Source organism: Nycticebus coucang, chromosome 13 (assembly GCF_027406575.1).
Source record: "Nycticebus coucang isolate mNycCou1 chromosome 13, mNycCou1.pri, whole genome shotgun sequence".
Taxonomy (NCBI): domain Eukaryota; kingdom Metazoa; phylum Chordata; class Mammalia; order Primates; family Lorisidae; genus Nycticebus; species Nycticebus coucang.
The window spans coordinates 3,670,167-3,935,000 of NC_069792.1; the positions used below are offsets into that span (position 1 = coordinate 3,670,167).

The 264,834-nt window shown below is 41.7% G+C and overlaps 1 protein-coding gene, 1 non-coding gene and 1 pseudogene across 2 annotated transcripts; all 3 read right to left on the minus strand.

The window, feature by feature from the left end:
* Positions 1-11,347: 11,347 nt before the first annotated feature.
* Positions 11,348-11,637, minus strand: LOC128564055 (cytochrome c oxidase subunit 7B, mitochondrial-like; annotated as a pseudogene).
* Positions 11,638-125,730: 114,093 nt separating this feature from the next.
* ST18 (ST18 C2H2C-type zinc finger transcription factor) lies at positions 125,731-235,709 on the minus strand. The gene is made up of 22 exons (XM_053559461.1): positions 235,686-235,709; positions 234,877-234,980; positions 227,641-227,695; positions 225,529-225,559; positions 194,732-194,922; positions 186,044-186,835; positions 181,342-181,476; positions 179,805-179,895; positions 178,445-178,549; positions 175,484-175,677; positions 172,490-172,701; positions 161,795-162,040; positions 153,534-153,649; positions 149,369-149,431; positions 148,606-148,674; positions 145,471-145,533; positions 145,287-145,367; positions 143,975-144,196; positions 139,066-139,154; positions 133,666-133,769; positions 131,417-131,560; positions 125,731-128,238 (listed from the first exon to the last, which is right to left on the minus strand). The coding sequence occupies exons 3-22, from the start codon at positions 227,693-227,695 to the stop codon at positions 128,098-128,100; spliced, it is 3,144 nt and encodes a 1,047-aa protein (XP_053415436.1). The 5' UTR covers positions 234,877-234,980; positions 235,686-235,709; the 3' UTR covers positions 125,731-128,097.
* On the minus strand, positions 230,233-230,339 carry LOC128564096 (U6 spliceosomal RNA). Its single transcript, XR_008373983.1, has one exon. It is a non-coding gene; the product is annotated as a U6 spliceosomal RNA (small nuclear RNA).
* Positions 235,710-264,834: the final 29,125 nt, after the last annotated feature.

Here is a 264,834-nt window from a genome sequence, read left to right on the forward strand (position 1 = left end):
TGATTCTCCTGCCTCCGCCTCCCAAGTAGCTGGGACCACAGGAGCCCGCCACAACGCCCGGCTATTTTTTGGTTGCAGCCGTCATTGTTGTTTGGCTGGCTGGATTGGAACCCGCCAGCTCAGCTGTGTCACTTGAGCCACAGGCTCAGAGCCGTTTTGTCAATTTTCATTTATACGCTATAAAATTCATCCACTGTAAGTACAATTCAATGATTTTTAGTAAATATATAGAGTCGTGTAATTATTACCACAATTCAATTTTACAACATTACTATCACCCCCAAAAGTTAATTCTCATTTTCGCTTCCAGCCTTCAGCGGTCATTGGTAGACTTTCCGGTGCTAAAAATTTGCCTTTTCTGGACATTTCATATCAATATGTGAGCTTTTTACCAGTTTCCTTCACGTAGCACGTAGTTCTGAGGCTCAGCACTATTTAGCATACATGTGGTGTTAGTACTTCGTTGGTTTTTATTGCTGAATAGAATTCTGTAAGAGGAAAACAGCCTCAGCTCCTCATTCCTCAGCTGTAAAAGTTACTGAGTGATATAAGCAGTGATCAGTCACAGCAGCCTGTACTCCCCTGGTTCACAAACCGTGAGGGCCATCTAGACTCTGGGCTTAAAAAAGCGCGTGGCGCGCAGCTTGGGAAGCCGGGAACATGCAGCCCTGCGCGGGAGAGCAGAGGCCGCGGGGCGCGCAGCCGAGGACGGGAACACCGAGTCCTGCGGGGAGAGCAGAGGCCGCGGGGCGCGCAGCCGAGGACGGGAACACGGAGTCCTGCAGGGGGAGAGCAGAGGCCGCGGGGCGCGCAGCCGAGGACGGGAACACGGAGTCCTGCGGGGAGAGCGGAGGCCGCGGGGCGCGCAGCCGAGGACGGGAACACCGAGTCCTGCGGGGAGAGCGGAGGCCGCGGGGCGCGCAGCCGAGGACGGGAACACCGAGTCCTGCGGGGAGAGCGGAGGCCGCGGGGCGCGCAGCCGAGGACGGGAACACGGAGTCCTGCAGGGGGAGAGCGGAGGCCGCGGGGCGCGCAGCCGAGGACGGGAACACGGAGTCCTGCAGGGGGAGAGCGGAGGCCGCGGGGCGCGCAGCCGAGGACGGGAACACGGAGTCCTGCAGGGGGAGAGCGGAGGCCGCGGGGCGCGCAGCCGAGGACGGGAACACGGAGTCCTGCAGGGGGAGAGCAGAGGCCGCGGGGGGCGCAGCCGAGGACGGGAACACGGAGTCCTGCGGGGAGAGCGGAGGCCGCGGGGTGCGCAGCCGAGGACGGGAACAGGGAGTCCTGCAGGGGGAGAGCGGAGGCCGCGGGGCGCGCAGCCGAGGACGGGAACAGGGAGTCCTGCAGGGGGAGAGCGGAGGCCGCGGGGCGCTCAGCCGAGGACCGGAACACGGAGTCCTGCAGGGGGAGAGCAGAGGCCGCGGGGCGCGCAGCCGAGGACGGGAACAGGGAGTCCTGCGGGGAGAGCAGAGGCCGCGGGGTGCGCAGCCGAGGACGGGAACACGGAGTCCTGCAGGGGGAGAGCAGAGGCCGCGGGGGGCGCAGCCGAGGACGGGAACACGGAGTCCTGCAGGGGGAGAGCAGAGGCCGCGGGGGGCGCAGCCGAGGACGGGAACACGGAGTCCTGCAGGGGGAGAGCAGAGGCCGCGGGGGGCGCAGCCGAGGACGGGAACACGGAGTCCTGCGGGGAGAGCGGAGGCCGCGGGGTGCGCAGCCGAGGACGGGAACAGGGAGTCCTGCAGGGGGAGAGCAGAGGCCGCGGGGCGCGCAGCCGAGGACGGGAACACGGAGTCCTGCAGGGGGAGAGCAGAGGCCGCGGGGGGCGCAGCCGAGGACGGGAACACGGAGTCCTGCGGGGAGAGCGGAGGCCGCGGGGTGCGCAGCCGAGGACGGGAACAGGGAGTCCTGCAGGGGGAGAGCAGAGGCCGCGGGGTGCGCAGCCGAGGACGGGAACACGGAGTCCTGCAGGGGGAGAGCAGAGGCCGCGGGGCGCGCAGCCGAGGACGGGAACACGGAGTCCTGCAGGGGGAGAGCGGAGGCCGCGGGGTGCGCAGCCGAGGACGGGAACAGGGAGTCCTGCAGGGGGAGAGCAGAGGCCGCGGGGCGCTCAGCCGAGGACCGGAACACGGAGTCCTGCAGGGGGAGAGCAGAGGCCGCGGGGTGCGCAGCTGAGGATGGGAACTTGGGGGAGGGTGAAGAACTGAAAACTCCTTCAAAGTAAGCAGGCTTTGAGAATGATCTTCCTGGGATTCTCAATCTTGGTAAAAATAGAGGACAACATAACCCACAAGGTGTTTGGCTCATGCCCTTGGTTCCGACACCCTCATTATACTTCTATGGAATGAATATACAACATTTTTTTTTTTGGATTTATTTATTATTTTTTTATTAAATCATAACTGTATACATTGATATGATCATGGGGCATCATACACTTGCTTCATAAACCATTTGACACATTTTTATCGCAGTGGTTAACATAGCCTTTCCGGCGTTATCTCAGTTACTGTGCCAAAACCTTTACATTCTACATTTACCAAGTTTCGCAAATACCCCTGTAAGATGCACCACAGGTGTGATCCCACCGATCCCCCTCCCTCTACCCACCCCCCTTCCCACTTCTCCCTATTGTTAAGTTGTAACTGGGTTATAGCTTTCATGTGAGAGTCCCAAATTAGTTTCATAGTAGGGCTGTGTACATTGGGTACTTTTTCTTCCATTCTTGGGATACTTTACTAAGAAGAATATGTTCCAGCTCCATCCATGTAAACATGAAAGAGGTAAAGTCTCCATCTTTCTTTAAGGCTGCATAGTATTCCATGGTATACATATACCACAATTTATTAATCCATTCGTGGATCGATGGGCACTTGGGCTTTTTCCATGACTTAGCTATTATGAATTGGGCTGCAATAAACGTTCTGGTACAAATATCTTTGTTATGTTGTGATTTTTGGTCTTCTGGGTATATACCCAGCAGAGGAATTACAGGATTGAATGGCAGATCTATTTTTAGATCTCTGAGTGTTCTCCATATATCTTTCCAAAAGAAGACAGGCGCAAGGCCTTCAGACATATGAAAAAATGCTCATCATCTTTAATCATCAGAGAAATGCAAATCAAAACTACTTTGAGATATCATCTAACTCCAATGAGACTAGCCTATATCACAAAATCTCAAGACCAGAGATGTTGGCGTGGATGTGGAGAAAAGGGAACACTTCTGCACTGCTGGTGGGAATGCAAATTATACAACATTTTTAATGTGCTCACCACTTATTAGACATTTGGATTGTTATTGGTCTATTACGAATAAGGATGCAGACACACATTTTCAAAAATGCATCTTCATATGGACATGCAGTTTGTTTTTCTTGCATGGATTTCTAGGTGTGGAATTGGTGGGTGTTGCTGTCCACTGGCCTAGTCAGAGACAGGAGGCAGACACCACAGACGAAATGAATAATTTATTAAGGGATGGCTGGTGCTCGCTCAGGCACAGCAGCAATTGGTGGCCTGAGGGCGCCGGTCCCATATGCCGGAGGTGGTGGGTTCAAACCCAGCCCCGGCCAAAAAAAAAAAACAAAAAAAACTCACTTTCTTATATACCCAAAGTCATCACATAAAAATAAGAACAAGGGAGACAAAAGGTAAAGATGCCTTATTAGCGTTGACACAGCCGAGTACGTACACACCTTTCTAAACCAAGAATATCTTGTTTAGAGATAAACAACACTGGAGATGAACCACAAGGGGCTGGGTTGTCTGTTCTGTTTGCCCACTTCCCTAAATGACTAACTGAAAGTTATAGTGTAAATAGAGATAGGGGATTAAGTGCAACGGTCCATTGCCCCAGGCAGATGCTCTGCCTCCAGCTGTGACTTGGCGAGGGTCTCCCGCACATTCTTTCCTTTAAGGCGTGACTGCAGCCCAAGTACTGGAAATGTTCCTTCTCAGAGCCTCGTGGCCTCAAGGAGCACAAATGAGACTGATTCACCTTACAAGGGTGCAGGGGACTGTGCCCCTTCAGTTGGGCTGTATGATAAGTTCACGTTCACCATTTTAAGAAATTGCCGAGCTCTTTCCCAAAGCTGCACCGTTTTGCTTTCTCACAAGCAGAGTGTGAGGATTCTGTATTTTGTACATCCTTGCCACCACTTGGTAGTGTCTGTCTTTTTCGATTTGGACTTGTCTTCTGGGTTTTTGGTATGTGACGCTGTGTTTTGGGTCTCAGGGCCAGTCACACTCCTTCACTCAGCTGGGAGGGAGGAGGAGGAGGCATCTGTTACCACGAAATTTTGCCACTGAGAGACCACCAGACACACATGTAAAAACAAAGGAGTGACTTTATTCAAACATATACTGTGGCCGAGCCTCCGGCAGTACCCTGTGCAGAGGAAGACCCCGAGGTGGAAATGAAAGTAGGTTTTACTCTTTGGGGTGATGCATTTTGGGTTGAAATAAAATGTGGGGGTAACTTTCCCGAGGTAAACTAGGGGTGTTGGGGGGTTGGTTTTCACAGCGACTGAGGTAACTTAGGAGGTTTATGATTGGCTGGCTCTACCCAGAACTGCCTGCATGAGAGCTAGACCCCAGTCTCTAAAAGTTTGTCAGTGTCCCGGGGGGTACAGTTGAAGTACGGCTTCAACATCAAAAATGTGTTGTCTCACAGCTCTGAAGGCTGGAGGACCAAGACGGAAGTTGCAGCAGGGCTGGTTTTTCTGGGGGCCGTGAGGGAAGGATCTGCTGGCCTTATGTCTCAGCTTGCCCTAGCCGTCTGCTCCCTGTGTCTTCACATCATCTTTCTTCCATGTATGTCTGTGCCCAAATTTCCTCTTCTTATAAAGACCCCAGCCATAGGGGAGTAGGCCCCCCTACCTTTACCTTTACCTCTTTAAAGATCCTGTCTCCAAATACAGTCACATTCTGGGTGTCAGGAAGGGAAAACTTTTCTCCGTCTATAACAGAATGGGGGAAAAGGTGGGGCAGGCAGCGAGAGGTGAGTAGGTTGGTGGCAAATGGTAGAAAATGGCTAATACCACGGCTTTTAGAGTCTCGTGAAACAAGTATAGATAGATATTAGAAAACAGAAAAAAATTTGAAACAGTTGTCTGGAGAAGTAGGAATGTTGTCTTACTAGAGAAATACAGTAGGGTTCCTGGGCAGCAGTGAGGGACCATGTCAGTTTTATGGTTATGAATTTAAAGTGAAAATATTCAAATTGGTTTGTAATTTCCTGTTCCGGAAGGCAGAAGGAAGCAGATGGGATCATACCAGGCAAGTGTTGCTCACCAGTAGAAATTAAAATAACATACAATTTTGAGAGAGGTTTAAAATAACACAAACATTTAGATGGAATCTATCACTCTTCACCAAATCGCTGCCAATTACGCGTCTATCTTTTTCTGTTTCCCTGAGCTTGAATGAATCAATTTGCATTAAATCTTTTCTTAGAGCCTGAAACCTTCTGCGGTCCTTGTCACATCTCTGGGTTTCAGAGTAGCTGAACCTGACAAGAGGTCCTTCTGGAGGAGAGCAGGGGGTTCGTGAGCAAGACCTCAGGAAGGACAGAAGTTCACCTGAGGGTCACATCCCTGCTTGGTGAAGACTCGATGTTCTTCTCTTTCATGTTTCCTTTAAGTAGGGAGCTGGGAAAGATTACAACTTTTTGTGTTCAGACTGTGAAATGAACTTTTACTTATTCACTTAGCCAGTATGTGCAAGTATGTGCACCTGCCATTCTTGGTGCAGTGAACATCTCTGCATACAGAGTTTGATTGGGGAGGTGGAAATGAACACACAAATAAGTAAAATTTTAAAATTATTTTAGATGGGGATAACACTATGAAGAAGAATTAAGCATAGTAAAGGATTAGGGAGGGGAAAGGGTTAGATAGGGTGATTTCATGAACTCGTGCATTTGGGCCAGGTATGACGGCAGCCAGAGGAAAATGTCCTACAGATCCAGAGTGCTTCTCTTTGCAATAATTATTTTTTACTAAATTGCAGATTGAATGATGATAAATCCATCTCCTGGGTGATTCTACTTCCTGATACACAGTACATTGTATACAAAGTTTGATTAACCATTGCTTTGATTTTAAACATTGTAACAATGTAAAAGAGTCGTGTTCTCAAATTATCAGTGAATGCACAACTGTTATTTTATCTGTATCAAATGGTCTCTCTGTTATTTGAAATATTAATGGCTGATTAGAGCTCCATAAACAATGTTAACAGAAATCCTGAAGCCACTCAGATTCTCAATTTTCTTGGACAACTAAGCGACACTAAAGTAGTGTTCCCTGCAACATCACGATTGCAAAATGTGATTTAGTATGTAGTCAGCTCTCATAACACAAAGATATTATTGTATGACAGTATTATCATGTGAGCTTTTTTCAAATATAAATTCATCTCTCTGCCAAGTCTCTATGACATCATAGCTAAACATCTTTGGTATGAAAAGCAGTGGAGATATTTAGAGAGGAAATGAGATAGAATTTTAGAAGGAAGCCTCCCATGCACATGATATATGTGTAGATTTGTGTATTCACGTTCAGGAGTTCTATACTTTCACTTATTCAAGAAATCCAGAAATGGGAGGCGCCTGTGGTTCAGTCGGTAAGGCGCCGGCCCCATATATCGAGGGTGGAGGGTTCAAACCCGGCCCAGGCTGAATTGCAACCAAAAAAAAAAAAAAAATAGCTGGGCGTTGTGGCGGGTGCCTGGAGTCCCAGCTACTTGGGAGGCTGAGGCAAGAGAATCACTTAAGCCCAGGAGTTGGAGGTTGCTGTGATCTGTGTGAGGCCACGGCATTCTACCAAGGGCCATAAAGTGAAACTCTGTCTCTACAAAAAAAAAAAAAAAAGAAAAGAAATCCAGAAATATATAAGAGGGTAGATTTTCATTAAGATGAGTAAGTTCCAAGTATCCTACCTTCTCTAAGGAAGACCTTTTATAGGGCAATACTTTTATCTGGTTGTCATATAGTTGACAATATGCTGTGGTGCAACTTCTGTCATGAGTCATGCCCACAAGGGATAGTTAGTTCTAGATAGATAGTTCTGTGTAGTTAGTTCTAGATAGATTCTGGGATCTCAGAATCATAGTGGACCCTCAGGTTCCTTTCTTCCCAGTAAATGACAGGGAAGAAGATCAACTGCTCAGCACATACAGAGTTGGAAAAATGTAAGGTAATACGTACACAGAATTGGTCTTTCAACCACTAGTTAAGTATGTTTTTCTCTATAGAAGGTACAAGACTACCATGTTTTTCTCTCCCACTCCTAACCAACAGCTGAAATGTGGCAACTATTTAGGCCATTAGCTAAATTTTATTTAGCCAGGGTGGCTCCATTCAGGAGTCAGTTTTATCTTCAGAAGTGTTTAAGAACAAAATAATTGGCCAGGCAGTGGCTTACACCTGTAATCCTAGCACACTGGGAGGCCAAGGCAGGTGAATTGCCTGAGCTCAGGAGTTCAAGACCAGCCTGAGAAAGAGTGAGAACTCGTCTCTACCGAAACAGAAAAACTAGCTGGGCCTTGTGGTGGGCACCTGTAGTCCCAGCTATTTCAGAGGCTGAGGCTAGAGGATCATTTGAACCCAGGAGTTTGAGGTTGCTGTGAGCTATGATGCCAGAGCACTCACTCAACCCAGGGCAACCGAATAAGGCTGTCTTAAGAAAAGAAAAATAACAAAATAAAAAAAAATGAGGGCAATGAAGCTGGCATTATACTTATGCTAGGCTCAGCTCTCTTATTTACCTAAAAATTAATCATAGGACTATAGCAACATTCTAGAAGCGTTCACTTTTTCCTTTTGTTTTTTATAACAAATTTATTGTTATATAATTAATATAGTGTGAAATCCACTCTTTTACAATCTAATATTTATAGGCATAGTATAGTCATAGTATATTCTAATTTTAGACATTATATAATCCCTAAAAGAAATTTCACGTCCATTCTTTCCTCCCAGCCTCTGGAAGCCTTTCTTTCTCTCTTTCTTTCTCTCTTTCTTTTTCTTTCTTTCTTTCTTTCTTTCTTTCTTTCTTTCTTTCTTTCTTTCTTTCTTTCTTTCTTTCTTTCTTTCTTTCTTTCTTTCTTTCTTTCTTTCTTTTTTTGAGACAGAGTCTCACTACATCACCCTCTGTAGAGTACTGTGGCATCACAGCTCACAGCAAGCCCAACTCTTGGGCTTAGCAATTCTCTTGCCTCAGCCTTCCAAGAAGCTGGGACTAGAGGCGCCCAGCCACAATGCCCGGCTATTTTTTTGTTGCAGTTTGGCCAGGGCTGGGTTTGAACCACCACCCTTGGTATATGGGGCCAGTGCCTTACAGACTAAGCCACAGGTGCTGCCCTACTTTTTTTTTTTTTGAGACAGAGTCTCACTATGTCTCCTTCAATAGAGTGCCATGGTGTCAAGCTCACAGCAACCTCAAACTCTTGGGTTTAAGCGATTCTCTTGCCTCAGCCTCCCAAGTAGCTGGGACTACAGGCACCCACCACAACGCCTGGCTATTTTTTTGTTGCAATTGTCATTGCTGTTTAACAGGCTTGGGCCAAGTTTGAACACCCTAGCCAGAGTGTGTGTGGCCAGCGCCCTACCCAGTGAACTATGGGTGCCACCATTTTTTGAGAGAGAGTCTCACTCTCTTGCCCTGGGTAGAGTGCTATGGCATCATAGCTCACAGCAATCTCAAACTCTTGGGCTTGAGCAATCCTCATGTTTCAACTTCTCAAGTAGCTGGGACTATAGGCACCTGTCAATGTCTGGCTGGTTTTTCTATTTTTGTAGAGATGGGGTCTCACTCTTAATCAAGCTGGTCTTAGGTCTCCCAAAGGGCTTGGATTATAGGCGTGAACCACCATGCCCAGACAAGGAACATTTTTTTTTTTGAGAGAGAGTCTCACTTAGTTGCCCTCAGTAGGGTGCTGTGGCATCACAGCTCACAGCAACCCCAAACTCTTGGACACAGTGATCCTCTTGCCTCAGCCTCCCAAGTAGCTGGGACTACAGGTGCTTCCTACAATAACTGGCTATTTTTTTTTTTTTTTTAGATATGGGTTCTCCCTCTAGCTCAGGCTGGTGTCAAACTCCTAAGGTCAGGCAATCCACCTGCCTTGGCCTTCCAGAGTGCTAGTACTACAGGCATGAGCCACCATCCCTGGCCTAAAAAAAAAATCTTAATTTCATAGCATACATAGCTTCACCCCCAAATAACACTCTTTTCTTCCCTATTTTTTTTTTTGTACTATCACCATTCAGATGACAACTTTATACATGATGAGTCCATCAATACGTTTAAAAAGCTATTGCATTAAGCGTTTTTCTTTTAAGTAACAAGGGCCAGGCAGGGTTGCTCACCCCTGTAATCCTAGCACTCTGGGAGGCTGAGGCAGGTGGATTGCCTGAGCTAAGGATTTGGCACTAGACTGAGCAACAGCGTAAGTGCATCTCTCAAAATAGCTAGGCATTTGTGGCAGGTGCCTGTAGTCCCAGCTACTTGGGAGACTGAGGCACTTGAGCCCAAGAGTTTGAGGTTGCTGTGAGCAGTGATGCCATAGTACTCAACTGAGGGGGACAAAGTGAGACTCTGTCTCAAAAAGAAAAATTAAGTAACAGTTGTATGCAAGAGTTATATCATTGTTTACATCTACATTTCTTCATGTGGATTGGAGTTACTGTCTAAGGTCCTTCATTTCAGCCTACAGAGTATCCTTATAGTATTGTTGCAGAGTGGAGATGATAATAATGAATTCTTTGTTGTTTATCTGAGAACATGTTAATTTCTCCTACATTTTCTTTTTTCTTTCTTTTTCTTTTTTTATTTGTTTTTGCAGTTTTGACCTGGGCTGGGTTTGAACTCACCACCTCTGGTATATGGGGCTAGTGCCCTACTGCTTGAGCCACAGGCACCACCCAATTTCTCCTACATTTTTTAAAGAACAGTCCTGCTGGATATAGTTATCGGTTGTCAATTGTTTTCTTTCAGGACTTTGAATGCGTAATTCCACTCTTTTTGGGTTCCATAGTTTCAGGTGAGGATTCAGGCGTCAGCCTCACTGAGGAGTCCTGGAGCATGAAGAGTCATTTTCCTCTGGCTGACTTCACTGTTCTCCTTCTGTTTTTTTCTTTCAACAGTTTGACTGCAATGCTTTGAGGTGTAAATCTTTCTCTCTCTGCAATGCTTTGAGGTGTAAATCTTTCTCTCTCTCTCTTTTTTTTTTTTTTTGTAGTTTTGGCCAGGGCTGGGTTTGAACCCACCATCTCTGGCATATGGGGCCGGCGCTCTACTCCTTTGAGCCACAGGTGCAGCCCTGAGGTGTAAGTCTTTCTAAATTTATTTTTTCTTCGCATTAGTTGAGTTTCTAGATGTTCAGATAAAGGTTTTACATGACTTTGTGTGAAGTTTTAACACTTTTTTCTCCCCTCTTTAACACATATTTTTTCCCTCTTCCTCTTCTTTCAGGAACTTCCTCACATTTGTGCTGGCAAGCTTGGTGGTGTTGCACTGGCTTCTGAGGTTTTTTTAATTTTTTTCTTTGTTCTTTTTGTTTTCCTTACACTAAATCTCCTTTGATTATCTTCACGTTTTTTGAGTTTTTCTTCTGGCATTGAAATTTGCTGTTGAATCTCTGGTGAATTTTTTTTTTTTTTTTTTTTTGTAGAGACAGAGTTTCACTTTATTGCCCTCGGGTAGAGTGCCATGGCATCACACGGCTCACAGCAACCTCTAACTCCTGGGCTTAAGCGATTCTCTTGCCTCAGCCTCCCGAGCAGCTGGGACTACATGTGCCCTCCACAACGCCCGGCTATTTTTTTTTTTTTGTTGCAGTTTGGCCAGGGCTGGGTTTGAACCCGCCACCCTCGGCATATGGGGCCAGCACCCTACTCACTGAGCCACAGGTGCCACCCAGAATCTCTGGTGAATTTTTAAATTTTAATTATTGTACTTTTCAATTCAAGAGTTTCTATTTATTCATTTCTACAATTTCTCTGTGTTTGTTGTATCCTACATATGATAAGGCAATACTGACATACATTATTTCTTCTCTCTCTGTCTTTGTTTTTTTTGAGACAGAATCTCACTTGATCACCCTTGGTAGAGTGCCATGGCATCCTACCTCACAGCACCCTCAAACTCTCAGCTTCAAGTGATTCTCTTGCCTCAGTCTCCCAGGTAGCTGGGACTACAGGCACCTACCGTAACACCTGGCTACTTTTTATTTTATTTTTTTGAAGGTTTCAAATGTACTTTATTTCAATAATGCCATATTTTAATGGGTACACAGTGCTTTTCCTTGGCATCAATTATGAGTTGGTTCTGAAACAATTCGGTATTACACCAGCTGGGATGATTACTGATCTCTCCTTTCCTTTGGGGTGACTCTGCCAACAGGGGACAGGTTCCATTCTATTCCAATTTATGTCACTGCATATGTCCATACGGCAATACAGAAAGTGGCTCCACTAGCTAATATCATGAAAATCAGGTGTTCGTTTCTGGTGGCCCGCCCTTGCCATTGTTTGCTGAATGTATCGAACTTGGAGACGACTTAGTGCGTTCTTGGTCAAGAAAAACATCGTGAAGTTGAAAATGGAACTGCAGCAATTCCAGGTGATAGTTCGGTGCAAATTAACTTCAGAGATTCTCTCTCTCTCAAAAATAAATAAATAAATAAATAAATAAATAAATAAATAAAATAAGAAAGAAAAAAGAAGAAGAAGAAAATTACTTTTTTTCTACAGATTAAATTGACTTGAGCCCAAGAGATGGAGGTTGCTGTGAGCTATCATGCCACAGCTCTCTACTGAGAGCAACAAAAGTGAGACTCTGTCTCAAAAAAAGAAAAAAAAAAGAAGAAGAAGAAAATAAAAAGCATACAGTGGAGTCAATGATCTTATACCATGACTCATTTAATAGCAACATCAAATATTCAAAAATTTATGTCAAAAATTAAAAATAACTAAGACATGATTGCAAGAGGGACTTTACCTAACAATTGCAATCAGTGTAACTGGCTTATTGTACCCTCAATGAATCCCCAACAATAAAAAAAAAAAATAATAAATTAAAAATAACTTAAGTTGGAAATGGTTATGTTTGAGAGTTTAGTGCAGCTATTTTAATCCATCAATTTGAGAAATGTTTTTATGTGGTGTTAACTGAAAAAAGTATATAAAATTGTATATGTAACATGATTAAATGTATATGTCAGAAGGCATAGTAAATTTTTGGAAGTAGTTATTTTTATTTTATTTTTTTTAGAAGTAGTTATTTTTAATCTGTAGAAAAAAGTAATTTTCTTCTTCTTTCTTTCTTTCTTATTTATTTTTTTTTTTTGAGAGAGAGAGAGTCTTGCTATGTCACCCTTGGTAGGGTGCCTTGGCATCACAGCTCACAGCATCCTCAAACTCTTGGGCTTAAGTGATTCTCATGCCTAAGCCTCCCAAATACCTGTGACTACAGGCACCTGCCACAGTGCTTAGTTATTATTATTATTTTTTGGTTGTAGTTGTCATTGTTGTTTGGTGATTCTCTTGCCTAAGCCTCCCAAGTACCTGGGCACAGGTGCCCGCCACAATCCCTGGCTATTTTTTTTTTTCTTGTTGTAGTTGTCATTGTTGTTTGGCAGGCCTGGGCTGAATTCGAACTCACCAGCTCCAGCATAATGCAACCGCCCTAGCTGCTGAGCTATAGGCGCTGAGCTGAAAAAAGTAAATTTCTAACAGTTTCGCTTTATTGTATCTTTGAATTTTTTTTCTATAAACATGAGGTTTTTTTAAAAAACTAAAATTTAAAACATATTAATCAACAGTTGTGGATTTTATATATTTTTTATTGGGGTACCAATTGAATATTGAAAAGTGATTTTATGAAAATAAGGCATTTAGGAAAAGAGGATTTAGAATGGCCTGTGGTAGCCTACATTCTATGCAAGATCTCAGGGGCGTGCAACCCCCAAGATTATATGCACATTTGTCCAGGCACTTGTTTTGGGGGTGGAGCTCGGGGAACCTCTCTAGTTTCTTGTCTGTGCAGAGTATATGTCAACCCCCCAAAAGTTCAGACCCTCTCAATCAGAGAAAATCTACCAAAGGAGCACAACAGATGACGCTGTAAGTGAGAGGGAAGAATAACATTTTGGTGAGAAAACAAGTAATAAAGGGTCTTCTTAACGCAAAAGTCAGCATTGCAGAGAGACCAAAAAGGTATAGGCAGTGAGGCCCAGTGGCTCACACCTGTAATAATCCTAGCCCTCTGGGAGGCCAAGGCAGGTGGATTGATTGAGGAGTTCAAGACCAGCCTGAGCAAGAGTGAGACCTTGTCTCTACTAAAATTAGAAAAACTAGCCAGGTGTTGTGTGTAATCCCAGGTACAGGGTTACCTGTAGTCCCAGCTACTTGGGAGGATGAAGCAAGAGGATTGCTCAAGCCCAGCAGTTTGAGATTGCTGTGAGCTATGATGTTACAGCACTCTACCCAGAACAACAGAGTCTCAACAAAAAAACAGAGCAACTCTGTCTAAAAAAAAAGAAAAAAGGAGGAAAAAAAAAAAGGGTATGAAAGCATATCCATTTCAGGACGTCTCTTCCTGCTCACTTTATTCCACTCTACAATTGATTCTTGAGCAGCTGCTTAGCATCAGACCACCCTTAGGACCTGGGCAGAGCACGGAAGGACAGAGGCAAATCTCTTCCCAGGCAATGGGGATCAGGTCAGATGATAACAAGGTAGAGATCTACCAATATCACAGAAAAATCATTTTTATTTTATTATTTATATTTTTTAACTTTATTCAAATTAATATGAGGGTACAATATTTAGAATACACTGTTCTCACTTCCAGGGTAAAGTTCCATTTGTAGAAAATCCCCTCACCCAGGGGATGTGTTGTACACTCTCACGATGTACAGGTTGGGTGGGATCCTGCCTCATGCCCTCCCTCCTCCTTCCAAATGTCCTTCCCCTCCCCCTCCTGTTTTCCCTCTCCTCACCCCTCCCCCACCCCAAACTGGACTATAATAGTGTTTTATTGTTCTTAAGAACATGTAATTGTTTTATATTGATTTAATATTAGTATGGAGTACATTGGATGTTTATTTTTCTATTCTTGTGATACTTTACTAAGAAGAATGTATTTCAACTCCATCCAGGTAAATGTAAAAGATGGAAAGTCTCCATTTTTTTTTTTGCAGTTTTTTGGCCGGGGCTGGGTTTGAACCTGCCACCTCCAGCATATGGGGCTGGCGCCCTACTCCTTTGAGCCACAGGCGCTGCCCCTCTCTATCTTTCTTAAGGGCTGAATAATATTCCGAGGTATACATATACTATAGTTTGTTGATCCATTCATGGGTTGATGGGCACTTAATTTGCTTCCATGACTTGGCAATTATAAATTGAGTCACAATAAACATTCTAGTGCACGTCTTTGTGGTAAAATGATTTTTGTTCTTCTGGGTGGATACCTACTAATGGGATTGCAGGGTCAAATGGAAGGTCTACATTTAGATCTTTGAGGATTCTCCATACTTCTCTCCAAAAGGGCTGTATTAGTTTGCAATCCCACCAGAAAAATCATTATTAGTAGATTATTAGACAACCCTGTTGGTCACTAGCTAGCATTGCATCTTAAATCTAAGGTAATTAACAGTGTGCAATGACATATCGATTATTTGTAACAGTGCAAGATGAACAGATACCTTTACTTTTCAAATTACTAATGTCCAATAAATGACAGATGCTCTTTTATGGAAAAATTATTGATTTTATTTGCATTTGACATTATATAAGGACCATACAGCACTTGTTATTTTCTAGTCGTTGTACGAAGGCCTCCCACACACATGCAAACACACAGACAAGTGTCTGACAACGCCAGGGAGCAGCGTGTATAAGAAGGACTATCTTCCTGTAAGGCTCTCTGAGCTGTGGACTGTCACCTGGCAGCCAAGGTTTCTGCTGAAGTGTCACAGCCCCTATGGCCCCTATGGCCCTGGTCTCGATCGCCGCAGGAAGGAACCAGGCGTGACTCAGATTAGAAGTACAAGCTTGCAGGAGAGTCCTGAGCAACCTCTGCAGTAGCCTTTTATGGAGACAGCACAAGACATGTGAGGGGAGTGTTAAATCCTAAGGATCACCATGGGCTCGGGCTCTTTCTCCGCAAGATGCTGAACGAATCCCCCGAGGGTCCGCCCCCAGCTGCAAATCGTCTGGCTCTTGGCGTCCTCTACACTGAGGTGGAGAACTGGAAGAAGGGTTAATAACATCCACTTGTGGACAAGACAAGTTAATTAGAAAAGTGACTTTACATAATAGTGGTTGGCTATTGATTTCTTAGCCAGGAACACTTTAATGTTTATTCTTTTCCAGTGTAAAAATTGAACACCAAGAGTCCACTGCTAGTGGATTCTCTCCCTTAAGGTTTTAGTATTCAGGCTTGCAAATTTCAGTGAAAAGTTCATATTTCAAAGGGATTGCTAAATTCTAGGGAAGGAATGGTAAACTATTAATTCTGTTCTCCCAGTGTGGGCTTTTGTGGTATCCAAAGTGACTGTGTTTATAGAAGTTATTTAAACAGATAATGGAGCAAACTGCTTAACACACAAACATCTATGAGCCTTTCTTTTTTTTTTTTTTTTTAAGACAGAGCCTCAAGTTGTCGCTCTGGGTAGAGTGCCGTGGCGTCACAGCTCACAGCAACCTCCAACTCTTAGGCTTAAGCGATTCTCCTGCCTCAGCTTCGCAAGTAGCTGAGACTGTAGGCACCCACCTCAAAGCCCAGCTATTTTTGGTTGTAGTTGTCATTGTTGTTTGGCAGGCCCGGGCTGGATTCGAACCTGCCACCTCTGGTGTATGTGGCTGGTGCCTTAGCTGCTTGAGCTACAGGCACTGAGCCTTTCTTAACTATAATTCTAATAAATGTAAGGGAAACAAAACACTTTTCAGAGCACCCCAGTCAGTCAGAATATGGGAGGAAGACATAGGTGACGACATGACACATCTTAACAGTGTCACATAGAAATGACAATTGTTGGTTAACTACCTTTCTTTAGATAGTATACTGTGAGGTTGTAATGTACCTTTGTATCTCTGAAAGTTGATTTTTGGACTGGGTCATTCCTGTCATACCTAAGCCACATAGACTAGAGAGACCAGACGGCACTTAGCATCACTCCAAGAGTGCGATTCTCTGCAATGCTGGCTGCCGAAACTGCCTGCTGCAACTTGCAGCCAGTTTTACCTAATATAGTAGCTGCTAAGACAGCCTGCTGGGACTCTGAAGGTAATTTTGTCTGTTGCATTCACTCACTCATCAGTCCTCACAAGTCGAAGGCCTTACTAGTGCCAGTGAACTTTCTTTCAAAACACTACATAACCTTTCTCTGTTTTGTACAAGGTCCACCTTCTCTTTGTTCTTCAAACACACCTAAGATGTCTGTGTGTATGCCCCAAATTTTAAGCTTTGCATTTCACATAAAATGTTTTAAATTTAGAGATGTGTCTCTATATTTTATTTATTTATTCATTCATTTGTTTATTGATAGAGTCTTGCTCTGTCACCCTGGGTAGAGCGCAGTGGTGACATCATAGCTCACTGCAACCTCAAACTCTTGGGCTCAAGTGATCCTCCTGCCTTAGCCTCCTGAGAAGCTGGGATTACGGGCATGTGCCACCATATCTGGATAATTTTTGTTGTTGTTGTTGTTAGAGACAGAGTCTCCCTCTTGCTCAGGCTAGTCTCAAACTACTGACCTCAAGCGAGTCTCCCACTTCGGCTCCACAGAGTGCTACGATTATGGGGCGTAAGCCACCTACCACCTCTGGCCTCATCTCTGTATTTTATACGACTTTGACATAGTTTTAAAAGCCAAATTGTCCTGCGTCAATATCTTGTTTCTATCTCTCTGTCCAAATCCCACTGCTCCACGCACCGTTTTTGGCTGATTTATCCACATCTAAGGTCTTACTTTTAGAATAATACATGGCTGGATGCTTTCTGGACAGCCTTCGTATCTTGATTTTTTGTTGTCATTTTTATTCACCGTTATTACTCATTACTTTACTTTCTATTATGGAAAATGGAGACTTGGCTGTGTTATCCACCCGCAGCTTCCTTTCTCTCTAGGCTGCTCTCATAGAGTCATAGTGGACTCTGGGTTCAGCCTTATTGGCCGCTTTGGAGGAAAGCATCTGCTGGTGGCCGTCCTCGCTGTCTTCCCACGGTCCAGCAGTGTCTAACTTGAGGCCGCTTTTCTAGCATCCCTGCAGCTTATACTCCAGGGCACAAAACATTTACCCTTCTAGGGCACCCGGAGTCCGGGATGTGTTCTTTCCTCCTCCAGTAACGGCCTCACTCCCCTTATCCCTTTCAGCCTCAGCTTTTCAGAAGCCTTCCGCACCTGTCCCAAGCAGAGGCCACCACTCCTGGCTGTGCTTCCAAGTCAGGGGCGAACTCACCACTGACGAGGCTTCCGTCCTTTCATCTTCTTCTGAACCAGAGGCGGAAGGGGCAGGATTAAAGGGTGAAGACGATGGGAGTGGAAATGATTTTTTTCCTGGGGAGACTGAAGGAAACAGTATTGCTGGGGTCTCCGTGTTTACCTGGAGAGCTGGAGAAACTCACCTTCAGTCTGTCTGGCAGTTTTGGTGTCTCCAGCGGTTACCACAGGGCAAGGTGGCCTGACTCCCGGCTTGAGGAGGCCAGCACCAGCTGTCCTCCCGGGATTCACCTCCAGGAGCCCCTGGGGAGACACTTGATAACACACCTTTCATTGGCTTCTTTCCCTGCCCCCTCCCTTCCCCGCTCTTCTTCTGGCACAGTCACTTGGAACTAACACCCCCATCATCTTTTTACATGCTGCCTTTTCAGAATATTCTGGGAGAATGTAAGTTAAGAAAGTGCTTGACTTATTTTAATTCAGCATTACTTAGAATTGTGTGCCCTCTGCCCTGACTGTCATCCCTCACTTCAGGATATTAATGTGCCTGTCTTTCTTGCCAGACTGGTGGGCAGAGGCCTTCTTTTACTTATCTGACTCTTAAAAAGTTCTTTGTAACATGAATAAATGTATGAATGGATGGCAGATATCCCACACGAGCCACACTGGAACTTGGGATGGGCCTCAGGTCCCCGTTGCTCGCCTTTGTTAGCAAACAGACACACTCACTTGTCATGAACTGGTCTGTGGTAGGTAGGGGATGTGCCTTGATAAATATTTTAGTGCACACTCCCCTAATGAATTGTTTCTTCCAAACCTACATAGCATATTATTGGCTTTACAGATATTTTCACTATTTAAAAGTAATAATGATACTAATGTTTCAGCAGAGGAACTTTTTATTTAGAGTTTAATGATCCCGGAGACTCATTACTTTTCTTTCTGGAGACATGGAACCAAAACATTTCTATCTCATCTTAAATCATTTTTATGAAACAAATTTTCTCCACCAGTGAATTTAGAGGAAATCTGCTTAATTTGGAGTCAGACATTACATAGAATGTGTTAAGTCTATGTAAATATGTAAAGATATATTTCAGCAGCATATTTTCTGTGTTATAGTGATTATTCAAGTTGATATTTTAAAGAAACAAAATATAGAAACTGAAAGAAATATGTGTTAATTATTTTTAGGTTGTCAGAAACCAGGTTTAAAAAATTAGAAAAATAATATTCAGCCTGGCAAGGTGGCACATGCCTGCAGTGCCAACTACTTGGGAGGAGCTGGGAGTTCTGTGCCTTGGTGCACTGTGCTGATTCGTGCAGTCCGGATGTACACTGCAGAAAGGTGAGGTGAGGACTCGGGTCCGCTGGGAGAGGAGTGCAGTCTGGATGTACATTAGCAGAGAGGGTCCTCTGGGAGAGGAGTGCAGTCTGGATGTACACTAGCAGAGAGGCGAGGTGAGGACCCAGGTCCTCTGAGAGAGGAGTGCAGTCTGCATGTACACTAGCAGAGAGGCGAGGTGAGGACTTGGGTCCGCTGGGAGAGGAGTGCAGTCTGGATGTACACTAGCAGAGAGGCGAGGTGAGGACTTGGGTCCGCTGGGAGAGGAGTGCAGTCTGGATGTACACTAGCAGAGAGGCGAGGTGAGGACCCGGGTCCTCTGGGAGAGGAGTGCAGTCTGAATGTACACTAGCAGAGAGGTGAGGTGAGGACCCGGGTCCTCTGGGAGAGGAGTGCAGTCTGCATGTACACTAGCAGAGAGGTGAGGTGAGGACCCGGGTCCTCTGGGAGAGGAGTGCAGTCTGCAGGTACACTAGCAGAGAGGCGAGGTGAGGACTCGGGTCCGCTGGGAGAGGAGTACAGTCTGCATGTACACTAGCAGAGAGGCGAGGTGAGGACCCGGGTGCTCTGGGAGAGGAGTGCAGTCCGGATGTACACTAGCAGAGAGGCGAGGTGAGGACCCGGGTCCGCTGGGAGAGGAGTGCAGTCTGGATGTACAATAGCATAGAGGCGAGGTGACGACCCGGGTCCTCTGGGAGAGGACTGCAGTCTGGATGTACACTAGCAGAGAGGCGAGGAGAGGACTCGGGTCCTCTGGAGAGGAGTGCAGTCTGCATGTACACTAGCAGAGAGGCGAGGTGAGGACCCGGGTCCGCTGGGAGAGGAGTGCAGTCTGGATGTACATTAGCAGAGAGGCGAGGTGAGGACCCGGGTCCTCTGGGAGAGGAGTGCAGTCTGGATGTACACTAGCAGAGAGGCGAGGTGAGGACCCGGGTCCTCTGAGAGAGGAGTGCAGTCTGCATGTACACTAGCAGAGAGGCGAGGTGAGGACTTGGGTCCGCTGGGAGAGGAGTGCAGTCTGGATGTACAGTAGCAGAGAGGCGAGGTGAGGACCCGGGTCCTCTGGGAGAGGAGTGCAGTCTGGATGTACACTGGCAGAGAGCTGAGGTGAGGACTCGGGTCCTCTGGGAGAGGAGTGCAGTCTGGATGTACAGTAGCAGAGAGGCGAGGTGAGGACCCGGGTACTCTGGGAGAGGAGTGCAGTCTGGATGTACACTGGCAGAGAGCTGAGGTGAGGACCCGGGTCCTCTGGGAGAGGAGTGCAGTCTGGATGTACACTGGCAGAGAGCTGAGGTGAGGACCCGGGTCCTCTGGGAGAGGAGTGCAGTCTGGATGTACACTAGCAGAGAGGCAAAGTGAGGACCTGGGTCCCCTGGGAGAGGAGTGCAGTCTGGATGTACGCTAGCAGAGAGGCGAGGTGAGGACCCGGGTCCGCTGGGAGAGGAGTGCAGTCTGGATGTACACTAGCAGAGAGGCGAGGTGAGGACTTGGGTCTGCTGGGAGAGGAGTGCAGTCTGGATGTACACTAGCAGAGAGGCGAGGTGAGGACTCGGGTCCTCTGGGAGAGGAGTGCAGTCTGGATGTACACTAGCAGAGAGGCGAGGTGAGGACTTGGGTCTGCTGGGAGAGGAGTGCAGTCTGGATGTACACTAGCAGAGAGGCGAGGTGAGGACCCGGGTCCACTGGGAGAGGAGTGCAGTCTGGATGTGCACTAGCAGAGAGGCGAGGTGAGGACCCGGGTCCTCTGGGAGAGGAGTGCAGTCTGGAGGTATACTAGCAGAGAGGCGAGGTGAGGGCTCGGGTCCTCTGGGAGAGGAGTGCAGTCTGGATGTACACTAGCAGAGAGGCGAGGTGAGGACCCAGGTCCGCTGGGAGAGGAGTGCAGTGTGGATGTACACTAGCAGAGAGGCGAGGTGAGGACTCGGGTCCGCTGGGAGAGCAGTGCATCAATGCTGGCATCAGCCCAGGAGTGGGGGACCCCCAGGTTGTCTAAGGAGAGATGACTGGGCCCAGGCCAGAAGTAGAGTAGATCACTGTGCTGATCAGTGGTGGGATCATCAGTGTGAATACTCTCTGGTCTCCAGCCTGGACAATACAGTGAGACCCTATCTCTTAAAGAAAAGAAAAGGGGAAAAAGTACGTTTAGCCAAAGATGGTGATAATGTTCTATCTCATGCACAGTTTGAAAGCGTTATAATTTGGTGACATTGAAAACAAATCTGCTGCATGCTAATGAGGAGTCAGGGATAGCGACTACTTACCTCTCAACTGACATTCATGTGATGCTAGGATTCTGCTATGGACTGATTAGTTGTCCTCCCCTCCCCATTCAGGTGTTGAAGGCCCAATATCCAATGTGATAGTGTTTGGAGATGGGGACTTTGGGAGGAAATTCAGCCCTGAGGGGAAGGCCCCCAGGATGACCTCAGTGCCTTTAGAAACAGAGAGTTGAAAGAGATAAGATGAGCTCTCTGTGAGGTGAGAGCGCATCAGGAAGGCAGCTGCATCAGGACCCAAACAGGCAGCATCGACGTCTTGGCGGCCTCAACCTTTGGAGAAATGAGTATGTGCTGTTAAAGCTACTCAGCCTGTGGTACTTTTGTTACAGAAACCCATGCTGAGTCAGGCAGATTTCTAAGAGCACGTTCTCAGATGAGGCTCAGAGGGGGCTGGGAGGAGGCCTGCCCCAAGGACTATCCTGTCCCCAGCAATCCAGCATTCTGTGAGCATGACTGGATAGGTCCCTTCTCCAGGCCTTTACAGAGAAGTGGACAATCTGCCCTTTCTACTCAATGAAATGTTGTGAGGACCAAGTGAAAGACCCTGGGAAAGTGCTTTATAATCCATGAAATCTCACACAGGGGTAAAGAATTTTATTATTCCTACATTGATTTCTGTGCTTTCCTCCTTATGGAGGGAGATTAAATGAACAATAAAATATCCTTCCATTTTAGGTTCAGGGAGAAGGAAGAAGAGAAACTCAGTACACAGTTTATCACACAGATGGGATTAGAAGTCCACGGACACAGATTTATCCCCTTTAATTCAGTATTGACTCCCAGAATCCTGGCTTTTGTCTTTCCTAACAGAGAAGTTGGGAAGGGTTCCTGAAATCCTTTTAGGAACGATGAGGCAAGGTGTCTATTAAATTTATGGATGACTTTTAATGGGAATTTACTGAGTATAGGCTGGGGTTCCATTGTGAAAATATATGTACTAGGACATTATGTTAATTTAGAATGAAAATTCCATTCTGGACTGAGACCCCTTGTCCTTCCTGTCACCCCCCAGTCAGTTCTCTGATGAAGGGCAGGCACCCTGCAAAGAACACCTCAATTTTGAGGCTGAGAAAGACCATCTTCACCAAAGTCTCGTCATGCTTCTCTCAACACTTTGCTAGACTAGGCTTCAACCTTGACCCTGACAATGAAAACCACAGATGCTGACACGACTTTGCTCACCCTTGTCTTAGCTGACTTGAGCAAACTGTAGTGGTTTCTAACAGCCTGAGTCGAATCCACATCCTGCCTGGGGAAGCCCAGGCCTGCCTAGAGAGTCTGCTGTTAGCTCCACCAGCACCTGGAAGGGCAGAGGGGCCCCTGCAGCCAGGCCTCTGTGGGGGGTGACAGCCTAACTCCAGGGAGCGCCAGTTAGGAAACCCAAATGGGCTTCACAGGGACCAAATCCCTCCCCACTTCCTGTAATTTTTCACTTCTCCAAGTACTGAGCCCCTCACCCCTGCTGCCCCCTCATTCTCCCTTTAAATTGCCCAGTCACCTCTGCACACGGCAGAGGCGGAGCTGAGCTCACACTGAGCACTCTCCCCTGCTGCAGTAGTTAGTACTGAGTGAAACCTGCTCTTACCCTTTAAAGCGTATCCTGCTTTGTTTATCTCTTAACGAGGCTCAGTGCAAATTGAAAACATGCACCCCTTCTTCATAAAGCATGAAAAAATGTTATTGAAGTTACTAAAAAATAATGTGTTTTCTTTTCTTCTACCGTCTCTTTTGGGACTTATCTTTTTTTTTGAGACAGAGTCTGTGTCTGTGACAGTCCTTGTGCTGTGGCGTCATAGCTCACAGCTGCTCGTGTGTTCTTCATTCCATGCCTGACTGTGACCGTTTCCAGTTTCCCCTTCCACTCAGATTACCCTCTGCTCTCTTCTCTAAGGGGCTAATTCATTCTAAAGTGGTGGCTCCGCCCCGGAGATGGTTCTTGGTTTCTGCAGGGAGTCTTACCAGTTGTTTTCCCTTTGTCCCGTAGCATTTGGAATGTTGTCCACAATGACCTCCATGACTGAGGACATCATGAAGGCCTGTGCACAAGAAGGGCCAAGAGTGAAGGTCATGGTTCATCCGTCGTGATTTTCTTTCCCTTCTGCCTCCATGTACCGACTGTATATAGTAGGTGCACACACAGTAGGTACTCAAATATTGTTGGAATAATAGGTTACGATTTTAAAATGACAAGAAACACTAGTTAATGTGAGTGAATATAAATCACCATCTGGGGGTCATTTGATTCCCCGTAGTCCCACTCTTCAATCAGCAGGCTGTACTGCGGACACTCCACAGGGCAGGGGAGGACACGAGGAGCTGAGGCTGCTGGTGAGGCAGGGTCGGGGTGTATAAAAATCAACAGCAGGTAATTGTGCAGTGGAAGGTGGTCGGGGGTGGTGGCCTGTGCTGTCTGGAGCGGGCTGTGAGCTTACAGGCAAGCACACCAAGGACGGACCTGGGAGTGGGGACCTGCTGGCTGTATGTAAGGAAGAGCTGAAAACTCCAAAATATTTATTTTTTACAGCGGCACTATTTTTTTTTTTTTTTTTTTTGAGACACAGTCTCAAGCTATTGCCCTGGGTGGCCAGGGTAACATAGCTCAGAGCAACCTCCAGCTCTTGGGCTCAAGCAATCCTTTTGCCTCAGTTTTTATATTTTTAGTAGAGACGGGTCTCACTGTTTCTTGCTCAGGCTGGTCTTGAACTTGTGAGCTCAGGCAATCCACCCACCTCGGCCTCTCAGGGTGCTAGGATTACAGGCGTGAGCCACTGTGCCCAGCCTTTACTCCAGTACTTTCAACATATGTATGGCCGTCTATTCTGTGATAGCTCTCCCTCTGGGTAAATGCCCCTCCCCTGTGTAAGCTACTTCTAAAAAATAAGTTATGGAATGGGAAATATAGCATCTCTATAGTAGAGAAGAAATCTGCCATTTCTGTTCAGGATATCAAAGACAATGTTCATTCTTTTTTTTTTTTTTTTTGTAGAGACAGTCTCACTTTATGGCCCTCGGTAGAGTGCCGTGGCCTCACACAGCTCACAGCAACCTCCAACTCCTGGGCTTAAGCGATTCTCTTGCCTCAGCCTCCCGAGTAGCTGGGACTACAGGCGCCCGCCACAACGCCCGGCTATTTTTTGGTTGCAGTTCAGCCGGGGCCCGGTTTGAACCCGCCACCCTCGGTATATGGGGCCGGCGCCTTACCGACTGAGCCACAGGTGCCGCCCGACAATGTTCATTCTTATTTTGGGAAAATCCTAGAACAGTGCAGAAAAACTGCCCCCCAAACTGAGAGGGAGACAGGAGACTAAACAATGACCCAGACAAGTCCTGCTGGCAGGTTAGGTGACTTTATTACAGGTGACTGACGGGGGCTCTCACCCCTGGGCAGAGGTGGGAATTCTACAGAGAGTAGAACCCACACTGCCAGGCTGCGTGTTTGTGGAGCCTTAAATTTCTTTCTGGCAAGTGACACACATCTCTCCCTCTCTCCCTCCCTCTCCTCTCTCCTCTCTGCCATTATGTGTGTGCATGTAATGTAACCACGCAAAAGGAGTGACTTAAGATCCTTCACGCTTCCTATTTCTTTCAGCTTCTTTGTTTCCATCTATATCTCTAAGTTCAAATCAAAAGAAACATTAAAAGCCAGTGGTTGGGAACTTCTGTTCTTCCCTCCACTGTTTAATAGCGACGTAATTGCCAATAAAGACTCTGATGCCGGTCTGATTCTTGTTCCCCATCTTCTCTCCGAAAGCTAGTAGCAGTTTTATTGTGCTTTGAGCTCTTTTATTTCATCAGGATGTGTTTAGGTGGTGGTCTCTGACTACTCATCCCGCTTCGTATTTGATTAGCAATTTCAGTTTAAAGATGTGGTTGTTTCCTTAGTGTTGCAAATATTCTTATTTGACTTTCCCCCTTCTTTCTCTTTTCTTTTTTTGCATTTGTTTTATGCTTCTGGAACACCTACTAGAGGCGTGTTAGACTCTGTGGGTTTATCCTCTCTGCCTTGTAGAATGGTTTCTCATTTTGTTCCTCTCTTTTGTGTTTTTCTCTTATGTTCTTTGAGAATTTTCAACTTTGTCCTTTCATTCTGGCTTTCAGAGTACTCATTTACTTTAGTACTGCCCCCCCCTTTTTCACTTGATTGTTTCAATTTTAAAAGATTTGTACAATCACCGTTAAAACCACTTTAAAAGTCACTTTTAGATAGAATAAAGTCTGTCCTTTTTGGTGTACAGTTCTATAAATTTCAACAAACGCAAAGAATCATGGAACTATCACCACAAATAAAATATGGAATAATTCCATTGTCCAAATGATAATCACATTTTAAATAATTATGACTGTTCTTTTCTTTTCTATGGAAAGTGGTTCTTTTTATGCATTATCATCTCAATTCAATATCCCTTCATTAATTTTTTTCTAAAATATTTTCTGTTTCCTGAAACAGAACTTTAGATTTTTGGGGATACGTTGTCCCTCTCTTCCCCCACAGTTTCCTGGAATGGGCTTCTCTGTAATTTGTGGGTCCATTTTCCAACAGGCCTGCATGCAGGATCTGCAGGGGTGCGTGCACTTGTCAGGGCACGTGTGAGGCCTGCAGGCTTCACCTCAGGGCTGGAAGCCAGATGCAGTCAGGTGGGCCGAGCATCCCGAAGGGCCAAGGAAAGGCAGCTCTACCTCGGCTGTGCACCGCCCTCTGCTGAAACTTTCTTTCTTGTTTCTTTTCTCTTTGTGCTTGACATGACAGGCCGGAGACACCTGTCCCCTCTCTCAGGTATCATTTACTCCCCACCAGAAACCTTCCTCAATGGCAGCCTTCTTTCTTCTGAGGGCAGGGTTCAGGTTCAGGGCTCTTTCACAACACTCCCTACCTTTTGGCTTCTCAGTCTCAGAATTCTCCTGAGTGAACTGTCGAGCTCACCCGTGTATGCTGTTAGAAAGTTTACAATGAATTATTTATGGAAATGCAAACAAAACAAAACAAAACAAAAACAACCCATCCCGGGGGTGTGCGCGGGTGTGTGAGGGCCGCCAGTCCCCGTGCTGCCCAGGGACGCAGTGACTTGTCACAGCTGCAGCATCCCTGGGCTCAGGGCTGAGGTTTTCTGGAGAGTGCTCCTCCTCATCTTTGCTTCCATCACGTGGCTTGTGCTGGGCAGGCTTGTCCTCCAGCATTCCTGGCAAGGTCCCTTCCAGCCGCCTCTTCTTTGTTCTCCAGCAGGGTGTGGAATTCTCGTTTCCGTCCAGTCCCTTTTCTTGCCTCCCTCCCTCCTAGCCTTCCTCCCTGACCCTTCCTCTGCTCTCCATTCTTGGCTTCCTTCTTTTGCTTGTATTTTCTGTCCTTTCTGTGGGATTCTCTTTGGGAGAGGAATTGGATTTCATTCTCAGCCCACTGTGTTAATCCAACAAGTCTTTCCTACTTATTTGACCTTTATTTGTAGACTCATTGGCCGTGAGGTAGAATTGTTGAGAACACGTGCTCCGACTCCAGGCAGCCACAGTTAGAATATCGACTCTTTCTGATATCATTTGCGTGATCCTGGACAAGTTGCTTTTATTTTCTGCACTTCAGTTTCCTCCTCTGTAAAATGGGATAAAATAGTACTCACTCTATGAGCTTGTGCTAAGGATTAAAAGGGAGTGCACGCAAGCTGCTTAGAACACCGCCTAGGACGTGTTAGTGTTGTTTTCTTTTTTTTTTAATTTAATAAATTTTTTTTATTGTTAAATCATAGCTGTGTACATTAGTGCAATCAAGGGGTACAATGTGCTGGTTTCATATACAGTCTGAAATATTCTCATCAAACTGTTCAACGTAGCCTTCATGGCGTTTTCTTAGTTACTGTATGTAGGCATTTGTATTCTGCATTTAGTAAGTTTCCCCTGTACTTATTCTAAGATGCACCATAGATGTGGCCCCACCCATTACCCTCCCTCCACCCTAACCTCCCCCCTCCCTTCCCCTTCCTTGGCCCTTTCCCCAAAGTCTTGTGCTATAGTTGGGTTATAGCCTTCATGTGAAAGCTGTAGTTTAGCTTCATAGTAGGGCTGAGTACATTGGACACTTTTTCTTCCATTCCTGAGATACTTTGCTAAGAAGAATGTTAGTGTTGTTTTCTATGCATGCTTTCAAAATTCGGTGAGTTTTCTTTCTAATATTATCACTTTTTTCATGTTTGGTTTTATGGATTGCACTAGTAATTCATTTTATTTACGTATTCTAAAGACCGAAAAACACTGTATAAAGATAGTTGCATAATATTATGTGTACTGATAATAACTAGAAACAACTCAAGTGTATACTAATTTTATAATAAATAAATAAACCACAGAATATTTTACATAAATTAAAAGTCAAATATTTGGAAAAGTAGATCCATGAAAACTTTTGTATTAAGACAAGAAAAAAAGAAAGCCTAATAATATTTGTCCATTAGTTTTATAAATAACTTTTGAGTGTTTAAAGATTAAAATCAGAAAAGTTTTATTTTACCATGTTTTAAGTTGGGACATTATTATTTTAAAACCAAAGATATGGAAAGAAGAAATCATAATTTTTTAAAACAACCAGCTCAGGCTGGGCACAGTGGCTCATGCCCATAATCCTAGCGTTCTGGGAGGCCAAGGCAGGTGGATTGCTTGAGCTCAGAAGTTGAAGACCATCCTGAGCAAGAGTGTCTCTACTAAAAATAGAAAAACTAGCCAGGCATTGTGGTTGGATGCTTGTAGTCCAGCTACTTTGGAGCCTGAGACATGAGGATTGCTCAAGCCCAAGAGTTTGAGGTTGCCGTGAGCTATGATGCCACAGCATTCTATACAGGGTGACAAAGTGAGACTCTGTCTCAAAACAAAACCAAACCCAATATAACACAAGAAAACAAAAAAGAACAGGTCAACTGTGAGATGCCTGTACACTCTTCCAGCCAGGGAGACAGGCGGTGGGTCTAGAGGCAAAGCCTCAACTACCAGACTTGCCACAGGGACTTGCCCTATCTAAGAAAACAATTCCAAGACACTATTATTCTTGAATGAAATATCTCTTTGTGTCTTAACTTCCTGAAGGTAGCCCAACTCACCTGTATTACAGCACCACAGCTGGAGTCAGAGTTTCTAGTCAGATTTTTTCCAATGAAAAACAAAGCTTCATTGAAGCTTAGATTACAGGACTCCAGAGAATCCTGGAGAAGATGGTTCATGTTCAGCCAGAGGCACTATAATGTTAAATTAAAATAGAAATCTAGATATCATTGATAAAGAGGACTTTAGGTTTCTTTTGAGAACATGTACTGGGATAGATGGGTGAAATTTTTTAGGGACTATTTCTTTCTTGTATGATTTAGGATCAGAAAATCAGCAAGATATCTTTAAAAATGTAAGCATAGCAAAGAGAACTACGGGTTTCAGTGCACGTATGATTTAAATAAAATACATTGTCTTCCCACCGACATTTGGAGATTTTATAATTTTCATACCTAAAAATAACCTGTATTAAAATTAAAAGTGTGATCATATCCAATGCTAGTGTTGAGGGGAAAAGCACAGTTATGTTATCGTTTAAAAATTAACTTTACATCTTTTGTATTACCCTGGATGCTATTCAAACACATTCTTCTTACTAAAGTATCACGAGAATGGAAAAGCAAATATCCAATGTACTCAATACTAATATGAAGCCAGTAGATGAACTAATACCCGCCCACACAAGCTAAAAACTCAATTCAGTTCTACTTGGGGCGAGGGAGGGAGATGGGTGTGCTCCCAGCTAATGGGCACAGTGTAGGGTGTATGACACACCTCCTGGGTGCAGAACACAACTACAACAGGGAATGTACCTAACAAATGCAAACATTGTAACTAATCGTTTGTACCCTCGTATTAATCCAAAGTAAAAATAAATAAATAAAGTAGGCTTTGTAAATAAAGAATGCTAAGACGGTCACAAGAATGGAGAAGCATGAATCCTATGTACTCAATTTTGACAGGAGGACAATTAATGACAATTAAGGTCACGGTGGGGGTGGGGGAAGGGGAGAGCAGAGAGAGAAAGAAGGAGGGAGGGGTGGGGAAAGGAAGAGCAGAGGGAGGGAAGGACAGAGCGGGTGGGGCCTTGGTCTGTGCCACACCTTCTGGGGGCAAGACAAGATTGCAAGAGGAACTTTTCCTAAAAAATGCAATCAGTGTAACCTGGTTTCTTGTACCCTCAATGAATCCCCAACAATAAAAAAAAAAATGCTAAAAGGGAAAAATTAAAAAAAAAATTAAGTTATAAACTAATTTACTAACATGAAAATAGTGTTGAGCTTGTCATCTTTCACTTGTTACTGAATCTTTCTGTTTTAACATGTGAACAAGATGTTTACGTTTAATTTTTTTCTTTTAGCACATCAAAATTTAGATAGTGACATAGATAAAGCCTGACTTGTATACTTTTAAAGTCACCTTTGGAAAGATAGACTACATTCCTTAATAACGTATCTGTGCTATTTTTTTTTTCAGCTAACAAACTGAAAGAAAAAAATGAAATGTGACAGCTGAGAAATATGTGTCTATTTCTTAAAAACTAGTTTACAGAATGAGTTAAAATAATAAGCTGAGGAGACTTATGGCAGACACGGAGGACTTGTTTACATTTTGATTGCAGTTTAATAATTTGCTAATTGCATTATAATCACAGCAATATTGCATTTTAATCACACGCATACATTTGCTTAACTAAATTAATGCCTTTAAATCACAGTTTGAGTTTTGCTAATACACAGCCAGTTCTTTTCCAGTGCCGGCTCCAATAAGGATGATAATCAATAAGCCTGGTTTTGAATCAGTTCTTTGTGGGAAACTCCCTAGCCACGTTCTGCTTCTGGCCTACTAAAGACATCATCTTTCAGGGAAATGTGGAGTAACAAACAATGCTTCACAGGCTAATGTACATTAAATTGGAGCCTCAACTAGCATAAATCTGTCATATTCTTTGTGAGACTAAAAGGCACGATTACTAGGGCAGAGAACTACTGTGCTCATCCCAGACTGTAGGCCTTTCCTTCCAGCGGCCCAGCGGCTGGGGTGAGCTGCCACAGAATGGGACACAGGACATGTTCAGAGCCGCTTCAGGGTCTGTGGACCCGTGAAAGTTTTTGATGTGCCCCCCTCTTTCCATGAGGCAAGAATGTACTCGTTTTTGGTAGAGAAAAAGAAATTATAAGGAAACAAAAAAAGAACTCATCATCCCATTGCCCAGATAATCTGTGTCATTTTAAAAATAAAATATAAGTATTACACAAATGGCAGAAAATTCGAAGATTACAGAGTGATTCGTAGTGAAAGTAAATCCTTTGCCTTCATCTCCACCTCGTTCTCTTTCTACAAAGCTGCAGTGCCTTGAGGTCCTTCCAGGAGAAGTTTCTTGGCTTTCTTGTGGGAAGAGGATGACACCTCTGGGGAAGTTAGAGGTGGGGACACAGTGGCTCAATCTCTCTGACCTCAGCGCTCTGGGTGGGAGGTGCCGGGGACCCTAGGAGCAGAGCTGTATAGTGCCTAAAAATTGTATGAAACTCCTTTTAACCATTTTAATCCAGATGTTAAACAAATCTAATAATCTCTTATTCTAATAAATATACTATGAAGTTAATAAAAAAAAAAGGCATAAATCTCACCCAAAATAATAAAAGAAATTTGCTTTCCACCTCACTCTTTTTCATTTACATTCTTTTAAGCCATTTTGGGTATTTGATAATACCTTAATAATTAACATAGTAAATTAATATAATTCACATAATTATAACTTGTAACATTAAACTTTGCATTTTGTTAACACTTGAACATACATTGATGTGTTAGGTAATGATTAAAAATTATACCATTAGGGTCTTGATGTAATTAGTATTCTCTTGACTTGAAAGGTACAGTTGCTAGGTAATAAACATTATAAATTAAAATCATGTAGTCATTTCAGGAAAAAGGACACTTCATTTGGTCCAGCACCACATTATGAAGTCCCTAAAAAGAGATTTTGCTGCTTGGAAAAAGCAAATTAAATGAGAAACTTTGTATGCTAACCATTCAGTTCTTCGTTATAGACTATCGTTAGCACAATAATAAAGTGTAATAACTCTGAGATTACTTGTTGAGGCATTTGAAGATGAATACATGGGAATGAGGGAAGAGGAACATCAGGGAAGGACCCAGGAGGCTGGAAAGCCGGGGAGGACTGCGGCAGCTGGCAAGTGAGTGTGTAAAACACCTCTCCCGACTCCAGCATCAAATCACCACACAGGGCTGGGGCCTTTATTGCTGCCTGAAGTCAGTCCAGGAGAAGTGATTGTCCGTGGGCTGAGGTGAGTGAATCCTAGACCACTTAAACCTGGGAGACATCTGAGCATGGAAAGGGACCTCTACATTTTAAACATTGTATATTTTTTGAACTATCAATTTATGAACCAACACAGTGGCTGGTTCATAAAATAGTTACATTAAAAATGATTTTCAAATATAAATTCTTTCTAAAAAATAAAAATAGCATATATGTATGTATGTTAAAAATGTAACCTACCTGATATTGATTTCTGATCATGAAAATAACATGAATAAGGTCATTATTCTTGGTAAATATTTAAATACTTTAATCAATTGTTTAGATTTTATAAACTACTATCACACTGGTATTTTTCTAAAACTATTTTTTCAACATAGCTATTACTTTAACTTCTTTAAAATTGCATGCAGTCTTTTTCAAAGTTGGATTTACAGCTAGTAGAATTGAGATTATTGATACTTTCTGCTGACTTCTGTCTATGAACCATACTAACTCTTAACTGAGATAATTCTCTTGAGTTGTTGAAGCACTTAGTAAGCATAGAGTAAATTTTGCCTTATGGAAAATAATCTGTTTTGGGATGAAAATACAAAATGGTTCTTTTGGTGGAGTACATTGTCATTGTAAAGGTGGCTATTTTAACTAAGTTAAGAAAACTTCAATGCAGAAGCAACTTGAATTTGGTTGTGGTGCAGACATGATTTACAGCTGTGTTCATACAAGCTGCAGTGTCGTCTCAGTGTACAGGAGAAGGTGCAGCTGTGAAAACGCACAAGCATTTGTAAACAGGTGAGTTTCTGAGTGCAGTGTGTTTAATCTGCAGGTGCCTGCTGGTGTTGGTGAAAGGGAAGTGTTTGTAGTATCACGCCTGTCAAAGTCAGCGTCTGCTTACCACCCTTGAGTCTCACGTACTCCTGAGTGCAAGGCAGAGGTCGGAAGTGTGGAGTGCCATCTCTAAGCCCATCCCAACTTTTGTTTTTTTCTGAGACAGGATCTCACTCACTCTGTTGCCCAGGGAGAGTGTTGTGGTGTCATCACTGCTCACTGCAACCTCAAACTCCTCAGATCAAGTGATCCTCCCACCTTGGCCCCCCAAAGTGCTAGGACTATAGGCATGAGCCACCGCACTCCATCCCAGCTCAACTGTCTTTTAAAATGCAACTATTAGTACTACTTTGTTTAAAAAAAAAATAGGAAAAGTGTCAAACTAGATGATTCTGTAAGGGTCTTAGGCATAATTTAAGAGTGCTCTTGGTTCTTCAAGTGTAACAGAGGAAATGCCCCCCAAAAAACAGCAAAAATGTTTTCTGCCTCTTTAAAATTCTTTCCAGAAACTTAGACTTGCATCCCTGTCTCTGGCAGTGGTGGGAGGGGCCAGGAAATGTCTTTTGTTCTTTGCACTACAGAATATGGGCCTGGAGGCTGGCACTAGGCTGAGAGGTATGGAGGCCTCCCTGCTCCCCCCAAGGTGGGCAGAGGTCAAGGTTTGGTCTTTAGCACAGATGGACTCAGTGATCCTTTAGTTAAGAATAATTAACTAAAATTGAATAACAGTGTGTCCTCCCCTTGACAAGCTTTGTGGTTTTGCTTATGTTGAGTGTGGGGGAGTCAGTCTTTTGAGACAGTCTGACAGTCTGCCATTTTTTTCTCCTTTGTTGGCAAAATAACAAATTTTTCTTTCCTTCTCAAAAACCACTTGTGCTTGTTTTTTTTTTTTTCTGATACAGCCTGGAGAACAAGTACGAAACTTTGGTAATGCAGAGGTAGATGGCCAAACCATACATGCTATGGATCAGTGTTGTCCAATAGAAATAAAATGTGAACCAGATAAGTGATATTAAATTTTCTGGTGACCTACATTTTAAAAAGTAAATGAAACAAGTAGAATTAATTTTAACATATTTTCCCAATAAATCCAAAATATTATTCCAAATATAATCAACATAAAAGTAATTAGTGAGATATTTTACCTTCTTCCATCTTGTACTAAGTTCTTGAAATATGGTGTGAACTTTGCAATGATGGCTCCTCTATTTGGACTAGCCACACTTCCAGTACTCAATAAGCACCTGAGGTTGGTGACCACTGGATTGTACAGCGCAGCTGTAGAAGGCAAGTCTGCCGCCACGGACACTCAGTAACGAGCCTGAAGTTGGACTGCTAGGAGGAAGCAGAGTCAATTTAGGGCTCAGTCCCTTCCACTCCTCTCTATGAGGCAAGACTGGATCTCAGGCTCTGAGATGCCAGAGCTTCTTCATTAACTCACCCGCAGCTCCCTGTGTGTTGGGGTTTCAGGAAACCCAACCTGGACTGGGGGCCAAAACAGGAGCCAGTGCTGAAGAGAGAAGGAGACTTCACACCAACTTAATGCATGAAGTCTGAGAAGCCTGGAGAAGCATTTGCTGTCTCATGCACCAAGTGGCAGACTGAGGCAGTGCAGCAGCACTCTGATTCCACAGAAACCTTTTATTGATCTCTAAGACAATTTGCATTCATGGAAAAAATGCAAATGTGTCAAAATTCAAAAATAGGAAAAAAAGAATCCCAAGCCCTCCCTACCCCCAGAAGTTTGGGTGGAAGAGCTTAGGGCAATAAATTGTCAATAATAGCCAATAATGCATTCAAAAAGGGGAAGGGGAAAACAAGTTTCATCACCACATAGCAGACAAACCACCTTCTCTAATCCAACTGCAATAAGGAGTTCAAAGGTCTCGGCTCACCTGCCTACTGATTCTCCATGCAGGGATGATCTTGAAGATGTTACTTTATCTGGGCTCCTTACATCTTCCGTTTTCTTGATAAGGAGTGGCAGGAATGGCACACTTTCATGCTTTATCCTGAATTGGAGGCTCCTCAGAGAGATCAGCCTGTCTACCTCCCACACCTGTCTTTTTTCCCCTTCTTACCACAGTAACTACTTTTCTGCAACTGAGGGCGGTGTAAGGAAGGCCATGTTCCTGCCATGGTGCTCACTAACCAGTATCACAGTGTTGTGGAGGAGACATTGCAGCCTGGTGGGAGCACCAGTGGGACTCGGGGCAGCAGTGGCCAGTTGGAGGCAAGATCGATGGCAGTGGTGACATTAGGATCCCCTCTTCATCTTTATGGTTTCAAGACTTTGATTTTATGAATTTATCCAGGAAGTTTCAGACTAGAAAATCTATTACAATCTGAAGAGAAGACTGAATGGTACCAGAATATAAGTCTATTACTTCACAGTGGAGTTAAAGCTGGCAAGGTGAGTGTCATTTGCAGTGATTCTGTCTCCTCCTGAGCAGCACAAATGTCTACTTCAAGAGTTCCCTGGTGAGTACAGAATGAAATGGAAATATACATACTAACGGTAAATTGTCCCTAAGACAGGTGTTATGGGCTGAATTTTGTCTCCCAGGGACCCCTACTCATACGTTGAAGTCCTAACCCTGGTATCTCAAAATATGACTGCACTCGGAGATGGGGGGTCTATGAAAGGATTAGGTTAAAATGAGGTTATATGGCCTTAACCCAATCGGACTGGTGTCCTTATAACAAGAGATTAGGGCACAGATACCTGCAGAAGGAAGACCAGGTGAAGACACTGGAGAAGATGCCATCTCAAGCCACCAAGAGAGGTTTGGGGAAACCAACTTGCTCACATATGATCTTGGACTTTCAGCTCCTAGAACTGTGAGGAAATCAATGGCTATTGCTTTAGCCATTCAGCCTTAGCAGACTAACGTAGGTGCAGAATCTCTCATATCCATGTCTGGATTTCTTTCTGTGTTGGGGGCTCTTAGGCTCAGATGCCCCTTTCTGGGTAGGGCTGACCTGCTGATACATTGTCCCTATTTCTCATCTCTGTTTTGCCTTCAGTCTTCTCTTGCTACATCCAACCTATCAAACTGATTCCATTACTTTTGTGGGGTGGGGTTGGGGTGATAGTACAAATGTATAAAGGCTTAAAAGCTAGAAATCTAGTTAAAATCTGTTAAATAATGTATGTCCTTTTGTCATGCCTTTTCAGATAGTGATGAGTGGGCCAGTCGTGAAGTTCCAGTTCCGGGTTTCTCCTAACACCTCTCTGGGATGTGATAGACATGTGGCCTCTTGCCTCTTGCTGTTAGTCTGCTCCCGCCTGCTCTTGCAGCCCATGCCCCTTGCTAAAAGCCACATGTGGGCCAACACTCAGGCCTAAGGACACAGTGCCCAGGCCCACACTCTAGAGAGTAGACCCAATGAAGAGGAAATCAAGGCCCAGGAAATGGCACCTTCGGGAAGGAATTGTGAGTCCGCCATGCTGGAGGGTGTGGAGGGGACACCAGAGGAGTGCCTAAGGGGCATAGGCCACAGCCTGGGCCTCTAATGTCTGAATCTAAGGAATTGGCTCAGTTTTATTTTAATCTCTTCCATAAGCGAATTGATATGTATAATACTTAGCTCTCATCTAGTAACTCACTTATTATCCCAGCACATAATTTCCTGGAATGACTTGAGCTGCATTCTCTGTAAGTGGCTTAATTCCACTGTTGTAGCCACATTTCTGTCCTCCTCTCTTATAACAAGCACAAGGTCTGCATTTGGATAGCCCTGGGCACTGCCCATCTGCTCTGTGCTAAGTAACGAGGTTTCCTTTCCGCAGGGTGGCAGCACCTTCTTCTCCTTCCCTGAGCTCAGCTACTTCCTGCACAAACCACCTTCCTCCACACTCAGATGTTGCTTCCCTGCCCATGCTGGGCACCAGGGCCCAGCCAGGACCCCTTATCCCTTGTACCATGGACTGGACTGCAAAGCCGCCTGCTGTGCATTTAACACATTTGTTAGGAATGAAAAGTGGGTTGACTATGATCAAAACTTTTATGTTGAAACCCCCAATGTGAAAGAAATAGGAGGTGGAGCCTTTGTGAGGTGAGTAGCTCATGAGGGTGGAATTCTTATAAAAGAGACCCCAGAGAGATGCCTTCCTCCCAACAGATGTGGACACAGAAAAAGCCAGCATAGATTTCCCCACAAGAAGAATTCCACTGATGGCTCTAGTTCATCCCATCCCAGAAGACTGACAGCAACCAAGTGACGTGACTGTAACCTCAAGATTTTGTTGTCATCATAACAAAAAGAATAACTCTTCCAACTGGATCACTTGGCCCTTCTCTTCTTATCTCCTCCTAGTTCAAAATGCCTGCATCTCCTAATAGCCAGCATCCTCTTAGATCTGAAATTGGGCTCAACACACTCAACACATCTGAGCACAATCTTCTTCGTAGCGGGCTTCGTCTGCCCATCTCAGCCACTCTGCTTCCTACCATAGTGCTTCTTTCTCTGGGCTCCCAGACCTTGCCATTCTTGCACCATTGTCCCTTTGTGGAGCTGCCATGTGCCACACACCAGATAAAGTCTGGTGGCTTTGCAGGAGAGCTATTGGCCCAGAAAGTGATCATCTTCCATATTATGTTTTCTAGACAAAAATTGTGATTCTTTCTAAATAGCCTTTGTGAAGTTTGCTGGTCTATAATTGATTACAAGGTACACACCTGGCTCCTTCCTGAGGACCAGGGGCCCTGGCAATTTTCAGAATTGGTCTTAATTTGTGAGAACACATATAGTTTGGAATATTAAAGAGCCAGTGTTATAATCACTGAACTCCTACAGCTGAATAATTCCTTTATTCCCACAAGACAGTTCTCAGTAAATGAGAATGTGATTTTAAATGTGACAACGGTGTTCTTATCTATAATAATACTCAACACGTCACAAAAGTACTCAATATTCAATTCTTCATAAAATTTAATTGAATCAGTTGAAAAACTGATTAAAAGCCATTAAAAAAAACATTGTTACTTAAAACCAAAAATAAAAGAGCTACATCATATTGGGGAAATGCCAGAGTCTCATAGAAACACACCTTTGGCTAAGAAAAGTGGATTTGCTGCTGCAGGGAGGGAGAAGCAAAGCATTGTGGGAAACTGTAGGCATCTCAGAAAGAGAGCACAGGAAAGAAACTATGATAGGATTTGGGTTTGCAGTAGATGATGGGGGGGAGGGTGTGAGGAAGTGAGGCTTTGCTAAGAATTTATATTGTTAGGAATCAAGCTCAATTTTACAACTGGATGCTTAGTAATCTTTTCTCATGGGTAAGAAACCAGGCTAAAGCAGTGATTTATGTACAGAAGCAGCAGTTACTTATGATAGCCAGGAGAGGGGGATGTTTGGCTACTTTGTGATTTGAAGAAAAGGTTAAAAAGAATTGTTTTTCAAGAAACACCTAACATGAAATACATTCTTTTACCAAACTTAAAGTGTAAAATTACTGTTGTTGACAATAGATATAATACTATAAGCAGATATTGGAAGCTTACTCATCTTACTTAATTGAAACCTTATGCCTATTGATTAATACCTGTGTACTTCGCCCTGTTCCCAGCCCCCGAGTATTCCAGTCTTTGATGTCATGAATTTGACTATTTTAGCTACCACTATTGGGAGTACGTATCTTGCTGTGTCTGGCTTGCTTAACTTAGCATAATGTCCTCAAGGCATTTCATGTCCTATACTGCAGAATTTTTTTTCTTTTTAAAAGCTGAATGGCATTGCAGTGTTTGTGTGTGTGTGCATGCAGGTACGCAAGTCACGTTTTCTTTATCCATTTATCCACTGATGGACATTTAGATAAATTTCACTTCCTGGCTATGAATAATGTTGCAACAAACATAGGAGGGAAAATAATCTCTTTGACATCCTAATTTCAATTTCTTTTGTATGTACAAGGTCAGACAATTAAGTTTGTCCTAGAAAAAATGCCACATACCTCATTGCTGAGTATCACTATGGTCACCTTCCAAGTATTCCCCTTAGGAAGCTTGTCCTGATATTAGGACCCAGTTCACCCTTCAAAGCAATTTTGGAACTCTCTCTCTCTCTCTTTTTTTTTTTTTTTTGGAATGACCATCAGAGCTGTCATTGTACAAGGTATGGCACCTGAATTCTTGAGCTTGCCACCGTGCTCTTATTTGTATATGGCTTAGGTTGGCAGCCATGTACAAATAACTCGGAAAGGTTTTGCAACCTTGGTGGATCAGTGTCTCACAGCTGTGTGCACGTTGACACGTGGTGTTGCCATGCATTACTGTTGTGTGTTTTGTGTGCTGTATGACACAAAAAATATCTGTGGCAAAAAATCCAAGCATTTTGAAAAAAGCTATCTTTTTCAAAATACTCCTTTTTCAAAAGAAAACTTTGGATAGACATCATCCCCAGTTAGCAAAGGTCTCTGATAAGCAGGTTGATACTTGGTTCGTACAAATGTGAATCATTTGAAGAACACACAACGTGGCTGTTACAGGCCTTTTAACTGGAGAATAGAAAGAAAGGTTCTCTGACTTTGAGAATCACGACATCATGCTCAAATTAGCATTTCAGCCTCACCTAGTTGATATCACCAAGGCACCTGAAGCACTATAGATGGAGATGACTGAGCTCTCAGCAGATGGCATTTTAAAGTTATTGTTTGATGCTAAGAAAGATCCAAATAAAATATGGAAAAATGAAGTACAAAACCCACGCCTTTGACAATATGCCCGAAAAATGCTTTCTTGCTTTTTAAGCACTTATCGCTGCACATCTATATCCTCCTACCTAACCCACATGAAGATGCCCTTAAGGTCACAAATGACCGATACCCACCTAGAGATCAACTGAAACCGTGGACCTCCATGTTACAAACAAATATTCAAATGCTTCCCAACAAAAAGCAAACACACAAAGTCATTAAAAGCCTAGTTAACTTTAAAGTTAACAAAGTTTTCATTTTTTGAAATTAATAAATACCTGGCAGTTACATTTTGACAAAATAATGTACATTTTTACATATATCCAACTGAAGTTTCTTGGCTGTGGCCTTCTTTGATTACAGCTAAATTGAGGTGGACTTCCATCATGAAAAGTTCCCCATCGCTGCCTTAGTTCATTTTTAATCAAGCAGTCATTAGCATTCTTGTAATGGAGTCATGTCAGTCCTCATGTGTTTTCACTATTAACCCCTTACATGGTTGCTGATAGAATCAGGTGTACCTGCCAAATACACCTGCCCTGCCCAGGCAGATCAGGTACATGACCCACCCAGGAAGGGTCAGACTCATGTCTCTCCCAGAAATAGGAATGCCGCCAATTGCTGTGCTCCCTGACCCTTTAAATCCCCATCCGCCATAACCCACGTGTGGAATTGCTTTCTTGATTTCACCCCATCTGCATCCAGGTGGAAATAAAGACCACATTATTCCTACAGAATGGAGATTCTGTTTTTCTTTGTTTCGTGCCTTGGGATAATCTTTCTTCCTTGGGTCCAGAACCTTTCAGTTGTAACATATATTCCCTCATTCCATAGGTTGCCTTTAAACTCTGTTGATTATTTCCTTTGCTTTACAGAAGCTTTTTGGCTTGGTGTAGTACACTTGTTTATTTTTGTTTTTATTACCTGTATTTTTGTATAAAATCACTGGCAAGACCATGTCATGAAAACTTTTTCCTTTGTTTTCTTTCTTCTATGATTTTAAAGTCTCACATCTTATGCATACATTTTTAATACACTTTGAGTTGATTTTTGTGTGTGGTATGAGGGTTCAGTTTCATTTTTTCCATTTTGTTTTAAGGAACAGGATCCAACTTTGTTGCCCGGGCAGCAGGCCCAGGCCTAGTACAGTAGTGTGATCTCACAGCTCACTGTAACCTGGAGCTCTTGGGCTCAAGCAATCTTTGGCCACTACAGGTGTGTGCCACCTTATCCAGCTATTTTTTTGTTTGTTTTTGTGAAGATTTGTTCTCACTATGTTGCCTAAGCTGTTCTCAGTCTCCTGGGCTCATGTAATGCTCCTGCCTTATCTCTTGAAGTGTTGGGTCTGCAGGAGTGAGTCACCACCCTGATGCAGTTTAATTCTTTTTTGTGTGTATATCCAGCATCCCAAACGCCATTTTCTGAAGAGACTGTCTTTCCTCATTCTGCACTCCTGACACCCTAGTAGAAGAGCAATTTATTGTAAATAAGTGGATTTATTTCTGGGCACTCTATTCTGTTCAGTCAGTCTATATGTCTGCTGTATGTCATTTCCACACTGTGTTGATTACTATAGCTTCATGATGTATTTTGAAATCAGAAATGTGATGCCTCCAGTTTTATATTGTTTATTCATTTTTCTAAAAAAATGTCTTTGGGGTTTTGATAGAGATTGCATTAAATCTGTAGATCACTTTGAGCAGTACAGACACTTAACAATCTTATGTCTTCCAATCCAAGTAACACATAATGTCTTTCTATTTTTGTCGTTTGTTTTTTTTAATTTTTTATTAAATCATAACTTTGTACACTGATACATTTATGGGGTTTAGGGTACTGCTTCGATATACAATGTGAAATGCTTACATTGAACTAAGTTACACATCCATCACAATTATGCTCATTTTTTAATAGTTTTGAAATGTACCATTGCATCATGCACATTAGGTGAGGTGCCCCCAAATGCCCTCCCTCCTCCCATATCTCTCTTTCCCTCCCCTCTCTCTCTCCTCTTCCCTTCTACTTTCTGAACTATAGTTATGCTTTGCCATTCGTATGAGTGTGTAGGTTATTAAATATTAATTTTGTAGTAGGATTGAGTAAATTGGATACATTTTCCCCCATTCTTGAGATACTTTACTAAGAAGAATATGTTCCAGCTCCATCCAGGTAAACATAAAAGATGTGAAGTCACCATCTTTTATATGGCTGCATAGTATTCCATGGTGTACATATACCACAATTTGTTAATCCATTCATGGGTAAATGGGCAATTGGGTTATTTCCATATCTTGGCTATTATGAATGGGGCTTCAATAAACATTCTGGTGCAAATGTCTTTTTGTAAAATAATTATTGATCATCTGGGTATATACCTACTAGAGGAGTTTCAGGATTGAATGGTAGGTCTACTTTTAGTTCCTTGAGTGTTCTCCAAACTACTTTCCAAAAAGGTTGTATTAGCTTGCATTCCCTCCAGCAGTACAGAAGCCTTCCCTTCTCTCCACATCCATGCCAACATCTATAGTTTTGGGATTTTTTAATGTGGGCTAATCTTAATGGAGTTAGATTATATCTCAAAGTGGTTTTGATTTGTTTTTCTCTAATATTTAAAGATGATGAGCATTTTTTCATGTGTCTGTAGGCCATGCACCTGTCTTCATCAGAGAAGTTTATGTTCAAGTCTCTTGCCCATATAGAAATGGGGTTATTTGGTCCTTGCTTATTGATTAGTTTGAGTTCTCTGTAGATTCTAGTTATCTGACCTTTGTCGGAAGCATAACCTGCAAAAATCTTATCCCATTCTGAAGGCTGTCTGTTTGCTTTACTTACTGTGCTCTTGGCTGTGCAAAAGCTTTTTAGATTGATCAGATCCCAGTAATGTATTTTGGGTATTACTTCAATTGTCTGGAGGAGGTCCTCCTCATAAAATATTCTCCCAGGCTGATTTCTTCAAGTGTTTTCCCCACACTCTCTTCTAGTATTTTATAGTTTCATGTCTTAAGTTTAAATCTTTTATCCAGTGAGAATTAATTTTTGTTAATGGTGAAAGGTGGGGGTCCAGTTTCAGTCTTCTACAGGTTGCCAGCCAGTTCACCCAGCACCATTTGTTAAATAGAGAGTCTTTCCCCTACTGAATATTTTTGATAGGCTTGTCAAAGATCAAATGATGGTAAGTAGCTGGGTTCATCTCTTAGTTCTCTATTCTGTTCCTTATATCCTGTTTTTGTGCCAGTACCATGCTGTTTTGATCACTATAGATTTATGGTATAACTTGAAGTCTGGTAACGTGATACCTCCTGATTTGTTCTTATTTCTGAGTAATGTATTTTCTATTCAAGACTTTTTCTGATTCCATATAAAATGAAGTACTATTTTTTCCAGTTCTTTTTTCAAGCACCAAGACAATGGTGCTTTAATAGGGATTTGCATTAAATTTGCTTTGGGTAGTATGGACATTTTAACAATGTTGATGCTTCCCAACCATGAATATGGTATGTTTTTCCATTTGTTAACATCTTCAGCTATTTCTTTTCTCAGAGTTTCATAGTACTCTTTATAGAGATCTTTCACGTCCTTTGTTAGGTAAATTCCCAGGTATTTCTTTCTTTTTTTTTTTTTTTTTTGTAGAGACAGAGTTTTACTTTATGGCCCTCAGTAGAGTGCCATGGCATCACACAGCTCACAGCAACCTCCAACTCCTGGGCTTAAGCAATTCTCTTGCCTCAGCCTCCCAAGTAGCTGGGACTACAGGCGCCTGCCACAACACCCGGCTATTTTTTTGTAGCAGTTCGGCCGGGGCCGGGTTTGAACCCGCCACCCTCGGTATATGGGGCCGGCACCTTACAGACTGAGCCACAGATGCCGCCCAATTCCCAGGTATTTCATCTTCTTTGGCACTATTGTAAAAAGATAGAGTCCTTGATTGTTTGTTCAGCTTGACTATTGTTGGCATATATAAAAGCTACTGCCTTGTAAGTATTGATTTTGTATCCTGAGATGCTGCTGTATTCCTTGATCACTTCTAAGAGTTCTGAAGTTGAGCCGGTGGGATTTTCCAGATATAGGATTATATCATCAGTGAAGAGTGAGAGTTTGATTTCCTCTGACCCTATTTGGATCTCCTTGATCACCTTGCCTTGTTCCTGATCTGAGTGGAAATGTTTTCAATTTTATACTGTTCAATATGATATTCACTGTGGGTTTGCTGTAGATGGTCTCTATCAGTTTAAGAAATGTCCCTTCTATGCCTATTTTCTTAAGTGTTCTGATCATGAAAGTGTGCTGAATATTATCAAAGGCTATTTCTGCATCAATTGAGAGAATTATATGGTCTTTGTTTTTTATTTTATTGATGTGATGCATTATATTCATAGATTTGCATATGTTGAACCAACCCTGTAACCCTGGAATAAAACCAACTTGATCATGGTGTATAATTTTTTTTTTCAATTCTATGTTAAATTTTAATGTCTAAGATACTATAAAATAAGTGTAACTCAGTTCAATACTAGAGTTACACTTATTTTAAAATACTAGAAAGTATTTTTCATCACCTTCATCAAAATGGATTATTGGACAAGATCAGTAGAAATATAGCTCAGTTTCTTTCAATGTATTGACATGGTTGTGACAATTCTAACCTTTTTTCCCCTTTATCTTCATGGTGTATAATTTTTTTGATGTGTTGTTGAATTCTGTTTGCTAAGATCTTATTGAATATTTTTGCATAGATATTCATTAATGATATTTGTCTATAATTTTCTTTCTTTGTTGGATCCTTTCCCGGTTTGGGGATCAGGATGATATTTGCTTCATAGAATGTGTTGGGAAGTATTCCTTCTTTTTCTATGCTTTGGAAAAGGTTGTGTAATATAGGTAGCAGTTCCTCTTGAAAGGTTTGATAGAATTTGTATGTGAAACTATCTGGTCCTGGACTTTTGTTTTTTGGGAGATTTTCGATTGTTGATGCTATTTCAGTGATTGATATAGGTCTATTCAAGATTTCTAATTCTTTCTGGTAGAGTCTAGGAAGGTGGCGTGTTTCCAGGAATTGGTCCATTTCCTTCAGATTTTCTTTCTTTTTTTCTTTTTTTTAAATTGTTAAATCATAGCTGTGTACATTAGTGCAATCAAGGGGTACAATGTCCTGGTTTCATATACAATCAGAAGTATATTCATCAAACTGTTCAACGCAGCCTTTATGGCAATTTCTTAGTTATTGTATGTAGACATTTGTATGCTGCATTTAGCAAGTTTCACCTGTACCCATTCTAAGATGCACCATAGGTGTGGCCCCACCCATTACCCTCCCTCCACCCTAACCTTCCCCCTCCCTTCCCCTTCCTTGGCCCTTTCCCCATAGTCTTGTGCTATAGTTGGGTTATAACCTTCATGTGAAAGCTATAATTTAGCTTCACAGTAGGGCTGAGTACATTGGATACTTTTCTTCTATTCCTGAGATACTTTGCTAAGAAGAATATGTTCCAGCTCCATCCATGTAAACATGAAAGAGGTAAAGTCTCCATATTTCTTTAAAGCTGCATAATATTCCATGGTGTACATGTACCACAATTTGCTAATCCATTTGTGGGTTGATGGGCACTTGGGCTTCTTCCATGACTTAGCAATTATGAATTGGGCTGCAATAAACATTCTGGTATAGATGTCTTTGTTATATTGTAATTTTTGGTCTTCTGGGTATAAACCTAGTAAAGGATTATAGGATCGAATGGCAGGTCTATTTTTAGGTCTCTAAGTATTCTCCAAACATCCTTCCAGAAGGAACATATTAGTGTGCATTCCCACCAGCAGTGTAGAAGTGTGCCCTTTTATCCACATCCACGCCAACATCTCTGGTTTTGGGATTTTGTTATGTGGGCTACTCTTACTGGGGTTAGGTGATATCTCAGAGTAGTTTTGATTTGCACTTCTCTGATGATTAAGGATGATGAGCTTTTTTTCATGTGTTTGTAGATCGTGCGTCTGTCTTCTTTAGAGAAGTTTCTCTTCAATTCCATTGCCCACCTTGAGATGGGATCACTTGTGCTTTTCTTGCTTATATGTTTGAGTTCTCTGTGGATTCTGGTTATTAGACCTTTATCGGAGGTATAACCTGCAAATATTTTCTCCCATTCTGAGGGCTGTCTGCTTGCTTTACTTACTATGTTCTTGGCTGTGCAGAAGCTTTTAGTTTGATAAGGTCGCAGTAGTATATTTTTGATACTGCTTCAATTGCCTGGGGAGTCCTCCTCATAAAATATTCACCCAGGCCGATTCCTTCAAGAGATTTCCCTGCACTTTCTTCAAGTATTTTTATAGTTTCATGTCTTAAGTTTAAATCTTTTATCCAGTGAGAGTCTATCTTAGTTAATGGTGAAAGGTGTCAGTCCAGTTTTAATCTTCTACAGGTTGCCAGCCAGTTTACCCAGCACCATTTGTTAAATGGGGAATCTTTTCCCCACTGAATGTTTTTAATTGGCTTTGCAAAGATCAAATAACGGTAAGTAGCTGGGTTCATCTCTTGGTTCTCTATTCTGTTCCAGACATCTACTTCTCTGTTTTTGTGCCAGTACCATGCTGTTTTGATCACTATTGATTTATAGTACAGTCTCAGGTCTGATAGCGTGATTCCTCCTGCTTTGTTTTATTGCCGAGTAATGTTTTGGCTATTCAAGTTTTTTTCTGATTCCATAGGAAACGAAGTATTATTTTGATTCTTCCCCCTTTCTTACCTAATTGCAATGTCTAAGATGTCCATTACAATGTTAAAGAGCAATGGAGACAATGGGCAACCTTGCCTGATTCCTGATCTAAGTGGAAATGATTTCAATTTAACTCTATTCAATATGATATTGGCTGTGGGTTTGCTGTAGATGGCCTGTATTAGTTTAAGTAATGTCCCTTCAATACCAATTTTCTTAAGTGTTCTGATCATGAAGGATGCTGGATATTATCAAAAGCTTTTTCTGCATCAATTGGAAGAATCATATGGTCCTTATTTTTTAGTTTGTTTATGTGCTGAATTACATTTATAGATTTACGTATATTGAACCAGCTTTGAGACACTGGGATAAATCCCACTTGGTCATGGTGTATAATTTTTTTGATGTGTTGTTGGATTCTGTTTGTTAGGATCTTATTGAGTATTTTAGCATCAATATTCATTAGTGATATTGGTCTATAATTTTCTTTTCTTGTTGGGTCCTTCCCTGGTTTGGGGATCAAGGTGATGTTTGTTTCACAGAATGTCTTGGGTAATATTCCTTCTTTTTCTATATTTTGGAAGAGTTTTAGTAATATAGGTACTATTTCTTCTTTAAAGGTTGGTATAATTCTGATGTAAAGCCATCTGGTCCTGGGCTTTTCTTTTTAGGGAGATTTGGTATAGTTGATGCTATTTCAGAACTTGATATAGGCCTGTTCAACATTTTCACTTAATTCTGCTAAGTCTTGGTAGGTGGCGTACTTCCAGGTATTGGTTGATTTCTTTCAGATTTTCATATTCTGAGAAATACTACATATTTCTTGTAGTATTCGTTAAGAATTTTTTGAATTTCTGAGGGGTCTGTTGTTATTTCATCATTATCATTTCTGATTGATGAAATTAGAGATTTTACTCTTTTTTTGTGGTTAGGTTGGCCAAAGGTTTATCTGTTTTATTGATCTTTTCAAAAAGCCAACTTTTGGATTTATTGATCTGTTGTATAATTCTTTTGTTTTCAATTTCATTTATTTCTGCTCTGATTTTGGTTGTTTCTTTTTTTCTGCTGGGTTTGGGGTTGGAGTGTTCTTCTTTCTCCAGTTGCTTGAGATGTCCCATTAAATTATTAACTTCCTTTCTTTCCGTTTTCTTGAGGAAGGCTTGCAGTGCTATAAATGTCCCTCCTAGGACTTCCTTGCAGTATCCCAGAGGTTCTGATAATTCGTGTCTTCATTGTTGTTTTTTCCAAAAAATTTGACTATTTTCTTCTTAATCTTGTCTATAACCCATCTATCCTTCAGCATAGGGTTGTTTAGCTTCCATGTTTTTGTATGGGTTACAAGTTCCTGTTGTTATTGAGTTCAACTTTTATTCCATGATGGTCTGAGAAGATGTGAGGAATAATTTCTATTTCTTTAAATTTGCTGAGGTTAGAATTGTGGCCTAGGATGTGGTCGATTTTGGAGTATGTTCTGTGGGCTAATGAGAAGAATGTGTATTCAGTTTTGTTGGGATGAAATGTTCTGTAGATGTCCAGATGTTGAATGATTAATTTTAATTCTAAAATTTCTTTGCTTAGCTTCTTTTTGGAGGATCTATCCAGCACTGGTAAAGTGGTGTTAAAATCTCCAACTACTATGCAACTGGAGGAAATGAAGTTGCTCATGTCTGTTAGAGTTTCTCTTATAAACTGATGTGCATTCTGGTTGGGTGCATAAATATTAATAATTGATATTTCATCATATTGAGTATTGCCTTTAACAAATATGAAGTGTCCATCCTTATCCTTCCTTATTTTGGTTGGTTTAAAGCTTATTGCATCTGCAAATAGCATTGCAACCCCTGCTTTTTTCTGCTTTCCATTTGCCTGGAGTATAGATGACCATCCCTTCACTTTGAGTCTATATTTGTCTTTTAATGTAAGATGTGATTTTTGTATGCAGCAGATATCTGGCTTGACTTTTGTATCCAGTCAGCCAACCTGTGCCTCTTTATAGGACAATTTAAACCATTCACATTAATTGAGAATATTGATAAGCCTTTTGAGAGTCCAGTGGAGATTTTTAATCCTTTTGTGACTGTGCAAGTTGGAATTTGATCAAAATTTTCTGGGTGGGTTTACTTTTGTGGTGGAGGATTATGCTGGTCTTTATGGAGGATAGGTCTGAGAATATCCTGGAGAGCTGGTTTAGTTATGGCATATTTCTTCAACATGTGAATGTCATTGAAGTATTTAATTTCTCCGTCTTAAATGAAACTCAGTTTTGCTGGGTACAGGATCCTGGTTTGAAAGTTATTTTGTTTTAGGAGATTAAAAGTCGATGACCTTCCTCTTCTAGCTTGAAAGGTTTCAGCAGAGAGATCTGTAGTTATTCTAATATTCTTCTCCCTGTGGGTGATGGTTTTCTTTTGTCTGGCTGCTTTCAGAATTTTCTCCTTCATATTAACTTTAGTGAAATCGATTATGATGTGTCTGGGGGATGTCTTATTTGGGTTGAGTTGTGCTGGAGTTCTGAAACCGTCTGCTATGTGAATTTCAGAATCTCTTGGCATGTCTGGAAAATTCTCCTTCATAATCTCATGGAGAAGAGACTCTGTGCCTTGTGAAACCACTTTATTGCTTTTGGGGATCCCTATAAGACGGATATTGATTTTCTTCGAATTATCCCAGAGCTCTCCTAGGGAATGATCTGTTTTTGCCCTCCATTTCTCTTCCTCTTTAAGATTTTGGGAGCTTTCAAAATTCTCTTTGCCTCTGAACTTGACAATTTGGTAATAATATGTCTCAGTGTAGATTTTTTTTTTTTTTGAGACACAGTCTCATTATGTCTCCCTCTTGAGAGTACTGTGACATCACAGCTCACAGCAACCTCAAACTCTTGGGCTTAGGTGATTCTCTTGCCTCAGCCTCCCAAGGAGCTGGGATTACAGGCACCCGCCATAATGCCCAGCTATTTTTTTGTTGTTGGCATTGTTTAGCAGGCCTGGGCTGGGTTTGAACCCACCAGGCTGGCACCCTAACCACTGCGCTATAGGCACCGAGCCTCAGTGTAGATTTTTTTGAGGTCTACTTTGTTTGATGACTTTGGGCTTGTTGAATCTATATGTCTTTTTTCCCCTTTCAGATTTAGGAAGATTTCAGCCATTATTTCCTTGAATAAGCTCTCTGTTTCTTTCTCTCTTTCTTTTTCTTCTGGAACTTTGATAATTTATATTTGGGTCTTTTTTTTTTTTTTTTTTTTTTTGAGACACAGTCTCACTCCATCACCCTAGTGCTATGGCATCATAGCTCACAGCAACCTCAAACTTCTGGGCTCAACAAATCTTCTTACCTCAGCTTCTGGAGTAGCTTGGACTCTAGGAGTCTGCCACAACAGTCAGCTAGTTTTTCTTTTTTTTCTTTTTTTTTTTTTTTTGGTTTTTGGCCGGGGCTGGGTTTGAACCCGCCTCCTCTGGTATATGGGACCGGCGCCCTACCCCTTGAGCCATAGGCGCCACCCAGTCAGCTAGTTTTTCTATTTTTAGTAGAGACAGAGTCTCCCTTTTGCACAGGTTGGTCTCAAACTCCTGACTTCAAGGGATCCACCTACCTGGCCTCCCAAAGTACCAGGATTATAGAGGCATGAGCCACAGCACCCGACTTATATTTTGGTTCACTTTATGGTGTCCCATAATCCCTTAAGCTTTTATCAATTTTTCCATTATTTTTTCTTTTTGTTATTCTTATAGTGAATCATTTATAATGGCCTATTTTCAAATTTATTTATTTTTTTCTTCTGCTTGATCTGCTCTGCTGTTGAATTATTCTGGTGAATTTTTCAGTTCAGTTATTATGGTCTTTGGCTCCCTAATTTCTGCTTTATTTTAAGAAATCCTTCCTTCCTTTCTTTCTTCCTGCTTACTTTCCTTCCTTTCTCTCTTTCTTTCCTTTCTTCAGAGTCTCACTCTATCATCCTGGCTAGATTGACATGGCCATAGCTCACAGCAACCTCAAACTCTTGAGGATTGCTCAAGAAATCCTCTTATCTCAGCTCCCAGGTAGCTGGGACTGCAGGTGTCTGCCACAATGCCCAGGTAGTTTTTTCCCCTATTTTTAGTAGAGACAGGATCTCACTTTTGCTCAGGCTGGTCTCTAACTTCTGAGCTCAGGTGATCTACCTGCTCGACCTCCTAGAGTTTTAGGATTATAGGCATGAGTCACTGAGCCTGGCTTAAAATATTTTTTATTTCTTTATTGAAATTCCTCACACTGTCCATTCCTTCTTTTGTTGACCTCAAATGACTTTATGAGATATCTCATAAAATCAGTATCTTTATGTCTACTATTTTAAATTCTCTGTCAGGTAAATCACATAACTCTGCTTCATTTGGTTTGGTTTCTGGAGTTACCTTGTTCTTTCTGTTTGGAACATCTTTGCCTGATTCTTCACTTTTCTTTACTCTCTGTTAGTGTCTGTACATTAGATAAAGCAGGTAGCTCTCCTGGTTTTTATGGACTGGCTTCATCAATCAGACTTTCCAGAGATTCTGGGAGTCTCTACCAAACCTTCCCCTCTCCAGGGAAATGAAGTAGCCCTGGCTTTTGTGTGCTCACTCTGATGTGAACAGGGGGACTTATGAACATTGCCAGCTAAACCTGTGGTCACTGTTTTTTCCTCCAGGCTGCCAAGCTAAGGTAGGGCTGTCTGAGCTACAAGAACAGTGGGGCAGAAGCAAGTCTCTATAAGAGGGATTATACTTAATAAATGCAATTAGTGTAACCTGGTTTCTTGTACCCTCAATGAATCCGCAACAATAAAAAGAAAAAATAAAATAAAATAAAAAGAAGAAGTGAGTCCCTTGGGGAAGTTATGATACTGGATGTAAGAACCAACCTTCCCCTCCCCTGGAGAAACCAAGAGTGAGGAGATTGCCTTTTGATTATTTGTCACTGTGCTGGGGACACTGTAAGTGGTTGTCTGAGTCTCTGTACCAGCTTTAGTGAGTTTACTTTTGTGCTTTCCCTGAGTATAGGAGATTTTCATTTATTTTCTGAATTTCATACAAAGGGAGTATGTCTGTGAATTGTGGCTGAATTCGTGAATTTGTTGGGAAAGAACAGTCTAGGGCTTTCTACTCTGCTTTCTTGCTAGACTTCATTCCTCAACAATGTTGATGTTTTGTGTTCAGACATGAATCTAGAATGGTCTTGCTTTTGTCTCGATTAATCATGGTCACAGAATGGCCTTATCTTATGTTGCTCCTCTGTTAAATGGATGTGCTCAGCAGGAGAGCAGCCAGGCCAGCTTCAGGACATCAATGGTGTGTTTCTCTTTTCTAGAACTTTGGTATTTGCTATGGAGAAATAGGAAGCCATTGTAGGGTTTGAATAGAAGATACCATTTATTTTTCTTGTGTGTGTGTGTGTTTTTTTTTTATTGTTGGGGATTCATTGAGGGTACAATAAGCCAGGTTACACTGATTGCAATTGTTAGGTAAAGTCCCTCTTGCAATCATGTCTTGCCCCCATAAAGTGTGACACACACCAAGGCCCCACCCCCCTCCCTCCGACCCTCTTTCTGCTTTTCCTCCCCCCCATAACCTTAATTGTCTTTAATTGTCCTCATATCAAAATTGAGTACATAGGATTCATGCTTTTCCATTCTTGTGATGCTTTACTAAGAATAATGTCTTCCACTTCCATCCAGGTTAATACGAAGGATGTAAAGTCTCCATTTTTTCTGTGTGTGTGTTTTAGACTTTCTTTTTTTTTTTTTATTGTTGGGGATTCATTGAGGGTACAATAAGCCAGGTTACACTGATTGCAATTGTTAGGTAAAGTCCCTCTTGCAATCATGTCTTGCCCCCATAAAGTGTGACACACACCAAGGCCTGACCTCCCCTCCCTCTGTCCCTCTTTCTGCTTCCCTCCCATAACCTTAATTGTCATTAATTGTCCTCATATCAAAATTGAGTACATAGGATTCATGCTTCTCCATTCTTGTGATGCTTTACTAAGAATAATGTCTTCCACGTCTATCCAGGTTAATACGAAGGATGTAAAGTCTCCATTTTTTTTAATGGCTGAATAGTATTCCATGGTATACATATACCACAGCTTGTTAATGCATTCCTGGGTTGGTGGGCATTTAGGCTGTTTCCACATTTTGGTGATTGTAAATTGAGCTGCAATAAACAGTCTAGTACAAGTGTCTTTATGATGAAAGGATTTTTTTCCTTCTGGGTAGATGCCCAGTAATGGGATTGCAGGATCAAATGGGAGGTCTAGCTTGAGTGCTTTGAGTTTTCTCCATACTTCCGTCCAGAAAGGTTGTACAGTTTGCAGTCCCACCAGCAGTGTAAAAAGTGTTCCCTTCTCTCCACATCCACGCCAGCATCTGCAGTTTTGAGATTTTGTGATGTGGGCCATTCTCACTGGGGTTAGATGATATCTCAGGGTTGTTTTGATTTGCATTTCTCTAATATATAGAGGTGATGAACATTTTTTCATGTGTTTGTTAGCATTCGTCTGTCATCTTTAGAGAAGGTTCTATTCATGTCTCTTGCCCATTGATATATGGGATTGTTGGCTTTTTTCATGTGGATTAATTTGAGTTCTCTAGAGATCCTAGTTATCAAGCTTTTGTCTGATTGAAAATATGCAAATATCCTTTCCCATTGTGTAGATTGTCTCTTTGCTTTGGTTATTGTCTCCTTAGCTGTACAGAAGCTTTTCAGTTTAATGAAGTCCCATTTGTTTATTTTTGTTGTTGCAATTGCTGTGGCAGTCTTCTTCATGAAGTCTTTCCCCAGGCCAATATCTTCCAGTGTTTTTCCTATGCTTTCTTGGAGGATTTTTATTGTTTCATGCCTTAAGTTTAAGTCCTTTATCCATCTTGAATCAATTTTTGTGAGTGGGGAAAGGTGTGGGTCCAGTTTCAGTCTTTTACATGTAGACAGCCAGTTCTCCCAACACCATTTATTGAATAGGGAGTCTTTCCCCCAAGGTATGTTCTTGTTTGGTTTATCAAAGATTAGGTGGTTGTAAGATGTTAGTTTCATTTCTTGGTGTTCAATTCAATTCCAAGTGTCTATGTCTCTGTTTTTGTGCCAGTACCATGCTGTCTTGAGCACTATGGCTTTGTAGTACAGACTAAAATCTGGTATGCTGATGCCCCCAGCTTTATTTTTATTACTAAGAACTGCCTTAGCTATACAGGTTTTTTTCCAGTTCCATACAAAACGCGGAATCATTTTCTCCAAATCTTGAAAGTATGATGTTGGTATAGGAATGGCATTGAATAGGTAGATTGCTTTGGGAAGTATAGACATTTTAACAGTGTTGATTCTTCCCATCCATGAGCACGGTACGTTCTTCCATTTGTTAATATTCTCTGCTATTTCTTTTCTGAGGATTTCATAATTTTCTTTATAGAGGTCCTTCACCTCCTTCATTAGGTATATTCCTAGGTATTTCATTTTCTTTGAAACTATGGTGAAGGGAGTTGTGTCCTTAATTAGCTTCTCATCTTGACTGTTATTGGTGTATACAAAGGCTACTGACTTGTGGACATTGATTTTATATCCTGAAACATTACTGTATTTTTTGATGAGTTCTAGGAGTCTTGTGGTTGAGTCTTTGGGGTTCTCTAAGTATAAGATCATGTCGTCAGCAAAGAGGGAGAGTTTGACCTCCTCTGCTCCCATTTGGATTCCCTTTATTTCCTTGTCTTGCCTAATTGTATTGGCTAGAACTTCCAGCACTATGTTGAATAGAAAAGGTGACAGAGGACAACCTTGTCTGGTTCCAGTTCTAAGAGGAAAAGCTTTCAGTTTTACTCCATTCAGTAAAATATTAGCTGTGGTTTTCTTGTGTTTAAAAATAACCATCTGACATACTAAGATTTTGAGTAAGACATTAGATTGTCTTACATTATCTCTAAATTAAATGTGATTCTAAAGGGAAAAAAAAAGTATGAATAATATATTTTATAATACAATACTTTTATAGTGTATATTTAGGAAGACTTAAAGGTATACCAATCTTTTATTAAATGGCTTCTAATATTCCTTTTTTCTGCTGGTCAGATTTTGTCAAGGCATCTTGTCTTCTATCTTAATTAGTATAACAGACTATAGCCTGGGAAATAACAACCTTGATTTTTATATATTGTTTAGTTAATGTTTCTTTCTACTAAAAATTCAACCAAAGTTTTGAAAATTTAAAAAAACCCTGTTTCAATAATTTTACTTGGGTCCTTGCTTGACATTTTCAATGCATTTAAACATATTAGCTTAAACAGAAAAAATGAGATTAGAAGGAAGACAATACTACGCACTTGATTAAGAGAGAAATGTGTATTTTGCCTAGCTACCATTTCATTTTCATAAAAGTTTAAGCTGCTCAGGAAGAATACCCAGTGATACACATTCAAGCAAATAAATAGAAAAGCGTATCAAAAGTCAGACATCTCAAGGTTCAATAAAGCTGTTCTCCTTTCTGAAATTGAAGAAATACTTAGAGAAATTCAGTGTGTGCTGAGCTTCCCCATCAGAGAATATCTCTGAGCCTGTCATGCCAAGCTTGGGGGTACGATGCTAAACAGATCAATATGAAGTAATCTTCTGATGACTTCTTGTAACATTTTTTATATCATTCTATACCTACAAATTTTCCTTTTAAAAATAGCTATCATTTAAAAAGTAATTATTAAATATTTTAAATATTCAGAAAACATAGTAAAACATGTAATAGGAACCTACCACCTGGATTTAACAGAAGTCAACATACTTCCATAAGAAAATATAACCTCAGATATTTTCATAGTAACGAATGGACTTGGAATTGTGATTTTGTTGACAGGAAATAGGAAAAGAAAGCCTCTATTTGATGCCAAATGGATGGAATGTGTCCTTCTAATTTAAGTACTGTTGGTAATATTTAAATATTTCTACACTATTTTCACCGTGCCCATATGTACTGATTGCCTATTTTCCTCTGTTGCTGACCCATACATTGTAATATACTTCTCAGGATTTAAGATGTCTAGAATAGCAATAATTTTATTACATATGATTCACAAAGTGAAAAAAGATATTTTTTTGAAAACTGTTTGGAAAGGGAAGATGCCTAAATAAGTATTTCCCAGACACACCCTCTTCATACCTGTCACCTTCTCTTTTCTTCTTGGCCTCTGCTTCCTTCTGTTTTTAGGCTTTTTTCTCTACTTTCAAACGATCCTGGAAGGTCTCAGTTCTGAGAAACCCCATCTTCCTTCAGCATTCTTTTTCTAAGTTTCTTTTATTCTAGGATTTTGGGTAAGACATTAGATTGTCTTACATTATCTCTGAATGACATATGATTCCAAAGGGACAAAATGCACATATCGCTCTGTAATGTATATATTTTCTAAAAACTCTTAGAGTACACTTGGAAATTATAAGAAACCAAAGTTGTAAAGTTAGCTGCATTATTGTTGATTATCACTATTTTTATTAGAATTGTGTTATATTTCTCTCTCTCTCTCCCCTCTCCCACTCCCAGGCTTCTAATCTGTATCTTTCACCTTGAGAAAATAAAAATATTACTCAAATGGCCATATCCAGACACATCAGTATTTTGAAAATATTGAGTGTAACAAAGAAGCCAAGTTAGACTATGCTTCTAGTCTACCTTAGTCAGTCTAAGTTAGACTGTGCTTCTAGTCTACCTCAGCTAGTCTAAGTTAGACTGTGCTTCTAGTCTACCTCAGCTAGTCTAAGTTAGACTGTGCTTCTAGTCTACCTCAGCTAGTCTAAGTTAGACTGTGCTTCTAGTCTACCTTAGTTAGTCTAAGTTAGACTGTGCTTCTAGTCTACCTCAGCTAGTCTAGGTTAGACTGTGCTTCTAGTCTACCTCAGCTAGTCTAAGTTAGACTGTGCTTCTAGTCTACCTTAGTTAGTCTAAGTTAGACTGTGCTTCTAGTCTACCTCAGTCAGTCTAAGTTAGACTGTGCTTCTAGTCTACCTCAGCTAGTCTAAGTTAGACTGTGCTTCTAGTCTACCTCAGTCGGTCTAAGTTAGACTGTGCTTCTAGTCTACCTCAGCTAGTCTAAGTTAGACTGTGCTTCTAGTCTACCTCAGCTAGTCTAAGTTAGACTGTGCTTCTAGTCTACCTCAGCTAGTCTAAGTTAGACTGTGCTTCTAGTCTACCTCAGTCAGTCTAAGTTAGACTGTGCTTCTAGTCTACCTCAGTCAGTCTAAGTTAGACTGTGCTTCTAGTCTACCTCAGCTAGTCTAAGTTAGACTGTGCTTCTAGTCTACCTCAGCTAGTCTAAGCTAGACTATGCTTCTAGTCTACCTTAGTCAGTCTAAGTTAGACTATGCTTCTAGTCTACCTCAGCTAGTCTAAGTTAGACTGTGCTTCTAGTCTACCTCAGCTAGTCTAAGTTAGACTGTGCTTCTAGTCTACCTTAGTCAGTCTAAGTTAGACTATGCTTCTAGTCTACCTCAGCTAGTCTAAGTTAGACTATGCTTCTAGTCTACCTCAGTCAGTCTAAGTTAGACTGTGCTTCTAGTCTACCTCAGTCAGTCTTAGTTAGACTGTGCTTCTAGTCTACCTCAGTCAGTCTAAGTTAGACTGTGCTTCTAGTCTACCTTAGTCAGTCTAAGTTAGACTATGCTTCTAGTCTACCTCAGCTAGTCTAAGTTAGACTGTGCTTCTAGTCTACCTCAGTCAGTCTAAGTTAGACTATGCTTCTAGTCTACCTCAGCTAGTCTAAGTTAGACTATGCTTCTAGTCTACCTCAGTCAGTCTAAGTTAGACTGTGCTTCTAGTCTACCTCAGCTAGTCTAAGTTAGACTGTGCTTCTAGTCTACCTCAGTCAGTCTAAGTTAGACTATGCTTCTAGTCTACCTCAGCTAGTCTAAATTAGACTGTGCTTCTAGTCTACCTCAGTCAGTCTAAGTTAGACTATGCTTCTAGTCTACCTCAGCTAGTCTAAGTTAGACTGTGCTTCTAGTCTCCTCAGCTAGTCTAAGTTAGACTATGCTTCTAGTCTACCTTAGTTAGTCTAAGTTAGACTATGCTTCTAGTCTACCTCAGCTAGTCTAAGTTAGACTGTGCTTCTAGTCTACCTCAGCTAGTCTAAGTTAGACTATGCTTCTAGTCTACCTTAGTTAGTCTAAGTTAGACTTGTTCTTCGCTCATGGCATTCCTGACAGGCCAACAATGGATGACCCAGGCACCTTCCTCGGGTCCCTTCTGAGGAGACTCATGGTGCTCTCCCCCGCAAAGTCTCCACTCCATTCTCCACTTTCCAGCTCCACGCCTCCTCCTTCCACAACTCCCCTTTCTGTGTCTTTTCCATATAGTCAGTGATATCATTCATATAAAGCACTAATCTGATCATGTTCTACATACAAAGCAAGCTAGCAGGCAAGGAATACAGGACCAATTTTGACGGCTTTTATAGCCTTTATGACCTGGCTCTGGTTTGTCTTTTCAGCATGATCTGAGGCACCTGCCACAGCACAGACAGATCCTACAGGCGGCTATTTGTTGTTCTGTGAAAACTGTGCATTCTATGTCTCTGTGCTCTTTTTTTCTAAGTTGTTTATTCCACATGCAATGTCTTTTCTTCTTCTTGCATGGCACAAGGTTACATTGACAGGCCATGTCAACTGTCACCATCTTTCCAAGAACAATGAATCATACCTCCTCTGAGGCCCCCTAATTTGTGAACAACCCTTGTATATGAAGACTCCGGGTACAGCCCTTCTGAGCAACAAGAATAGTCATGTTTATCTAAGAGGCAACCAAGAGACACATTGTTCTCCATTCCTACTGGTTAGATTAGGAACTTTCTATCTCTGTGTCCCAGTACACAGAGTCTAGCATGTAGGCAGTTCTCAGGTATTTATTGGATGAATAATAGAATATGTAAGCACAGATTTAACACAGGTGTTGGCATAGAAGGCAACTATAAATATTTATGATCTACTCTATTAACGTCAAGCACATAAACCAGTGGCTCTCAACCTGTGGGTCACGACTCCTTTGCGGGTCGTAAAATACACATTTCTGATGGTCTTAGGAACCCAGACACTGCTCCCCTATCCATCTCCAGGAGGGTCCGCCCACACAGGAGTACCCAGCGTGATGACATCATCTGTATTAAAGGGTCATGGCACTAGGAAGGTTGAGAACCACTGACATAAACTCTAACTGGACTTGAGGTATAGCTAATATGGTAAGAAAGGTGCATCTTGTGGCTTGGTGCCTGTAGCTCAAGCAGCTAAGGCACCAGCCACATACACCTGAGCTGGTAGGTTCAAATCCAGTCCAGGCCCGCCAAACAACGATGATAACTACAACCAAAAAGTAGCCAGGTGTTGTGGTGCACACCTTTAGTCCCAGCTACTTGGGAAGCTGAGACAAGAGAATCCCTTAAGACAGGAGATGGAGGTTGCTGTGAGCTGTGATGCCACAGCACTCTACCCAGGGCCACAGCTTGAGGCTCTGTCAGAAAAAAAAAAAAAAGTACATCTTCCATTTCTTAATAACACGTTTTTGATTTGACTTGTGATTAGGTAGACAATCCAGAAACCCAAATTCTACTTCCTTGATTTACTTGTACAAAGTAATTTTCAGCCTGAAAAAACTGGCTTCTATCTCTTAAATTCAGAATTTATAACTCTGGGGTCCTCAATCATCCAAAATCTGGTTAAATGCAAAATCAAATCTAATTCAGACCATTAATTACAGAGCTTCTAATGGTCTATTCAGCTCTGATAGCTATATTCTCTGGAAGAAAATGGCAGTAATTGTAAAATAGTTATTCCTGTTGGCTTGGAAATTTCAACTTCTTTGGGATTTTACCCAACTCTACATTTATGAAACCATATTTTCCCACTTGTTGGGAATTAGGTGCATTGGGAAATTGCACATTAGCTTCAGCTACTTTGCATTCAGCATCACCAAGAATAGGCCTGGGCTGTGAACCAGGAAGAGTGGACAGATGTCATTCTGCCTGCTTGGTGTCTTTTCTTTCTTCTAGTCATAGCAGTCTCATTTTGCATTAGAGATTTAGCTTACCCCTCAGTGTCTCAGCCTTGCTAGTATAATAAACTAAGGTGTTCTTCCCTCTACCGTGCAATCAGTGGTGCCTACCTAGGCCCACTAGATTCTCTATCCACACCAGCCATCATGCCTAGATGTCCAAACAAAGGCATTTTATTTTCGATTGTGGGAACCCCCGAAGTCCTTGCAACAAGTAGTTATTTTACTTGTTATGAAGAATGCGTTCTTGTTGCTTCTAATCACAGAATCCTAACTAAAACATATAGAAAAACTATTTACAAGGAAGATTATTTTAATCTCACCATGATCTTAAGTAATGTTGAGTAGCTCTGCTCAATCCACTGTACAATAATTAGGATCTGACCATAGACAGCCCCCGCGAGGTTGGGGCAGGCTGCCAGCCCTCCCTGGCCATGGCTTTCTCATCTGTGAAAAGATGATTATAAAACTACTAGGAACACTTTTTTACAAGCTTCCTGTGACAAAAAGAGAATGAAAGTGTTTTTCTCATCACAAAGCTCCCTATAAAGCAAGGCATTTACCTATCATTTATCCTTTAAAAAAATTTTCAGATTAATATGGGGGTACAAATGATTAGGTTACATCATTTGCATTTCTAAGGTAAAGTTCAAGTTGTTTTTCAGTACTCCACCTCTGAAAATACTTGCAATTTTCTCTTATGTGGGTGTGTGACAGTTTATCTATTGGCTTCATATTAGTATTGAGTACATTGGATATTTGCTTTTCCATTCTTGTGATACTTTACTAAGGTACATACATCCAGGTAAATACAAAAGATGTAAATCTCTAACTTTTCTTTTTTTTTTTTTTTTTTGTAGAGACAGAGTTTCACTTTATCGCCCTCGGTAGAGTGCCGTGGCGTCACACGGCTCACAGCAACCTCCAACTCCTAGGCTTAGGCGATTCTCTTGCCTCAGCCTCCCGAGTAGCTGGGACTACAGGCGCCCGCCACAACGCCCGGCTATTTTCTCTAACTTTTCTTATGGCTGAATATTATTCCATGGTACATATGTGCCCAGTTTGTAAGTCTATTCATGAATTTATGAGCACTTGGGTTGATTCTATGTCTTGGTGGTTGTGAATGGAGGTGTAATAAACAGTCTAGTGCAAATGTCCTTATGATAAAATGATTTTTTTTCTTTTGGGTAGATACCCATTAGGGGATTGTGGGACCAAATGGAAGGTCTATCCCATTTATCAGTGAGCAAGAGACTTGAACAGAAACTTCTCTGGAGAAGACAGACGAATGGCCAACAAACACATAAAAAAAATGTTCATCACCCCTAATCATCAAAGAAATGCAAATCAAAACCACCCTGATATATCAGCTAACTCCAGTGAGAGTAGCCCACATCACAAAATCCCAAAGTTTCAGATGCTGGCACGGATGTGAGAAGAAGGGAGCCCTTTCACACTGCTGGTAGGGTAATTTATTCTTTTAACAAACATTGTTTGAAACACAAACTATTCCTACAAAAAATAAAGAAATTTACCATGGGGATATTTTAGTGTTTGTGGTGTATATATCAAAGAAGTCAACTCTATCCATAAATGTGGAATCTGCATATCTGAACTCTGGCAGTGTCCTAAGCAGATATGATGGCTCCTTGTTACTTGGTTTGTGATAATCTCCAGTATTGCCATTATTGTGTTTTAATTATAATGGGTATACATAATAAAGTATATTTAATATAATAAAATATATTTAAAAGATATGTTAAGGAGAATATAAAGAATCATATAGCAAATGGAGTTTTACTTTATCATATCCGATCAGCAATTTCAGTTGACCTTTAATTTTCGGTGTTAACCTGTAGTTTTTCCCCTCATTCATCCCAGAGAGTCAGTGATGTACAGCGGAAGAATACACTTGATTGTCAAGTGGAACACCTGTGTGCAAGTCCAGGCTTCTTCATTTATTATTGTGCCTTCTGGAAACTGGTTTACCTTTTCCTCATCTGCCAAATAAACCCAATCTGTCCTATGATGTAAGAATCAAATGAGATCATTAATTCTTTCTGAAGTGCACAGCACTAACAAAATATAAGTTAATATTTATCCACTGGAATTATTGTTTCCTTATAATCAAATATTTGCTTAATATTACTCACATTTCAACCACTTTGTGACTACTTTGGCCTAACAAGCTTCCTTGTCTTTTTTTTTTTTTTTTTTTTTTTTTTTGCAGTTTTTGGCTAGGACTGGGTTTGAACCCACCACCTCTGGCATATGGGGCCAGCGCCCTACTCCTTTTTTTTTTTTTTTTTTTTTTTTTGGTAGAGACAGAGTCTCACTTTATGGCCCTCGGTAGAGTGCCATGGCCTCACACAGCTCACAGCAACCTCCAACTCCTGGGCTTAAGCGATTCTCTTGCCTCAGCCTCCCGACAGCGCCCTACTCCTTTGAGCCACAGGCGCCGCCCCAAGCTTCCTTGTCTTTTGTTTTTTTCTGGGGCATTCTATGATGGATATCAAGAAAGCACCACACAGAGATCAATATCATTTTGATCAGACTGCTGCGAGTGAACAGGGACTCCCAGGAACTTGTTAGAAACCCACATTACCAGGCTCCATTGTAGATGGGCTGAGGCTGCATCATGGGGTAGGACCCAGGAGTCTGAATTTTTTTTTTTTTTTTTTGACAGAGTCTCACTCTGTCGCTTGGGATAGAGTGCCATGGCAACATCACAGCTTGCAGCAACCTCAAACTCCTGGGCTTAAGCAATCCTCCTGCCTCAGTCTTTCAAGTAGCTGGGACTACAGGAGGCCACCCCACCGCCTGGCTAATTTTTCTATTTTTAGTAGAGACAGGGTCTTACTCTTGCTAAGGCTTATATCCAACTCCTGACCTCTTTTTACCCAAGGCAAGTGGAATTATAGAGAAAATGCTAGTGTTGCACCCGAGAATCGGAATCCCCAATGACCATATGAGAGAGCCAGACACCAATGCAAATCACATGAGGGTGTTTATTCAGGATCCAGCCAGGGCTATCGGTGGTCTCCCAGGCGCAGCTGGGACGAGAGCCTTGTCCTCATAGCTGGGGTACTTGTGCGGTGGATGTGGGGTGAGGGGTGTGGGAAGCAAAGCATGGCCTTAGGATTAGTTATCTCTTATGCCTATACTAGAATTTAAAGCTGATAGGGTCTCGCCAATCTCAACGCTGGGGTGGGACCAATCAGAGGTCACCTCATCAGTGAGGACCACCCTCATGTCCATTCCTCACACACTGACACGCTGCTTCTATCCCTTCCCCTGCTCTGCCACAGCGTGAGCCCCATGACAGGAGGGCCTCTGATTTAGGCAGACAGGTTTCCTCAGAACCAAGGGTGGGGCCAGCCACACAGGATTGACACATTTTTGTTAAATGAAGGAATGAAGTGCTCACTGGGTTTCACGCACCATGGAGAGAGTAAGCCCTCTCCCTGATTGAATGACATGCAGATTTCCCAGGTCCTGTCCTCCTGTGAAGGTTTGCAGGTGGTGTTCTACAGCCAGGTTTCTCCACCTCTAACTCCTGGGCCCACCCTGGAAATTCTGAGAAACCAAGATATGTGGGATTTGTGACGTTGTCCCAAGAGTTCCAACGTGCAGCTCAGCAGAGGCTCTGAGTTGTGGTCACTCTCCCACCCTGCCCGTGTGGCTGAGCCCTCCACTTTGGTGCCTGAGAGGAGAGGGATGAGGGCAGTCCGTACTGTTAGCCATATGTCTTGGTCATATGTCTCCAGAGAGACACACCCAGTAGGAAGTGCAACTACACCAAGAAAGAGATAACTGGCTCATGTGATTATGGGGGTGGTCAAGTCCAAAGGCTGCTGAACTGATGTCCCCGTTTGAGTCTAAAGGCAGGAAGCTGCTGCAGAACCAGGAAGAGCTGGTGTCTCCCTCTCACTCCAATAGTACTTTGTTCCTTTCAGGACTTAAAGTGGTTGCTTAAGGCCCACCCACATTGAGAGGAACAGTCTGCTTTACTCAGCCTCCCTCCACAGACACACCTGGAATAGTATTTGACTGACTATCTGGGCACTGGGCAAGTTGATAGGTATTTCAGGTGGTGCCTTGCCCAAGTAAAAAACACAGCAAAGGATCCTAGCGCCATCTAAACTCTAGTTACATATCTTGTTCACTACATGAATACATTCTTTTCACAAAATGTTCATGTGCTTTTGTAGTAGAAAAGGACACAATAAAAGTTCATTAGTTAAGAGATCAGGTTTTTTGCTTGTTTTCAGTTTGGTCAGTTGATTTTGTTTTAAGGCCTTTTATATACAGCTTCAAGCTAGAGATGAATAATTCCTTGGTAAATTTTTAGTGTCTTTTGGGGACCTTGAGCTTTGTCTCTGCCATTCAGGCAGCTTAATAGGAATTGTGTCAGTAAAGCCACAGGCATCTTGGTGAATAGCTTTCTGCAAATGTTTAACAGCTCAGGGCCTAGGGAAATCCTTAGCTGAGGAAATGACAGTGTTATTCATATTCAGATATAAATACAAAAGTTTTATTTATAAAGGCTGCCAGCTTTTGACTCTCCTTTGTGACAGCTCTACAGAATCCCTCCTATGTATCTGGGCAAAATGTTGAGTACTATCCTTTGGCTAAGCACAGCTTCCTCTCTGGATGTTTTCCTCTGCTACCTTTAAGAATGGCTCAATGCAAAATGTTCTATGAAACAAAAAAGGAAAAGTAATTATTTGGCCCCTGAGAATAGCTTTAAAAAGACGGTGCAACACACAACTCCAAATGAATCACATTAAATTCTAATATTTTAATTTGAATTAAATACAGAATGCCTAACTTCTTTCTCTTTACATAGAAATAAAAGGAACACTTTGAAATGGAGGGACACAGTTTCTGGGGGAGGGTGATGCATGTCCGCGGTGCTTCTGAGGGTTTGCTGCTGCATGTGGAGTGGCACACTTTGGCTGCTTTTGTACCCAAATGAAGGCCAAAGACTTAGAAAAGCATAAGTCTGCAGATTGAGGTGGGTGAAAGATGCTTTTAGTCTACTCTTCGTTGGGAGAATGAGTGATAAGCCTTGTGCATCACTGTGAGCATATGCAGCCTGGGGGGATCTCGGAAGCAGACAGCAAAGTGGACGGCCCTCTGGCAGCTGCTGAGAGGGGGCCAGGCCTGCTGGGCACTTGAGGAGACCTCAGAAGGTGATTCCAAGAGAGGAAGGCTGGGACTGACAGCAGGAGAAGCCTCTGCAATCAAAGCAACAGCTGGTCCCCACGGTCTTCCTTCCTGGTTCCACAAGTGCCTCTTTCCCACAGGACGGTAGAAGGATCTTCCTCAGTGAAAAGGAACCACATGGTGCCCCAGCTCAGAGCCATGAGGCTCAGCAAAGGGTGTGGATGAGCAGAAGCAAATTAGGGAGACTAAACGGGATTCTGCAGGTGAGGTGAGTGAAACCACCAGTGACTGAGGAGTCTCCCAGCACCTGGCTCATCAGCTTCAAGGAAGCTATTGCTTACGAGTCTTGCCCAGGTGTAAAGAAGTTTCAGTAAGTTCTCTGGGGTCTTGTTCTTTATCATGAAGCAACAGCCAACAATCTCTGGTCATTTGAGAACAGTCAATGATTAAAAAAGAAAGAAAAACAAAATAGGAAAAGAAAAAAAGAAACTCAGTGGGAAAAGAAGATAAAAACATTAGAAAAAATCTTAATAAAAATTATCTTTAAGATCGTGAGAGAAATATGATGTCATTTTATTCAAGAAAAAAATATCAGAAGGGTACAAAAAAGGCACCAACAAGGAACATCGAAAAACTCTGATAATATATGTAAGAACTGAAATGAACAAGCAGAAAGCTCAGTTGACACATGGAAAGACAGAGGGGAGAAAATCGACCAGAAGAAATTAAAAAGGTAAAAGATGAAAACTGGGAAAGGCAAGAAATTTTTTAAAAAGAGTTTGGGAGTTCTGATGATTTCTTTCTTTAAAGAATTTTATTAAAAGGAGAGGAAAAACATGGAAGAGAGAAAAATACTTTTAAAAATACAGGGGGTTCAGCGCCCATAGCACCGTGGTTCCGGTGCCAGCCACATACACCAAAGTTGGCAGGTTCGAACCGGCCTGGGCCAGCTAACCAACAATGACAACTGTAACCAAAAATAGCCAGGTGTTGTGGCAGGCACCTGTTGCCCCAGCTACTTGGGAGGCTGAGGCAAGAGAATTGCTTGAGTCTAAGAGTTTGAGGTTGTTGTGAGCTGTGACACCTCCGCACTCTACTGAGAGTGACAAAGTGAGACTCTGTCTCAAAAAAAAAAAAAAAATACAGGGTTAGGGGCCAGGCACAGTGTCTCATGCCAGTAACCCTAGCACTCTGGGAGGTCAGGGCAAGTGGATGGCTTGAGCTCATGGATTTGAGATGAGTAAGAGTAAGACCCTGTATCTAAAAATAGCTGAGCATTGTGGCAGCTACTCAGGAGGCCGAGGCAAGAGGAACTCTTGAGCCCAAGAGTTGGAGGTTGATGTGAGCTTATGATGTCACCGCACCCTACGGAGGGCGAAAAGTAAGACTGTCTCAAAAAAAAGGAATAAATAAATAAAATACAGTGTTATTTCCCCCCGAAATCTGAAGGACTTTAGATTCTAGATTAAATGCCTCTTTTTCCCCTAACCCCTAACTCCCAAGGATAGTGAGTAATAAAAGAACTCCCGAAAACACCGCAGGAGCAGAAAGCGTGTCTAGGCAAAGGACAGCAGGCAAGAATGCTGTGCTGTTCTCAGTGTCAGCGTGGAGATTGAGAAAGACAAGGCAAACTGCCCTCAGATTCGAAGAGCAAGTTAATTCTACCCTGTGAGGGTAGAGCAAAGACAACTCCATTCAAAGGAATCTGCAAAAGCTTTCCAGGTAAATGCCCTTCTACAGAACACAGAGGATAGGTCCTCCCAATGGCAAGGCAGAGTACAGGGAGCAGGAGAAGTGACTCAGAAAAGGGGGGCCCTGCGTCTCAGGGGGGCCTCTGTGCGGCAGAGCTGGGGAAAGCAAACCGTTGCCACTGGAGGCTTCCTGGGGAACGGAAAATCCCAGAAGGTGTGGATTGTGTTGAAGACCATGATCTGGAGTGTTCAAACAATACTGGTGAGAAATTTAAGAATTAATGACACAGACATAGAAAATCAAGGTAATAAAAATGAGTCAATTAATAAACATGTACAGAAAAGAACATGTATTTATAGTACACCGATCCAGTGAAAAGCGGGATTGTCAACAGCATTAAATAAAAAATGTGATCTGCTTGTACTCAGGAAGGAAAGTGGAGAGGGGTAGGGACGCAGGACCCAAATCCTCATCTGTAACGTCCCATGTCAGGAGAATCTATCTAAACAAATCAACACACATGTTTGAGACTCTATTTAAAACTGGCACTATGAAGATAAATGCTCGGGAAACAACTAAATGAATTGAGTGTGGCAGTCTCAGAAGGATCCCCAGAGGGAAGAAGGGCAGGCCTGGGCAAACTATGCCATTTTTAAAAAAGTCATGAAAAGGTATCACTCGGAATTGTTCAAAAACTAATTGTAAATAGGTAAGGATTTCAGTAAAAGTATAATTTCTTTTTTATACCTTTCCCATCATTTTTCTATAATTTCCATTATTTTCTACAATTTCTTAACTCAGGAATCTATGATAAAAATATTCCTCTAACTGGTTTGGAGTTGTGTTTGTGTACCAATTGGGGGATCTGCCAGGATGTGGAGACACTCTTTAATGTGGGTCATCCAAGGAAGATTTAATAAAAGGCTACACAGGAGGAGTGGGCTGGGTGGAAGGGAGAGTCAGAGGGAGCAACTGCACTGAGGACAGCGGAGACCCAAGTGGGAGGACTCACTGGCCAGGATGGGAGGACTCATAGGCTGGGATGGGAGGACTCACTGGCCGGGATGGAAGGACTCACTGGCCGGGATGGGAGGACTCATGGGCAGGGATGAGAGGACTCACGGGCAGGGATGGGAGGACTCACTGGCCAGGATGGAAGGACTCACTGGCCGGGATGGGAAGACTCATGGGCAGGGATGGGAGGACTCAATGGCCAGGATGGGAGGACTCACGGGCCGGGATGAGAGGACTCACGGGCAGGGATGGGAGGACTCACTGGCCAGGATGAGAGGACTCATGGGCAGGGATGGAAGGATTTCAGGGATGGTAGCTCAGCTCGGTCCCCCTCCTCTCTGGGATGTCCAGAGCAGGGCAGTGGGGGGTACAGAAGGTGAAGGCTGCACCTGCTCCCCTTCCTAGGGGTCGACATGTACCAGAGCAAAGGGAAGTGACCACTGTGCAGACGCCACTCTTGGATGGAGCATCCAAGGTTCACCAGCCACCTCCTCTGCACCCAGCGCCAACGGCAGGCTCAACACCTGTGCACTCACCTGGGCCCTATTTCTCTTGCTTGGTGCAGGGTCCTAGACTTTGGTTCCTGTGTGACGTATTTCATTTTCTTCTTGCTGGCTCCACCTGCACTCGTCTTTGCTCACCAGCAGCAACACTGATCGTTCTCTGCTGCCTCAGAAGGCAGGTAGTGGCCTCCATGCAAGAGACAGAGGATCAAATCCCCTCTGCTCCACGCTGGCTCCATGCCTCTGGAAATTGTTTAGTCTGATCTCATTTTAGTCTTCTGTAAATTGAAGAAAATACTTCCTAAGTTTTCTGTGAGGACTACATAAGAGAATGCATATGAAGTGATTTGTACAATGATTAAGTGCAATTAAGAGAATGCTTAATGGGGTGGAGAGAGTAGGGAAGGAATTCCAGGAATCAAAGGAGGAATAGTTTCTTGGCAGAGAAGCCCTGAGAAATTTTGAAAGGGAGTTAAAGAAGGTGCTGAGGGAGGTAAGGTCTGCTTTCTGCTGCATGACAACACAGGTCATGGGATAGCAACTGTGCAAACCTGGGTTTCCTCGTGTTAGAAATAGGGTGAAGCCTCAGAGTCCCGTTCTGTTCGGGCTGTTGTGAGGGTCGGGAGTGGTAAATCCGCGGAAGGTGCTCAGAGCAACCTTGGCAAGTGGTCTCCTGAGCCTTTGAAACTTGCCCCCTGCTTGCCACTCCCCAAATTTCTCATTAGCTTTTGCTAAAATAAAAGCCAACATAAAACAGAGCATATTTCTCTATTCTGAGACAGCCAGGAGAACGGGAAGTGGAGAAATACTACGGTCTCATGGCCACACTTTAGAGAAGGGAGGTGTTCTGTGAGAAACGCAACGTGCCCATAAAAAGACAGCAAGCAAGAACAGTTTTTGGAAGATCCGGTTCCTTTGGGGGCACCCAGCTGCCAGGAGGCCCTGATGTGATTTTCAGGCTAATAAATATCAACTGCCCCTCTGCAGGCCCCGGCGGGCACCCACCCGTCCTGGGCATGCCCGGAGTTCTCTGCGCCCAGGCCCTCCACTGTGGGCTGTGGCTGCCGGGAGGGCTCTCTGGGGTCTCAGGAATGCGGGGCCCTGCTAGCCTCTCACTCAACAGGTTGCACACCGAGCTGTCAATCCTGCCATGCCTAGGCTTTTGTGCTGGCGGGTTTGCCTTTACCCATCACCCACTGATCTCTTGGTGGCTTTAGAGCCCAGCACACCACTGGCTACAGCAGTGTCGCACCAGGTTGTGTCAGCTAGCATGCTGGCTCACTGCAGACTTAGCGTGGCCCATTGTTCTGAAGGAGAATTCAATATAAGGTGCACACAGAATGCTCACAGCACTTTCCGATTGTCTGGGGCTTTTCTTGTCATTGGCTCACTACCCTCATCTTAGTGCTAAGAGCTTTGGTCCGGTCATTCCGCGAATATTTATTGGGCATCGACTCTATGCCAGGTACTCTATACCAGGGGGGAGAGAAGCTCCAAGACAGGAATGCCCCCATGCGTGGGGGTCCAACTGTCATATTTACAGCACAGCTAGGGGACGGCGCCTGTCTGATGACCCTGACGTGAGATAAGACAGCCTTCTAACACTGCGAAACCAAGACATTATTTGAAAAGTCTGCTCAGACCCAGCCAAGAGAGTGGACTGTACTTTTCCCACCCTGTTTATTTCCTTGAAAAATCCACTGGGGTGGCTACGCAGACCCATATTAATTTTGTGAGAGACAACTCAGAAAGTATTTCCTTGAGAGCATTTCTCCTTCTGCCAAATGGTGAGAAGAAAATAGGCATAAAAATGCCACATTGCGATGTTTATCAGCGATGGCTTTCAGGTGTTTCGAAATGAGTTGTGGAGTCTTTAAAAATCAAATAGCTGGGCGGCGCCCTTAACTCAGTGGGTAGGGTGCTGGCCACATATGCAAGGCTGACAGGTTCGAACCCACCCCCCGGCCAGCTAAAACAACAATGACAACTGCAACAACAACAACAAAATAGCCCGGTGTTGTGGCAGGCATCTGTAATCCCAGCTACTTGGGACACAGAGGCAAGAGAATTGCTTAAGCCCAAGAGTTTGAGGTTGCTGTGAGCTGTGATACCACAGCACTCTACCCAGAGCGACAGCTTGAGACTGTCCCAAAAAAAAATGAAACAACCAATAGTTGTTTTCCATTGGATATTCTTTTTATGTTATTTACATGTGAAAAGTGTCTCTTATTTTGAATAGTAGAATAGTTCCACAGTCTTTAAAAAATACATAAGGCCATGGCGTCCTGGTTAGAACAGCCGTGAATGGTGAATTATACATGCTTCTGGGTGAGCAGGCAGCATTTGGCCATTTAATCTTATTACCAAAGTGAATTACCAGTTGAGAATTGCTTAGTACATATCTGAACGCTGAATGTGAGCTGTAGACCTGGTGTCTCCAGCTCTGAGATAAATTCCTGTTTGATTCTAACTTTCTAATGTGCTCCTGGAAAACTGATGCCTCCTGTGTGTGTGGTGTGTGTGTGTGGAGTACGTGTGTAGTGTATGGTTATGTGCACAGGATGTGCGGTATGCGTGTAGTGTCTGTATGGTGTGTGAGTGTGGGATGTGTTTGTGAGTGTGTGTGTTGTGTGTGTATGGTATGTATGCGTGCGAACATGTATGTAGTGTGTATGTGGTATGTGTGAGTGTATTGTGTGTGTGGTATGTGTGTGGATGTGTGTACTGTGTGTGTGTAATGTGTCTGTATGTGGTAGGTGTGCGTGTGTGTGTGTGTCAGCCGTAAATACATCCCAGACATTTGACTAGTGTTTGCTTTTTTTATCTTTGTTGAAAGAATGAAATCCTATTCCAACAGCAGGCTTCTTTCAGGGACTAATATTCAGCTCTGTCACAATTGCTGGGAAGAGAAATGAAATGTAGATATTTACGGATTTGAATATTGATTCTTTCTTTCTTTTTTTTTTTTGTAGAGACAGAATCTCACTTTATCACCCTCAGTAGAGTGCCATGGCATCAACACAGCTCACAGCAACCTCCAACTCCTGGGCTTAAGCGATTCTCTTGCCTCAGCCTCCCGGGTGGCTGGAACTACAGGCACCCGCCACAACACCCAGCTATTTTTTTGTTGTAATTTGGCCGGGGCTGGGTTTGAGCCTGCCACCCTCGGTATATGGGGCTGGCGCCCTACCCACTGAGCCACAGGCACCACCTGAATATTGATTCTATGCCAACATTTTTGTTGTATGCATTTATTTTATTATTATTGACTAATAGGATAATGTTTAAGGACGTGTTTTAGATGTACAATTTTTTTTTTTTTTTTGCAGTTTTTGGCCGGGACTGGGTTTGAACCTGCCACCTCTGGCATACAGGGCCGGTGCCCTACTCCGTTGAGCCACAGGCACCACCCTAGATATACAATTTTTGAACTTGGGGACAAAGCAGAGGGGAGCAAAAACTAGTAAGTCAAAATGAAATGGAATGTAAGAGCACCCAAAAGGCGAGAGCAATGAATGATCCATGAATTCATAGACCACAATCAGAAACACAACTTTACGGTTGGCACGGTGGCTCACGCCTGTGATCCCGGCATCCCAGCACTCTGGGAGGCCGGGGCAGATGGATCGCTTCAGCTCATGAGTTTGAGACCAGCCTGAGCAAGAGTCTCTACTAAAAATGAAAACTGTCTCTACTAAAAATGAAAACTGAGGCAAGACGGTCTCCTGAGCCCAAGTTGCTTTGAGCTATGACAGCACAGGACTCTACCAAGGGTGGTGACAAAGTGAGACTGTCTCAAGAAAAAAAGAATGTGACTTTATAGAGACATGAAAGAGCTGATCTAGGAAAAAAAGAAAAAAACTCTGAACAATAAAATTTATTTTCCATGTTATTCTGAAATAGTCTCAATTAACTTTGTTCTAAAGTTAAAGTTAAAAACAAGTCAACATACCTGTAAGGTGTTTTGCCATCAAAAGCTCTTTTCTAGACGGGAAAAAAATGCCTTTATGTCAATATATTTAAAATGAAATCACATTTTAAAGGATGCCCCTAACAATTGCAATCAGTGTAACCTGGCTTATTGTACCCTCAATGAATCCCCAACAATAAAAAAATAAATAAATAAAATAAAAAAAAAAAGGATGCCAAAGTATAAGTTAATGCTAATTTTGGGGAAAGTTTACAGATTTTGTTGAACTGCCAGCTTAAAATCAAATATTTTTTATCTTTTTGAAGTTGAAAATGTAGAGAATATATGCAAATAAAATAAAAAGCAAATAGATAACGCATTCAGATGGACCTTTGCCGCTGTCACTAACATTCATGATGTATCAAAGTCCAACTTTCCCAAAGTATAAGGCATTTTTAAAATCTGTTGTGTGGTGCTGGAATACTAGAATGTAGTACTAGAATCATTTGTATAGGAAAGTAGGTTCAAATCATGTAAATCTTTCAGTGAGTATCTTTATGATAGATGTTTAATTTTTGAGATACAAACTTGACACTTTGTGAAAGTAATTCCTGTGTTCTATAGTACTTCTCATTTCGGATGGTGCCCCATCTACTCAAGGTATGTCTAGAAAGTTGGGATTGTTTTCATAAAAACATAAGCCAGGTCAGTTGGGAAAAGACATTGACAAAAACACAGATGAGAAAAGGCACACTCGGGCACAGAGAGAGAGGTAACTGGGCCTTCTTTGGTGGTGAACTTGAGAGGGATTCTCCTTAACCGTACTAAAATGAAGCCATAGTTGGACTTTGAAGTTTCTTCTAGAATTAAAATCCCTGGGCTGAGTCTATGTGATATTGTAGTCATGTGCCACAAAATGATGTTTTGGTCCATGACAGATGGCCTCCATGATTGGTGGGCCCGTAAGATCATCTGTAATACCCTATTGTACCCCGCCTTTTCTGTGTGCAGATCTGTGTTCAGTACAGGACAGTGCTGTGCAGGCTGATGTTGCCGGAGCAGGAGGCTGCACTTTACAGCGTGGGTGTGGAGCTGGTTATAACTTCCAGGTTTGTGGAAGGGCACTCCGTGATGTTCACACAGTGATGATGATGAAATTGCCTAGTGACGCATTGCTCAAAAAGTATCCCTGTCACTAAATTACATGTAATTATAAGTGAAAGGACTATGTGAAAATTATGTTTTGTAGTGAATGAGGATACCTGGTTCAGACAATGTAAATCTCAATGTAAATATTTGTGGTACGGCTTATTTAGTTAATTAGTTTGCTGGGCCTGCCATTACAAAGTAGCACAGACTGAGTGACTTAAAATAACAGAAATCTATTTTCTTGCAGATCTGGAGGCTGGGTGTCCAAGATCCAGGAGTTAGCAGGGCTGGCTTCGCCTTCTTCCTTGGCTTGCAGAGAGCTGTCTTCTCCCGGTGCTTTAACAAGGTCATCCCTTTGCATCTGTGTCCTAATCTTTCCTTATAAGGACACCATGAGAAACCACCCTAATGGCCTCATTTAACCCCCATTCCTTACTTACCTCCTTAAACACCCTTCCTGAAAATGCAGTCACACTCTGGGTGACTGGAGTTAGGATATCAACATATGAATTTTGAGGAAACACAAATCAGCCCACAACCGGTAGCTTCCACAATGGAAATTAACCTGACAAATTTCAAGTCAGTCCAGAACTCTTAGCACTTGGAACTGGACTTGGGATTCTTTTCATTGTTTAAAATGTTCTCAGTTCCTCTTGAGAAGGAACTGAGAGCAGCCAGATAGTTTAGGATCTTGGAAAGATAACTCACAGAGTGACAAATATTTCACAAAGACAAGAACCCCTGAAAGGGCACTGACTCGGCAGGTGGCAAGCTCAGAGAAAGGGACTCGGACTCCAGGTGGCGGCAGGAGCCTCCTCTGCCCGCTTGACCTCCTCCCGCCACCGCCTTTGAGCCTGGGTTCCTCTCTCTCTGGGCCTGAGTATGCCTTTTGTCATCTTTGTTCTTGTCAACATCTTTTCCCAACTGACCTTAAAATCCATCCTGCAACCACCCAGGACAGGCATGTTTAGCATGTTTCAGTGCTCACCTTTCCATTGCTTTTTAATCCAAATTTAGTCATCAAAGCCCAAACTCGTTCCATGTCATCCTCATCCTTTGGGCAGTTTTTGTTCTACTTTCTCCAAACGCTTCTCCAGATGGTTGAGAAATACATAATACTTGATGACTAGATTTCTGCCATTTTCCTTCTGCTGTTCACCTCCATGCTTTTGGGCTAGTATCACCACATCACACATGCCCTCCACAAAGTTAACTGTCTTTCAAGTCCATTGTAGGATTGATGCCTCTCTTTGCTCTTACTGCATGAACTCAAGGTGGAAATCCATTCCGCATTGTAGTGAATTGTCACCTATGGTTGTCTGAGAGTCATCTGGGAAGCTCCCCCTTCACTGTTAGTGCTGTTTTCACAGTTACTGTGGGTGCCTAACTCCTGATCTTCAACCACCCCTCTTTCATTCCTTAGCTTCTCCCAGTTCCCACCCTCCTAATCTCCTGCTGGGTTAACCCTTAGAGCCCCCACTCTGGTCTCCACACCTTGAATAGCACTCCTGTCCTGGCACACTTGCCGCAACACTGAGGAATAAACAAACTTTCTAAAACTCTCACCTGAGTGTCTTAGCCATGCTCAATGGCTTCCAACTGCACAAATTCTAAAATCCTTTGCATGCCATTCGAAACCCTTGAGAATAAAATTCCTGCCTATTTCTTGCATATTCCAAAGTCTTATGTTATGTTAGACACACAGAGCCATGGCCGTGAGGCCCCCCAGGACCTCCTGTGCCTGTCCTTCTAGGGACCTGAACGTGGTAACTCCTTATGTTGCATACTGTGGTGGCTTATTCTTAATTGTCTGATTGTCTGCTACAGTCTAGACAAGAAGCCTCATGGGCACAGACTTCTGTCCCTTTATACTGTATTTGTTTTTGCATATTTAACATGTAGTAAGTCCTCAAATCTTTCAGTTGGACTAATAATATACTTGTGAAAATCAGAGATCAAACTATGTTCCCCAGTACTTTTTCCTTAACTTTTATAATAACCAACCAATTCTTGAGTTGCCATCATGAATTATGTGTCACATATTCCCAAAAAAAGAATCATCCAACAACACATTCAATACCACATTTTCATAGTGTGGCTAAAACAGCAGGATACACCTACTACAGAGTGGGTTGGTGTATATAAAGCCACCTCAACTGCTGGTGGAGAGCGTTGCAGGGACACAAATGGAAAAGTTAACAACAAAAAACACAAAAAACATTGTGTGCCATTGGATCTTATATAGCTTAACTTAACAACAACAACGAAATGGCCAGTACTTGTGACTCTGAATTTAGTGTCTGACTTCTAAAAATCTTCAAACATTAAGCTGCTTTTTTGAAGCTACTTTTTTTTTAACTGAACATATTTTCCCTTTCCCATCAAACAAGGCTAGTAGGAAGATCACGGTCAGGATTATCTTGGCCTTTGGATTCCATGAGGGTCACATTTAGGACTTGGCGAGAGCAGGGCTTTGGCAGCGGCCCACCCCTCTCTAACCAGCATTCTGTTTGGCAAAGCCTGCCAGGTGCCTGATTGTGCAGAGAAATGGGATGGGATCTGTCAGTGTGACAGTCAGGAGAGATTTCACAGATCACAAGTGTTTGGAGAGGCACATCAAAGCTGCACCATGGAAACATGGCTGCCACCATCCCCCGGAATGGGAATGGTCTGCCAACAGGAGTCCAAGGTCACAGGGAGTCACCACTCCTTTGCACAAAAGCCCCATAAAAAGATATGCCTTGAGGTACACCATTGGTGTATGTCATTCTTTAGAAAATTTCAAACTATGTTCTCTACCTGGTCAGCCTGCAATCACAGGGAAACTGGAATTTAACATGATTTGGTGGATAATAAGCCTTTAAATAATGACATTTTTACAGTCCATCCTCAAAGTAGTACAATGCCAACTTTGTTGTGAGGCAGATGGTAGGGAAAAAGGTGGATGTGAATCTGATCATTTAGCAGGCAAATTAATTTATGTGACAATAACCAGCCTCAAAATTGGGTTTATTGACTCATTACATTTTCTCCCTATGAAATTTACTAAATGCCAAACTCTATATTTTAGAAGAGCTGAAGGTTATTTTCCCATTTTAAAAGGAAGCACATTCCATGTTAGTTTGAATCTGTATAAACAATATTCCCATAGCTTCAAGTAAGTTAGCGATTTTTCTATAGTTATGAAAAATACATTTGTAATAAAAAATATAGTTCCTTAGACAATTCTCAATTAATATGACAGATAATCAATTACTTAATCTCGGAATCATTTTTTTTTAATTTTTGGTGCCCAAGTAATTTTCAAAATAAAACTAAAATAAATTAGGCCAATAAAACCTCAAATCATCTTGATAAGTGAACAAAAGAAAAAAAATTGAATGAAGAGAAAGGCAAATAAATGAAAGATTTTAATGTCATTTTTGTTGTTTCTTGAGTGGGAAAAATCTGCTTGCTTTGGAAAGATTATCTTCTTTAAACTATTAAAGGCAATTGAATAAAAGGAAAGACTTTCTTTTCTTTTTTTTATTGTTGGGGATTCATTGAGGGTACAATAAGCCAGGTTACACTGATTGCAATTGTTAGGTAAAGTCCCTCTTGCAATCATGTCTTGCCCCCATAAAGTGTGACACACACCGAGGCAAAAGGAAAGACTTTCATTATTAGAAAAGCAAGAAAAGAAACAGAAACACAGACACTGTTTCTTAAATTGTGTGATAGGCGATGCAATAAATTCTCATAACCCATAACGTGGAATTGCCTTCTAAGTCCTAGAGGGCATGGGTCAGTCATATCCATGGCCCCAAGAAGCTGGCCAGCGAGGACATGCTGCCAGTGGTGTTGGCAGCTGGAGGCTCCATGGACAGGTACGTGCTGGGCTGCACAGGACCCACCCAGCCATGGGCTTCTGCATTACCTCCACACTTTCCAAGCCATATGCTCTCAAAGCTTTATCACTTTAGCCTTTTCTTATCTTCACAAGTCAAGAAAACTCCATAGAGGTATCTTTTTGCTACCAATGCAAAAGTAATTGATTTAGTAACCACAGTGTTAAATTCATTTTTAAGTAAAAAGCATCACATAGATACATGCTTGTTGATAAAAATTTGAGCAATGTGTGGATGGATGGAGACTAATGAGGGTAGTGTTCACTTTTGCTCTTTATTTTTATTTATTTTTTGATGTAGAGTCTCACCATGTTGCCCTTGGTAGAGTGCCGTGGCATCACAGCTCATAGCAACCTCAAACTCTTGGGCTTAAGCGATTCTCTTGCCTCAGCCTCCCTAATAGCTGGGACTACAGGCACCCACCACAACACCTGGCTATATATATATATTTTTTTTTTGAGACAGAGTCTCACTATGTTGCCCTTGGTAGCATGCTGCATTGTCACAGCTCACAGAAACTTCATACTCTTGGGATTAAATAATTTTCTTGCCCCAGCCTCCCAAGTAGCTGGGACTACAGCACCTGTCACAATGCCCAGTTATTTTTTTGGTTGTTGTTGCCATTGTTGTTTGGCAGGTTTGGGCTGGGTTCGAACCCACCAGCTCTGGTATACGTGGCTGGCGCCCTAGCCGCTTGAGCTATAGATGCCTAGCCACACTTAGCTATTTTTTAAGATGGGGTCTTTCTCTAGCTCAGGCTGGTCTTGAACTTCTGAACTCAGGTGATCCACCCACCTTGGCCTTCCAAGTGCTAGGATTACAGATACGAACACTTGCTGGGCCCACTTTTCCTCTTTAGAATGCTCCAAGTGTCTGTCTGTGCATTTATGAACACAGGGGTATGAATATGATGACATCACTCATTGGCTTTTTAAAGGAATAGACTGATATCATAATGATCATTTTCAGACTTATGTTATTCACAGAGTAACATATGTGTTCTTGGAATGGTGCCACATCACAGCATAAGCTCCACCTCAGTCCTTCTGTAGCTGCATGGTATTCCAAAGTGGGGGCACAGCCTATGGGAGGTAGATAGGCCGATCTCTACATGGGCCCTCCAATTCAGAGTAAAGCACACAGGCCTGCCATCCATGCAGCTCATCCCTGATCACCAAAGAATCTGATTAGACCACCTAAGAAGAGGGGAGTCTGGAAGCAGTCTACTCAAGGGAATGTCAACATGACCATCCCAGCATGGGGGATCAGCAGAACAGGCAGGCTAAGACCTTTGGATTCCTGATCAGCAGTTTAGATTAGGGATGTTAAGATATCTGTTTTGAAGGGATGAAATCTGCTTTCCCCCCTCCCCTTTTCTAAATATAATCATCAGACCATTCCAGACATTACTTTGTCCTATGTTCCAGATTATAATACCCTTTTAGGAGCTGAGCTTTTCCTCGAATCCTACTTTTTCATCACAGTAAAAGACCCCTGAGAGATTGGAATGATACTGCACTGCCTCAACCTGCCACTTAGTGCATGAGACAGCATATGTCTCTCCAGCCTTCTCAGACTTTATGCATTAAGTTGGTGTGAAATCTCCTCTTCTTTCAGCACCATCTCCCTGTATTGGTGTCCCCCAGGAACTCCAACAGTGGTCTACTATGTGGACTTGAAGCTTTTTTTTCTTCTCTAATATAGATGAAGAGGTATACTTCTTGATTTTTATGGACAGAAACTCTAAATTCACCACTTCTTTATGTTTTTTCCTGAAGGAAAGTCTGGCAGGAAACACTTGAAAATAAATATACCAAAGCACAATAAGGATGAATAATCAATAATTTATTCAGGAAGCAATTGATTATTCAATAATCAATAATTTATCCTGTTCCTATGCATGGCAGGCTATCTCTGACCATCCATCTGATATATCCTCATCTCCTGATAATCCTTCTCATTGCCACCATGTCCTCACAGGCCTCTTGTTGACTGGCCCAAGACCTTTGTAGCATTGAACCTCCCTGCCCTGTGTCCTTCCTGCCTTGACCCAGCCTCGGGCAACACCTCCAGACTGTTTCTGCTACAACCTGATCGTGGTGTCTTGTGCACAGAAACCATGCAGGCTTTCCCAGCAGCGGGGTACCAATGTGCTCTGAGTTCCCTGCAGCAACAGGGGCACCTTTCTTATCTCAGTCTGAGTCAGAGCCAGAGAGATTTAAGTTCTGACCTGTCTTAGCCACGGACCAACTGGGAAGTCATTGATCCCATCGTTCCTCCTCTGGAAGGGCAGGAGCTTGACTGCATAACCTATGTGGTTATTTTTCATTGTAAGACTTAGCCCATTCTGGTATTGATCACAGAGTTCAGAAGCTCCATCTGCCATTCCAGCTCTAAGATCAGCTGCGTCTTTCGTTTGAACTTCAACACAGTTTAAGATCTTTTGAGGGATTTTTGCTTCAGTTTTAAACATATGAGCGTTGATGTTTATTTAAATCCCAAAGCAAAGTGGAACCTGGCTCATTTTCCCATCCTGGCACCACTTTACAGCTAGTAACAAGAGGTGGCTTTGCCAGAAAGGCCTCCCTTTAATCAAAAGCTTTCATCTGAAATACAATTCATAATTTCTGGATGGTAAAGAATAATTCCCCACAGGGTGATTGTACAGAGCTGTAATGCTAAGCTCTTTAAATACCTTTGATAGGAAGTAAAAATTTTTTCATGGAACAACTTTTCCCAGTGCTCTTTGCAGGATGATATCCTAAATACAAGAAATGAATAGGATGATCACTGCCCTCATGTGGATTAGAGTCCAGCAGCAGATAAGCCACGACTACCAATAAGTTAGAAGGTGGTGTATGTCACCATAGAAGCACCATATCTTGTGCCTGGGGTGAGGAGCAAGACATTCATAAAGAAAGCAGAGTGTGGATTGTATGGGTTTTTTGTTGTTCTTAGGAGCCAATAAAAGGGTTACCAAGAAGGAAGTGTGGTTTAGATTTATGCACTGATCACACCACCACCCCCAAACTTAACTGCCAGTTGAGCATCAGTGATAACCCCCTCACCCCCACCCCAAGGAGGGAGTGATCTCATGTCTCTCCTGGAGCGTATGTCCCAGGCATTTGGGTGGTAGGAGAGGCTGGGAGGCAGAGTTTCAGGTGGAAATGAGAGATGGTAGCTACCATTGCCCATGAGTCACAATTAGCCTACAAAGTTGCCTACAGAATATTTGAGGTTTTGCCTTATCTGTGGTGTTGGATATCACGCAAACTATGTGCAGACCTTTGTTGTTGTTTTGCTCCTCAGCTGTACTCAGTGTTTGTATATTTAATGTGTGGCCTAAGACAACGCTTCATCTTCCAATGTGCAGCAGCAAAGAACAAAGGCTGGGTACCCCTGAACCTGTAAAAGCCTTGTTACCAGGGCTGAGGTTCAGGTGGTTATAATCCTGTACACCATGTTTCCTTCTCCTAGACTGGAGTTAGCAGAGGAGATGCAGAAATCAGACAGGTGGCTCAAGTCACGTTCTCTGCACTACTGAGAGCCCAAGGTAAGGTGGGGAACCCAGATGGATCTTGCCACAGTGGGCACCACAGTTTCTCTCTCTCCCCCTCCTTACCCACCTCCCATCCAGCAGCCCTTCCTGCAGGAGGATAGGGATGAAAGAGCCAGATGACAGACTGCCTAGAGGATATGATGTGTGGTACAGACAGGTCAAGTCCCCCTCCAGGAACAGACCAGAGAAGCCACCCTCCTATTATAGAATGGACGATAGACACCCCCTTTACACAACACCAGTGAAACAGAAGTGCTCCAAATGTAACCAGAATGATTTCTTGGACAACTTATTTCCAGGGAGAAAGTAGAAACCAAAAATGATCCTCCCAGGTTCATTCCTCTGAGCCTCAGCCCTACAGTCCTCACTGTGATTCCTGGTGGTGGCTGCAGCCCAGGCCATCTCTACTGGACTATACTTTGTTCAGGACTCAGATGTCCAGACAAGTCCAGGTAGCCCACATCTCATTTTACCTTCTGAACACTTCCAGAGAGCTAATAGGACACACACCATGCTGTAGACTCCATTCACATCAGACACAGATGCACACATGCACACTTGCATATGTGTGCATCCACATACACACACATATGTACAACACATGCAGATGCACAAATGTGCACACATCCATACATGTACACATGTACATATATACCACACGCATGCACAAGCAAATCACTCTGTGATTTTTCACAGGTAGCCTGAGATAAATAACATCCAAAGAATTCAGCAGTGAATATAATCTGGAAGTACACTGTTGGTGCCAAACTGAGAACACCAGGACAAAGATGAGGTGACAAAATGAGGTGATCTGATAGAAGAAAGAAAATCCATCCTTTCTTCATTTTAACCTCACCACGATGTCAGCTACCAGGCCACTGTGTAGACTCAGGTTTAGTGGGATGATTGCCTTGAAAACTTACCGTACTTAAGAGAAAACTCATCTATGCAGACTGTTTCTCCTCCATATTTTAAATATTTTCTTGCAAAATTTAGAAATTTGTACTAGCTGCAGCTACACCTGTAAATTTTTTGAGGTACATTTGTTTCCCATCCAGCACATGAAAGCTCTATTTCTAGGGCCCCTTTTTGCTTGTGGCCCCAACCTCCCATGGTTGAACTGACGACAGGACTCTGACCAATGCCACAGCCCCATCTTCTCCCAACTGGCATCATCTGTGCTGCGGTAGCCACTACCACCACCTTTGCTTGGCACCTTTTGGCAGGTGACAGAAGCAGGCTGATGTGAAGCCTGAGACCTGAGGCTCCCTGCAGAGGGTCCTCCCTGCTGCGGGCTCTTCCTCGGTACCTCTCCTCTCCTAATTTTGTATCTCCCAAGCTTTGAACATCTTGTGAGTCTTGCTGTTTTCTGTCGTGTGATTTTCTAAGGCAGTCATATATGCCACTAGTGTTCTATTGTCTCTGTCGTTCTTTTGATCTCTTCTGGAAAAATTCTGCTGAAGTTATAGAAGGTTAACTTTTTAAAAAGTTGATCTCTTCCCTTTGCAGTTTGCTGGCTGCTTTCTTTTTTCTTCTTCCCGTTGTTTTGCACCTACATGTTTACATGTGTTCTTAGATTTTACCTTCCAGAAAAAGATAGGCAGTCAAGGAGTTCTGGATCTGCTGAGATCCTCAGTTGTTTAAACATATCCTGCCTACCAGCCTCTGCTGCTGATCTCACCTGGGGACCTGCCATACATCCAGCTCGAACCCAGAGCCAGGCTTTTCATGTTGTTCTTGGACTGTTGTTCCCAGACCAGTAACACTGACATCCCTTAAAAACTTGGTAAAAATGCAGATTCTTGGGTCCCACCTAATACCTACTGAATCAATAATCCTAGGGTCAGTGCCAGCATCTGTTTTTAAATTGTCTATGGTCACTCAACATCTTAATTCAGACTGCTTTAATAAAACACCATAGAGTACGTGGCTAAAACAACAGAAATTTATTCCTCATGGTTCTGAAGGCTGGGAAGTCCAATAGTAAGGCACTGACTGGCCAATTTGGTTCCTGATGAGAGTCCTCTTGCTGGGTAGCAAATGGTATCTTCTTTCTGTGTCCCCATCTAGGAGAAGAGAGAAAAAGAGATTGAGAGAGAGATCATCTCTCTCACGTATCTTCTTCTTATAAGCGCACTAATCCCATGCATGAGGGCTCCATCCTCATGATCCAATGATTTCCCAAAGATCCCACCCACAAATACTGTAACTTTGATTTGGTTTTAACATATTGATTTGGGGGGAGGGGATGCAAACATTTAGTCCACAGCATTCAAGTGTGTGAACCACTACCTTAAACAACATCCAGCCTTTAACCAGCTCATTACATAATTTAGGAAGAAGGCCCTTTTCTTTTCCTTTTCCCACATGTATAGGAGCATTCTACAGGGTCAGTGGAAGTGGCATCCCACTGCCTTAAAGTTGCTGGCACAGCACAGGTGATTGCTGGGCATGTGCAGCCAGTTCTAGTAGTTTCCTTGTAGTAACTCCATAGTTTTCATGATGAGCTTGATGAGATAAGTACTAATTTTCTACATTCTTTTCATCTTTTCTTCACTCCAACCCTGGGAAGTTCAGGAATTTGAGATCAGCCTGAGCAAGAGCAAGAGCCATCTCTACTGAAAAATAGAGATGGGTGTCCTGGCAGGCATTTGTAGTCCCAGCTACCTGGGAGGCAGAGGCAGAGGTTGCTGTGAGCTAGGGTAAAAATCATCTCATTGGTGCAGGTTCCCTCCACTCAGGGATGAACATGGACCCCATTTTCTGGGCCTAAGGAAGCTCAGTGATCACCTGATCACAAACCCTAAACAAAGAAACCAGTCTGACCAAACGTCTCACCTAGCTGCCACTCCCAGACAAGAGAATACACCCTAAATAAGACAGAAGGACAGTTTTAAAATTAACTTCTGGGCTTGGTATCCAGACCACAGTGGTTACGGCGCCAGCCACATACATCAAAGGTGGTGGGTTTGAACCTGGCCCAGGCCAGCTAACCAACAATGACAACTGCAACAACAAAAATTAGCCAGGCATTGTGGCGGGCTCTTATAGTCCCAACTATTTGGAAGGCTGAGGCAAGAAAATCACTTGAGCTTAAGCATTTGAGGTTGCTGTGAGCTGTGATGCCATGGCACTCTACCGAGAGCGACATAGTGAGACTCTGTCTCAAAAAAAAAAAAAAAAAAAAAGTGAAATTAACTTCTGCCCACAGGCCTTTGGTGTCAAACAATTGTGACATATTTTGGAAACACATTTTATCTCTCCAAAGCCCTGTTGTCCACAGGATAGGAAAAGCTGCTTATAAACCCCTAGACAGAAAGCCCAAATAGAGTACCTGCTTAGCAACCCCCCTCCACTGTGGGGAGGCTTTATCTCCATTCTCTTCTTATCTATCAATAAAATCTATCCTTTTGCTTACTCGTGGTGATCCGGTGGAGTCATTCTTCAAATCTCTGAGATGGAGGACCCAGCAGAGAGGTTCCAGTTATATCATTGAATTAGAACAAAGGGCTTCCACCCTGTAAGTGCCCTGCCAGGCCTGCCCACTGGTGAAGCTTTATAGAAGTGTGGAGCCCATGGGGCCTCAACTAGGGTCTCCTGAAATGTTTCTTTCCATGTAATTGTGTGGGATGAATTGTGTCCTCATATTCATATGTTGATGTCCTAATCCCAGTATCTAAGAATGTGGCTGTATTAGACATAGGGTCTGCAAATAGAAAATTAAGGGAAGTTGAAGTTTTTAAGGAGTACCCTAATCCAATCTCAGAGTTATCCTTGTTAAAAAAAACAAAAACATTAGGACACAGACACAGACATCAGGTAAGTGAGCATAGAAAGAACGCACAGGGAGAAGACAGCTATTTACAAGCCAAGAAGAAATCAACCTTGATGACACCTTGAACTTGAACTTCCAGCCTCTAGAACTGAGAGAAAATAAATTTCTGTTGTTTAAGCTACCCAGTCTATAGTATTTTGTTATGGCAGCCCTAGAAAACTAAAACAGTAATACATTTTTTTGCTTCTGTTCTGAGTGAACAATGAGTAGTGAAGCATTTGCCATGATTTAACCCCACAATCCCTTTTTCCAGGAAACTAAGGAGAAAATATGTTAGCTCTGTCTCCTAATTCTTATCTCCTACCAAATGTTACATCATTTTGTAAGACTAAAAATGAATAAATTATAATTCAAGGTCAATTCCAAGGCTTAAAAAATACTATAATTAATCCATAATTCTTCAAAAACTAAGCATGATATGTTCATCTCATTAAACTAGAGAATGAAGCAGCTTTACAGTTGGAAGGACAACTATTTGACTTATTGAAGCAAAACACTCTTCATCAGAAAAAGTGTTTTAAGACTCTTAAAATATTTTCCAAGATAAAATCCAAATGTAAATTTGCTGTGCTCAAACTTCTGCAACTGCAACTAACAAGGATAATTTTATAAGAGTTAAGAAATATATGCTTGAGTGACTATTTTATCTCCCATACGAGATTGCAATTAGAACTGGCTATGCTTCTAATTAGATTCATTCTTCCTGTTTGAATGTTGTAACAACAGAAAAGAAGACATAAGCTGTAAAATAATTTAAAGAGGTTTATTCTGAGCCAAGTTTGAAGGCCATAGCCTGGAGCCACATTCAAGAAGCCTCAAGCAAGCCAATTCCTGAGGTTGAGTTACCGTTTAGTTTTGTACATTTCAGGGGGACAGGAATTACACATAAAGTTGTAAAGTCATAAATCGATACATGGAAGGCCTTCTTTGGTTTGGTCAAGCTGATGTCACACAGATGCACCAGCTCACAGCAGAGATAGCATTGTTATTTTGTATTAGAGGAACTTCCCAACTGTAAACTAAAATAAAATATTAAGCTCCCCCCAAATCTTAAGTCCCAAAATGGTAAGACATCTCAAAGGGGTAATGGGACCTTACAGTTATAGGTGGGTTTAAAGATTCTTTGTGCTGGAGAATGGGAACCGAAGACCCCACTCTTGGCAAAGGAAAGCACCCCCAGAAAAAGAGAAAAACTAAAAAGTAAGCTGAGTGAGTTGGAACAAAGAAAATTCAGCTAGTTTACATTTAAGCTCAGCATTGCTAGCAAGCTTCTTGCCTTTTCTGATATTCTAGCCTGTTTGGGATACAGCTTACAAAACACCCTGCTGGGTCTATGAGCACTCTGAGGAGAATAATGGTCATAGAAGAGGCTATGACAATGTCCTAGAAAAAGATACATCTTCTAGGGCATTTCCTGCCCATTAAACAGGCAAAGCAGATACCCATTGTGGAGATTTGCATTTAACTGGGGGCAGAGACCAAAGGAGTAGCTCTAGCCCTGAGATATGGGCAGAAGAGCTTATATCCCTTATCACAGAGGAAAATCCTCTGTGGTGATGATGGGAGGGCAATGCCTCCCTCCCACTGATCCCTCAGAGTAGATTAACACAGGTGGCTTTTTACTCCACAGAGAACTAGAGGAGCTTAACACTTCCCTAGAAATCTGTGTGTGACCTCAAGCAGGAGGCTCTCCCAATACAAGGCTCAGATTTCAGATTATTGAAGGCTGCCCTAAGGTTAATAATAATAACAACAGGACCTGCTATGATCAATCCGAGAAACTGCTGATGCTTTTGTTCTGTCCCTCACTCACCCTCTGGGCAACTAGACTTCAATAAAATCAGAATGGAGCAAACACTCTGGGCCATAGCCAGAACGGGCAATGGAACCCTGAGCTCCCACTTTTAAATCTACTCTATGTGTCTTATCTTTCTTTTTTTTTTTTTTGACAGAGTCTCACTTTATCACCCTTGGTAGAGTGCTGTGGCATCACACAGCTCACAGCAACCTCCAACTCCTGGGCTTAGGCGATTCTCTTGCCTCAGCCTCCTGAGTAGCTGGGACTACAGGCGCCCGCCAGAACAACTGACTATTGTTTTGTTGTAGTTTGGCTGGGGTCGGGTTCAAACCCACCATTCTTGGGCGAGGGGGCTGGTGCCCTGCTCACTGAACCGCAGGCACTACCCTTTCTCTTGTCTTTCTTTACCATCACTGTTAGCTCCATATTTCTTCAGTCTATCACTGCCCGTTTCCACAGATCTCAACGGATGCTGCTCTCAGGGTGGGACCCCAACACTTTGATTTGTAATTGGGTAAAGAAATGAAGCTTTGTCTAAAGGCTTGGAAGGTTTTAAGTTAAGGAAGTCTGTTCTTCTGAGACAAGCCTTGAGGCTGGCCTTTTCTATGCAGACTCAAGTGATTTGGTTCATAAATTGAGGACCTGCAGCTTTGTCTTTCATAGCCTCAGGCCTGTTAAGGTGCTACAAGGACCGTCTACAAGACAGGAGGAGGGCATAGTGAGGTGTGTCTGATCTCTCTTCTCAGGGTCAGTAACGTGATTTTAGGGTATCCCCTTGGCAAAGAGGGGGCCCATTCAATCACTTGAGGAGGGTGCTTAAGATTTTATTTTTGTTCATAGTTGGGAAGTTCCTCTATTACAAAATAACAATGCTATCTTTGCTGTGAGCTGATGCATCTGTGTGACATCATCAATCCTCTGAGGCAAATTCTGGACTCAAATGTAAAAATTGCCCAAAAGAATCAGTCACTATTGTTCATATTTTTGTAACATAAATTCATAAAATAATACACGTTTAGTTATTGTCTGAATATCTCCAATGAATGACTAAAAGCACAACAATCTCTTCAAAAAGGTAATTAACAGTGTGTTGTACCCAACGCAAGTGGAATTACACTGGCTACAGCCACCTGCAGTGGTGTTTCCATCTCAGTGGAAAGAGAGGGAGGGGGAGGAAGTTGGTCAAGGTCCAAATGCTATAGACTCTTGTACTCACTGAGTGTTAGTCAGTTTTCTTGAATAAATACTTCTTCTTTTGCTGCTTACCTATAGGACCATATTTAGAGACTTTAAATGGTTGTCTTTTTATAATGTCATGAATTCCACTGAGGAGTGAGTCCATGGAGATCCTCATATTTTCATGCCAAGTGGAATTTTATGCACTTCCCTTTAAGTCTTCAATTTTCACTAAATCTGTATTTATTGATAGATTGTCATTCATTTCCACAATTGTTATGCACTGAACTGTGCCCCTCCCCCACCAAATTCATATGTTGAAACCTTTATTCCCCGAACTTTAGAATGTGATTGCATTTGCAGATAGGGTCTTTAAAGAAGTAATTTGCCAGGTAAAAACTGAAAGGGAGCAGAATCAGAGCAAGACCAAAGTGTAACAAAGGCAGCAATGCTTATTTTGACACTTGGGTACAAGTGGGCTAAGATGTAAAAAAATATTAGCAGGGTCTAAGCAGGGGGGGCCCATCTTTTCTAGCTGGCTTAGGGGGAGCTGGCCTCTATCAAGGGCCACCAAACTGTTGTTTTCTCATTACTGGGGCTCTCCTGGAGGGCTCTTCTTATCAGAGTGTCAGAGGCTTGCAATGTCAGCATATAAGGCTTTTCAGTTCAAGATGGGGTTAGTTTGGCCAACCTAACATAATTAAGTTAAAATGAGATCATTAGGGCCAATCCTAACACAGTACAACTGGTGACCTTATAGGAAAAGGAGGAGACACCAGGGATGTGTCTGCATAGAGAAAAGGCCATGTGAGGGCTCAGGATGCAGACGGCCATCTGCAGAGTGAGGACGGAGACCTCCACAGAAACCAAACCCACTGACATTGACTGCTAGTCTCCAGGACTGTGAGGAAATAAATTTCAGTTCTATAAGACACCCTGTCTATGGTATTGTGCTATGGCAGTGTAGCAAACTGATGAAATAACTGCAAAATTTTTACCTTTTGAATTAATATTTTTTTCTAAGAAGCCTGAACCAACCCCTCTTTTATACGTTCCTATTATCACTAAAAAACATAACAAATAAAACAAAACCTCTAGTGAACTACTGAAGTCCTGAGAGATATTTCTACATTCAGATGTTTTTCTGTCTTTTTGAACTAACTCTCAAAACAGCAAAACCCTTCAGCTCACTTTGCTACAAACTTGGTGGTATTATTAATATTTTGCAGAGTTTGTTAACTCCCTCTATCCCTACACAACACTGTACTTCTGTGGGTTGAGAGGCAAAAGTGTGAGCTAATCCAAGTCCCAGTGTCTCGTCTTTCTGGATCTGATATTCTCTTTTCAAAGATAATAGATAGGGGCCAGTGCCTGTGGCTCAAAGGAGTAGGGAGCTGGCCCCATGTGCCAGAGATGGTGGGTTCAAACCCAGCCCTAGCCAAAAACTGCCAAAAAAACCAAAACAAAACAAACAAAAAAAAAGATTATAGATAGTATGAAGTCATTGCCCTTCCTTTGCCTGAGGGATCCTGCATGGTTTTAACTACTTTTAAGCTTTGCTCATTTTCAGAAAACAAGATCTATTCTTCAGGCTTTATCTTACCATGGTTTCTTTACTTCATTCTACCATCTTTCATCAGTGGAACCTTTGAAATAAAAGATGGTGCAGACTTGGGGTTCTGTTAGCACACTTTCTGGATCTATCCTAGAAGACTTTAATGCTACCTTGAGGTAAATCCAGCATGGCCTAAACCTAAACTTCCATATTTCTTACAGTCGTTTGGGTATAAGTGTCATAAGATCCCTCTCTCCCACTTTGTGACATGGCATCAAGAAATGTGTGACATTATGAAAACACCCTGTGACCAGCACCAGTAACATAATCCACCCCGCATGACTTAAATTTTATAATTGGAATTAACAGTCCAAGGATGGCATATATATTAAATAGCACAATTGTGCCATCTGTGTCAACATCACACTTTGGGGGATTTCCACATAGTATATTGAAGGATTATTTTAAGAGATAAAGTTTATGATGAAGTCTCCTAATAGTGCCTCTTTACTAAACTAATTTGGTATTTATAAATGCCTACGGGGGTGGGAGGGGTGGGGAAGTTACTGAAATTGTATCACTACCTTCAGAAAAAATGTTCAAAGGGCTTATTTAATATTAATGTAGTGTACAATGACTGTTATGTTCCTGCCAAGAGAGCCAGCAGAGCACAGGCTGTGAAAGTCCCAGTGTGCCTGGAAATTATCTTAATTTATGAAACCCTGCTCAAGCTGCTTGTTCGTAGATTTAAATTTGAGGGCAGATCCTGCAGTAGGAGTAGAACTTTTCAAAAGTATGAAAATAGACCCCAGAATGAATGAAGGCTTACAGAACTTTAAAGCACCTGAGATTGCAGTACCCAATGGAAAACACTGCATGATACTCAAAAATACAAGATGCTGCAGGAGACTGCATCCTTCACAGCAGAGTTCAAAGGCACCTGTAAGAATGGGGGAGAGGCAAGTTGCTCTGATAGCTCTCTCCCATGGAGTCCTTCCCCCACTCCTCACCTTTTCTCTTGCTCCCTGCAATTCTCAATTTCTTTGTCCTAATCTATCATTTTATTAAGCTACAAAAATCAGCTTTCTTGTGTCTCCATCTCCTTCCAGATCATACCCTGAGGATCTTAATCTTTCTTAGCATTATTACATATCACATTTTTATGTTTAACAAAATGTTTTTATTTTAAAATTACTTAAAAGTTTCAAACTATTATTAGACTGAAAGAGGGCAGATAACATTGAAAATATAAATAAGTAAAGCTTGAATTTAAAACTATGAACTGGAGCTAAGTTATCTTTTTTGTTAATTATTCTTTGGGTTATGCAGATAGTATTTTGCAAAGTCAGAATGACAGTTTTCTCTGAAGACCTGCTATCTCTTTTTTAATTCATGCAATAAGAATTTATTCTAACATTAATTTAAAAGCAACCATCACAGGGTCTTAAAAATACATGTGTTCTTCATAGAATTACATACATTTCTATAAAATGAAGTCTCTATGATGAAGATTTAAATATAAATTTTAGTGCCAACAAGTAAGTATAACTATTTTTATTGGAGATGTGTTCTTCATAGAATTACATAAATTTCTATAAAATGAACGTTCCAGCAAAGCCAATTTTGAAAGGAAAAAAAGCCTAGATGGCTAATAATTATTCTTCTGCACATTATGCAAATAATCAGACCCCATATACTGAAAGTACAGTTTATTTTGGCAATTAAATTAGTTCTGCTATAATTTGTTTTTAGGAAAGTGAAAAATTAGAAAAATGATTCAAAAGGAAAAAAACGTGGCCCACCTGTATTAGATTCCAGCCTGGTCTACAATGCCAGCTCATAAAATGGGGCATAGCTTGTCTTGGCTGTCTTAGATATTTCTTTTCCCTCTAATTATTTCTATTTCTCTTCTCTCTCTTCTTATTTGCTAAAGGTTAACTCCCTCTAGGTCTACATTCACTGGATCCTGCCAACTATGCCATTTGTCACATCCCACTCCCGACACCACTTGTCAGGGCCCAGGACTGGCCAGGTCTTGGGCTCGGCTTAACTAGGTTCCGGACACGGACCACTAAGTTACCTTGCTTGGGTCTGTTAGGTGCATGAAGGCTATCTACTTTAGCTGGAGACAGAGTGTGTCTTAGAGAGAGTAAAGCAGTCTTCTTAGAAAGATAGATCTTAGTCTTTAGCAGAGCTTGGTAATCTTCAGCAGAGAGATGCCACCGTGCTAACATTCTGCAGGCAGAAGAGGAGACAGAATCAGAGTAAGCGAGTCGGTGATAGAATGTGCGTGCTCCTGACTGCCCTCTCTTCCAGCCTAATATAAGGCTGATCTCGTGCCTCTCAACACCCCAGGTGTAGAGACTGCCAATTCACCACTGCTCTCATCTCGCAAGCTCTGTCATGCTTGTTAGGAGCTATAGCTAAATTCCTCTCCATGCCCTTTCCACCAAGGTGTTCCATTATTGAGCTATACAGGTATTTCTACGAACTCTCACTCCTCCTAGCCATAGGCTATATGGGTTGCTACAATAGCTGTTTAACTAAACTGATCTGTTAAGCACAACTAAGAGACTGGCCAAAGAATACAGAATTATTTACAGTAGTTATATTTGCTCTGAAGATTTAAGCCTCAAAAAAGATTGCCTGTTGGCTACACTGGAAAAATTTATGTAGTATTAAATGCTATCTGATGGAACTTGAATATTCACTTGAATTGCCCAGAACTTTGGATCAATTCTGTAGGGCCTCTTAAAACTAGATATTATCTTAAGAACTGTGCAAAGACTGTAAAATGTTCTCATTGTGTGAACGTTAGCCTTCAAATCCAGAACTTGTAGGTATTTGTTGGTGACTGCTAAATGGTTTCATTCTCTTACCCTGGATCCAACCTTGACTCTGTCCCTGGCAGTGTAAGAAGCCAGAAATCCACAAACATATGCAAGGTGTCTGAGGTCATGCAGAAGCCAGATAAAGGCCCTGGGGATTTCTATGAAAGACTGTATGAAACATACAGACTGGACAAACAATTAAAGGAAGCCACAAAGTGGGGAGAGAAAGGGCCAATTGAGTAGAAATCCAACCAACAAAAAGCCTTCAAGAAGCTAAATGAAAAACTGGGCAGCCCAGGTATGCTGAGTGGTGTGGCCAGCGTTGAGAGTGCTTTCTGCACTTACATTTGTAATAAGAGACAGGTCAAGATCGACTCTTTCTTCAGAAAGAATAATTAAACCATGAGAAAACAGTAATTGTATTGATTTTATATGATACTGTCTATGATTTTACTGTTTTGATTATATATGATTTCATATGATATTCTCTAATAAATGTTGTATAAGAAAGTGAAGTACTTGTATGTATCAGTATAACAGGCCTAGTTCCTTGTGTTGACCACCTCTATATGTTGACCGGTTTGTTACAGTCCCTTGGGTGGTCAACTTATAGAGGTTTTACTGTAATTGTATGGGGGTCACCTATATTAACTTCTTTCTTAAGGAGGAATAGTATAATCCTCAAAAGGTTATTTAATTGTGCATGGTGCTTCTGAATTACTGCTTGCTGTCTTCTCAGTGATTATGTTTCTCTTTGTATGTTGGGGTACTCTTTCACCAATAAAACATATGTTAAGAGTTACTTTCTGAGTCTTAAAAAAGAAGCTATTCATGTATTCCTAATTTACTGGCATACCCATAGCAAAGCAGGAAACAGATTAGTTTCTAATGGTGGGACAAATCTCTGGTGTAGTAGCTGTAGCAATCTTCATGTTTCATAGATTTCAGATTTTGTGCTTTTTATTATCTTGGCTACTAATAAATCTTTATAAAATAAAAAAAAAAAAAGAAAAACTGGGCAGCCCTGGTGCTAGGCCTCCCTGACTTGGCTAAGCCTTTTGAACTATACGTATCAGGAAAAATAGAAGAGCTGAGGGAATGCTCACCCAGAATGTAGCATCCTGGGCAAGAAAAGTTGCTTATTTCTCTAAGCAACTTGATGGGGTCTCGAAAGATGGTCCCTATACCTAAAAACACTTGCATCCACTGTCATGCTGGTGCAAGAACTTGATAAGTTGACTGTAGGACAAAACTTAAGTGTCTGGATACCATACACACTAGACACTGCTATGAATACCAATGGGTACAATTGGTTGACCAACTCATGCATTACTGAAGCTTATAGTGTAAAAATTTGAGGTTGGTTATAGAGGTTGTAGGCATGAGGCTTACACTTAGGATAGAACAAAAAAAGAAAGTTAAGAAGCTTCTGGGTAGATACTTTTATATTCCCCAGTTAGGTATCCTTGCTAAAAAATCTAGTGAGTATTGTGTGATGTGCAACCAACACAATACTAAACAGAGACCATCCCTGCTGCCTGAAATTCTGTCCTACAGGGAAGCCCCTTTGAAGATGTGCAAATGGACTATCCTGAGCTGCCCAGATATGGAGGAAATTGGTACTTACTAGTTTTGGTCTGCATGTACTCAGGATAGGTGGAAGCCTTCCCCACTAGGCCTGATGTAGTAAAAGTGTTGCCCAGAGAAATCATCCCATGGTTTAGGTTGCCTCTCTGGTTCGGATCTGAGCAGATTGACCTTTGTAATATAGTGTAATGACAGCTAAATCTTTGAATATCACCTGGAAACTGCATGTGACATATAAGCCTCAAAGCTCAGGCAGGGTAGAGTGCACGAACAGGGCCATAAGAGCAGGAATCAGTAAACTCTGCAAGGAAGAAAAATTGGGTACAGGCCTTGCCATTGGTCTTGTTCAATACTAGATGTACTCATTCAAAAGAGTCAGGGAACTCTACTTATGAAATAGTGTTTCACAAGCCTCCACCCATCCTGTGCAATACAGCAGAGACTCCCAAAAGAACTGGGAGACGCTGAATTGAATAAGCAGTTAGAAGCCCTAGGAAGAGAAGCAAGGAAGATCTCCACTTGGGTAATTACCCGTGTTCTGTTTAGTCTTTTGGGTCTGTACATCCTTTCTCTCCGGGGGATCAAGGGGATCAAGTCTAGGTCAAGGATCAGAGCCTGGTCCCCTGAAACCAAAGTAGATAGGACTTTACACCATCATCCCAACCAAGTGCATAGCAGGGAGGATGGACAGGATCCTCGCCTAGATCCATCTCAGGTGGCTGAAGAGAGATTCACTGCCCCTTGAGAAGCAAAGGTAAGTTTTAAGATCAACATGCCCTGCTCCAGCCACATACTGGGAGCCAGCTGGTTAATACACTGCTGCAGCCTGAGGATATTCCTCATGGGACTTGTCTTAATTGGTCTTTGGACTTTGGGAAAGGGAGGGGAGGAATGTGATCTGGGCATCCACAATACTAAGATAGGACAAAAGGTAACTCCTTTGTAGCTTTTATGAATGTGAAGGCACCCAAAAGGGAGCTTGCACTCATAATCAGACACAGTACTCAATATATGACACAGGAAGACACAGTACTCAATATATGGCACAGGGAAAAGTGAAAACCCATATGTATATCAACCCCCCCCCCCGACACACACACACACTACAATTAAGGCCTGGGTAGAGGACCCAAAAGGAATCACAGTCCCTGAAATCTGCATGCTGGTCCAGACCAGGGAAATAGGAAAGCCCAGCCAGGTGACTCTGAAGCTCACTGTCTGCAGTGCCATGCGGGGATGCTGCGGCAGAAGGAACTGGGGAAAAAACTACAGGACAGCTCAGAAATACCTCTGTGTCTTAGATTTTGTAGAAAAGTAGTGTAAGGTCGAATGTGAAAGGTGAAAATGTATGATAGAGAGCACCCGAAACAGTGAGGACCGCAGCAAAAGAAGTGTGCTTGAAAGAAGTCATGAAGCCAGATGGCTCCATGGAGTCAGCGTAACTCCTGGAGTTACGCTGGCAAATTAATAACCAAGTGAAATGATGGGAAACACTACAGGCTCCTATAGAACCACTCCATACATATTTTAATGTAAATTAAAATTTAACATACATTTTTAAATTAAAATTAAAATATATATGGATTCTCAAAAGGGGTGTAGGAGTGACTCTTCCCCAAAGTGACTCAGCTCATAGGAATTTGTAAACTTAACTTCCTGGGACCTGTAAAATCCTGTGAAATCCTGTAGTTCTGAGGACGCTGAAGCATCCCCAGCTTTATTCAAACTGACCAGTGAGAAAGGTACCCATGGGATGGAATTTTTTTACTGGAGATAAAAAGGAAAATACCAAGCCAGTCGGGAGCGTGGCCATTTTGAATTCTTCTATGGCATTTGCTCCACCAGCTGGATAAAAGCCTCTTCCTCTTAAATATGGTGTTTGGGTGTTTGTTCTCTGCATTGGGCCTTATTTTCCTGTAACATTTTGACACAGAGATATTAGTTACTCCATAAGAAAAGCAAGATTGTATATAAAACTTAGTATTTCTTTTTCCAAACTGCCATGGGAAGATTTTAAAGGATTTAAGTAGTAGTTCCAGGTAAAGTGATCTGATTTATGTTCTCTAAAGTTTATGTTGGCTGTTGGAGGTAGGCTGGAATGTTCAAAAAGAGAAGCTTCCTGGTTGACCAGCCAAGAAGAAAAGTGGGTTAACTTGAGACTTGTTTAGACTGGATGTGTGGAATGACAGTAGGGAGGGGTCATGTATCCCTTGGTCTTTAGGGTTAGTAATTGAGTGGGAGGTCGTGCTAGAAATTTATGTGGAAAGCCTGTGAGGGTATTATCCTGAGGGGCTTATGTATAACAACTATGTTTGGGATTTGTTGAGTTTGGAATGTCCATTAGTTGTGAATATCAGCTATGAAGATGAAGTTGATGCTGAGGCTTAGGATTACATCAGGACTACAGGTATAAACATCTGGGAGCCATCAGCAAAAAGTGGTATTTAGACCCTTGGATTCTGCATGAAATATGGCAGGTGTGTGGTAACTATAATTAGGTGGTGGGGTGAGGGTGATGCCATAAAAACATGAGGAGGGGAGAAGGTGAGGGTAGCCCACTCCTCATAGCACCCAATGGTATAAATACAGGAGAGCCTCAGTAAGGTGACCACCTAAGGGACCATAACAAACTGGTCAACATGTGCAGGTGGTCAACATAAGGAACTAGGCCTGCTATACTGATGTGTAAGTACTGTACCTGTGGTGCTTGTCTGATCTATGAAAATTAGGCCAACTTGAGGGGGTGGTCAGCTCTGGAGGGCCTACCGTAGCAGCTTTAGGAACTTACACACTGTCCTCACCATGGAGTGACCAGGAAAGAGTCACAGGATAAAGTTGAAAGAACAATTTCAGGAAGATTATATCTCAACAAGAGGATGAATCGAGTCTGATGCCATCTTTGATTTTAAAATTATTTATTTTACTTTTTTGTAGTTTATTGCTAATGTACAATTTTATGTATAGTGTTCATCTCATACCCAAGAAACATTTTAGAAAACAGAAAAATACATACAACAATGTTCAGATCAGAAAAAAAAAATATTAATTTTGATGCTGCTTAACCAAAAAGGATAGTTTAACATGTGTTGAGGGAAAGACTTAATATCTAAGGGAACAGAAGCATATGAGAAATCTATGGACAAATAGGTAATTGCTTATCATTAAAGAAAAATTTGAATGCATTTGGGAGAATGAATAAAGGTAGGAGGAAAATGTCTCCAAATCTTTACCATTATAAAATTGAAAGTTTTTAACTATAAAAATGAGGAGCTTGATAACATAAAAGAATAATTAAAAAAAAAAAAAAGAATGATACAGTGTGGACTACAATCACCACAAGCACTGCCAGGAAAATATCCACAAATAGATTGTCTTCCTATTATTAGATTGGTGTTAATAGCCACCCAGGCGCCAAGTGGAAGCTCAGAGAATTACTGAGGAAAGATTTTCAGCCCAAGTCTCTCCTTTGAGACATTCTGGAACTCAGAAATGTAAGGAATTGAATTAAAACACTGGCAAAACAACTTGTTTTCTCTTCCCTGTTACAAACAAGTGCATGCAGCCTTCTGGTTGAACCTCATAGCCACAGGGGACAGAAGAAAAATAAACGACATTTACCAAGGGTAGGGGCTGAGGTCCTGCACCCAGGTGCTCACTTGGCTGCTTTGAAAAGTTCAGTGACAGATAAAGTTGCTCCTTTTGGAGGAGGTCACTGAGGCTGAGGCTGAGGGAGTAAGGAGATGAAGAAAAGATGCCCAAGGTCCCCTGTGTTCGTTCTTCATTGATTCCTTCACTTAGCAGAGTCAGTGTGCGGCCCCGGCCGCCATCCAGGCACTGGAGGGAAGGAGGCACAATGGTGAGAAGCATGCCCGTTCTCCCAACAGTTCACAGTCTAACAGGAGATAGAGGTAAACACAATGTGAAGAATCCTGTGATGAGTGATACTGTGGCTGTCTATGCCTGGTAACTCTGGGTCCCCTTAATGTCTTAAGATTAATATAGATATTAGTTATCAAGGGCTGATAAGCAACCTCAACCAAATGAATAGGGCTATGTCTGTGAATTGGTTGGTTATTTGGGGAGTATATGTGATTCTTCTTGCTCTTGTTCACTGACAATAATTCTCCAATTTTGATTATTTAATATTGCCCTGTGGAACACAAGAAATTGCTAAGACTAAAATCAGTAACTATATATCTTATTTTCATATTTGGTTAAAAGAGGAGATACAAAAGTAGATTTAAACTACCCGTAGATTTCAATTATTCATGACTTTGTTACCTGTTCTTTTTTGTTTCTGAAGAAATTTATCTGCCTCTCCAATAACTTGTCTCAATATTGTCAAGGAGTAGATATGGTAACAGTCTTGCTGTCCTAAAAAATGGACTAAGCGGGCGGTGTCTGTGGGTCAAAGGGTTAGGGCCCCAGACCCATATGTTAGAGGTGGCAGGTTCAAACCCAGCCCCGGCCAAAAACTACAAAAAAAAAAAAAGGAATCAGCATGAAAGATTTAAAAATTAGTCTTAAAAAATGTAAGTTTACAGTAGTAAAATAAAAAGTCCCTATGAAAAGAAAATATAAAAACATTTCAACTATAATTTTATATATATTAATCAGAAGTAGCCATTGATACTATTTTATTATAATTTTACATTGTTTTTTAGTTTGCTTTTTTCTTGAAAGTTCTCAGGAAAATATTTTTCTATATCAGTGTATGTATAGGTGGCCTCCATAGCCACGTATTCCACATTTTGGATCAACCAAGGATGAAAAATATTCAGAGAAAACTGTATCTGTACTGAACATACACAGACTCTCTTATTCCCTGAAAGAGTCTATTCCCCAAACAATACAGTGCAATGACTGTTTACAAAGTATTTACATTGTATTAGGTATTATAAATAATCTAGAGATAATTTAAAATATACTGGGAGACACTACATGGTACAGTGTCTGCAGGGAGGGTGTCTTGGAAGCAATCCCCACAGATACCAAGGAAGACTGTAATTCTTCAGTACCTTTCAATGGTAGCATTGAATTGCATGAATGTGTCATAAGTGACCAGCCCCTCCTCTTGCATGGCAATGAAGGTATTTCTGTATTTCCCTTATTAAATAAGGGAACATCTTTACATATACTAGAGATGCCAAAAAAGTGAATACACATTTAAAGAGCTCTTGTTGGAATTACAATTGGTCATCGTCCAAAAGCATATGAATTGCGGGTAAAATGGATGTGTGTTAACATGTCTAAGTACACTTGACCAGTAACGGTGCCTGCAATTCAACTTTGAAAAGGAGCACATAGATAATGTCTCTTAAAATGTGCATACATTTTTTGGCACCCTCTCTATTTATTTATTTATTTATTTTAGTTTTTGGCTGGGGCAGGGTTTGAACCCGCCACCTCCAGTATATGGGGCCGGCGCCCTACTCCTCTGAGTCACAGGTGCCACCCTCACCCTCTCTATCTTTATTAGGTCTTATTTTTAGAAATAAAACTGCAAGGTCGTAAGTACTAACATTCCTGCATATTGCCAAATCTTCCTCCAGAAATATAGCAATTCATGCTTCTGACAGCAGTCTAGTAGAAAACTTATTTCTCAGCTCTTATTAAGACGAGTTTCATCTCTTTTCCCTAATATTTACTAACTTGATGAATAAAAGTAATTTATTTTTAATTAAGAATTTTTAAATTCTAATCTATTTTAACATTTTATGGCATAATCTTTTAATTTTTTGTAAGTTGTGTGTGGATGGGCTTAAACAGGGAGAATTAGACACTTCCTCTAATCACTGAGCATGCTGGGTTTAATTAATGGCTTGAGGAAAAGCTTTTGGGATTTTCTAACAGGTATGAATTGAGAAACGCTGAGGATTAGGCCCACCAAGTCTAAGTAAAAGGAAGAGAAGGGATCTTTAAGCCCATTGTAATTGGCCTTGGGCCTGGTTTTTCTTTTTTTTTTTTTGTTTGTTTGTTTTTTCATTTTTGGCCGGGGCTGGGTTTGAACCCCCCACGTCCGGTATATGGGGCCGGTGCCCTACTCCTTTGAGCCACAGGCGCCACCCTCCTTGGGCCTGTTTAACAAGAAATTTTTGAGACTAAACGAATCTTTTACAAACTCTAGAGAAATGTGTCTGGAGATTCTGGGAGAAAGGCAATGGAAGTGGGTGGATGCAGGGAGCCTGGGACAGAAACCCAATGGGAAATAAATACAGGAGATTAATTATGATGCTGTGATCATCATCCTCAGGATTTGAAAGAGAAAAGTGGAGTCTAAGTTTCTAGTAGTCCCTTTATAGCTCTGACCTTGATCTTCCTTTCTCCTTCATAAACCTCAACTGCTGAGACTGTGAAGGAAGGATTCACCCATACTTTGCCACTTTTTGCTGATTTTAAAGATGTTATTATATAAGCATTAATTGCCATTAATATAGGTCTTAGATGAACACACCCAGACAGCTGTCAGTGCACTTGGTGGGAGGTGTGACAGGGAGGCCCTTGTGAGACCAGCCAGCAAACGAGAAGCTAAGGAAGGCGCAGAACAACATGCTTTTATCAGAGGTGTGAGGACGTAAATTAAGGCGCGGAATGGACACCTGCTGTATCTGTAGGTGGTCTGGAGCAGGGACATAGCCGACAGAGTGGGCCTCCCCCGAGACTTACCCCAGCCTCCTCCTGGAAGGAAAAACCCAACTTCCTTTTGGGCAGCCTGCTAACTGCTAGCCCCAACCCACTGGCTTAGCCACAGTAACAAGGAAACACTCACAGTCTCGCAGATTGCCAAGTGGGAAACACAGTAAGTCTGGCCAGGAGTAAAAATAGCTTCTCTCATCCACCCAGATTCCTCTTCCTGGCTATGCCCTGATAAGGATGCGGGTACAGTGTGAGCTAGCAAGTAGTTATTTGCAGAGACCTTTTATGGGCTTGACTGCCTTCCCAGTCTCACCCAAGTGGCCCTGTGGGGTGGGCAAGCTGTGACTATGTTTTAATTCTTAGGGCATTTTTAATATTTTTATTTAGATCAAAAGAAAGATCTGCCTATTGAACACTCCTCAAATACAGAATAATCCATTCTGCCCCAGGAAGGGTGACTCAGGGTGTTGGCCACACCTGTGGTTACACTGGAAACCCTTTGTATCTGCCCTTCAAAAGAGGGTGGTGCTCAGAACCAGTCTGAACTTCTGAAAAAAAAAAATAAATAAAGGACTGTGTATAGCAAAGAGCTTAAATAACTCCAGCTGAAGGCTAGAACTGGTAAATAATGTCTAAATGTTTGGTACTATTTGGATAAAAGATAAATGGGTCAAGAAAACCTTGACTGGCCTCAGTCTCTTGTCACAAAATGAATGTGTTTGTTTTCAAAGGATCAGTATTTAGCTTAGCTGAGAGAATCAAGGCATTATTAATTTTGACCAACACCAAAGGCATCTAGCTATAGCACTTTAAAAACCAAACTTGTGGTGGTTGAATTAAAATACAAATATTACTTTTTCTCTCCACGAATAATGTCATAAAACCAGATGTCTTACTCACCGTATACATTAGAAGAAATTTACCATGTGTTAAAGGTTGTCCACTCTGAAGTTAGAAATGACTCACCTTTTAGGAATTTCAACATCGATTGTATTTTTTTCTACTCTAGTATAATCTTTCATCACTAAAATGACTTCCTACAGGTAATCTGAGAGAAGTGGCTGAAAAGTCCAGAATAAAGATGTTGATTTGATCTATTTGTGCATAATTAAGCCTGCATGTGGCTCAGCCCCAAACAGAAAATTATATTAATGTGGAAATATTGGATTAAATGAGTTTACTAGTTCCTGAACAATTCTCTCGATGGGCATAGAATTTCTTTTGTTTGTTCCAATGTTTTTTAAAGCAAACTCTAACCTTCTTTATTTCCCTGTGATCTGACTTATCTGTTACAAACTGTAGGCTTGACCAGGTGAGTCGTTTTAAGAGTATTAGCTTCTATTATCAGTGTTGCTGTGAACTGGCGTCTCTGAAGGAGAAAAGCAAGAAATAGCAGAGCGGCAGCACAGTGACTACAGAGGCTGAAATTGTTTCACTATAAGGATCTTCATAATATGTCCTAAGGGGGAAGAATTACCAAGAGGTCATCGAACCCAACCTCTTCTTTTATTATGGTAGGAAGTTGAGCCAGAGAACATCAATGGCTGATCAAATGTTAAAGGTCCAAGGCTAGACTATTTATCAACTGAGTTTAATTCAGTGTTCTTTGTATCCTGATCCCTCCATCCATCCATCCATCCATCCTCCATCTCTATACAATACCTGTGTAATCATGTTTTTTTAAATCTATAAGTGTGTGTGTTGTCCACATTAACATGTTTTGTCACCTATACAAGTTATAACTAATTTACTATTAATTTGATATATTACTGTAAAGTCACCTAACCTGTCAAAGAAATGAGATGTGGCAGCAAGGCTGAATGAATGTACTGAGTATGTGAAAAATGCTTCAGAAGGAAGGCACACAAAAATACTCAATTAGGGGGCAGCACCTGTGGCTCAAAGGAGTAGGGCGCTGGCCCCATATGCCAGAGGTGGCAGGTTCAAACCCAGTCCCTGCCAAAAACTGCAAAAAAAAAAAAAAAAAAAAAAAAAAAAATACTCAATTAGGGCCGGGCACGCTGGCTCACACCTGTAAGTTATCCGAGCACTATGGGAGGCCAAAGTAGCTGAATTGTCTGAGCTCACGAGCTTGAGACCAGCCCGAGCCAGAGTGAGACCCCATCAATAAAAATAGTTTACTGTTGTGGCAGGCACCTATAGTTCCAGCTACTCGGGAGGCTGGAGCTCAAGAGTTTGCAGTTGATGTGAGCTGTGATGGCACAGCACTCTACTGAGGGTGACAAAGTGAAACTGTGTCTCAAAACAAAAAAAATTTTTTATGTAGGTCAAGAGAAACATATGAGATAAGGAGAAGTTCACTAATCTATTGTTAGCTTACTATAATATGAATTTTTATTTTTGAGACAGAGTCTCACTTTGTCACCCTCAGTAGGGTGCTGTGGCATCATAGCTCACAGCAACCTCAAACTCTTAGGCTCAAGTGATCCTCCTGCCAAAGCCTCCCGAGTAGCTGGGACTACTGGCACCACCACAATGCCTGGCTATTCTTTTTAGAGACGGTGTCTCACTCTGACTCAGGCTTGTCTTGAACCCGTGAGCTCAGGCAATCAATCCACCTGCTTTAGCCTCCCAGAGTGCTGGCATTACTGGTATAATCCCAGCAACTGCTCCTGGCCACTATGTAAAATTTTATTAATATATTTTTGCTTTAGATGTTGTAGGTAAGAAATCTACTTCCCAGATCTAGTTCCTAATGACAATAATAACAAAGTAAGTCAATGTTCCAAGTACTGTTTTAATTACACAATCAATTAATTGAGAGGTACTAGAGCCTATGTTACTTCTAAAGTTCTGACCCACAGCCAAGACATTTACAAAGGGTGGAGAGACTGATGGAGGGAGCCCACTAACTGGGAGAATTCCAAACTCTGGTGATGCAGCACGTCTGCTCCCACACTCTACAAGAAGTTGATGAAGTCATTTCTCCACAGCTCATTTATGCACCATCTCATTCACTTTGACAAAGGCTGAGGAGGAACAACCTGTCACTGGCACCAACAATGTGCTAAGCACTTCACAGTATACTCACATCAACCTCGAGAGGTCTGGAGTGTTTTGTCCCAGTGTAAGATGTTGACCATTGCCACCGAGTCTGTGCCCACTGTAAGTCAGTCTCACACTGCTGTGCCCACGTCTGGAGTCCCACCTTTCCTTCCTCTGATCTCATCACCTCTTAGTTCTTACCTCTGTTTTCCATTTACAGCCCCACTCTGATGCCTTTGGACGGAGCATTTGATCTCCCTGACATAGCTTGAAGCTCCATAAAGCTTCGCTTTTTGCCATACATGGTGCTTGGTTTGTTGTGTTGTGAAGTGGGCAGGTTGGGTTTGCGCAGCTTCTCTTGCTGGGATGATAATCCCATTGAGGGCTGGAGCCTTGTGGGGGTGGTGGTTCAGCTAGTGGGTGGTGGATTAGGTGGGATTCTTTTCATTGAAATGAGAGACTCCAAACTCAAATTAGCTCAAATAAAAATTATAGTGAATTGTTAGTGAGAAAATTCTGAAAGAATCATGCCCTGGGATCCCTCATGTTAAGTAGACTTTTTAAAAAAATTATTAGCTTACTAAGCAATGCCATATGTAAAAGAGTTCTTTAGAGATTAGAAAGTGACTAGTAATTCAGGAGCTGTACTTTCCCCATAGTCTTTGGTGAAGTGTAGCACTCCTGTAACTTTAGAGTCTATTATTACATATTTTCCAAAATTTCAGTAGGTCCCCTCTCATCCTTGGAAGATACTGTAGACCCCGGATGGCAGTGAATTCTATATGTGTTAGCTTTTTCCTGTATGTACATACTTATGATAAAGTAGAATTTATAAATTAGGCACAGTGAGAAATTAACAATAATTAATAATACAATAGAACAATTAATAGCAATATACTGCAATAAAGGTTATGAGAATGTGCTGTCTCTCTCTCAAAGTCTTATTGTGCTATATTCGCCCTTCATCTGTCTGTCTCATACACGTAACCAAGAGGGATAGTAAGTGACTAGCAGGCAGGCGGTACGCACAGTGGGGTTCGCTGGATAAAGGGGTGATTCACCACCAGGCTGAGCAGAGCAAGAGGGCAGCTCCAGTAGGATTTCATCGCGCTGTTTAAACTCGAAAATTTCTTATTTCTAGAATTTTCCATATAATATTTTCTGTCCATGGTTGACCACAAGTAACTAAAAACTCTATCATGATTCCTAGGAAGCAGCTGTTCTTAACACTTTCCCCCCTTGTGTGTACTTATAGGCTCTCTGTCTCCTTTTCTCTCCATATAACTGGCCGTCCTGATTCTCTTTCTCATTTAATCTCCCTCTTTCATTTCTGTGGTCAAATAATGCCATCTAACTTAATTCCTTTGTAATCTAATACCAAACTGTATCATGAGGTTGCACTGGGCTGCAAGTAACACGCCCGCCTACAAGTAGATTAAACAAGGACGTGTTTAATAACAGGCCATCCAAAACTGTGGCAAGCTTCAGGGCTGGTTGCTTCATTGACTCAAGGAGTTCAACCAGGTTCCTCCCATTTTTGTGCTCTGTCCACTATCCTTAGTATCATCTTTATTTCCAACAGTTGCAGAGAGTGAAGACAACCTATTTTTTCTTTTTTTTTTTTTGGATTTTGGCCAGGGCTAGGTTTGAACCCGCCACCTCTGGCATATGGGACCGGCGCCCTACTCCTTGAGCCACAGGCGCCGCAGACAACCTATTTTTTCTTACAGGATGACCTTAGAAACAACCATGCTTTTTCTGCTACATATTTCTCTTCACCCCTCTTTGTCCCTTCCTTAAACCAATTGCTGGTAAGGGCATGAGAGATAAATGGGGCCTCTGCTCTGCCCTTCCTCTCGTCTCTCCCTGTGGACTTTTAGTGCAAAGTAGACTGTTACTATCCTCTGATACTCCCAGGCCCAAGCTTCTTGCTCTTTAGTTTCCTCGCATCTTCCTAGCCTCAAAGATGCAGCCCGGCAGTCTGGACCTATCACACCAGACTCATGTTTAGCTACTTCTCCCTTGGGGTCCAGACACCCCTCACTGCCAAGATCAGCATCCTGTGCCCTGCAGTGCCCACCACTAGCCGCATGCTAGTTGATTGCCTGGCCAGTCACCACAGAGTTAACTACCTCAGGACTTCAGCACACTATGGCTTTGTAGATTATTATTTTTTCTATTTCATTATTATTATTTTTTTTTTTGAGACAGAGCTTCAAGCTGTCACCTCAAGCTGTGATGCCATTGCACACAGCAACCTCCAACTCCTAGGCTCAAGCGATTCTCCTGCCTCCACCTCCCAAGTAACTGGGACTAGAGCCACCTGCCACAACGCCCAGCTATTTTTTTGTTGCAGCCGTCCTTGTTGTTTGGCGGGCCCGGACTAGATTTGAACCTGCCAGCTCAGGCATATGTGGCTGGCGCCTTAGCCACTTGAGCCAGGTGCCGAGTCCTAGTTCATTATTTTTATTATCATTACTATCTTATTGTGCTTAATCTATAAATTATACTTTATCATAGTATGTACGATAGGAAAAAAACATAGTATAGCTAGGATTTGGTTTTGCTGAGGTCTCAGGCATCCACTGGGGGTCTTGGAAAAAGGTAAAATTATTTTAAAATTCAGTATGGAGCAGGGCACAGTGATGCCTGTAATCCTAGCACTCTGGGACGCCAAGGCAGGTAGATCACTTAAATTCAGGTGTTCGAGATCATCCCTGGTTTCAAGTGATCCTCCTGTCTCAGCTTCCCAAGTAGCTGGGACCACGGGTGCCCACCACAATGCCTGGCTAATTTTTCTGGTTTTCTTAGTAGGGACAGGATTTCACTCTTGCTCAGACTGGTTTTAAATTTCATATTGATAGGAGGGCACAAATGTTTAGGTTATAATGTTTTTGTTTCTAAGGAAAAGTTCAAGTTGTTTTGAAATCCTGAGTTCAAGCGATCCTCCCACTTTGGTCTCCCAGAGTGCTAGGATTATGGGCCTGAGCTACCATACCAAGCTGAAAAAAGGTATATTCACCTTTAACTTTTTAGGAATGATTCTATTACATTAAATCAGAGTATAATTAAAACAGACAGAAAAGTTGGTCTTGCCTAGTAATAACAAGTGTGGATTTGGGGAAATAAATCAAAATGAAATAACTGAATTTTGAGAATTCTTAGCAATAGTAGAAATGTATGGTATCTAGAGCAATTATACATCCCAAAGTCATTGTTACTTTAAAAATACAGAGTACAGTGTTCTCACAAAGGCTTAGTTTCTGAATACATGTGTAATATCTTTCAAATAGTCGTCTGACTTCTAAAATGTTGAACATAATACACTAATTCACAAAATGAGCACATTTCCTAAAAAAAGAAATACTATGCCAGTCAGTACACTAGCCAAGCAGGTTTCTTCAACATCTTTCTTGAGGCAGAACTAACACATTGACAGGGTGTGACCCTTTGCTTCCTGGAGTACACGAAGCCAGCAGCTGCACTGTGACAAGGAGAAGTAGCACCCATGGCCTTGCAGGTTGCGTCACCACTCTCTTCTCCAAGGCCCCCCATAAACACAGGCACCAGGGACAATGTCGAACTTGACCTGAGCCCTGTGCTCCTGAAAACAGCAGTGTGAGGAAATCCCCCATGCCTTTTACTTTCCCAAAACCTTCCTATCTTTTGGTGTCCCTAAGAAAGAGCTAATGAGAAGGACTGTGCACCCTCAGATATTCTGAGGTAAAACCCATCTCCATCTTTCCTCACAACTCCCACTCCAGCCTCTGGATGAATCTCTTGTGTTGATGGCTCTGTACCAATACAGGCCCCCTTCCCTTCCTCTGACATGCTCCTTATTTATTTATTTATTTATTTATTTGCAGTTTTATTTATTTATTTATTTATTTATTTATTTATTTTTATTGTTAAATCATAGCTGTGTACATTAGTGCAATCGAGGGTTACAATGTGCGGGTTTCATATACAATCTGAAATATTCTCATCAAACTGTTCAATGCAGTTTTCATGGCATTTTCTTAGTTACTGTATGTAGGCATTTGTATTCTGCATTTAGTAAGTTTTGCCTGTACCCATTCTAAGATGCACGGTAGGTGTGGCCCCACCCATTACCCTCCGTCCACCCTAACCTCCCGCCTCCCTTCCCCTTCCTTGGCCCTTTCCCCATAGTCTTGTGCTATAGTTGGGTTATAGCCTTCATGTGAAAGCTATAATTTAGCTTCATAGCAGAGCTGAGTACATTGGATACTTTTTCTTCCACTCCTGAGATACTTTGCTAAGAAGAATATGTTCCAGCTCCATCCATGTAAACATGAAAGAGGTAAAATCTCCATCTTTCTTTAAGGCTGCATAATATTCCATGGTATACATGTACCACAATTTGCTAGTCCATTCGTGGGTTGATGGACACTTGGGCTTCTTCCATGAGTTAGCAATTATGAATTGAACTGCAATAAACATTCTGGTACAGACGACATGCTCCTTATAAATGAGCATTCTTCCTATAGCAATAGCCTGAAAAAAAATCATCTCTGGAATTCTCCCATCACTTTGTATTTGACAAAGTGGTGTTGTGACTCCACAGGATTGGACCTCAACTTGGGAACCCTGTTTACTCCACTGATGACCAGGCCTTCTCATGGCTCTGTTTCTGCCTGGCCACTCAAGAGTGTACCCAATATGCTGGTGTCTGTCTTTGTTTTTGTTTTGTTCCATTGTTTCCCCTTTGACCTTTTGATTTACATTGTAAAAATGCTGTCAGGAATCCTTTTCCATGTCCATAGTTTTTTCACGTGTTGCATAGCCAGAGGATCTATTTACCACTGTTCCATTTATATTGTCCTTAAGTTTGTCATTTGAGGGTACGTGCATCTTTCTATAACTTTAATTTTATGTAAGCACCAAAGTCAAACATAAATACAATAAAAATGTCATCATCTCCAAAATAAATATTGAAATATAAAAAAAAAAAAAAAAAAAAAAAAAGAGTGTACCCAATATTTGGTTCTGTCCTCATTTATAAGTGAATTATGTTTATAATTTCCCCTTTATAATAGTATATTTTTCCAATTTTAATATCAGGTGTATCCAGGTTAAGTAGAATGATTTTGAAGTATTTCTTCTTTTTCTATTTTCTATAAGATTTGGCATGATCTGTTTTTTGAAATTATCTTTTATTTTTATTTATAAATATTAGTTATCTATTCTTTGATACTTTGGGAAAGAAATAATAAGAAGAAGTTAATTGATGACTCCATACTGAACCTCAGAGTCAAAGCATTCTATAATAGGTATACTCTTATTTGACAATGTGAATGTTACTTTCTTTGCGTTACTATTTTTATTATTGCTTAAAAAAAAAACCTCTACATTGGACCAAGTATTGTGGTTCACACCTATAATCATAGCACCTTTCAAGGATGAGGTGGGAAGATTTCTTGAGGTCAAAAGTTCCAGACGAGCCTGAGCAAGAGCAAGACCCCATCTCTACAAAAATTAGAAAAATTAGCTGGGCGTTATGGTGCACACCTGTAGACCTGGCGATCCAGGAGGCTGTGGCAGGAGTGTCACCTGAGCCAGGAGTGTGAGGCTACAGTATGTGTCACCACTGTACTTTTGCAGAGGTGACAAAGGGAGACCCTGTCTCAAAAGCAAAACAAAGTAAAGCCGGTACACTGCAGCCTCGTAGAGTGTTGGTGAGGCTTCGTTTTGTGTACTTGGTTTCTGGTTCCAGCTTCTCGTGGGTTAGTGGTTGTCCTCCAGTGTCCTCTGCGAATGATGATGGTTTATAGAAATCTTGAGTCCACTGAATAAAAGGTAATGGAGAATTTTTTTAATCTATTCTGATTGTGTATTTTGAGCTCAAATCAATTAAAGACTCATGCTTTCTGGGAAGAGAGCAGCTTGTTGATATGGACCAGTGAGTTATGTAATTTTGTGTTTACCCTTGACCCATGGTTGAAATTCTGAATTGAAGGAATAAGCTTTCTCTCTATGTACGTAATTCAGAAAGGCCTTTACCTTTTGATATTTTCCCACCTTCAGATGGTATGAATAAATTAAAGCATTAAATCTCTTAAATTAAAGGAACACTACTCTGATGGGTTTGGAGATAAATAGGCACTTGTATAAAGTGAATATTCCTAAAATTTTCAGAAATTAAGGAAATTTAATTTGCAGTGCTTTTACTGTTCTCAAAAATTATATTCTTCCAGAAGCTAACTGAAACATTTTCTCCTTTGAAATAGGCTGGAAATAACCACATGCGTAATGGTTTGAACCTGCTGGCCTTTGTCCCCTTCCTCTCTTCCACCGCCACCCTGTCCTCTGCACTGCCCGTGCTAACACCCAGGGAAGGTCCTCATGACCTTCAGAGGCAGTATTCAAAGAACAGATTTCAATTTCCTTCCTTCCTTCCTTCCTTCCTTCCTTCCTTCCTTCCTTCCTTCCTTCCTTCCTTCCTTCCTTCCTTCCTTCTTTTTCTTTTTTTGAGATAGAATGTCACTCTGTCACCCTGAGTAGAGTGCCATGGAAACATCACAGTTCACAGCAACCTCAAACTTTTGGGTCAAGCAATCCTCCTGCCTCAGCCTCCCAAATTGCTGGGACTACAGGTGCCCAGCTAATTTTTCTACTTTCAGTAGAGATGGGGTCTCACTCTTGCTCAGGTTGGTCTGAACTCCTGAGCTCAAGGAGTTCTCCCGGCTTGGCCTCCCAGAGTGCTGGGATCACAGCACGGCACCACGGCACCTGGCCAGACTTTAATTATTTTATTGGACCTCTTTGCTACATTCAATACTATTATAAGTATTCCCAATTAAGAACTTCTTTTCCCTGAATTCAGATACTGTCTTTCTACCAGTGTTCTGCTACATATCTGACTATTAGTTCCGAGAGGGGTGTGTGTGTGTGCATGTCTGTGAGTCTTTCCCACCAAAGGGTCTCCTTGCTCTGCCAACTTTATTTTTGTGTCCCCATCAAAAGCTCCAGTGTGCCTTGACAGCTCAGTGACCATGCAGCTGCAGGTTTTATCCAGAGGGCCAGAGCCCGGTCTGGGACCTCACACTTGCCCGGGCACTGGTAAAGGTGCTTGTGTTGTTGCCCAAAACACTGAAAGAAGAGGCACAGGCTGAGCCAAATTTCTTAAATCCTCATAAAAACCCCATTCTCGGAGCTGTCACTTTTCTTCTGCTGTCCACCGTGAGTCCTGTTTCAGCCCATGCCGTCAGTAGTTCCCGCAATAAACACGAAGGACGGATCACCCACCTCATTTAGTGCTTCTTTCTCTGGAATCCCCACCAACTCCATCTCAAGATGACTGGGGGTAGTCCCTGTAGGAACCCCCACCACTGCTTTTGGGCTGTTCCAGCCATGGGTCCAGCCGGATGAAAACCTCCTGCACCTGCCTTAAACATCATTGTCTCTCACGGCCTTTCTTATGTACACACTCATGCCTCAGGACCATTGTGAGGACAAGCGCTTCTTTTGAGTGAATTACAGACACAGGAGCCCCTTTAAGGGGATGGAATTAGGAAAAGGCAGAGTCGTTTTCTCCTGTGCCATAGCCCAGGCCAGGACACAAATTTAGTACGGATTGATTTCACCCTCATTCGTGTCTGTGGGCACCCCTGAACCAGTGCGCAGCCTGCACAGCTGTATGGTGACCACCCACCCATGCGCGTTCTTCATGCAAAGGGATTTGCTTGATCCTTGCGGCTTCCTGAGAAACACAATCTAAAAGATGAGGGCAGGTTGTGGGGGTCATAAAAATGTTTATCTGCATCAGAGCTTTCCTACTTTAGCACACCACCCCTGCGTTCTCTTGTAAATGAGGCTGGCATGCGTAAGTAAAATGAGATTCTCATCTAACTTCCAAAGATGGATCTGCTGAGAACATCAAGATGCTCAGAAGCAACGCACAGTACGTTCCCAAGATAAAATCCAAACTTTCCCTTCAGACTAGTTTTGCAAGAAGCTTCTTACTGACAAAGTTTTTTGACTCATCTCTGCAATGATCAAAACTTTATGAAAATACATAGTGTTAGAAAAATTATTAAGGAACTATTAGGAGAAGGTGAGGAGAAGGAATTTGCTGTAGCAGGAAATGGCTGCTGATAAATAACATGAACATTTGAAGATTAACGTTGCTTCTCTGTTTATAATGTTTCTTTGTATTTCCTGATTTTCAGTGTAATTTTTCTATATTTACTTGCCGATGTACTTATGTGTCAAAGAACAACAATTTGCAAGAAAAAAATCACATACTTTGTGTTTCCCTGAGCCAAAAGAGAATCAGCTTATTACTGTAAATTATGTAGCTGAAAAGGTGTCCATTTATTACCCTGACTTTTTAAACAAAATAATTGTTTATGACCTAGTAACAAAATTGCAAGTTTTTATAATGTTATAGTGTTTACCCAACTGTTGCTAAAGTGACTCTTCTAAGGATATATATGTATATAAACTATATATATAAAAACTTTATACATATATATACAGCGTGAATCAAAGAAAGGAATTTGTTCACAATTATTTCATAAATAGACTGTCGCCTATACTTCCACAGTGAATATATATTATACTTTATAGCTTCCTTAGTAGTTATAGTAAACATGAAAACTCAATAAAATCTGCACATGGTGCCTGGAGTTTTGTTTTCCCTCTTTGAATCCATTAATATTAAAAGATCAAATAGACAGGCTTGGGGTTAGGAAGACCTGGCCTCAATTCCAGGTTGACCACAGCATGGCTGTGTGGCTGTGTGACCTCAGCCTAGTTCCTCGACCTCTCTGAAGGGCGATGATTGTGTTCATGATAGAGGAAGTCACCTGGGAAGGGACAAGCAGCTGTGATAGCTTTGGGTGGTGGCCAGAAACTTGGGGAGCCAGGAATTTAGAGTGAGTGGTGGCCGGGAGAATATAGTCCCTCTGAGAATCTTACCATGCATTGGAGAAGGTGCTGGGATGCCCACAGGATAGAGGGTAGAGAATTGAGTTAAATCCGTTTCCTCTAATAGCCAAATGGTTCAGAAACTAGAACTGGAGGATGTTCATGCTACTTAGGAATAATGCTGCCAGAGCTGTTACCTCTCTGCAGTGAAACAAACAGGCTCTAAGGTTAGATGCCAATCTTAGTAGCTCACTGGACCTCGGTCCTGCGTGATGCTGAGATGTCACCATCACTTCTTGCCTACCCCATTCCTAGGTGTGTACATTTTCTCCAGTTCTTTACTCTAGTCAATGTGTACCACTCAATATTTGCCCAAAACTTCATCCTGCCCTTTATATCTTTCCTCTTTTCATGCTGTTTCCTTCCCTTTGGATGCCCACCTTCCATCCCCTTTCCCTAAATTCTATTCATTCTTCAAATTCCAGCTCAAATGTTGTGGCTTCCATGAGGCTTTCTTTGGTTTCATCAGAGTTATTCTTGTCTGGGATTAGAGAACATGGTTTTGTTGTGACTTTTTCCCTCTTCTACAATACTTGGTATGCTGTGCTTTGGAATACAAGGACTAGAAAGAGGGTTTTCTGGTTGAGGCAGGTCCCTCACTACCAGGCTGCTGCCCTGATCCCCCAGCTGCTGGGAGTGTGGGTGGCAGGTGGCCGGCAGCCTCATGCCTCTCTGCAGGGCTGCCAGGATCCAAGGACTCACCTCTCCAGGGTGGGTGAGGTTATAAGGGCCAAGCCTCCTTGCCTCTCTAAGTGGAATCGCTCTGCAGGACTCCCCCAGCCCTGAGCTCCCCTTGGCTCAGCCACGGTCTTGAGGTGACTGCATCCCAGCTGCACTCTTCCTGTTCCCCAGTCCTGCTTACTGTAAGGGCTTGATCTCCCGGGCACTCTCCCTCTTAAGTTTCTTCCTCGCAGACCTCACCTCAGTGTCTCTTTCCTGTGATCTCAGCTCTTCCTTCTAAGAATTGTAGCAGCACTTGGCATGTGTCTGTGGTGTGTGTGCAGCTGAGGTAGGAGAGTATGTTTGGAGATTGAGAAGAACAGAGGTTCCTGGCCCTGCCCTTTACGTAAAGCCCAACATCAAAAAGAAATTCAATCAGGTCTTGCCCTCATGGCGGATTAGCTCTGAGTTGTTTAACAGATTTACCTAGGAGACAGGCCTGCTCTTCCCAGCTGGGAATGCTGCGGACACTGGACTCAGTTAAACCTGTGTCTGACACAGTAGAAGAAACTGAGCTCAAGAAAAGCAGGAAGCATCTGAGACCACAAGGTGGTAACAGCGAGATCTGCAACCCAGCCTTTTCCTCACTAAGGAGCCATCCTTCCCACAGGGCCTGTGATTTCCAGTCAGTGAAAGTCTTAATTCCAGTTGGATCATTGTAGAAAATTATTTTTTAAAAAAACCAATTTTGGCTTCCCATTGGTCCTCACGTTTCAGTCCCATCTTTGCTGCTGAACAAAAATCCGAACACTCCATATCTTTCTAAAGCCTGCATCATTTGGGGTGTTCTCTAGCTACAGCTCTGAGAATTCCTTTGACACAAAGGCACATGCAGCTCTGGGCGTCCACAGCAGGTGGCCGTAGCTTCAGACTAAAAGCTCCTCAGCCCCCCAGCAGAAATGCACGCCTGCTGCCCGGCTGGCCATGTGTTGTCTCAGGAGTTCCTAGAAGTTTCAGGCCTCTGTGCCCAGCAGTGCAGGGCTAAGGAGCCGTGAGATTTTGAGAGAAATGGAGAGTAAATTAGGTTTCTGTCTTCAGCGTTGTATCCTGTCATAGTCCACCTGTGCTGCTTTAACAGAATACCCGAGAATGGGTAATTTATAAAAAGCACAAACATAGTTTCTCATAGCACCGGAGGCCAAAAAGTCCAAGATCAAGGTGTAGGCAGTTTTGGTTGTCTGGGGAAGGTGGCTGTCTTGTGTCCTCATGTGGTAGAAAAGCAGAGAAGCCAGCCAGCCACATGCTGTGTGAGCCTCTTCTAGAAAGGCCTTAATCCTGCTAACAAGGGAGAGCTGTTAACATGGTCTGATCACCTCTTAAAGACCTCATTTCCTAATCACATTGGCAACACCTGAATTTTGGAGGGGGCCCATTCAAAGCATTGCATCGGCCCAAGCCTATGGTTAGCGTTCCTGATGACCCTACCAAAGCCAGCACAGAAAGAAGTCTGCGGCAATCCCAGAGAGGGTGTCATGACTAAATTATGTTGAAGCCCTAACCCCTGGTATCTCAGAATGTGACTGTTTTTGGAAAAAAGGTCTTTAAAGAGGGAATTCAGGTAAATTGGGGTCCTATAGGTGGGCCCTAATCCCATCAGACTAGTGTCCTTATAAAAAGAGAAGATTAGTTTCTGTTAGCCTGGGTGGAGTTGAAACACATTTTTCTTAGTAAAGTATCACAAGAATGGAAAAGCAAATATCCACTGTACTCAATAGTAATAGGAAACCAGTAGACGAACTAGTACATGCTCACATAAGAGAAAAACTCAATTCAATTTAAGTTGGGGGGGGTGGAAGAGGGAGGATGGACCAGGGACGGAGGAGGGGAAGGGGGATTGGTGAGCTCTCACCTAATGGGCACCATGTATGGGTATATGGCACACCACCTGGGTGCCGGGCACAACTATAACAGAGACTCTAAGTAACACAGGCAAACATTGTAACCTAATCATTTGTACCCTCATTATAAAAAGGAAGAGAAAATTAGGGCGCAGACAGACACACACAAAGAAGGGACCGTGTGAAGACACAAGGAGGAGAGGGCCATCTGCCCGCCAGAGAGAGATCTTAGAATAAAGTCTGGGGTCCTTGACTCAACCGGCTGACTCCTTGATTTCAAATTTCAGTTCTCCAGACTGTGAAAAAATAAATTTTTGTTGTTTAAGCCACCCAAGCTGTGATACAGCTCTATGACAACCCTAGCTGTCATACAGTGGGTTACACATTAGTCATTCGGCAAGAGAGCAGCTTCAAGGAACTCACCACTTCCACTTCTGTGTGAGGCACCGTCATGTGTCCTGAGTGAGGTTACGGCTCCCTGACAGCTTGGTGGGTTGGCTCTGCTGGACAAGTGCTCTCTGTGGTTGTAGCGGGAAGTTAGAGGGAAGTTGGCCCTTCCTTCTGGCTTCCGGGGGGCTGCCCTGCAGAGGATTGCCCCTTGAAGAGGTTGCATAGAGTGAGGTGATATCTGTTTGGTGCTTCTTGAGAAACAGGACACGCCATAGGAGGCAGCTTATTTACTGTTGTCAGATCACTTGTTTGGATTCTCTGGACAAAGCTTATAAAAGTAAACTTTATTAAGGGCATTTTTAGAAAAAGCCTGAAACATTTTAGAGACAATTAAAGAACATTATTAAGAGAAATTGTTCCAGGTCTACAAAATAGAAGAGTGGGTTATCAACTGATTATAACTCTATGAACCAGGGCTTTCGGCAAATTAAATCAGACAATAAATCAGACTAATTTTCAATGTAGGGTTGACTAAATGAGAATTGTTTCAAGCAAGAAAGATGGAAAAAAACTAAAATGAGTTGTCAAAAGTTAGTCACATAAACTAACCCTTTCATTAAAGAGTAAAAAAAATTATTTATATGTATCATAAGCTTTCGTCACACTGTATCCTCACTAAATCAGGTGTTTGAGGCATCAGATACAGAAACAGCCTCAAAATAATGAAAGGATGTTCAGAAAGTGATACCCACTATGATAGGAAATGAGTTTTGAAATTAAGAGCATCACGGGAAATGTGTATAATTCAGTCATAGGAACAGGCTAAAAAAAGCTATTGAAAAGTTGATTTACTCATGGTTTAGTGCCAGAACCGAATGTAATTGCAGTGGAGAAATTAGCATTAGATTATTGCATAGTAGTTTTGAAAAACTGTCTTGGCCAGTTTGTTTTTCTAAATCAATGTAACATTAGCTAACATGAGTCAGGCTGTAATATTTTGCAGGCTCTGCTTACTTAGTGCCAAGAAAGTAAAAACTGTATTCATACAGATGCAGATGTTTTTATCACTAAGGTACCAAATATTTCACAGAAGTACCTTACAGTTTTTACTAATATAAATCATGGCTAAATACAATACAAGTTTTAGGTGGGAAAAGCTCGTAGTCAACTTGCTTTTTAAGTGGGATTTTGTGAGGGGCAGTGCAGGAAGTAACAGTCCTTTCTCTGGGCAGCCTTTCCTGGCCTGGACCCTCTAACCTGCCCCAATTAAGCTGTTACCAGGGAGGGTGTTTGCCAGGCCCCTCCTCTGCGCCCTGGCTGCCCCCCTGGTTCCTGCGGGGTCTGAGCTCCCCTCCTCCGAAGTCCCTGAGACCAGGACTCAGGGAATGGGATAGTCGGCAGGAGGTGGTCCCAGGAAAATCTGGTAGGGGAGGGGGGCAGGGAAGGGCGAGTGGCCACCGTGAGGGCCGTGTCAGAAAAATCCCAGGGAGCGGTTCGGTGGACTGGAGCCCAGGGGGGCACCGTGCGTCCTGCTCCTAAGCCGTGGGGGGGGGGGGTGTCAGGGACTGGGGGCTGGAATAGTCAAGGGTGGTCCGTGGGGAGCAGACACAGTCAGCCGCTGCCTCCCTGGAGCAGCTCCATCCAGGACGTGCGTTAAGTGCAGAAAGCGGCCTAGAGAGGGGCGCACCACACAGCTGAGAACATCCCGGGACGCGGACCGAGTGGGCGCTCCCGCCCCCATCCCGCGGTCCCCACCGTCCTCTCAGTGTCCACAGTGCCCGCCGTTCGTCCCCGCCGTCCCCGCAGTGCCCGCTGTCCCCGCCGTCCGTCCCCTCCGTCTGTCCCGTCCCCGCCGTCCCCTCCGTCCGTCCCCGCCGTCCCCGCAGTGTCCACCGTCCCCGTCGTCCCCGCCGTCCCCGCCGTCGGTCCCCGATGTCCTCGCGGCTACGAGCTGCCGGCCACGCTGGAGCTTCTGACTCCCACTTCCAGACCCGGCCGGCCTCGGAGCTAATGACCCCTCCTCTCTTCTCATCCGTCATGATGGATTCGGGCTCTTGAGCCTCCACCTGCCTCTCTTCCTTTCCTGTCCACACATGGAGATTTTAAAAACGGTCTGGGGGAGGGAGTGGCGGGAAGGCTTCTAACCCTCATTTGTACAAACAGGCGCACAGTGCGGGCAGGGGGACTTCGTGCCCTGCAGAGTGCCAGGAGAAGTATTTGTCCCATTTCAAATCCGAGCTCCTGTCTCTTTAAAACCACCCTAGATCGTCCCCACTTTATAGCGCAAACCATCCAACTCCATGTCAGACAGGGAGATGGGAGATCTGTGTCCTCAAGAGCAAAAGTTGTGACATTTTGGCTTTAAAGTTACAGGTTGCGTATAGGTAGGACACTGAGCATCTTCAAGTCTCCGTGAAGTCTCAGAGATGGTTTTACTCAGCATGATGAGGGAAATAAAGACATATCTTCATCTTATTCTTCATTGACAAAAATCTGGAATAGTATCTGCACTTCCTCTTTTGTCAGAGAGCCTATGTCAGGGCGAGAAAGCAAACCCACTTCCTAGTTTTTTCTAGTTCTTTGCCAAGAACTTCATATATGATAAAAATGTATATTCAGCGTCCAAAGATAAATTTTCAGTTTCTGCCATTTCCTTCAACACAGCTTTAAGACAAGAGACATATTGCAAGCCAGCTGCTCTCTGTGAATGAAGGGTTTGTAGGCTGGCATTCAAGTTCAGCCATTTTTTTTTTTTTTTTTTTCAGTTTTTGTCCAGGGTCGGGTTTGAACCCACCACCTTCGGTATATGGGGCTGATGCCCTACTCCTTTGAGCCACAGGCGCACCACCCCCAAGTCTAGCCAGCTTTATTCTGTGACTAATGCCTTCCTTTTGTTTCACACTTGCAGAGATCTGTTTACTGCTGATACTAAGTGTAAATTATGAATTAAAATACTCATTAATTTACCAAAAAAAAAAAAAAATCTCAACAGGCTTTGGGTGATAACAAGTCTCCCTCATGAAGTGTGTGGCCGTGAGTTATGTACATGTGGGCTCCAGACCCACAATGGTGGAGTTCAAATCCAAGCTCTGCCACTTGGGAGTTTTATGATCTTAGTTTAAGAAATCTCCGTGTGCCTGCCATAGACTGAATGTGCCCTCCTAAAATCCTAAAGTTGAAAGCCTAACTCCCAAAGCAAAGGTATGAGGGCACAACTCTCACAAATAGGATTCGTATGCTTATGAAAGAGACCCCTAGGGAAAGAATAGCCCATCTGTGAACCAGGAAGCAGATCCTCACCTTGCGCTGATCTTGGACTTCACAGCATCAGCCGAGTTAGTCTTCATAAACTAACCCAAGCCATCCTGCAGCTCCGCCCCATCAGCCGTGTTAGTCTTCATAAACTAACCCACACCATCCTGTAGCTCATTTGCAGTTCTCATGAACCTAATGACGTGGATTTCTGTGAAAATAAAAATTTAGATGCTATTTCAAATTTGTCAAATGTATTTGACATATTTGTGTCTCTCCTTGTTCTTTAAAACTGCCCCCTCCTGCAGGTGACACGGTGAGTCCCACCATGGTGTGCAGCACACACTGGAGAAGCCCCAGTGTCTGATGCTCAGCTAGGCTTCAGGTTTTTTCTGCACCAGGAATAAAACAACAAAAACAAACAAAACTCCATGGGCGGTGAGTGTCCAAATGAAATATAGGTAACAATTTCCTTAGCTCTTCTAAAAGTTATGATAATTCTACTTTTTGAAATGTTTGCTTGAACTAGCCTCCTTCCCATGTTCAATGCAACACCTTTGTTGAGTGCATCCTCACGCCTTCAGCCTGTGCAGTGCCTGTCGAGAGTCCTCACAGCTCCTTCTCCATGGTCCCTACATCCCCCACACAGGGCAGGCATGCTTTTCAATTAAGGACCTGATTTAGTATTCATGTGGGTGAACCATGATATTTGGAGTCAGATAGACCTGGGTTTGCATTTGAGCTATTCCATTCGCTGGCTGGTATTCTTGGACAAGTGACTGAAGTCTTTTGAGTCTCGAGTAAGATTTAAGTAAAATAAAAATATAAGTAACTGCTTGGTGGTGAGAGACCTTCTCAGATCACATATGCTCAGCATTTGGGAGTGTTTGGTTTACACAAGGCCTCCCTTCTGTTTCTGCTTTAGCCTGCCCATCACTCTCACTCTCTGTCAAGGGCAAGGGCAGTACACATATTTTCTGATGAGACCCTTTCCAGATACGCGCAGTAAGGGAGGGCTGGATTGAGATGTCCAGACTGTCATTAGTAGGCGATGACCTTGTTCTTGCCATGTTTTCAGAGTACAGTAGGCCCCAGGCCCACAAACACCTGCTGGCCCTGGGCTTCCCAGTCCCCCACTTGTCCTGAGGCCAACCATGCCCATTCTAGGGCCTCAGGATGCTTTAACTCCATAGAAAAATTGCGTATTTAACTTGGAGACTAGAAACTATTAAAATTTTAATAGTCAACTCATGTTTGACATCTGCAATTACAAGAGGTGCTCAAACATGATTTGTATTCATCTCTTGCTATTGGTATATATTATTACAATTTTAATACAATTGCCTTCCTTTCTTAAAATGTGTATACATTTTTTTGCACCCTCTGCACACAGCATGACTTTACTTTCGCACTGTCTTTATTTACCATAATTTATAATAATGGAATAATAACATTGCAGGAAATTCTGCCCAGGAAGATGAAAGCTGCAAATAACTTTGTTGCTCATACCAGAATGTTCTGAAAATCCACTTAAATGAACATTGGTCCAGTCAGCTTTCAGTAGATAGCACCAAATAGCATTTGGCTCTTCCAGACTACCTTCAAATCTCTCTCCTCTGAACCCGTGTCCACTGATGGTATGTTTCATGTCACGGACTTTACCTAATCCTACTTAGTCGCTGCCATCGGAAGACCTGTCCTACACCAGAGACCCCAAACTAGAAACAACCCACTTTCCTCTCCCGCTTTGAGGGGCTACGGGACTGTGCTGATGGTTCTCTCCTTCCCTCCTCATTGAAAACACGGGAAAGACTCACCTGATAGTCTTCTGTTTTCTAATTTCTAATAGGTTTTCTGAGATTGTAATTCAGCATTAATAAATGTTGAAAATGTTTTCCAACTATTAAAGTCATCTTTTCAGCCAGAACTAGGTTATGTAGATGGGTAATTATAAAATAAAAAGCTACAGTGAGCAGATTTTCGGGTTGTGCTGGCAGGTTTGATACATGCATGGGTTTTATAGTGTGATTGGCCATTTTGTTTCTTTATCTGAATGTGTAAAAATTATAGTTCTGAGATGTTTTCTGTGCTTGGGATTTTCTTCCTCAAGGGAAAAATAGGATTAAAAAAAAGTATCGTGACTTTTAAGCTATAGAAAAGGCAAAAGGTAGATTTTTTTCTTGGCTTTCTCTTTAAAATAATTTTCAATTATTTTTATTTAACATTTTGTACCTTATTTCACTTATTTTTTAAAGACTGGGTTTCACTCTGTTTCTCAGTGTGTAGTACAGAGGTGCAATCGCAGCTCACTGCAACCTCAAACTCCTGGGCTCAAGCAATTTTCCCACCTCAGCCTCCCTAGTAGCTGGAACTATAGATGGGCACCACTGTGCCCAGCAAATTTAAAAAATTTTTTATAGATATGGGATCCCTCTATGTTGCCTAGGTTGGTCTCAAAATCCTGGCCTCAGGGAATCTTTCCAGCTTGGCCTCTCAAAGTGCTGGAATTAGAGGGGTGAACCAGGCACCTGGCTAGCTTTTCTTTTTGAACACTTTCTGATTTCTTGCAGAGGAAATGATCAGATAATAGTGTTCGATAGCAATTTAGGGAGAGCTACACAGATAATTTTACATTTTCTAGCAGTTATATTGACAGTAAGTAAAAAGGAAAGGAGAAATTCCTTTTTAAGCTATTACTTTATTCAACTTAATATATCCAACATGTTTTTATTTTAACCTGTGGTACTAGCCATAATTCAGTGCTCCATAGCTGCTGTTTTGGAAAATATGGGAAAGTCAATATGAAGGAGAAGCCTGTGGAGACTGAGAGATGACGGAGGGCGGGGATTGGTCTGGTGGGCAGGGCCTCAGGTCAGAAGGTGGAGGGAAGAGGTGGGACCCTGCCAGCCCTTTCCCAGCAGTGCAGATTACTGAGCCACTTCCTGAACCCTTTCAAAAGTATTTCCTGATTATCATAATTCATAATTCACATCCCTGGGAGAATAAAATAAGATGTGTAAAGTATTTGGGAAACGCCTTGTGAAAATCAAACTCTTGGTAAATGTTAAAACTAGCACATGCACACCCCTGTATAAAGGTCATGGGACTCCCGTGGTGCCTGTGGAGACTGTGAGCCCCTCCAGCCGGGGAGTCAGCATCCGCTGCTGCCCTTGAGGGATTTGTATTTACTTTGAGTTATTCCTAAAAACCAAGATTGTAACTTCTCTTACCTTCGTTTCTTCTCTTTCTCTTACTTTCTTTCTTCTTTTCCTGATTCTGTTGAGTATTTAGTTTTACTACTAAATCTAGATGATGCCTTGGAGACGAAAGGGTGTGTTCAAGTAAGTAAAAAATATCCCCCTTTTTCAAAGAAGTATCCAGGAAGCCTCCAATAAAGCTACAATAAAGCTTTTAGGTTTTTAATGATTCAAAATTGAACCATTTATATACCTGCTTACCAAAAACGGGGATCTTGATTGAAGATATTTTCATAGGTGTGTGTGGACATCGGGTCTGTACAATGGGGATTCCACAGAACACAACCAAAATAATCTGTTGATAAATCAAAACTGAGTTTACTTTGACAGAGTACGGGGCAGGAGATGGCAAAGGTGGGATATTTCTGTGATTTGAGGGTTCTGGTTTAAGGAGGGCCTTTGAATGTGAGGGCATGATTAGAATTGGTCAAGTTCAGGATATAACAATTTAAGAGAGAGGCACATGCCCAGCCAGGGTCCCAAAGTGAGTCTTGGGGCGTAAACAATCATTTGATGCTAAAGACTGTCTTGAGGAGGAGTGTTTATTCTGAGAGTACAATGAGTAGCTTAGTTCTATCTAGTTCAGATAAATTGTTAGGAAGTTCCTGGAACAAATAATGATGATATTTTCTATTTTTTTTCTGGGCAAGAATTTCCTGGAATAAGTAAACTCCTGTCGATGGAGCCCGTCCAGGAGACAAGGCTTCCTGGTCACATCAAGCCATGGCCCAGGCACACAGCCAGATGTTTCTGGTCCTCAGGTCTTTGATGAGGCACAAAACTTGAAAGTCCTTCCTCATATTTTTGAAATTCATGTAGACTAGTCTTGGAGATCAATATTTATAAGATTTCCAATGGTGACAAGGTTGATTCTTTAAAAGCATAATCAGAATGTTTCTTAGGATGTTTTGCATTGCACACTTGAGGCTGGGTGATTTATAGAGGTCATAGTGGTGATGGCTGGAAAGCTGGAGGTTGGACATCTGGTGAGGGCCTCAGGGAGTTTCCTCTCATGGAGTATGATGAAGAGGAGCTGGCCTGTTCAGAGATCACACAGCAAGGAAGGACACCACCCCAGGGAGAAGCAGGGCTCTTTTAACAACTGGCTCGCTCAGCAATGAATTCATTGAGAACACAGCCACCCCTGCCTATTTTGTGAGGGACGTGCCCCTGTGACCCAAACATCTCCCACTAGGTCCCACCTCCAAAACTGAGGGTCAGATTTCAAAATGAGGTTTGGAGGGACAAGCATTCACAGCAGAGTAACGGATCCCCAAAGTGCCCTTCACACTTTATAATATCTAACCCATAAATCTAACCCTGGATTTCATTTTAAATGGAGCAAGGCAATCAGTTACAGAAGGGAAGTGACAACGTGTCTATATGGTGATACGTATCTGAGTAGAAAATTCTACTAAAACGGCAGCTGGTAAATGTAGAATGTAAATGTTTTGGCACAGTAACTGAGATAACACCGGAAAGGCTATGTTAACCACTGTGATAAAAATGTGTCAAATGGCTTATGAAGTGAGTGTATGATGCCCCATAATCATATCATTGTATACAGTTATGATTTAATAAAAAAAAAAAATGAAAAGTAAAAAAAAAAAAAAAAAAAAAAAAAAAAAAGAAAGAGCCGTGAACTTTACATTCTCTTGATGTTTTTAAATATTTAATAGCTGGCAAAGGTCAGTAAAAGTGTCCTTTTATTTGTTGGGGGCCAATGCAAAACTGTCAGACATGCATAAATCGGCTAATGACGGAACATTGTTTTGCTCTAAAAACAATGTAAAAAGGGAACTATTTATATTTTCCTTATTTTGACTGTTATTACAACTCAAATTAAGATTTTTCAAACTGAATTCATCAAACAAATTATTGAGGTGTCCTATTTTTATGATATGCCTTTACAAAGAAAATACATTCTAATGGTGTGCTCTCAAAATGATGCTTCTTTGAACAACTTTTCCTAGACTGGTGATTAGCTGAGCATCCCTGGCCCAGTGACTCTGGGAAGGGAGACAGCTAAGGGTGAGCTTAGCTGATGATTCCAAGAGGCAGGGGTAGAGGTGGCAGTGATGGCCCCAAGAAAGGACAGAGCTCATCTCTGGATCAGAACTGAGTTGACTGCTGACCTCGGTACATACCCCTAAGCCATCAAACTATTTCTTTATTCTAAGTCTCAGCCTTTTATCAGCATAATGCTGATCACAATATTTCCATTGAAGTGTGGCTATGGAGTCTTTGAGAGAAAATTTCAGTAGGTACCATTCTTACAGTGTCAAGATTTGGGAACACTGGAATAGATTTGGGCCCTTGCCTATATCTTAACCTTATCTAATTCTTACTTCCTGTCCTCCAGACGAGACAATATCTGACAGGCAACCGGATCTGGTTGGTTAGAGCAGGTAGGTCCAGAAGTTTCTTCTGGGCTCACTCGTCATGAACATGCAGGTTGGAGTCTCACTATTGTCGTGATGTTAGAAAGCTGCTCCAGAAGAGCAGAGTTAATCAAACAATCGGAAAGAGCATGTGCTTTGCTTTTTTGCCAAACACATGTGAGGTAGAATCCTGGGTGTACCTTTTCCTAGTTCTACCGTCTTAAGCAAGTCACTAACTTTGCGGAGTATTCATTTCTTCATCAGTTTAATTGGAAATTGTGATTTGCACTCATTTATTTGAGGATTCTGTGAGATGAAGTATACAAAGCATCACTGATTGTGTTGGCACTTTAATCTGCTTACTTTATAATTATCTGCTGAATAATGAGAGGAAATAACTGGCTACTCTTCCCAGATCACAATAAAATGGGTGTAATGAGGGGAAAGTGGGGTAGAAAATATTAGTTTTACGACTACTATGAAAATATCTATGTAAATAGCAAGTTAATTTTTTAAAGTTCTTCAGGCCCAGAACTTTCTACAGTTTGGTGCTGACAGTCTCTGTATCAGTGATTTTAAACCGGTGTGCCATGAGAGGAGCTTAGATGTGCCTTCAAAATTTTTAAAGACCATTAATTAAATTATTCTTGAGGGTGGCACCTGTGGCTCAGTGAGTAGGGTGCCAGCTCCATATACCAAGGGTGGCGGGTTTGAACATGACCCTGGCCAAACTGCAACAAAAACATAGCCGGGCGTTGTGGTGGGCGCCTGTAGTCCCAGCTACTCGGGAGGCTGAGGCAGGAGAATCGCCTAAGCCCAGGAGTTGGAGGTTGCTGTGAGCTATGACGGCACAGCACTGTACTGAGGGTGATAAAGTGAGATTGTCTCTAAAAAAATAAAAAACATTAAATTTATTCTTTAAAATCTTCAAAGCACAGTAAGTATATTCCTTTTTTGATCAGCACAATTTAAGTGTGCCATGGACGTTTAACTCCGGGTTTGAGTGGCCAGGAGATACGAATGGTGAAAACACTGTTGTCTATACCAGGCTGGACGGGAACCCAGGAAACACCATTAATCTTTGTTACTGCTGTGCCTCAAATGTCAGCCCTGGACATGGCGCCTTGACGTCAGAGTGTTGGTTGTTTGACTTGCTGGAAATCTGCTCCCGTCCTTCTCTGCCTTTGGCATACTGACTCCGCCTGTGGAAATCAGAACCCCGAGGCCTGGCAGTTTAGGCAATGACTTCCTCTCCCACTTACCTGGGCTTTCTGCCTCTTACCTGCTCCCTTCTCTCCATTTTTTAAATGTTCTTAATAGACGAAGTTGTTGACTCAGCTTCTCTTACCGATGTGCCTTTGCGAGTTTGCAGTTCCTGCTGCCTGCACGGCCTTTTCTCAAATTTCCCCCCTAAGCCATGAGCAGTTCCCAGGAACCCCAGATTTGTTAGCTGTCCTCACATCGTTGCTGTAGGAACTCGTGTGTGCCCTGTTGGGGGTCAGGGGTCCTTGTTCCCTGAACCCAGTTGACCTGGCAGAGCTAGAAAGTTCAAGTGGGGCACAGTGGTCATCAAAGCAAAAGTGAATGGAAACTGAAAATAAAACTGGCGCGCACAGGCAGCGCAGAGAGAGAGCCAAGTAACCTGCGCAAGTTTCAGGGTAACAGAGACATCTAGGAATGTCTAGGAAGAATGCTTTAGGAAGAACCAAGCAAGTTTAGAGCACTTCCAGAGAGAGTTGGAAGTGGGTCCCTCTCGTGAAGGAGAGAGGTTAGGGAGAGGCACCCAGGGGCAGTGTGGGGGGTGTTGATGCCCCTTCCTCAGTTGGAAATTGGTCGCCTTTTACTGGTCTCTTTGCACTGGCTGGCATTACTGGCCTTTCTACTGGGTAAGTGGCGACAGATTTTATGGGCCCTCCAGACTTCCTGGTCCCACTGACCAGGCTTTCCTCCCTCTCCTCTTGAAGCCCCACCCGTGCTGTCCCTTCTCATGCCACGTCTCCGGACCCAGTGCTTATTTTGTCATCCCTCCCTCGGCTGACCTAGACATCAGGAAGTGAGTCTGGCAAATGTGTTCCAATGAAACACCGATCGTATGAATGGATAACTCTTACTCGTCACACTTTTCTCACTCTCAGTAGGACTGACATTCCTCTTATGACCTAGTCATGACAGAGCTGTGGACACTCCACCCTGGTAGACAATCCTTCTCAGGTCATGGTGCACGCACTCAGCAAAGGGTGAGGGAAGAAATTGACGGAGCAGGTCTGCACCTTGCGCCCCATTTTCACAGGCTGTGTCACATGCACACCTTGCACACGGACATTTGGGGACGAAAGGAGAGCTACGCTGTGCATTAACAACTGTGTGCTGACCCCTGTTACCTGAAGGTCCACCCAGGTCCAGCCCTGCCTTTCCTCTGGGGACCCGGCCTTCCCTGACATCAATGTGGGTTCATTACACGGATGGCATAGACTTTTACCACATTGAGGAAAAATGGAATTTGGTTCTAGAAATGTGTAAATCTAGGCAGAAACTGGAAAATTAAATCAGACTGCCTGTTGGATAATAGAAAGGAAAAACACGCACGCACAAGAGGTGACATCAATTAATATTTTTCTTTGATCTGAGTTTGCCTAGCTTGTATGAATATAGAGAAATACTCGGTACCCAAAGCGGTTTTGGAAGCAGGAGGGCAGACCCTGGTATTTTGTCACTTACTAGATCCAGGTGAATTTCCCACTAGTGAAAGTCAAGGTGTTCCCGATGTCAAAGCATTGCCTGCTCTGGAGATGTGTGCCGTGACAAAGGCCATGGTGACTGGTCCATCCACCCAATGGTCCACAGAGGGTGAAAGAAATAAGAGGCAGATTGTTGCCAGAACAAAAATGTCTCAGTCAGGATCGTGTGCAGGCTCAAGGCCCCTCGCCCACCTCAACAGAGCTCGCAGTGGAACAGTAGTTTTTGTGGGACACTAGTCTCTGTGGAGCAGCCTGAGAAAGATCACATCAAAACTCGTTACCAATTTTTATTTCCTACCATACACCAAATGTACAGCACTGAACACAATTTTGTTGCTTTGATGTAAGAAATAGTAAGTGTTTGGAGAAACAGTGTACAAACAAACTACTTCAAATTAAAAAATGCAAACATCATTGCCTTTTTTGCTGTTTACAAAAGACCCAATTTACAATATTGATCATTAACATAGTTGAAAAGAAAAAATAATTCAGTGCACATTACAAAACACATCAAGTACAAAGGAGGCGAATAAATACGAACATATCTCACAAAACATCCTGCTCAAACTATGCAAACACAAATAAATTAACCTCGAGTCATAGGAAATTATAGTAATAAATATGTACGTTGGTAAGAGATTTCTTTTAAATTAAATACAATATGTAACAAACTTGTTAAACTATTTAGCAAATTAAATGTTTGTTTTTGTAATAAGTGAACTCCTTCGTATGCATCTATGAAGTACTGTACAGCAAAATGTTTGCCAATACATTACTTTAATAGAAAATTTTGTTTGGTGTTCCATTTATAATAGACAGCACATATGGTAGCTCTTTTTTTTTTTTAAATTGATTTTTAAATAACACCGTTCCTACCTAAGAACAGACATTTCATTTTCACTAAGCTAAGAGTCAAGAGTTCAAATGAACCCCAAACCAAAGATAAGCCCCACTTTTAATGCATCACAAGGACCACAGTCTCATGGGAGTGGAATTACTGTTGAGTCTCACTTTTCATTTGTGCCGGTAACAGTAGTAACAGTGGAATGTACCAAGCCTATGAATGCCATCACATTCAATCTAAATATCCATGAGGCTAATAAAAAATAAACACTTTTGTTATAGCACAGAAAAGTAAGCCCACACTAACTTCATGTGTACATTTACACAGAGGCACATTTGCACATGAAATGTGTGTGCACACCAAAAAGGCAGTTTAGCTGGTTGTCTATACCTTTTCCTTAAAAAAAATAAATATAAAAAAACTTTTGACACAATGCATAACTACTTTACAATCCCTGAAATAGACCTTGCCTTTACTATAGCAACTACTAAGCTCTGATCCATTTAGAAATTCAAGATTGTGGGCTCAGTTTTAGGTGTGGTGAGTGTCTGTGTGCATGTACGTGTGCCTGTGTGTACAAGCGCGTGTATACTTTGCAGCACTTGTAGTTCTATGGCAAGATTTTTATCAAATCCAATGTTGTCTTGTTTCCTAAGGAGGGTGAGACCAATGTTGCCAGTGTTTGAAGTAACCGCTCAGATCGGAGGAGCGTTTTTGCACGTGTTACTGTATTTTCCATTTCTTTCCAGTCAACCCAGTAAGATACATGCTATTTCAGGGGATATGGTATCTACAAAATTTTCTATTTGGATGTGTTTGTGTTTGCTAAGTACAAATCTACACCAATATTGTCACTTGTATATTGTACCGACATATGGCAGGAAAGCCTGGCTGGTCACACCAAGTCTTATTTCTCATCTTGGGATAAGAGTTGCCAACTATCTGATATGACTCGAAAAACAAACAGACAAATGTGCATCACTAAAAAAAGCTTATGTTTCTTTAAAACATTTCAAATAAATAATTCATATTAACTAAAACCGTACAGCCAAGTGGAATACTTTGCTGATTGCTATATTTAATTATTGCTAACAAATTCTGAGCAGGCTGTTTCCCAGCATCCTGTGCTTGTGTGAGTGCGGATTCCCCCACTAGTGGGCACCATTTACCTTCTAATTCCTTGCACACAGCTCACCTGACCGCAAACTCATTTATAAAGACAAAAACCAGTGACAGGGGTGTGGGGGGAAGGGGGTGGAGGGAGAGAAATGTGCAATAACAACCAAACTCGGCCATAGTGCAGTCCTCAGATAAGGATTCCCTTCACGGTCTTTTTGTTTTTCTCATTTAAACCCAGCAAGAGAGGTGATTTGAGAATAGCATTTCTATTTTAAATCTTATTGTAAAATAAATTAATAAACACACTTGTAAAAATATGGCAGACTTCAAAATGCAGGTAAAAGATAAAAAACTCTTTGATTAGTAATAAATAAATTATAAAAATGTCACATTTATTTTACATATACTTTACAAAACAAGAGTGCAATGAAGAAATAAAAGAAAAACATAGGAAAATAAATAAGATCTAATAATCGACTGCAGGGATTTTCATCCGAAGAGTTTATCATAGTTTTTCTTTCCTTTTTATGCCAGCTGGGGAAAAAAAAAATTAGTGCAATGTTGCAGTTGTGGACGCAGCACGGCAGCCTCCAGGCCTTAGCAGGGCTCGAGCCTCTCACGGATCCATCTGGAGCTGACTGCTGTTGACAATGTCTGTTGCCCAGCAGCGCTGTGATCCTACACATGGATACCCTTCACTGCCTGTTTGATACTTTCCAGCAGAGCTTTGCATTCCGGGGAATAGTCCCGTTCCAGATTGCTGTACATGTCTGTGAGCGTATTTACATATGCTTCAAAATTCTGCTCACTGATAGGTCCCTACATGGAGACAAAACACATTGACCCAATCACAGTGGTTCAGGATGAGCCAAAAGGAGGCCAAGTGACCTGAAGAATATGGGTGACCCTCAGCCTGGGAGGGAGGGCAAGGGGCCATATGGCTGCCGGAGTGTGGGGGGAGATGGAGAGAGACCGTGTGTGGGGACTCATCTGTTCACTCGGAATCCTTGGGATTACTGTGAGTTGCTTGTACAGTATTTGGGGTTGATTTGCAGCCATAGAAAGGCGATGTCGGGCTGTGGAGCTGGGCACCTCAGAACTGCTCCATGTCTCCTAGAGGCAGCCTCGGTCACCATTGCATTTGCTCAGCGCAAAGGAGACCTGTTCCGGGAAGGGACTGTCGGCCGGGCTGGGGAGGAAGGGTCGCTTGTACTGAGTGGTGCCTTTCACAGCACTGGGCTGGAATTTAAGAAATTTAAGATATGGGTAAGTTGCTCATTAACTACTTGTGATGGGACATTTTTCTCCTTCCTTCTCAGACACCTGTGGCCCGGCTGCCCCTTGCAGAGCCCTGGCCTGCCTCTGTTTCTTTCTCTATCTGTCTCTGCATGCAGAATATCAGTTTCACCAGGTCAAGATGTGTTCAGCCCCGTTCTGTTTGTCTGTTTTGGTATCTCCTTTGCTTGATGGGATTCTTCAAAGAAAGCACACACTGGCTATGGGTCTGTTCACGTGAAAGGGTAAGGGAATGCATGTCACCAAGGCCATTTTTGGTGCTTCTGTTTTCCTATCTTTTTGAAAACACATGACTTGTGTCTTACTTCACAGGGTACTCAGAAGAAAGGACCTTTAAAAGGTCTAACTATGTTTATTTTTGCTATTTGGAAAATAAGTTTTCTAAATTGGATAAATACGTGGCTGTGCTCAGCAGGTCTAACCATGATTGTCTGTTCCCTTTTACCTTCTGCCTTTGCAGTTCTCCACACGTTTTGTGGAGAATCTTTTTTTGTTTTTACAGTTTTTGGCCGGGGCCGGGTTTGAACCCACCACCTCCAGTATATGGGACCGGTGCCCTATTCCTTGTGGAGAATCTTATAATTGCACTAGGACCAGGTGGCAGAGGTAAAGCCGGGCCTGACTCGTGATGGCTTTGGAACTTTGACCCAGTTGTACACACTAGCTGCACTTGCTCTCCCCCACCCCAGAGTGGAGATACCAATGCTCACTCTTGGGTGTTCTTGTGAGCATTTCCCGTGATCGGCCTTAAAAATCACCACTACAGTGCCTTGTGTGGTAACTGTATGAGGGACAAACTATCTTGTGTGGTACATATATATATATTTTTATGACACCATTGAAGAAAAACTAATAGAATACACATTTGAAGCTAAAAGACAAACTTTTAACAAGTAATACCATGATAATATCCAAGAAGTACCTTAACACTAGCCACAGTGTAATTTTCCTTTATGCACATTCTTATATTACTGATTTCTTTTGCGTGGGGGGAAGGGGCACATTTGTAATTGGATAAGAGCTCCAAGCTAGGAAGTTGAGTAAATAGAGGGATTTGCTGTTTTGTTTGAGACAGAGCCTAACTATGTTACCCTCGGCAGAGTGCTGTGGCATTACAACTCACAGCAACCTCAAACTCCTGGGCTCAAGAGATTCTCTTGCCTCAGCCTCAGGAGTAGGTGGGACTACTCGGACCACCACAACGCCCAGCTATTTCTTGATGCAGTTTTCATTGTTGTTTAGCTGGCCTGGGTCAAGTTTGAACCCCCCAGCCACAGTGTATGTGACAGGCGCCATAACCACCGTGCTATGGGTGCCAAGCCAGGTTTTGCTATTTTAAACAAAACAAATTGTGTTTCTTTATTATATTGCTGTTTCTTTAAACCATTTTTTTTTTATCAGATTGACAGCTTTGGTACAATTGCTCCAGAAATGTAGGCTCTGAGGAAAGTCCAAGCATTCAACAATGTGGTGCCTCTTCCAGAGATTTTTCTGTATTTATGAATATGTAAAAGAAACTAATTTTGTAAGAATTCTAAATACAGTTACGCGCTGCAGAACATTTCAATGATCACCCACATGTACGCTGGTGGTCCCATGAGATTGTAACAGCATATTTTTACTGTACCTTTTCTATGTTTTGATAAGTTTAGATACACAAACACCATTGGGTTCCTGTTGCCTGCTGTGCTCAGGATAGTAACGTGCTGCCCAGACATGTGTCCTGGGAACAGCAGCCTGAGTGAGCAGTAGGCGCTGCCGTCTGGGCATGTGGCGGGGCAGCTGTGGTGTCTGCCTGAACTCGGCCCTGCTACAGAGGAGCGCCTAACTGGAGATGCACACCAGACGTACATGCTCAGATTTGAAAGATCAGCATGTCTTGCTCACTTTTGTGCTTTTTAATTTACACAGGGAGTGGTAAAGTATGTCCTTTATACATAAACATGAAGAAAGCACCGAGTCTTTTGGGAATTAAACGTTCTTTTTCTTTTTTACAGTGCTTGAATTGGGTGCTTGATACGAATGATTGGGTCTCAAATTTTGTGAGCCGTGGTGGAATCTTCTACTTAGAAGTATATTTTCCGTGGGGGAGTTTTAGCTTCTAACTTTAATATTATGTTGTAAAACAAGCTTTTTTTTTTTTTTTTTGAGATTGTTTCTCACCCTGTCACCTTGGGTAGAGTGCTGTGGTGTCATAGCTCATTGGAACCTCAAACTCTTGGGCTCAAGCCTCCCAAGTAGCTGGGACTACAGGTGCCCGCCACAATGCCTGGCTAGTTTTTACATTTTTAATAGAGATGGGGTCTCACTCTTGCTCAGGCTGGTCTCAAACTCCTGAACTCAAGTGATCCCACCTTCCTCAGCCTCCCAGAGTGCTTGAATTACAAGCATGAGCCACTGAGCTTGGCCTATAAAACAAGCTTTTAAATATACCTTCATCTTTAAGAGGCTTCACTTCTAAAAATTCCTTGGCCTCAACATAATTTAAATATATCACTATATTCTCAGTGGAGGAGAGTGTTGCAGGTAAGAACGTGGTGAAACGTAACCATCCTGTGACTGCTAACAGCTCGTCTCAAAGCTAAACAGCTCAGAATGGCAGCCCCGTGCGTGATGTCACTGCTGGGCACGTGCGGGGCAGGTGTCAACATGCACTGCAAACACTTGGAAAGGAAGAGCCCAGTTTTGGCCTTGGACTTACCATCTGCGGAAGCTGGATGTCGGCGAGGCTTGAAATGAGAGCTTGGCTCAGCCCCGCCAGCTCCTTCAGGAGACTCTCATTGTTCTGCTCTATGAGTTTGTTCTCCTCCTCAATGGTCTTCAAGTTGCTCTCCATGGACGTGATCTAAAATGGAAACAACCTGGGAGTATGAGAAGTAGAGTTTGGAAGGAGTACAAAAGGTTTCTCTCTGGAGGAAACACACCCGCTGAATCTAAATGCCGAGCCACCTGCTGTGATTTCTCTGCACACAACTGCAGCCCAATCCTATTGCTCCAATGTGGGAATCACGTTCCCAAATGGATTTCTTCAGCCCAGATTCTCCATGAACTGCAAATTTGACTTGTCCCTGTGGCTGTGGGACTGATTTCTCACACGCGGCCTGCCCCGGCCAATTTGCGCTGTTTTCTCCCAGGCCTGCTGTGGTCTGACAGTAGCCAGAACTGGGTGCAGATGTCCACGCGTCCCTGTGTCCCCTTCTCTCTCACACCTGATTCAAATGCCCAGGGTGGGCCACTCTGGCTCCCTGCACCTTTGGGTCCAGCCTCCGGTGTGTGACTGTGCCACCTTCCCTGCAATCTCCACCTTTCCTCAACATTTACCAGGATGGAAAGCTCTTAAAATGCAAGCGGGAATATATCAGGCTCATGTCACCCCTCAGCTGCAAGACCCCCAAATCAAGGTCTTCAGAATGGCCCTGTGGTTCCCCTGGGACTCCCCTGGGACCTGACCCCAGCTCACGCGCCTGGGGCCACACTGCCTCTTTGCTGGTTCTCAAACTGCAGGGCCTCCCGCTTGGGGCTTTGCTTATGAAATGCTCCGCGTTGAGCATTTCCTTCTTCCTGGGACCTCGCCGTCCTGTTTCTCCAGCTGCTCTCACCCAGCCCCTTCCTCACGCCACCACACAACACAATTCAAGGCCATGATTTTTGTTCACCATCTGCCTCCTCCTCAGAAGCTGCACAAGAGCAGAGGCCTTTGTGTTCTTTTCTCAAGAGAAATTCCCATGATTTTTAAACCAAAGCGTCAAGCTCTTTCCAGATGCCAAGTGGGCACTGATGGAAGACTGGGGCAATGGTCACACCGGGTAAGGAAATCAGAGCCACATTTCAGATGAATTAAAATCTTCCAAAAGAAGCTGCTGCGCTGAGGACTTCAGAGAGAGCAGTGACCATGGTAGTATAAAAATCCTACACTTGCGGAGAGGAGAGGAGGGAAGGGCTGAAGACATTCAGTCTTATGCTTCCTGCTTTCCTCTCCTGCCGACTGTTGCAAAAGACTTATGACTATTGTTTAAACAGCCTCAGGAGACAGGGCTGATGTTAGGAAGGAGAATGGAGAATTGAGAAACTGCTTGCATTTGGGGGAGTAAAGAATTTATTCAAGAAAAGGCCCAGTAAGATCTATTATAAACAAATACATCTGACACATTCAAGAGTGTTACAGAAAAAAAATAAAAAGTTGCTGTTTTACTTGATTTTGCATAAAACTGAAGACTTGTACTTTAAAAAAGATATGATGACTTTTTTTTTTTTTTCTAAAGCACCACATCCTCTGCAGCAGTGGTTGGCAACCTTCCTAGTGCCACGGCCCTTTAATACAGTTCCTGTGGGTTGCAACCCACAGGTTGTGAACCGCTGCTCTACAGGATTCCTTGGTGGTAAGGTGGTCTACTTTATTTGCTTATGAAACCTTTCGTGCAACCAAGGCAAAATCACGAGTAACAGGCCAAATTTGGTGGCTCATGCCTATAATCCTAGCACTCTGGGATACAGGAGAAACCTTTGAGCTCAGGAGTTTGAGACCAGCCTGAGCAAGAGTGAGACCCCATCTTTTCCAAAAATAGAAAAATTAGCTAGGTGTTGTGGCAGGCGCCTGTAGTGCCAGACACCAGGGAAGCTGAGGCAGGAGGGTCACGTGAGCCCAGGAGTTTGAGGTTGCCGTGAGTGAGGCTGACACCATGGAACTCTACCCAGGGCGACAGAGTGAGAGTGTCTCAAAGTGAAACAAACAAACAAAAATAAGTAACTTTCCCTGCAGCTACCAAATCTATGACTCACCTGGAAGGACCCACCGATTTAGGATTTTACAATAACTGGGTAATTGAGAAACACTCCGTGCAGTCACTCTAAGATGTCAGTATATTTTCAGATACAAAGTTTTAACAATTCAATGTTTGTTTCCACTAAAGCGTAAGGTTACTTGAAAGATAGCCAGTTACTTTTTTTTACCTGGGTCTGAAGTTTCATCATATCTGCTTCAATTTTAAGGTTGGATTCATTCAGTTCCTTTATTTCTTCATCCAAATGCCTAATTTCTTCATCACTCTCTGTACCTATAAAGAGTCAGACTCTCTTAGTTCAAACTGAAAATACGCGACTGTGACAAATGAGTCATTTTGTGATTAACTTGTGGTTTGCTGGTTGAAAATGACAGTTTAATGTGAAGTGTTTTTACCAAAACCATACATATCCAGGATTCTGAAAACATGGATAAGGGGCTATGGGAAGAAAGAGAAGAGGGAAAAGTGGCCCTGTGAATGCAGCCGGTTGCGTTCCGGGAGGGGTGCAGGCCATCTGCAAGGTGTTCGCTCTGCGGGGCAGGCTCCACTGTGCCCTTTCCTCATGAAGACACTGAGCCTCAGAGAGGCCAAGTGAAGCCTCTGGAATCACCCATGGAAGTTAACCTGCCCACGTTCAAACTCAGAGGCTGAGCTGGGGTTAAACTCCAAAGCCCCTGCACTCTGCAGTGCACAGTGCTGTCAGGACAAGCTTTATGCTGAGTGATCGGATATGTTGAACTAGACCTTAGACCCACAAGTGGAGGCAGAGCTGTGGTCGCTGGCGGGGCAGTTAGAGTCCAGGGATACCAAGGGGGTTTTCTTCATATGGACTTGGCTGAGGAGCAAATGCAACTTAGGGGAAAGAACTTGGAGTGCTGGTCTTGATTCTGGTTTCTGAATTTTGACAACATATTTAACTTTTTTGTGCTTCTGTCTCCTCTTCTGGACAACAGATGTAATATCTATGTTGTGGAAGGAAGGTGATAAAATGCGGAGTGTGGAAAGTGCGGGAGGCTCTCAATGAATGGGAGTTATTTTCCCCTGATTATTTTATAGAAGGCATGTGAATACAATGGAAAGGTTAAAGATTTTAAGAAGCTGGGGGCTGGGTGTTGTGGCTCATGCCCATAATAACCCCAACACTCTGGGAGGCTGAGGATGCCTTGAGGTCAGGAGTTCAAGACTAGCTTGAGCAAGAGCAAGACCCAATCTTTATTAAAAATATAAAAACTAGCTGGGCATTGTGGTGGGCGCCTGTAGTACCAGCTACGCAGGAGGCTGAGGCAGGAGGATTGCTTGAGCCCAAGAATCTGGGGTTGCTGTGAGTTAGGCTGATACTATAGCACTCTAGCCTGGGCAACAGAGTGATTTTATGAAGCTATTAAGAAACCAGAGCAGGATTAAAGGGAATCTCAGTAGTTCAGGAGAATGAGTCTAACCCAGAATTGACAATGGAAAGAGATAAATGTGAATACCTGTGTTTAGACGTGATAAGAGCAAATTCATGTGAGCAGGATGGCAGCGGGGGTGGGGGTGGGGGTGGAGTTGGCTTGATAATTAATTCGTTTCAAAAAGATCTAGCCTCTTATAATTTCCTGGGATGACTGTTTTGGGAAACAATTACCTTCTGAAGGTAAACATTCATATTCTGTATGACCCAGTGATTCCAGAAAACAGCTGTACTTATACAACAGTAAACACGTACAGAGGTGTAGCGGTACTAGCCACAGAAGCTCAGCCACATTCCCCTGCAAACAACATCAATACTCTGTTTTTGTTTTTGTTTTGAGATAAAGTCTCAAGCTGTTGCCCTGCCTTGAGTGCTGAGGTGTCATCGCTCACAGCAACCTCCAATGCTTGGGCTTAAGCGATCCTCTTGCCTCAGTTTTTCTATTTTTAGTAGAGATGGGTCTAACTCTTGCTCAGGCTGGGCTCCAAATCGTGAGCTCAGGCAATCCACCTGCCTCGGCCTCTCAGAGTACTAGGATTACAGGCCTGAGCCACCACACCCAGCCTATCAATGACTCTTACTATATAATATGAAGGGCGGTGCCTGTGGCTCAAAGGAGTAGGGCACCGGCCTCGTATGCTGGAGGTAGTGGATTCAAACCCAGCCCTGGCCAAAAAATGAAACAAACAAACAAAAAACCCCTGCAAATAATATAGCATGAAGAACAAAAAGTAAGCCATGAAAGTCGCATTGAATGCAGCCTGACAGAAAAGTGACTACACTACTGCTTATCAGAAGTAACCACTGAAGAAAAGTGGGCCCTGCGGAGACCGGTGAAGAGGGCGTGTCGTCAGAGTGACCTAACTCAGGCTCTGGGATTTAACAGAGAAGGGAAAACAAGCCAGCCACTAAGATCTAGGTATCTTAGCACCTAGATCAGTTTGACTAGAGTCAACAGCATGACAGCTACTAAGAAAATGACCAGCAGCTGTCCAGGGCCTCTCTCTGGAGGCACAGCCTCTGGGACACGGGACTCATTCTGCGCCAGCAGCTGCAAGTGGCGAAGGTGCTGAGTCTCCAACCTTCGAAAATCGTGTTTCACCGGCTGGCTTGGCCGGAGGAATCCTCACTCAGATGACTGATGTGTAAGAGCTATGCAAGAAAAAGTGGAAATATTTGGAATCTCAGTGAAGCAGGTATTTGGAGTGCTAGCCATGCTTGAAATTTTTCTAAGTTGAGCAAACAAAAACCTCTTTCTCAATTTCTTTGACTGATGAACTTTTTCTTTCTGTTTTCTTGCAGTTACACTGCACTTCAGGGAATGGTATTTTCTTACGTAATACCTGCTGAGGCAGACAAAAAGCAAGGAGACCGTTGTTACATGTGAATCACTATGAAGCAGACGGGCAGGGCGCCCTAGGGCCCCTCAGTGCAGAAGAGCTTCTCACTGTACTTTAAAGGTCAGAAGGATGCAGCCTTCTGAAAACCTGGCATTCTGGATGGAGGGGAAGCAGAAAGCAGGAGGCAGTGAGTGCTCCAGGGACGTAGAAGGTGGGTGCGGGGACCTCACAGACTCTGCCTGGGACGGGAGCCAGGGGAGGGTGTTAAACAGGGGAGTCAGATTATTCTAGCTGATTTTTAATCAGCTTGAGTTTGGAGTAGAAAAGAGATTGACAGAGTGGATGCCTGGAGACTGGGTAGGAGATTCCTGCCGAGTCCTGGTTAGGTCTGATGCCCCCTGGAAGCGGGAGAGGTGAAGAGAAAGAGACCAAGTCAGGATGCTACCAACAGGTGGAGGCTGCAGGCCTTGCGGTGGGCTCAGGTGGGATGAGAGAAGGGAGGAATCTCTGATGACCGCTTGTTTCCGCTGGAGCAGGTGGGCGGCTATGACGGGAAAGATGGGCTGGAGGGAACAACTTGTACTAAGATAATTCAAAGCTAATTTGGGGTTACAGATGCTTGTGAGAAGAATCTTTAAGTGACAGACTGGGTTTTTGGTACTGGGATTTAGTTATTATTATGTTTTCCTGATGCCCAATGTTAATGAAGACATCGCAGCCTGCGCACTTACAAATGTTAACTCATTTGATCTTCTTAAGAAAACCATGAGTTAGAAACACTTATTACCTTAATTTGTGAATGGGAAAACCAAGGGACAAAATAAGCAGAATGGCTGTGATTCAAACGTAAGCTACTCTCTCGTTCCAGAATATAGCTGTGTAATCATCATACTGTTATCTTTATTCACAGATATTTAACCTGTTTTAGAAGTATCAGTAGACACACTCTACTGGAATGTTAGACTGGCTAGTCGTTGTGGCCAATCAAGGAAACTATATCAAGGAAAAGAATCTTTTCACTAACTATTTCACTAAATACCTGTTCCTTTATGGAGTCCATCTCCTTAAAAGTAACAGAATATGCTTTCATTCAATAATTTTAATGTTTAGTTAGTAGTAATGTGTGTCTAATTTGCATAATTAAAATTATGCAATGTATAATATTTTCTTTGTACTATGTATAATTATACAAGTTATGTATATACATGTCGATAGAAGGGGTTCTTAACTTTAAAGGCCTTTACCTACTGTACTTACGTTTTTCATATTATACACAGGAAGCCGTTCTATTTTAAACAAATTCTAGTTATCTTTTGGGGGGCAGGACAATATAAGAGGGTCCTTATCTGACAAAAGTAATTAATGTAACCTGCTTCTGTGTACCCTCAATGAATCCTCAACAATAAGAAAAAAAGAAAGACCTTTGATGGAAAACAGCACAGGCCCCAGATGGTGCGGATTACAAATCTCAAGAAAAAATGCTCAAGATTCAAAGAAAACTTGGTGGAGCCAAATGTAGAACTCAGATGCTACATGTATGTATCAACTTCGAGGAGGGATAGACGTTAAGGAAATAAGCAAGGAAATACAGATACGAGTAGAGATACGGATGCTAAATGCAGTTCTCTGGAATTACCGTGCAAGTTTTTTTATTTTGTGCACAGAAGAACAAAGTTAAAGAATTTAAATGCAAGTGCCAGGAATTATGTGTGCTGAAAATTCACAGGGTTCGTATACCAGGAAAACACACACACATGACATCACACATGTGAGAACACATACATGTGAGAATATAAACATGTGAGATCACACGTGACATCATGCACACATGTGAGATCACACACACATGAAAACACATGTGACATCACACACGTGACATCACACACATGTGAGCCCACACACATGAAAACACATGTGACATCACACACGTGACATCACACACATGTGAGCCCACACACACATGAAAACACATGTGACATCACACACGTGACATCACACACATGTGAGCCCACACACATGAAAACACATGTGACATCACACACGTGACATCACACACATGTGAGCCCACACACACATGAAAACACATGTGACATCACACACGTGACATCACACACATGTGAGCCCACACACACATGAAAACACATGTGACATCACACACGTGACATCACACACATGTGAGCCCACACACGTACACGAGACTGAAGGACACGTTTCTACTAGTGTGTCCTGCTCCATTACACCCCACTGGCTGACTTTTTCTATTGGAGATCCTTACTAGAAAATAAGAACGAAACCAAGAAATTCTTTATTTTTATTTATCTTATCTTTTCTTTTTTTTTTCTTTTTGAGACAGTCTCACTCTGTTACCCTGGGTAGAGTGCCGTGGCATCACAGCTCACAGCAACCTCAAACTCTTGGGCTCAAGTGATCCTCTTGCCTCAGCCTCCTGTGTAACCGGGACGACAGGCGCCTGCCACAATGCTGGCTAGTTTTTCAATTTTTGGTAGAGATGGAGTCTTGCTCTTATTCAGGCTCATCTCAAACTCCTGAGCTCAAGTGATCCACCCACGTCAGCCTCCCAGAGTGCAGGATTATAGGTGTGTGCCACTGCACCTGGCTGAAATTATTTTTTCTAAAGGTATAGTTTTTGTTCTTTATCTGAGGAAACCTTTCTTCTCGTACATGACAATGACACTTCCCGTGCAGAGTCAATCTGACACAAAGCCCGCTCTCGAGCTGTAGTCCAGGCCCCGTGGTGACAGCAGCTCCATGTTCTTACCTCCAGTTGCTTTGAGCTTGATGGTCATTAGCTCCTCGGAGACCTTCCCCTTTTTGATAGCTTGTGCATTGAGAGGACATCCAGATAAGCTGGAAAACAGAAATGGTACTAATGTGTAACATGTATATTATTTCTTATTAAAATTAAAACATTCACTCCCTGTGATTTGTGTTTTTGCCTAATTACATTATAACGGATAGCCTCTTTGTAGATAGTAGCAAACAAATATCTATGAAACTAGAGCAAAGGCAAAACGCCTGCAAATAATATTAATTTTCTGTGTGTTTTTCTTGAATCAAAGGACAAATAGTGACTGCTGATGCACAATCGTGAGTTAATTCGTTTTGTAAAAATGCTATTCTTCTGCATCATATAAGTGCAGTTGTTTAGCAGTGGTTACTTTATTTTCTGTAAACATGAAATTGTGCATTTATATTATGAATAAGAATTGTTCCCGATTAGCCAAAATTCCATGCATAATAAAGCAGAATCTAGTTCTTTCTGTCATCATGCCAAGTGGAGTCTGATCTTTATAGAATAATGCAAATTAATACAAACCAAAAATAACCCGTCACCACATGCCCTATGGAAATTCAGTTTGGTTATGGGAAACTTCTTAATTTTTCCTTTAATTTTTTAAACATATTTTTATTTAAAATATATCTACCCCCAAATGAGAATAAAATGTCCCTCTATAAGTATATTCAGATGCAATCACTGCCAGGGCAGCCTATTAAATGGTCGTGGTATTTATAACCCTTTTCACTTACTCGTTGCACTCTTCAGCGGGGTTTCTTTCCTTTAATGTCATATGTTTTATTTAAATTACACCAGTATGCTAATGCCAACATTGAACAAAATTTGTTTTTCATCCTTTATGATGAGATAATTTTGTTGTTTTAAGAACCCATTAATTCCTTGGCAATTTTATTGTATTTTTTGTAGAAATAATTTTTAGATCAAAATAAAGATTATCACAAATCAGCCACTTAAAATATATATATTTTTTATTGTTGGAGATTCATTGAGGGTACAATATACCAGATTACACTGATTGCATTTGTCAGTTAAAATACTTTTTAACACAGAAATTTAGTTACCATTCATCTATAAGACAATTATTTCAACCTGAAGTTGGGGACACTTGGCAAAGTGAAAGAAAATATTCCTCAAGCTAAGTGCCCTTACTAAATGTTTGCTACGTTATTGTATTTTTTAGTATTCCACAGTAAAGTCTATGAAGAAAATAATAAATCTGTAATATTTATAGAAAGGTTATGCAGTTTACCTAAATTTAGTAATCTATAAATTATTTTATACAGAAAAAGAAAATAATAAAAGCACAAACTCAATGTACAATCTGTCTTCTACTATTTCAGGAAGCTTCTCGCTGTAAGTTGTAGCCTATATAAGCTTCATAATCTTTTTTGTTTATGGAGAATTTGCACATGTCTATTTTGTTTTACGGCACATATGGTATTCTTAGAAAATGACCATGAATATTTAGTGGGGAAATTGGATATTTAAAGGTGACTGGTAAGTAAGTCTGTCTGTAACATAATGGACATTAATACCTCATTAGAAGTTCTCTGACCCTCACCCCTAACGGATTTACTTTGCTCAGACAACATGGTAGAACGTTTTCAGGGTGACATAGTGTTGTTGTGAAAAAGTTAATGAAGTGAAGCTTTGGTTCCAAAAATGCCACTTGGTATTTTGTATCTTCCAGTGTTGATATTTCATATCTTCCAGGATATAAAACAAACCTTAATTTAAAAAATGATGGGCAGGACAAATATTTTAAAAGTCCTTTTTGCTTTTGAGGCCCCATATTGTACAGGCAGGGAAAAAATGTGCCTTATATGGTTTTGGCCAAAATTGCAACTCTATTAAGGCAACTGAAAATCATATCTTCATCTGCCTCCCTGAAGCAAATGGCAGGTTATACAATTTATGTAGTGAACATCATAGCTTACCACATATTAATAAACTTCAACAAAATTGCAAAAATAGGATATAGCATTAAATGTTCTATTAGTCAACGGTGTTTTTTTGTTTTTGAGACAGGATGTCACTCTGTTGCCCAGGCTAGAGTGCCATGGCATCAGCCAGCTCGCAGCAACCTCAAACTCCTGGACTCAAGTGATCCTCCCACCTTGGCCTCCCAGAGTTCTGGAATGATAGGCATCAGGCCCTGTGCCCGGCCAGAACTTCTGGTTTTAAAGCTACAAGTTTCCATAATGTTGTGTGTGTTTTAATATATCACCTGTCTTCTCAGGCTGTTATTTTTTTCAAAGGGAAAATTTTGTCATCTAAGGATTTAAAGCAAGGTTAAAAAGGAATTATTATATAAATATAATACTGATATACTGCATGGGTCAAATCGTTCTCAACCATCCTATAAAGTAAGTTTTGTAACAATGCCATTTTGGCTGAGAAATTGTATGCTCTGGTCCCCGTGACACCCCCAGCAGGGTGCCAGGCACATGGCCAGACCCATGGCACCCGAGGGCATGTGGGATGTTCAGAAGCCCTCTGTACTGGCTTCCTCTCTGTGCCCTGGGCATAATCATGATTCCTGTGTAGCCCACAGAGCTCTGTGAAGGTTTGAGGAGGAGGCCGAGTAAGTCACTTAGAGCAGCCTCTCTGTGGGAGAGGACCCGGCCTCTAGGTTAATTATTGTTAGGGATCGAGTGATTTGAAAGATTTTAGATTCAAAATACAAAACATTTAAGAGCCTATTGAATCTATATATTATTTTCATAAGGGGAGGGACCCGTATTTAACACCTACTGTGTTCCATGAACAAGCCAGGTATCATGTGATGTCATTTCAAGAAATTCTCCATATACATAGAAACAGTATTCCACTTTAAAGAGACTACTCCAAATTCAGTCTAGTCTCTTAAATCTTTTCAGGAGCAGGAGAAATTTCAATTGAAGAGCGCTACAATCTAAATCAGTCCTTTGTCTAAACTCTTCCTCCCTGTCCTCCTCTTAGACAGTGATATCTTGGCCTTAACACTGCAGCATGTTTTCTTTTCTTTTCTTTTTTTCTTTTTTTGCAGTTTTTGGCCGAGGCTGGGTTTGAACCTGCTATCTCCGGTATATGGGGCCAGTGCACCACAGGCGCCGCCTTGCAGCATGTATTTTTGAACTTGTAATTTTCTTTTTCTTATTATGAAATTCATAGTATGTCAACAGACACATACGATGTATTCTCGCAGTGTAAAGAACATTTTAAGTGGAAAACCATTGACCTTAAAACACAGAACCTGCCTTTCTACGCCCTTTGTAGCACTCACAGGCCCCTCAACAATTGGCTTCCCTGTCCCAGAGAGAGAACCATCATCTCAAACTGCAGCTAATTGTCATCCTGCTTTTTTAAATGTCATTTTGTCCACATCTTCTACTTTCCATGATCAGAAAATACTGCACATATTCTTCAGCGATTTTCCTGCCCAGCACCATGCTCTAAAGTTCATCTGGGTGGCACTTCCTGGTGGCCATGGGGTGGACACTGCTGCTTATTCATCTGCCTGGCTGCTCCGGGGCACGCGGGCTCCTTCCAATTTGGAGTAAGTAGGGACATGCTGCTCAGATGTGCTCACTGAGGCCTCTGGGTTCCAATGTGCAAAACAGCCCCTGGGGTGTAAGCCTGGGTGCTAGGGCACCTTTGAGAGTTCAATTTAATTGACTCTTTGAAGGCAATTTGCTTCCTAAAGTGGCACCACCAGTGACTCTCCCACCTACAGCGTTTGGGGGTTCCCAGTCTCTACAACTTCACCAAACCTTGGTCTCATCTTTTAAAACTTCTTAGTACTTTCAAAAGAAAATTCCATTATTGCCAAGAGATCCATCAGAGCACATAACACAGAGTTAACATTTCATCAGCAGTGTCGACACGGAAATGCTGAGGTTGTCACAAGAACTTCAGGCCTCTGTGCAGCCAATGCACCATTAGGCTGACTTGATTGGTGACTGCTGGTCCCGGATATGAAATCATGATTCAAACTCAGAATGAAACAACGTTTGGTATTGTGGACACGGACCTGCCTTTGAAAACCATCAAAAAAATAAACCCCTTAAAAAAATTCAAGTTTTCTCCATAAGCAAGTTTCTCTGCATATATCTCTAAATAGGCAATTCCTGGAAAGCTTCGTTTTTTGACACGGTGAATACAGATCTTTAGAGCAAAATGCCAAAATGACCCAGCTTTGTTCAGTGTGTATACTCCTCATAAACAGAGCCTCAAGGGTTTCCTAAAGCTTCACTGGGTTTGAAATTAGTGTCACACACAGTGACCTGTGAAACCAGAAAGGAATCCATTGATGGGAGAAATAGTTAATCTTTGAGTCCTTTCCTTTACATAGAACATGAACGAAAAATGTGGTATTTCAACAAAAGGCCCAGTTGAAATGCACAACAGGCACTGAAAAAGGAAGTAAGTCCTCGTGAAACTGTGAAAGAGGTTTCTAGATGGACACTGGGCAGTGACGCTGTCATCTTTCTGGCTACCGTGGATAGGTCACATCTGCCCAGTAGCAAAATAGATACAATTCTGGCCTGAAATTGAGCCAGGGCATAAGGGGGAGGCAGCGATCTCAACATGTAAAGCGAAAGTTTGCAGTGACATCATAGAGTGGATGTCACCACTTGGAACTGAAGTGAACTGTTAAAAACAGCAGCATAAGCAATATTTCAGAATACAAAAGCCAAACGCATGCTTTCTAGATCACTCGAAAACTCTGCAGTGGATTTTCAGAAAGAGAGAAAATAGCATTTTTCATTCTTCAGACTAGTCAGATATCTCTTCAGCAAGACTCACTGCGACAAAGTCTCAAGTGCTATAATTAGTGACCTCTAGGACACCCCCCCACACACACAAAAAGCTAGAAAACGGAGGTTACCTTCTGTGGGTGACAAACACGTTGTTGACGTGGCCTAGCCCGTTGCAGCCTGGCAGGGGACAATGTGGCAGTTCTTGTTTGTTCAGTTTCCAGGGGCGGGCGGCCCCATTGAGAGGATTCTCCTTCTCTCTCTTGGCAGCCAGGGGACAGCCGGAAGCCGTTCGGTGCGATGTGTATTTACCTGATATGTGACCTTGGCCGTCACATCCTATCACAGGACATCTAGAGAGACATAGCACAGACATTGCCAGCTGGGAAGAAGGCAGTGTCCATTCCAGACTATCCAGAGGAAGAGCCATGATATTATAGTCTTAAAATATGGCACTATCAAAACGGCATTGCGCAGGCAGGGGTGTCCAACCCATGGCCCACAGACCACATACAGATTCTCTGAGGACTTCATTTGTTTATCTGTGGTACTGGATGTCAAAAATAGTGTGTGTGGACTTTTCTTCTGGCTCATCAGCTTTTGTTAGTGTTTGTGTATTTAAAGTGTGGCCCAGGACAACTCTTCTTCTTCCAATGTGGTACAGAGAAAACAAAAGGTTGGACACCCCTGGAAGGCTCTGCTCTAAGTAGTTTTCATACTTTATTTCACTTACTATTCGCTGCAATCTACTGAGTGGGAGTGTTATCATCCCATTTTGTAGGGGCGTGGGAATGAGGCTTGTAGGGCTTTGGTGATGTGCCAACTATTTTGAAGGAAGTGGAGCCCAATTCATGCCCACACTTTTTAGCTCTAGAGCCAGCACATGAGCACTGTTACATTTTGTCTCAACAAAGACCAAGGGTGTAAATGTTAACTGCCTTGACCAAAGATATATCGCACATTATTCTCAGAACTGGAATTTTGTTTGCCAAATGTTTCAGTATTGTGTTTAGAAATAATATAGAGAGAATAATGCAAATTTCTACATCCAATATGTGCATCTATCACCCAAGATGCGATAGCCCTTTTCTTAGAGGAGGGAATTCAGTTTAGATACAATTTCACCTTAAGCAAATGAAAGTTTCAGGGGAAAATGCTGCTGTATCTGTCATTCTGTAGCATTTCCACAAGGCTACTTTCCTTTACAACAACTGAAAACATTACAAATTTTCTCCCTTCTCTTTTGCATTATCCCAGAGCTATGGAAACCTAGCTCTGAAGAGGAAAATTCTCCTAACAATCTGACTCTTGCTTCAAGAGTTCTTGGGTCTAAAGCACACACTTTCCCTGAAACTCAGTCCACACTTGACTCCATGCTAACCAAGATCCCGCCCACCTGAGCAGCTCTGCAGCTAACCCTGACACCACAGCTGTTGCACTTACTTAAGTTCAGGGTCTTCTTTGTCTTCCTTGGTTGGGGTCATTTTGACACCACCTTTCCTTGCACGAGGGCAGCCAGACAAGCTACAGCGAATACCCAACAGAGAACAAAACAAAATCGTGTGATCTCTCTGACTACCTCTGCAGACAAGCCGATTTCCACGTCTCAGGAACCGGGTCATCCTACCTTCTGTGAGAAGCGTAGTTTCCAGTCACATGGCCGGAACCATCACAGCCTGGGGTTGGACACCTGGAGGGCAGAAGAGAGAATGGGCCACACTGAGAGGCTGTCGAGCAGGGAGGGGACAGGTTCAAATAGATCTAAAAAGAATGAGTTGCTTTTTTGTGCAATTTTTTTCTTAAATATTCTTTTGCTTAATAATCCATTCAAAAAACTTTGGCCTATATAGCTACTGAGTTATGTTTGGTAAACAAAGTATTAGTTGTTGTATAAGCACCCTGCACTAACCAATGCTCCCAGCGCCAGTGGCGCTCCCAAAGTATGGGTTGTTTCTCTATATTGTATTTTCATTTCTCTATTTTCAAGCTTTAAATTGAAAGGAACTTGAAAGTGAGCTCACAGGGCGGCACCTGTGGCTCAGTCAGTAAGGTGCCAGCCCCATATACCGAGGGTGGCGGGTTCAAACCCGGCCCCGGCCGAACTGCAACAAAAAAATAGCCAGTTGTTGTGGCGGGCACCCGTAGTCCCAGCTACTCGGGAGGCTGAGGCAAGAGAATCGCTTAAGCCCAGGAGTTGGAGGTTGCTGTGAGCTGTGTGAGGCCACGGCACTCTACCTAGGCCCATAAAGTGAGACTCTGTCTCTACAAAAAAAAAAAAAAAAAAAAAAAGGAAGTGAGCTCACAACTTACATTTGGGCTTCTGTCTAGAATGGTAATCATCTAAGAACTGCAAAGTTCCTATCTTTCATGTAAAGAGAAAAGTTTTCCATATTTTTTAATGAATTATTTATTTTCAGGTATGCTATAGTACCATGATAATTCATTAATTTCAGATAAACAGCAGCGGTGTATGTGAACTCCAGAGATGTGAAGCATTAATATCATGACCAAAGAATTGAAATAGTTTGCACCTTGACATGATTGCAAGAGGGACTTTACCTAACAATTGCAATCAGTGTAACCTGGCTTATTGTACCCTCCATGAATTCCCCAACAATAAAAAAATAAAAAAAAGGGGCGGCGCCTGTGGCTCAGTCGGTAAGGCGCCGGCCCCATATACCGAGGGTGGCGGGTTCAAACCCGGCCCCGGCTTAACTGCAACCAAAAAATAGCCGGGCGCTGTGGCGGGCGCCTGTAGTCCCAGCTACTCGGGAGGCTGAGGCAAGAGAATCGCTTAAGCCCCAGGAGTTGGAGGTTGCTGTGAGCTGTGTGATGCCACGGCACTCTAGCGAGGGCCATAAAGTGAGACTCTGTCTCTACAAAAAAAAAAAAAAAAAAAAAGAAATAGTTTGCACCTTTTTTGGGGAAAAAAACAACTCAATAACTATCACTGAAAATCATTAAATTTGGAATGAGAAGGGTGAGAGAGGAGAGAGAATCGGACTTCTCCTTGGAATGCTGATTAAAAATAGGTTTGAGATTAATATACAAAAATTTTCACCTTTTTGTTGCTTTAAAAAAAAAAATCCTAAGTACAAATGAAAACAGAGAGTCCATCAAAATATTGGCCGTTCTGAAGATTCTTGTAGACACTATCTTACCATTTTATATCTATGCCCATCACACTTCAGATGTCTCCTCAAACAGAAGTTCCATTTGAGAAAAACAATAATCCAAAGAACAATGTGAATACTACACCTTTCCTTAAATCCCATCCTACTGAATTTTCACAGAATGCTTTTTATATCTAGTCCTAAGGCAGAAAATATACAATCAGTACACATGTCTTCTGGCTAGCCAGTGGAACTTGCTTTGAGTCTTTAACCATTTAAAGACTAATAAAGTAGTGATTCAATAGCATGTTGCAGTTATGGAAACACATGTACAAAGAGCCTTCTTTGGGGATTCTCCTTGAATATGGATCTAAACAAGAGATCAATGAAACATCTGTTTTTTTTTTCTTTTATGGAAAAATGAAAGATATTACTTAGTAGATGGCTGTGTTAAAACATGTAAATATTTAATATTGCTATAGGATCTCTCAATTTATGTGTGTTTAATGTATTAACCAAAATTTTTCTAGAAGTAAGGTTTGAAGACAGTAGTTATAAGAACCAATAACTATAATTAACTTGTGGTAATGTAGAAGTTTGGAGCAATTGAGTAACATATTCTGGCACATCTCACCTTTCAATCTGTTAATTATTAGCCTCTACTAGGCATTCTCATGTTTTAGTCCAGAAAATGGGCAGCCAATAGATTATTTCTAGACTCTATGTTGACCTAATAAATTGTACTTTACACTTTAAAAATGAGGGAAGTTAAATTTTTCCTTTTACTATTTCTGCTACTAAAACTCCAAAGTTTTACACCTCTTCATTATCACATCTTCTTTCATAAAATTACTGCTGTATTTTTTGTAATTTTTAAATACAAAATTTTAAACGACTTAGAAGAGAAAATATTATTAAAAAATTAAGAAAAATATGGTACCTGAAATGTGACATGTATTTTAGACACCAAAAGTTGATTCCACTGTTTTCATACAAATATTGTTTTACCTCTAGACATAGTAACACTTTTTTACTAAAACATTATTATTTGCAAATCAATTTAATTAGATTTGTTTAATGCTATTTACCCTTTGAAATTTTTGCCCTATCATCTATCTTCTTATAATTCTTTATTATTCTATATGTAATATAACAAGATGTGAAAATAAAGAAGTGAGAAATTTGTATTAAAAAAAAGATAAGAGTTTGGAAAAGAAAATCTCTAAGTAAAAGTTAATATACATGTGACCTTGAGATCTTGTAGACTTGGTAGAAATGAGCCAAAATTGTGTTTGGCATCCAACAGTGAAAGGCGGTTGTATGAGTCAAAATACCCAGAAGGTAAAATATTACGCAATTTTTTTAAATTAGAGGATGGAAACGCTCTGCCACAAGACTGATTTAGTAAATAAATTCTAAAATTAACAGAAAAAAATATTGTGTTTTACCATGACATCATTCCTTTAAAAATTATTATAAGGCTCCTGAAGCAAGCAATTTAAATTAAATCCCAGTGATTTGGTTGTAGTCCTGCTGATCCTTTGGTGTTTTAATTCCGCTAGGCAAGATGGACAACTGGTTCTTGGCCACCCTGAGGGTCCCTCCCTGTCCCGCAAAGGCCAAGGAAGTCACCCTGTCCCCTCACTTACTTCAGCTCCTGAGAGTTCGCAGCCATGAGGGACTTAAGAGTCTTATCTGCTAATGGACATCCAGAAACACTAAAGAAGGATGAGAAAAAACAGACCAGAACATGCCACTGACATATACAAATCTGACTCAAAGAGCATCCTAGGCCGGGAATGTATGTGAAGTCACGGGGGACTGGGAAAATTGTAACTGGCTTTGAATCCAGCTGTGCTACTCTAACCAGCCTGGGCCCTCAGACACCTCGGTTCTTTCTCCTAGACTCAGATTTACTATTTATGGGATGAAGGGCTTTAACCCAACAAGACTCCCCACGGCTAGAGTTCAGTGATGCGATGACTACTAATCTGAGTTCTTGTTACATCACCTCCTGATGAGGCTTTTCCAAAGGGAAAACCAATCTTATGAGTGAAGATTGAAAACACCACTTAACCTCTCTAAGTCCCTGGTGTATTCACCCAGGGTAAAGGGACACTTCCCGTCCCTCTGTTCTGTTTGTATTGCTCCACTCAAGTCCTAAAGCCAGGCAGAACCGAAGGCTGATGTGAAGCCTAACTTGTGGTCTGTGACCTGGGCTATAGGATCAGAAAACCGTTTTGACCAAGAATCACAATTTCTATACCATGTATCTTTACTTCCACAACATTAACCAAAACCCCACTAACTCACTCTCCATTTCCTGATCTAGATATTATTTTGCTTGAATGGGTGAGAATAATATTGAAAGTAGAACAAAATGATCTGCGTGCAGCCGAGGATGCTAGGTACCTGCGATGAGATGCGTAGTTTCCTGTTACGTGGCCACTTCCATCACAGCCTGGTGTTGGGCAGCTGAGTCAATGAAAAATTACATCGTTAGAGTCAAGCACATTTCCTGGATTCCTTTGCTCTGCCTGATACGTTGTGAGGTATTTTCTCTGTGCAAGATGAATTAGCTGGTGTGCTAAAGATTTGTATTATGTAAGAACCAGCAGGCTACCTAAAAGAAAACTAAAAATCATAACATGATGAGTAGCACTTCCTTAATTATCTGTTTCAACATCACACTCAAATCCCTGATTCAAATTAGGTGGGAAAGTGATATTAAAAGGTACGTCCTAGTAATATTGTGAGTCAGTAATCTGGGGGTGTTTAGTCCTTTGAATGTATATATGCCATCAAAAATAAATATTATAAACTCATGCTTTATGACACTAGATCTTAGGAATACTGGCACCAATTATGGAACAGATTCTGGAAAGAAAGTTGTATGAGCTTTAACAAGCAAGGCAACCTAGTACCTTCATAAACGTTTTGGAAACCACTGAAAAACTCTGACCGAGCTGTAGACTGGTGGGTCAGGTGGGAAAGGTGCTGACAGGAGGAAGTAGCCCACACGTTTAGTGAGCAAAGTTGAGTAATTTCAGCCAAAGCTTGAACCCAACAAAAAGAGTTACTACTTCACCGTTAGCCTGAGAATGGGCTCTCAGGCACGGTCAGGACACCGGCTCCATCAAGGCCTGTGTCCCTGCACTTTGGTCTCAGAGCCTGCTCCTATTCATTTTATGTGTTTTAAATATAATGTAAGAAAGGAAATATCCTTAGCAGTTTTTCTTCTGTAACGAATGCATTTCTTGGCTTCTCAGTATCATCCATGCATCTGATTTTCTTTGACATTCTGTCTGAAGTGAGAGCATCTCTCTCACAGAATTTACCCTTTTGAAGGGAAGTTTTGGGATAGAAATTATTCTCGAGTAATGTAAAGAAACAGTAAGAGTTAGAACATTTCTTGATCCAAACGGCATCATCTAGCTCTGCTCTCATCCCTCTTCCCAGATAGATATCAGAAAGAAAACTGTAGCTTTGGCATTTGTAAAAAAGTAAAGAACAATTAACAATGATCAGTAGGTGAGCTGAGTTATCTCACTCACTAAATGCAGAAACATCTTTTCTGAACATTGCACAACTGGGAAATTTAGAGGATGAGAAAGGTGTTTCAACCGCCAGGGAATTCCCACTCTAGAAATACATCGCCACCTCGTGTTCCAAAACAGCATTGCATTTATTTTATTTTATTTCACCCAGGGTAAAGGGACACTTCCCATCCCTTTGCCTTTTTGCACAGGCAAAAGAGGTGCCAAGGATTTTTAAATCTCAGCTATAAATTACCTGTGAAATATAATGATGAAATATACACTAATTAAGAGAAAAAAATTTTAAAGTTTAGTGTTATAAAAAGGTCAACAAAGAATTGGAGGCAGCTTAGTAGTGGGAACAGTTTCTGCTTGGAATTCTAATAACAAGATTTAATTAGTAGTCTACAGTGAAAAATCTTACATAATGACATGTGCCAGTATCAGTTGGGTGGTATACTCTGGGAAGGTTTGTAGATGAAACTATCACAATTACAGGAAGAAAACTAGCAGGTTGTCTGAGTAAGTGGCACTCAAACCTCAGGCAAGTTCTAGGATAATCAGTGACCAAAAAAAAATATATATATAATCTAAACAAAGATTTTTCTAGCCAATTAAGGCATGATTATCTGTTAAAAACATAGTAAGGATAGGGTGACATAAAGTAGTGAGACTTTTACAAAATAAATATACTAACATCCATATATAATAAGCAATATCCATTAATGTACTTGCCCTGTCTGTAAAATGGGTGCACCATGAGGTCTCTGAGACAGCAATTTCCTAGGAATTCGTGATTATATTCCCCAAATCCTTTGAAGTCTTTTTTGAAACCCTTCCTTTTTTATATTTACCTTCATATGAAAAGAAGTTCCCATTGCACAATAATCACACTTCATTTTTCTGACCCCAAATGGTGTTGCATATTAATCATGAATCTTCTATATTACATTAACTTTGGGATGACTTTCGACAATTTATAACAATCTACTTTCAGAGGACCAATAATTTGCCAGTTCTGAAAAAATTAAACATAGCATGTGGAAAGGAACTTTGTGAAAAAATGAAAAGTGCCCTCCACATGGGGATAAGTGTATGGGAGCCCTAAGTGGTCTCTTGGGAAGAGGCTGTGTTTGGCGAAATTTAAGTTCAATTCCTTTTGAACCTTCCGTTATACATGACACTTTCTAAAGTGAACACGGCTAGGGCTGGTGTTACCTGTGAGAGCCTCAGAGAATGGAAAGTCAAAGCTACTTTAAAGTCCCTCACATGTTTCTAGTGCAAACTGGACTTGGAACAATTTTTATTGAACCCCTACTATGTGCAAGGCCCATGGCCCTTGGCACCAGCATTCGAGATGTGTTCCCTGCTCCCAAGTCACTGTCACTGTAGGTGAAAAATAAGAGCAAACAGTGTGCAGCAAAGGGGTGGGTGCTGCTGAGGACAGGCCGGTGTGGGGAGGGCCTGCCTCTGAGGCTCTGCTCTCGGTGACCACAGAGAGTGGAGGTAGACGAAGGAAAGACCAGGACTAGGGTGAGGAACAGCGGTAGCTCCAAGGCCTCTCAGGCCAGTGACCTCTGGGAGACAGCTGAGGAGGCCAGGATGGGCCCTGCAAAGAGGCCAGAGGTGTGGCTGGTGGAGAGGCAGAGTCAGGGGCCTGCAGAGCTGGGCAGAGAGCTTGGCCACTGTGGGCTGGAGGTCTCAGCTGGCTGGCAGCCCCAAAGTCTTCAGCACAAGTGAGGGCAGACAGATCCCAGAACTGAGCTCTGAGATGCCCCAACATTTAGAAAGCTACACTTGAGTCTGGTAGGGTAACAGCCAGGTGGGAGGGAAGTCGGAGGCAAGGTTCCTAGAGCCCAGCGTAGGAGCCCCAGAGAAGGCAAGATCAGTTCTGTGGCCGCCCGCTCAGGTAGGAACAGGAGAATCAGGACCCACAGCCCCTACCAGATCTGGGTGGAGAGGAGGAAGGGGGAAGGGGACGGTCCCAGGGGACTGTCTAGGAAAGATTTAGGAGGGAAACCCAGTCACACCGAAGTGACAACTTTCTTGAGGAGTTCAGCTGTCAAAGGAAGGGGAGACGGAGCTCAGGTGGAAGCTGGGTCAGGAGAGGTGTTAAATTTTTTTATCAGAAAAATGTAAAAAGAAGGGTTACTCTCTGCTGGAAGCTCTCAGTAACTGGCGGCTTTAAATGTCTGTATGAATAAGCTTGATTAATATTTAATCATTTACATATGGAAAACAGTTTCCCTGCATTTCACACATTCATTCATTCACTAATATATAATTAGTACTTATTGTCTTCCTTCAGGTAGCCTGGTCCTTAAACTCTCCTGAGTCACAAACCCCTCTGAGAATACGAGGAAACCATCAACTCCCTTACCCAAATAACAATCAGCAGAAAGTGTTACGAGATTAATATGGTTCCTGAAGCCAAGCCTAAGATCCCCGTGGTCAATGGGCATCAGGTTAAGAATTCTGGATCAAAACATAAGCATTTCTAATAGTTTATCTTGTTTTTAATCAAGAGGCTGTTAGTTCTCTTAGCCTAAAAGTAAATCACAACTCTCTTTGTTCAGGCCATAGGTTTAGGTACATGTTTAACATTTAACTACTGACTGGTTAAAATTGCCCTAAAGCCAGAATTATAATCCAAAATTAAGAAGGTAAAGCTCTCTCTCTCTCTTTTTCTGTACTTGAGATTCCTTTTCCTTTTATTTGGGGGGGAGACAGAGGCTCTGTTGCCGGGCTGGAAGGCCGTGGCATTAGCCTAGTTCATAGTTCACTCAAACTCCTGGGCTCACCCAATCCTCCTGCTTCAGGCTCCTGAGTAGCTGGGACTACGGGTGGCTAGTTTTTCTAGTTTTAGAAGAGATGAGGTCTCACTGTTGCTCAGGCTCATCTTGAACTTCTGAGCTGAAGAGTTCCTCCCATCTTGGAACGCCAGAGTGTTAGGATTACAGGCATGAGCCACTTTGCCCACCCAAGAACTTCAATCTCTTAATTCCAAAATTTTCCACGGCAAAGCAGGAGATACCACTTACGTGATTAGTTCCTTCTTGAGATCTCTTGCATGGAGCTTGGGTTTAGGGCTTGGTATAGAGGCCTCTCCAGGAAACTTTTTTTCTTCTAAATTTTCTAGAGAGCTCACTGGGTCTTTCTGGAAAATAAAAACACACACACACACACACACACAAACAAACAAACACAGAAGCCATTAGGGAATGCTGGAAAGTCAATGGCACTGAATTCAGGGCCTGACTTAAGTTGTGGCTTAAAATGACCTCAGAGGATTTGCAAAAGAAATAAATGAGATAGTGACTATAAGGGATCCCTAATTGTTACGGGCCTTGAAGAATGAGAAACTTTGACTGATAGGGAACACATTTAAAAAGTTCACACCTTGGCAAAGGATTACAGAGACATTTCTTGAGCTATGTAATTAAGTTTATATTTTTGTACGTTTCAAGTTTTCTTGTGTTAAGGAATGCTTCCTAGAGACCACAGGGATAGTTCTTTATATATCCAACAGTAATAGCAGCAGTAAAACAAAAGAAATATTGCAAAATGCGTCGTACAAGTATGTATTTGTTTATTTATGTTTTTGAGACAGACTCTTACTCTGTTGAAGGCTAGAGTGATACAGCATCAGTCTAGCTCACAGCAGCCTCAAACTCCTGGGCCCAAGTATCCTCCTGCCTCAGCTTTCTGAGTAGCTGGGACTACAGGTGCCAGCCTCGGTGCCAGGCTAATTTTTCTATTTTTTAGTAGACACAGGGTCTCAGTCTTGCTGAGGCTGCTCTCGAACACCTGAGCTCACGCCTCTGGTTCCCAGAGTGCCAGGATTACAGGTGTGTTCCACCACACACACTTTTTAAACAGAAAAGGAATTTAGTTTACCAAAAATTTCATGTTCTAGTAGACAAATAATTAAGATTTAATTTTTTTGTTTAAATATGTAACTGAGGGGTGATTGGTGGATTACACCTACAGTGCATCTTACAAGGGTACATGTGAAACTTAGTAAATGTAGAATATAAATGTCTTAACACAATAACTAAGAAAATGCCAGGAAAGCTATGTTAGCCAGTGTGATGAAAATGTGTCAAACGGTCTATAAAACCAGTGTATGGTGCCCCATGATCACATTAATGTACACAGCTATGATTTAATAATAAATAAATAAATAAGTAACTGAGGCCATAGTGTTGAAGCAATTCATGTGATTTTTCTGGATAAATGCTTTTATTTTCTTATCACTTCCTGTTTTCCTGAAATTGCCTCTCTTGCTAAATTGGTATCTTACAATACTTTACTCATCAGATGAAATTTCTTGTTGGATATTATTTTCATTACTTTCTCTTAAGTTAAATACTTAATAATTAAGTATTATAGTCAATATTTTCTCTTAACTATAATACTTAATACTTCTTTATCCCATAAAGAAGACTCACTAATCATTTCAAATAATTTATTTACCAAGTGATGTATTATTTCACAGATGATGGTTTTTCTTGATAACTTAATTAGCTTACTTTCATCATTAAGCTTATATGCAGTAAATATAATACTTCCTGGATTTAATATTAAAAGCAGCTTTACTAAAATAGAAAACTGTATTCTCAATCTCAAAAATACTAATCTATTTTTGCTAAGGTGAGCAAACTACTTTGAATTATCTGAAATAAACATTATTTGAACTAAATGCATGTAAAAACGCTATAGCATAATATAATTTTAAGAAATTGTGATTTCACATTTAAAAGCAATGGAAAAGATAAAAATCCTTAGATTTTCCAAACCAAAGAAAAGTTCTAAATGCTGATATCAAGCATCAAGGCAAATAGAATTTCTTTCATTAATTACTTGGATGACAATTTAATTGTTTTACACAAGAACGTACTGTAGTAAATAGGTTAGTAAACTATGTCATGTAACATTATCATCTCCAGGTAATAAAACTGGGGGATTGGTGGGATTATACCTGCGGTGCATCTTACAAGCATATATGTGAAACTTAGTAAATGTGGAATATAAATGTCTTAGCACAATAACTAAGAAAATGCCAGGAAGGCTATGTTAACCAGCATGATGAAAATGTGTCAAATGGTCTGTGAAGCTAGTGAATGATGCCCCGTGATCATATCAATGTACACAGCTATGATTTAATAAAAAAAAAACTTGGTTTTATACAATTCCTCTTTTCATATTATTTATACAGTATTTATTTTACTGATCAATGCTTGAAAATAGTAGCCAACAAAAATCCACCATTAAAAATAAAGAAAAATAATGTGCTTGAAAATAATTGCACACTAGGATACAGAAAGAAATGCTATTTTAATGCTACCTTCATGCTACAGTGAAATGCATGATTGAAGCTTATCCTTTTAAAGTTTTACACAGTGAAGGACTAAAAGGAAACAATTCCTAATTTTAAGGCCTTAACCCTGATAATTCCACTATCCATTTGGTACTATCTGGATTTGGCTTGCACAGTATTTTTCACTGTAATTTAGAAATGTCTTGGGTTTTTGAAAGTAGATACAAATGCTGAATCCAATGTTGTCCCAATGTGGAGCAGCCTTTGTTTTTCTGTTTAGATGCTGAATTTTTCACAAAAGTGGCATGAAGTAAAAACAGCCATTTTATTATTTTCTTTATGATCACATTAATAACAAAGTCTTCGGGGCAGGCATGTACTTTTATAAATGAACTTATAAAAGTTCCCAGCTGTTATTTTAGGGCTGAATCAATACATAAGGAGGCAAGAGAATGGGGAATTTTGAAAGAAATGATCAGTTGTGAAAGTTGGAGTCATTGTTTTACTCAAATGCATCCAAAAAGAATGTTTGCAGAATATATGTAATCTTTGGTAATGTTTCAATAGTATAATTTAAAAGTGACCTTTTAAATATTTTGTAATTTTTTAAAACATAAACTCTTAAGTATGCAATCACTTTATGAAATAATTGTCTTTCCCCCTTTTCGTTGCTCAACATTCTACACCCAGAAATTGCAGAGAGTATGTATATTAAAGTGGGGCTGGGCACAGTAGCTCACACCTGTAATCCTAGCACTTTAGCATAACTAGTTCCATGAACTCCTATGTAATGCTTATAATCCTCTCCCTTAACTAACATCTTGACTATGTTTGAGATAGTTCCCAGAAATGACAGACTCTAACTCTTGGCCTTAAGTGATCCTCCTGCCTCAGCCTCCTAAAGTGTTGGGATTATAGATTTGAGCCACCACCCCAGGCCTCAGATGATGGATTTTCTATAAGACAAAGGAGCCGAGATTCCCAAGTCCTTGGGACAGACTTCTTGCTATTAAGGATCACCATCCCCCACAACCTGTCCCCAGTGTACTTTAGCCCCTTGTTAGTTACACCACAACCTGCCCCGAGGCACTTGGCCCCACATTAAAAGCCCACAATATCCCTCAATGGAGAGACAGATTTGAGGCAGCTTTTCCCAGCAAGATGTCTGTCATATTAAAAAATTCCTTTCTTCCTTGGCAATCCTCATTATCTCAATAATTAGACTTTTATGTGAGGAGCAACTGGACCTGAACCGAGCCCTCTTGTGGTTTTGACACATTGGGATGCCTAAGCAGGAGGATCCTATAAGCCCTGGAGTTTGAGGGTACAGTGAGATATGATGACACCTCTGTACTTTAGACAGAATGAGATTCTGTTTCCAAAATAAATAAGTAAAACAAAATAAAATAATATATAAAATAAAATACAGTTCACTGTCACTAAAACAATTCTTAGATTAGTTTTGTTACGGAGGCATTTTATATCAACTGAATTCCTGAACATCGCGCAATGTAAAATAAATCAATAGCATTTGTAAGAGTCTTTTTAAAATGTAAAGGATCATTTTGAAAATAATGTTATCCTGTGGATGTGTAAGAGAAAATGTGGTGTTTATGTGTGTATTTAGAGAGTATAGGCATGCAATGAAATTCCTTTAACGTACAGGTGGAAGTTTATGTGGATTTCGGTAAAGCCCAGGACATAATGGTAGCGTGAATAACAGATAATAGCATCTGGCACTCGTAACATTTTAAGCCCTGAAATCTTTGGAGAACTGACAGTTGAGTGAAACTGACAGCCCTAGTTATTTCTCAACACTTTCCTTTTGAGATATTTTGAGTTTTTTCCAGATTCAGGATTTTTTTTTTAGGGGGCATCTGGGCAGGCTATTTCACTGAGAGAGACAGACAATATTTTCTGAAAATTACCACCAAAATTAAGCAACTGTTGTGCATATGAACTAGATAACAATGAATTAGAAATAATCACTGGATTTATGATTGGGTGGTGGGGCAAGAGGGAGGTGGGAGAAGGAAGGATGCAGGCGGGGGCAGGGAAATGCCATGTTGAGTCTTCAGACATTGTCTGGGCTGCTTGTAGCTATTCAAGTAACACTCACTGGACAGTGACGAGAATGCGCCCGTTCTGTTTCTAGGTTTCAAGTTCAAGTTCTCTGACATGCCTGGTCAGAGAAGCTTTGGTTCTGCTCCTGGGAAGCATCTCGGGCACCTTCAGAAGGACCTTTGTTGTGCCTCTGCCACACCTTGCCAGATGTCATTTCTTCATTATTGTTTTTTTCTTTCCATTTTAATTTTTCTCAATATTCCCTAAGGTCTCTCTATTTTTTGGTGAATTTTTTTTTTCTTTCCACTTCCTCCTACTCTTTTTTTCTTCATTCTAGAAAATTCTAGATCTATTGTTTTCATTTCCATATGACAAGAAGCAACAACTTTACTTCCCCAAGCCTCTTCTCCTCTAAAAATTCTGATAATAATCCTGTTTTTCAGGGTTGTTGGGGGGTAATGAGACCCTGTATATACAGGGTGGCCATAAAGTTCACGTGCAATTTAAAAGAGTGTTCAATCTAAAATATTGCACATGAACTGCATGGACACCCTGTATGAAGATCCCATGTCTGTATCTTATTGGTTTATTTTTGTTGTTGTTGTTGCAGTTGTCATTATTGTTTAGCTGGCCTGGGCTGGGTTTGAACCCGCCAGCCTCGGTATATGTGGCCGGTGCCATAACCACTGTGCTACGAGTGCTGAGCCTCTTTATCTTATTGTTCGTGATATACCTGTGATAGCTTCTCCAGAGGGACATTTAATACAATCTAATTTTTTCAAAATAATACCTATCAAACATCCTATTTCTCATTTCAAGATTCAGCACAAGATGTGAAAAATAACTCTCCGTGAATGGATTAGCTTGGCACAGATGAGGGAACAAAGGACAGGGGAAACAAACCAGAGGGTCACAGTGATTCAGAGGCACTTGTGTGTGTGTCCTCACCAGCTACAGCTTCCCCAAGTAATGACTCACCCTGTGCAGAAAGCTGGAGAAGGAGCATTTCACTTAAAAAAAAAAAATAAAAACTTTGTCAGAGCAAACCTAAGGCCAGCATTTGGAGTCTCAGAACTCACTGAGCATCGCCAAAGTCCTCTGTTACTCTTAGTCACACTGAATTCCCACATAGCTTCTAAATTCCCTAATTCAGAACACTGAGGTTGAACATCGTAGCAGTCAAAGCTTGTGCTGTCAAACCTCAAGTAAGGAATTCCTCTAAAGAGATCATCAATCCAGTCAAGAAACCTATATTTTTCCCATGAATTTTCTGGGAAATGAATTGCTGTCATAAGTTTATATGCATTCGATAAAAACATACTCTGGTTGAATCTATAAAGTTGCTGAAATGAGTCCAGATGTTTTTGGAGTTATGCAAGAAAACAAGGTCGGAAAATAAAGATAACATGTTTATTATGAGACCCCATTTTCTGGCTCCCTGGGAGGTAATGACCATAGTGAAGGAGGTGATGGGGGAGTCTCAGAATATCAAGAGTGCAGGTTCAGCACTGTTCCCGAGGACACAAAAGCATAATCAATGTCGAACAATATAAGACACCCTAAATGAAAAGGAGAACCCACATGAGGCAAATTTTCTTTGTTACTCCTGAGGACTGACTCCTGTGTCTGCCACTGAGTATGGCTGGAAAGACTTCTGGTGCACTCATCGTGGTTGATGTACAACACAGTCACAAGTACAAAGAGCCTAAGTGCCACTCTGCACGTGGCATTGAGAGCCTTCCAGAAGGTGGACCACATTGGGATTTCGACCCTGCATGATGGGTTGTATACACTTTGTAAGGTGCTGTCCTTCCTGCAACATGATGGCTGCTACTGGATCCCTGGACACATACCTTGTGCCTGGAGTCAGGTTTCTCTCTAGGGGTGTAGATGAGATGCCATGATGTAAAAGGCCATTGACTGGCAGGAGAGGAAGCATCCTGTGAGTTGTTGGCCATCCCCCTGTGTAAGGCTGACTTTTACGCAGTAGGACAGAATCCACCCACGTCCTCGCTTGCTCCTGACTTCCTTCCCAGACAAGTTGTGCAGAATGATCAAGTAAAGGGAATGCTGACAGAGTTTCAGATTATACAAATACAGTAGACCCTCTATGAGTTAACCACCCAAGGGACAGTGACAAACTGGTCAAGATGAAGAGGTGGTCAACACAAGGAACTAGGCCTCCTGTACATGCGCTACATGTGTGGTCTATGAAAATGAGGTCAACTTAAGGAGGTGGTGAGTCTAGGGAGGTGGTCATCCATGGAGGCTCTACTCTAGATGCAGGTTAGCTATAATGTCTGTTCATTGGCACAAGCCTGACATGGCTGTGGGCCATCGTGGTGGAGGGGAGAGACACGCGTGTGCCAGTTGGTGGTGGTCTATTTTGTGGCTGGCATTTTCACACTTAGAGTCAACTGTGTATTATTTTAACAAAAGGTTCTTCTAAAATAGTACTATGATAGATTAATGAAGGCCACCTCTAAATACTTAAGGTGAATTTTAAAAAGCCAAGCAAGATAAAATGACTAAGGCCGGTATGGCAGAATCTAATCACAGCTGCTGTGTGTGAATCCCCTTATCCTTCCAGATGGTGGAGACATAGAGGCTGCCTTAGATCCTACGGGAGACTTTCAGGGGCCCATCCGAGGCCCCTTGTGTGGAGTTAGACATTCTTTCCTCTCCGCACTGTGTGCCTGCTTGTGCTACTCTGTTATGAGCATGTCTGGTTACAGATCAGTCCTCCTACTGGACTGTGAGCACAGGCGTGGCTCAGGCACACACGGCGGAAGGGTTTCCTAACTGTCACTGCAGCTCCGGGACCTATTCCACTGCCTGGGCTTGGAGATGCTGGAGAAAGTGTGAGGAAGGAAGGAAGGAAGGGAGGGAGGGAGGGAGGGGAGAAGGAAGGCAGGAAGGAAGGAACAAAGAAGAAGGAAGCAACGTTGGGAAGGAGGGATTACAAACAACCCACTCCTGTCACCACTGGTACATATGTTGACTTAGGCTCTGAGACGTTAAAGCACATGCAAAAAAATCAAATTCAATCCCCCCACAAAGTCTCTGAACTTCAAAAAGCTGAACAAGGTGGTGCACTTCTGCTGAGAATGGCTGTTTCAGTTCTTTATATCAACTAGGAAGCCCATCAACAACTTTCCTGAGAAACAGCAAAACAGAACCGCTTAGTGTAATAACTAGGGTCACACCTGCAATGATAGAGTCTAAACAATGGGGAGTTCAGGCCATCAGTTCTTTTGAATGACACTAATGAGTCCAGGGCTAATCAGGCCCAGTGAGGTGGCTCCGACTGGGGAGATAAAGAATGGCTTGATTCCTGCACTGCCATGACATCTGGCTTTTGAAGCTGAAAACACCCACAAGATAACCAAATACACAGATATATCTCCTTGATTTGGAAGCCATACAATTTAGACATCTACCTCTTGGGATCCAATAACACAAACAATGACTCTATACATAGGCGGCTAACACAGTTTCTTCAAGGAACCAAGGAAAGGAATTTGACCTGATTTGCAGATTCTAGCTTGCCCCTGACTTGATTTCATTTTTGAATCTCTGGTTCAGAAAGAATTAGTCAGCTGGCATTTCAGTGGTGAACCAGGCCTTGACCCTTGCAGGCTGCTGTCTGCTCTTGGAAAGTGCACAAAGTTGCAGCCATCATGGGGCTAAAACTCCCTATAATGACATAGTATTTTAGGCAAGTGATAGGAAAAGTTGGATTTGTCTATGAATTTCATCTGAATTTAAAAATCATCATTTTACCAAAATCAGAAACAAGGGGCAGAATTATGTCTTATCTAAACAGGAATGTGGAATCTAATTTAGGAGGGCAAACCTCGTAATACTTTGCAATCATGCTCAGTCTTCGACTTAGGGGTTGACATATCGGAACAATACCTCCTTCTCCTCCTCTGCCTTCCCAGGAGTTTTGCTGTAGTTGATAGGAGTGTCCCAGCCCTCTTGAGCACACAGGGCCTCATAGAATGCTGCATTGACCAGAATGCTGCTTGTTTTGAAGGGGGAAGAGGAAGGAGTTGGAATGGAAGTGTTAGAGGAAGCTGGGGGTGCGGCCTTGTCCAGGATCCGACTTTTTTTCATGCTTAAGTCCAATGTCCCATTTTCATCCACTTCTATCTCAGCTCCCTGGTATACAATAGGAAACAGAAAAACATTTAAGCAGTTTTCAGTTACAGCCTAGCCATGTGGGGCTTTTAAAGGATAATTTTAAATGTAAGCTTTTATGTAAGTATATCTGCTTTTAAATCTAGCTTTCTGATTTGCACTGGGTAATGTTCAATTCTTAGGCAGACTTTTAAGGACAGCCCATTAGTGAGATTCATGTTTCTGGGCTTAAACAAAGTAAGCTTAATGTAAATAAGATGCTCCAAATACTAAATGTATTGGCTAAAACGATTATACACACACACACACACACACACACATATATAAAGTTTAGCTTTAAATCTTCTTTTTCAGTTTACCGAATTATCACTCCCAATTCATCATTTAAAACACTAACACAAGGCATATATAACTTCCCAACCCCCCATCACGATATTAATCTCACACGAGAAATGTGCAAAAATAACCAGCTGGGAGAGAATTTTTATTGGAATATTAAACCATAGGAAAGTGACATTTTACCCTAGGTTACTGAAAGTGGAAAAGCTTTGTGGGCGAGATGCACCCCACAATCCACACTTTATTCTAGGGCCTTTAGGGAGCAGCCACAAACTCAAGTACAGGGAAACCTTTAGAACACTGGAAAGGTGTTTTCCTTCTAGATCTTTGGTACAAGACTTAAAACTCCTTCTACCCCACAACATCCCTTCTCAGGATAGCTTTTGCCAAGTTTTGTTTGCTGGTTGGCTGGTTTTAGGAAACAGTACCTCATTCTGTATTTGGTGCAAGTCCCCAAAACTGCTCTGAATTTTCTACAAGATTCCCACTCAGGATGGCTTATGCAGTGTCGTGGATGGTGAGCATTACCGTGCAGTGACTCTCAGACGGGGCGTCGGGGGGAAGAACATGACTGTCTTTTTTCTAAATGGGTCCAATAACACCTTTCTGATATCTTCAGCAACAGCCATTAATTCACAATTCACTTGTTCTTAGCTTCTCCATTTTCTCTATTTTTTTTTCTCTTGGCTGGAGAGTCTTTGAGTTAGCAAGAACCTGAACTCATGTGGTAACAGGTTACTTCTCCGGGGATTTATTTGAACTCTCCTTTTGTCTTTCCCTTATCCCCTAAACAGGTGCCACTGAGCAAGGATTGCCCTGGCGGGGTTTGCAGCTCGGGCACCTCTCTGTTCCTTTTACCTGTAAAGTTCCTATTTCAATCTCTCAGCCTACGAGGTAGATACTCTTTTCTCTATTTGTGGGAGGTAAATACACTTCTAATATGTTGTGCTAAGATGCTTTGGCCGTATCTTTCTGTCCCTTTTTAGTAAATAGTTTAATCTCTCGTGATAGTTTTAAGCCCTGAATTTGGCAGTACAGCTTATCCGGGATAATAACTTAGTAACCACAACATCTTATGCCATCTGTATAATATCAAATACGTTTTCATACTAGCATTAATAAACCTTAGTTACAAAAATCCAAGATATTAACCATATCAGCGCCATGTGCATGCTCTCTCTCTGTAATCTCACAATGCATTCTGCCAGGAGCACAGCAAAACAATTTTTGGCTTCACAGCTAATATGTAAATAGTGATGAAACAGAGTTATTAGTAATCAAGTTTAATGGCCAACGTAAAGTAAAATGCTAAATATTGTAGTTGCTGACGTTTTTCATAAAAAAATTAAAAAGAACTTGGGTTAAGACTGCACAACCAACATTCACATAAAATTCCAGACCTCTGTGACAGATGGCTTAGGAAAGAGAAGCCATGTGACTGGGCTGCAGAGTTTTATAGTGCAAAACCCATAAATAGTGCAGATTCGATCTCTCTGGAAAACTATCACCTCTTCCAAGATACTAACATGTATTTTAGTTTTTACAGACTAAAATTCTAAATAGTAAATTAACACAATGAGAGATTCTAGGAGTTGTTACAATTAGACATCTCAAGCAATCATGGCTTGGTTGAAAAAGAAAAACCAAAAACACTCCTAATGTTTAAAAGAGGCGCTTTTCGACATCCTGCGCCCAGCCGGCTGCTCTGAGCACCTGACTTCACAGGGGGAGAGGGGGCCTGCCCGCTGGGGAGCAGGGTACAGATGGGCTTTAAGTGAGCACACAGATGCCTTCCACAATTACGTGCAGCTTCAGAGAAGGGTCCCTTTCTGCTCATAGATGGGGGATCACACATTTACAGCATGAGTCTTTATTCAGAGCCATATCAATAGGCATCACTTCTCTCTGTGCTTGAAATTCCAAATGGCAGCAAAACAGGAGGGGAGGCCTGGGAGGGGCCAGCTCTACAAGGGACATGGGTCTACCCATCCAAGATTTCCAATATTCTGAGTTCTCCAAGTGCAATTTTAGATCTTTAAGTATTTAAGTTTAAATCCTAAGGTTTTTTTTTTTTTTTTTTTTTTGAGGTTAGGCATCAGTCTAATACTATTCATGTACTTTCTAACTGAGGAGGGACCCCACAGCCATCTACTTCACCCATTTTTGAATTATGGAAGCTCCCTACATTTTATTTGTTAAACCATTGAGAAAGAGCATTCTTTTAAGACACTATATTTTAGGGGAAAGGAAACTTAAAAAATAGATTGTTGGAAAAGGAAACTTAAAAAATAGATTGTTTCTGCCTTCAAGGGACTTATTTTATGCATGCAACTGATTTTAGTGAAATGTAATTTCATCCATTTACCACAAATGATAATGAAACTGAAAGTTGAAACAATTACTCGTTGTGATCTTTACCTGCACTATAAAATAAGAAGTGACCTAGACTTCCGCCAACAGAGAAATAATAAAATTATGCTGTATTTAAAGGTACATTAGGCAGTTGGTAAAATGACAATTATGAGGACCATTTCTACATGGAAAATACTTTTCACTGAAAGCAGGAAAACACCATGGCATTTTTACTACACCTGCAACTAGGGAAAAAGGACATTTGTTTTCTGAAAAAGAATAAAAAGGAAAACACAAAAATTATTGTATGGGCTTGCACTAAGAGAATAGACGTTAGCCAGCCATGGTGGCTCACGCCTGGAATCGCAGCACTCTGGGAGACTAAGGTGGAAGGATTGCTTGAGCTCAGGAGTTTAAGACCACCCTGAGCAAGGGCAAAACCCCACCTCTCCTAAAAATAGAAAAATAGCCAGGTGCTGTGTGGTGAGCAGCTGCAATCCCTGCTACTTGGGTGGCTGAGGCAAGACGATTGCTTGAACCCAGGAGTTTGAGGTTGCTGTGAGCTAAGATGCCACTGTACCCTAGCCTGGGCAACAGAGTGAGACTCCATCTTTAAAAAAAAAATAGAGTAAGTTTTAGGCTGTTTTCCAGGCAAATGATAAAATTATATTATTTCAACAATTAGAAATTATCACACATTTAGTGATGAAGTTAAAACAAAGTTATAAATTTAAGTGTTCTGACTGTGAATTTCTTTTCTTTTTTTTTTTTTTTTGCAGTTTTTGTCTGGGGCTGGATTTGAACCTGCCACCTCTGGTATATGGGGCCAGCGTCCTACTCCTTTGAGCCACCGGCGCCTCCCGAACATCACTGCTATTTGTAATCACTGATAAAACAAGACATTATTGTTTTCCCTACTTGGCAAGTTTTCTGTGAATACGGGAATACATCTGCCATGTTTTCCTTTTTGACTTGGTTGAGAGGAAGTCAAACCGAGTGTCCCTCTATCTAGTTTCTGCTGTAACTAGGGCCTGGCTCTCACCTCGCAGGGCATGTGTGTTCAATCTTGCTTCAAGGATTTTTATTTGGGAAGTATCTTTCCCATATTGAAAGCTGTCTTAAGTATGTTTTCAAAGTAGGCAGGGTATGAGCCATAAACAAAGGAAATGAAAATAGCTTATTCTTTTTAAATGGCAATTGAATATTAAGACTTTCAAGGTTATAAACCTGTGGAATATACTCAATATTAACAGAGTAATGGAATTCAGAGGAGAATGACTGATAGAAGGCATACAATTTTTTTGAAAGGGTTGATCTCTGGGTTGAGGTAATGAAGAAGAAAAGAATTTGTAAATATTTTCAAAACTTCAGAATGCAAAAAAAAATTAAAAATTATGCTGACATTAAAAAAAAAAGAAGGTATAAAATTTAAATGAAATTGGTGGGACCACACCTACAGGGCATCCTACAAGGGTACGTGTGAAATTTACTAGGTGTAGAATATAAATGTCTTAACACAATAACTAAGGAAATGCTGTGAAGGCTATGTTAACCAGTGTGATGAAAACATTTCAAATTGTATATAAAACCAGCACATTGTACCCATGTACACAGCTATGATTTAATTTAAAAAACTTTAAATGAAATTTATAACCATCATCCCAGAAGCTTTATCTGGGACTTGGAGTCATGGTCTGGGAAAACGTTTTTGGGGGTGAGGGGAGCAGCAGTCTAGGTACCATGAGATCTTTTAAAGAAGAAGTCAGACAGGGCGAACTTGAATTTTAGCTCCAAGTTAATAGCTGTACTACTCAGAGAAAATCATTTAATATCTCTGTATTCCTGCTTCTTTACCTGCAAAATGGCATAACACAGGTAGTGTCTACTTTACAGAAATTCTAAAAGGATTAGGAAGGATTAATATGGGGAATGTGTTTATTCCCAATGCTGGCACATAGTAGAGGTTCCATACTGACAGCTAACAATCATAACAGTTTGACAAATCCCCGGTGCCCTGCACGCAGGACTAAGGGGCCAGTTACTAAATATCTAGTTTCCTTACACCTGTATCAATCAGTTCCTGAGCCCTGATCCCTGACCCAAGACCCTCTCTCTGAACATTTCATTCCCAACGTGGGGTCTATCTGTCCCGATGTCAGAGTGCCGAGGAAGGGCCACCAGATTACGCCTGGTATCAGCCAACGAGAACAGAGATGCCACATCAAGTTGTTTCTAGCCCTCATTCGAGCCCCAAATAGACTTTGAACTTTAAACATTTCAAGCAAGTGTCAATTTTTGTTTTCTTTTAAGGCACACTGTGCATATGCCATTTTGTCTAAACAGGTGGGGAAAACACCAAAACAGACACCAGAATGCTTGGCAAGCAGCAGCGATGAGGATAAAGATAGACTGTGGGGCCTGTTTCTACCTCTGGTGATCAGGCTGGGGGAAGGAGGAGACAGGGAGAGGAGCGCCCTGCAAACCAGCCGACCCGGAGGCTCACGCCCTGCCTGCTCCCGAGGGCACCATGTGCCCTGCTCCTGTCAGGAGTAGCAGTGGCCAGACAAAGGGGGAGGGCTCTGGAGCTGTGTCCATCTGTGTCTCACAACTCACATTAATCCTGAAGTTCAGTGAAGGACCGTGGACACAGCTTAGAGCTAACACTCTGCACCAAAGAACCTTTAACCTTTACGACATCCACTAAGTGTTCACAACACTTACTGCTTTCTCCTGACTTAATTCCTCCTCGGAGAGATTCTTAAAACACATACAGGTGATTTTGGCAGTGCAAAGGTGTTATGTACATGCTGGACTGTATTTTGACAAATAAATAATCCCTTGGAAATTTTCAAGTGCAGGATGCAAAGGGCCCTGGGCTGGGCAGTGGTCAGCTATGCAGATGAACTCTGCCAGCCTCGGTCCTGGGCATGCTGTGTGGCTGGTGCAGGGTGGACACTGTGGAGTGGACGGATGACTGTGTGACAGCAGTCGGAGCCTTCAGTGTTGGTGAGGGGCAGATGGGCAACTGTGTTCTACACACCAAACACAGGAAACCTACCATACATAGGAAATTGACAAGCTCACGTAACAGCAGCTATCTTGGAACATGCTTGCCAATAGCAGGAGAGGCGACTTCGTGTGTGTGTGTGTGTGTGTGTAGAAAGAGTGTGGCTAACACAAAGAGATGATTTTGTAAATATTTTGTAAAATTTTATAATGAATATTTTGTAACTAAGGTATGTTTAGCCACCATTTCCCGTTTTTGCTATGTACAGCAGCTTTGGGGACACCCTGTAGTGTGTTTGGGCCAGGAGAATTTGGAAGAAGAACATTTTGAAATGTCTACAGCGTCCCTCAGTATTTTTAGAGCATGTAGGAACTCAAATGGTTCTTTACCCCTCTGAAAATAACCTCGGCACCCATGATCTTCCATAAGAGCAGTGATTTTGCAAATCATTAATTCAGATCTCCCACTACAGGTACAGTTAGCTGCGAGCCTGCATGTAGCTTGGAAAAACTCTGTCTTATCCCCAGCAAGTGGGCGTGAAAGCCATTTCAAAGTTGGTGCCTGTTGGCTTGATTTTAGAAAGTTTATTCCCATGGGTGGGAATTACATATGACCTGTAATTCATTATCTTATTGGGTGAACTGGATAGGAAAAGGAAAGAAAGTGAGAAATCAATCCTCACCCAGGCTCTCAAAAAAAAAAAAAAAAAAAAAAACAAAACCATTAATAACAATTTTGCAATATATACACACATGGTCTTTTTTTTTTTTTTATGAGACAGAGTTTCATTTTATGGCCCTTGGTAGAGTGCCATGGCATCATACAGCTCACAGCAACCTCCCACACATGGTCTTTTTATATTTTCAATAATGTTTTCAATGTAGAAATACTATGTATTTCTTGGGCGGTGCCTATGGCTCAGTCGGTAAGGCACCGGGGTGCCGGGTTCAAACCCGGCCCCAGCCAAACTGTAACCAAAAAGTAGCCAGGCGTTGTGGCAGGTGCCTGTAGTCCCAGCTACCTGGGAGGCTGAGACAAGAGAATCACTGAAGCCCACGAGTTGGAGGTTGCTGTGAGCTGTGTGAGGCCACGGCACTCTACCGAGGGCCATAAAGTAAGACTCTGTCTCTACCAAAAAAAAAAAAAGAAATACTATGTATTTCTAAAGAATTATTTCTACATATTTCATATTTTGTGTTGTCATGTTAACTTTGATGCTCTAATTGTTAATGGTATAAATGGATATTTGTATACTAAACTTTAATTAAAAAAACAAAAATAAAATAAAATAATGAACAAATCAGAACCTAATGTTCAAAAAAACTAACCCCCCCATCTACATTTTACAGATGTGTTCAAGGCTCTGCACATCCTACAAAGTAAGAGATGGTTAAAATGGGATCTCCATTTCCTAAAAACCATCAAACAAGCTATAAGAAGGAATCAGGAATATATGATACACCCCTACACATCTCCAGGAGATAGAGAAGGATCTCCAGGGTAGAATAGAATAAAGACATGCTACGTGCAGGACAGATGGACCTCTACTCAGCATTCTTGCCAAAGGCCATGGGACCAGCCTCTATGTGAGCTCTCAATGCGCAGTATGGAGAACTATTCCCTGTCACTGAGACTCTTTCAGGAACTCCATGAGGTGAAAACTATTTTCTTAAAAGTATCAAGCCATTATTTGCCTTTTTCACTTTAATTCTGTCCTGAGTGTACAGTGGAATGTCCCAGCCACTACATGTGTGATATTGCAACCAACAGAATGTGAAACCAGTAATGTGAATCCAGTTAACTTTTATTAAGCCAGGTATTAGAGTTTCAAAAATAAAAAATGCTATTTTTCTTGCTACCTTTTTTGCTTTGAAAAATTTATTTTTTATCTGAAACCATTGTTTACGTTTTCTGTTGTGGATTTGTTATCTTAAATGAATATATATTTTTAAATTTTGTTTTAATTTTTGATATGGTAAATGTCTATATATAAAAGAAAAATAGAAGCTTTAAAAAAAAACAAAAGAAAAAGAAAAGTCACTGTGAAGCCACCCATGCCCACTCTGGACTTGGAGAACGTACCCTGTTCAAATCCAGCTCTCCACATGGAGCAACACAAGGCAAGTGGACTCAGAGGGTCACTTCTCTTGTTCTGCTTTACTTGTAAGCTCCTTGAAGGTAGGGCCTGTGACTGACTGGCCTGTGGTTGGGACAGTCTCGCACGTAGAGACCTGTGTCAGGATAGCTGTGAATCTGGGCACCATGATGTCTCTAATACATGACAGTGCCCGGGTGGGGACCAGTCACCCCTCTCTACATCCACGTGTCTAAATGAGAAACTCGCCAGATCTGTGGATTGAGGCTATTAGAAATAAACACACTAATGACCTGTCACAGAGGAGAAGTAAAATCACAGTGGAAGGGAAATCAGACTCACATTCAGTGTGGAGATGAAGACTGCTTCTGTTTAATCCTGCAAAGTCAGCCCGGCTCACATCAGCCTCTGCGGCCAGGGGCAAGTTTTTAGGGTTCATTAGATTGGCTTTTTATGACTTTTGCTAAAACAAATTTTTTTTGTTCTTCTTTCAGGAATTTATGAGATTCTCTTCTATATTCAGAAGATAAGATCCAACTAGGACAGAATTCTGAAAGTCATTATAATTGCGTGCAAACGTTAGTGCACAGTGTCAGGAAACTCCAGGTACAGTGACATTCTTGGGCACCACATCTATCCTACTTTAGCAACCACTGTGTCCAGGGAGACAATTTTCAAGGGAAAATGGTTTTTGAAAGCCCCAGCATAACAAACTCCTTTGGAAAGTCCTTCTATGCACTTCCTGCCTCTTGCGTCCTTGTCATCCCATCAACTGTTTGGCTTCTGCTACTGAGACTTGGTCGGCAGTGGACGCCAAGGCGTGCAGTGAGTTCCTGTCACCTGGGCGAGCCAGGTGAGCGCCACAGAGCAGCCTGGCACCGATGCTCCTGACAAGAGCCCAGCAACATACACTGGAAAACGATTATTTGAATTTTTGAAATGTATCAACTTAACAGTGGCTTTTCTGACCAGAAATGTGTTTTTAAAAGAAAAGAACACATATTCATAAGGATAAAAAAACCTCTCCGATTTTAGTCATCTTTGTTTCTACATCACTTGGCGTTAGCAATTTAATAAAACATGAACCATCTAAAGGTTAAAGGCAGAATTCTGAGGAACAGGAAAACATCTACATGTGTAGATGGAAAGCATTTGTTCTGCAAGAATTTACTCACGTAAGTTAGACAACGTCAATAATTACGACATCGGTGCTTTCACTGTCATAGGACAGCCTGCACAACCAATAAGGCAGCTATGTTAAAACTTCACTAACTCGATGCTTATCGGGATATCTTTTTATAAAGAAGAAATTTATTCCAGTTTAAAAAAATAAATTTAAAAATAACTAAAGTTGTTTATAAAAATTCCCAAATATGTCTAGGTAAATAATTTTTTACTGGGATTCCTTTAAATTTGGATAGCATGGTATTTTCTTTATATTTTCAGAGGATGTTTTTCTTTGTTTAAGAACCTCATTTGTTTAAGAATCGTTTTTGAGTGGTTTTTGGCCACCAACTCTTCCTGGGGTTTACTTGGCTCAGCCTTATCCAGAAGCTAATTCTGATTCTTCTGTCAAATGCTTGGTGGCACTGTGTTACCTGCTCTCCTGAAGGCCTGGCACGGCACAGGCGAGCAGCTGACCACACTGGGGACCTGCCACACTTAAAGGGGACAAAAGGACCTATGGACTTGGATGGGCCAAGTCTTCGTGTTAGCATGTAACGCAGAGAACCTTCCACTTAAAGCAATGCTATCATTTCCTCTCCGATAAGTCTGGGCACTTTATTTTAGCTGGCTTCAGCCACCTAGGTAGGGACACGACTCCTTTTAACTGATGCCCTTTGTGTAAACAGGAGTTACCGGCTCCAGCAGAGCATGGGAGCAAATGGCTGAGTCACTTTTGCAGTGAATCACTGAGACTCTGTAGCCCCTCACTGTCGAAAGGATGATCTTTGGTTCTTCTGGGTGTATTCAAGTTACTTCTCATTGCCAGTTAGAAAGGAAAGGAGAGGTTATGGGGGAAATGTAATTAATTTCATGGGCTACAGACATGTGGCCTTTGTGCATACTTCACAGAATTTGATTTTGTATTTGGATGCCCTGAGTTCTCTACCCTCCCTGAACCACGTCCTGTGGGTTTCACGAGTCCAGGTTTTACTGTGTGTTCCTGGAGAACACTACAGCAACTTAGACTATCTCCTGCTATACAGATGTACCATGTCCAATAATAAAATTTTGGGGGGTCAAGTTTGCAAATGTCTTACAAGCCACTGTTTCATCAAGCATTTCTTCCCATCTTTGATTTGCAGATCCTGAGAAGCTTCCAGTGTTATTTATTCTAAAAGCAATTATCTTTTCTTGTGGGCCAAATTCCCCATTTAAAAAATAGCTTTGAAATCTGTAAATTCTCCCGAACCAGCCTCAATAACTCGCTTCTCCCCAGACTGTGGTACCACTTTCAGAGAGAGCCACAGAGTGAGATAGAGTCTTTTATCCTCCTTCAAACCCACCAAGCTTGTGCCCTCCCATGATCCTCTAAGTCTCTCCCTAAGCCAGGGAGGGCACTGCTTCAGGGGTGGGGGAGCAAAGCGGGGGTGAGTGTGGTTAGAAACATGAAAGGCAGTTTACTCTCACGGTTCAGTCGCTGGCCCCCCTCTGGGCTCTTGGACTGGCATACCTTGGCATGCAGACTCTGTGGTTTGTTGGAGAGGATGTCTGTGGCTTCCCTGCAGCGGGTGGAAAGGTTCAGGATGGCAGCAGCTGCTGCTATGTGGGTGTCTTCACTGCACTGACCGTAGCTGTAGGAGCTGGCACGGCTCAGGCTCTGTGTGTGGGCGCCTGCACTAGGCAGCCGATTAGGAAATTTCACTGGATTTGAAAAATGCTTTGCTGTTGAAGAGAGATTTGATTAGCAATTGCATGTATGCGGTTTTAGTCATTACGTAGATTTGTTTTTAAAGATATAACTTCTTGTAGTAAAATAAGTGAGGAATGAATTAAAATACAATCTGTTATCCATTGGTACACGAAAGGAAGGTGGTTCACACTGGTTTTCACAGAGGTTCACAGATTAAATGATGCAAATTCTGGGAGGGAATGCCTATTCTCTTAATATTTTTTTTTTTGTATTTACGCTTCCTGTGACAAAAACTCCATAACTAGTGTTATGGGGCAGGTGCATTGGCAACATGTGTGGCAAAAAAGTGTAGGTGAAAAACACACTCGCAAAACCCATCAGGAGCTACAGAAAGTGTAAAGCACGTGGACATGAAAACTACACGTGAGGAACAGTAATTCCAGCAGAGAAAAAAAATACGGCCTTTCAATGTTTGTTTTCACAGTGCAATTTATACTTAGACATAGAATTATATTTTCATTTTTCTTCTTCTTTTTTTTTTTTTTTTGAGAAAGAGCCTCAAGCTGTCACCCTGGGTAGAGTGCTGTGTCATCACAGCTCACAGCAACCTCCAACTCCTGGGCTCAAGCAATTCTCCTGCCTCTGCCTCCCAGGTAGCTGGGACTACAGGCGCCCACCACAATGCTCAGCTATTTTTTGGTTACAGCTGTCATTGTTCTTTGGTGGGCTGGGCTGGATTCGAACCCACCAGCTCAGGTGTATGTGGCTGACGCCTTAGCTGCTCGAGCCACAGATGCAGAGCCTATATTTTCATTATTTGATATGCAGGTTTGTTCTGTATTGAAACCAGTAGAAGTTATTCTTCAGCCAGCTAGATGGAACTAAGTGGACGGTGCAGTCTTTAATGAGCGGGCATTTGGCATATTCAGGGAGAGCAAGGTAAGTGAAGGGCAGGGAAGAAATGTTCTCAAGGGGAACAGAAAGGGAATGTAGTTATCAAGGCTGAGTTTCTGTTTTATATTTGTGTTGTGGGTATCAAGACGTTACCAAGAGATGGAATTAAATATATTTTTCTTTATTCCAGGGTGTTTGCAAACATCTTCCAAGGTTACAAGAGAAGCACCCAAGATTTCACCTGGGCTAATATAAAACATGTAGCTATTTATTTTGCATTGCATGTTGTTTATCTTAAATATTTGATTGTTACTTTTCTTAAATTAAAATTTAAAACATTACCAAATGTTATTTCCATAATTACAAGAATATGAAAATGTCATTGAATGTTTTGTACCTTTAAAGTCAATACGCATGCTCTTTGAGTATGTGGAATGCTCTTCCTAACTAGCTTGCCCTGTCTTAAACATGTATGTGTGTGTGCTGCATGTCTGTATAATAAAATTGTGAGTATATGCACATGCAAATTGTAGGAATAGATAGGTACAGATCACTGTGCGTGAGAGAGTGTGTGTGTCTGTGTGTGTTTCTGCGCACGCGCGCGCGGGCTGGGACTCATGTTTCTTTTGGAATACAGTGCACTTCTCACGGATACGCAGATCCCTTTCAAGCTTGCCAGTCCACTGAGCGGTTTTATTTGGCCTTTGGATTCTCTAAAGAATTGAACAACATCACACAGTGAAATAAATATCCTGCATTCATACAAGCCCTCAGGCTGGGCAACCTGGTCTAAGATCAAAGGGATTCCACGGATTCGCAGAAGGTTGCAATAAATCCATGATCTGGGAGGACTCGAAGTGGGGCATGATTTAGCTGCTTCTTTTGTGGAAGTTAAATTCCTGTAATGCAAAAACCATTTCCCATGTTTGTTTCCAGTATTATTTTCTCATCGTTTCCTTGGAATATATAAGGACGCCAAACGACTTAGAAGTGTGTTCGGCAAAAACATCAACTCTTTTTGTGATACCATTTTTGAGTTATGGTCTTCTATAGGGACATGTTAGCATTAAAGAGTATTGACCCATTTTAAATGTTTCTGTGTTAATTCCTCAATTTGTGGGTGAATACCTCCATAGCCACATTTTTTTTCTAGTAAAATCTTGAGTCCTAAACTGTGAGTTTTTAGCTTTTCACATTTTCCTCTATCTCCAGCCTGAATCCTTTTGCTGAGTTCAGTAATAATTTAATTTATTTTGAGACAGAGTCATACTCTGCGCCCTGGGGTAGAGTGCTCTGGCATCAGAGCTCACAGAAACCTCAGACTCTTGGGCTCAAGCAATCTTCTTGTCTCAGCCTCCCAAGTAGTTGGGACTATAGGTGCCAGCTATGCAACTAGTTTTTCTAGTTTTAGTAGAGATTCAGGGTCTTGCTTTGCTCAGGCTGGTGTCGAACTCTTGAGCTCAGGCAATCCACCTGCCTCGGCCTCCCAGTGTGCTAGGATTAGAAGTGTGAGCCACCATGCCCAGCCTAAGTTGAGTAATATTTTAAATGGTATTTCAACATTTTATCTGTTAGATTTCCACAATTTTCAATATAAATAAATTATTAATCTCACTTCCAGCTAAATGTGAATTAAATATTTCTTCGAATTATTGTATTTGGATCAACAAGGACACCATATTTGTAGAAAAATTAAATCCATCGTTCACTAAATTCTGTGTACCTTTAGCATAAAATCAGTAATATTGATCAACCTATTATCGTTTTTCTTATTTTATTTCACTGTATAATGTATTTTCTCTCCTGGCGGCTGTAAGTAATATCTTATATATCTGAGTACACCCAACCACACACATACACATACATACATACACAAAAAAATGCATTTTTGGAGAGTAAGTACTAGAATTCAAAGCTTACATTCAGGAAATGGTGGTGTTTTTCGTCCTTGCCCTGTCTGTACAAGGGAGCGTTTACCAAAAACTTGAGCATCAAAACTGGCATAATCAAACGGTACTTTTCCAAATTTCTCTTGTTCTTTTGACACCGTCGCTCTGGGAGAGGTGATGGCTTGTGATCGGAAATTGAATTCAATTTGCTTCACTAAGCTTGTCCTGGAGAAAGGGGGGAAGTGGTTCAAAAGAAATATAATAAAAGTATTGGTAAGCACATCAGCGTCAGAGTTTATGTGCAGATGCGTCACTCCCTATAGGTGCCACTGAGACACAGCACAATAAAAGAGGCTGAGGACAGCAAGGCACAGCAGAGCGCTCTGGACCCGGCGTGAGGGACGGAGAGACTTTTGGGTTCTGCGTGGCTAGGAAGGAGCTGCATGCTCGGTGTCCCAGTGTCTCATCCGTAAAACAGGAATATGCACCTCCCACCCATCGGAAGCAGGTGTCACGAAGGGCAATGTTTAATGTTCATTAGCACTTTGGGCTCTTTAGAGAAAAGTGCCATGTAACTCACCTAACTATCAGTAAGTAGTAGTTAAGGTCCTGACAAGGTGTGCACACTCTGCCGGTTACAATTGTTAATCAGATACTCAGTGAACAGTGACAACTGTAACCAATGAGGAAACATTATTCTAGTCTGTTGAGAGGAAGGGCTGTTGAGCTCTGCTCAGCTCTGCTGGACTAGCACAGGGCTGCTGCCCGAGGCAGACACTGGAGATTGGATTCCTCAATTTTGAGCTTCTTCTTAGGCTATTCACTGTTTTTCCCCACCTTCAATCTGTGGGCGGCACCTGTGGCTCAGTCGGTAGGGCGCCGGCCCCATATACCGAGGGTGGAGGGTTCAAACCCGGCCCTGGCTAAACTGCAACCAAAAAAAAAAATAGCCGGGCATTATGGCGGGTGCCTGTAGTCCCAGCTACTCCGGAGGCTGAGGCAAGAGAATCGCTTAAGCCCAGGAGTTGGAGGTTGCTGTGAGCTGTGTGAGGCCATGGCACTCTACCGAGGGCCAGGAAATAAGACTCTGTCTCTACAAAAAAAAAAAAAAAAGTAATATTTTAAATAGAATTTTAATATGTTATCTATTAAATTTCCATCATTTCAATAGGAACCCCAATTACTATAATAGTTATCATATTTTCAATATAATTATCCCAATGAAGTTAAATGTGAATTAAATATTCTTTGTATTTGTATTAAACAAGAGCATCATATTTGTGTAGAACCGATTCCAGTCAAGGAAAACACAAAAAATGTCCTGCTGTGGTCTAATTATAAGAGAACATAAACAAATATGCCTTTCATAATGTAGCAACATTTGAAATATATTTTTTCTTTTATTCTCCACAAAGGCATGTCCAACTTGTCAGAATGTCAAAGTTCCAATGATGTACTTTAGATCAGATAAAAAACCTTTTAGCTCCCACATAAAAGTATTTAAGTCACTAATTGATCGTATTATGGTACATATGAATTAGTTTGTAGCTCTAAAGTTGCATAAATGGTCTAATCTAAAATAATATACACCTGTTTATGTGTAGACCATGGAATACTATTCAGCCATTAAAAAAGATGGAGACTTTACATCTTTTGCATTTACCTGGGTGGAGTTGAAATACATTCTTCTTAGTAAAGTATTGCAAAAATGGAAAAATAAATATCCAATGTACTCCATACTAATATGACATCAATATATAAAAACAATTACATGCTCGTAAGAACAATAAAACACAAATATAGTCTAGTATGGGGGCAGAGGGAGGCAGGGAGGGGGAGGAGACAGGGAGAAAATGATTGGCAGAAGCGGGGGTCTGAGGTGGGTCTCACCTAACATGCACATTGTGAGGGTGTATAACACACCCCCTGGATTAGGTGCTCTTTTACAAATGGCACTTTACCCAGGAAGTGAGAACAATGTAACCTAAAAATTTGTACATTTGCATTCATTTGAAATAGAAAATAAATTAAAAAAATTAATCTTTTAAACAATGAACAAAATGAAACAATGTTATTTCTATATTGAATAAATAAGTTACTTATGGAGAAACTAGAAAATACAGTAATACTAACCAAGAATTCTATTTTAAGATTTTTAATTGCTACTGATTCAGTAATTCATGATCTTCACTTGACATATGTTTTGCAGGCATGTGATTCAAATGCCAATTTTGACTTTTAATTAAATCTATAGAAGCAAAATATTAAGGGAAGCCATATCTGGAAAATGCTGAAATGCCTAATAACTGTTTTTGCATCCCAGTAACAACAGTTATCTGATCATCTATCTTAATCCTGAAATCAATTTTCTTACATGTATGATTTTTGTGACAATAAACATAGGTTTTCACATTAAACACCATCATCCATGCTTTATTAATAATTTAGATACAAGATCTTCCAAACTTCTAGACACTCCGAAAAACCTGGGACCTATGAAGACCCATAGGAGATATTTTATTGACAGCTATCAATCATGGAAAGAGTATTTGTTCCAAAGACATTATATAGGTATGTGGAACCAAAGGATGAATATATTACACTACTTATTCTGGGTCCGAGTGACCTTGGTGGCATTTTCTCCAGACAGAATGGTGAAGTCACCCATAGGGGAGGGCTCAGTTGACTTGTAGATGCTTAGTGACTCAGAATTTTGACTAATATATATTATTGTATACTTGATTTTTTAAAATTCAGTCACGTCATTTTGCAAGGAAATAAATTTCAAGTTCAACTTCTGCAGGGCTAGAGAGCTTGTTTAAGGGACACTTCAATTAACTATACCAGCCCCTCCAGGGGCTGCTCAGGCAGGTCTACTGGGCTGGGAGGGAGGTCCTGGAAACTCTACAGGAGTCTACAGGAGGGGCCCCCAGCCCTGCTGTGTGGGAACCTGCACGGACAGTGCATCAGGAACGTCGTGGGAGGTTCGTACCTGTGGGTTTGGTCGAGGCACTGCCCGCTTTGGGGAGAATCAAGCTGATTTTTATCCTGGGACATTGCCAACTTTTCAGCTGCAGCAATTGGACAACCAGAAAGACTGTTTAAAAAAAGAAAAGCAGAAGGATTTGAGTGAAAATGATAATGTGATTTGCTTTGGCACGTGCCTCACAGCATTCTTGGCACACAGGAAATGTTAAGTCATATTAATAGTACACTTAGCACCATTCTCGTACTGAAAATCCCAAAGGGGTTTGCAAACTATTGTGTCAATGCTCGTCCCTCATCTCTATCTTAGAGGTGAAAGGTGGAAAAACTCATTTTTTTTAAATAAATGTATTATGTAAGGGAGAAATGCCTGAAGTCTTCTGAAACTTCTTAATATTTTAAGGAGAACATGCTTATTCAATTGCACGTGTCCACCTGTAGAAGTTAGCACAGTAACATCATGACTTACCGTACAACCTTTGGAAACATTTCAGGGACTGCGTTTTGTATCTTAGTTGCAATTCAAAGTTCAAAACATGAAGTTTTTCTTGCATAATGCTAATAAATAAAATATGATCTCATAACTGCTAATAATCTACTGTAACATAAAAAGCAAGTGTACAACAATCAGCATTTTCAGCAACAATATTTTTATACATACGTAGTATGTTCATATATAAATGTTTATATACAGGAGAACCTCCACAGCTGACCACCTCCTTACATTGACCACCTTCTTACGTGACCTGAGTTTCATTGACTGGACATGCACCAAATATACATACCACTGAAGGAGGCCTAGTTCCTTATGTTGACCACCTCGGTATGTTGACTGGTTTGTTACAGTCTCCTGGGTGCTCCACTTACAGAGGTTCTACTGTATATATTTTATGTTAGTTGGAATCTCAATGAAATGACATCCATCTTCTCCCTGGCTTCCAGTCAAAACCATCCAAGCCCTTTTGGTACCTTTATAATGCATATTGGCTGTGGTCCAAGATAACCCAGCAACAACTCTTTTCAATGTCAAAACAGCAATGGTGAGGTTCCAAAGCAAAAGAGAACATGTTGTATTTGGATGCCTCTACCAACATAGAATAACCCCAGCACCTTCAAGTATAACATTTTTTTTATTATCAGCATTGGCTGCTAATAAAAATACTTCTATAAGAAGGAAATAATGAGATAATTTTCCTTTCTTTTTGACTGCCCACACGTTGAGAATATTTCTTATCTATTTTGAGTGGTAACATATTTGATAGTGATGCTGCAATTTTCATAACACATTGTCGACTCATTATTTTATTGGTGGAAAGTTTCTCTCACATTTTTTTAATGTCAAACGATTAGCATCTAATCAGAATTACCTCCTGTGGGTGTTACGGTTGCTGTTCACGTGGCCCCTCCCGGAGCATCCTGGCGTGGGACACTTGAGCACATTTTCATGCATGGCAAGAACTAAGCGCAAAAATATCACATAAAAGGAAAGAATAATTTACCATAAATACATAACACACTAACAAATTTATTTCTCAATTTTGCATCCAAATGTCTTTAGTTACATAATCCACCATGCTTCCTCTCCATATATTCAGATGGAAACAAACGAGCACTTAAGAACTTTAGAAATTAAATCCAGCAAGCTTGTTCAAGTTTTAATTTCTCCAAATTCTGTGTTATGTTTATACTAGATTCAAATGAGACAATTCTACTCATATTTAATGTAGACTGAAAACCTCGCAGCTTTCCCTTCAGATGTGTGTGATCTTCCTTGGGGGATGGATAGAGAATTTTGTCAGATAGTTCCCTGTCTCCCCCCACAGTCTGGATTTTTGTATACAGACTTTTTTATTTCTTAAGTATTATTTTTTTGATTCCTTTTCCATACCCCCAAGTTGGAGGGGGTGATAATCCAGCAGGCCAGGGCTGAGCTGGTCACCTTCAGGGATTCCCATTTCTGTGATTTGTGTGGTCCAAGATTAAAAAGTAGGAGATGTAGCAGGTGGATACTTTGCAACCTAGGAGGCAGCAGCCCTTTGCTTTGCCTGCGGGGCTTAGGGTGGAGAGATGGCTAAAGCTCACTGCTGCTCAGGGGCCTCCGCTGCTGCAAGATGTCTTCAGACAACCCCACAGAACCTGTGTTCCCAGGGGAGGCTGGAGGACCTGGAGACTGACCCTGAGCTCAAGGAAGCCACATTTCCAGGTGACAAGGGACTGTGGAGCCACACCGTGTAATAACCATGTCTTATTTTTGTACTCATGCTTTGGCATCTGTGGCCTTGCTGTCCATGGAAGGAGTGCCTCTCCCAGAGCTAGTCCATTCCTAGAGAAGTAAACAGCTTTCCCACATGCACTTTAAAAATGCAAACTGACCAATCTGGGTCCCATACCCCTGCCGCCCCCTCCACCAGCTCTCACTCTGTGGCACCATTCCCCTTCCCTTGTCACACCAGAGCTGGGCACTGGAAAACAGGCACAGTCCCTGTACCTCAGAGCCCCTGGCCCATTTTAAGACAGCTGACCCTGCTTTGTCAATTCCTTCACTCAGAAGCCACGATTAAGTCTCTTGCCCACTATCCCCTCTCCCCCTACTCCTTGGCTGTCTCTGGCGCTTCCCTGTGTGGGGCCCTTGACGTGGTGTGACCTCCATTCTTGGGAACTGTAAGTAAATAACTGTCTTTTCAATGGTAATTATTGTACCTCACCCTCTCCGTTAGCATACCACATTTTAAAACTCACGGGTGGGGGTGGGGCGGGGGGATGTGGGGGCGGAAATCGCCTTGATACAGAAAAGACCTTTTTGCTGTCCCTAAGTCCACATTGGAAGAGGAAGATGGTCAGTAACACGTGACGGAGCAGCATCTACAGGAAGGGGCCGCTTCCTTGGCGATGAGCAGTACTCACTTTCCAGGGGGACCCGCACTTTGTGAGGGCACCCCGAAAGGCTGCGGTGGTGGGGGTAGAGCCCCGTCACGTGTCCCGTGCCATCGCACCCGGGGATGGGGCACTTGGTCTCCCTCTTTTCAGGCCTTGGCGAATCTACAGAGAAATTAAATTGAGAAATGCATTTGGTCATTCTTTCCCTCCCCATTCAACAGAGCGGCCTTGCAGGGAGACCTTCTTACTTTATTCAGTTTTACCCTCATAAACATTCTTCTCACATTGCCTTGAATAAGACCCTCAAATAAGAGCTGTGGAAACATAGAACATGTTTTCAATTTTCTTGGTTTCCTAAGCAAAGGCTGACACAGGGCAAAGGGGTGTTAAAACACGGAGATGGTTTGAGTTGCTATGTCACATTTTGTAGCGAAAGCCTCATTATGAAAAGTCAACCCTGTCATCCCCAGAGGATGAACAAGCTCGCCAAGAGAATAAAAAAAGTGGGAAACAAGAAAGAATTTACTTACATGGAATCTATCTCTTATTGAAAGAGTTCAGAAAAAGCCAGATGCGAAATTACAAAACAAAGAAACCACCACATCCAAGAGTTCTCTGCAGCCTTGGCCCTGGGTCCCTGTTCTGGGCCTGGCAGCGGCTCCTGCAGAGGGGCTGGCAGACCCAGGGTGGGACAGCGCCACTGCCCTCCCCTGCCTGCCCTACCCAACCCTTCTAAAAACAATGAGGAGTATATTGTAAATGTCTGACCACAAAAATAAGTGAGGCGATGGCTATGTTACTTAGTTTGATTTAAACATCCCAGATTGTATATCAAATCATCACATTGTACCCCCAAATGCATTGTTATGATTTAATGAAAATTAAATTAAAATAAATAAATAAAAATTTTTCTGTCTTGTGAAAGAAAGAAGGGAAGGAAGGAAGGAAGGAAGGAAGGGCTGCTCAGACCCCAGATTCCAAAATCCCCAGGGGTTGGCGGATCAATACACAGTGAGTAGAGGAAGAAGCTGTTGGTTTTACTGAGAATGCAGAACCTGAAAACCTGAAAATTGAGGCAGAGTGGAGAGGAGAAGCTCTGGCAGGAGACTTACAGAGCGGAAGCGCCTCCCCAGGGGTCCAGAGGGCGCAGGGAGCCGCGCTCGGGCGGGTCGCCTTGTAACGCGTTTTGTGGAGCGGGGGCTGAGGGCAGGCTCTGCGCTTTGCTCTTCAGGCACACATATTGCCGAGGGTTAAAGGGGTATAGAGGTGAGCAATAAAGAGGAATGCGAGGAGGCTACAGCGGACACAGACTGGGCCCTATTTAGAAAAGTTCGTATCCATGATTGAGATGGTAGATAAAACAGAAAGGCGTTCTTACTAGCCAACCCCTCTCCACCCACAACTCGCTCTGGGAACCAGGACGCTGGTCCTTGCGGGGAGCCTGGTGGAGTGTAGGGAGTCTCAGATGTGAGGCCTCAGGGATAAGGAGCATACTTGATGCTAACAGCGAAAATAAATAATGGGTGTGATCCCGGCCCAGGAGCAGGAGAAGGGCCCTGCCGCGTGCAGGTGCAGAGCCCCCGCAAGCTCCTGCTGGAATGGGGCCCCGGGAGCAGGCCACGGTGGCGGGGGGCGACAGCCGTCTCCGAGGGCCATCGACTGCGAGAGCAGACGTGCTTCTGTGATTCCGTGTCACCCAGTTGTTGGATTACAAATGGTCCTGGGCAGATGGGGCACAGCAGGCCGTATGTAATGCAATTATATGGGACATGGTTTTGCAGATAGGGGAGGGCCAATGGTCCTCCTACAGGAAGCGCAGCAGGCCAGGTCAGCAGGCAGGAGGCAGCGTGTCCAGGCAGGCAAGGGGCAGCAGCGGGCAGTCCCATGAAGGAGAGGCGGGCTCCTCGTGATGTGCAGACTGTTCTTGTGTTTTGGAAGAGACAAAGAGGCTTCTGAAGGGTTTTGTGATGTTCTGTGATTCTGTGGGTACATGTTCTAATTCATCCCAAAATAATGCGAGTTTCGAGTTGATGTGGAATGTGCATCCTGTAGACCACTAGCCAAAATCCTCGGAGTGTGATCAACAGGAGCTGAGGAGGGTTGGTGCCCTTGGAGAGTAAGTTAGAAACAAGAAGAGCAGCAATCTGTACTTTGATGCCCGTCCTCCCCTGGCTCTCTGCCAGGCGAGGCCACATTTCCAAACCCCGTTGAAAGGTTTGGCGGGGTGCAGGCGCGTTTCCCCTCCCGCCACACTGTGTGTGTGGGCAGGAAGCCTGAGAAGGTGCCGGAGATAAGGCAGGGCTGGCGCCTGCCCAGGTGGGGTCCACTGACAGTCCACCACCACCTTTGTGTTTGAGTGTCCTGTCTGCTGCCAGAAACAAAGGTGCAGACCAAATACTCTGGGGGGCAGAACCTGTTTGCATGATAAGAAGCCAGAGCTTGGGGCAGCTCTCAAGCCTGGCTCTTGTCTTTCTATTTTTTTTGCACAATGGTGCATAATGAGGGTGACCTTATAGCTGGGGATGTTACACGGTGGCTTTCCTGGGACTGTCCTCCAGCACACCTGTACACTGTGGAACTGGACACACGGCTCCCCTTTTCTTAAAAGAGTCGCAGGCTTGGCAGTAAATTACATGGCAACTTGGCTTACATACTGACCTCCAGTTTCCCTCAGCGCTTAGTAGCAATAATTAAAGCAAATTTATTTTAGAATCGCTGACTCATCAGAAGGCTTGGGTAAATTCATACTTCAAAATCCCCACATTGTCTCTTTAACAGCCAAGTTGTATGGGCAAGGCGTATGGCGATCAGGAGAGTATTTTGGAGAATGTTGCGATTGGTTGGGATCGTGACTTTAGTGAATGGCATACGTGTCAAGAGAAAAAAAAATCTCTCATAGGCCACTGGCTCCTACATCAGGGACACGGACCGGGGAAGTGAATTTGTAATTGGACTCTGTAGACTCCCTCTAGTCTAAGCCTACAGTTTCCCTGCATGACAGGTTTCATCTTCCTTGGCTGTTTCATACCAGTATCAGCCTGGTCTCATCTCCTTGCAGAGGATGTTAACACCCAGGGCAGGAGCATGCTCTATGCAGCAGGATGTGCTACCCCCACATCTAGCCCTGCTGGTAATTCTGTACATCTCTACCTGGCCCGACCAGGTAGAGATATACAGAATACGGATTCTATTGCCTTCTTAATTTTAGAAAACAGATGTACAGACAGATACGGATTCTATTGCCTTCTTAATTTTAGAAAACAGAAACACTTTTTAAAGTTCTATAAAATAACTGAAGGATCAGCGCGTAGCTTTAGCTATGGCTCAAGTAAGTAAAAGTTTCTCCAAATACTGGATTTCATGGGCTATAAGTTCTCATCAGTTGCAAAAGGAAACATAATGTCGTATGCTATTAAGAAATAAAAAATGGTTTCTGATTTCAGAGATGTTAAAATGGGTAAACTGTATCTCTTAGAATCAATAAAATACAGTATACAAACAATTATGGGCTTTGGGAGTTTGGAGTAAATTTTATCTTTCTTTCTGATTTTGTAGTTCATTAAAAAAAGGTAAATTCAACACATTGCCCATCAGTGGGAGTGCCCAGGGCTAAACCCAGTGTCCTGTTCCCAACTGTCCCCTGTCATCAGTATTCTGGTCCCTCCCCCCGTGCAGGTGGCCTGCAGGGCAGTTCTAGCATGCTCCTTACAACAGGACATTGTTTTATCCTACTTTGTTTTTCCAAAGCTACAAGACTGTAGGTGAGTGCTAAAATGGGTTTAAAATGACAAAATACACAATTTGTTTCTGGATAAATCTCAGGAATCAGAGCTTCTGAACCATACTTACACGTTATTCAGGTAAGACCTCAGAGTCCGCTGCCTGGATTTTCTCTAAGATGCCCCTCCCCCGATTTCTGTGGCTTTCGCGCTTTAGAGTGACTAAGAATCCCCTGAGAACTGTGAATACTCGTCTTAGACAAGCACCCTAGCACTAAGGCCTGCAGTGGGGGCATGCACAGAACTGCTGGACTCATCACTGCCCGTCTGTACAAGACTTGGGGGAGAGAGAGCAGAGAGGGTGCCCGTGTGTGCGGGGGGAGGGATACAACTTTCCTAAAGTCTGAGAAAAACATGTTTTAAGCTCTCCTCAAAGCACAATTACTCTCTCATTCAAATTGGCCCAGTTATCTGCGGGCCTCAAGTTTGGGAGATGATAAAAGTATAGTGTTCTAAATGCACTAAAGGCAGTTTTATCACAGGAAAAGTCAGAGCATCCCACCTGCCTTGCAGGAGACCTGATAGCATTTTGAAGCTCAAAAGCAATTAGATGGCTCTAGAACAGGGATGGGAAAGAAAAATTAAGTTTCTATAATTTATCTGGCTCCTAAAGTGATTTGAGATACAACAAGTACTAATGTACTTCCAGTAATGTCCACTAAAACACTTTCTAAAGGTAGGATGCGTATTTAGAATTCAACTAATTTAAAAGAAATCGGTGCACTGAATCACTTTTTGTGTATGAAAACACAGCAAAAGCGATAGCTTGATCTGAGAATAATCTAGATCATGGAGGGAAAATGAATTGTTTATTGTTTAGTTATAAACTGGTTTTTAAATTGCACTAAGCTGTGAAAAAGTTACCTGGAAGAAATAATAAAATCTAACTTTATTTCCCCCAACCCCTAAAGACATTTTATTTTTAAAATAAATACAAAAACATGTCTTACTTTTATTGTTAAAGATCTGTCTTCCACCCGTGTCAATAACTTTGGTTTGTCTTCTTTCTCCAGCTAAGTGCGCCAGTAGAAACCTGTCCAGCTCTTTGTAGGTGTTATGGAAAACACAACCTCGCTCAGCCTGCAGGGCAATCGCCTGCTCCAGCAACCTCAAGTTTCCCTTTGCTTTCTTCAGCTCACTGGACTCTTCCGTCACGGCTGCCAGGCTCTCGCCACCTTCTGCCTCCATCTCAGGGAAGGGAGGCTGGGCTTTGCCATCCAAGACTTCCGTTTGAGCATTCTGTGGGTCTCTCCTTTCTGTTTCAGAATTACACCTGTTCTCACAAGGGATAAATTTCTCACCTTCCGTTTTTATGTCGGGAACTTCCAAGAAGTCTTTTTGATTATCAGCTAAAACATACTTTGGGACTCTAGGTGGTTTGGTTTCTTCCGAGAGGTTGGAGCCACTATCCCAGCCATTCTCTGCAGCTTCAGAGTTACTTTCGTTGTCATCAGAGGAGCAGAACGGTGCCTGTGCATCATTGATCTTGTCTCTCCCATCGTCAGAATGAATCATAAAGCACCCATCTGCTTTGTCACTCTCTGCTTTTAAAGACTGGATGCCACTGTCATTTAAGTTTTCACTTATGGCCTGAACAGACACATTGTTTTTAAGTTTCCCCAAATGCATGAAAGATTTGACCACGAGCTCTTGATAACAAGTGTATCTGTCTTCCTTCTCATTGGAGTTTTCTTGTGCAGTTGAATGAAGGTTTTCATCCATAGGTTTGGTCATAATTTCTTCTATGAGAAAAAGAAATATTTGAAAAACATGAACAAAAAATATTTTAAGAAAATCGCACCAAGTTGTATATATAAATGTGTACATATTCACATATATGTATATACACAAACATACACCTGTAAACTCATGTACATAATATACATAATATGTGATCTCTGTCAATTTTATAAGTATTGGTAAAAGTATATATCTTCTTTAAAAATTTTTTTTAATTTAATTTTTTTTCTTTTTTTTGAGACAGAATCTTACTCTGTTGCCCCAGGTAGAGTGCCATGGCATCATAGCTCAGAGCAACCACCAACTCTCTTGGGCTTGAGCAATCCTCTTGCCTTAGCCTCTTGAGTAGCTGGGATTACAGGCCTGGCCACTACAGCCAGCTCATTTTTCTATTTTAGTAGAGACAGGGTCTCACTTTGGCTCAGGTTGGTCTTGAACTCCTGAGCTCGAGCAATCCATCAGACTCAGTCTCCTAGAGTGCTAGGATTACAGGCATGAGCCACCATGCCTGGCAAAAAAATACATATCTTCTTAAAATATAACTCAGACCACAATATTTTGAGAATTACATTAAAGGAAAGGAGTTTTATAGTTTTCAACATATTAAGAGCTGAGTGCTTCTAGGGTACTGACCAACACAAGGAGGAGATACTTAACAATAATGGTGCACTGAACTTGAAATTATTGTTACTGTACCTTTTATATTCCCTAATCTCAGCCACACGGAAGGAAAATGAGTATACATAATACCATGCATTGTAAAGAACACATTCGGCCGAGTTTCTGTTCGTGTGGCGATGAACACGTCCAAAGCTCCTTCGGTTTGTATTCTTTACTCTCTATATCTTCTGATGTGTACTTCTGTTTTAGGGAATATTAGTTAATATATAAAGTACATCTAGGTAGAGATCATTAAAAGAATTCTGAGGCTTTTAAGACTTGTTTACTTCTGTAACTGTTGCACTAAAAATATCCCGTATTTTGAGGAAAACACAAATGGGAAGATTAGCACGATCAAGTCCTACCTTAAATAGGAACACATTTTCTGGTCTGTTACTTGCATGTATTTGTGTAACGAGGAAATGGGATCAGGTGGGGTGGTTGGAAGATGCTGCGTGCTAACTAGTTGTTCTCAGTATGAGGCCATCTTGGGTCCTGACTGTCAAGGTACTACCCCGTGACCCAGGGGCCTTCACCTGCCCGTCTTCCCAGGACAGCCTATGGGGTGGCTGTTGTCCCAGGCAGCTGTTGTTGTCAGTGTTACCCCTTTTATGCTGGAAATGGTCCAGGTGGAATGACAGATTATTCAGTCAGCCTACCCAAGCCTGTCCCCAGGCAAACACTCCAAGAGAGGATGGGGATGTACTGGCCACATCAGCCCAGCACATACACCAGGCTGTGAAGTGTGCCAACTACCTAGCAATGGTCCCCTGACATAAAAAAAAAAAGGACCATTTCTGTGTCTCAAAGGCAGAATGGGGGGATGGGAAGCCCAAAATAATAAGCCCCTTTAAAGACCGTTAAAGACACCAAGTGAAGTGCATTCTGTGTTAATAAATATCTTTGGAGGAAAGAAAAATGCAGCCATCCGGTGTGAGGGCTGAGGGAGAGGGTGTCTGTGTGGAAGACAATGTGCCTTTTTTGGTCTCATTTAATTTTTTATAAACATTGTCTCTGACAAGGACACTCAAAAATACATCTCCATCATCTTCCTTTCTGGTAATTATCTCCCTAAATCAACACTGGACTGCCAGGATCAAGTAAATATTGCCATAGTAACTAAAAGCATTTTTGGATGAAGGGAAGAATTCAGTCACAACACCAGCCCCTGTAAATACTGCTGATTATAGGGTGCAGTCTTTTGTTGGGATCTATTCAACATAAACGGAAAAATTTAACATTTTAGTTCCTAGAAAAGAGGCTGGATAAACAAGCACATAGGATGGCCTCGCCTCTCCCGAATTCGTATCAGAGGAAACTCCAGGTTTAAATAATATATTAAACATAGTCTAAAATGCAAATGAAGTTTCTCTCAATATCACGGTTGGCTATTAAGAGAAAGTGTAAAGGGTTATGATAATTTTAAAGTATTATGAACTACAGAAAACAAATAAAAAGCATTTTCAGTGAATATGCTCGATTCATTGAACTATTCTCTCCCTCCACTTAACTACCCACATGTGTACGATAATGATTTATAGACATTATACCTAATTATGCATATTTGGGCTGTGTTAGAGTGCTAACAAAAGCTCTAGAAAGCAACAATTACCTCTGTTGCTTAGCTACATAGTTTAAAATATTCCTATTAAGTGCAGATCACCAGAGAGGCGGGAGTGACAAAAACGCACATGTGCACGACAATGCGCTTCACTGTGCCTCTGCCAACTGCCAGCGTTTTGGGTCATTTCCAGTTTACATAATTGTTTGGTTCAACTGTTTGTTATATGCTAAAAGAAAATATTTATTAATTATTCTTCAGAAAAAGAGGGGCCCTGCCGACAGAGGTGCCACCGTGCAGCGCTCACTCTAGTTTCCAGGGAAGGGTCCGCAAACCTGCAAACCAACTTCCCGCATTCTCCCCTCCCCAGCTCTCACTGGAGTCAAAAGGAAAAAGTTGAGTTCGCTTTACGAGCTGACAGGTCGGTGATGGGGCACTTGTTTCTCCCAGATCTGGGATGGGCTGACCATGTTTCCTCAGGCTAGTGTGCTTTTATCTGCCCTGGAGACCGGTGACTTCCTCTGAGCCACTGTCGCTGTAGTAACAGAAGGAGCCTGGCTGTGGCCCTGGGCCTGGGCGTGGATTCTGATCCCGAGGCACTCTCTGCGCTCACTCAGGCTGCTTCACCTGTCCTAGCATGGTGTCTCCCCTGGCACCATGAGGAAGACAGTACAGCCTTGGGCAAAAACTGAGGGTCCCACAGGAACGGGCAGCCAGGGTTCAGTGAATAGCGGCTCTCTTCCCTGCCCCAGACACTACTTCAGAAGATTGTAGCGGCAGGGGATCCGCAGAGCCTTTGCATCCATGAGGTGGGCCTGTCGTTCATTTAGAATAATTACTAAAACTGACCCCAAAGGCGGGGCAGAGCGCACAGAATTGAAAAGGCTCGGCTCCGCTGCCCCCATCCTGGTGCACGGCGGCCACTCCTGCCTTTGAAAACTGGAGTCAGCGCACAATGCACAGCCTGCGGCAGGGAGGTCCGGGGACGGGTCCTGCTGCGGGCTCTGCACTGCCCGGGACAGGCCCTGTGTCTTCTGAGCCTGGGCCCTGGTTTACAAAACGAGGCTAATCCAATGGCCCAATGGCTACATGAGCCAACCCTCCTTTCTAGGACCATGTTCCGAGCATGGGGTTCAGTTCTTCATTTCTTGTGATCTTCACAGTGACTACAAGATAGGTGCTTGCTGCTCCATTTCACAGAAGAAAAGCTACAGGTCCAGAGAGCTGAGGGCTTGCTCAAGACCAGGTGTCCATGTGGGCCTGGGGAGTGCCAAGGCCCAGCCCCCGTGGCCACGGGCCACGGGCCACGTGCTCATCTCTCTGTGCCCTGTCACTGCAGATCTGACACCACAGATGCCACGGCATGGCGCACACAGGAGTAGCTGCTAAGAATGCTGTGAGCTCATTATTTTCCCAAGTTTGGATATTTTCAAGAATGAATTTATATGAAGATACTAGACTGCAATTGTCAGCTAACTTTCAATGAGGAAAAATAATGAGTCTCAAAGTACAACTAAAAAGACGTAAAGACAAACAAGACAACAAAACTAGAAAATAATTGGACCTTAACTTTCTTGCTACTACAAAGATAATAGGTCAGAAAACTTCTAGGGTCAACTCCCGGGGGCTGTAAGATGCTCATAGTCAGAGATAGCCAGTCAGTGGATACAGACCTGTCTCCACTCGGGGTGGGGGTGGGGGGGCTCAGCTGGAGTGCTTTTCTTGTGCACCAAGAAAAAAAATGCTGTTGCCTGATACAATTATATTGGTTTTTTACTTTCAAGGAAGGTCCCTGAGTTGTTTGGTAATCCCATAAGTGTGCTCTAATGATTCTCACATATATGGCAGCTGTTCTGCATCAAAACGTCTTTAAAAAGCCTCTGAAAATCACAACACATGTGAGTTTGACTCCTTTAGTATCACTGGATTTTATTAAATGGGATTTCAGTTCTGTTTTGGTAGCTAGCTAGGTTACTTTTATAGGTAAATTAGCTTTCCAGGCTTATTTGAATATGTAAATTTTACTGGGAATGAACGCCCTAGAAAAATGAATTCATCTTTCAAAGTCCTAAAATTGGAGTGGCTTATGCTTCATTTGCTATTTGTTGAGAGATAATACGTGTTAAAAGTAGCATCTCAGCCCTAGAATTTCTACGTCTGTGACAGATTTTCCCAAATCATGAGGGCGTGTCCGTGTTGCTGGGTTCCCCGCAGCTTGGCTCACTTATGCTCACTTCCAGGTGACACCCATTTTCCTGTCGGTGCCGGGAAAGCCGGCACTCATCTTGCAAGCTCATCTTCCCAGTGAAGAAGATATATCTGCCTGCTTTTGTCCACATTCTCTTCTGCCCCCCCAACACCCACCTGCATCTCTTTGAAAGACAGCAGGTTAAGGGTATAGACATAGTTTATGCCATAAAAAGGAATAAAAACTTCACAAGATTCAGGCTCATGACTTCAGCCTTCATGGGCACTTTACCACCTGCGCATCAATACCACTGATGATAGTATTGGGCACGCATCAGGGCAGGTACAAGACCTTGGGGTACCTGGAGTAAATGAGGGGCTAGATGAAAAGCTCTATGCTGGGCTTAGCATTGACTCAGCTCTTTTTCCTCCAGGGCATGGAGGTGGAGGGTAACTTGTTCAGAGGGCTGAAAGCAACTTAGAATCTTTCCTCTTTTGACTAGCAAGAGGATCTGCCAGTTTAGGAAATTATGTGACTTCATGGTCTGATGTTGTAGGAACCTTGTCCACTTTGCTCTCTAAAGGGGGTTAGGGCAGGATTGTGCATGGTTAGCTGGGAAGTAATTACTTTGTTGTCCTTCCAATTGTTTCCTAATTATCTCCCTTCCAATGCCTACAAGCTGCATTACTGTCAGCATTAAATCTCTTTAGTGATCTTATATGTAAAACTGTGACCATGATCATACACACGTGTGGCATTGTATGGATTATAGGAAATAATTTATGTTCCTAAAATACATTAAGAACTATGGGCAGCGCCTTTGGCTCAAAGGAGTAGGGTGCTGGCCCCATATGCTGAAGGTGGCGGGTTCAAACTCAGCCTCAGCCAAAAACTGCAAAAAAAAAAAATATATATATATAACTCAAAAATAATGATCACTACTTTTGTAATTTCAGCATATTCATTATTCATGGTAGTAGTTCAAATATTAAATATAAAGGTAGTTAATCTGTTTATGAATCTGCAAATGGATGCCCACCAGTGCTTATAGCTGAATGTTTAACTGGGGCATATTTGGACATTGTCTTCAACTTGGTTAATACTAACCGTCCAGTGATCAACAAACCACCCTAGAAGGTGGTAGCTCAGTGAGCTATCTCCACCTCACTGCGCTTACAAGAATGTGTTGATCCAAAACCACACCCATGTTCTTTTTTTTCTTTTTTTTTCACACCCATGTTCTTAACTATTTTGCTAGTAATACCAGCTAGATACATTATACACAACCACAGTGATTCAAGGACTTTGCCAAATACTAGACTCAACCTGTAATTTTCACGAATCAAGAAATAAAACTGACCAGCTCAAGGCAAACCAAAAAAGTCAAGGATTATTATAATTTCAAGAGAAGTCATACTTTAAATCACATGCTAAATACAGAAAAGCCAGAAAATTTACTTAAACACATTCAAATCAGAATACAACCTTGTTCTAACTGTGGAATCTCAGACTACTTCTGAGCCACAATCACTTGAGATGATTCTTACCTGGGGTTTGTGCTCCGTGAGCTTTTACATCTTTTCTACTAATACTGTTTGTTAACTGTCATTCTGTACATCATAAATATTTATGATTTAAGAATCTCATTGCCTTTTGTTTGTATAGTAAATACTTCTTTTCAAATAAGCATCTATTTAGTATATTTTGATTTTTTTTTTTTTAGAGACAGAGTCTCACTAGGTCGCCCTCGGTAGAGTGCCTGTGGCGTCACAGCTCACAGCAATCTCCAGCTCTTGGGCTTAGGTGATGCTCTTGCCTCAGCTTCCCGAGTAGCTGGGACCACAGGCGCCTGCCACAAGTATATTTTGATTTAAAAAAAACTCACGTTCGGGAAAAATGTTTAGTAGAACATATAACTAATTTCATTTTCTACTAAAACAAGCTTTAGATCTTAATTTTTTTCATGATTTTCAAGATTTTCTTGCATGTTCCTCAACTTCAGCCTCATGCACAAAGTGATTAGAGATATTCCATCTCCGAGATACATGGGACTACCAGGTACTAATGAGAATAACTGTCAGGGGGAGAGAAATGAATCCTAAACTTTCAAAATCGTAATTATAGTTCACTTAGCATGTAAAAGGTGTTTGATGAATAAGTGAAGAATTGAAGCAATGAAATATAATGTGTACCTAAAGGGAAATTTAAACGATGTATTTGGAAATAATGGGCATAGTGATACACTTTGGATCATAAATCATTTCTCCACTGAAGGAGACACTAGTCTGACAACTTTAGGTTGCTTCTGTAGTTTATTGCTATAAACATTTATTCAAAAACTGCTAAAATATTAAGAACACAGACCATTTGTACTGGTCCTCACTGTTAATATCAATTATATTTTCTGGGGTAATACTACATATATTGATAAGACAAAAAATAAATGTTCTAGATATGTGTATATAAATATTTTATATAGGTATATCTCATAATCCCTAATAAACATTATATAGAATTTGATCATTGAAAAGGTGTCATCATGTTTAAATATGACCTTGAATTGAAAGGGTTCTTTTAAGAATTTGACATGCAAATCAAAACAACCCTGAGATATCATCTAACCCCAGTGAGAATGGCCCACATCACAAAATCTCAAAACTGCAGATGCTGGCGTGGATGTGGAGAGAAAGGAACACTTTTACACTGCTGGTGGGACTGCAAACTAGTACAACCTTTCTGGAAGGAAGTATGGAGAACCCTCAAAGCACTCAAGCTAGACCTCCCATTTGATCCTGCAATCCCATTACTGGGCATCTACCCAGAAGGAAAAAATCCTTTTATCATAAGGACACTTGTATTAGACTGTTTATTGCAGCTCAATTTACAATCGCCAAAATGTGGAAAGAGCCTAAATGCCCACCAACCCAGGAATGGATTAACAAGCTGTGGTATATGTATACCATGGAGTACTATTCAGCCATTAAAAAAAATGGAGACTTTACATCCTTCGTATTAACCTGGATGGAAGTGGAAGACATTATTCTTAGGAAAGCATCACAAGAATGGAGAAACATGAATCCCATGTACTCAATTTTGATATGAGGACAATTAATGACAATTAAGGTTATGGGGGGGGAAACAGAAAGAGGGACGGAGGGAGGGAGGTGGGGCCTTGGTGTGTGTCACACTTTATGGGGGCAAGATATGATTGCAGGAGGGACTTTACCTAACAATTGCAATCAGTGTAACCTGGCTTATTGTACCCTCAATGAATCCCCAACAATAAAAAAAAAAAAGTTAATATGTTAGAATAAAAAAAAAAGAATTTGACATCCATCCTATTAAGAAGACAAAGTATTATATATAAATGTTTGGTTTTGCCTTCACATTCACATGTATTTTTATACCCACACAAACCGTACATTCTATGCTAAGACTGAGTCCTGGGTGTTGGGGGCTGGGTGAGGCCTGGGCCCTGCTCTTTGCTACCTGCAGCGGAGTGATCTTGTGTCTCCATGAGGCTGTCCTCCTCGGTCCTGTCCCCACTGTCTTCTTGGCAGTCTGTGCTGGGGCTGTAGTGTCGGGGCTTCATCAGCAGGGATTTCCTCTTGTTGACCGGGACCCCCAAGGCCTGCTCCTCAGCTCTCCTCTTCTTTGCCGTGGAGCAACCACACGCAGCGCTGCAGTGATTGAGGCACATTAAGAGCACAGTAAACTCGCATTTGCTGCTGTTTGACGTTTTACTTTCAGGGAGTCAAACCCAAAGCCTTTGGCAACTCAGGACTAGAGGTTTAGGGTTAGTTGTTGGGGTTAACAAAAACAGCCCATCTGTGGAATCCATTGAACTGTGTGGATTCTATTTTACTGCCTATCAGAAGAGTTTAAAAAAAAATCATCCTTAATCCTGAGTAAGCATATGTTAATCTGTGCTTTGCTTGGCACTACCCTGCATACCCAGGGAGGGATGAAACAAGATTTGCCCTGCTTTGCTAATCCTAAGAAACAGCTAATGTGAAAAATACACCACCAGATACCATAAAAAAAAAAAAAATTCCATCCAGTATGGATAAATTACACGGTTTTTCAAATAGTTGTGTGCTACTGAAACTGCTTATCTCTGCCGCTCAAACTTGAAATGTCACACATCTAAGGTTTTGACTTGAAAAGCACAGGGCAAGGGGCAATCCACAAACATTCAGTCAAACAATCTCCAGTCCCCCAAACCAAAAGAAAGTGGGAAGATGCTCCGCGATGTTCGGCCTTCTCATTCTCCCTCATTTGGCACCCAGAACAAAATAAAAGGAACAGAAATAAGATTGGATTTCACAAAACATGGACAACACTTTATCTTCACTCCTGTTTGGAAATGCTCCTGAGGGAAGCCCTTTCAAAGTAGATTTCCTCCATGTAGCTCACTCAGAATTACTGCACGTTGCTCCAGGTGTGGTGCTAAGGCAGACATTCTCTTAACAAGATCCATGGAAATCAGAGGGTTAGCTAACAGGCAATAAGAGCTTTTTAAATTTTTATTTATTTTTTTGAGAGCGTCTTAGTCACCCTGGTAGAGTTCCCTGGTGTCAGAGCTAAGCAATCTTCTTGCCTAAGGCTCCCAAGTAACTGGGATGGCAGGTGCCCGTTGCAATCCCCAGCTAGATGAGAGATAGTTATTAAGGTGCTCTTGAAAAATGATGGAGCTTTAGATGAAAAGATCCAGAGGAGAAAGTTCTAGACTCAGAGTAACAAGATACAATTCTCAGTAATGTTACTACACAGAGGTCTTTGGTTGTTCTCTTGCAAACATCAAGGCAAAGACGGTTACTTGGTTATGAAAATGATTTGGGTATAATCATTTGGGAGCTCTTGCATTTAGAGGAGTAGATTAAAAACCTTCCAAGGTGGGGGGGGGGAAGTGTCATTATGCTGGGAAAAACAAAAGCTTCTGGAAGGAGAGATAATTTAAGAGTTAGAAATCTCTCAAGAAAGAGTAAAAGTTGAAAAACAGCAAATCATTCTGATAGATTAGAGGAGAGTGAAGTTTCTAAATCAACTATTACGTTTTCATCAAATTTCTCTGATGAGCCCACATTTGCTGTGACCCTATACAGAAGAATGGAGTTCAAGAGAATACGACTGGCCACTACCAGAGCAGGAACGGCGTTTACCGAGGACTGTGCGGGACACAAGATCCTGCACAGGCTGAGCCTGCTGGTCCCCACCACAGGCTGGGATGTGAGGACAGCCAGCCCAGCAGCAAATCACCCTTGTGCTTCTTTATCAAAGGAGACTGGCTCCGGAGGGGCAGAAGAAACATATCAAAGGGAGATAAATTTCCTAATGATGTGAAGAAAGTTCAAATTTCCTAAAGGAGCTTAAGTCTCCTAAATCAAATGAATTTCCACAAAAGAAAAAAAATATCCTGAGAACATACATAAGATCACTAGGTCATTATAAAGAACCAAGAAGATTTGTAGAAAATAGGAGTGGCTCCTACGTCTTTCGGATATTAAAACAGGGAAAGAAAGTGGATTCTAAAAGCCACGGTGATTGAAGTCCAATGCTGGTATTGGGAAAGAGGCTGAAAAATTGCATTGAAATGAAGATTTGTCTGGATCCTGATTTCAACTCTTCTTGCTGGTTCATGTGGTTGTTTTATTTTTAAGGACCCTTGGTGCTGTTTTCTATGTTCATGGCAGTATCATTCACAATAGCCAAGAAGTGAAAACAACCTAAATGTCTGTGAACAGATGAACTGATAAAACAAATGTAAGGTGCACATGGGGTGAAACACTGTGCAACCTTGAACCAGTAGGAAAAACACACAGGAAACTTGAGGACATTATTCTAAGTGAAATAAGCCAGATACAGAAAAACAAGTACTGTGTGATTCTGCTATATGAGGGCTCTCAAATGGTCAAATTCATAGAAGCAAAGAATGGAATCCTGTTTGCCATGGGTTTGGGGAGAGAGAAATGAGGAGGTACTAACCACCAGGGACAGTGTCAGTCAAGCAAGACAAGTGAGCTCTAGAGGTCTGCGGCAGAACACTCACCCAATAGTGAGTTGCGGACTTAAATATTTGCTACGGTGGTAGCTCTCATGTTAAATGTGTGTTTTTGTTTTTGTTGTTGTTGCTTTTTGAGGCAGAGTCTCACTCTGTCACCCTGGCTAGAGTTCCTTGGCATTATAGCTCAAAGCAACCCTTGGTCTTAAGCCAACCTCTCGCCTCTTAACAAGGCGAGTAGCTGGGGCTACAGGCACCCAACACCATAGCTGGCTAGTTTTTCTATTTTTAGTACATCAGGGTCTCGCTCTTGCTCAGGCTAGTCTCAAACTCCTGAGCTCGGGGCATCTACCTGCCTCAGCCTTCCAGAGTGCTAGGATTACAGGCATGAGTCGCTGCACCTGGCCTTGTTCAAAGTTCTTACCACAGTAAAATTAAAAAGAAAGAGAGAAGGAAGAGGTTTGCTGGCACCAGGGAGCCTTGATCCATGAGACCTGAGGTGGCAGGGCTTGTTAAATAAGGGATTTCAGCCAGGAAAATGTCATTTCTTTCTTTGGTAATTGGGGTGATGAACGGGGCCAAATTCTCATTAACTGTAAAATCTTTACAAACTGTATCTTGCTATTATAATATTATCATCCACATTTACTCATAAAGGCAAGTAACATTTCCAAAATCACATAATTGGGAATTGGTGAGGCCAACATTTGAATCCAAGTCTACTGGGCCCAAAGCTCATGCCCTGTCTTCCGTGTTGTCAGATTGAGATAGTCGAGGTAATTTCTGGATGCATTTGACAATCCATTGAATTAGAACCTGGGTAAAGCGGTGTCCTCTGTAACTAGAAGGAAACTGCCTGCTACAGGGAGTTGGATGATTTGGGTGGGGATATAAAAAACATTCATTCTATCTGCAGAAGACGTCGAGCAATGAAAAACAGGGTGCAAAACATAACCAAGACTCCCCTCCCCGAAATGTCCACAGCCTGGAGCAACAGAGTGACAGTCATGAGATGGTTCAAATAGTAACTTCCCAAGTGTAGGATGGACAGAATATCACAAAAGAGATTCTATCGAAATGCAGATTTAGCTTACAATTAGCTTTTGTATCTGATAAGAAGATAAATGAAATCACATAAGTCATACTAGCTATGTAATCTGCCACAAGGGAGTTTACCATTTTGGAACAACAAATTCTTCATCTACTACATAGGGATAATACTTTCTCTATCACATATTCTGTGGATAAAAGAGATAATCTCTCTTAAGTAAAGACAGACCTGTTCTGACTCCCGGTCCAGGTTCTCCGGGCTCCACCAACACGGTCTAACACCATCCCTTCACAGCATCCCACACTCCCCCGTGCACTACCCAGATGTACGCATGCGTGTATGTCCATAAATGCATTTCATTTTTTAACATATTATTTATATTTACATATCTTGAATTAGATTTATACATAAAAGTTCCTTTAAATCTCACATTCTGTGTATTTCTCCATTGGAAAGTACCCACGGCCCAGGCAGCATTTGGAGCTAAAATGAAAGGCTTTAGAATAAATATTACCCTTTGTGTTTGCATGGAAAATGGTCCCTTTTTCTGGTTTTCCCTGAGGGCACACTATTTTGGCTTTATTGTGACACTTCACTGTGACACTGCAATGAGGGAAAGCCATGCTTTACATGTCACTGAGAAATGCCACAAAATGCTAACATATCTTCTCAAGGTTGCCAGAAATCATTTCCACTGGGTTGTGTTTTCCCATCTGCGGAGCTCTGAAATGTTAAGGAAATAAATGAGCTCTATTATCTATATTTTTCTAGTAGATGAGAAAGAAAGAGGAAAAATACGCTCAGCCCTGCATTTATTGTTCTATTCAATCAAACTGTTGCTTTAAACGTCCAGAGTTCCCCCAGGAAATTTATCAATGCACCAAATATTTTTCAATGCCATATTTCAGGTTTCAATTTTATTAAAATATATTTAAAGGATCTGTATTTTTTTTACCTGAGAGAAACTTTTTGGTTACATATTTGACAAATGCTTCCATTTAGAAAACTGAATTCTAATTTGAAATGGTATTTCCCTTGATGACAACTTATGACTGAAATTATTTCCGAAAAATCATTGAGGCAAACCCTAATTAGATTAATAGTAAATTCAGTTCTGGAAGAGAGTATAGAAGTCAAATTCATTGACCTTTTATGTACACATTTATTTTTTATTTATTTATTTTTATTTTTTAATGTATTTATTAATAAATCAAAGCTGTGTACATTAATGCAACCATGAGGCACCATACACTGGTTTTATAGACCATTTGACATATTCTCATCACACTGGTTAACATAGCATAGCCTTCCTGGCATTTTCTTAGTTATTGTGTTGAGACATTTATATTCTACATTTACTAAGTTTCACATGAGAAGCACATTTTTTTAAATGAAGGTTCAACAACGGATATATTCTGTGAGCACATCCCCGAAAGAATTAAATAGAGAAATAAATGGAGATTATGAACTCCTGAGTTCAAGGAAAACATTTACATGCTCCAATGTTTTCATGGAAAATTCAGAGCAGGTATTCCCACTGATTTCTTCTAATTAGGCAGAACATCACAGGCTCATTGAAAGAGGCTGATAAGTGTGAATTTGAATAAAGACTAAGAAGATTGACAGAAAAAAGACAAAAGTACGATGATTGAAAAAAGAAAAAATATTGAACTCTTATTATTTGGAGAGGCAAAATTGTGTTTGAGGAAAGTCCAAAAGAATCTACAGGTACAATTTTAAAATAAGTAAATTTAGCACATTCATTATTCCATAATTAATTGGACTTACATAAACTAGCAATAAATAATTAGAAAATAAAAAATTACAATAGCTAGAAATATGAAATACCTAGGGATAAATCTGTTGGATGTGTAAAACCTATACATTATAAGGAAGACAGAGAAAATTAATTAAGACCTAATCAGGGGTCCTCAAACTACAGCCCACGGGCCACATGAGGCGGTGTGATTGTTTTTGTTCCCATTTTGTTTTTTTACTTCAAAATAAGATATGTGCAGTGTGCATAGGAATTTGTTCATATGTTTTTTTTAAACTATAGTCCGGCCCTCCAATGGTCTGAGGGACAGTGAACTGGCCCCCTGTTTAAAAAGTTTGAGGACCCCCCTCAAAAAAGTTTGAGTCCTAAATAAATGAAGAGATGTAAAATGATCATGGAATAAAAGATTAGGTATAGCAAGATTTGAATTCTCTACAATTTTATCTATTAGATTCAATACAATCCCTATTAAAACCTCCAGAAGATTTTTTTTGTTTGTTTTAGAAATTAACAAGTTAATTCTACAATTTCTTGGATATAGAAAAAAAAATAAGCACAGCAAAGACCATCTTAAAAGAATAAAAAATAACAACAAAGTTGGAAGACTTACAGTCTTGTGCGTCAAAGTTTATCATAAAACTATGGTACTTAAGGATACATGTGAAATTCACTAGGTGTAGAATAGAAATGTCTTAACACAATAACTAAGAGAGAAACCAACTGACCAACTGTTGCCACAAGTAATGCTGATGAATTCCATAAACATGTCACTGAATGAAGGAATCCAGACAGAAAAACAGGACAAAAGTCCAAAACCAGCACCACCAACCCATGTGGGAGGAGTCAGGTTCTGGCCTACTGGTGGAGGGTGGAGACTGTGGGAGGTGGGCAGGGACTTCTAGAATGCTGGTAAGTCTGTTTCTAGGTCTGGGAGACGGTTTCCTGGGTGTGTTCAACTACTAAAAACTCATAAGGCTGTACACACACAGTCTGCACATTTTTCTGTACATTTGTTACGCCACAATAAAACATTTTAACATAAAAGAATATTAATAGGTCCATCTGCTGCCTGGTATCAAGTTCAGTCCATGTGAGCTGAAAAATTTTTTGATTGCTAAAAGTATTGATAGATGCAAGGTTGAAGGTTCTGACTTCAAGGGTAAGTCCTTAACCCAGTAGAGCTAACGATAATCAATAAGATTCACAATGTGCCAGGGAGTGTTCTGAATCATTTTACATGTGTTAGCTGCTGAATTCTTTTTTTCTTTCTTTCTTTCTTCTTCTTCTTTTTTTTTTTTATTAAATCATAGCTATGTACATTAATGCAGTCATGGGGTACAACGTGCTGGTTTTATATACAGTTTGAAATATTTTCATCAAACTGATTAACATAGCCTTCATGGTATTTTCTTAGTTATTGTGTTAAGACATTTATATACTACATTTAGTTAAGTTTCACATGTACCTTTGTAACATGCACCATAGGTGTGGTCCCACCAATCACCCTCCCCATCACTCTCCGGTGTCATGACAGTCATTAATCAAAGCCTGATTTGAACCAGGCTGGACCTAAATTTTGCCTATTAATTCTTATTTAATATTACCTTCAAACTAGCTCTACCATGCTATTCAATGATTTAAGGACTTAATTCAATGTTGAATGATTTAATAAAGATATCATGATTGAATTCAGCGAGCAAACACAGCCAATGGCAGAAGAACATAAAAACCTTTCAAATTATCAGTCTCACTTTGTAAGAATTAAAGCCAACTGATGAACTTTATTTGGTTTAGAATTATAATCCTTCATTTTCCTTAAAGAATAACAGACCATTATTTATGATAATGGTGGAGAAAATTTCTTTTGACCTAGCAGAGGACAGCGATTTTTCTTACACTAAATTCAAGATGAGGCAGGATTAAAAAGAGGTGAAAATGATTTTGACTTTTTTTATTTTTCATTGAGAATTTGTTTCGCAAATGTTCTCTAGTGGTACCCATATGCACATTTGGCAAAATGACGCTATACTTAAATTATTTAAAGTAAAGAACCATATCTGAGTTGACTTCAATTTCCACACTGCCTGTCTAAAACAAATGCAATTTATGCTTAGAATAGTGATTATTAATCAACACAATTGACTTTTCATTCCTTTTGCATATTTCCATGTAAAATCAAACTCAACAATCATCCTGCAAAATTAATTTATATCGATAGTACTATATTTCCAGTTTAGATGCCTTTAGAGATATTCATTTGCTTATTCAATAAATATGAAGTTAATGCTGATTAAGTATTTATTTAGCAGCGTTCTAAATTCTAGGAATATAGCATTGAAGAAAATTGAAAAGAAAGTCTCTCTTCTTAGAGTTTTATTTGAGAGAAAGAAAAAAATTTTAAACTGGCAAAATACATAGAATGTTTGAAAATAAGTAGAATAAGGGGTGTTTGCTAACAAAGGGTAGGAGTTTCAGATAGAATGGTCAGGAAAAGCCCCATTCAGAAGATGACAGTTTAGTAAAGAGGTGAAGGAGTAAGGGGAGAGAAAGCAGCAGGTGCAAAGGCCCTGAGGCAGGGCTGCGCTCGGCAGGTCTCAGGGCGTGGCTGCAGTGAGTGAGGGAGGGCGCAACGGAGACAAGGTGAGGGAAATAATAGAACCCAATTATGCTAAGAATTACAGACCATTTTAGAGACTCAAGCTCTTAGTGAGACGTGGAGACTTTGCAGTGTTTTGACAGAGTGACACGTGCTGATTTGTATGTCAGGAGGATCACCCCGGCTCTGTGTTGACAAAAGGCTCTCGTAGTGAGGTTGGAAACAAAGAGGGTGGTCAAGAGGTTACTAAGATAATGCAGATGAGAGAAGTGTGTGACTTGGTCTGTGGCTGCACCCGTGGGGTGTTCAGAAGTGATCAGATTCTGAACACATTTGGAAGAGGAAGCAAAGTGGAGTTACCGAGAGACTAGATGTGGGATATAAAAGAAAGCGAAGGCTCAAAGACGATGGCTACGTTTCTGGGTTAAGAATTGGAACCATGTGGCTGCCATTGCTGAGATGGGAAAGACTTGAAGAAGCAGGATTTGGATTTGGGAGAGATCAGGCGTTCAACCTGGAGCGTATTACATTTCCAATGTTTACAACACCTGATATCAGGGTGGCGTCAGGCTGATACAGTATAAAAAAAAATTGAATCTTAAGTGGTGTGGATGCCTGAACCCCAGAAGCTGTCCCCTTCTCTCTATTTCATGTTGACGATGAGGCAGAGGTTTCTGTTTTTCAAGACTATATACACGCTTCCTTCTTCCCTCCTCACCCAGAAACAGTAACCAAGGGCAACACACGGCATCACCCGGCTGGTGAGGGTGAAAGGGTGTGTGTGCCAGAGGAGTGGCAGGACCCAGGCAGCCCCTGGCGCGAGCTGGAGGAGTGAAGAACAGGCTGGATTCCGGTGCAGGATCAAAGGGATGCAGGAGCAGCTTGGCCAGGGGGAAGTGCAGAAGCATCTTCCATGTTACAGGATTTAACACCCGAGGACTCTGGGAGATGGACTAACATGGTACCAGATCGGAAACCCAGAAAAAGCAATGGCTCACACTAGTCAGAAGTTCCAGAACTGCCACCGCGGAGGATAAAGAAGGAATCAAAAGGTTCAGAAAAGTGGGCACTCTAGAATGGATACCTTACCTCGGCTAGGAAATCCACCCCAATAAAAAAAATCATGATCTTGTGCCAATTATCTGGGACTGAGGCAGTTCTCCAACTCAGAACCCAGTGACTGAAAGAGAAGCCATGTCCCCTTGAGGAAGGCCTCTGCAGCACCAGGTCAAGGGCACATGGTGATGTCCCCCCATCCCTTCCCATAAGGACTTGTGACCATTTACTTGGAGAACAACCACCTTGGGAAGAAATACTGCACAGCATTTCAGGGATTGCTGCACGCAGAGTCTGAGTTGATACGGAGGGACAGAAGCTTCATCGTGGCCCTTTGATACAGTGGGAGAAAGTGGGGGCATGTCGTAACTAGAGCCCTGGACCACTGGGGGTCCTGGATCCAAGCAGCTGCCTATGGCTGTACCCCAGTCTCTGCATGTGTAGATATATAGTGGCTCTTTGGTAGGGTAAGAGCTAAAAAAGTGGAATCCGTAGCAGAATCCTCTAAAACTTCTCCTTTCACATCACTAAAATGGTAGATCCCAAACATTATATTCTGGAGGGAAGGGCAAAGATCCCAAAATATGAACTTTGTGAGCCCTGACGTGATGCCACAGTGGACAGTCTCACAGCTGACCCCACACCGTGCTGTCAGAACCGTGCTTCATGCACCGGTTAAATCACTCAAAATATCACCTACAATTACCTTCAGGCCACATGTGTGTGGTGCATATGAGAAATACATGAACTTCACATTTAAACTTGGGTCCCATTCCCCAGATACCTCATTATGTACATGCAAATATTCCAAAATCCAAAAACATTCAAGCTCCCAAACATTGCTGGTCCTCAGCACTTCAGATAAGGGATGCCCTTGTTGGGCATCCTCTTAAAACTTGGAGGATGCATGGCTGGTGGTCCCTGTCATTTTTCCATTTAATTCACATTGCAGAACCCAGACGGCTGAGGCTAGATGTTGACAGTGGACCACCACAAACTCCAACAGGTCATGATTCCAACCATAGCTGCTGTGCCAAAATGTGGGATCTTTGTTTTAGGAATTAACCAGCCTCGAATACATGCGTTGCAGTCCCGACCTGGGAAATACATCCTTTTCCTTCTCTGGAGGAAGTACAAGCATAAGCAGCTTGTGTTCCGACGATAAGGAAAGGAGTGACAATCTTTTTGTTTCCCATGCTTAGAACAATGCAAATTTATTAAAGTTCTAGAAATCAGAAGTCCCAAAGTCAAGGAGAGGGCAGGACTACATTCCCTCAAGGAGCCACAATCTTGCTGAAGGCTCTGCTAACTCTGCTGCTCTGTGTCACGCGTAGTGGGAGGAAATCTGGATAATCTGGCTATCCCACAGACCTTCACAGTTATAAATGATGTTGACTGGCCAGGCACGGTGGCCCACACCTATAATCCTAGCCCTATGGGAAGCCAAGGCAGGAGGATCACTGGAGGCCAAAAGTTTGAGACCAGCCTGGGCAACATAGTGAGACCCTGTCTCTGAAAAAAAAAAAAAAAAAAAAAAAAAAAATGGGTATAATGGTGCACCTGTGGTCCCAGCTACTTAGGAGGCTGAGTCAGGAGGATCACTTGAGCCCAGGAGTTTGAGGCTACAGGGAGCCATGGCCCAGCCACTGAACTCCAGCCTCTGTGACAGAATGAGACCCTGTTTCTACAAAAAAAAAAAAATCATACCAAGGGAAACAGATAAGTAAGAAGGGGAAAATGTTTTAGAGCCTTTTAAAAACACATCTGCATTGAGGAGGTGGAAGATAAATCCCATAGAGGTTCAGGGCACGTCAGATCAGTGCAGGGCTTAGGGGCTCAGGAGTCTGGGCATCCTGGCATGTGCTCGTCTATAACAAAGAATGAATTACTGCATCCTGCACTTCCCACCACTGAGAAGGAAGCACAATGCCAAGTTAGTCATTTTAGGTTCAGGGGACAGCATAGCCCACACAGGGAATTCTGCTCTGACCCAGGCATTGAGAGATGGGGGGTGGGGTGCGTGACTGGCTTTGATTGGCTGCACCACAGGCAGACCTGTTGCTTGGTAACACCATTGGTTTGGGTAGAGGTATCTGCAGTCGGAAAAGATGCCAGTGGAATTCATGGCAAGGCCTAACAGGAGAATCACAGTGCAGACCCATGTGTCAGTTGTAGCACAGAATTAAATAGCAGGAAAACAGCCCTAATTGAGGTAGAATCCCTGGCCATGAGATGGGAGCTGACCATTATGAACTGGACTCTGTTAGATCCACCGATTCATGATCTCCAGCAGGTCTAGAAGCAATTGATCATAGGATGGAAGGTCCAGGATTAGGCCGCAGCAAGTCTAGAGGCACAAGCAGGCTGCCCGGCAACCCGGACCCCCACGGCCTCCTCACTGTGTACCTCACCCTCAGCTGCCACCCATGAGGCCTGTGGGCTCCTGGACACCAGCTGGAGGAGAAGAAAAAGGACCAACTTAGTTTGTAAAAGGGTTGGCTCAGCATCTGAGTGCAATCTGAAGATGGCCTGCAGGTCACCACTTAAGGGTGGCTCTGAAAGGAGCAGAGAGAAGAAATCTTCCCCAGGGAAGAGCTGCAGGGAAGGACAGGAGTGCATCTGGTTTCCCACTTTGTATATAGAGAAAAGGGGCCAATGTCAAGAACCACCTGGGTCCATGGGCAGAGTGAACAGCCCAGCTAGTCAGGGGGGATAGGAGGTGGATGGCTCAGCTGGAAGATCCTGGACAAGCACGTCTGAGGAAGGGAAGTGGGGGTGGATTTTTGAGAGTTAGGAAGAAGCGTGATGGTTTTAATCTTGCCAGAGCGCACACACCAGGAAGAGGCATCAGGCACCAGGAAGGCAGCACAGCACGGCCAGCTGGAGCTGCTGAGCCTCTGATTTCAGCCTTCCTGGGACTGACGCAGCAGGGTCACAGATGATGTGGCAGTAGTGACAGGGATGGAGGCCTGGATAGGCCCAACCGTGTGGGATCTTAGCAAGTTGGAGGGAGCGACTCCCACAGCTCCAAATCCATGCTATCACCAAGGAAATATACACGTGTTGATCCCTCCAGACACGCATTCTTCCCAAGGAAGCCAACCGGGCCCTGAACTCCTTTATTTCAGAAGAGGCAGCAATTCAGCTTGCCTGGGACTGGAACATATTCTGGGTGTGGGTTTTCCTTCCCCACCTTCCGCACCTCAGCTAGCACCACTATCCCAGGGCACACTGAGCCTTTGCTTCATCCAGAAAGCCTCACATGTCTCACTGGACCAAGGACCAACTTAGGAAAATGGGCACACATTTGATCCTATGATTCCACACAGCCCAGAAACAGCCAGCCTGGCAGAGTGACAGAATGACTCCCGGAAGGCACAGCTGAGATGCCAGCATAGGGGTGACACCACCCGGACGGCGTCCTCCTGGGAGGCAGTGTGCACTCTTAATCAAATACCACTAAAGAATCCCATGTCCTGACAGTTGAACACAGGGCCACAAACTAAAATACAGAAATTGGAGTAGCTTGGTGTATGCCGTAACTTCCAGGAACCAGCTTCCACAGCCTGGTTCTGTGTGTCTAAAGGGAGAACGCTTCCACTGGGGTGTGCAGTGGGGGAGTCCTGTGGGACTTTAAGCTCAGACTCTTTCTGAGCTACTGGGGTTTCTCATGCTGTGACATCGGCAGAGAAGGCAAAAAGTCACTGTCCCATGAGAGTGACTGACCGTGATCCCTGGAAATAGTAGGGTTGGGAGTTATTGCAGACTGGAGGTGGGAATAGATATACACACAGTCCCCAGCTGACCTGGTGGGGTGTCTCCTGACTGCTTCTGGCCTAAACTTGACAGCAAATCAACGGGTCAGCATCAGATAACCTGGGCATGGCGACCCGGGGTGCAGGTCCCTCAGAGGGGATGTAAGCTATCTAGACCAGCAGGGCATTTGGCAAGGACAAAGGGGATAGACAGAAGAACTGGCAGACGGTAGCGTGGCCCACAGAGCAAGTGTGGCAGGATCTGGCTGGGAAGGTGCGGGCCGTGACACCTCCCATGCTATACACTGGGGTGCTCGCTCTGCAGCCTGCTGAGAGCTTTGGGCAGAGCTCTGAATCCATTCCTGGGAAGGACCCTCAGCCAGAGAGGCATCTAACCCCAGATCATGTCCTCATAGGCAGCCTGTCGTCATCCTGGCTAGGACAGGACTGCCTCAGAAGAGCAGTCTAGACCCAGGGCTCTCAATAGCTGGGCCAGGCTCCCGTTGCAGTCCAGCAGCTCCCCCTGCCCAGTCCCTCCTGCCTAACATCCGACAGATATTGTTTCCAAGCACAGTGGACACAAACAGGCTGCATTTTAAGAAATCCAAGGACAGAGCCCTGGGGAAAAGTTACAGTCCCATGCATTCATTTGAAACAGTCTTTCAGGTTCCCAAGAGAGTTACTGGGCCGCCATACACATTTCCTTCTAGCAATGAGGACTGTGGACCTATTTTTTATTCTGCAAAGATTATGCCTGAAACTCAGGAGCTGCCTCTGTCCCCTATGTTTTAGCAACTTTGTGACCACATTCATGTTTACAGAGTGATAGTGTGTCCAACAGTAAACCTATAATTTAAGCCTCTCCTATGACTCATCGCATAAATTCAGCTTCTCATCAGTTATTGCTATTTATCAATGCTTGGTTTGGTGTCATGGAACACTGATTCCATTGACTAGGTTATTTGAGGTTGACTAGGTTATTTGATAATATTGGCCTGTAAGAGGAGAGAATTTTATTTTCATAAGGCCACAGCTAATAGATGTTTTTTTCTCATTTCATTGGGATTAAGTTTTATGAATGATAAATTAATTGTGTAACATCCACCATGGAATTTTTTTCATAAAACAATCAAGCCCTTGAAGAACACATTATAATGATAAGGAGAGGAATGATAGGAAACTTGCCCACGGCAGGTCCTCTTGTCGATGAGGCGATATTAGGTGGAGTTAAGAAGTGTCCAACAAACGTCCGTAGCCCCTCTGTGCCACGTGAGCACAACCTCCTCTGTGGATGTTATTCTGATGACATTGTCACAACATACTGTTTCCATGGCAACACCATGTTTGGTATTTACCTTGATTATAAAACTTATCTTTCTAAGTTATAGTCATCGCCCCCAGTAACCTGGAAACATCTCCAAGGGACTAGAGATCATTTCTTGTTCATTTTTGTATCTCCGCTGCATAACGTAAGGCCTGTGTCATAGTAACGTGTTCATTAAATGTCCATTGAAGTTGAACACACCCAGATGTAAGCATATAAAAATGAACTTTGGTGCAAACAAGAATCTAGGAAATTGCCTCTCTTCAGGAGATGCATCAAAAAGCCACCTTTTAAATGCACAGAGGGTGATGTGGGCCCATCCTCCTTGTAGCAAGAGGTCACTGATCCTTGGGAGCTTCTGTGCCCAGCCCCCTGGCCACTGAGGGTGTGCCTTTGCAAGACAGCCAAACAAAGAGATAAGAAGTAAGTTAGCACAAGCCAGTGAGTCAAGATATCCCAATGGGTCCACACAAACATTGGCTAAATGATCATGTCATTATGAATTAATAAGTCCCGAATTCAATTCTCCAAGAACGCAGAACAACTTGTGTCATGTTAAAGGTAAATCAGTCCTCACATGAACCAACTTTTTTTTTTTCTTTTTTTGAGACAGAGTCTCAAGCTATCGCCCTGGTTAGAGTACCATGGTGTCATCATAATTCACAGTAACCTCCAACTCTTGAGCTCAAATGATCCTTTTTGCCTCATTTTTTTTCTATTTTTAGTAGAGACAAGGTCTCCCTTTTTTGCTTAGGCTGGTCTCGAACTCAAGAGCTCAAGCAATCCACCCACCTTGGCCTGCCAGAGTGCTAGGATTACAGGTGGGAGCCACTGCACCCAGCCAACAACTATTCAATCATGTACTGAAGCACAAAATACACACCAAAATCCAAAACACCATCTAATAAAAAAATATAGTTTTCTTAGAATTTATACTTAAAGGTGTATTTTCGTTAAATAATGGTGTAGGTCTACTAAACTCCTTTTAATCATCTACAGATCTGAACAATCTCTTTACTATATATTGACACTTTAGCCATATAACGTACAAATAGGGCTCTGGCTTCTTGAAAAACAATCTAATGGAATATGGGGATTTCCTCAAAAGACTGGAAATTGATAATATTAAGTAAGATAACATTAGAAAATTAAGTATAGTAAGAGATGAACATTATGTGGAATTTAGAATCAAGGTACTGAAAGAGTTTTGAGAGAATTTAGGGTCAAGGTGAGATTTTCTAGTGTTGTTGTTTAGTAGTAAATTAATAAACTAAAGCCACATTGTTATTTTGAGTAATACTTGAAAATAATTTCTCTTCAGCATAAAAATTAATGGAATATATATAGTTTTATATTTATTTTGCCAAACAGCATTATACGATTGCAAGTATTAAAGAAAATTATTTTGATTATGGAAAAATACAAAAATATTCACATAGTTCATAAATATTTGCCTTGCCAAAATTGTTACTGTATATGAGGAAGAAATATTTAAAACAACCTTACTTAATTTAAAAGAAAATCATTGCATAATCTTAGCTGATCTTTGGTGAGTACTATATTTTATTATAGATATTATCTGCTAAAAAATTAAAACATGATTAAGAGAAGCACCTTGACCATTCAAGCTAAATAAATTTATAGAATTGGTCTCAAAGTTTTTCTTTTACTTTATGTAGTTAATATTCTGATTTTTTTTTTTTTTTTTGCTTGAACCTTGGTCCTCGCCAAAAAACAAGAGTAAAATACAAGAGTGAGAGCTATAAAATTCTACCGTATGAGGATAAAAAGACTATATTTTTATATTTTGGCTTAGTATATGATCAGACTATATATATGCAATTTTTTGTATACAAGGGCTATCAGGAAAGTATCCAGCCATTATTAATACTATCATAACTTTAACTTTCTAATGGATATTGTTGAAAAGAAGGCAGAACCAATATCTAGGGAAAATTTTCAAAAATTCATGTCAGCTCTCTCAGTTTGAAATGGGAACATAAAAAGGGAATAAGTGATAGCAATTATAAAATGCTTAGAAAACTGCTATGAAGGTACTCTGAGAAAAAAGTCACCAAGGGAATTAATATTTTATTCATGTACTTAAACTCATGTGCATGTGAATTATCAGATAACTCAGAGGAGAAGAAAGGTTATCATGGACAACTTAAAAAAAATTATCTCTAGTATGCACTATGTCCACACCTATCAAACGCTGGGTTCCTGTTTACATTTGAGATCCAGGCACAGCCTTGCTAACAAAAGCGATTTCAGTTATTCTCAAAGTCAACACCAACACCTAACGATGGGGCTTCTTTGTTGTGGGATCAGTCACCCACAAAAATAGCCAAACAAGGGCCATATAAGTAAAACTGAGTTACGTGAGGAGGCGTTCAGTGGAGATCAGGAAACGCGAGGTCTGACCAGCACTGTAATGAATAAGAGGCATGTCCTGTTCTCTGGCACCAACCTCTCCGGCAGAAATGTGCAGAGGGAAAGATCAAATGAAGAGTAGGGGAAGTGAAAGAGTGTGTGAGATGGAAGAAAACAAGGCGTGCACACAGGGAGGGAGCTCAATGTGCATACGTGTGTCACAGTTAGTGGAAGACGAGCAGAAATAAACACGCTGGTCAACCCCAGGAGAGAAGGGCTGGGAGGCACAGGCCCCACGTGGGGCAGAACCACCCCCGCCCCCACGCACACAGACACAGGACCTCGTCAGTAACACGAGCGATATAGTAGTTTTCTGGCTTTACTAAGACAAAAGGCTTTTTAAAGACCATGTGGCTGCTTTATAACTACTGTTTTATAATTACTATCATAATTTCACTTCTTGACATTTACCTGAATGCAGGGATTTGGCCATAAATAATCTGCTGTTTTTTTTTTTTTCTTTTTCCTGAACTAAAAAACATAAACTAGAAACCTACAGATATACACAAGGTCTTTGATAAATATTAACTAAATATGAAAAAGAATTATTTAATATTTGGAATACTTCCATTTATCCTTCTCAATATCACCAAAACATTTCATGAATCATTTGACAGAACTTGCTAACACACCGGAGTAACATTTCAAAGGCGGACCACGTGTTACCATAGCCAAGTGCTTCCTACTTTGGTATAGTATTATAACTACATGTCTACTGATGTGTGTGCAATACATCTTTCTATGTGTGATTGTGCATTTGCACATATGTGTATACAAACAAGTCTGTGCATGCTTCAGCAGCCAAATATCCCACTGAGTAAGAAATAACTTGAATCAGAAATAACCTGATTTAGAAGTGCTCGACTAAAAGCGAAACCAGAAAGTTCCACGTATCATGTCCTATAACCCTAACCATGTCTACCTGTGCCTTGCTTCATATGTGACTCCAGAGCTACTGAGAAGCAACTACCTGGGCCAACCGTCTTCCAGACCCCCTGGGGAGCTGCAGGCACCTGGAGGTCAGATGGCACCCACACTGCCTCTGCCCCTCCCAGGCAGGCTGGCCCCCGTCCTGGACTCCTTGGTACTGATGGGGTGCCCCAATATTTCGATTCACCAGTGGAGGCCGAAGTGACCATTTTGCCAGTGCTCTCATCCTAGTTTAACTTTCCATCACGTAGCCTTTTTGTTTTAATACCTCACATTCTCAGATTATTATACAACTGTTCTTCCCCGAGAATGGCAAAGCAGCCAGTAACACGGTTCTGAGCCATGTGGCACTGGGCTCAAGGCACTAGTGACCAAGTAAGACGACATATTTAAAGGAAGACAGCCCACACTTCGGGGCGCAGAGGGGCTCAGGAGACTCCTTTTGCCATCTGACCCATGGGTTGGTTGGATAGTCTTCTGGAAGGTCTCCTGTGTGACGATTTACAAGAATGTTCTCAAGATCATTAAGGGTCATGAGTTCAAAAATTTGTTTGCAGGCTTGGTCCACTGTGTTGCCAAGAAATTACCTTGTACCTGATTTAGATATAGAAAGAAACTGAACATCAAGCCTTAATGAATGAAAGCACAAAATTATAAAAGTTGAAGACCTTTAGATGTCAAGACTTCAGGCCTTCTTTTGATTTATGATTTTTCATTGCTTTTAAAAATATGGGAATATCTTGTTAATCATAGGCAAGTGGAAGTGGGCTCAAAGCAGTTCAGAGAACTGTGCTTTCTGTGTACGTGAGGGACAATCCCCATCTCATCTGCCATTTCTTCTGTGACCCCCAGGCACCTAAACCTGGAGCCAGCCGGGGACCAGGTGGCTGGGAGGGTTTGCCAAGCACTCTAATTTAACTCATCTCGCCTGCTTTGTGTCAGGAGGAGTTCCCTGGGCAGATATTTTCTCAGCCTTTAAGCTCAGACCCCCGGCCAGAATGAAGCGCTCATTCCGTGGTGGTCCCTCATGCAAATCTATTTTATAGGAATTATCATAATGCGTTTTCATGACTTCTATCTTGTTGCCTTTCAAAATCTATGAGTTCCTCTGTGTCATCCCAGTGCCTTCTGTGGTACTCAGAACACATTCATTCAGGTTTTCTTCACAAGCACCAGGGTGTCAGGCACTAGTACAGGTGCCGTGGATGTTATCAAGGAGGTAGGAAACTCCTGCTTTTGTGCGAGTCCTTCAACAGAGTTGTGTCCAGACTTCACAAGAGTCACCAGAGGGACGATGAGCTCTGACACTGGGTTTGCTCTGTGATTAGAGTGCCTTCAGCCATTTCTCCCTCCTGGTGAATTCTGACTATGAAATAGAGTATGTGCTTCCCGTGGGAAGGTGGAACCCATTGTGCTCACAGCCCTGAGTTCCACAGTGGCAGCAGGAGCCACCTGGAGCTGTCTGTGCTACTTTCCTCCCTGGAGGCCTGAGTGGCCTCTGGTGGAAAGAGCAAACACTGGTAACAAGGACAACCAAACTCTGAAGAAAGAAAAGAAAAGAAAGAAAATTCTTGTGCTCATAAAACTTAAATTATAGGCAAGGTAAGGAAGTAGTTGGACCTCATGTCCGAAGGTGTTTTTCTTTTTTGTTTTTTGGGGGTTTTTTTGTCATGAAAAATAAAACAGAAGGAGAATAACCAAGAAAGCTGAGGGACGGGATCTTGCAGTTTGAGAGGCTCTGGAGGCCTTGCAGCAAAGACTTGACAGAGGCAGCCCTGCGGCCATGTGGGGAGCAGCATCCCAGGCAGAGGATGAGGAGAGAAGGCGGCTGCGGGTCTGGGGTCCAGCGAGAACCCCAGGTAGGACAAGGCAGTGAGAGGACGGGGAGCCCGGCCAGAGGAAGGATTTGGGCTTTACTTTGGAGGAAAGGGAAGCCTGCTGGGGGTTACTGATTGGATTGCACAAGAGGAGCGAGGCCTGTGGGAAGGAGACTGCAGGAGCTTGGTGGAGAGTGGCAGTTTGAGGGCCTGGTGACAGATGGGGGGAGAGAAACAGGCTGTGGATTTATTCACAATCAGGGCCATCAGAGCATGTGGGCAGGTCAGATGTGGGGCATGAGATGGGGAGTCCGGGTGCTTCCAAGGCTTTCTCTTCCCCACTCACTGACGTGGCAAGGCAGTGGGACATCAGTTTATGGTAGAAAGGGATGATTTTAATTCTAGATGTGTTAACTTGGAGATACTCTTCAGGGATCTGTTTGGAGATGACTGCGTGGTTGGTTACAATTCTGACGTTCAAGGCAGAGAGGAGACCTGAGGATGTACATTCACTCCCACAAAAATGTAATGACAGCCTGAAGGAGCTCACCAAAGAACCCCAGCACAGAGGATGAAGGATCTAGGAGTCCAGTGTTCAGAGACAGCCAGCAATATTGAGGAGCCAGCAATGAAAACTAAGAGGTGGGAGGAAGTTGGGGAGCCTATAGGGTCAGAAGCCAAGGTTCTTTGAAAATGCCCATGGAGCGTGAGTCTTACCCCCTCCCTTCAAGGAGCACAGAGCTCAGGGACACACAGGACAGACTGTAGGCTCCCTGTCAGCTTCCACATGTGACAGGGACACAGGGTCCTGAGAGGCTCTGGACCATGAGCACTTGGATGAATCAAGGAGTATCACTTCACCCTGTCCCCAGAGAAGCAAGCTAGAAGAACAGGGTCAAGGCCAGGGGTGGTGGCTCACTCCTGTAATCCCAGCACTGGGGAGGCCAACGTGGGTGCATTGCCTGAGCTCACAGGTTCGAGACCAGCCTGAGCAAGAGACAGAGCCCCATCTCTAAAAATAGTCACACATTGTGGTGGGCACCTGTAGTCCCAGCTACTTGGGAGGCTGAGGCAAGAGGATCACTTGATCCCAAGAGTTTGAGGTTGCTGTGAGCTGTGACACCACAGCACTCTATGGAGGATGACGTAGTGAGACTCTGTCTCAAAAACAAACAAACGAAAAAAAAAACCAGGGTCGCTTGGGGAAAGGCAGAGAGAACGCCCCCTAGGGCACACTGCAGTCATTTTCCCAGGCAGGTGCTGCTCCCTGGCCCGGAGTTTGCAACAAGCCTCTAGAGACACAGTCCCCTGTTCCATCTCTGAGACTCCCCGTGGGGTGGGACGGGCCTTAAAGAAAATCCTGGCCAGCGGCCGTTCTGCTGTGCTGTCTGCACTGCTCTGTGCCCGCTGGCCCGGCGTCTTCCCAGCCCTCTGCGTGTTCTCCAGTTCCGGCAGTAGCTTTGCTTCCTACACTCATGAGTTTGCAGCCTCACAGGGCTGGTCCTTTCCTACAAGCAGCTCAGGCCTGGCTCGGGTGTGTGTCTCTTCCAGCTTAGTTTTCTTTTTCTGATTGAAAATGAGCCAATGAAACCAAGGGAGACATTGACAGAATCAGAGCCTCTCACCTTGATGCCTGACACTTGAATAAAACACACATACGGACAAGACCCTTATTGATAATAGGGAAATGAGTCAGAAGGGCTAAGCCTGGAGCAGGATGATTTGTAGATGAGGGGATGGAGAAAGCTTTGCTACCTAAATAGCCTTGGCTTTGGAAGGACAAAACTGGATTATTAAGACGATAGGTTTCATGTTGGCTGTTCTTAACACAATGAAATAAAATTTTCTTAAAATTAGAGAAATAAAGTAAAGGAACCTAAAAATGTGGAAGGAAAGAAGTTGCAGCACTTTACAGACAGTTACAGGGAATTGATGTGTTCAACAGAAATGCCTGTACAATAAATTACTATCTACATCATTTATTCCCCAAAGAAACAAGGCTAGATAATGTAAAATAAAATCTTCATTAAGCAACATCATACACAGGCCTACACTGGTAAGTAGAATAGATCCCTTGTCCTTAAAAATATAAAAAAGGCACAATTTTGTATGGTCATTTCAAGTTTTCTTTGTGTGATTTGTTTCTTTTTTATTGTCTTCCTAACCAAATGGTAAACTTAAGCCAGAGAATCTGCGTCCTTCTGAATGGGTGGACCAAGGCAGAGTGAATTACAAAGTAGCTACGATTCAAAGCAGCAGGTGCTTTGAAACAGACAAGTGAAGAATTACTCTGGGGACACAATGGAAAAAAGTATGAGTTGGCTGAAAGGTCACAGGGACCCTCTGCGGAGACGATATTAGTACTAATCCCATGTGGGAGGAGACGGGGGAAGAATTTTGCCAGACATAGCCTGTAACAGAGGTGAGATGGAAGAGCATTTTATAACATGAAAAGCACTCCAGGCACAGGATTTCCTCAAAAAATAGGGTGGTGATGAAACTGAAAGAACAAACTTGTTTATTTTGGAGGGGGAGGGCTTATTTTAGACTTTAGGGGGGTTGAAAAAAAACAAGGAGAAAAATAGATGCAAAGAAAAACCCCAAGTGAAAGGTAGCAAGTGAGAAGATGAAAGGAAAGATGAACTCCCTATTCAGATGGCTGAATAAAGCAAGAGGTTACATTTGGGTAAGCTCTGAGGTGGGCGGGGGACTACGCAGACAGCCTTTCCTGAGTCAGAAAGGCGGCAAGACGTGCCTTGACCACTTCCCCGAGGCCACACAGCTGGTCAGTGACACTGCCCCAGAACCCAGGGCTGCTATTAACCCTGTGTTCTTTCCACCACACGAACCAGTCAAACTCGAGGTGAGGGTTGCAGTTACAAGTTATCCACTGTGGAATATTGAAATGGACACAGCATTTGGGCTGTAGGGAGTGGATTGTCCACACTGTGGAACATATTTATTTCAGTTCATCCTTTAAACAGGGAAAAAAGTACAAGATGGCAGAAGCATTATGTTTGCAACCATCTAATGTCGTTGAAATGGGACTTCAAATAGACATAGTTTAGTTAAAAGATAACAGCATGAAAAAAATTGCTCTGCCTAATGACAAAAGTATTTTTGTTTTGTTTTGTTTTTTGAGACAGTCATACTCTGTTCCAGGCTAGAATGCCCTGGAGTGAGCCCAGCTCAGAGCAAGCCTCAAACTCTTGGGCTCAATTGATCCTCCTGCCTCAGCCTCCCAAGTAGCAGCTGGGACTATAGGTGCCACAAGGCCCCGCTAATTTTTCTATTAAAGATGGGGTCTCACTCTTGTTCAGGCTGGTCTCAAACTCCTGAGCTCCAGGGATCCACCCATCTTGGCCTCCTAGAGTGCTAGGATTACAGGCGTGAGCCACAGTGCTTGGCCTGATTAAAGTTAATAAATTCCTTCAAGGAGGATTGAGGAGAACCCAGACACGGTCTAAAGTCATTTTGAGTTGCGCTGGAGATGCTCAGGGACATTAGGGTGAGAAAATGAACAAGCCGCAAAATGCCAGAGCGAGCTGAAAGGAGTCGTATCATCTTAGTCCCTCCTAATCAGAGTTGCAAGGGAGTTGTGTGACAGACATATGGAAGTTGACAGAAATTTTGGATTATGCTCGCGACACCATAATTTAATGCTCAGAGAACACAATGTACATGGCTATATAGTTATTGGTGGAGACATAAAATACAGTGTTTAAAAAGCATCCTTACATAACCTTTCTTTTAATGACACATGAAAAATAGAAATGTCTGGTTGATTTCAAACACCTCTAAGAGGTAAAAACAAAGACTGGAAGAAGATCAAAGGTTGTGCTTTTTGCTACACGACTGTCAAAATAATTTGTTTGGTATTTTGCCATTCTTCATCAAATAGAAATGCAAACAATTATGAATAATTCACAGATCAAGATAATTCCAAAGAAACCCAGACTTTTGGCTTTTCTGCTGACCTACATATCATCGAAACTTAGCAATGGCGGGAAGCGCTTTTCCAAGATGAACCTATGGTCCCCAAGGCTGGAAATTCTCAAACTTTCAAACACCCCTTGAATTTAAAAGTGTTTTTCTCTCCTGTGGGTGTGTGGTTGTTTTTTCCATTGGTTTCACATTAGTAACCTAATCGTTTTTACTCTTCTATTAACCTGAAATTAAAAAAAAAAAAAACACCACACACACATAAAACTTTCAAATACCGGTTAATTTCTTAGATGGTGTTAAAAGGTAAGGGTACCTGAGCAGCTACATTTCTAGGAGCCACCCTGGGAATGCTGCTTTTTACTGGAGTAGACAGGCTGGGGCCACCTTTGAGCCCCGCGCTAGGAGGGGCTCCCCTCTTCCTGCCTGGAGCATCTGTTTGCTTCACCTGATGTTACGACCTGATCTCCTGCGTTCCAGGCCAATGCCATGAACTCCATATCCACTGCAATAGCTACTCCTACACTGATGCAGAAGCTCAAATATCAAAGGAAACATTCATTCCTCAGTCAAGAGTGGTGAATTCTGCCGTGTAAAAAGATTTGTTACAAGAAAAGAAAAGCTAAAGGCAGGAAAAATTTTCTCTGTAGGTGCACTCTGACAGCCCAACAGCAACTAGTCAAGCAAATCCTCGCACGCAGCCTGCAGTGGTGGCGTTTGCTGCAGTTTTAGAAAACGTCTGATTTCCAGCACCTTAGATTTTTAACTTCTATAACCCACTGGTTGACAGAGGCCACCAATATCCTGTGATAATATCCGAACACAGTGAAAAAGCAGTAAAGAAAGTGCAGCACATTTTCTTATTATTTTATTTCTGAGTCTCTTAACTCTGCAGATATTTATTTACTCGCTCCAAATTATTTTTTTGAAAGATAGACATTAGATTTTAAAAATAGAACATAAGGCCAGGTGTGGTGGCTCATGCCTGTAATCCTAGCACTCTGGGAGGCTGAGGCAGGTGCATTGCCTGAGCTCAGGAGTTCAAGACCAGCTTGAGCAAGAATGAGACCCTGCCTCAAAACAAACGAACACAAATAATAGCCGGGCGTTGTGGCAGGCACCTGTAGTTCTCACTACTCGGGAGGCTGAGATAAGAGCATGGTTTGAGCCCAAGAGTTTAGGTTGCTATGAGCTATGACGGCACAGCACTCTACCCAGGGCGACAGAGTGAGGCTTTGTCTCAAAAAAAAAAAAAAAAAGAACATGGATAATTAATCTAGGGAATACCTTGTCCTTCAATCACCATTCACCATATAAACTATACTTTATTACATGTGTTGGCATAACCATAGTTATGTATATATAAACCAAACACACACATGCATGTTATATCCATATGTGCAGGAGGCACGTGCTGGAGAAAACACAACCCTTCAGGGTGCTATGAGGGAACAGGATTCCACTGTTAGCTCAGTTCTAAATGACTGCTACTGGCCTAGGTGAAGGTTAAATGATTCATGCTGCCCACACTGCAAAATCAGTCTCTGAAGTACAACGTCATCACCTGGTTAGTGCCATTTCAAAATAAAAAAACCCAAAAGGGCAGATATGTGTGTCATTTCTAGATACTTAAACGTGACTCAAAAATCACACAATCAATCCATATGAAATGATTTAGAAGAAAAGGACAGTGGCTTCTATGTAATTGTCAACGTAAGGGATAAAGAGTTTGTTTGTAGGTCAGAATATGTTCCAACCTGATTTATTAATTTACTGATAAGGTTTAAATTACTATTCCCCCAAATGTGGATGATAAAATGAATTCTGGGGCCTGCCGTGGTGGTGGACAATAGGGTGCGGCTGCAGTAGGTACAGGCGGGGGTGGGGGTGGTCAGCAGATAGGACCTGTGCTCTGAGTCTGGTTCAGCTGCTTCTCAAAGACTGAGCATAATGCACTTGACTTCCCTAAACTCAGCTTGTGAGTTAAATGCAGGTAGTGTTATTCATCCAGACTACCCTATGGGCTTGTATGGATCCAATCAGATGCTGTGCATATTGTTTGGAAAATTTGTCCAATGTGCACCTGTTGAAGGGCCACTCAATGCAAGTTCAATGCTAAACGTTTTAAAAGGCAGTGTAAATACAAACGGCATTGTAGTTTGAGTGTTCTTGTTAAATGACAAGCTCCTTTTTGTTTTCATTCTTGTTGAAGGTTTCCCCAATATATTTTAAGACACATTTCTACTCTAGTGAGAACAGTCCAGTAAATATATAATCTCTCTCTGGAGTGCTTCAGCCAGGTGGGGCTTCACCATTCCGCAGAGCGAGGTCAAGGATGATGGGAGACAGGTGAATGGTGTGGATGCCTCTCTTACCCCTTGGACGGACACTTCTCTTTGTCTAAATTAAACTTCACCAGCACCTTCTTGGGTTATCAGTCTTCCATCACCCAGATAATGGCTAATAGGAAGAATGGGTTTCCTTTAAGGTATCAGTTTCTTGTATTCTAATTTGTAGATTTATTTATAGATTTATTTAAAATACTATCAAATATCCAAAACAAACACTGAGCCCCACATTTGGAAATTATAGCATTTTTTACCCAACTTCATGATTAAAACTTAATTTCCTTTAACTTTTAAGGAACGCTTAACTATTAGAAATCAGTTTCTATTTATTTTTTTAGCTGTTATCTCCAGAAAAAATATTTTTTTTTTTTTTTTGAGACACTGTCTCACTATGTCACCCTTGGTAGAGTGCTGTGGCTTCACAGCTCAAAGCAACCGCTAACTCTTGGGCTTAAGCAATTCTCTTGCCTCAGCCTCTCAAGTAGCTGGGACTACAGGCTTCCACCACAACGCCCGGCTATTTTTTTTTCAGTTGTCATTGTTGTTCAGCTGGCCCAGGCCGGGTTTGAACCCACCAGCCTCAGTGTACGTGGCTGGCACTGTAACCACTGTGCTACAGGTGCTAACCCATCTCCAGACATTTTTATACAATAAGTTTCAATAAAATTATGACTACTAGAGGAAACTTAATTCTCCGAAAGGGAAAACTATGAAGTACTAAAATCAAGAATTTAACTGATATGAAAACTACAGCAAATGAAATAAGATTGAAGAAAAAAGAGAAATCCATCTGAATCTATCGCACACATTTTCACATAGGATGAAAAGTTATTAAACCTGGGCGGCACCTGTGGTTCAAGGAGTAGGGTGCTGGTCCCATATGCCAGAGGTGGTGGGTTCAAACCCAGCCCTGGCCAAAATAAATAAATAAATAAATAAACTTTAAAAAAAAAAAAGTTATTAAACCTAAAACTCATTGATTGGGGAGCTCTTAAAATATTTAACATTCTAAAACTTTACAATCACAAAAATGTGGAAACAGCCTAAATGCCCCCCAACCCAGGAATGGATTAACAAGCTGTGGTATATGTACACCATGGAATCAGCCATTTAAAAAAATGGAGACTTTACATCCTTTGTATTAACCTGGATGGACGTGGAAGACATTATTCTTAGTAAAGCTTCACAAGAATGGAGAAGCAAGAATCCAATGTACTCCATTTTGATATGAGGACAATTAAGGACAGGGTGGGGGTGAGGGAAGGGGAGAGCAGAGAGAGAAAGAAGGAGGGAGGGGTGGGGAAAGGAAGAGCAGAGAGAGAGGGAAGGAGGGAAGGGGGTGGGGCCTTGGTGTGTGCCACACCTTTGGGGGGCAAGACACGATTGTAAGAGGGACTTTACCTAACAAATGCAATCAGTGTAACCTGGTTTCTTGCACCCTCAATGAATCCCCAACAATAAAAAAAAAAAAAAAGAAAAAAAACATTCTAAAACTTATAAGAAAATACCAAATGATAGGGTGCTAAATAAAGGAAGAAATTATAATGGAATAAAATCAAGTAAAAGAGACACCTGAATTAAAGCTTTCATTATAGTAAAAAAAAAATAATAATAAATAAAGCTTTCATTATGACACTTAAACCAACAAATTGGTAAACGGCAATAAGACCAGAAAGGGACAGTGAGATTTGACTCTTGTCTACTTAAGAGCCTTGATTCATTTGCCTCTCTAAGTAGTCACATAAGAAAGTCATTTCAGAGGCTAGAATATATTTTCGTAATTAAAGGAAGAGGGCCAGACTGACGTAAAGCACTTTGCCAAAGCGTGAGATAATTACCAATATTAGGGGATGCGACGGCAAGAGGTTCAGATTAAGAATAATAGTAATAAAAGAAAAAAGCAGAGCTAATGCAGTGGTCATGATTCAGAAAGACACCAGAGAGCCTTCTCGACACCACCTGTAACCTGAATTGTGTTAGAGGAGAAACTGAAAATGCTAATAAGGAATATGATTAAAGGTGGGCCTGGGGTTATAAATTGCTTTTTTAATGGTGATGATAGTAGCTGACATAGAATATAATAAGAAGATGAGAATGTCAGTATCAATTTTTATTAGTGTCAGGAACAATATACAGTATATTTAAATTAGCTTCATTTGTATTAGTATTTTTGTAAGGAGTCTCCCTAGAAACAATAACATCTCCAATGCATTCTAAAAAGAACTAAATAAAGTCGCCCATGTGCCTGTGCCACACAAAACAGCCACGACTTCTCTGCTGGAGAAAACATGCCACGTTTCCTAAGAGGCTCAGAATTAAGACACACACTCGTGAATCTGGATCACGATAAATCTGCAGGAAACGGAAAAAGTTGCAAAAAATAAACTGATAGTAAAAATGCAAGCTTCAATATAAGTCAGTACTTTTCCCCACACAGATGGGTGCTTTTTGCACAATGCTTTTTATATAGAATGATAATTTGGACCAGTGTCTCGGTCAGATTTAGCCACTAAGGAAACGACTTGGGACCTAGTCAGACAAGGTCATTCCCTGAAACACAAATACTTACAATATTTAAAATGATCAGTTAGCGACTTTTATAAACTGGTTGTTATTAAAGAAAAATAGGCAAATTAATTTTGTTTATAAATTTTTCCAGCTTGCCAAGTTACCCTAACAACAAATTAGGTAAAACAATATCTGACAAAAAATGAGTTTTAGAGACTTAGAGTAGGAAACAATATCATTTTTTATTAAAATGTATTCTTTGCTCAACTTAAGAAAGCTGAGATATTAAAAAGATAAACCATATATTGCTTAATATTTCGATGCAGCAATTGTCTGATTTCTTTTCTGAATGTATTTATGTTCGTTCATTCTTTACAAGGTTTTTGTTTCTAATCCTTATCTTAAACATTGTCATTGTCATTAAATTTGGAGCCTCTTCAATTTTGTGAAGGCAAAAAATGGAAACCTAATAAACACATGTATATGTAAAAATAAATTTAAAAAAAGATAAACCGCAAGGGTTAAAATGTAAAATTATAAAAATCCAGCTGCTTAAATGTACAATAACTTTTTAATTTACATCCCCAATAATATTAATGGTGTGTGATTAAAAGCGCAGCCTGGTGGCTGAGAAGGTGGCCTTTCAATCAGAGGTCTGGATGACTTACTAGTTACATAACCTTGGACCAGTTATACAAACTGCTTATATTCACATTATTCATCTGAAAATTGGAATAATTATAGTTTCTACCTTATAAGGTTCTTATGAGGATTAAGTGAGATAAGAAAGTGATAAAGTGCAAGAATGTCCAACACATAATTAAAATTCAATAAATATTAGTTTCATTATAATTATTGATGCTAACAATATGCTTAAACAGTAATTTTATTTCTCCATAAAATTTACAGTAAATATTTTTTTCCTGCAAGTTTGGTTCTCTCTGCCAATTCCTTCCTATTTCTCTATGAATTAGATATTTCTTCTTAGACCAAAGCATACATATTAATTCGCTAAAAATTATCTTTTTTAAAGTTTTCTTTTCAAGATACATCACTAAAAAGGTCTTTTTTTTCTCCCTCTAAATGGTTTGCTTCCCTGAGAAGACATGACTGTTACTTTCCCAGGGGAGCAGCCGAGTTTCAGCGGCACAGTTTCTGCAGTAGCAGCAAAGATGCCGCCCCAGGTGACTGCGAACATCTCACCCACCTGGAGCATTTGATCATTTTAAACTTCTCAACTATAGCCCAGGATGTAGGAGGGAAGGGGAGGGTGAGGGGAAGGGGGGTGGGTCAATAGAGGGAGGGTTAGTAGGGGGACCACACCTATGGAGCATATTGGAAGTACAAGTTGGATCTATCAGGTGTAGAACACAAATGTCTTAATGCTGTAATTGGGTAAATGAGGTGAAGGCTATGTCGATTAGTAGGACGTAAGCTCTCCAATTTGTACAAATAATCAACACATCGAATCCCATAATGGCATAAATGTATTTATGATCTATGTACAAATGACTTAATAAAAACAAATAAAAATAAACTCTCAATCATTCTACAGGAAACATGAAGTCTCCAGAAAGATAGGCATTTTAAATGACAGCAGATTTAAAAAGCAAGAATTTTAAATGAGCCAGGAAATTCAGTAGTTTAATTCTGTTCAAACATAGGGCTGCACTGTATGTCCTGTTCCTATCAAAGTAGTTTCAAAATTAAAATTCTGAGTGAAGAAACTGACCACACAGGCAGGGCCATGGGTTCCCCACCAACAAACGTCCACAGAGAAGAGCCCCGGCCTCAGTTCCAATAGACGGGTGTTCCTGACCCTGCCATGCTGGGGTGAATGGCGGGCAACACAATCTGTGCTTCTTCAGGGACTCACAAGACAGTGGCCGGGGAGAAGGACTGTGTACGTTGTTAATGCACACCTTATCGATTTAATGTGCATTAGACACTGTTAGACACCTTTGATTTTTCAGACATTTCCCTTAGGAATACATGTGGACGACTGCTGTTTTTAAAAAGGTAATTAAATGGTGGACTTTGGACCTCCTGGGTTGGCAATACCACACCTCGAGAATAGACAGGAGAGCATCTTGTTCCCGACAGAAAATGTATCATCAGCACGTGTTTCATTTTGAAAACGTACCTTTTATTTTTTAACTATACCTTGAGAAAGTTTCCATGAAAGAAAATCTAATTGGAATTTATTCTGCAAACTCTACTAAGGTGAAATTTTCAGGATATGACCTGAGATGTAGGTACACTATCTAAGGTGGAAATGCACAGACCCCAAACAAAGCTATCGGTCACATTACCTTCTGTCTAGTCTAAAAAATGTGGTGATTGTATGGAATCATAACTCAGGATCTGGGGTTGCTCATTGATCAGGTTCACGGATGACAACTCAGTTCTTTACTGAACACCTGTTCAGAATCCAAGTGCGTCCGAGGTGTGTAGAGAGGGCCAGTGCCCACTGCATGGACGGAAGTGGGGAGTGACCCACGTTACAGGACAACAGTGTCTTGTTACTAAACCACTAGGTCAGATTGAGTTGTTCTGAATCAGTCATTAGCACAGCTGTTCTTCTCTGCTTCTATGGCGTGGAGTTCAGAGCCTAAGTGAAAGACGCCCTTTGGCCTATTCCTTATATTCCTTGTGCTACAATAAGGATTCTGAGGCTTAAAGAGCATAAACCATTCTAATAACTAAAGCCAAGTAATATGAGAAAAAGTAGCAGAGGACAAATCTTACCTGAGTTCCTGGATTAGAGAACCCACTGGCACTGGTGACCAAAAGAAGAAGGAAAAGAAAAAGAAAAAGACTTGATTAGTCACTCATTTTCCAAACTGTGTGATCAAACTTTTCACCCACTTAAAGCTAAGGACCCCTGAGTGGCAAGTGCAGGCCTCACTTGCTTTCTCACTGGGTGGATTGGTCTTTTTTGTCCTAGCTCTTTGGAGATAAGAGGATGAATGAATATGTCCCAGAACAAACCAACTCTAAGTTTAGTGCCCTGGATGGCCCTCGGGCTTTGAGGTCATAGACGAGACTTTCTAAGTACCTGTCTTAGAGATGCACTGAAAAATTACATATTTTTAAAATGCATTTTGTTTGTAATAGGGAGTTATACCAGAGAGTCTCAAGATTACATTTTTATTGATATTAACAAGTATTTTTGAACAAAACTGGCAAAGTCTTATTATGTCCCAAGATGTTATTTCATAAACTCCCACATATAGGAAAGGGCGAGACAGTCCTCAGCCATGTTAGTATCAATAACCTTTTAAAAATGAGAAAAATTATAAGAAAAAGAGCTTAGAGTTTTCTGACTGAAGTGATGGGAACTAACCAAGTTCATGTCTATAAATACCTGCCCAAACAAGGATAAGCAGCATATTGAGAGAGACAACAGGTGGTCTTAAAGATTACTCACGCTTCCCGAGAAAACAGTTGTTTCATTTCTAGAACATTTGGCTCTATTTAAGGGCATATATGCCTGTGCCAGAAGAATTTGAAGTCCAAAAGAATTGCAAATTAAAAGACCTACTTTTGAAAAGTATGACAGAGTAGTGTGCTTTTAGAAGCCAAAATAAGAAATTGAAATAATCCAAATATACCAGTTCTAGAATGTGGCTATTTATGGCAGGTGTGAGCTTATCCTAAATAATTAAACAAATTGCTTTCCTTAATCTCATATCTTATCGAGAAATTTGCTACATAAAAAGTTAGTGTTTAGAAATACTACATTCCAAATAGTAGGTTATATAATATGATCACGTTAGAAGTGATTTAAACGAAAACTGGACAAGAATACAGTATAAAACTTTGGGTAGAGAAAAGGGCCTTATTTTCTTGCACTTCAGTTACCTACCATGGCTCATGATAATGACAATTACATTTTAACTGGAAAAAAATTATCCTTGAATTTATTAAAAATTTTTGGATTCTAGACTTTGCTCAAACAGGAATTAATTACCTCGACTACAATGCAAACATACAGGTAACAAAATCATTCCATTTGGTTAGCTGCTGTTGGCTGCACATCTCAAAACCCACCCACAGGGTGCAAGGCCACGGCAGGGACTAGGCCTTTCCTGAGCAAGGTGGAGCCTGGAAAGGGCAGGGTGGAGCGGGAACAGCTATTCGGAGTGTTCTGAGAGGCTGTGATGAACCTACAGTTTTCCATTTAGAATTAAGGGTCACAAAAATATAGCTAATTATAATAAAAGTTGTTTTCCTTGAGGGGTATTATTGCCAGTCAATCCTGTTTTCCAGATGTTTAGATCATCAAGGGCCTGTTTATATTTCAGTATTACATTACCATCTGTTGGTTACAAAAAGAGTGGGATAACCGGCAAGTTAAACCTTCCAAACATTACTTTGCAGAGCTGCAGGAAATTCCCAACAGAGACAGTCAAAAAACAAACATCATCATTTTACTTGAACTAAGTTTAGACTGGGAACCACCAACCCAGGTAACATAAAAATCAAAACCTGCTTTGGCAATAAACTACCAATTTGTCTTTTCCCATGGTCATTCAAGGTCGCTTTTATCGTGTGAAAAAAGAAGAAGGTCATTTTTATCATGCAGTGTTCTATCGCTGAACCTTATGCTGTTTTGCAGGATGTTCAAATTCAGGGTTGCATTTTGTAAAAATTAGCGTCATGTATCATTTGGACTTTTCCGAGTCCGTTAGCTCCTGGTTCAAAACATTTTGTTCCTCAGTGCCAGGATCCAGCATCTTGGCTCGGTTTGTAAAAAAGAAACCCCGAGGAAGTTGTAATCACTCTGACTGCACATCAGGGACCAAGCCTCGGAACTCCATATTTCATGGTACAGTGGGCACAGGGTTGCAAACTCACCCTCGGTTCCTTTAGAGCGAGTACGTAGCGTTTTATCTTCAGCCTCTGCATCCATCTGTAACATGAGCACAAAGTCCGGAGGTCATTCCTTTGATATTGGCCAAAAACATGTACTTAGAAGTTCTGAAGGTCACTGTGAAAAACAGAGTAGCCTTCCATGCTCTTGAATCACGTTCTGGCTCTGCAGGTGTATAACTGTGGCTGCCCTCGCATACCACCAGCTTTGCAAATGCATCTACAGATGATGGAAACCAGAGAGAACAACGACCAGGGGGCAGATGTTCTTGTCCACAAGTGTTTGTTCGTTAGTGGATTCAAACAGCATTACAAAGAGAGGAAAAGGATTGTATGATTAACAGTGGCTGTGACACGAATGAAATCTCAAAGGCCAAACCAAGGAATTTCAGACTGATTTACTGAAACCTGAATTGTTTACATTTCTTTGCCTTCCTGATATATACCTCCTTCTAAGTTAGGGAAAATGATTTTCTGTGTAAACAGGCAACATAAAGGTGACCCTCTGAAGATGCTTCCAGAAATACCCGTGGAAATTTTGATTAACAACAATGACATATATTTAGTCTTAGAATTCCAGAGTAAAGACGGGTTATCATCATCCAAATGTATAAGGAAGGTGAAGTCTGAGTGAAGTGTGTCAGTATCAAATTTCCTAAAACATCATGACTAAATGTGTTAAATGTAATCAAATCCTCGATCAACGGGATGGATGCAAAGACTTTAAAAGCCTGTTGTGTTCAGAGTCTGACCCAACTACACCCATTCAATTCACTAGAATCTGCTAATCATCTCTTAGTTTAATTCAGTTCTGTGTGTTATCAGAAGGAAGTCTTAAATGTAAATAAGTTGTTTTGCTTGTTGAAAATCAGAGGCAGGCAGAAGGCGTGCTCAGTGGCTCCCATCCTTAAATCCTGACACCAGCACGGATGCCGTGCCACTGCGATGGTAATGGGAGCCGTGTTCCTGCTCTCAGAGGCTGAGTTGTGATTGAAGGCACTGACCTGCCATAGACTTATAATAGGGGAGCAGGTGTGGCAATGATGGACTTTAATTTCCTTTAATAAACCTTTTATGTGCCACACTTTTACTGCCATTCGACGCTCTCCAAGGTCCTGCACATAATAGGTTCATTACTTTTGATTACTATAGTCTATTGAGACAAACAACTCCAGAACACACTATATATTATGTTCGATTAAACCAATATAGACTATTTATCCATTGTGCATTTTTTCACCTGCAACACTACAGACAAAATTAACAACAGCTCTCCTAAACTAAAACTATTAAAACCACCAGAACTCCTTTGTCATCATTTCATAATAAACACCATACCAATTGTTGAACTGCCTTTAAATTAGCAAACAAAAAGTGTTCCCTGCTTTAGCTGAACAGCAGTTGCTGTAGTCTAAATAAAATGGTTCGTTGTTATGAATATTTTAAAACTATACAATAAGAAAAAGCAATAAAACAGAGGTGATTTTTTTTCCTGTCGATTTTCTTTCTTTTCAAACCACATGAGTTTATGACAGATGTGACATTGCCTAAGATTAAAATGGCTTGGTTTACTCAGGATGGTGAGCACGGCCTTGTGAAATCCTCCTCCTCCCAGGAGTATCTCCGATGCATACAAAGTGGCTCAACTCACACAAACGCCCCTCCATGTGCTGAACGAATAACTAGATTAAGAGAGATCAGCGGTATGTGAGGGTTGAAGTGCTGAAAACCATCCAGTGTTTCTAAGGAAGCGGCTCCCGGGGGGGGGGGGTGAGCACCCACCCAACACCAGTCTTTTGTAATTCTGCTACACAGGTGCCATGAACTAGCCTCAATGACTCTGAAAAATTCCCCTGAAGACAAGGGAAGGTTGCACTCCAATACCAAAACTGAAACACAGACTGCCCAGAGTGCCAGCAGGCTCATAGAAAAGTTTCAGAAGCATGGGAAACACAACTTCCTTTACAAGAGCGTGAAGCCTAATTCTATTTTGCAATTCAGCCATCTAAGGGCCTGGCTGTCTTGTCACTACTCCAGGCCCCAGGTGGCAGTGTCCCCGCAGAAGTCACTGGGAGGAATGTATACATATTCATGGACTCACGGCTGTGCTTGGAATGCTAACCTCATCCTGTGTTTTGTTGGGCTACAGTCCTCTTGTTGGTGTGACACACATCCTGTATCCTACAGGAACAATCTAAAAGACTGACAGCTCACTCATAAAACTAAGTCTTCCAGGGTAACGAGACCCAGGAGTGAGAAAGACCAAAGTCAGGCCACCACACACGCCCGATTATGTGACTTGCTTTTCTGTCACCTGAAGAACAAACATTACCAGGTTCAGGGTCTGGTCATGTCTCATGGCTCACTGGGGAATAAGAATATCAGAAATCCAAAGCACGTGCATTTTTCTTTTTCTTTTTGGAGATAGAGAGTTTTATTTTTATTATTTTATTTTTTTGTAGAGAGTGCCATGGCATCACAGCTCACAGCAACCTCAAACTCTTGGGCTTAAGTGATTCTCATGCCTCAGCCTCCTGAGTAGCTGGGACTAAAGGCGTCCGCCACAACGCCCAGCTAAAACATGTGTAACGCTTCACGGATTTGCGCCTCATCCTTGCGCAGGGGCCATGCTAACCTTCTCTGTCTCATTCCAGTTTTAGTATATGTGCTGCCGAAGTGAGCACGCGGTAGAGAGTTTTAACATCAGGAGATGGTTCTCACAGGTCTCAGTTCAAAAGTAGGTCCCTGTTCTGTAGAACCTTATTTAGGGAAGGAGAAATTTTGCTGTATTCTTCATTTGATTGTTCTCAGTAAATTGCCTCAGTAAATGAAGAAATTGCCTCAATAAATAATACATTGACTTAACTTTTGTAAAATGAAACCTCCTATTCAGTGAGTACCTTGTTCAGGTAACAGATCATTGAAAGTGGAGAGAGATTTCTAGCTGTGTTAGGGCCCTGGGATGTGGGGCGGGGGGATTACCATCCTTTCAATTTCTTCCAGCATTATAGGAGAGGTTCATAATCACGACTTGATTCAGATCAGATATAACTGACGGATATAACATGTGCCATCTTTAAAGTTCTGCTGCTTATTAGGGACTTTGTTATTTTTCCCCTGGAAAAGGAGACTTGATCATCTTCACTGCTTAAGCCCCCAGTACTACTGATAAGTCTGCAATTAATTTTGTAAAACTTAATGAAATACTTTTTTTCTGAAAACAAGGGTTTTATATCTTAAAATGCTATCCATCTCCAGGCTTCTTAGGGTCTTTTCCATACCTCATTCCTTGTTGTAGACAAATAAGAGCAGCAGATACTGTCTGAGATCAAATAATGGTGCCCTCCCTACTTCGACAATCTGCTTCTCAATGTGGATAAGAATAGTCCAAATAAACTTTACTACTTTTATCTAATATGAAATTACTTCAAGAAAAGTTAGGTTTAGCCCTAAGTACAGCTATATTATGTATGTTTATATAGAAAGGAGGGAAAATGGCTCTCACTGGGTCTCTAATTCATGATAAAGACAGAAGAACACTTCTGTTTTTGTTTGTTTGTTTGTTTTTGTTTTTGAGACAGGATCTCATTATGTCGCCCTCGGTAGAGTGCTGTGGCCTCACACAGCTCACAGCAACTTCCAGCTCTTGGGCTTAGGCGATTCTCTTACCTCAGCCTCTGGAGTAGCTGGGACTACAGGTACCTGCCACAAGAACACTTTTAAAAAGGCTCATGCTCCAGTTTTCTGGTGGGGGAGGAGTGAGTATAGGGAGAAATGGAAAGAGAGAAAGAAATTTATAAAATAAGGAAGGCCAACAAGCAAAACTTGGAGGAAGAACTTGTAAGAACTAACAATGGAAATTAGCAGAGATGAGATGGGGAGGGGAAGTGACCACAACATTAACTGTGTAGTTGAATTTGGAAAGCCCTCACTTAACATCTTTAGATGCCCACAGACCTATGCACAGGTACACAAAGTGATTCCCTAGTACTTGTCCAAAGAGCTAGTCTCATCACATCGCCCCAGGGCACAAATATGGCACCTTTTTGGGGGCTGAAGAGAAAGTCCTATAATTGCTGTTTTCATGCTAAGGAGAGTTTCAGGGAGCATGACACAGAATTTCTAAACTCGACTTTGCTTACATTCACTCAGGCCAATCACTAGAGCACAACTGTCCAAGTTAATATTTACTTATCAATTCATTATTAATTATTATTATTTTTGAGCAGAGTCTCACTCTGTCACCTGGAATATAGTGCCACTGTGGTGTCACCCTAACTCACAGCAACCTCAAACCCCGAGGCTCCGGTGATCCTCCTGCCTCAGCCTCCTGTGTACTGGGACTACAGGTGCCTGCCACAATACTCAGCTAATTTTTCTATTTTTTGTAAAGACGGGGGTCTCCATCTTGCTCAGGCTGGTCTCCAGCTCCTGAGCTCAAGAGATCCTCCTGCCTTGGCCTCCCAGAGTACTAGAATTACAGGTGTGAACCACTGTGACTGGCCAAGTTAATATTTAATCACTTCTCACAATCTGGATATAACAAATCCTTTGGTGATGTTGAGATTCAGTTTCTCCTTTCAATAGAGCTCTAAATATTGGCAATCTCAATATATACTTCTTTTTCCTTTTTTGAGACAGGGTCTCACTCTGTCACCTAGGCTAGAGTGCAGTGGCATTATCATAGCTCACTGCAGCATGGAGCTCCTAGGCTTATGCCATCTTTTTGGCTCACTCTAAGTGCCATCATGCCCAGCTATATATATATATTTGTTTATATATATTGTTTCTTGGTAGACATGAGATTTCACTATTTCCCAAGGTGGGTTTGAACACTGGGCTTTCAGCAATCTTCCTGCCCTGGCCTCCTAAAGTTCTAGGATTATAGGCATGAGCCACCATGCTCAGCCAATATATACCTATAATATGCATTTGTAAGGAGTCTTGAATTTCTTAATAGTCATAGAGAAAGCCATGGTGGCCACAATGTTTTGAGGGTGTTTTCTGAAAATCCTTATACAATTCATCTTAGCACTGTTTAGGTAGATGTCTCATGCAGATAGCTAGTTAGGATTTGAGAAGCACTTCACGTACTTTAGGGCCGCAGGCATCTGCCTTTTAACAAGACTTTACTGTGCTCCTCGCCTGAGATTTTCGACCTGGCAAGGCGGGTGCTTGCATGTCACGCTACTCTTGTGAGACGTGGTTTCCAATGTGACAGAAAGTTCTGTGGCTGCTGAGGAAAGATCATAGGGTCCTCTCCATGAGGAACCATTTCTCCATCAGTGTATCCTTCTTTTTCAAAAACCAGGATGTTTTGTTTTTTTAAAGAAAATGACAAGAAAAACTCAGGAAGTTGGAAAAGGCTAAGCCCGGAAAATGAGACTACTGGCTGATGCCAGCACCGTGCCATGAAATCTGGCCAGGTTGAAGAACAAAGAGACCCACATCAAGGTCCTTTCATGTGATGGCTGTTGCATCATTTTGCTTTATTATTTTTTTATTTTTATTGTTTTTGGCAGTTTTTGGTCGGGGCTGGGTTTGAACCTGCCACCTCCACCTCCCTACTCCTTTGAGCCAAAGGCGCCACCCATCATCATTTTGTTTTAAACATTGCTTTGGATCAGCCCACAGTGGCAACAAGGATGTTTGCCTGTTACACAAGGAAAAATTATGGGGAAAATGAGCTGTAATACTAAATACAGGAGCCTACCTGATTTATGGAGAGGCCTCTAAGAGTGAGTGCTTAAGTATTTTTTTCCTCTGTAGCTCCCCTTTTTCCATTTTTCCATTTTTCTTTTCATATATTTGTTAATTACTCAGGAAGGGTAGGAGTACATTCAGAAAGTAAACATTTAAAAATTCTAAACTCGGGGCTGTGCTTGTGGCTCAAAAGTTTAGAGCGCTGGTCCCATATGCTGGAGGTGGCAGGTTCAAAACCTAGCCCCAGCCAAAAAAAAAAGAATAAAAATTCTAAACTCTAACAAAAACATGCTTTTACACAAGCCATGAGGACACGTGTATAATTTTTTGGACTTTCCCCTGTTCATTTGCACACTGGTCTTGATTTCAGCTCTCTGTCTTGTACATCTCTTACTATGCCATCTTTGATTCTGCACAGAAAGAAGAAGAAGTTAAGGATGTGTGCCTTTTAGATTTATGACACTTCTCCTGGTCTCCCAATAAGTACCAAACTCAAAAGAAAAGCAGATTCCGTCTGCTATCAGATTAAGCACAGATCTCTAGGAAATAGGTCTTCGTGGGCCGCAGGGAAGTGCATTCCTCACAGATGAGGTGATTCTTTAAGTCACTTGGAAATGTACCTTAATAAAAAAAAATTCTTAGACTTGAGACAAACTTGGGGAGCATTACAATTGGGATTTATTCTGATCTCAGTTCTGATTTCTGAGTTTCCCCCTGCTGTTGCAGACCTCCTCCTGCAACTTTGCACAACTGGTGATACTGAACATAAACCAAAGCCACATGCTGGTGTCCTGTTGCCAAACGACTTCAGCAAATAGTTGTATTATTCCCTTAGGTGACCGACTTGTGCCAAGGATTTCTATTAGTTGCCATACCACAGCCTCGGAGTCACAGCTTTGTGACAATCAGGGGCAATTGTCAGCTTTATGATTTAGGAGAGAGGGTTTTATATATATATATATATTTAACATGTCCTGTTGAAGGATAACTCAGGGCAAGTAACACAGTAAAAGGGCCTTTAAGTTTTCTTTCTTGCTGGTATTTTGAGATGCATCTATTGCAAAATATGTCAGTGTTGGAAACCCAGCTTCTTCGTACAGAGATGCATTATGTGAAATAGATTTCACTCAAGGACACCCCAACCCCTTACTCTTCAGTGTTTGCAGGAATTAACTAAAGGAGTCATCTATAGTGCTTTTAACATCATCACACCACGTATTTAGTAATCTGTAAGCAAACTAACTTCTAATAGGAATGAATCCAAATTGGATTTTTAAAATTATCTTGACCATGGACCTTTCTTTAAGGGCAAAGCCAGGCGAACAAATAACACATACCCATCGATTTTCCAGAATAGTTTGTAAGCTCAAACTGCTTAATACTTTTGATTATTAAATGTCTGCGCCTCGGACAAAAATCACAACTCTAAACTGAGTCCTAACAAACGATCTGAATAGCAACTCACAGAAATACAGTGCGAAATCGTCCACTTTTTAATGAATAAAAGTGTCACCTTACCTCTCTCTTTCTCCAGGTAACTTGTATGCCCACTCAGTTTGCCCTGCTCCGTCAGAGGGACTGAATGTCTTTGTCTGATTTAGTGAGAGCTCCTGAAATTCATTCTTTTAAGACAGAAAATAAGAGAGGAAAGCATTACCAGTCTGGGCTGATACTGAGCAGCACAAACCCTCCTGTGGGCGGCCACTGCACACCGACACTCACTGGCGGTTTGCTTGGACTATACTACAAACAGAATGAAAACTTCTGCATCAGTGAGACAAATATTTTCCCATTTTGAAAGGTAAGCCAAATCCATTATGTCTTGACTACCAAACAACCTGTCCGTTTACCTATTACATCTTCAATTTAGCTGGGAAATTAGATGAGAGCAACTCAATGATCACTCCTATTATTTTTATTTTTCATCACTAAAAGAAAAAGTTGAGGCAAGATTTGGAATATACGATACTCAAGAAGTCACAAAAAGACAGATTCAAACTGTAGCCTTTTGTCATTTGGAGCTCTCTTTCACGAGGCCATCATAAAATGCTACCAGCCTTTTTTGCCAGGGATGTAACTTGCTTTCCAAGGAAACAATTTGTCCTTGGTTCACTCTGTGCTCTGTCATAATACACAGAGCGGCATCACCTCTATTAGTTCCCAGGGATGGAAACAGCATCTGTTTTCATCACGTCACTTGACCCCTAAAAGAAAACTTGTAAGTTCAGCGCAAGTGCACACAGCATAAATGGACAGGACCCATTTATGCCCAGATATCGACACATTCACAGAGTTAGTTCCGGTATGTTAAAACACATGCTACCAACCTTCCTCGCAGAAGATGTCTAATCGCCCTGCCTTTTATAGTCTATGGAGGCACCCAGCTTTTCAACCATAGATTTCTGTATTTCCTGTAGGCTTTGACCAGACATTAAGTAGATGCTTCTTCAACTCAAGTCAGCAACTGTAGTTTCTGGGGAAAAAATGGAGATAAAGTGATAGCGCAGATTACTGTATGGGCTGTAAGAATCAGAAAGTAGCACAGGAGCTTGGGAATTCTTAGTTTGTGTTTGACTGCAACTAAAACAGAATGCTTTCTCCACAAATGCGTTTGGCCTCCTCGGCTGCACTCTCTGTTCAGAAAGAGTTCTGAAGCTTTCCACCTGCCTGTTCCCCTTTGTTTACCATACACTAACCTAAAACAAAAGATCCTGGAAAACAGTCACACTGGTGAACAAAGCTCTTTCTAAATCCTGAAAGTAATGGCTTTTTGTCTAATACCCTATCGTGTTATGTATTTATTAGCAATACATTTTCCATTTATTTTCTCAAAGATTGCCAATAAAGAACTGAATCACATAAGGGAGTAGCTGTAAAGCCTCGAGTTCCCTAATGTCAAACTCATTAGCATTCGAATAAGTACGCAGCAGCACATCATCTGCACAATTGCAATTTTTTACTACTTTTAATAGCATTTCTCAAAGGGCTCATTTTCAACTTTCTTCAGTGGTTAGTTGGTTCTCAGGGGAAAAGTAGCTTCCTGACGCTCACAGCTTCCACTCCTCAGCCCGGCAGTTTGCTGTCAGATGCGTCAGCCCGGCCCTAACCCCATCTGCTGGGGCCCCCTCCCTGGGGAAGGGAGTTAAGGCAGCACAGCTGAGATCGGCTTGCAGAAGTGCACAGAGGGCGCCGGCAAAATATAAGTTTAGAAATAGGATTTGACACCACAGGGCTTGAGAAGCCTAAGCACACCCCACTCCAAAGGGGAGCTGGGAGCCCTGCAGGGGCCTTCCTTCTCACGAGCCTGTCACTCACAACTCCACCCACCTGCTGGTGGAAGCGCACCCTTGGCAGATACCAAAAGGAAACGTCCACTGGAACCGAAGCCCTCTGGCCCCTGCAACTGCTCTATTACATCAAGAAGATACCTGTAAACATCTATTTTTATTAATTGTCATACTTTAATCTATGTTTGTAGATAATCTTAAATACTCATGGGATACACACGTCTTCGAAGACAATTAATCTAAGACAGAGAACTTTGACCAAACTCCTAGAACTTCCAACCCCGTTCATTGTAGGGTAAAAACTCATGCCACGCGAAGCTCGTATTTTTATGGAACAGTAATCTTAAATGACAAAACTATTCAACAGCCTGGGTGTTAGTAACCTAATGGGTTGCACAATTCTTAAGCAGAATTTTTTTTTTCATAATTTGCTTTTTATCATCCAAAGTAATCTCTTGAAACTTCTATCCCACCATTCAAAGTACAATTGAAGAACAAACTATCTAGTAGATTCTGGTAAGAGAGAAATTAAATTAACAACTCATGACTAAAGTTTGAGAGTTTTCAAAGAAATACAATAAAAACAAAAACAAGAAGCATAATTTAATCATCTTTCTGATGATTCAGAAGGCCTCTCAAGATTGTGCTGTGCCATTTCCCTCATGCTGTGTATTTAGATGGCTGTAACAGAATTCTGTTCAGCAGAATTTTGAACAAAAAAATTCCATACATAGTTCACATCAAAGAACTATAGATACAACATGGGATCTTGATGTGTACTTAACCTGCATAAAATTCATAGCATACTAAAAAAACTTAAAAAAAAAAAAAAAAAGAAGTTACAGGGCGGTGCCTATGGCTCAAAGGAGTAGGGCACTGGCCCCATATGCTGGAGGTGGCAGGTTCAAACCCAGCCCCTGCCAGAAACTGCAAAGAAAAAAAAAAAAGTTACAAAATGAGTACTTTTAGCACATTTAGTAATAGCTACTTGTTTGAAACTATCATTTCATTTTTGGTGACCAAACTATTTTAGACCATACTTAAAGAACATACAACTTTAAAATAACATTACAAAAAGCATGCTTACAACAGAACTATTTATTACATTAAGTGAAGAAAAGATAGTCACATATACCCAGTGAAGAATACTGAGGTTTTTCAACCCTATTCTTTTGAAAGGCTTTCAATCTGCCTTTCATGTAAATAAATTTAAAATTTTAAAAAAATCTCTACTCAATGTGCTTGCAGAAAGTGGTGAAATCAGTGTTGATCACATGACTACATAACCATTCAATGCTGATCACCGAACAAGTATTTATATTTGATTATCCTGACAACCATAAGAATGGAGCCCACGTACGTATTCAGGTATGGAAGATCCAACTAAATATTCAACTTAAAAAAGGCAAACACAAATGAAAACTAGGAAGTGTCTGAATCACTGTACCTTTTGACACAACCTTACATCTTAAGGTGCCCTCTGATTATGACACAGTTTTACTTGTTCAGTGAAGTCATCATAAAGTATTCCACCTGTCTGCTTTACAATCTGCCAATGATTAGGGCCTCTCAGTGCTTCACACCTGCTTCAGGAGTGAGTTGAGTTGTTGTTCCCCAAAATGTTCTTTAAACCTATGGTACAATATAATGAGTCTGCTGTGTTATTAAAAAAATAAAAACCAGTGGCTCATACTTGTAATCCTAGCAATCTGGGAGGGTGGATTGTTTAAACTCAGGAGTTTGAGACCAGCCTGAGCAAACTTGAGACACTATTTCTAGAACTAGCCAGGTGTGGTGGTGGGCACCTATAGTCCCAGCTACTTGGAGGCTGGGGCAAGAGGATTGTCTCAGCCCAGGAATTTGAGGTTGCTGTGAGCTATGACCTTACGGCACTAAACACCAAGGCCACAAAGCAAGACTCTCAAAAATAAAAAGATTAAAGAAAATAGAGTATATCAGATTATATTTTATCGGGTGAGACAAATGACCTGAAGTTATGTAATACATAATGTCAATTACAGCATCAAAACAGAGAACCACAGATTTATTTGTGGTTTCAAAGGTTGTAATATTAAAAAACTAAAAATTTCTAAACTAAACTCAAAGTGAAAAGTTTGGTGAAAGGGCAAATGAATATAATAAGAAATGTAACTCACACTTATGTAACTCTGTCATATAACAAGTAATATGAGGTCACTACTCGGACTAATTTCCTTTTGGAAATTAGCCTATTCTCTCTTAGTTGGGATAGAAATACCCAACAGTGTCCTCTCAGAATTTTAGGGTGTTAATAAAATCTCCAAAGACCACCGTGACACCTGGTTTCTTAACAAGTAAACATAAAAATCTGTGTTGATTTTAGCATGGACATCCCATGAGGCCCTTTCTCCATGACTTCTAACAGTTAATTCTCCATCACTCTTATAACTTTAATGTCCTCACCAATTGTGCCATAGTTGGAATAATGAAAAGGTGGGATTACCCTTGCTTGGTTTAGTGTTTATCATAAAGACAAGTTTGTGTGATAATTTAAGTTATCGTCACATGTTGCATGAGCCTTGATAATGCCTTTGACTGGTAAAACAATAAAATTCTTCAGTTTCCCATTTGCCATTTTGCTCCACTAAATTTTTAATGAAAAACTTAAATCCTTTATTTGGGAGTTCCTAGTCAATGAGCTATAGAATTGGTTTTTCATCATAGTAAGAGATTATATATTTAGAAGTTGATGAACAAAAATTATATTTGATGCCGTCAAAATTGACTTTCTTCTGCCTAGCTTTCTAGATTGACATTAGGGAATATGCTTCATTGGTTGGAGCAAATGAAGATAAGTAGTGAATTTCATTTACAATATTTTAGGTGAATAAAAACACTGTGTATTGGCTACAAACTTTACTTGTACCACCAGCCCATCATTAGGCTCCTGATCACAGAAGGAGGAGAAAAAAGCAGTTTCCGGGAAACTGGACTTCTCTGCTGGACGTGAGTCAGTGGGATCACTCACTTTTAGGGAGACTGTTTCAGATTTTAAATCACTGCATTTTCAGCAAGACAAAGTCTTTGATATTAGCCACCAAATTGCTTTTCACGATCCATTTTAATATTTTCGTACTTCCCTGAGTGATTGCTGAAGTTCAAATATAAACAAAACTTCTCGTAATTCAGTATCGTTTTATCATTTTAAAAGAAGAATGAAGTAAAATTTGTCAAACAATGTACAAAATTTCCATTGATGGACTTAATTGATTTTCACTGGTTCACCCAGCTTTTTGAAATCTCTGCCCTATAGAATCTTTCCAAGAATTTTAAGTACAAGGAGTGCTATCGTAACTCCTCTCCTCCCAGAAAATGCAATTTTTGCTTTACAGATTGCTGAACTCATACAGAGCATCAGAATGTCTTTGGTCTCCACTGTGGGATGAAGTCATTGTACTTACAGTGGTGGGTGCTACAGGGTTTGCATTTGTCCTTTCAGTCCTTGTAAAAATAAAACACAGATCTCTTCTCCTTAAACTCTGAAGCAACGCTAAGAACTTATGCAAGACCTTTATTTTTCCCTGCAAGATGATTTAACTTTCCCCTGATTTCAGTTACAAAATAGCCCTCAAAGATACTTAAAGCCTTGCTGTCATTAACATAACTGCATTCAGATGCCATTCCTGACTGATCATTCCAACACCTTGTGGGGGAAAAAAAGTTGCATGCTGTAAACATTATAAACATATTCAAATAAGCTTCACACAATCTGCCATGCTTATTTCTGCCTAGATCATGGACCAGCGAAATGGTTAATGCAAATGGATTTATAATTTGCTTTGGGGGGCCAGTTTCTTCTCCTTATTTATTAGCCCAGCTGATGGGGCAGATTTGATGAGGCACTTCTGGAATAATTGAGTCATCACACAAAGAAGGCTGCGAGCATTCAGAGTGGTTTTATCAGCAGCAAGCAGGCCTGATTACTGACAATTACACTCTGATCCGGTGATGGAAGAGAAAGAGCCAACGAGTGGGAAATGTCCGTGTTTCTATCCAGGAATAATTTCTACATTCATTTTACATGCTAAGTGTTTCCTATCTCTGCATAATAAACTGTAAACAGGAATAGATGGCACAATGTCCCTTAATATTTCCTGGTAATGAAGACACAAATGTACAGTGAGTGCTGATAAATATAGATGAAACATAAGCTATTCTCCCAGTCTGTATTGTTACCTTTAAAACAAATGCATTTTTGTGGTAAAAGCATAATCATAGCTAATGCAAAAAAATGACAGAAGATTGAAACTGTCCTTGTAACTACACAGAAACTTTGTAAAAGTCCTGTTAATCACCCCTGCTTTCAAGGCTGGCGGGCAGAAGGTGAGACACTAGAAACCTCATCATTTTGTTTCTCAACAACCAACTGCGAGGAACTCCTTGGGTTGGAAGCAGCAAAGGACAGGGCAACAGTGACCTCCAGTAACACTCAGAGCACATCTCAACGCGAAGCTGAGAACACAATGGCGCTGGCACAAGGAGACATCTCTGCCGGCATGGACTTCAGTGACTTCAGGCTATTCAATAGAATGTGGATCATGAATAACAGAGTGAGACCTCCGATTGCCTGACTGGTCACCTACAGCCGTGCGTGGCTGCCTGTCTTCAGTGTGGCGCCTTCAACCACTTGTTCATGATGTGGTTTACTAACAGAACACAAGGGCGAAAATTCATCTCATAGAGATGTCTCCCTAAACCAGCTTCTCTCCAACTCAGACTCTTGATTTGCCAGAGAAAGGGAGTGTTCAGGCTTCTGAATGTGCTACTAGAGTTTTAGTGGAAAAACTTTAATTTCTTGTAATACCAACAGTTTTCTCTTTTGAAAAGCCAATCAGGTGCAAAGACCAAATAACAAACCTGCCTGGGTATCCTTGCTTCATTATTTCTCTGAAGCCCCTTCCTGGCTTCCAAAGAAATCAAAAAGTTATTCTCTGTTCTCCAGTGGTAACTATGGAAACTCTGTTTTTATTAAAGTAACTACTTAACAACAAGGCTTGTATTGCAACAAAATGTGCTATTTTGACTAGATCTACGCTAAACATCCTTATAATGTCAAAACCTTTTTAATGAAGTTCAAAGATCACTTGGTGATTCAAAAATAAGGCTTTCTATTATGCAAAGGGAATTTTCTCTATTTAAGCCTTTGTATTATATAGATTATTATACAATAGACTTATATCCTCATTCATTTTCCATTTTTCGTTACCCATTTTTAAGAGATTTAAAAGTTTTTTTCAAGAGTCCGCTGTTTTCTTCCAACACCATATTTGTTTTCCATTAAAATCTTCACATAGTCTACAAATTTGAATTTAGATCAAAGACATAACTCAGTTGCAGAGGCCAGTGCGGTTCTGAATTTTTGCAGAATGATTCTTGGACTTCATTCTCACTAAAGTGCTTAATGTAACATAGATTTTTAAAATAAAGGTAATTCCCCCCCCCCCAGATTTACTTATGATTGGTTAAATATACATTTATTGGGCCACAATTATGTATTGCCCATGTTAGAAAGCGTGTGTCAAAAGATACCTGAGGACTGTCCTCCAGACTACAAAGCAGTAAGTTTAGGATTCTTTAATAAAGCTGGAAATAATAACATCAGAGAAAGGCAGAAGGAACAGAGAAGCACAGACTCAGACTGGAGAAGCTTTCAGAAGATGATTCCTGAAAAACGCATCCCCAGAGAGATTCAGAGAACTTTGACGAGAATAAATAAACGTCCCGGAAGACCACTTGGAAGGACATAACAGTTGAAATTGTACTTGGCTTGGTTAAACAATGTATCAAAGCCGTATTTTTATTTAGTTACAAGAGGGTCAGAGACTTGAGTGTTGAATTAGATAGCTAAAATTAAATGTTTCGCATTTGTTAATTTTCTTTGTAACTTCAAGGCAACTTTTCCCTTCAGTGCCAGGACTGCCAAATTCCTGAATGTGACTTGTCATTCAGGTTGTGGTTGAGGGCGTCCCCCAGAAGTCTGTGTCCCTGCAGTGTTCTGAGGGCTGGTGCCTTCCTTCCGATGACCGTCCTGTCTGCTATTGTCTTTACCGATGTCCCTTTTCTCTACCCTGGGCCAGGTGAGCACAGGAAGTGCGAGGCCATGTCTTGCTGACACTCTGGTGCAGAGTATTTTCATGGCCATAGTAGGTGCTCAATGTATTTTTACTGAACTGAATTGAAACAAACCAAAAATACTATTTTTCAGATGACTGATATAATTGTTTATTAATTGAATTTGAATACAAAACACCCCAGACATGGACTCTGTTTGACAGCTAAGGAGAGCTTACAATTTTGTCTTCCCTACTATTGAAAATATCATTTCCCAAAGTGCCAGGCAGAGCAAGTGTGACGTGTAATAGGTTTTAGGGTCAGATTCCCTCAAAGTCTACTTTTATTTAATTTATATGAAAAATTATGACCCGTTTAAATGGGTCCTTTTGTGGAAATAAAAGTCAAATGTATACCTGAAATAGAGTTAGTTTTATTTTCCCAAATTTGAAAAGAAAACGACCTAGGAAGGTGTTCAACTCCTTTAAGTTATAATGCAGACTTCACTATACTCGCTCAAAGTTTTCCAGACTATCCTGATGATTGTGCCTCTACAATTATCTTAAACAACACGCATCCATATGCTCAGCCCTGATGACTTTTGTATGGGGGAGACCATGACACAGGTCACGAGGAAGGCAAAACTATTATTTTTATCAAAAAAGTGAAGTGGCATAGTGTTTTCTAAATAAATACCACTCGCCTTTACTGAACTCTTATCAAGTGGTAGGTATTCTTTTTAAGGATTTATATATGCACTGTCTTACTTAATCATCATAGCATACCTTTAGGGAAGTACGATCAATTTTATAAATGAGGAAAAGGAAGCAAATTGAGATCCCCAAATTACCCAGTGCTCGCGTGAGTAGCAGTAGAACCAGGATTCACCGTCCGCTTTCTGCTCAGGTCTCTGTGCAGAGCCCTGGGCTCCCCACCACCACCCGGACCCTCCACGCCACTTACCCACACTCACTTAAACACGGGCTCACTGAAGGCTCCAGTAAAACATGTCTTCTTAGCACCTTGGATGATGTAGGTTTTGTGTTTACAGAAATATCAGATGGAAATTTTTTTGAGGGGGAAGGGGCTTTGCAGAGTTGTTGATAGGAATCTCCCAGGTGGTGATAACTATCATTGGATCCACAAAATGAATATTCCAATTCTTACAGAATTTATCAATCTTGGGCTCCCAAGAAATTTTTCCCTCCATTCACAGACAGTAAATGCTTCATAGGATTTATATTGCCAGCCGTAAAATATAACCCACTTACGGACTGGCATTTCTCTGTATAAGTTTTCTACTGCTGAAGCTACAAATTACCACAAACTTAGTGGCTTATGAAAACAGCACACATTTTATCTTATGGTTCTAGAGATCCAAAGTCTCGTGCAGCCTCACGGGGCTAATGCCAGGTCAGGCCGCCTTCCTTTCTGGAGCGTCCAAGGGAAAACTCATTTCCTTGCTCATTTTGGGCTGTTGGTGGAATCCGGCTCTTTGCCGTCATGGGACCGAAGCCCCTGGTTTCTCGCGGGCTATAAACTCGGAGCCATTCCCAGCTTCTAGAAGCTATTGCCTTTCCTGGCCAATGGCACACGTCCTCTGTTTCAAAGCCACCAGTGGTGGGTTAGGTTGAATCCTTCTCAACAGTTTTAACTCCTTGGGTCTCCCTCTTAAAGGCTATGTGATTAGTTGGTACTTCCTGGATAACCCAGGATAATCTCTCCCATCTCAAAATGCTTCATTTGATCATACCGCTTTTACCATACAAGGTAACACATTCACAAATTTCAGGGATTAGGACATGGGCATTTTTGAAGGGATATTATCCTATTTACTACATTCTTTTTGTTGTTGTTGTTGTTTTGCAGTTTTGGGCCAGGGCTGGATTTGAACCCACCACCTCCAGCATAGGGGGCCGGCACCCTACTCCTTTGAGCCACAAGCACCGCCCCTTATTTACTACATTCTTTAGTCACATACGTGAATTCTGCATGTTTGAAACTAGTAATGCTCCTAATATCAGACACACAATGTCATAAATCAAGATGAACAGGTGTAAGCACCTCAGAACATACGTAGGAATATAGCTCAAATTACTATGAATATATCAACATTTGCAAAGTCAAGCATCTTTCCTGGTCTTCTTAAATCAAGTTCCTTAACTTCTCAGGTTTTTGAAGGATGTTAAGCATTTGTGAATTATTTTTTTTTTTTTGAGGGGAAAATTTATTTTTAAATAGTCTTCACTTACCTTCCCTAAGGGCTACTGTATTTGAACTGGAGAGTTTCCATTGTTACTGAAGAGAAAGCACCATCAGAGGGAAAATGGAGAGAAAAAAAGAAAACTTCATTAAATGGTAATTATCTACAGCTTGTTAACTATACAAAACAATCTTTTCAAGTAATTTACACACTGACTATTAGAATATGGGTTGGGGCACTACCAATCTTCAATAGTCAAACAATATTCATTTCAAAGAACTCTCCCTCAGCAAGAAAACAGTTGTCCACAGTTACCAGAAAATGCTTTTTTAGATTTGAGCCCCTTTGTATATAAGTACCTTTGAGAATCTTTTCTAGGGACACACCTGAGAGTGAAAGTGAATTATCAATGACAGTCTTTTCTTAAAAAAAAAAAAAAATAGAATCAGTGGTTTAACACTAATTTCTAATCAGATCCTACAGAAAGGAACAGCCCGCACGGCAGCTGTACTTTTCCCAGGGTTAATTACCTTTCACTGCTCTGTACTAATGAGTCAGCTGTTCCTGTCACTGCACACTACACTGGTTCATCTGGAACTCTAGCTGTGGACAAACACAGGAGTGACAGTTCTATTTACATATGGGGAGGGGGGCATTGAGCAAAGATTTCAAAAGGAGTTTAAAAAAAAAATCCTTTAATTTTCATGTTTCCAAGCCAGAAATATTTTTACAAATAAAGCTTTACTTGATCAACTATTATTTTCCTCTCAGGTCACTGGGTTCATCATCAGTAAATGGAAAACAGCGCCAAACCCTTGGAAAGAGGAGAACGTTGTCCTGTCCATAGGAAGCTTTGTCTTCCTGATGCCTCAGCACCAGAACAATCACAGCCCTGGGATGAACGACGGCCTCAAAAGTTTGCAAGTTTCTACATGGGTAAAAAGACTCCCCTCCCCAAAATTCATAGTACAGAAAATTAAATTTAAAAGTAGAAAACAATCTGAGGTTTCTACTCAGAAAACATTCCTCAGATTGCTTTCTACTAGTCAATTAGAAAATTAAGAGTATTACAAAAGATTTAGAGTTGCAAACTGTGCTTTTACTAATAGTCTAGAATAATTCAGGGGTCCTCAAACTGCACCCCATGGGCCACATGCAGTGGTGTGATTGTATTTGTTCCCGTTATGTTTTTTTACTTCAAAATAAGATATGTGCAGTGTGCATAGGAATTTGTTCAGAGTTTTTTTTTTTTAAACTATAGTCTGGCCCTCCAACGGTCTGAGGGACAGTGAACTAGCCCCCTGTTTAAAAAGTTTGAGGATGCCTAGATTGTGGGAAATTAAACATGTGCACCTGCCCATCTCATATATATGATTTATTACCCTGGCAATAGCTCTTCTAACCAGATGACGGCTCTACTCTCCACCCCATAACGCAGGCACAGTATGACCTTACATATTTTTGAACATTGCAACCAAGGAGTTTACACATCTCCTTCCTCCTTTTCCTTTCAGAGGCACCTGCGCAGATGTAAGCCATCCATCGAGTTCCTCTCTGACAGCATCCAGAACACCACTTCCTTTGGTGAGTTCCCTGCTCTAAATTTCAAAATTTTAGATCAGTGGTGCTCAGATTTTAGCCTGCGGCAAGATCACTTGCGCGTCTGGTTAAGAGGCAGGTTCTACTGCTGACCCTCTGACATCCAGCTTGATGTCATCTCACCAGGATCCAGGAGCTGCTGCTGACCCCTGGACCACGCAGAGTAGCAATGTCAGAGGAGTGGTGCCCAAAGGAGCCACAACAGAATCAACTAGGGGGGTTGGTAAAACGCGGGTTACTGACCCCACAGTTCTGGAGTGGAGTCAAAAAACTATGCATGTCTAGCAAGTTCCCAGATGATGGCGGTGCTGATAATTTGGGGACCAAACTTTGAGAATCATTCCCTGAAACATTCACTATTAAATGCATGGAAGACCCTCAGCCTCCCAAAGGCTAAATACATCTGCAGGGAACAGAAGCACTTCCACTTTATTCTAGAGCTATTTATTGCTCAGGTTTTTCTACTTTATAATAGAAAAGAACAGATAAAAAGTGAATGTTCTGGCCCATCCCCGAAGTACATTCTGAGAACCACTTTATAGCTTATTGAACTTGATCTTCCCTTCAGATGGAGCCCTTCGTGTCAAGAAGGAAACGGCAACGTGTGCTTCTTCATTGAAGGTGCCAGAACGAAATGCAAGCTCACAGATTACAAATCTAAGACTTTGCACAATATTTAAACTTGCCAAAAGCAAATAAACTATGGGAATGAATTAATTACAAATTATATCATAAAGCAAATTTAAATGTCAAGCAAGGATGGAAATATCTTTGAGACATCCAGCATTTTACCAGCCCCCGAGAAGTCTGACCGGCTGTCTAAATGGTATGAGGTGCTTTTCATGTACACTGTTCTTTGTTGATTGTTGCTATTTTGAAGAACACATTATCCTGAGAACTTCCTGGAGGATGGAAAAACCTTTCAGTTTAATACTAAAAATATATCTGCGTTGCTACTCAGGTGAATATCTCAGTGATAAAGCTGTTACAAGGGCATTTTGCAACATTGCTCACAGAAATAATATATTTTAGAAAAAGGATAGTAAGAAGATAAAGTATAGAATGAAACATCTTCTGAGTGTGTCTTAGTGAAAACGTGGAGAGTTATTCTCCAAATAACAAGTTTTCACTGAGCAGAAGTGAGGTGGTCTGGGTGGTTGGGGAAGAACTATGTGGTGTTGTGGTGTCCTGAAAAGTGAACTTACTTTTAAATATGTAGCACCCAACAAAGCCGAGAGCACATGAGTCAATGCATGAAACATCAGTAAGTGCGTGGGAAGATTTTTTAAAAAAATCAATGCCCCTTCCGAATTCTTGTTACCATGTATTTATTTTTGCTTTTTCACACGTAATTTAATGTACAAAGCTATTTTGAAAGTATTGATCTCATCTAAATACAAGAATATAATAATAGCACAAAGAAGAAATGTGATTAACAGCAGGGTAACCCATCCTCTTGGTAAGGGCAGTATTATTTACTTAATTCATTAACTTATATACTCAAGTCTTCATCAAGCACCTCTTCTTCAGGAGAAGAGAGGAAGCTGTTTATATAAATTGGTGGGGTCCTCAGCCAGCGGAGAGCAGGGCATGGTAAAGGTCATTCTGCTGAACAAATTAAAGAGGCGATACGATAAAAATCTCCGAGCAGAATGGGTGCCAAATTCATTTCTTGATAACTCAGGACAACAATCTGATGCATCTGATAAAAACTCTGCCCCAGAAGCACAAACATGAGGGTGCACAGGCTCAGTGAAGGAGACAAATTTAGAACGGAGACGCAGGTGGTGGTCCTGGGTGGAGCCCACACATGAATGTCCGTGCCCTAACTGACCCCTCTCCTTAGATGGCCTGCAAAAGTTACGATGAATCAGACCAGCTAAGGGCCTCTGGTCATTTGAACATCTGGGTTTATAGTTGTTTCGCATGACCGATCAGAGGTCAGTACTCTGGATATCAGGAGTTTTATCTGGTGCTTAGCCAACATGTCTCTTATTTTCTTTCACTGGCTTTCATCAGCCAATTGGCTTCTCTCTAGATAACAGTGTTACTTTCATTTGTGGCAGATTTTTGAGGAAATCTGACCTTTTGGGTTTTCTTTTTCTTATTTATCTATTTAGACAGAGTCTCATTCTGTACCCTGGGTAGAGGGCCTTGGCATCATAGCTCCAACTCTTGGGCTCAGGTGATTCTCCTGTCTTAGTCTCCCAAGTAGCTGGGACGGGTGCCGAGCTAGTTTTTCTGCTTTTTGTAGAGAAGAGGGTCTCATTCTTGCTCAGGCTGGTCTTAAACTCTGGAGCTCAAGCAACACACCCACCTTGGCCTCCCCGAGTGCTGGGATTACAGGCATGAACCACCATGCCTGGCCTGGGTTTTCTTTTTTAATTAAGTTAGATTTATTTTTATTAGATGCTGACAGATCGTTACTGTGTATATTTACGGAGCACCACGTGAAGGCAGGACACGTGTATACAACTTGGCATCATGGCGTGGAGCTGATGGACACATCCACCACCTCCAAAGCTGCCACTGCTCCCTCCCAGCTGAAACGTTGCACCCTTGACCCACATCTCCGTCTGCCGCCAGGCCCCGGGTAACCACCATTCTGCTCCCTGAGGCTGTGTTTAGCCCTTCGTAGTTTTCTGTCAGAGATTAAAGATTACATATTGGGGGACTATGTTCTGATATATTTTTCTAAAAAAATGTGCAAGCATGAAATCCTTTCTAAGAACTGTGGAAGCCCTTGTTTTAAAGACCTTGTTTACTCAATGTGCTTTCAAAGTGCATGACAAAAACATTCAGGAAAGGAAGCCCTTGCCTGGGGTGAACTGGATGGGCTTCCTTTTATCCTAACACCTCCTGCCCCACGCCTGGACTGTGCCTTCCCACAGGAAGCTATGCCTGCCTCTCTCCTAGCACCTGAACTACTGCAAGAACCATGGTTCACAGGGTTCCTCTCCAGCCTAGGAGCTCCTGCAGCAAGGGTGAGGTGGCCCCTCGCTGGTCCCTTCCGCAAGCAAGGTGCTCAGTGAGAGGCTTGCCTGTTTGAATGAGAACCAGCTGACTACTTGTTATATTAAGAAAAAAAAGAATTACGATGAGGCCATTACCTCCATGATTCGACTTTTAGGGAAACAGTGGACCAAATATTTAAAGGCAAATCAGTAAATATTCGCAGCATGTAGCAAAAACCGATGCTGGTGAAAACACACAGTTTGGAGGGCAGATGACTAGACTTAGGCAGGACATAGGTGACGCTGCGTTGTTGATGTTATGTCCAAAGACCAGTGAAGTGGGAAAAAACTTACGAATAGTTTCCTTGTAAATTGAAACTAATTTACAAATTAAGAAAAAAATGCACCAAAAACATATGCGACAATACCCATGTTCTCAAACACATAGCTATCAACTTTGAGGCACCAAGAAAGGGAGCTTTAATATTTAAAAATTGCCACTGCCAGGTCAATCATATGTTAAAATTAGGCAAAAATAATAAACCAGGCAGGTCTAAAGAAGTAAGGTAAAAAGATAGTGGAAGAAATATAGTATTATTTATCACGAAACTATTGATAAATGTGTCAGGGGGCACATTGATCTCAAATTAGATAGTGGTCATAGTGGGAAATAGAAAGTCATAAAAAGTGCTTTAAATGGTCTAAAAAAGGGAACAGGTCAAAACAAACCAGATGAGGCTTTTAGCAATGCTGCCAGTTACTGTATATTAATTGCTGACTCAGGCACTGTATGAGACATCTGACATTTAAATATTGTTTAAATCATACAACAGTCAAAGAAGGTTGACATTATTATTCCCGATTCAAAGTGAGTGAACCTAAGTCACTCTGTTTAGTAAGAGCTGGTCTTCAAAATTATGTCTGATGCCAACACCCTTCCTCCCATGTAGCTTGGGCTGAAATGGTGGTGGGAAGCTAAATCCCTGCACACGTTTCTTCCAGCAAATCTTAGAAAAACCTATAGTGGTGAGGTCGTCCCTTCAGGGACAGTGAATGACGGTGCTGCATTTACACTGGAGGCAACATCAGTTGTAACAGCTAAGAAGATGGAGACGCTGGAATATGATAACAATCCTAACATGGGTATGTGGGAGGCCAGAGGTGCCTGACAAGCGAAATGCTTTACAGATGTCTGGAGACTGTGAAAGTGGGCACCAGGCACCAGAGTTAGCCCGGGACATGCTCTGTCTCAATTAACACCAACCCAAGTTTGAATTCCAACTCTGACCCTTACTAGTCTGTGGTCTCAGAACTGTATTTAACCTCCTGACTCTTCAGCTTCCTCATCTGTTAAAAGAAACAATGACAGAAGCTTCCTGTAGAACTGTAAGGAATACTTGAGATACAGAGTCAGTAAAACCCAAGTCCTAAAAGAGGTCAGTCCTGGGCAAAGCCCTCAAGGGTGTGGTCCATGAGGAGTGCCCCTGTGAGCATGGTGAGGACTTGTGTTGATGACCGTGACCAAAGTGGAGTTAGTATGATAATTCATTAAGTATTAATTCAAAAATATTCATTGACTGTTTTTATTCTATTATTTATTTGGGTTAGATTAGTGGTTCTTACCCTTCCTAAAGGCGCGACCCTTTAATACAGTTCCTCATGTTGTGGTGACCCCCAACCATAAAATTATTGTCATTGCTACTTCATAACTGTAATTTTTGCTACTGTTATGAATCGTAATGTAAATATCTGATATTAGGTGACCCCTGTGAAAGGGTCGTTCAGGTCACGACCCACAGATTGAGAACCCCTGGGCTAGATACTGCTACAAATGCTTTATGTATGTTAACTCTATCTATACAACAACTATATGAATCGGGGCTATTAATTATTCCCATCGTTAAAGTGAAGAGATTGGGACACAATGCACCTATGTCCTTTCCTGGGGTCATACCGGTAGTGGAGAGGGGCACTGAGACCAGAGTGTCATGCTAGTCGTCTGTCAGCATCCTGAGATGGGTGATGGACATACAAGGATGGATGACACAGAAATTATACTCCAGTGTGGGAGACAACCTCAGAGCCAAGGAAGCAATAAATGATCAATGTGGTTTAACGCAGTGATAAGTGGTATGAAAAAAATACGTAGGTTAAAAGATGGGCTATTTTTGATTAAGATAAGAATGACTTTTGGTGATTTGAAAAAAAGTGCAAAAACCATGTGCCAGAGTGTAAACCGTTAGAGCTCTTGGATCTAGAATAAGAACAATTTCAACTCAATAAGAAGACAACCCAACTAAAAATAGGCAAAGGACTTGAATAGACATTTCTCCAAAGAAGACAGATGCATGATCAATAAGCACATGCAAAGATGTTCAACATCATTCATCATCAGGGGAACAAAATCAAAACCACAATGAAAAGCTGCTGTGTACCTAGGAGGATGGCTAAAATTAAACAGGCAGATGGTAACACGTGTTGGCAATGAGTGTGAAGAATTGAACCTTTGTACATTGCCCGTAGGAATGTAAAATGGTTCAGTCACGTTCAAAAACAACCAGCAGCAATGCATCCCCAACAATAAAAAAAAGACAAACAGAAAACAAACAGCCAGCAGCTCATCAAATGGTTAGACACAAGAGTTTCCACTAACTTAATGTAACAATCTGACTCCACATACCCAATAGAAATGAAAACATACATCCATGCAAGAAATTGTACACAAATGTTCATAGCAGCACATTCAGGGTGGCCAAAAAGTGGAAACAAAACAGGCGTCTATCAACCAATGAAGGAAAAACAAGAGTGCAATATCTAGTCAACGGAATATTATTCAGCAATGAAAAGGGATGAAGTATTGATACATGTTAAACATGGAGGAGCCTTGAAAACCTTATGCTAAGGGAAAGAAGCCAGGTACAAAACCTACATATTGGCCAGATGTGGGGGCTCATGCCTATAATTCTAGCACTCTGGGAGTCTGAGGCAGTGGATTGCTTGAGCTCTGAAGTTTAAGACCAGCCTGAGCAAGAGTGAGATATAGTCTCTACAAAGAACAGAAAAAAAAAAAAAAAAAAAACCACCTAGCCAGACATTGTGGCAGGTGCCTGTGGTCCCAGCTATTTGGGAGGCTGAGGCAGGAGGATCTCTTGTGCCCAGGAGTTTGAGGTTGCTGTGAGCTGTGATGCAATGGCACTCTTCCCAGGGCACAGAGTGAGACTTCATCTCAAACAACCTCCCCCCTCCCACATACCGTGTGATTTGATTTATATGAAATGCCCAGATTAGGTAAAGGTATGGAGGTATAAAATAGATTAGGGGTTGCCTGGGGCTGGGAGGAGGAGGGTTGGAGATTGATGAATAAGGGGAGTGTAATTTCTTTTTTGGGGAAATGAAAATATTCTAAAGCTAGGTGTGGTGATGGATGCAAAACTCTGAAGGTGTTAAAGACCACTGAACAGCACACTTTATGAACAAATGGTATGATATGTGAATTGTATCTCAACAAAGCTGTTAAGAAAACAGGCAGAACCATGCAGACCGTCGTGAGGTGCTTGTGCTTTACTTCATGTGTGATGGGAAGCTCTTGGACAGCCCGGAGCAAGGGCACTGGACAGAGAAGTCAGTTTTTAGACCACAGCAGTCAGTTGGGTAGTAGATGGGCCTAGGCTGGGATGGAGGTGGTAAGGTGAAGAGGAAGTGAGCAGGTGACATTCTGTCCGCAGTATGAAACAAGAAAACACACGAAGAGGAGAAATAAAGAGCAGAAACACATCTGCTGCCTGCTGTGATCCAAACTGATCACCTCCAACTCTCTGACACATGTTCTCTATGCAGAGAATCCAATCTCTTCCCCTTCCCGCTCTTCACAACTTTCTCCCACATGCCCTGGAAGAATCATCTCCCCTTTGCCCTTCGCCTTCCTAACTGTGAGCAACTTTGCAGATCACTCAAACCGGAGAGGAAAATCCCTGCTCTTCTGGTCAGTCTTCTGAGTGTCCATGCTAGTGTTAATTATAAATAAAAATTAAGGAGTTAGAATGTTTTCTTTTTAATAATATGATGTAAATGTAATAATTAATACAAAGCAACATGTAGAAGGAATTTGCATTTTAAAACCATTTCACACAGAGTCAATACTGATACCTATTTTTATAGAAAATTTTGAGGCTGTTAACTCTAAATGGTCTTAACATCTCATCCTACACTTGCAAACATCTTAACCTGCACCCACTCCTTTTAGTTTTAAAGAAAGGAAGAGACCCTCTCTTTCTTTCTAAGACTAGGTTGCCCACTGCACTCTCTTGACATTTGCTTCTTACTTTGTTTACTTTTCCTTTCTTCCATATATTCAAACTTTTCAGTCTTCTTATCTCTTCATGTTCTTTCTTCTCAGCACGTAAACACATTTCTCCTCTCTACAGTGCTACATCTGTTCTTCAGAGTCAAATTTCTTAAGATTCCTGGAGACTTCCCTTTTCTCACCTTGCTTTGTCCACACAAGTCATGGCCATCTGGCTTCCAACCCATGAATCCATTGAAGTTTCTCTGGCTAAGAGCACCAGCCTCCTGCTATTTGGCATATCTGATGCTGCAGTCTCAGACTGTTTTCTGAGCAATGAACACTATTACTCAGTTGTTCCTTGAGTGTCAGTTTGTTTCTTTACTCTGACTCCCTAAATTCCTTCTCTGTTATCTTCCCTTCTCTTCCTTCTCATAATATGTTGATGTGCACCAAGGTTCCGGATATCGGTGCCTTTTCCACTCTGTATTCTCTTTGGCCACCACACCCAACATCCATCTCTTCATCCCAGATCTTGCTCTTGAATTTGAGATCTCTTGATCAACTGTATCCTCAACATCACCACCTGGTTGTGTCAGATTCAATATGTACAAAACAGCACCCATCATCTTTTTCTCTAAATAACGTCTCTCTGAACCTCCCATCTTGGTGACCCTTTCACTTAATAATCCAAGCCAGTTGCTGTCATTTCTGCCTCTTTACCAGTTTTCAAGTCTATGTCCTGGGCTTGCTTTTTGTATACCTAGCACAGATCCCACCATATTATGATTGTCATTTGCCTGTGTCACCTGCTACGGCGTGAGCTCCTCAGGTACACATGTCTGTATTCTCACTGCTTGACACAGTTTCTAAAACATAGTAGACTGTCACTAATTTTGTTGAATTGATGGATTCAAGATGCTTTAAATGCTTCTTTAGCCTGGTGAGATGGCTCACACCTATAACCTAGCACTCTGGGAGGCTGAGGCAGGTGGCTTGCCAGAGCTCAGGAGTTCAAGACCACCCTGAGCAAGAGCGAAACCCTAGCTCTACTAAAAATAGAAAAACTAGTTGGGCATTGTGGTGGATGCCTGTAGTCCCAGCTACGTGGGAGGCTGAGGCAAGAGGATTGCTCGAGACTATAGTCTGAGGTTGCTGTGAGCTATGACGTCACCGCAAGCTACCCAGGGCAACAAAGGGAGACTCTGTCTAAAAAAAAAAAAAGGAAAGAAGGAAGAAAGGAAACAGAAGAAGAAAAAAAGAAAATTAAAAAAAAAAATGCCTTTTTTTTTTTTTTTTTTTAATCTTCCCTGAAGTCGCCTCTAAGCAAATGTGGCCATCCTACTTAGCATTAGGCCTCCACTTTATCTTTTAGAGGGAAAAGAGAATTGGCTATGCCTCGGGAAACTGGCCCCAAACACCTCTCTAAGGCTGGGTAGGCATGTGGCCACAGCTCACCTCTCTAAGGCTAGAAAGGCATGTGGCCACAGCTCGCTCTATCCTTGCAGTGGCCAGGGTGTCATCAATGCCTAGCACATGACCCAAACAAGGCTGGGAGTGTCACGATGTCACTTTGCTCTCTGGCTCATAAGGTTCTTGAGGGTAGATCCTATGGCTTATATCCATTCTTTATAATCCTGGTGCCTTTAGTCGTTTAACAATTTCTTAATCAACTGATTGTACAGAACCTCAATAACCTATTCACAATTTTCTAGCTTGGGTAGTTACATTTTTAACTTCACTTTCTTGGCACCTTTTGTACATTAAAAATACAAGCATTATAAATCATATCTAGCCAGAAAAAAAAAATTTGAATCTCTTGTGAACTTGATGTGGCATCTCCATAGGAAGAGCTACAATATTGTAATTGAATCTCTTCATTATTTTTTTTTCATCAGAGGCATGACACTAGAAAAATCTTCATTCTTGATATATATTTTTTTCCAACAAACACATTTCTCAAAGTGTTAAAGTTTCTCTGCTAGGTACTGATCTGATGTTTAGCATCAGAGCTAAAGCTCAGGCAGTTCTTAGAACAGGCGACTTCTGGTATCAGGGTTAATTGGTGCTGAACATCTATGTCCTGCAGAGGCCTCATAAGTGCTTATGTTATCTATGAATTATTTTTCAAATTCATGGGATGTTTTAACTATAAAAAGTTCATAGAGTTATAGAATTTAGGGGATGAAAAGGACTCCAGGGGTCCCCTAGCATGACCTTTAATGTGACAGATGTTATTGATAAGGAAAATAAAGCAACTTGTCAAGTTGCTTCATTAGGATCATTCAACTACTTAATGATATTTAACTAAGACTGGAACCCAGATGTACTTGGGACTGAGCATCATTTGACACTGTGCTGCTGACACTGCTTTCCCTCTACTCCGTTTCCAGAGACAGTGTATCACAGGGAAAGATGAAGAGCATGGATTTGGGGAACAGCCAGATTTGGGCTCAAGCCTCAGTCCCGCTGGCGACATAGGGAAGAGCATCCTAATGTCTCCCAGGCTCAGTTGCTTCCTTTGTAAAAACGGGATATGAATGGGGTTATGATGAGCATTGAATTATATAATACATGGCAGAGTGTATCACTGAGCCTGGCACGTTGTAAGCACTTAGTACATGTTAAAGATTATTATTATTATTGTCATATATAGTATCTCTGTCAAGAAAAAAATTATATGTACAATGTTGGTACTATAAGTTCTTTTTTTTATTTGCTGTGTTCTAAGAAATAGTTCTGCAGTTGATGATTTCACAAAGGGGGGTGTGTGTGAGAAAGACACTGTGTGTGTGTGTGTGCGCGCGCACATGTTCCTATCATGCGAGAAAGTCAAGTCCTGGAATCCTATGGCTTCTTCAAATCCTCTTCAGCTAACTTACAGTCCTCTGGGGTAGGAGGCTCTTTGTATTATCTCTAATCTTCTGGAAAACCTGACCCTTGGAATCTTTTGGTTGGTAAAGTTTAATTGTGGAGGAAACATTCCCAAGAAGGTAAGTAAATCAAGTATGAAACTTCACCAATCTTCAAATATTGATGGTACCAAGGAAGGGCTACACAATGGTGTCCACTATGGGAAATCCAGTGCTCAATTCCATGCTGAAAAGTAAATGCTTGGAAATTTGACCTTTAAACCAAAAGATCCATATCAAAACTTGCAAGCTGTTCTCCAATCTGAAATCTAAAGCTGGAAGGTTATTCCACTGAATGTGACTATTTCAGAAAAACAAAAACCAGTGAAATATTCAATTAGTTCCATAAGTCTAGTGAAAAATACATCATTTACCTATAAAAACCAACACAAGCAGTATCTGGGAGGGATTTCTGTTTGTTGGTTTTATTTAGACTTGGAACCTGCCTTTTGGGAGTGAAATGACAGAGCTTTAATCCCCAGGAAAAAAATTCCTAAATACATCATAGAAACTAGGATAATCCTTCATGAAGTCAGAAGCAAAAAAAAAAAAAAAAAAAAAAGAAAGAAAAAATGACTTTGTTTACCATTAAAAATAGCCACAGCAGCGAGTCTGACCCCCAGCTTCCTCCTCCCCAGGTCTGACATTCTATAGATGACCGCCCTTATTTGTCCCTACATGTTTTCCAAAATATAAAAGTGAAATAGAGTCCCAAGGGCACTGTACTTGAAAGGTTATGAGAGTTAGAGAATTTTAACCATGCCTGCCAAATCAGCAGATGGCTTGTGATTATAATTATATGCATCAATAAAACGAATAATCTTTACAAAATTTGAATTTCTACTAAAGTAAGGGATTTAGTAAGCAGATGCAACAGAATGCATTTTCTTTAACCCTTTTGGTAGACGCTGGTATCTTTCACACAAAAAAAGACCCAGGGCTCTGTGCGTGGCAGGTTGTACACTCCAATTCCTGCCCTTTCCAGAGCAGTCATGTTGTCAGCCTCAGTCTTTTCCTGAATTCATTTTCTTCCTGAACATATTTCAACCTCACCTCATTTTCATCCTTCAGAAGAGAAATATTAAGACTAATTCTCTACCATTGTTTGATATCTGAAAGAAGAGCATTTTAAAAAGGTAAATACCTTCATTCTAATTCATACCAAATATACTAAAGAAACAAAAGAGCAAACAGTGGATGCATCTTGGATGGTATTCTTTAAAAAATTAAGTTTTCAATAATAAAATTTTTCTTTCTTTTTTTTTATGTTTTTCTTAATCTAGATTCCAGAAATTCAAATATTGTTTATTCTATTTAAATAATTAACCGTTTCATGTCAGTGTGGTTCTGCCTAACATTATAAGGAAGGGTAACTAAGTTTTGCCCTCGTGCCAAACATGAATTCAGCCACATCGAAATTGGACACCCATGTGCTATATCTGACCGAGAGGATGGGGCCGGCTTTACACACTGGCCTTCCACCAGGCTTCCCTCATGAGGAGTCCTCAGATTTAGGAAATAAAGTAGTTATGTTACTTTTAAATCTTAAAAGAAGTAGGGAAAATGACCACAAAAATGTTTTTTTCTCACTTTTTTATGAAATTATAATGCAAATGTTTTAGATAGAATTACCAAGTATAACTCTTCACTAGAATAGTCTTAATCTATTTCACCCCAGCAAACCAACAAATATGATATTTAGGAATATTTGGAGAACATGTATTTAGTGCAGGTATCTCTAGCACCTTTGCATTTACAATACAGTACAGAAATCAAATAAACTAAAATGTTCCAATCTAAAAAGCTATTTTACTGTTGTAGTTAATTCTACTTAATAGTGTAAATGTGTTACTAATAACACTTGGAAGGTATTGACATTTTTGTGGTTTAATGCGGTTTACCTGTGGACACAAAATGTATAAGATCAGAAATTCTTAGCAACAAAATTCTCTCAAAGTTACAAATAAAGTGTATAGATCAAATGCTATCAGAACAAATATTCCTATAATCAAAATCTGAAGCATTAAATGAAAAAATAAATTCTGGCCTGAAAGCTTATAAATTTGACATAATATTTGATAGTACAATATTCAAATACTTGTAAAGAAATTCATACATCTGTTAGAGTATACTGAAAAGGAATTTTATCTTTTATGATAAAATATGCAGCAATAAACTTGGTTCAAGTTTCTTTATATAAGTAATAAATAAAATAAAATAGTTTCCAATCATAATGTCTTTCGAACAGGGGGAAAATTTATATCAAATCCAAAGTATCAGTTAAAAGGGATAGTCTAAGCCAAAAACTTATAGAATAAATTCCAAAAGGGATAAAAAATAAAAATATGGATTAAAAAAACAGAAATGAGGAGTAAACCCTATGATATTTGTAGTTAAAAACCTTTGCTATAATTAAATAACTTAACTTATGGATGTTTCACTTTTAAATTAAATGAAGTTATAGAAAGTGTAAGGTAAAGTGTAATGAAATTCTAAAATGCACTTTTGATAGCTACTAACCAAACTCAGCCAAATCAGCCAATTTAATCACATATGCTTAATATATGCTTAGCATCTTTGAACGTGTTACCTTAGACTTGGTATAAGCCTGCAGCCACATAAAATGGAATTGTCCCAGTCCTTCAAGGAATCTCACAAACTTGGGGTTTCTGAAAATGAAAACATGAAAGAAAGTTCTGTGTTGGTGGAAGCTAAGGCACCGGAGGTGGGCAGCAGGGCCCCGGCACATCCCCGTATCAGACTGCGCGTGAAAGTTACACCACCGGACCTGACAAACCAGGGGCATCGGGCACGCTGTTATTGGATTGTCTCCTAAGCTACATGAGCAGTAAGGTAAAATCTACCTCCCATCACTATCTCGCCTCCATCTGACACACCAGGAAACTCAGGCCCAGGAAAGTTAAAGAACTTACCCAGGGTCACAGACTAAGTAAGGGTAAGAACCAGTTTTCTTTTCTTTCTTTCTTTTTTTTTTAATTAAATCATAGCTGTGTACATTAATGCGATCATGGGGCACCATACACTGGTTGTATAGACCTTTTGACGGATTTTCATCACACGGGTTAACATAGCCTTCCTGGCATTTTCGCAGTTATTGTGTTAAGACATTTATATGCTACATTTAGTCAGCTTCACGTGTACCCTTGTAAGATGCACCGCAGGTGTGTTTTCAAATATACGAGCTCAACCAGAGAGTATTGTAGATTGTATTGTCACTTTGAGTCACTCCTATACTACCTGGGAGGACTGCCTTATTCTAGAACTGTTGTCTAGTTCTTCCTACATGGTCCTTAGGGTGGGGAAGGAAGTCCCTATGTCACCCACAGCACCCACTGCAGTCCTTGAAACCAATTTGTGAGTGAATTAGAATCAAAGTTTAGTAATACAAAGTTTACTTCTACCAACAGAAATTAAGTTTTTCAAATTTTCTTAAAGAAGGAAGCTATACAACAGGAAAAAAATTCATGTTTTCTTAGTTAAATAAAAAAAAATCTTTTAAACACAAGACCAATATTGGTGGAAATAAGTTTGCATATACCAAAAGTCATGATCTGGGCCCTCTAATCTTAATTATAACACAACCTTGTTCTGTTCAGAAGAATGACAATTAAAAAATAATTTACAGTGATGCAACTAACGGACTTCAGTCAACTTTGAATACCCTTTGCTATACTGGCGAGGGTGGGGGTAAAATATTTACAACCAAAAGGATTATGTGTTTTCTGAAACATTCACTCCTGTTAACAGAAGGAACATTAGCAACTATAGAAAACTAAATTATAATACATGTGATTCAAATTTAAAACATTCAATGCAAAAGATAGCCAAATACGTTTTTAATGTCTGAAAGAATGAACTAGTTGTATAACTCTGCCTTAAACTAAATGTAACCATTTTCAGGTGGTTTGCTTTTTCCATGATTTCAACCACATGAAAGGCATGATAAGGAGATGACAAATTAGGAAAATCTCAGTTTAGTAAAATCAAAATATATCTTCCCTAGTTACATGTTACTTGAAATTAACAAGACACTGCTAAACCACTTTATTCACAAAATTTATTTCCTTCTAAATTTGGTTACAATAAAAATAACAGAGTTTGTAATATGCAATATTCATTATATAGTATAAAGACAAACAGTCCTAAAAAAAGTATATAAATAAAAGGAATGTGGGAAACACATTTAAAAGAGAAAAAGTGCTTGAAGACAAAAATGGTGAAGAAGTCAGAGACTTCTGATCACCCAGACCATATTATGAACCTACATCATGGATCACTCCTGAATATTAATAATAAGCTATTTATTTGGTATCACAATATTTCCATATTCTTATACAAATGAAATTTTTTCAGTCCAAGTAATGTAAGTTAGCAAACTGAATTCTATATGGAGTTTTCATTCATGAACAGATAATTATGATATGCCATTCTAGTATTAAATGACAGTGGCTTTAAAAATTGAATCTTGACACTGATATTATGAGCACATCTATTTTAAAACACCACATTTATGTTAACAATACTTTTTTAACGTTCTTAATGAGATGGTCGGAGTTTATCAAACCATTGATAACCTACTTAGCTGACAGTTCTTAGAATAAAATATTTAATTTACCTGAAAGTCTTGTAACAAAATTATCCTCTCTTGAACTAAACATCCTCTGAATACACCAATCTAAGGCAGATAGACATTTCAGCAAGGCAAATGAGACTTTCTGGCAACTTCCTGTTGCCATATTTCGCTTAAAGGATCCTGCAATGTTACACTTCAATACTGCAAATGCATTTCTCCAAGGGACACAGTAAGCCAAAGCTGCTCCAGTGTCAGATAGCTTTGATTTTTCCCCCAAGTACAGCAAGCAAATAACCACTAACCCTATTCAATATTATAGATTCACACAATGATTTTATTTCCAGATTCTGAGAAATAAAATACACAAGGAAAAGAGGAGCCTTTATTTTCTTGTTTTTTTGTGTGTGTTTGATTGGTTGATTTTTAAGACACTGATCAAGGAAATAGTTATTCCATCTATGATACTAAATATATATTAGGAGATGGGACAATTTCATATCGTCAAGAATGAACTTCCCTGAACACATTCATGCCCCAGGTTTCCATGATCTTTCAAAAGCAGTCAGACTAACTAAAATTAAAGTTGCCTCATGCATTTGAAAGTTTTCAGACCGGAACACACACCTGAATGGCAGTTATTAGTGAAAGCACCGTTTCTCCATTTCTCCCACAAATAGCCCCCATCTCAAATCCAAGTTCTCTTGCATTTGGGCGTACACTTTACTTTTGAAATGTATAAACTTTTGTGAAACGGCAAAACAAAACCACAACAACAGCAAAATAAGAGCATTGACCATTGAAGCAGGATTTCCAGAAGTGATAGCAAAATCCCTTTTCTGACCTACTTGTCGAGAAACGGACTTTCAGCCCCACGCTTAGGCTAAGATCTGTTCCACTTTCTCCCTAGGGCTTAATTGCCAGGCTGACTTACCGGTGCCTCCTAGCCTTTGTTCTGCCTCTCACGCTGACATCAGGCAAGCAGTGATGTAGAATAAAGCAGGGGTGGGCTAGGTTAGTCCAGTGTTTGTGTCGTTGTGTGGTGTGCAGGGACACTCTGTGATACTCTAGTGAGCTGCTAAGCTTTTTTTGTAGGCTTTGTGTCATTTACTTAACGACCAATCTCATTAGCTGCCAGGGTACAATGGGCTGATGCATTTTCTATGTACATACTGCACACAGTGACCCTCAAGGTTGCCGAAGGTCTATTTAATCAGTCAAATGCTGAATATATTTGCAGTAAATCACTAAAAAATAAAAAAAATATATGGGACCACCGAGGTATCTTACAGGCTTGCTATTTTGCTGGTGGTTATTCATAGGTAACAGAACGCTTGCAGATTTAGCCCAAACAAGGGCAGAAGCAGGTAGAGGTGGGTTGCTTAGCTTGCACTTGTGACCTTAATGTTAGGGAACTTTTTGATCAAAGATATTTTGTCTTATCAAAGAGCCGGATTTGAAATTTAATTTCTGTCTTAATTTAATCATATTATCACAACAGGAAAGAATTGCTTTCTTGGGCAGTTTTCCCTTCCTCCTGTCTAGTCCCCCACCTCGGTCCTACCCCCTGCCCAAGCAGCCTCTGTACTGGCAAAGTTGCATTTATTCCCTCTTTCAGTTACAAGGTAAATACTCTTCTAACTCCTATGAAAAATGAAACTCTGAGAGCACCATGAATGACGACAGCTGTCCATAAGTATCAGGGACAGTGCCTTTGTCCAGCATGTCCCTGGATAAAATGAAGACTTTACAGCAGAGGCTGTTCAGCTTGGCTACAGAGTGTGGGGAGAAGGGGAGGAGGTCGCAGGAGATTTCACACACTAATTTAATCTGGGAAAAGGACAGGCTCTGCATCTCCCCTGAACAGACTGGCAGCAATCTGGGCCCCCACAGAACTATCTCCTTTTGCCTGTGCTCTATTTATTCCTTATCTCTGTTTACCAACCGCTAGGTCCCTTTCATTCACACCACGAGGCCGTTTTCCTACTATCAGTCAGCAGCTGACACTGTGGAAGAGCCTCAAAGGCAAAAAAAAAAAAAAAAAAAAAGATCAAAACTAAACCAAAGCTGTATAAACAATGCAACAGTACAAGTAAATGCTAAACCCTGATTCTTAACCCAACCCACAGGGTGCAAACAGAACCTTTATAGTAAATCCAACAAACCCACCACAGTGAGCTGTGGACCACAGAGAAAGAACAGTCAAAACACCATTCATGAAATCACCATCCAGAAGGAGCTGCTGAGATGCACACTGGCTGCTGAAGCAGCCTCACGATCAGGGGTATTCTTATCTCCATCATGGATCCATTAGCTGGCTACCAGGTGATGCTTACCTTGCTGAGAAAGGTGAGCTGTTCATTTCTAAGGGAAACCTCGCTCTCATTAAAATGCTAGCAATTAAAAAAAATGCACCAATATGATGACAAGTTGAAGAGAATGAAAAGATACCAACTTTTCCAGTATCTCATCACGTGGATTGAATTGAAACAATTCGAGAAACTTCAAAGTAAACCCCCATCATTTTTACATAAAGATAGTAAAAAGTCATGTGCAATCTAACCAATGAAATCTTTCCCCATGTTTTAGGGATTTTACCTCCTTATGTCAAGATGATTAACATGGCGGAGAAGTTGGGAAAAGACTACTTCATGTATAACTCAGTATCTTTTGAAGTGCCCTGCAGGGTGTGACAGAAAACGGGCGGGAGGGACTAGTTGGAAGTGTAGAAAGAGCAGAAGGCAAGACAAGTGTTATTTTGACCTTGCAACCTTTGAATAAATACAAATTTTGAATCTAAGATATACTTTACTTATATTAATGTCAAATATAAATAATTTTATGAATATAAATTTTGAATCTAAGATATACCTTACCTATATTAATGTCAAATATAAATAATTTTATGAATATTTAAACCAATAGGAGGATGACTACCTAGAGAAAGTCTTTCATTTGGTGTGGAATTGTATATAATTTACACATGTGTCTATGTGTATAAGCACAGATAGAGAGGAACACATTCCCTCTTACTATAGACATCCCTTTTCCCAGATGAGAAAGTGCATAGTTCCTAATGTCTACACTTTTCCATTAAAATCTGAGACTTATTTTAATTTTCCTTCAGCTGTTTTAACATTGAAATGATTGAAAATGATTGGTTATTCTCATAAAAATCAACACCGTATTGACTCAATCACTAAGACCTTTACCAAAAAAAAAAAAAAAAAAAGAAGGCAAGGTGGGTCGTTACTGAGGATGATCAATTGGACCAGATTTCAGTTTGTGTTTTCACCTATATGCATTATGAGCAATGAAGTCTTTACTACTTGGATCCTTTTTTCCAAATGAATTAATGAATTAAATTTATCCTTTCACCAGCTGCTAGGCAGCAGATGGAACCATTTCTGAAGCCTTGTTGAATTCAATCCATAAAACTCATTTCCTAGGATTAGCAGTCCAAAGTTTCTTTTAATGTTTATATACCGCTTGGGATTTTGAATTTCATGATGTTAAACTTTCAATTTAACTATTCTTTTCGCATTTCATATCAAACAA

Bases quoted from the DNA above. Each gene is read 5' to 3' on its own strand.
- ST18 (XM_053559461.1), bottom strand. From the start codon at position 227,695: ATGGATGCAGAGGCTGAAGATAAAACGCTACGTACTCGCTCTAAAGGA. The intron at 186,836-194,731 runs GTAGCAAAGAGC...TTTTTCTCATAG, and splicing joins ACAAGATCACTCCGCTGCAG to AAGAAATTATGACCAAACCT. The intron at 172,702-175,483 runs GTAAGCTTTGAA...TCTCTTCAACAG, and splicing joins AACACCACCATTTCCTGAAT to CAAAGCATTTTTCAAATCCA.